This window comes from Xenopus tropicalis, chromosome 9, assembly GCF_000004195.4.
Source record: "Xenopus tropicalis strain Nigerian chromosome 9, UCB_Xtro_10.0, whole genome shotgun sequence".
Taxonomy (NCBI): domain Eukaryota; kingdom Metazoa; phylum Chordata; class Amphibia; order Anura; family Pipidae; genus Xenopus; species Xenopus tropicalis.
Window position 1 is genome coordinate 4,480,723 of NC_030685.2, and position 222,236 is coordinate 4,702,958.

A 222,236-nucleotide genomic window follows, 5' to 3' on the forward strand; every position below is an offset into this window, starting at 1 on the left:
TGGCGTACATGGGTTAATACACAAGAGCCATGAATTGTTTGTAAACCATATCCTTATTAATGGTGCTTAGTGATGTCATTTCTGTCACAATGTTGACTTAAACTTGTATAGAATAATAAAGTGCCCCCTGTTGTAAAATGTAAGGATATTAGAAGTCACCTCAGCGTTCCACGACGGACTTATGCCTTGTGCTTTTATAGGGTCACATTGACTCAGGGTCGGACTGGGCCGCCGGGACACCGGGAAAAATCCCGGTGGGCCCCGGCCCTAGTGGGCCCCAGCGGCCCAGTCCGACCTTTGCCGGCGCTCCCCGCTACTGACTGTTCCTCCCCGACACGTTCAATTTATACGCGCTCGGGGAGGACGTCAGGCGGGGGCCCTTCGGGGGGGTTAGGGGGGCCCTTCGGGGGGGTTAGGGGACGCGGCTGGGGCACCTGCAGGGCCCCTGGGGCGGGAGCCCCGGTGGGCCCTGCACCCCCCAGTCCGACCCTGCATTGACTAATAATATCCTTATATGTTACAATAGGGGGTACATTATTCACTATATTATAAACACCTTATATTAAAGTTGACCCATGTATTGAGGTGACAATATATCTAACCATTGTGGTCCCGGGTGTGTATGTGCGGGTGAATGATTAAAGACTTTTTAAAGGGAACTGAAGCCTGTCTGTGCTTGTGTGAGTGCAGGGCTGTGATTGGCTCTCCCCCTCCTACTGTGCTTCTGGCAGGGACCGTTAGGACACGCCCACCCCTCATGTGAAACACAGACAGGGACCTGAGAAGATCTATAGGGAACTCCAATAAAGGGGCCATTTTTTGGTCTAAGTTTTCATACATAAAATTAAAACTTACTGTAATTTATCCTTCTTCTTCTTCTTGCCCCTTAAAGGGTAGAATGAATAAGCCACGCCTTCCAACGCAATAATTCAGCCCATAAAGGTTCTCTACATCACCATCAAGAATCATTTTGTCTCCATCCTATTAGTAGATGGTTGAACCTTGCATAGCAAATTCCAGGCCCTTGGGGTCTCAATACCCTCACTCAGGCTATACATCAGGCGGCAGTTAGACAGAGGCCAACCCCAGGCAACCAGGTTCTGATGGAACTGCCTGCCCTATGAATCCTTTAGTGTCGGCCAATGACAGGGATGTTTGGTGTCCCGCGCTTAGCATCGGAACTAAGGACAAGCCACTTTGTAGGTATATATTGTGTTTCTATACTGCCATTGTGTAGAACAATAGACATTAGCAGCCATTCTATTCATAGGTGAAGGTTCTGCTTGGGTTGGAATATTAGGGTGCTCCGTCCCACGAGTGTAGGCCGCTGCCAACAGAGATGACTTATTCCAACGTGCTTTCTTACTTTGAATTTTAAGTGAGCATTTAATATGTGAGTTTATTCGATTAGAAAAACAAAATCAAATTCACAAACTCGATAAACTGATAAATAAGCCCAATCAATGTATTCTACAGCAGGGGTGTCCAACTCAATCAGATAAGGGGACCGAAATCTAAGTCGCAGGCTGAATTTTTTATTAATATACTTAGGGGCCCATTTACTAAACAATTTTGAGATCGATTCGTATTTTATCTAAATTATAGAACATTTCGGGATGTATGAGAAAAGTTTGTTACAAAAAAAGTTTCTTGTGGTTTTCAGTAAATTTTCAGAAAAATTTTGCACAAAGAATACGAACATTTCTGAATTCGTTAAAGCTTTGGTTACACTTTCATCAGGACTATCTTTCCACCAGGTTTGATCTGTCGAGTGCCATTGATTCCTATGGAAGGCATCAAAGCCAGAAAGGTTTTTCATGGCGTTAACGAACGTTCAGCACGAAAGTTTTGTGACTTTCGGAACGCAATTGTGATATTTTCATACGAACGATAATTTACGACATTTTAGAACTACAGAAATTATCGTGTTTCAAGGCCTGAAAAAAATGCATCTTAGTAAATGTGCCCCTTAGTCTTAATTACTATGTGAGGAGAATGAAGCCACTGACCTTGCTAAGTACTGCCCTGCAGGGTGCATGGTGCATATTACAATATTACGTCATTCCGCACCACGCACCCTGCAGGGCAAAACGAAAGTGGGCACTTGGAGCCCCTGGAGCGGCGCAGTCAGGCAATTGGTCATGGTGTTCTGTCAGTCACACTCACCACATGCCACATAAAACAGCCAGGTGGGCCAGATTCAGCCCGCGGCCTTGTGTTTGGCATATGTGTTCTACAGTGTCACTTTAGGTCTGAGCAAGAGACAAAACATTTCCCCATTTGGAAGAATTATACGGGTTCTCTCCTGTGTGAATTCTTATGTGCACGAGGGACTGGTGAAACTCCTCCCACATTCAGAACAGGAGAATGGTTTCTCCCCCGTGCGACTACTCTAAAATTGGAGCGATCCTTAAAACTTTTCCCGCACTTTTTTCTTTGTGATGCCTGTAGTGTCTTATTAAAGTACGACCGATCGGCAGAACATTTGCCACAATGGGAACATGTATATGGTTTCTCCCCTGTATGTATTCTGTAATGTACAGTAAGGTGGGAGGGATGTAAAAAACATTTCCCACAGGTGAAATGTTTACCATAGTGAGAATACGAAAATTGCTTTTTTATGAAAGATCGGCAAAACATTTGCCACAATGGGAACATGTGTATGGTTTCTCCCGTGTGAATTCTCTTACGCACATTAAGGCTTTTGTGTTCTGTTGTGTATAATAAGGTTTGACTGATGTTTAAATTGTTTCCCACATTCAGAACAAGCGAATGGTCTCTCCCCCATGTGACTACTGCAATGGCCGCTAGGGTCTGAGTGACATCTGAACTGTTTCCCACACTCGGAGCAAGTGAATGGTTTCTCTCCTCTGTGTATTCCTTGAAGTCTCTTAAGGTATGACAGGCGAGAGAAACACTTCCCACATTATGGACAAGAGAACGGTTTCTCCCGTGTGACTTCTCTGATGTACAATAAGTTCTGCCTGTCACACACAGGACAGGAAAATGGATACTCACCTGAGCGAGTTTTCTGGTTCCGTACAAGACCAGCCTCAGTGCTAAAGTGTCGATGGCACTCAGAACCGTAATGGTATTGCTAGCTGCAAGTGAGGAGGGGCCCATTTCTTTAGGGAAGTACCAGTTTCATCTTGGTGTTTAGTTCAACCCCTAGTTCACAGGGATCTTTATCCAAAGAGATCAATAGAGTATTTGGATTTGTCCAACTAACCTTACACATCACATATCCTTTACAGATATGGGAGATGTTTCCACAAGGGTGGCCAATACATAGTCCATTTACCAACCCATTGGCTAAGTTAGACCTCCTACTCAAGGTCATTGCCTTTTATGGACTTTGGCTAAAAGTTCTGGAAAGTGTGGATTCAACATACAAATATACCCTTTGTTTTGCTTTCAGTTTATTTTGACTTTACTACAGGCCCGACGGAGACTCCCCCTCAAGGATACCTGAATCTTCTTCCTTTCTGTTCATTAAAGGACAGGGAAAGGCTTGGTTTTTGTTACGCGCCCCCAGTGATTATAATAACCTTGGGTCAGTGCTGAAAAGTGTGCCAGCCCAGAGTACTATTCTCCTAAGCGCTGCCATCTTGCAGCTGGTCGGGTCTGGGCACAGCCGAGTGGAATTAAGCAGTAAAAGGCAAAGATCTGTTCTACTGCACATGTGCAAAGCCCAAGGAAGCAGCTACAATCCCAGGGACCGGAACCAAGATGGTCTGGGTGTGAGGTTAGTACCTGCAATCACTAGAAGGTGTAAGGTATAATTGGCACCCCCAGTGATTCAGTTTTTGCTTGTCCCTTAAAGCCACAGAGGTTGCTCGTTCCATCATTTCAAATGGGATAAATGACTAGCTTGTGCACTGATGTTCATATTTTTTTTTAATCAGTTTCAATTCAGTGCAAGGCCCCCGAACACACAGCGGTAAAACTGCAATACAAACATATTCCTAAATGGCCAAGAATACACGTACGAACCCAGTGCTGCCAATTTCACCTTTAATACTCAAGAACAAGTATTAGTACAAATACAGCGCCAACTTCACCTTTAATGGCCAAGTGCACAGAGTAAATACGGCACCAGCTAAATATTTCATAAGAGTACGTGCTAATGATTCGGCCCAAATCTATACATGGCATGCAGTTTCATTCACTGTTTGGCTTCTATTATACCCCTAGTTTCAGAAAAAGTCCACACAGTAAATGATCATTCTCAATGGTCACCCTGGTTGGCCTTCAGCTGGCCCCCGTCCCTACATTGGCACCCCTAGAGCTAATTACCCAGCTCCCTACAGTTTAAAAGTAGGTATGACCTCTGGCTTTATTGATAGTTCAAAACAGCGGGATCAGATAATACAGTAGATGATGGCGCTGATAAATAAGTGTTAGTAAAACTGTAACTATCCTACTGAAGCGCAAATCGTTCGGGGGTGGGGGGGGACTTCCGCCTAAAACAAAAGTGGAATAGAGGTTCCCGTCTATTCAAGGTTGGACATATGGTAAGCAAAAGGAAATGATCAGTTATCAGCACCAACGTCGTTGCTTTTCTCGCTCATCATTGCCAGCATACACTCATTTTCAAGATATTCTCTTTCTCTGGCGTGAAACTGAAAATGCGCGGTCAGCAGAGAGCGGCGCGTGAAGCACCTCCCGCATTCAGTGCAGGAAAACGGCCTCTCCCCCGTGTGAGTTCTACGATGAACTCTAAGGTTTGAGCGATCTTTAAAGCGCTTCCCGCAGTCCAAGCAAGGAAACGGTTTCTCCCCCGTGTGTGTTCTGTAATGTACCGTAAGGTGCGAGTGGTGGGTGAAGCATTTCCCACAGTCGGAGCAGGAGTACGGTTTCTCCCCTGTGTGAACTCGAAGATGGACGTGGAGGTGCGAGCGGGATGTGAAGTGTTTATCGCAGTGCGGACAAGCAAATGCTTTTTCGTCTTCGTGAAGTATGAGGTGTCTATTAAAGTAGGAGCGATGAGCAAAACTCTTGCCACAATGACTGCAAGTGAATGGTTTCTCCCCTGTGTGAATTCTCTTGTGCACGTTAAGGCTTTTGCGGTCTTTAAAATCGTTCCCGCACTCAGCACACATAAAGGGTCTCTCCCCCGTATGGAGTCTGTTATGTATAATCAGGTTTGACTGATGTTTGAACTGTTTCCCACATTCATTACAAGAGAATGGTCTCTCCCCCGTGTGACTCCGGCAGTGGACGCTAAGCTCCGAGAGATATCGAAACTGTTTCCCACACTGAGAACAATTGAATGGTTTCTCTCCGCTGTGTATTCCTTGGTGTCTGTTTAGGTACGACAGGCGAGAAAAACACTTCCCGCATTCTGGGCAGGAAAATGGTTTCTCCCCCGTGTGACTTCGGTGATGTATGACAAGTTCCGCTTCCCGCGTGAAAGATTTCTCACACAGGGGACAGGTGAACTGTTTGGTGGCTGCGTGAGTTTTCCGATGGCGGACAAGGCCGCCTTTGGTCATAAAATGTTGGTCACACTCGCAGCATTCGTACAGCCCTGTGAAGAGAGGTCTGTCTTGGTGCGAGGCAGCAGATGTACTGGTTCCCTGTCCCTCTCCTGACAATGTATTCATACTGGTAAATAAATGGTCATATGAAGCCAGGCTGCCTTTCATACCTAACCAGTTGTCATTTATAGGGATAGGTGTACCATCCCCCTGTTCTGTAAGAGAATTAATGCCGCAATCTGATTGGTTTCCCTTGTTCCATGAATGTGGTTCATCTTTGATAACAACTGATACATAATTCTCTCTCAAGCTGTCATTATGGCCGTCTTCCATGCTGGGAGTAGGTGAATCTGTTCGCTGCAGCTCTTCTGTAAGTGAATTAATGCTGTCATCGGATTGGTTTCCCCCTTCACATGAAGCCATTTCCTCTTTTATCCCATTGGTCGGTGAGGGCTGTTCTGCTGGAGACATTTCAGGGCTTGTGGGATTTCCATCTGCTCCTTCAGCCCCAATCTTGCTTGGCTCATTATTATAACATAATGTTCCTCCCAGATCAGCTGGAATCTCTCTCTTATCTTCATATTCACCGTCTGGCAGAGATACAAGCATGAGAAATCATTATCACATTTTATACATAGATGTAGGGATTCATTGTGTCAGGGAATGCAGGAATAGAAGGAGCAGCAGCGCAGGAACTGTCACCCCGACAGGCTCTGATACAGGATGAAAAGTCACATATAAATCCTTAATGTGGCGCTGAGTCCAATCTCACTGTGACTCAAAGGCACGAACGGCAATGGTGCCGGCAGAGAAGGGAGACTGGCCTGGATGTCTTTCAGCAGCTGGGAGTTGAGGAGGCACACACGTGGGTTTGTCTGTTCCTATTCTACCCACTTGATAACTGGGTAAACACTGAATACTCTGTCCTTATAATAAAGCAAATCTATACCCGCCCAGATGTAATGCACCTCCCCAGCTGTTATTAAAAAATATAAACATTTTTGTTACTCACAGAGTGGGTGGAGCTTCCGGGGATTCTTCTTGATGCCCTTCTTGTGAATGGACTTTTTTCCCTTTAGAATATTCCATTCCTGTGAGGGAAAATAGATGGAAACATCCTCACACCTTATGGCAACCTGGCACACACAATGTTACAGTCATCCCCCAGCCAGAGAAAGGGATTATCATACACTGTTACTAAACAATAAGGGGGGATTGGGGGGCCGCACCCACCTCTCCAGTCAGCAGCTGGATGATGTTGGAGATGAGTTCCAGGATCTTCTTGTCATTTTCCTTCTGTATGACGGAGCCAGGGGCATGCAGGGCCCCCAAACCCACAGTTGGGCTCTTCTTCTTAGGGATGACGTAGCCCTATGTATTGAGAGGGAGAGAGAATGATGAGTGTGTAACGCAGCAGAGAGACCCCCTTTGTACAGACAGACAGTCTCTTCTCACTGTGCCACTCACAGTGCCCCCCTCACCTCTCCAGTCAGCAGATAGATAATCTCCAGTGTGAGATTCAGGATTCTCTCGTTCCGCTCTTCATTTTTATCCTTCTTCCCCATCACTCGGTCACTTGCTTCTGCCGACATTCCCTTCCTCTGACATTCACAGTGACCCCTGTAATTAAAATGAATATAAAGCTTTAGAAAACTCTTATCTGGTTTTGCATTTGACATTTCAGTTAAAAAAATACTTTATTAATGACCCCTTTATTGGAACTTTGTTATGTGGTCTTTGCCCAGAAGCACAGTAAGATGCTGGTAGCCGGACGTCTGCCCCGAGATAGGAAAAGATGGAGTACAATATGTATCAAATCTGCCTAGCAGCTAATTGCATTACAGGAAGCCAAATAGCTGAGAGTCCCACAGCTCCCACCGACCCCCAGTCCCACAGCTCCCGCCGACCCCCAGTCCCACAGCTCCCGCCGACCCCCAGTCCCACAGCTCCCGCCGACCCCCAGTCCCACAGCTCCCACCGACCCCCCAGTCCCACCGACCCCCAGTCCCACAGCTCCCACCGACCCCCCAGTCCCACCGACCCCCAGTCCCGCAGCTCCCACCGACCCCCCAGTCCCGCAGCTCCCACCGACCCCCCAGTCCCACAGCTCCCACCGACCCCCCAGTCCCACAGCTCCCACCGACCCCCCAGTCCCACAGCTCCCACCGACCCCCCAGTCCCACAGCTCCCACCGACCCCCAGTCCCACAGCTCCCACCGACCCCCCAGTCCCACAGCTCCCACCGACCCCCAGTCCCGCAGCTCCCACCGACCCCCCAGTCCCGCAGCTCCCACCGACCCCCAGTCCCGCAGCTCCCACCGACCCCCAGTCCCGCAGCTCCCGCCGACCCCCCAGTCCCGCAGCTCCCGCCGACCCCCAGTCCCGCAGCTCCCGCCGACCCCCAGTCCCGCAGCTCCCGCCGACCCCCAGTCCCGCAGCTCCCACCGACCCCCCAGTCCCGCCGACCCCCAGTCCCGCAGCTCCCGCCGACCCCCAGTCCCGCAGCTCCCGCCGACCCCCAGTCCCACCGACCCCCAGTCCCACAGCTCCCACCGACCCCCCAGTCCCACCGACCCCCAGTCCCACAGCTCCCACCGACCCCCAGTCCCACAGCTCCCAGCAGGAGTAACCCCAGTGCCACACACACAGCCCATAGTACAGGAGAGTGAGGGGGGTAAATGGCGGTCGGTCGGTGCCACACAAGGTAGGAATAAGGGAGGCAGCAGGGGATTTAGCAGCACATATGGGCTCAGTATATTGTGGGGGGTCAGTACCTACCTGTGCGGAAGTTCCCAGAGTTCCCTGCTCCGGCTACAAACCAATGGTCCCGGGGGCTTGGGAGGTGGGAGTGAGAGCTGCTCAGTAAGGGATGGGAGACAATTCCCTACATATCTATGTACCGCACAGATATCTCCCAGCTCCCCTCACCCACACTGTATCAATCTACTGTATATCCCAGGGTTAATCAGATACCCGCCAGTCCCAGCGGCCCCATACTAACAAGACAGACTCATTTCTTTTGTCTCAGGTTGGAAAACTTACCCTCTCTCCCTAACTCCCCTGCTGCAACTATTAATCCAATCACGTCTTCTACAGCACACTGCCCCGCCCCCTTGGGTAGGGCTTCTACTGACACTGGCAGGTTTGGTTGGCGAGTATAGAAGCGCCTGCTCGCAATTTCTACCCCGCCCTCTCTACTCTTAGCCAATGAGTGAGTGTGTCCCGCCCCTCCTGCACAGCTATAGGCAGCTCAGTACAGCTCCCTGTAAGAAACAGAGCTGGGAAGCAGGAGCGGGTCAGTGAGGGACTGAGGCTGCACTGGCAGGGTCGGGTTTGGTTGGCAGGGCAGCCCGGCTTTCCCGCCTCTTACCTTTTAAACAGTCAGTGAATGTGTCTTGTCCCATCTTGTCAGTCACACAGCAGCTGGCAGACAGTACATAGAGGCTGCTGCTCTGTGGCCCCATGAGCTTTTCTTTTTGTGCTAAAGATATTGGTGTCTGGGCTGTTTTTTTATTTACTGAGGCAGAAATCTGAGGGGACAGAGAACTGGTATAAAGGGAACATATTCCCAATGGGTTAGAGTTGTGGGAGCTCAACTGGGGAACAGAACATGCATTGTGTTATATATATATAAAAATATTGGTGGGACTGGAGTGATATCCCCCCCCCCTCACCCCCAGCAGCCGATCAGCAGAACAATGGGAAGGGAGCAAGATAGCAGCTCCCAGTAGGTATCAGAATAGCACTCAATAGTAAGAAATCCAAGTCCGGCTTGGGACTCCTCCAGTTACATGGGAGTAGGAGAAACAATAGGTTAGCTGAAAGCAGTTCTAATGTGTAGCGCTGGCTGAAAGCTCAGACTCAGGCACACTTTACTGCTGCGCTGCAAGTTGGAGTGATATCCCCCCCCCCTCACTCCCAGCAGCCGATCAGCAGAACAATGGGAAGGGAGCAAGGTAGCAGCTCCCAGTAGGTATCAGAATAGCACTCAATAGTAAGAAATCCAAGTCCGGCTTGGGACTCCTCCAGTTACATGGGAGTAGGAGAAACAATAGGTTAGCTGAAAGCAGTTCTAATGTGTAGCGCTGGCTGAAAGCTCAGACTCAGGCACAAGGCACTGAGATGGCGCCTACACACCAATATTACAGCTACAAATACATTTGTTGGTTCAAGAATAAAATGTTAAATGGCAGAAGGAATTTTGCCGCGAATCCATACCTGCTAAAATATTTCTCTCATCACTAATGCTGAGAGGGGGAGAAGGGAAGAGTAACTTGGTTAACTCCTGTTCATTTATCAGTCTCTCATTCAAACCACTCCCTGGTTGCTAAGGTAATTTGGACCCTAGCAACCTAGCTGCTGACACTCCAAGCTGGAGAGCTGCGGAATAAAAAAATAAAATAATTAAAAAAAACTACAAATAATAAAAAATGAAAGACCAATTGCAAATTGTCTCAGAATATCACTTTCTACATCATACTAAAAGTTAACTCAATGGTGAACATCCCTTTTAAATCTGCCACCATAAGGCCACCATAATAGGTTTGGTTGTAAATTGCTGCTATTACCCATGAGCTTGTGGCACATAGAAGGGTCAGTAAATAAAGGAACACGCGCCTCCGGCCGAACGGAATCTGAACACTATTGGGGGTGTAACTAATCCATTATTTTTGGGATTCAGCCGAACCCCAAATCCTTTGTGACAGAGTCAGGCGAATATTGAACCGATTCCTATTTTGCATAAGCAAATCAAGTCACAGAAGGGTTAAAAAGAACCGCACGCAACTTCCTTATGTGATGAAACGTCACATGATTTTACGGATTCGTTTTGGCCAGGACCATGGATTCGGCCTGTATTACCGACCCCCCCCCTTACTATAATGGTACTGCTCCCTTAACAGATATTAAATGCCTATAGCTAGGTCTGTGTCCCCCCTCACCTTTAGAAACGTATTTATCAATGGGTGAAAGTTATTCACATTTGATAAATACACTTCTAAGAATCCCATAGGAAAGAATGGGAAGTGGGCGAGTCTTTCTGTGAGCTGTAATTTCGCACTATGATAAATCTGCCCCATAGTGTTGCTAAGATGGCGGCATCTAAAACTGGCAGTGTATCAGGTTTCAACATTTCAAGTGTCTATCACATAAGATAAAGAGATAACAGAAGAGGTAGAAGACTTTCATTATTGTGAAATAAGTTCCGTGATCCCACCCCGTCCGGTAACAGTTGGTCTCCCTGTTGAGGATTTTTATGAATTTTTAGAACATATAAAAAAAAAAGTCCTACGCTGTTTTACATAATGTAATCAAATTCTTTTTTGATTAAGTTGCCCCTGGTCTCCCTTAGTCAGTAAAAGCAGCTTTATGTGAGTTCATATTTGATAAACAACCAGGGCCGGGGGCCTCTGTGGCTTTCCCACAAATCTGGGCCTGTACACAACATTATCCATCATTACTACATTGCCGCCTTTATCCACAACATTAACAATAAGATTATTTTTGCTCATCATTTCCCTTCGTATTTTAGAAAGATTGTCACGATAGTAGTACTGTTTCAGGCTGATTTATTGGAAATTTCTCCAGAAACCCCACTAGCCCCGCCCATCTGTTCCACTTCCTGCTGCCTCCTTTCCCAGGCTGTGCAGGGGGGCCGGCGGCACTGTAGGATAGGAACCAATCAGCAGCTAGGCTGACCTGATAGGGAACTGAAGCCTGTCTGTGCTTGTGTGACTTCAGGGCTGTGACTGGCTCTCCCCCTCCTACTGTGCTTCTGGCAGGGACCGTTAGCACACGCCCACCCCTCATTTGAAACCCAGACAGGGACCTGAGAGGATCTATAGGGAGCTCCAATAAAGGGGCCATTTTTACAGATGGGGTTTTTTCATTTATCCTATACGTCTCCTTTAAAAAACAAGGAAACGCTAAGTCACTTGGGGGTGCCAAAATGTTAGGCACCCCTAAGTGACTTTAATCGCTTACCTTGTGCCCCTGTTAGGAGAAAACAGCACCAGCCCGGGGTACCTCTAGCGCTTCCTCCTTCCTGCTTCGTTTTCTAAGGACTAAATGACATACACATGCGCAGTAGAGTGAAAAGCCGACTTCTCTGTTAAAGTTCCACTATTCACTCTACTGCGCATGCACACGCGAACAGGAAGCGATGCAGGTACCCCAGGCTGGTGCTGTTCTCTCCGAACAGGGGCACAAGCCCGGAGTAAAAGGTAGGCAATTTAAGTGACTTGGGGGTGCCTAACATTTTGGCACCCAAAAGTGACTTTGCCTTTCCTTCTCCTTTAAACTCCTTCTCTCGTTTTTTTTTTTTAATATCGTTTTTAAATTTTGTTCTCTGGAATTTCATATTTTGGCTATACCATCTGTATCGGATTTCACTTCTCTACTCTTATATATAAACTTATATACCTATTTTGTTTATGGACTGTGTTTCACTGTAAACTGTCAAACGTCCGAGGCAACAGATTTTAAATATACTTTTACTTCGTAGTGTGTTGCATCCCAATGCATTATAGTATTACGAGTGTAAAACCTCCATTGTGAAGACTAAAAGAAAAATAAATGTTGAATTGTTCTTATACTCACAATTACCACATACCCTTCTAAAGCAATTATCATAAACAATATGCAGCCGAAAGCAGAATGTTAAAGATTAAGAATACTTTAATCATAAGTAATCATATGTTACTCATTCATCGATGTATATGTACAGTTATCAGACAATGGTTATCTCTTGTGCAACTGGGAATGTGCAGTGAGCTGGGAACGTCGTGCAAAACATTTCCCACATTCGGTGCAAGTGAATGGTTTCTCCCCTGTGTGAACTCGCCGATGTACAGTCAGGTCTGAGCAACGGATGAAACATTTCCCACACTCAGAACAAGCAAATGGTTTCACACCAGTGTGAATTTTTTTATGGATTCTAAGGCCCGCGCGATTGCTGAAACGTTTTCCGCACTCAGGACAAGAAAACGGCTTCTCCCCTGTGTGAATCGTTTGGTGTACGTTGAGACTTGAGCGATCTTTAAAACATTTCCCACATTCAGAGCAAGAAAAAGGTTTCTCCCCTGTGTGAGTTCTCTGATGTACAGTAAGGTTTGAGTGATGCTTGAAACATTTCCCACACTCAGAACAAGAGTACGGTCTCTCTCCGGTGTGAACTCTGCGATGTACATAGAGGTCTGAGGCACAAGTGAAATGCTTCTCACACTGAGAACATGAAAATGGTTTTTCTCCTTTGTGAAGGCTGTGGTGTCTATCAAGATCCGAGCGACGAACAAAGCTCTTCTCACATAGAGAACAAGGAAATGGTTTCTCCCCTGTGTGAATTCTCAAATGTACTTTGAGGTTTGAGAGATCTTTAAATTCTTTCCCACATTCGGAACAAGAATAAGGTCTCTCTCCGGTATGGACTCTCTGATGTACGGTAAGTTGTGAGTGAAATTTAAAGCGTTTCCCACATTCGGTACAAAAGAAAGGTCCCTCCACTGTGTGACTTCTTCGATGTACAATAAGGTCGGAGTGGGATATAAAATCTTTCCCACATTCAGTGCAAGAGAACGGTCTCTCCACTGTGTGACTTTTTTGATGTACAATAAAGTCGGAGTGAGATGTAAAATGTTTCCCACATTGAGAACATATAAATGATTTCTCTCCTCTGTGTATTTTGTAGTGGTTATTAATTTGAGAATGATATGAGAAAGTTTCCCCACACACAGCGCAAGAATAGGGTTTCTCCCCTGTGTGAGTTCTGTTATGCTCAGTAAGGTGCGAGCGACGAGCAAAACGTTTCCCACATACAGAACAAGAGAACGGTTTCTCCCCTGTGTGGCTTCTCTGATGTACAAGAAGATCTGAATGCCACGCAAAACATTTCTCACACACAGAACAGACAAATGGTTTTGTTCCTGTGTGAGTTTTCTGATGCTTGAGCAGACCGGCCTTAGTTCTAAAGTGTTTTTGGCACTCAGAACAGTTATACATCACAATGCTGGGAGTAGGTGTGTCTGTTCCCTGTATCTGTTCTGTAAGGGGATTAATGCTGCAATCTGATTGGTTTCCCCCTTCCCATGAAGTGGATTCTTCTTTAATACCATTTGATACGTCACTGTCTGCCAAGCTGGTATTTAGGCTGCAGCCCGTGAAAAGAGCAGATGTATTGGTTTCTTGTATTGTTTCTGAAACAGTAATAATCCTAAAATCAGAAACGTTTCCTTCTTCCCATGAAGCCGCCTCCTCTTTTATATCATCCGATATATAGTTATATGCCGAGCTGTTATTCAGGCTGCACCCCATGATAGCAGTAGGTGTGTCTGTTCCCTGTATCTGTTCTGTAAGGGGATTAATGCTGCAATCTGATTGGTTTTCCCCTTCACATGAAGCCGCCTCCTGTTTAGTACTGTTAGCTGGTAGGAGCTGTTCCACTGGAGAAATTTCAGGGTTTGTGAGATTTCCGTCGGCACAAAAATCTGCTCCTTCAGCCCCAATCTTGCTTGGCTCATTATTATAACATAATGTTCCTCCCAGATCAGCTGGAATCTCTCTCTTATCTTCATATTCACCGTCTGGCAGAGATACAAGCATGAGAAATCATTATCACATTTTATACATATATGTAGGGATTCATTGTGTCAGGGAATGCAGGAATAGAAGGAGCAGCAGCGCAGGAACTGTCACTTCAAAAGGTTCTGATAAAGTAACAGAATGTGGCAATAAAACCTTAATGTGGCACTTACACCAAGGTGTGAGCTGCAGTCAGAGAGATCAGCTGGTATCTGTGTGGGTCTGTCTGGTCCATTTCTATCTATGGGGGACATTTCTCCCAACCCCGGATAAACATCTAATGAGCTTTCCTTATGTTCAAACTGCTCCTTAGTATCCTGTCCCCATATCCTCAGTATCACTGTGCCGCCATCATATGTAACTCACTGCCCCTGCTTTACTGTCAGCAGCGCATTTGTCTTTCTATTGTTCCCTCACAGCCCTTGTACTGTTCCTGTTAATAAGTTCCATTACACACAGGGTTCTGATACTTGGTGCCCTGCCCCCATTACTCACCCAGTGGGCGGAGCTGCTGGGGCTCTTCCTTTGTCATTTCTTTAATTAGGTCTTTTTTTAAATTCTCCCACTTCTGCAAGGAAAAATAGATGGAAACATCCTCACACCTTATGGCAACCTGGCACACACAATGTTACAGTCATCCCCCAGCCAGAGAAAGGGATTATCATACACTGTTACTAAACAATAAGGGGGGATTGGGGGGCCGCACCCACCTCTCCAGTCAGCAGCTGGATGATGTTGGAGATGAGTTCCAGGATCTTCTTGTCATTTTCCTTCTGTATGACGGAGCCAGGGGCATGCAGGGCCCCCAAACCCACAGTTGGGCTCTTCTTCTTAGGGATGACGTAGCCCTATGTATTGAGAGGGAGAGAGAATGATGAGTGTGTAACGCAGCAGAGAGACCCCCTTTGTACAGACAGACAGTCTCTTCTCACTGTGCCACTCACAGTGCCCCCCTCACCTCTCCAGTCAGCAGATAGATAATCTCCAGTGTGAGATTCAGGATTCTCTCCTTCCGCTCCTCATTTTTATCCTTCTTCCCCATCACTGGGTCACTCACTTCTTTCGACATTCCCATTGGCTCCTTGTGGGAGGGACCTGCCTCAAAGTGGTAGTAAACAAATGGATTGCACACCCGTATCTACTTAACTGGGTCATTGGCATCTGCAGACATATCCATAGTTCCCTGGGGTGACAATGATACATTAGTATTATAAAAGCTCTGCTGTAAAACAACTAAACCATAACTATGTAAAATGTAAAGGTGGGCTTTTAATTAACTTGGCTTATACACCTGGCATAACCCATAACAGAAAGCCATCTAAAATACATGAAAAGTCATATATCAAAGAACAATAGTCAGGCTCACATTTTATCTATCAAGATATTGATGAACAAGCACCCAACTTCAATGTCTTTAAACTGGCTGCTGCATTACATTACAGGGGAGAGAAATGGTCAAAGACAATAACATGGTGTGTGGGAAGATCAAAAAATGGCTACATGCATATGATGAAACACTGAAAAGGAAAAAAAAATAGAAATGTTCAGTAACAAAAGGCAGAAAGGGAAAATATAGTTCAGATAAAAAATAAAAACACTGAAAAAAGCAAAACATTGTAGAAATGGAAGTTACAGGCAGTAATGATAGCTTGGAACCGACCCCCCAGTCCCACAGCTCCCACCGACCCCCAGTCCCACAGCTCCCACCGACCCCCAGTCCCACAGCTCCCACCGACCCCCAGTCCCACAGCTCCCACCGACCCCCAGTCCCACCGACCCCCAGTCCCACCGACCCCCAGTCCCACAGCCCCCGACCCCCAGTCCCACAGCTCCCGCCGACCCCCAGTCCCACAGCTCCCGCCGACCCCCCAGTCCCACAGCTCCCGCCGACCCCCAGTCCCACAGCTCCCGCCGACCCCCAGTCCCACAGCTCCCGCCGACCCCCAGTCCCACAGCTCCCGCCGACCCCCAGTCCCACAGCTCCCACCGACCCCCAGTCCCACCGACTCCCAGTCCCACAGCTCCCACCGACCCCCAGTCCCCCCGACCCCCAGTCCCACCGACTCCCAGTCCCACAGCTCCCCCCGACCCCCAGTCCCACAGCTCCCGCCGACCCCCAGTCCCACAGCTCCCACCGACCCCCAGTCCCACAGCTCCCACCGACCCCCAGTCCCCCCGACCCCCAGTCCCACCGACTCCCAGTCCCACAGCTCCCCCCGACCCCCAGTCCCACCGACTCCCAGTCCCACAGCTCCCCCTGACCCCCAGTCCCCCCGACCCCCAGTCCCACCAACTCCCAGTCCCACAGCTCCCACCGACCCCCAGTCCCACAGCTCCCACCGACCCCCAGTCCCACCGACCCCCAGTCCCCCAGTCCCACCGACCCCCAGTCCCACAGCTCCCACCGACCCCCAGTCCCACCGACCCCCAGTCCCACAGCTCCCACCGACCCCCAGTCCCACAGCTCCCAGCAGGAGTAACCCCAGTGCCACACACACAGCCCATAGTACAGGAGAGTGAGGGGGGTAAATGGCGGTCGGTCGGTGCCACACAAGGTAGGAATAAGGGAGGCAGCAGGGGATTTAGCAGCACATATGGGCTCAGTATATTGTGGGGGGTCAGTACCTACCTGTGCGGAAGTTCCCAGAGTTCCCTGCTCCGGCTACAAACCAATGGTCCCGGGGGCTTGGGAGGTGGGAGTGAGAGCTGCTCAGTAAGGGATGGGAGACAATTCCCTACATATCTATGTACCGCACAGATATCTCCCAGCTCCCCTCACCCACACTGTACCCGCCAATCCCAGCCCCATACTAAGCAGAGGCCACTGATTCCCAGTATGTGCAGTTACAGTGATTCCCCTCAGCCCCTGACCTCCCCGTCCCGCCTATTAAACCAGTCACATCCTTAGCCCCGCCCATGGTACTTATGCTTCGGGCTTCAGGGAAACGGTCAGGTTTAGCCGCCAGTAACACTGACAGTCTCTGTCCCGCCCCCTCCAGTTTAGGCCAATGAGTGAGCGGGTTCTGTGTTTCCCCGCCCAGCTACAGGCAACAGGCAAGTTTTTCCCCGGGAAACAGAGGTGAGTATCAGGAGCAGGTCCCTAAGTGACAGGAACCGGTGTTACTGGCTGTCTCTGTCCCGCCCCCTGCGCTCCTAGCCAATGAGTGAGTGTGTTCCCGCCCAGCTAAAGGCAGTAGCGCAGTTGTTCCCTGTGACACAGGGCTGGGAGGCAGTAGCGCTGAGTCTATGGGCAGAGGCTGTATTGATACTGTCAGGGGCTCCTAGTGACACTCTCTCCCGCCTCCTCCTTATTAACCATTTTTCCCTTTCCTGTCAGACAAATTCCTCTATATAAGGTAGAATATGGCTCATAGAAAACAATTGTTGTGTAAGATTATTCAGTATATATGCTCCCACGTTATCATGAAAAACTTATGAGTATTCTCTGCTGGTTCCCAGCCTGAACAGTAGAAATAGTTAATTCTGGGCTATAAAACCCGACCCCCATCTAGCTGCGTTAAGCCATACACAGGCCAATTCTAGCTGCCGATATCAGTCCCTTAGACCAATTCGGCAGCTTATCGGCCCGTGTAGGGGCACTAACGACAGGCCTGCCTGACCGGCATTTGGCCTGAAATTGCCCAGATATCGATCGGGCAAGTTAAAAAATTTAGTCGGATCAGAGACCCGCATCAGCCCGTAGGTGGGGATATCGGTAGAAGATCCGCTCGCTTGGTGGATCTTAACGTGTTTGGCCACCTTTAGTCTTTTTTTTTCTGTCCCATCCTGGGCACAGCGTGAAATTGTGTTCCTATTACTAACCTATTATTGTTTATTCTTTTGTAGGTTTCTTTCAGTATTTTCGTTTAAAGCTCAGGATTACCAAGCACAGTTCTTTGGAGTTCTCTCTGCTTGTAGCCGCAGTCCTTTAGAGCAGCGCTGCTGGGAAGGGGACCCTGTGCGGCCAGGGTATTATGCTGCTTATGACGTCATGGTACCGAGCACATACAGCCACCAAACATTTTAAAGGGCTGTCTGCACCGAAAAAAGAAAAAGAATATGGCTGCTGTGGCTTCAAGACGGTAATATAAAGGGGACAGTACACCTTATTGGTGAGCGTGAGTGCAATAAATAGGGCATTTACTAAGAAATACGGAGGAGAAAGGGCCATTCTCAGGGCAGACATGGGGCCAACTCACATGGATTTTCCTCAGTTTTCAGCCCTTCACCATGTCACCCACAGTAACAGCATCCACCTTACAGCCAACTCCTGCCATTAATTGACTTAAAGCAATTTGATAAATGAGATAAGATGGCTTAGCCGTGATTTCAGGTTGACAAGACACTCTGAAGTCCAGGCAGAAATCAACTAGCACACGCCAAGGAGAGTCAGTTATCCAGGGAGTAATCATGAATAAATATAATTTCCCCCCCAGGGAGGCTGAATTGACAGGGAGTGTTTGGCTGCTTCCATAGAATGAACATGTAGAGGGATGTGAAAGGGTTGAACTTGATTCTCGTGTATTTATTCAGCCTGACTTACTATGGAGCTGAGAGATCCGCTGGCAAATCCATAGGTGAGTGCACCTAAATCCGCCATCATTTTTAACTGTATATTCTCAATCAATTTCCGAACCAACCACTTTTCGCTTTCACTTTCATTGGCTCCTCGTCTCTGCTTGTTTGTATGCATGTATTGTTTCATATTATTACAGTGTTTAATTCATTGCTAATAATACTACTTCTTTATACGACTGCTTGACATGTCTGTTACATACTTTGAGCTGATTAGTTGGTTTAGGAGGAGGAAGAAGAAGAAGAAGAATGGGCTGGGGGGGGGGGGGGGGGCGGAGGTGCATATAGCTTGCTCTATACACGTTATTAGTAATGTCAGATTTCTGCCTTTTTAATATTTACAGAATTGTTTGGAGACCTTCAGGTCTGGAAACAAGAAAACTCATCAGCTACAAGAGATAAACAATGGGTCTCTGTGTATGCAGACGTAGGGATGGCTGAACAATTGTATAAAGATACGAGGGCAGGAATCTAATTACCAATGACAGATTCTGCTAGTACAGAGAGAGTGGTGTTGGTAGTTGCTCTGGAAGTTTACTGGCTCTTAGTTCTGCGTAAAGATCTGTCTAATTGATATGTGGGCCACTTGGTCAAATCAGGTCATTTAAGCCACCAAAGCGTGGCCTAATATGGGTATTGGATCCCGTATCTAGATGCCGACTCACCTAAAGTATTAAAAGGGAAATAAAAACCCTCACACAAATGAATGTAAAACTGCAAATATAATTCTCTATCAAAGAGCAAAACTTACAATAAAAATATGCATTAAAAGGTTATTAAAGATTAAGGCTATATTAATCAAAAGGAATCATAACTGATAGCATCAGAACTATATGTTACTCACTCATCACTGCGTAGTATTATCAGACAATTGTTCAGTACAGGTGTCTGGTTCCTTTCTTGTATGTATTTGGCAATGGGCAATAAGCTGGCAACGACGCGCAAAACTTCTCCCACATTCAGTACAACTGAATGGTTTCTCTCCTGTGTGAACTCTGAGATGTCTGTTAAGTTGTGATTGATAGGCAAAACCTTTCCCGCATTCAGCACAAGAGTGTAGTTTGTCCCCTGTGTGAGCCTTGCGATGTATGCTAAGGTGGGAGCGACGTGCAAAACTTCTACCACATTCAGTACAACTGAATGGTTTCTCTCCTGTGTGAACTCTGATATGTAAGGTAAGTTGTGATAGATAGGCAAAACCTTTCCCGCATTCAGTACAAGAGTGTAGTTTGTCTTCTGTGTGAGTCTTACGATGTATGCCAAGGTGGGAGCGACGTGCAAAACATTTCCCACATTCAGTACAAGTGAATGGTTTCTCTCCTGTGTGAACCCTGAGATGTTCGTTGAGGTGGGCACGACGGCTAAAACATTTTCCACACTCAGTACAAGTGTACGGTCTCTCTCCTGTGTGAACTCTGACGTGTATTTTAAGTTCTGAGAGGGAGGTGAAACATTTCTCACATTCCGAACATGAAAATAGTTTCTCAACTGAGTGAGTTTTCTGGTGAGCACTGAGAAGCAACAGGTCTGTGAAACATTTCCCACACTCAGAACAAGAATACGGTCTCTCTTCTGTGGGAAAGTCTGAGATATATGGGAAGTGCTTATTCTCTGTGTGAGTTCTCAAATGAACTTTGAGGCTTGAGAGGTCTATAAAGTCTTTCCCACATACGAAACAAGAAAAAGGTCTCTCTCCAGTATGGATTCTGTGATGTACATTGAGGTGCGATTGTTGCTTAAACCGTTTCCCGCAATCAGAACAGGAGAAAGGTCTGTCTTCTCTGTGGCTTGTTCGATGCGCAATAAGATCTGAGTGAGATGTAAAATGTTCCCCACATCGAGAGCAGGTGAATGATTTCTCTCCTGTGTGCTTTCTTTTGTGTGTAATAAATTGTGCGCGATACGAAAACTTTTTTCCACACATGAAACAGCAATAGGGTTTCTCCCCTGTGTGAGTTCTTTTATGTTCTGTGAGTTGTGTTGGACGAGCAAAACTTTTCCCACATTCAGAACAAGAGAACGGTTTTTCTCCCGTGTGAATTCTCTGATGTACAATAAGGTGTGAATGACACGTAAAATCATTCTTACACACAGAACAGACAAATTTTTTTGGTCCTACGTGACTTTTCTGATGCTTGAGAATGCCGCGCTTAGTAATATAATGTTTATGACACTCAGAACAGTTATACGTCTCTGTGTTAGGAGTAGGTGTATCTGTTCCCTGTATCTGTTCTGTAAGGGGATTAATGCTGCAATCTGATTGGTTTGCCCCTTCACATAAAGCCCCTTCCTCTTTAATCCCATTGGCCGGTGGGGGCTGTTCCACTGGAGAAATTTCAGCAGTTGTCAAATTTACATTGGCACAAAAATCTGCTCCTTCAGCCCCAATCTTGCTTGGCTCATTATTATAACATAATGTTCCTCCCAGATCAGCTGGAATCTCTCTCTTATCTTCATATTCACCGTCTGGCAGAGATACAAGCATGAGAAATCATTATCACATTTTATACATATATGTAGGGATTCATTGTGTCAGGGAATGCAGGAATAGAAGGAGCAGCAGCGCAGGAACTGTCACCCCGACAGGCTCTGATACAGGATGAAAAGTCACATATAAGTTCAGTTACACACGGGGTTCTTATGTTTTGTGCCCTGCACCCATTACTCACCCAGTGGGCGGAGCTGCCGAGGCTCCTCCTCCTCCTTTATCCCTTCCCTGTAAAGGGCCTTGTTTCCTTTTATATACTCCCACTCCTCCAAGGAAAAATAGATGGAAACATCCTCACACCTTATGGCAACCTGGCACACACAATGTTACAGTCATCCCCCAGCCAGAGAAAGGGATTATCATACACTGTTACTAAACAATAAGGGGGGATTGGGGGGCCGCACCCACCTCTCCAGTCAGCAGCTGGATGATGTTGGAGATGAGTTCCAGGATCTTCTTGTCATTTTCCTTCTGTATGACGGAGCCAGGGGCATGCAGGGCCCCCAAACCCACAGTTGGGCTCTTCTTCTTAGGGATGACGTAGCCCTATGTATTGAGAGGGAGAGAGAATGATGAGTGTGTAACGCAGCAGAGAGACCCCCTTTGTACAGACAGACAGTCTCTTCTCACTGTGCCACTCACAGTGCCCCCCTCACCTCTCCAGTCAGCAGATAGATAATCTCCAGTGTGAGATTCAGGATTCTCTCCTTCCGCTCCTCATTTTTATCCTTCTTCCCCATCACTGGGTCACTCGCTTCCTCCCACATTCCCATTGGCTCCTTGTGGGAGGGAATGGCCTGGAATTAATGGGTGCAGATATGGGTGATTTAGAAGCATAGTATAAACACTTATATTAGTTGCTATCAAAGACCTCAAGTCCCACCGACCCCCAGTCCCACAGCTCCCTCCGACCCCCAGTCCCACAGCTCCCACCAACCCCCAGTCCCACCGACCCCCAGTCCCACAGCTCCCACCGACCCACAGCTCCCATCGACCCCCCAGTCCCACAGCTCCCACCGCCCCCCAGTCCCACCGCCCCCTCAGTCCCACAGCTCCCACCGACCCCCAGTCCCACCGACCCCCAGTCCCACAGCTCCCACCGACCCCCAGTCCCACAGCTCCCCCTGACCCCCAGTCCCACCGACCCCCAGTCCCACAGCTCCCACCGACCCCCCAGTCCCACAGCTCCCACCGACCCCCAGTCCCACAGCTCCCACCGACCCCCAGTCCCACCGACCCCCAGTCCCACAGCTCCCATCGACCCCCAGTCCCACAGCTCCCACCGACCCCCAGCTCCCACCGACCCCCAGTCCCACAGCTCCCACCGACCCCCAGTCCCACCGACCCCCAGTCCCACAGCTCCCATCGACCCCCAGTCCCACAGCTCCCACCGACCCCCAGCTCCCACCGACCCCCAGTCCCACAGCTCCCACCGACCCCCAGTCCCACCAACCCCCAGTCCCACAGCTCCCACCGACCCCCAGTCCCACCGACCCCCAGTCCCACAGCTCCCATCGACCCCCAGTCCCACAGCTCCCACCGACCCCCAGCTCCCACCGACCCCCAGTCCCACCGACCCCCAGTCCCACAGCTCCCACCGACCCCCAGTCCCACCGACCCCCAGCTCCCACCGACCCCCAGTCCCACCGACCCCCAGTCCCACAGCTCCCGCCGACCCCCAGTCCCACCGACCCCCAGCTCCCACCGACCCCCAGTCCCACCGCCCCCCAGTCCCACAGCTCCCAGCAGGAGTAACCCCAGTGCCACACACACAGCCCATAGTACAGGAGAGTGAGGGGGGTAAATGGCGGTCGGTCGGTGCCACACAAGGTAGGAATAAGGGAGGCAGCAGGGGATTTAGCAGCACATATGGGCTCAGTATATTGTGGGGGGTCAGTACCTACCTGTGCGGAAGTTCCCAGAGTTCCCTGCTCCGGCTACAAACCAATGGTCCCGGGGGCTTGGGAGGTGGGAGTGAGAGCTGCTCAGTAAGGGATGGGAGACAATTCCCTACATATCTATGTACCGCACAGATATCTCCCAGCTCCCCTCACCCACACTGTACCCGCCAATCCCAGCCCCATACTAAGCAGAGGCCACTGATTCCCAGTATGTGCAGTTACAGTGATTCCCCTCAGCCCCTGACCACCCCGTCCCGCCTATTAAACCAGTCACATCCTTAGCCCCGCCCATGGTACTTATGCTTCGGGCTTCAGGGAAACGGTCAGGTTTAGCCGCCAGTAACACTGACAGTCTCTGTCCCGCCCCCTCCAGTTTAGGCCAATGAGTGAGCGGGTTCTGTGTTTCCCCGCCCAGCTACAGGCAACAGGCAAGTTTTTCCCCGGGAAACAGAGGTGAGTATCAGGAGCAGGTCCCTAAGTGACAGGAACCGGTGTTACTGGCTGTCTCTGTCCCGCCCCCTCCGCTCCTAGCCAATGAGTGAGTGTGTTCCCGCCCAGCTAAAGGCAGTAGCGCAGTTGTTCCCTGTGACACAGGGCTGGGAGGCAGTAGAGTCTGTGGGCAAATGCCGTGTCTCTCCCTTTCCTGTCAGGCAAATTCCTCTCAGGATATTCCTCTATGAGGTAGAATATGGCTCACAGAAAACAATTGCTGTCTTAGATTATTCAGTATATATCCAACATTGCCCACTATCAAAGGGACATATATTTCATTAATTTTACTAAACACTATCCCTGAATAAAATATTGTTTTGTCCCTAGAGACCCTATTCAATAAAATTTTCTGTAAGATGTTACTTATAATAGGTATAAACTTGTTGTCATGGCTTGTCACGGATGCCTACTAACGCCAAATAAGTTCTTACTGACAGTGCACCTTGTTGGTGAGCGTGAGTGCAATAAATAGGGCATTTACTTAGAAATACTGAGGGGAAAGGGCCACTCCCAGGGCAGACATGTTCTCCCTGATTTGCCCCTCACCCTGTCACCCACAGTAACAGCCCCCACCTTACAGCCAACCCTGCCATTAGAAAGCATGGAAACCAGACCCAAAATCTTTAGACACAAGTAATAGGGCTTGCCAAAAGCGGCCAAGGCACGGCCAAAGTATCCCCATGTAGGTGACAAAAAGGCAGCCACTACAGGCTTCCTATTTTACTGTAGATTAGTATGCTGAAGAGGATTTTTTATGGCTCAGTAAAATGATTGAAATTGACTAAAAGCAATTTTATAAATCGGATAAGATGGCTTTGTTGTGATTTCAGGTTGAATTCCAAGCAGAAATCAACTAGCACACCCCAAGGAGAGGCAGTGATGATTTACACAATTCTTTGGAGACCTTTAGGTCTGGAAACAAGAAAACTCTTCATCTACAAGAGGTAAACAATGGGTCTCTGTGTATGCAGACATAAAGACAGCCGAACAATGACAAAGATACTGTATATACTCGAGTATAAGCCTAGTCTTTCAGCACCCAAAATGTGCTTATACTCGAGTCGGGTGCCATGGGTCCCTCTAGACTAGCACCCTCTCCTTTGTGTGCAAATTAGACCCCCTAGTGCCCTGGCCTAGGCTCCCACTAGCAATACTTATTTCCCCTTACATCCCTCCGGGACCGGGTCTGCTGCCAGTTTTCCAATGTGCAATAAGCGTGGGGTAGTACTCATATTGTTTTTGTTGACCCTCTTCTCCGCTTACAGAGCTAGTTTACTGTTTTTCTTTGAAATAAATATTGAAAAACATAGACCCCACTTATGCCTCAATTAATGTAATTTTATTGGTATTTATTTTGATTATTAAAACTTAGCAGTAGCGGCTGCATTTCCACCCTAGGCTTATACTCGAGTCAATAAGTTTTTCCAGTTTTCTTAGGTAAAATTAGGTACCTCTGCTTATAATCGGATCGGCTTATACTAGAGTATATACGGTAATAGGAATCTAATTACCAATGGCATAGATTCTGCTAGTAAAGAGAGAGTGGTGTTGGTAGTTGCTCTGGAAGTTTACTGGCTCACAGTTCTGTGTAATGATCTGTCTGATTGATATGTGGGCCACTTGGTCAAATCAGTTCAGTCAAGTCACAAAAGTGTGGCCTAATATGGGTATTGGATCCTGTATCTAGATGCCGACTACCCTAAAATATTAAAAGGGAAATAAACAGCCTCACACAAATGAATGTAAAACTGCAAATATAATTTTCTACCAAAGAGCAAAACTCACAATAAAAAGTTTACTAAAGATAAAGGATATGTTAACCAAAAGGAATCATAACTGATAGCATCACAACTGTATGTTACTCACTCATCACTGTGTATTATTATCAGACAATTGTTCAGTACAGGTGTATGGTTCCTTTCTATGTAATTGGCAATGGGCAATAAGCTGGCAACGACGCGCAAAACCTCTCCCACATTCAGTACAAGTGAATGGTTTCTCTCCTGTGTGAACTCTGAGATGTATGGTAAGTTGTGATAGATAGGCAAAACCTTTCCCGCATTCAGCACAAGAGTGTAGTTTGTCTCCTCTGTGAGCCTTGCGATGTATGCTAAGGTGGGAGCGACGTGCAAAACTTCTACCACATTCAGTACAAGTGAATGGTTTCTCTCCTGTGTGAACTCTGAGATGTTCGTTGAGGTGGGCGCGACGGCTAAAACATTTCCCACACTCAGTACAAGTGTACGGTCTCTCTCCTGTGTGAACTCTGACGTGTATTTTAAGTTCTGAGGGGGAGGTGAAACTTTTCTCACATTCCGAACATGAAAATAGTTTCTCAACCGAGTGAGTTTTCTGGTGCGCGTTGAGAAGCAACAGGTCTGTAAAACATTTCCCACACTCAGAACAAGAATACGGTCTCTCTCCTGTGGGAAGGTCTGAGACACATGGGAAGTGCTTATTCTCTGTGTGAGTTCTCAAATGAACTTTGAGGCTTGAGAGGTCTATAAAGTCTTTCCCACATACGAAACAGGAAAAAGGTCTCTCTCCAGTATGGATTCTGTGATGTACTTTAAGGTGTGATTGCCGCTTAAACTGTTTCCCGCATTCAGAACAGGAGAAAGGTCTGTCTTCTCTGTGGCTTGTTCGATGCGCAATAACATCTGAGTGAGATGTAAAATGTTCCCCACATCGAGAGCAGGTGAATGATTTCTCTCCTGTGTGCTTTCTTTTGTGTTCATTAAATTGTGCACGATATGAAAACCTTTTCCCACACATGAAACAGCAATAGGGTTTCTCCCCTGTGTGAGTTCTTCTATGTTCTGTGAGTTGTGTTGGACGAGCAAAACTTTTCCCACATTCAGAACAAGAGAACGGTTTCTCTCCCGTGTGAATTCTCTGATGTACAATAAATTGTGAATGACACTTAAAATCATTCTTACACACAGGACAGACAAATCTTTTTGGTCCTACGTGACTTTTCTGATGCTTGAGAAGGCCGCGCTTAGTAATATAATGTTTATGGCATTTAGAACAGTTATACGTCTCTGTGTTGGGAGTAAGTATATCTGTTCCCTGTATCTGTTCTGGAAGGGGATTAATGCTGCAATCTGATTGGTTTCCCTCTTTATATGAAGCTGCCTCCTCCTCTTTAATCCCATTGGCTGGTGGGAGCTGTTTCATTGGAGATATTTCGAGATTTCTGTCGGCTCCGTCAGCCCCAATCTTGCTTGGCTCATTATTATAACGTAATGTTCCTCCCAGATCAGCTGGAATCTCTCTCTTATCTTCATAATCACCATCTGGCAAAGAAACAAGCTTGGATTTCTCTGCTGTGTGCTTTCTTTTGTGTTCATTAAATTGTGCGCGATATGAAAACCTTTTCCCACACATGAAACAGCAATAGGGTTTCTCCCCTGTGTGAGTTCTTCTATGTTCTGTGAGTTGTGTTGGGCGTGCAAAACTTTTCCCACATTCAGAACAAGAGAACGGTTTCTCTCCCGTGTGAATTCTCTGATGTACAATAAGGTGTGAATGACACTTACAATCTTTCTTACACACAGAACAGACAAATCTTTTTGGTCCTATGTGACTTTTCTGATGATTGAGAAGGCCATGCATAGTAATATAATGTTTATGGCATTTAGAACAGTTATACGTCTCTGTGTTGGGAGTAAGTATATCTGTTCCCTGTCTCTGTTCTGTAAGGGGATTAATGCTGCAATCTGATTGGTTTCCCTCTTCCCATGAAGCAGTCTCCTCTTTAATCCCATTGGCTGGTGGGGGCTGCTCCAGTGGAGAAATTTCAGGGTTTGTGAGATTTCCTTCGGCACAAAAATCTGCTCCTTCAGCCCCAATCTTGCTTGGCTCATTATTATAACATAATGTTCCTCCCAGATCAGCTGGAATCTCTCTCTTATCTTCATATTCACCGTCTGGCAGAGATACAAGCATGAGAATTCATTATCAGGCCACTCTCAAACGCGTATGACACCGGGACGGGGAAACAAGGGGTTACATTCAGTCAGCTTACACACAGGTTAGACTAACATCAGACACCCCCAAACACACCACTGCCCCAAATAACTTTTCGCTGCCACCATCTATCATTAACAGGCAATAGAAATAGATCCCTGCTCTCTGCAACAGGTACTATTCCTAATACACAAACTGTATCACTCACTCTCTCTCACTGCAGTCAGGGTTAGCTTCCACTAAATCAACAAGCACTCTAGCAGCCAAAGGGTTAATTTACAGTCAAACACACTCTCCTGCTAGCAGTCAACTAGTTAATTAGCAGTTACACAGACAACTTTCCCTCTACTCACAGACAAGAAGTTAGTACATTTAGGCCCAAGCGTTCATACAAGCTACGTGAGATCTTCTTAGAGAAAAAGGTAAAAACTTATTAAATTGTATATTTAATATTACAAAAGTAAACAGTGCATATACGAAGATACTACAAAAAGAAAAACATATATGCAAAACAGTAAATACAATAAAAAGAGAATAAAACACACAGAAACCCTATGTACGTTACCAAGTAATTCCTTTGTGTCCCCCTGAGGAAAGAGTTGGAAACCTGGGCACACACCCCGACAGAATTGGGACCCCAGGTATGAGCTGTCAGTAACTGGGTATAGGGCAGTCCCTGTTTGGTATCACTGGGAAGCATGGGGCCTCCTCATAACCAATACCTGATTTATGAGGACGTGAACCTTGAAGCAATGGAGATATGGATCCTTTCTTATATTCCATATTTTCTTATAGCTGCTCCCCCTGCAGTTCTAGGTCCACAGTTCCCTTTTTTGATCAATAGATCCATAGAAACCAATTACCCCAGCTGGTCTGGCTCCGAATTGTTCGATAACCCAGATAAGTGTGTCACCTTCCCACAGTCCCTTGTTGCATATTTAATTAAGGGTCTCTGTTTGAGCCTGAGACTTGATGTTGGTGTTTAACCCTTTACAATCTTCAGTTCTCTCATTCTCTCAGTAGTGTCCTTAAGTCTCCCCATATTTCTCCTGTTCAGATGACCAGAGGCCCCATAGGGAAAAAAAAAAAAACGCTGAGCTCTGTAAAGAAAATTCCCATAATGCCACACTTCTGCACCAAGGCCAAGACTGCTGTACATAAGCAGTTTGTAAAACTATGAGGAAGCTTCTTGCTGTATGGCTCAGATCACACATTCCTAAGGAGGGGAGTAAGTTCTTAGCATTATTATAAGAGGGGGGAGCAGGAGAGAGGAGAGAGCTGAGCTCTGGCACAGGAGATAAAAGAGACAATAAATCCTTTTTCTTTTGATAGAGGACTCAGTACAGCATTTCAGTGAGCACTTATGGCTGTATTTACATAGACCTTTCTGATAAAGCTTACTGAGTTTTTACCTTTCCTTCTCCTTTTATAATTACCGTTACACACAGGGTTCTGATTTTTGGTGTCCTGCACGCATTACTCACCCAGTGGGCGGAGCTGCTGGGGCTCCTCCTCCTCCTTTATCCCCTCCCTGTAAAGGGCCTTGTTTCCTTTTATATACTCCCACTCCTCCAAGGAAAAATAGATGGAAACATCCTCACACCTTATGGCAACCTGGCACACACAATGTTACAGTCATCCCCCAGCCAGAGAAAGGGATTATCATACACTGTTACTAAACAATAAGGGGGGATTGGGGGGCCGCACCCACCTCTCCAGTCAGCAGCTGGATGATGTTGGAGATGAGTTCCAGGATCTTCTTGTCATTTTCCTTCTGTATGACGGAGCCAGGGGCATGCAGGGCCCCCAAACCCACAGTTGGGCTCTTCTTCTTAGGGATGACGTAGCCCTATGTATTGAGAGGGAGAGAGAATGATGAGTGTGTAACGCAGCAGAGAGACCCCCTTTGTACAGACAGACAGTCTCTTCTCACTGTGCCACTCACAGTGCCCCCCTCACCTCTCCAGTCAGCAGATAGATAATCTCCAGTGTGAGATTCAGGATTCTCTCCTTCCGCTCCTCATTTTTATCCTTCTTCCCCATCACTGGGTCACTCGCTTCCTCCCACATTCCCATTGGCTCCTTGTGGGAGGGACTGGCCTGGAAGTGCCCCTGGAATTAATGAGTGTAGATACTTGTGATTTTTTTGTAAACTATAAACACTTACTTTGTTGTTATTAAAGAAGATTTTAGCATGGGACATTCTCTCTTTTAGCATGCACATTCCTCCTATATTTAGGAGTATAATGCAAGTAAAAAGCAATCCCCAAACTCCCTGCAGCACTGACCCCCAGTCCCACAGCTCCCGCCGACCCCCAGTCCCACAGCTCCCACCGACCCCCAGTCCCACCGACTCCCAGTCCCACAGCTCCCACCGACCCCCAGTCCCACAGCTCCCACCGACCCCCAGTCCCACCGACCCCCTGTCCCACAGCTCCCACCGACCCCCAGCTCCCACAGCTTCCACCGACCCCCAGCTCCCACCGACCCCCAGTCCCACAGCTCCCACCGACCCCCAGTCCCACAGCTCCCACCGACCCCCAGTCCCACAGCTCCCACCGACCCCCAGTCCCACAGCTCCCACCGACCCCCAGTCCCACAGCTCCCACCGACCCCCAGTCCCCACCGACCCCCAGTCCCACCGACCCCCAGCTCCCACCGACCCCCAGTCCCACAGCTCCCACCGACCCCCAGTCCCACCGACCCCCAGTCCCACAGCTCCCACCGACCCCCACAGCTCCCACCGACCCCCAGTCCCACAGCTCCCACCGACCCCAGTCCCACCGACCCCCAGTCCCACAGCTCCCACCGACCCCCACAGCTCCCACCGACCCCAGTCCCACAGCTCCCACCGACCCCCAGTCCCACAGCTCCCACCGACCCCCAGTCCCACAGCTCCCACCGACCCCCAGTCCCACAGCTCCCACCGACCCCCAGTCCCCACCGACCCCCAGTCCCACCGACCCCCAGCTCCCACCGACCCCAGCTCCCACCGACCCCCAGTCCCACAGCTCCCACCGACCCCCAGTCCCACCGACCCCCAGTCCCCACAGCTCCCACCGACCCCCACAGCTCCCACCGACCCCCAGTCCCACTGACCCCCAGTCCCACAGCTCCCAGCAGGAGTAACCCCAGTCCCACCGACCCCCAGTCCCACAGCTCCCACCGACCCCCAGTCCCACCGACCCCCAGTCCCACAGCTCCCACCGACCCCCAGTCCCACCGACCCCCAGTCCCACAGCTCCCACGACCCCCAGTCCCACCGACCCCCAGTCCCACAGCTCCCAGCAGGAGTAACCCCAGTGCCACACACACAGCCCATAGTACAGGAGAGTGAGGGGGGTAAATGGCGGTCGGTCGGTGCCACACAAGGTAGGAATAAGGGAGGCAGCAGGGGATTTAGCAGCACATATGGGCTCAGTATATTGTGGGGGGTCAGTACCTACCTGTGCGGAAGTTCCCAGAGTTCCCTGCTCCGGCTACAAACCAATGGTCCCGGGGGGGACTCTATGAGATCTCTGATATAAAATTAAAAAAACTAATTCAGATTTAGTTTTAACCAGATATCCATGTGGATCCGTTCCTTTTGTCTGCAGTTAGAAAAATGTCCCCATCTCCTAACATCCTGTCCCTCCCCTCTGACCAGTAAGCCAGTCATGTCCTCTTTAACATTCTGCACCGCCCCTTTTAGGAAGCGACAGAAGCGTCACTGCCATTGACTGAGGTTTGAATGGGAGGCCACGCTTTGTGCTGTTTGCATTCTTTGTCCCGCCCTTTATTGTGATAGCCAATGAGTGAGTGTGTCCCACCCCTTTATGGTGACAGCCAATGAGTGAGTGTGTCCCGCCCTTTATGGTGATAGCCAATGAGTGAGTGTGCCCCGCCCCTTTATGGTGACAGCCAATGAGTGAGTGTGTCCCGCCCCTTTATGGTGACAGCCAATGAGTGAGTGTGTCCCGCCCCTCAAGCACAGTTATGGGCAGCGCTGTCTGTCTCCCCGGGCAAACAGAGCTGGGAAGCAGGAGCGGGTCAGGGTTGGTTGGCAGGGCACCCTGGGTACTAATGACGCTGTTTGCCCCACCCACTCTCTTTTCTTTCTTTTTTATTCAATGAATTACAGTGTTTTGCCTTCTCCCACCACACGCATAGCAGTTCCCTTTAGCAACTCCTTATCTATAGATATATCTATATTGTGCATGGTGCCTCAGTGGGTAGCAATTCTGCCTTGCAGTGCTGGGGGCCTGAGTTTGATTCCTACAGAAAAACGCAAAAAAAACAAAATTCTGGTGAATTATGACTTTTTAAAGAGTCAGATTTTTTTTTTCTGTTTCTACAAAACCTTCTGTTAAAACTCATCATTTTTAAAAGTCATAATTATGAGATTAAGAGTCATAATTCAATAGAATTTAGTTTTTTTTTTGGTGGCCCTAGTGCTTTTCTGTAGATTCCTGCCTTGGCATCTGAAGGGAAATTGTGTGATTAGACTGTGAGCTGCTGGGATAGCGACTGTATATATATTGTGCTATATAAATGGCCCAGGGTCCCACACTGCTTATGAAGTTACTAAAACGTACGTAACTTCCACAAGGATTGCCTACAAATATACGTAACTTGCCTAGAAACATAAGTACCTTGTGTATAAAGCAAAAGCCAATGCAGAGAAGCTTTGCAGGCACAAACCCCGCTGAGCCCCAGTGAATTAATAAACTGAAGGGAAATCCCACCGCCCCCAATGAACTGACTGACTTATTAGTCATTAATAGTGATGGTTGAAATGTTTTGCCAGGCATGGATTTGCGGCAAATTTCTGCGTTTCGCCATTGGCGGATTGTTTCGCGAAACGGATATAGTTACATATAGTTACATAGTTACATAGGGTTGAAAAAAGACCATTGTCCATCAAGTTCAACCCATCCGAGTAAACCCAGCACACAACCTATACTAACCAATCTATACACTCACATACATAAACTATATATATACAACCATTAATACTAACTGTAGGTATTAGTATCACAATAGCCTTGGATATTCTGATTGATCAAGAACTCATCCAGGCTCCTCTTAAAGGCATTAACAGAGTCTGCCATTACCCCATCACTAGGAAGGGCATTCCCCAACCCCCTCACTGCCCTCACCGTGAGGAACCCCCTACGCTGTCTATGAAGATTTTCATTCATCCAGGTCATGGTATATCTAGTATAAATAAATTTGAAGCAACTGGACTTGTTTAGTAATCATTGAAGACGTTTCACTACTCATCCGAGCAGCTTCTTCAGTTCAACTGACTGGTATGGGAAGTCCTCAGCATATATACTCTTCCACTAATCCAATCACAATGGCACTATGTACGCTGCTTCAAATGGAAGCTCCGTTCCTCTAATCTAAAGGGGTGACCTCTGGTGCGCTGATTGTTTTTATGGGAAAAAAGAACATCCCCTAACTGCCTATAATCCCCTCTAATGAAAAAATTAGCCGCGTAAAAATTCGCCACGCGTCCAAAAATTGTTGCGGGCGACAAAAGAATAGCCGTGGGCGACAAAAGAATAGCTGGGCGACAAAACAATAGCCGCGGGCGACAAAACAATAGCCGGGCGTCAAAAAAATAGCTGCGGCGACAAATTTTTTTGACACGTGACATTTTTACCGTTTCGTGAATCTTTCACTGTTTCGCGAATCTTTTCAATGATTCGTGAATTTTTCGGCGAAACGGGACAGATTCGCTCATCACTAGTCATTAATTATTCATTGTAGCTCATTATATGAACTGCTTATTATAGAGTAACATCTGGTTTTTGGGCCCCAAAGCAATATCATTGGGCCCCGACGCTTATGCAATGCTTATGTAATTACATATAAACTCCACTGACCCCCCCACCCCAATTACTGACTTATTACCACATTAATTATTTTTACTATTTTTATGAATTACTACTGACTGGTTATTGGGCCCCACAGCAAGATCATTGGGCCCCTATGCTTATATAACATGCAAAAACGTATGCAACTTCCAAGCAATGACAGCGCAGAGAAGGGGCAGGTAGGTAGGTGTGCTTGTGTTCATAGGGGGCCCCATATAAATAATGTATGGGGCCCCAAATTTTCTGATTGGAATGCTAAACCTTCTGCAGTCCATATATAGATGGGTGTGGGCCTGATCCTCTGTGGCACGGGTCGATGCACATGGGAAAATGGTGGAACGTGCGCGGAGGTTCCTATATGCTAAGCCAATTGGGTGCAATAACCGTCGTGTAATATAATACATATAGTACATACCTGCTGCTGTGGCTCCAGGGAGGGATTTTAAAGGGTCCGGGAAGCTCCTCCTTTTTAAACACAATAATATGAAACAAAACCAAAGAAATACTGAGGGGAAAGGGCCACTCCCAGGGCAGGCATGTTCTTCAGTCCCTGATTTGCCCCTCGCCCTGTCACCCACAGTAACAGCCCCCACCTTACAGCCAACCCTGCCATTAGAAAGCATGGGGGAAAGCAATAAACCCCCAGAAGCAGCAGAGTGTGGGTTTGGTTTTTATGCTATTAGCAGTTTTACATCAATGTCATGAATTTGTATCAGGAGAGCCCCCTTCTGTTCTGGCCAGCTGCCAGGGAATGATGTTACTAATGCAAGAAGTGTCTGCTGTAGCTTCTCTGCTCACTTTTCTTTCTCCTTGTCTGGTTCTTAAACTAAACAAACCAGGGAAGCGCTGAATCCAGGATTCGGTTTGGGATTCTGCTTTTTTCAGCAGGATTCGGATTCGACCAAATCCATGCTCCTGAACAAAACTAATCAGAATCCTTACAATCACGTGACTTTTTGTCATATAAACACAGAATTTGCCGCACTCTTGAGGGCGGTTCTTTTTAGCCATTCCATATCCAAATTTGCATATGCAAATTAGTATTTGGATTCGGTTCGGTATTTGCCCAAATCTTTTACTAAGGGTTTGGCCAAATCCGAAAATAGTGGATTGGGTGCATCCCTAGAACAAACTGACAGGTGAAACCACGCAGGGGAGTGTCACAAGATACTTCCATCATCCGTAACTTTTGGCAGCCAGCTGACCAGACAGGGAAGTAAACATTGTAAATTCAAGATATGAGCAGTGTGAAATGTTAATAGGAAAACTAAAAGAAATATGTATGTAAGCTGGGCAGCAATCTGAGCAATTTTTCAATACTTTGGGGCGTGTAGTTCCCCTTTAACAGTCTTTACACTTATTCCCTACAAAAGTGCAAAACTTAATATACAAAAACATGCAGCCTAAACCATTAAATGTTTATTAAAGATTAAGCATACTTTAACCAAAAGAAATCATAATTTAATGGCATAATTGTGTGTTACTCATCATTGTAGGTACAGTCACGGTCGGGGCAACCGGAACGACCACCTTTGCCCAGCACCCTCCGCCATGTGACAGTCGTTGGAGGTACCAAGTGGTGGCGAGGGTAAGAGAATATGGACTAGGGGTAGGAAGAAGAGTTACCTGCCTGGCACCCCCCTCATCGTTGTGACCTAGGTGCCTCTTCTGCATTCCCCTAGTTCCAACCCTGAGTAGTTACCTGAGTACAGTTACTACTGTGCAGAGCGAGATGTAGAATGCTGGGAATGATGCATAAAACATTTCTCACATTCAGTATGAGTGAATGGTTTCTCCCCTGTGTGAACTCCGAGATGCAGGGCAAAGCCTGTGCAACAGTTGCAGCATTTTCCTCGAGCGTTCTTATAAATCTTTCCCACATTCAGAACAAGAATACGGCGCCTCTCCCGTATGGGCTTTCCTGTGCAGAGTAAGTTGTGAGCGATGTTCAAAGTGTTTCCCACACAAAGTACAAGAGTAAAGTCTCTCTACTCGGTGACTTCTGCGATGCGCAATAAGGTTGGAGCGAGATGTAAAATGTTCCCCACAATGAAAGCAGGGAAAGGATTTGACTCCCCCGTGTATCCTGTAGTGCCTGTGGATTTGTGAATGATAGGAAAACCTTTCCCCACATACAGCGCAACAATACAGTTTCTCCCCTGTGTGAGTTGTTAGATGCTCAGTAAGATGCGCGCGACGAGCGAAACATTTCCCGCATTCAGAACAAGAATAAGGTTTCACTCCAATGTGGGTTTTGTGATGCCGGACAAGACTGGTCTTATTATTAAAGTGTTTATGGCACTCGGAACAGTTATACGTCTCTGTGTTGGGAGTAGGTGTGTCTGTTCCCTGTATCTGTTCTGTAAGTGGATTAATGCCACAATCTGATTGGTTTTCCCCTTCCCATAAAACCGCCTCCTCTTTAATCCCATTGGCCGGTGGGGGCTGTTCCGCTGGAGAAATTTCAGGGTTTGTGAGATTTCCGTCGGCACAAAAATCTGCTCCTTCAGCCCCAATCTTGCTTGGCTCATTATTATAACATAATGTTCCTCCCAGATCAGCTGGAATCTCTCTCTTATCTTCATATTCACCGTCTGGCAGAGATACAAGCATGAGAAATCATTATCACATTTTATACATATATGTAGGGATTCATTGTGTCAGGGAATGCAGGAATAGAAGGAGCAGCAGCGCAGGAACTGTCACCCCGACAGGCTCTGATACAGGATGAAAAGTCACATATAAATCCTTAATGTGGTGCTGAGTCCAATCTCACTGCGGCCCAAAAGCACAAATGGCAATGGTGCCGGCAGAGAAGGGAGACTGAGCAGCCTAGTGGGCTGATAGCTCCCCGATGCCTACAGCGCTCAGGATCAGCCGGTATCTGAGTGGGTCTGGCTGGTCCATTTCTATCCACAGGGGACATTTCTCCCAACCCCGGATAAATTACTCACCCAGTGGGCGGAGTTGCTGGGGCTCCTCCTCCTTTATCCCTTCCCTGTAAAGGGCCTTGTTTCCTTTTATATACTCCCACTCCTCCAAGGAAAAATAGATGGAAACATCCTCACACCTTATGGCAACCTGGCACACACAATGTTACAGTCATCCCCCAGCCAGAGAAAGGGATTATCATACACTGTTACTAAACAATAAGGGGGGATTGGGGGGCCGCACCCACCTCTCCAGTCAGCAGCTGGATGATGTTGGAGATGAGTTCCAGGATCTTCTTGTCATTTTCCTTCTGTATGACGGAGCCAGGGGCATGCAGGGCCCCCAAACCCACAGTTGGGCTCTTCTTCTTAGGGATGACGTAGCCCTATGTATTGAGAGGGAGAGAGAATGATGAGTGTGTAACGCAGCAGAGAGACCCCCTTTGTACAGACAGACAGTCTCTTCTCACTGTGCCACTCACAGTGCCCCCCTCACCTCTCCAGTCAGCAGATAGATAATCTCCAGTGTGAGATTCAGGATTCTCTCCTTCCGCTCCTCATTTTTATCCTTCTTCCCCATCACTGGGTCACTCGCTTCCTCCCACATTCCCATTGGCTCCTTTTGGGAGGGACTGGTCTGGAAGTGCCCCTGGAACAATTATATTAGTTGCTATTTAAGATTACAGAATTGGACACCGACCCCCAGTCCCACAGCTCCCACCGACCCCCAGTCCCACAGCTCCCACCGACCCCCAGTCCCACAGCTCCCACCGACCCCCAGTCCCACTGCTCCCACCGACCCCCAGTCCCACAGCTCCCACCGACCCCCAGTCCCACCGACCCCCAGTCCCACAGCTCCCACCGACCCCCAGTCCCACCGACCCCCAGTCCCACAGCTCCCACCGACCCCCAGTCCCACCGACCCCCAGTCCCACAGCTCCCACCGACCCCCAGTCCCACCGACCCCCAGTCCCACAGCTCCCACCGACCCCCAGTCCCACCGACCCCCAGTCCCACAGCTCCCACCGACCCCCAGTCCCACCGACCCCCAGTCCCACAGCTCCCAGCAGGAGTAACCCCAGTGCCACACACACAGCCCATAGTACAGGAGAGTGAGGGGGGTAAATGGCGGTCGGTCGGTGCCACACAAGGTAGGAATAAGGGAGGCAGCAGGGGATTTAGCAGCACATATGGGCTCAGTATATTGTGGGGGGTCAGTACCTACCTGTGCGGAAGTTCCCAGAGTTCCCTGCTTGCTGCTATCTGTGAGTTCTCCTCATGTACAATGTGTACATCTAGTTTTCACTCCAAGTTTAGTTAGAGCTCTGTAAATTCTTTTGAATTCTTTCTGATTCCTTTTGTCTGCAGGTAGAAAAATTACTCTCAACCCCTAATTCCATGTCCCACACATCAGTCCAATCATATGCTCTGCAGCAAGTTACCCAGCCCCTGTCAGGAAGTGACAAGCTACACTGACACTATCAGGCTTGGTTTGCAGGACACACTGGCTGCTACTGGCTGGCTTTGTCCCACCCCCCTCAGTGTTGGCCAATGAGTGAGTGTCTTTTCCCAGCCAGATACAGGCAGCCTCTCTCTCTCACTGGGAAGCAGGATCGGGTTAGTAAGGGACAGGGGCTGGATCTTAGGGCAACTGATTTCAAAATATTTCCTAAATGGCAGCGACTTCTTTTTCCCCACATAAATAATAACAAGTCCAACCCACAACCATTGTTTCCTATATTCCCTTCTTTACCCCTCACCAATAAATTGCTTACACTTATACATACCCCCCAGGACATATTTAAGAGCAAAGTAGATTGTATACAGAAAATCATTTTTCTCTTCTGCCTCTTTCCAGCTTTCAAATGGGGGTCACTGACCCCGGTAGCCAGAAACTATTGCTCTGTGAGGCTCCAGTTTTATTAAAGGAGACATATCCTATAAAAATTAAGAATGTACCAGGGAATTATACTCCTCTAGATATAGAAGGATTGTGCTTAAAGTTGTGTTTCTGACTGATTTATTGAGAAATTCCACAAAAACCCCACTAGCCCCGCCCATCTGTGCCACTTCCTGCTGGCTGAATTATCTCCCCCTCCTACTGTGCTTCTGGCAGGGACCGTTAGGACACGCCCACCCCTCATGTGAAACCCAGACAGGGACCTGAGAGGATCTATAGGGAGCTCCAATAAAGGGGCCATTGTTACAGATAGGGTTAATGTTTAGCCCAAAGGGAAACCAGCACCGGATATTATTCATAATTGCCTACAGGGTTAGGGGTTTATTCCATATATCTCCTTTAATATTATTTCTTTTTATTACTTATCTTTCTATGCAGGCCCTCTACAATTCATATTAGCATCTCTTGTTTAAACCACGGCCTGATTGGTAGGGTACATAGCAACCAGCAACCAGATAGCTGCTAAAATACCAAATGAAGAGGTGCTGAACAAAAAGCTAAATAACTGAAAAACCATAAAAAATGAAGGCCAATTTGCAAGTTGTCTCAGAATATCAACGTCTGCATCATATTAAAAGTTAATTGAAAGGTGAACTACCCCTTTAATCTTATTATGTTTCCCACATTCACAAGTAAAGTCTCTACTTTTTTCGCTTCTTTGATGTACAGTATGATCCGAGTGAGATATAAATATATAGGCATTTTGGTGTCTTTCCCAACAAAATTATATGGTATAAAGTATGCGGAAATCTGGCCAGCTGATATTTAAAATATAATTAATGCTAGGGTCTTGGGCTGGTATTGGGCAGGTTCCCTCGGTGCAGCGGCCATAGATACCCATTCCCCTCCCCACTGCACAACAACGTACACATGGAAACACTCAGTCTCACACACACCCACATACACAAACAAACACTATAGGTAAAAGTGAGGCAACTGAACAAAAAGGGAAAGTTCAAATATTTATTCAACTAAAAAATGAACAGATATGCCATTTCCTTATGTGGAAAAAGTAAGCATCCCCTTGGCTCAAATATTAGCATTAGCATTGCCTCTTATGGCAGAAACTGCCCCAGTAGCTGTGCCTGTCTGTCTGTCTGTCTCTGACTGGGAGACATGTTTTGTGTAATCAGCTACACAATGCTCGAGGCTTTTTCAGTTCACCCTCAACTGGAATGTTTTATTCCAGAAATATTTATTTCTCAAAGTCCACTTTGAGCTTCAGGGGCTGATTTACTAAGACACGAATTCCAACCGAATTGGAAAAATTCCGATTGGAAAACGAACATTTTGCGACTTTTTCGTATTTTTTGCGATTTTTTCGGCGACTTTAAGACTTTTCGGAAATTATCGCGACTTTTACGTTACCAATACGATTTGCGCGAAAAAACTCGAGTTTTTCGTAGCCATTCCAAATGTTGTGCAAAATCTGGCGATTTTTTCGTAGCGTTAAAACTTGCACGAAAAGTCGCGCCTTTTTTCATAGCGTTAACTTAAAAGGCGCGACGTTTCGTGCAAGTTTTAACGCTACGAAAAAAATGCGACTTTTCGCGCAAGTTTTAACACTACGAAAAAAATCGCCAGATTTTGCGCAACTTTCGGAATGGCTACCAAAAACTCGCGTTTTTTCACGCAAATCATATTGGTAACGAAAAAGTCGTGACAATTTTCCGAAAAAAATCGCAAAATACCGATCATTATGAAAAAAACGCAATCGGACGCATTCGGCCCGTTCGTGGGTTAGTAAATGTGCCCCTTAGTCTCAATGGTCTCAAGTTCTCCTCAAACTCCCTCTGGTTCAATGAAGAGTTCATAGTGGATTCTATAATGGGGCGCTGTACACACCCTCATGCAGCAAAGCCTAACCATAACATTTTCACCTCCATGCTTTACAGTTGGTATAAGGTTCTTCTGACAAAGAAGCTCAGTCTATGCTAACACATTGTTGCATAAGTCTATGTCTGGTCAGGGTCGGACTTGGCCGCCGGGACATCGGGAAAAATCCCGGTGGGCCCCAGCGGCCCAGACCCGACCCTTGCCAGCACTCCCCCTCCCGACCGCTCCTCCCCTGACGCGTCAAAATTGCACACTCGGGGGAGGACGTCGGGTGGGGGGCCCTGCGAGGGGGGTTAGGGGGGCCCCTGGGGGGGGTAGGAGATACGCTCAGCTGGGGGCACCTGTAGGGCCCCTGGGACGGGAGCCCCGGTGAGCCCTTAACCCCCCAGTCCGACCCTGTGTCTAGTCCTAGGTGTTCATGGGCAAAACTATTTTTTCCATATTTTTCTAATGGTAAACTAATGCACTTTGACACCAGTGGTGGGTACAACTACCTGTAGGTCGTGTAATTAAATTCTAGCGCCCTTTGATACTTCTTTCAGCATCTTTCCTTCTGCTCTCGGGTTGATCTTGCTGGGACAGCCTGGCCTATTCAATTTGGCAGCTTTATGAAATCTTCACTTATAGATGAGTGGAATGATCGATGTCCAGTTGTTTCAGGATATTTTTTTACCCTTTCTCAGACTGATAAGCATCTATAAGCTTCTTTTAAAAGGCCCCAGTGAGCCTCTTCAGTCGTGGCACTGACTTGAGAAACCAACTTGATCAGACAGGTTCCTCACGCTGTTCTAATCATTTGCACTTGACTCTAATTTTAGGGATTAAAGCTGGGGATAAGTGTTGGGATTTACTAAAAGTTGTACTAAATAAAAATGGTCATATTTGTTGTATCACCTGTATCGATATTGTAGATATGGCGATCACATCTGTTGAGTAAAAAATTGCCACGGGTTTACATATTTTTACACATGACTGTATGGAGCTGAGAGATCCCCAGGCAAATCCATAGGTGAGTGCAGCAGGGAAGAGCCATAAGCAGCAACAGAAAGGAGCTACAGGGGAACACACACAGAGCTCTCCTCCCCATTCCCTTCCTACAGCATTAATATTTTGAAATGTTGATCTATGACTAAGCACAAGGCTGATAGACTGACATGCCTAGATAGTTAGGCAGAAGACCCTTACCTACCCGCTCCAACCTAAACCCTACTCGACCTGGCAAACCCTCTCTATTTATAGACCCACGCCTGACCAGTCCATCTCTGACATCACGAAAGGGATGGGCGGGGCAGGCACGCGATTATAAATTGAAGGAGCCAGAAGCTGACAGTCTAAGGTCACAGGTGGGGAGGGCGGAAGGAAGCATTCAACCCGAAGGCGCCTACAACCTGCCAATGGTGTCATCCCAACCCACCCAACCAGTGGGTTTAGGCTGGGTCACACATCAATATTAGGTAGTATAGTGGAAATAATAATAATTTGCACAACTTTTTTCGTACTTGTGTGACAAAATCGTATTTGTCGCGCCGAGTAGGAAAGTTTCAAATTCATTCAAGCTTCGATATCGTGACTTTCCTTGGGCCAGGTAGGAGCTGCAGAGTGCCATTGAGCCCTATGGGAGACTTTCCTTGGGCCGGGTTGGAGCTGCAGAGTGCCATTGAGCCCTATGGGAGACTTTCCTTGGGCCGGGTTGGAGCTGCAGAGTGCCATTGAGCCCTATGGGAGACTTTCCTTGGGCCGGGTTGGAGCTGCAGAGTGCCATTGAGCCCTATGGGAGACTTTCCTTGGGCCGGGTTGGAGCTGCAGAGTGCCATTGAGCCCTATGGGAGGCTTCCAAAATCATGCACTGAAGGTTCAGAGTCAGAAAGGTTTTCCCGCAGTTTACGATCGTAACATTTTGTGAGTATCGGATTGCCAATTGCAAACGATCGTTTCAATCCGGAAATTTCGGATAGTAAGTACGAGATCTTCGTATTCAAACGAACTGAATTTTCGTGACTTTCGCAATCATCAGAAAATATTGGATTTCATGATTCAGATTCGTACTTTGATGAATGTGGCCCTATGACTATGCCTTGGGGGAAAATTAGCAGACTTGCAGACACCTAACCCATGGGCATACCCCTGTGCACTGTCTAGTGGAAAAACTCAAATATGAAAATATAAAGAAAAATATATGTAAATTGTAAAGTACTCAAACAAGTGTTAAGTTCCCCTTGAACTATCCTCATACTCAGAATCACCACATACCCTACTAACGGGCAAAATTCACAATGAAAAATAAGCATTGCAAAAGTACAGAACATTAAGCATACATTAACCAAAAGGAATCATAGCTCAGTAGCATCATAGTTCTATGTTACCCACTCATCACTGTATAGGTACAGTTATTACCAGAAACGGTTTCATCTCACGTGTGTGAATGGGAATGTGCTGTGAGCTGGAAACGATGAGCAAAACATTTCCCACATTCAGGGCAAGTGAATGGTTTCTCCCCTGTGTGAAATCGGAGATGTACGTTAAGGTGCGAACGGCGGGTGAAACCTTTCCCACATTCAGTGCAAGTGTAGGGTTTCTCCCCTGTGTGAACTCTGAGATGTACGGTGAGGTGTGAACGATAGGTGAAACTTTTCTCACATTCAGTACAGGAAAATGGTTTCTCTCCCGTGTGAAATTTTTTATGGATTCTAAGGCCTGCTCGATTGCTGAAACATTTCCCACATTCAGAACAGGAAAATGGTTTCTCCCCTGTGTGAATTGTTTGATGCACATTTAGACTTGAGCGCTCAGTAAAACTCTTCCCACATTCGGAACAAGAAAATGGTTTCTCCCCTGTGTGAATTCTCTCATGTACTGTAAGGTGCGAGTTCTTTTTAAAACATTTCCCGCACTCGGAACAACGAAACGGTCTCTCGTCTATGTGACTCCTGTGATGCACATTAAGGTCTGAGATACATGCAAAATGTTTCCCACACTGAGAGCAAGGAAATGGTCTTTCTGTTCTGTGAACGCTTAGATGTCTATCAAGATCGGAACGACGAGCAAAACTTTTCTCACAGTGGGAACAGGGAAATGGTTTTTCCCCTGTGTGAGTTCTCAAATGTACACTGAGGGTCGACCGTTCTTTAAAATCTTTCCCACATTCGGAACAAGAATAAAGTGCCTCTCCGGTATGGATTCTCTTATGTACAGTAAGTTGTGAGTGATGTTTGAACTGTTTCCCACATTCAAAACAAGAGAATAGTCTCTCTACTCTGTGACTTCTTCGATGTACTACAAGGTCAGAGTGAGACGTAAAATGTTTCCCACATTGAGAACAAGTGCATGGTTTCTCTCCTGTGTGAATTCTGTAGTGTCTATTTAAGTCTGAAGGATATGAAAAACATCTCCCACATTCAGAACAAGAGAACGGTTTCTCACCTGTGTGACTCCTCTGATGTACAATAAGATCTGAATACCAAGCAAAACGTTTCTCACACACAGAACAGACAAATGGTTTTATCCCTGTGTGAGTTTTCTCATGCTTGAGAAGACCGGCCTTAGTTCTAAAGTGTTTTTGGCACTCAGAACAGTTATACATCTCCGTGTTGGGAGTAGGTGTATCTTTTCCTTGGATCTCATCTTTAAGTGGATTAATGCTGCAATCTGATTGGTCGTTACATAAAGCTGCTTCCTCTTTAATTGGATTTGATACATCACTGTCTAACATTCTAGGATTTAGACTGCATCCTATGATTGGGGCAGATGTAATGGTTTCCTGTATTGATTCAGACACAGTAATAATTCTAAAATCAGACAATTTTCCTTCTTCCCATGAAGATGGTTCCTCTTTAATCCCATTGGCTGGTGAGGGCTGTTCCGCTGAAGAATTTTCAGGGTTTGTGAGATTTCCGTCGGCACAAAAATCTGCTCCTTCAGCCCCAATCTTGCTTGGCTCCTTATTATAACATAATGTTCCTCCCAGATCAGCTGGAATCTCTCTCTTATCTTCATATTCACCGTCTGGCAGAGATACAAGCATGAGAAATCATTATCACATTTTATACATATATGTAGGGATTCATTGTGTCAGGGAATGCAGGAATAGAAGGAGCAGCAGCGCAGGAACCCCGACAGGCTCTGATACAGGATGAAAAGTCACAGGAGTCACACGGGATTCTGATATTTTGTACCCATTACATACCTAGTGGGAAGAGCTTCTGGGGCTCCTCCTCCTTTATCCCTTCTGTGATTATGGCACTGTCTTTATTCAAGTTCTCCTGCTCCTGCAACAACAAATGGAAACATCCTCACACCTTATGGCAACCTGGCACACACAATGTTACAGTCATCCCCCAGCCAGAGAAAGGGATTATCATACACTGTTACTAAACAATAAGGGGGGATTGGGGGGCCGCACCCACCTCTCCAGTCAGCAGCTGGATGATGTTGGAGATGAGTTCCAGGATCTTCTTGTCATTTTCCTTCTGTATGACGGAGCCAGGGGCATGCAGGGCCCCCAAACCCACAGTTGGGCTCTTCTTCTTAGGGATGACGTAGCCCTATGTATTGAGAGGGAGAGAGAATGATGAGTGTGTAACGCAGCAGAGAGACCCCCTTTGTACAGACAGACAGTCTCTTCTCACTGTGCCACTCACAGTGCCCCCCTCACCTCTCCAGTCAGCAGATAGATAATCTCCAGTGTGAGATTCAGGATTCTCTCCTTCCGCTCCTCATTTTTATCCTTCTTCCCCATCACTGGGTCATTCGCTTCCTCACACATTCCCATTGGCTACCCTAGCACTGCATGTTAATCTCTGTCCCAGTGTTGTCAGAAAAGGGGAGGTGTTATAACTTGGAGGATGCGAAGAAAAAGGAGCGGGCAACTTCAGTGTCTTCAAACAGGCTGCTGCATTACATTACAGGGAAGAGAAAGGGTCAGAGACTGACAACACTGAACCCCAGTCCCACCGCTCCCACCGACCCCCAGTCCCATAGACTCCCAGTCCCACAGCTCCCACCGACCCCCAGTCCCACAGCCCGCCGACCCCCAGTCCCACAGCTCCCGCCGACCCCCAGTCCCACAGCTCCCGCCGACCCCCAGTCCCACAGCTCCACCGACCCCAGTCCCACAGCTCCCACCGACCCCAGTCCACAGCTCCACCGACCCCCAGTCCCACAGCTCCCGCCGACCCCAGTCCCACAGCTCCCGCGACCCCCAGTCCTACCGACCCCAGTCCCACCGACCCCCAGTCCCACAGCTCCCACCGACCCCCAGTCCCACAGCTCCCACCGACCCCCAGTCCCACAGCTCCCCGACCCCAGTCACAGCTCCCACCGAACCCCAGTCCCACAGCTCCCACCGACCCCCAGTCCCACAGCTTCCACCGACCCCCAGTTCCACAGCTCCCACCGACCCCCAGTCCCACAGCTCCCACCGACCCCCAGTCCCACAGCTCCCACCGACCCCCAGTCCCACAGCTCCCACCGACCCCCAGTCCCACAGCTTCCACCAACCCCCAGTCCCACAGCTCCCACCGACCCCCAGTCCCACAGCTCCCACCGACCCCCAGTCCCACAGCTCCCAGCAGGAGTAACCCCAGTGCCACACACACAGCCCATAGTACAGGAGAGTGAGGGGGGTAAATGGCGGTCGGTCGGTGCCACACAAGGTAGGAATAAGGGAGGCAGCAGGGGATTTAGCAGCACATATGGGCTCAGTATATTGTGGGGGGTCAGTACCTACCTGTGCGGAAGTTCCCAGAGTTCCCTGCTCCGGCTACAAACCAATGGTCCCGGGGGCTTGGGAGGTGGGAGTGAGAGCTGCTCAGTAAGGGATGGGAGACAATTCCCTACATATCTATGTACCGCACAGATATCTCCCAGCTCCCCTCACCCACACTGTATCAATCTACTGTATATCCCAGGGTTAATCAGATAACAGCGGACTCATATTAAGTAAATGCGACTGATTTATTTTTCGTGCGGTTATAAAAATTACCCTCAGTCCCTAACGCCACGTCCCACCCCTCTGACTATTCAGCCAATCATGTTCTCTACATCTTTCTGCCTGTCAGGCGCAGCTTCTCCACAGACACTCAAACGTTGTTCGCAAGGGCACAGAAATGCTAGTAGCTGTTCGTCCCGCCCTGTTACCTTGTAGCCAATAAATGCGTGTGCCCCGCCCCCTTATCTTTTAACCAATAAATGAGTGTGTCCCGCCCAGTCTAACGCAGCTAGAGGCAGGGCAGGATTTTTACCTCAGTGAGGTAGAGCTGGGAAGCAGGGGCGGGTCAGTAAGGGATGGAGGCTGCTCAGGCACTGTCGGGTTTGGTTGGCAGGACACACTGGGCTTTCTCATCTCTTATCTTTTCCTGTCAGAGACACAGCAGCTGACTGACAAGTCCCACACAGCAGTATGTATGTACAACTTTATAAAGCGCCCCAAGCAGCGCTGTACAGTCTTACAATATACACAATTACACACAGGGAGGGCAAGTGTTATAATAAACACAATAAATAAGTATAAATACTCAGGGAGTAAGTGCCATGGGGTATGAGACACAGTAGGAAGGAGGTCCCTGCCCCGTAGAGCTTACAATCTAAGTGGCTGTAATGTACATTACAGGCTATAGAATACGGCACACAGGTAGTATTCCCCCAGGCAGGGAATATTAAGAATCCCAGGATGCTCTTCCTTTTTGATTCGTTTCCTGCCCAAGAAGGTATGTATGTATGTATGTATATGTTTATTTATAAAGTGCTACTTATGTACCCAGCGCTGTACAGTAGAATACATTAACCTTTTTAGTGCCACAGGACGTAGAATCTACGTCCTGGGTACTAAAGGACCTAAGTGCCACAGAACGTAGATTCTACGTCCTGGGGCACTTCCGGGTTTGGGAGCGGAGAAGCGGCTTTTCAAGCCGCTCCTTCGCTCCCCGCTCGTTCCCCAGCCTCCAGACAACAGTCAGAGGTGGGGAACGAGTGGCCCCTGGGGCGCGATCGCCCAGGGGCCACATAAGAAAAGGCAGGCACGTGAAATCCATTCCTGGATTTCACGATCGCCTTCTGCCTTTCTCTGCTCCCCCCCCTGCTGGCCCCCCTCCTTCCTGCTGCTGATACTCACTGCCGGATCGGCTGCGTGTGTGTCTCCCTGCTGATCCACGATCTCCTACACAGGTAAGTGGCAAAAACACACAAAAACAAACATACACACACATAATACACTAATAATACACTAATACACACTTATACTCACATTTACACACAAACACATACATTTTAGGGGAGTTGGGAGATTTCAAACATTCACAACACTTACACTTACACACACTTACTTGCATACATGCACACAAAACACATTTTACCTAATGTACACACACACTTACACACTTATGTAATTTTGTAATTTTTTTTTTTTTTCTAATCGCATCGTTTTTATTCCTGCCTGAAAAAAATGTTTTATTGCCATTGCGGATAGTGTATCGCTAACCGCACTGCGCAATATCTTTTGTGTATTATTTTGGTGTTTCTACTACATTTTCTGTGATTTTGGTGGATTTTGGGGTATTTTACTGCATGTTTAGCCATTTTATAGCATTTTCAGTTATGCATAGTTCTTGTTCGCTTGATTTTCAGAAATGTCACAAAAACCGTTCTGTTTAGCATAGCTTTGTAGTTTGTAGTAGAAAGTTTTATTTACCCATTTTTGTTTTGTCAGAATGTGTACTTTCGGAAAATATATGGTTTTCTAGGGTCTCCTTACTGTTAGGTGGGTCGTATGGCACATAATACACATACCGGGTGCAAAAACTGCATGAGCCGAAGCATCTTATGTGAAAATTCATATGCACTATTTCTACTTGGGTGCCCCTGTACCCCACATAGTTTGGTAAATCTATGCATATAGGGCATCAAACTGTTCAGTAGACCCCTGGCGTTCATATTTAGAATGTTTTATGTTGATACGGTACAAAATGTGGGGGTAAATAATGGGGTAAAATGCAAGCTTTGTGACAATTTTCAGGAAATGTCATAAAAACCGTTCTGTTTAGCATAGCTTTGTAGTTTGGTAGTTTGTAGTAGAAAGATGTATGTACCCATTTTTGTTTTGTCAGAATGTGTACTTTCGGAAAATATATGGTTTTCTAGGGTCTCCTTACTGTTAGGGGGTCGTATGGCACATAATACACATACCGGGTGCAAAAACTGCATGAGCCGAAGCATCTTATGTGAAAATTCATATGCACTATTTTTACTTGGGTGCCCCTGTACCCCACATAGTTTGGTAAATCTATGCATATAGGGCATCAAACTGTTCAGTAGACCCCTGGCATTCATATTTAGAATGTTTATGTTGATATGGTACAAAATGTGGGGGTACATAATGGGGTAAAATGCAAGCTTTGTGACAATTTTCAGAAATGTCATAAAAACCGTTCTGTTTAGCATAGCTTTGTAGTTTGGTAGTTTGCAGTAGAAAGATGTATTTACCCATTTTTGTTTTGTCAGAATGTGTACTTTCGGAAAATATATGGTTTTCTAGGGTCTCCTTACTGTTAGGTGGTCGTATGGCACATAATACACATACCGGGTGCAAAAACTGCATGAGCCGAAGCATCTTATGTGAAAATTCATATGCACTATTTTTACTTGGGTGCCCCTGTACCCCACATAGTTTGGTAAATCTATGCATATAGGGCATCAAACTGTTCAGTAGACCCCTGGCGTTTATATTTAGAATGTTTTATGTTGATACGGTACAAAATGTGGGGGTACATAATGGGGTAAAATGCAAGCTTTGTGACAATTTTCAGAAATGTCATAAAAACCGTTCTGTTTAGCATAGCTTTGTAGTTTGGTAGTTTGTAGTAGAAAGATGTATTTACCCATTTTTTGTTTTGTCAGAATGTGTACTTTCGGAAAATATATGGTTTTCTAGGGTCTCCTTACTGTTAGGTGGTCGTATGGCACATAATACACATACCGGGTGCAAAAACTGCATGAGCCGAAGCATCGTATGTGAAAATTCATATGCACTATTTCTACTTGGGTGCCCCTGTACCCCACATAGTTTGGTAAATCTATGCATATAGGGCATCAAACTGTTCAGTAGACCCCTGGCGTTTATATTTAGAATGTTTTATGTTGATACGGTACAAAATGTGGGGGTACATAATGGGGTAAAATGCAAGCTTTGTGACAATTTTCAGAAATGTCATAAAAAACCGTTCTGTTTAGCATAGCTTTGTAGTTTGGTAGTTTGTAGTAGAAAGATGTATGTACCCATTTTTGTTTTGTCAGAATGTGTACTTTCGGAAAATATATGGTTTTCTAGGGTTTCCTTACTGTTAGGGGGTCGTATGGCACATAATACACATACGGGGTGCAAAAACTGCATGAGCCGAAGCATCTTATGTGAAAATTCATATGCACTATTTTTACTTGGGTGCCCCTGTACCCCACATAGTTTGGTAAATCTATGCATATAGGGCATCAAACTGTTCAGTAGACCCCTGGCGTTCATATTTAGAATGTTATATGTTGATACGGTACAAAATGTGGGGGTACATAATGGGGTAAAATGCAAGCTTTGTGACAATTTTCAGAAATGTCAAAAAATCTTTCTGTTTAGCATAGCTTTGTAGTTTGGTAGTTTGCAGTAGAAAGATGTATTTACCCATTTTTGTTTTGTCAGATTGTGTACTTTCGGAAAATGTATAGTTTTCTAGGGTCTCCTTACTGTTAGGGGGTCTTATGCCGCATAATGCACATGCCGGTAGCTTATATTGCAGTGTATACACTTTGTATGCACTAACTTCTTTTGGGGTCTCTAAATGCCAGATACATCGGTGATCCTACGCACAATGGGCATCAAACTGTTCAGCGGACCCTTGGCTTTCATATTTAGGGTCTGTTCTTTTGGTACCTAATGTTATGTGGGAGATAAGGTGCTTGAAAGTGGAAGATTTGATGTGTTTTTCAGGTATTTCACCAAAACTAGCAATTTTGGGAAAGCACTGCGACTCTGTAGTTTGGAGTAGAAAGACATGGGTACCAATTTTGAATTCGCCCGAATGTGTACTTTCCAAAAATATATGGTTTTGGGGGGTCAATGTATTTTTTTGTGTTTTTACCCCACAGAAAATGCAGTAAACGTGTTGAATTTTCAGTAGCTAAAGAGACCTCTGGGGCAATCTCTATGCACTAACTTCCTTATGGGTCTCTAAATGCCAGATACAGTGCTGATCCTATGCACAATGGGCATCAAACTGTTTCAGCGGACCCTTGGCTTTCATATTTAGGGTGTGTTTTCTTGGTACCTAATGTTATGTGGGAGATAAGGTGCTTGAAAGTGGAAGATTTGATGTGTTTTTCAGGTATTTCACCAAAACTAGCAATTTTGGGAAAGCACTGCGACTCTGTAGTTTGGAGTAGAAAGGACATGGGTACCAATTTTGAATTCGCGCCGAATGTGTACTTTCCAAAAATATATGGTTTTGGGGGGTCAATGTATTTTTTTGTGTTTTTACCCCACAGAAAATGCAGTAAATGTGTTGAATTTTCAGTAGCTAAAGAGATCTCCTGGGTAATTTGTATGCACTAACTTCCTTATGGGGTCTCTAAATGCCACATACATTGGTGATCCTATGCACAATGGGCATGAAACTGTTCAGCGGACCCTTGGCTTTCATATTTAGGGTGTGTTCTTTTGGTACCTAATGTTATGTGGGAGATAAGGTGCTTGAAAGTCGAAGATTTGATGTGTTTTTCAGGTATTTCACCAAAACTTGCAATTTTGGGAAAGCACTGCGACTCTGTAGTTTAGAGTAGAAAGACATGGGTACCAATTTTGAATTCGCCCGAATGTGTACTTTCCAAAAATATATGGTTTTGGGGGGTCAAAGTATTTTTTTGTGTTTTTACCCCACAGAAAATGCAGTAAACGTGTTGAATTTTCAGTAGCTAAAGAGACCCCTGGGGCAATCTCTATGCACTGACGTCCTTATGGGGTCTCTAAATGCCAGATACAGTGCTGATCCTATGCACAATGGGCATGAAACTGTTCAGCGGACCCTTGGCTTTCATATTTCTGGTGTGTTTTCTTTGTACCTAATGTTATGTGGGAGATATGGTGCTTGAAAGTGGAAGATTTGATGTGATTTTCAGGTATTTCACCAAAACTAGCAATTTTGGGAAAGCACTGCGACTCTGTAGTTTGGAGTAGAAAGACATGGGTACCAATTTTGAATTCGCCCGAATGTGTACTTTCCAAAAATATATGGTTTTGGGGGGTCAATGTATTTTTTGGGTTTTTACCCCACAGAAAATGCAGTAAACGTGTTGAATTTTCAGTAGCTAAAGAGACCTCTGGGGCAATCTCTATGCACTGACGTCCTTATGGGGTCTCTAAATGCCAGATACAGTGCTGATCCTATGCACAATGGGCATCAAACTGTTCAGCGGACCCTTGGCTTTCATATTTCTGGTGTGTTTTCTTGGTACCTAATGTTATGTGGGAGATAAGGTGCTTGAAAGTGGAAGATTTGATGTGTTTTTCAGGTATTTCACCAAAACTAGCAATTTTGGGAAAGCACTGCGACTCTGTAGTTTGGAGTAGAAAGACATGGGTACCAATTTTGAATTCGCCCAAATGTGTACTTTCCAAGAATATATGGTTTTGGGGGGTCAATGTATTTTTTTGTGTTTTTACCCCACAGAAAATGCAGTAAATGTGTTGAATTTTCAGTAGCTAAAGAGATCTCCTGGGCAATTTGTATGCACTAACTTCCTTATGGGGTCTCTAAATGCCAGATACATTGGTGATCCTATGCACAATGGGCATCAAACTGTTCAGCAGACCCTTGGCTTTCATATTTAGGGTGTGTTCTTTTGGTACCTAATGTTATGTGGGAGATAAGGTGCTTGAAAGTGGAAGATTTGATGTGATTTTTAGGTATTTCATCAAAACTGGCAATTTTGGGAAAGAATTGCGACTCAGTAGTTTGGAGTAGAAAGACATGGGTACCAATTTTGAATTCGTCCGAATGTGTACTTTCCAAAAATATATGATTTTGGGGGGTCAATGTATTTTTTTGTGTTTTTACCCCACAGAAAATGCAGTAAATGTGTTGAATTTTCAGTAGCTAAAGAGATCTCCTGGGCAATTTGTATGTACTAACTTCCTTTTGGGGTCTCTAAATTCCAGATACATCGGTGATCCTATGCACAATGGGCATCAAACTGTTCAGTGGACCCCTGGCTTTCATATTTAGGGTGTGTTTTCTTCGTACCTAATGTTATGTGGGAGATAAGGTGCTTGAAAATGGAAGATTTGAGGTGATTTTTTAGAATTTTCATAATTTTTTATAGAAAATGCTAAATTCAGTAAAGCATTGCCGTTTGGTACTTAGGAGTTGGAAGACATAGTTACCCATTTCGGATTCGTCAGAATGTGTAGTTTTCAAAAATGTATGGTTTCCTGGGGTAAACCTAATATTCCAGGATTTTTGGCTTTGGAATGTAAAGTATGCCGTATTCTGCTGTAATGCTTTGAAAATTTAGTAATTTACTGCTGGGAGTTTTTGATCTATAGAAGTCAGAAATCTCAATAAAACTATACATATCAGGTATTGGCACGTTCGGGAGACATGAGGCTTTCCAAATCAGTAGAATTTTTGTCCATAAAATAAAATGTGTTTCTGGTATAAATCCTTATATCATGAAAAATAGCATTTTTTCTTTTTTTTTTTGTATTTCAAGCTCTAAATCTTGTTCCAGAAGTGGAAATACACAAAAACTCAGGTAGATTTGGAAAGCTCAGGTTCTCCTGAAAAAAACAATATATAGTTTGCCTACCTAAACTTAACCCTGCCCCCAGTAAAAGCCCCTACATTGAGAGAGCACAGAATGTTTACAAAACGTCTGGCACTGGGGGGAACTGAAATGACGAATTCGGCTGGCACTTAAAGGGTTAATACAAACAGGGGGTTAATAAGATAATAATAGATAAATACACAGTATAACAATAAATACAGGATACAGTTGCAATAAGTTAAAGGAGACATATCCTATAAAAATGATGAATGTACCAGGGAATTATACTCCTCTAGATATAGAAGGATTGTGCTTAAAGTAGTGTTTCTGACTGATTTATTGAGAAATTCCACCAAACCCCACTAGCCCCGCCCATATGTTCCACTTCCTGCTGGCTGAATTCTCTGGATGAGCTGGGGAGCCGGCGGCCCTCCGTACTCTGCACTGTAGGATAGGAACCAATCAGCAGTTATGCTGACCTGATAGGGAACTGAAGCCTGTCTGTGCTTGTGTGAGTGCAGGGCTGTGATTGGCTCTCCCCCTCCTACTGTGCTTCTGGCGGGGACCGTTAGGACACGCCCACCCCTCATTTGAAACCCAGACAGGGACCTCAGAGGATCTATAGGGAGCTCCAATAAAGGGGCCATTGTTACAGATAGGGTTAATGTTTAGCCCAAAGGGAAACCAGCACCGGATATTATTCATAATTGCCTACAGGGTTAGGGTTTTCCCATTTATCCAATATGTCTCCTTTAAGGGTCAAAGACACAAGAAGATGAAGGTCCCTGCCCCGTAGAGCTTACAATCTATAAGAAGGTGGGATGATGGGGTCGATTTTATGATATCATAGATAGTTATTGGCCAGAATATTGTTTGGGCTTCGCAAGGAGGTGGTGGAATTTCTACTGAAGTATGTAAAATGCACCCAAAATCTTCAGAGTATGGTCAACCCAGGAGCCCCCTGGGGGGGTAGTTGCGGCACAGCCAGTGCAACTCGAGAATCTTCGCAGCTGACTGGAAGTTACACTGTGTGCATTGCCGGAAGTGACATCACTTTGTATAGGCTACCTGTGATGATAGTGAGCGACTGGGGGATTCTTGTAATCATCAGGAGACCGCCGGGGGGATAGCGAGGCTATCAACATTTGTGTGTGAATTGCCAGCTCTGAGTGTGTGGCGCAACCAATAAAATTATCCACTGACCACCAATGTAACGCTTTAAAGGGGGCCCGGCCGTGATACAATTTTAAGCACGGGCCCCCTTTAAAGCCGGGTGAAGCAGCCGGAGGAAACAGCCGGACGCAGCAGGTGAGCGGGGGGGGGGGACGGGGGGGGGGGACGACGCTGGGGGGGCATTCGATCGTCTGGGCCCTGCAAGCAAGTACCCGGCGTATAAGATGACCCCCGACTTTGGCACAGATTTTTCGGATTTTTGCAGTTATGTCATGCACACCAGCATTGATGGGCTGGAACAGAAACGTGGACAGGCTAATAATTGAATTTGCTGAGTGAATGAGGTTGCTGGGTAGGAATCCGGGTCAAAACTGCCTGCCTGGTTTTCCAATTTGGCAAACCGAGCTGGACTCTCCAAAATTTTACAAGGCAATCGCCAATTGCAGAGTCTACGCCCCCTCCTGTGATGTCACAAGCCCACCCACTGATGTCATGTTCCTGCCCGGAGGTAAGTCCACCGAAAGGTGACAACCCTTTTGCTGGGTGCCTTGGAACTTTACTGGTTTACAGTTCTGCGTAATGATTTGTCTGATGGACCCAAGCCCCAGTAGGTTAGATCAGTGCAATCAAGCCACATAACTATGACTTATACAAATGCAGTCCTGCTCAGTAGCTTTGTTTATGTGTATATGTGACCATATTTTTTCCCCTTAGAGAGGCTTCAGATGGGGTTTTTGCCTTCCTCTGGATCAACTAGCAGTTAGGCAGGTTATATATAGGCATTATGGTTGAACGTGATGGACGTACGTCTTTTTTCAACCTAACTTACTATGTTACTATGTAAAATGATAATATGAAACCTAAAAATGTATGTAAATTGAAAAATGTGAACAGTTTTACATTGCTTTGAGCGCTTTGTTTCCCTTTTAATGATCCTCATATTTAAAACCACCACTCTATACTAAAGTGCAGAACTCATAATGAAAAACTCAGTAGCCAAAAGCATTAAGATTTTATTGAGGTGGAATCATCTTTTAACAAAAAGGAAATATAATTTTACGTTACGCACTCTGTATATGGACAGTTACTCAGAAACTGGTTTCTCCCCTGTGTGTAACTGGGAATGTGTAGTGAGCTCGGAATGATGTTCAGAACAAGGGAACAGTTTCTCTCCGGTGTGAATTTTGAGATGTCTGGTAAGACATGAGCGATGGGTAAAACATTTCCAACATTCTGGACAAGAAAAAGGTTTTGCTTCTGAGTGATATTTTTTATGGAATCTAAGGCCCGAAGGATATGTAAATGTTTTCCCACATTCCGAACAAGAAAACGGTTTCTCCCCAGTATGAAGTCTGAGATGGGCGTTAAGGCCTGAGCGACGGGTAAAACTTTTCCCACATTCAGGGCAGGAAAATGGCTTCTCTCCTTTGTGAACCATTTGGTGGATTTTGAGGTGTGTGAGATTACGAGAACATTTCCCACATTCAGTGCAGGTAAATGGTTTCTCCCCTGTGTGAGTTCTGAAATGTATGTTAAGGCTTGAGCGACGGGTGAAACATTTCCCACATTGAGTACACGTGAATGGTTTCTCTCCTGTGTGAATTCTGAGATGTCTGTTGAGCCTTGAGCGACAGGTGAAACATTTCCCACATTCAGAACAAGAAAATGTTTTTGCTCCCGTGTGATATTCTTTATGGGTTCTAAGGGCCGAGGGATATGTAAATGATTTCCCACATTCCGAAGAAGAAAATGGCTTTGCACCTGTGTGAAGTCTGAGATGTGCGTTAAGGCCTGAGCGACGGGTGAAACATTTCCCACATTCAGAGCAAGTAAATGGTTTCGCTGTCGTGTGACTTCTCTGATGTGCAATAAAGTCGGAATGGCTTTCCACAGAACAAAAAAATGGTTTTATCCCTGTGTGAGTTTTCTGATGCTTGAAAAGACCGGCCTTAGTTTTAAAGTGTTTATGGCACTCAGAACAGTTATACATCTCCATATTGGGAGTAGGTGTGCATGTTCCCTGTATCTGTTGTGTGAGGGGATTAATGCTGCAATCTGATTGGTTTCCCCCTTCCCACGAAGCTGCCTCTTTTTTAATCCCATTGGGCGGTGGGGGCTGTTCCGCTGGAGAAATTTCAGGGTTTGTGAGATTCCCGTCGGCACAAAAATCTGCTCCTTCAGCCCCAATCTTGCTTGGCTCATTATTATAACATAATGTTCCTCCCAGATCAGCTGGAATCTCTCTCTTATCTTCATATTCACCGTCTGGCAGAGATACAAGCGTGAGAAATCATTATCACATTTTATACATATATGTAGGGATTCATTGTGTCAGGGAATGCAGGAAGCACAGGAGGCTCTGGAGTAAAACTGTGTGTTTCCAAGCCAGAAATGTAAAAATGGGGGCCTACTTTGAGGCCACCGGGAGCAGCATCAAAGGCTGGACAAGCTATCGACCACCGGATAGGTAGCATCAAGCGTGCATTGAACCACTAGGGCCTCCTTTCCCCCTTCATACACAGCCAGAGACTTTACTAAGCCAAATGTATTCAGCGAGGAGCTGAGAGTTACTTGGATGCCGAGTGTGAGGACACAAAGCACGAACGATACTTTCTATATTCTGCATCTGATTAGATGCCACTAAGTGTATGAATCTCCATGGGAGCTAATTGATATATCCTAATGGCATACTCTGGGGGAAGGTGTTTAGTTAAGTATTTAGTTTGGCCCCTGGCTTAACTGTGCCGCCATCATATGTAACTCACTGCTCCTGCTTTACTGTCAGCAGCGCATTTGTCTTTCTATTGTTCCCTCACAGCCCTTGTACTGTTCCTGTTAATAAGTTCCGTTACACACGGGGTTCTGATATTTGGTGCCCTGCACCCATTACTCACCCAGTGGGCGGAGCTGCTGGGGCTCCTCCTCCTCCTTTATCCCTTCCCTGTAAAGGGCCTGGTTTCCTTTTATATACTCCCACTCCTCCAAGGAAAAATAGATGGAAACATCCTCACACCTTATGGCAACCTGGCACACACAATGTTACAGTCATCCCCCAGCCAGAGAAAGGGATTATCATACACTGTTACTAAACAATAAGGGGGGATTGGGGGGCCACACCCACCTCTCCAGTCAGCAGCTGGATGATGTTGGAGATGAGTTCCAGGATCTTCTTGTCATTTTCCTTCTGTATGACGGAGCCAGGGGCATGCAGGGCCCCCAAACCCACAGTTGGGCTCTTCTTCTTAGGGATGACGTAGCCCTATGTATTGAGAGGGAGAGAGAATGATGAGTGTGTAACGCAGCAGAGAGACCCCCTTTGTACAGACAGACAGTCTCTTCTCACTGTGCCACTCACAGTGCCCCCCTCACCTCTCCAGTCAGCAGATAGATAATCTCCAGTGTGAGATTCAGGATTCTCTCCTTCCGCTCCTCATTTTTATCCTTCTTCCCCATCACTGGGTCACTCGCTTCCTCCCACATTCCCATTGGCTCCTTGTGGGACGGACTGACCTGGAAAAGCCCCTGGAATTAATGGAACATATAGCTTGTAAAAAGCGTCAATATCTGGCAATAAAAAAAAATATACAGTGCCTGATTTTAATATCACCTAACAAGGACTTTACAAATGACCCCTTTATTGGAATTCCCCATAGATTCTCACTAGTCTATGTCTGTGTTACAAATAAGTTGTAGGCATAGTTCCCTGGTAGTTCCATGTCAGGTCTGCCTAGCTACTGATTGGCTGCCACCCTGCCATGCAATCTTTTAAGAGCAATTAGCTCTCCTGAGTAAACTAAGTAAATGGTCAACAGGAAGAGGAATTGATGTCTGGTTATTGTAAGGGTTTTAGGCAAATTCTTCTCGACTACTGCAATAAACAGTCCCACAGCTCCCACCGCCCCCCAGCTCCCGCCGACCCCCAGTCCCACAGCTCCCACCGCCCCCCAGTCCCACAGCTCCCAGCCCCACCGCTCCCACCGACCCCCCAGTCCCACAGCTCCCAGCCCCACCGACCCCCAGCTCTCACCGCCCCCCAGTCCCACAGCTCTCATCGCCCCCCAGTCCCACAGCTCCCACCGACCCCCAGTCCCACAGCTCCCAGCCCCACTGACCCCCAGTCCCACAGCTCCCACCGACCCCCAGTCACACAGCTCCCAGCAGCACCGACCCCCAGTCCCACAGCTCTCACCGACCCCCAGTCTCATCGCCTCTCAGTCCCACAGCTCTCACCGACCCCCAGTCTCATCGCCCCTCAGTCCCACAGCTCCCACCAACCCCCAGTCCCACAGCTCCCACCGACCCCCAGTCCCACAGCTCCCACCGACCCCCAGTCCCATAGCTCCCAGCAGCACCGACCCCCAGTCCCACAGCTCCCAGCAGGAGTAACCCCAGTGCCACACACACAGCCCATAGTACAGGAGAGTGAGGGGGGTAAATGGCGGTCGGTCGGTGCCACACAAGGTAGGAATAAGGGAGGCAGCAAGAGATTTAGCAGCACATATAGTTATACTTTAGTCAGTACCTACCTGTGCGGAAGTTCCCAGAGTTCCCTGCTCCGGCTACAAACCAATGGTCCCGGGGGCTTGGGAGGTGGAAGTGAGAGCTGCTCAGTAAGGGATGGGAGACAATTCACCCACACTGTATCAATCTACTTTATATCCCAGGGTTAATCAGATTTCCGCCAATGGTATCAGACTAACTAGCTGGGTTTGACTGATTCTTTTTGTATGTGGTTGTAAAAATTACCCTCAGCCCTTAACTCCATTTCCCGCCCTCAGATTATTAAACCAATCATACCTTTGCAGCAATCTGCCCCTCCCCTTAGGAAGGACGAAGGCTGCACTGGCTCTATTAGGTTAGGTTGGCAGGACACATTGGGTGCTATTCAATGTCTTTGCCCCACCCCCTACTACTGACTCTTTATTTCCTGCCCCTTTCACTCCAAGGCATTGAGTGAACATTTCCTGTCAGATACAAAGCAATTGACACAGTAGAATGTGCCTGCCCAACACCATAACCTGTTGTTTCCCTGAATAACAACGTAAAGAATGCAGAAGAGCAGCGCTCTCGGGGAGTTACTAGATCAAGTTTATTTTGCTCAGTGTTTCAGTCTCTGCAACATTTAAATGGAAAAAGTGTTGTGGAGCAACACAAGCATGGAATAAGTTCCTGGGGTGCCAATAAGAGCTATAATTGGCTACTTAATTGCCCCTATGGGGACGGTCAGCCTATTGAAGGCTCTGTTTGCCATTATACTGGGTTTTTATGCAACAAAAACTTGCCCCCAAGCCAGGAATTAAAAAATAAGCCCCTGCTTCAAGGCCCCTGGGAGCAACATCCAAGGGGTCGGGGAGCAACATGCCCCCCCCCCCCCGAGCCACTGGTTGGGGATCACTAGTAGTGGGTAGACTGTAACCCTAATGGGCTAATTTATCAATTTTCAAGTTTGTATATGGAACGCTTGCTTATTTATTAATGTGGTGAACTCGTTTGAATAAAAAAACTGGAATTTTCGAGTTTACAAACCCAAATAAAACTTGAATTGAAAATATGCCCTGACTGTGCCTAGGGCAACTCCCCCATAACTTCTGTCGCTTTGAGATGGTGAAGTTTCGACATTCAAGGTTTCAGGGTTTTGGTTCTTAATACCAGACATTCAGGTTTTGGAAACATAACTCTGAGGGGAATATTTAATAGTGTAAGCCAACATCGCCGGTGTTGTTGCCTGTAGCAACCAATCAGATCTTTGCTTTTGATTTCTAACTTGTAGGTTAAGGTGGTTTACACACTATAATAAATATGCCCCTGAATGTCAAGGCTGACCATTTTTATCTTTATAGTAAATGACTGTGACTGAACATTGCAACATTTTATTGATCAATATTGTTACACCCCTAGATTTGGTTTTATTGGACGATCCCACAATCACCTGGAGATATTTAACTTGAAGCGTTTGGCTGTCGTTTCTACTAAAATAATTATTTGGCCTTTTTTCCCTATGTAGGCAAACACCTTTTTGCTTTCTATAGGCGTATTTTATCCACCAGTATTCCAGAAAACCACCTTAAAGGAGACGTATAGCATTCAAGTTAGCTGGGGCAGCTGGGAGTTACATCAGGTACAAGGAAGCAAATAAAGCAGCAAAAAATCAGACAAGCTAAGTAGAGATGGAAACGGGTATTGCAGCACGGAGTAAAATTAATCTAAAAATTATATTTCAAAAATGTAAGTAGTAAATAAAATTAAGCAGCAAAGGGGTGGAACCCTAATTATCAGAGGGAGGTCAATTTTTTGATGAGAACAGAAAAAAACTGTTATTTTTTCATCTCTCTAAACAACTAAGGAGCCGGCTAATGAAGGCTTCCTTTTTACTAGGACTAATTCTAGTAATATAACTACTGATGCATGGGTCACTCAGGAGAAAATTCTAAAGAGATTTGAACATGTAAAGGTACCACAACAGGATGGGATTCATCCCAGGGTACTAAACAAGCTCAGCTCTGTGATTGCCAAACCAATTCACTTTCAGGATTCGTTGAGGTCTGTCATGGTGCCGAGAGACTGGCGGATTGCTAATGTGGTGCCGTTATTTAAAAAGGGATCCCGTTCTCAACCTGAAAACTATAGGCCTGTTAGTCTGACATCAGTAGTAGGAAAGCTTTTGGAAGGGGTAATAAGGGATAGGGTACTTGAATACATTGCAGTTCACAATACTATACATTTGTGCCACATGGGTTTATGGGTAACAGATCTTGCCAGACTAATTTAGTCACCTTCTATGAGGAGGTGAGTAGGAACCTCGATGCTGGAATGGCAGTGGATGGGATCTACTTGGACTTTGCTAAAGAGTTTGATACAGTACCTCACAGAAGGTTAATGCTTAAATTTAGAATTCTTGGCCTTGAACATAATATTTGTACACGGATAGAAAACTGTTTGAAGGATAGGTTACACAGAGTTGTGCTAAATGGAACATTTTCTAATTCAGTGATCCCCAACCAGTGACTCAGGGGCAACATGTCGCTCCCCAACCCCTTGGATGTTGCTCTCAGTGCCCCCAAACCAGGGAGTTATTTTTGAATTCCTGACTTGGGGGCAAGTTTTGGTTGAATAAAAACAAGTTTACTCCCAAATAGAGCCCCTGTAAGCTGATAGGGTGCATAGAGGCCCCTAATAGCCAATCACAGCTCTTATTTGGCTCCTCCATGAAACTTTATGGTGATTGTGTGGCTCTCCAAGTCTTTTTACATTTGACTATGGCTCACAGAAAGGTTGGGGAACCCTGCTCTGATTGGACCAGCATTGTTAGTACTGCAGAGGTCAGTCCTTGGTCTTTTGCTTTTTAACTGGAGGTGGGCATTGAAAGTATTGTTTTGTGTTCAATGACAAGTGCCAAGTTATGCCGTTTGGCAGAAATAATATAAATGCAAGTTGTACACTAAATGGGAGTGTGTTTGAGAGGATCCTTAATTAAGAAAGATCTGGGGATTTTTGTCTAATTCCAGGCAGTGTCATTCCATTTACTACAACAAATAAAGTGCTGTCTTGTATAAACAAGGGCATTAATATAAGGAATGAAAATGTAATTTTGCCTCTTTATAAGTTCCTGGTAAGGCCTCACCTCGAGTATGGGGGCAGTTCTGAGCTTTAGTCAATAATAAAAAGATTAATGAGCTGGAGAGAGTGCAACAACGTATAACTGGTAACTGGTGAGGTGAGACTGTCAGGGTTGGGGTTGTTTTCTCTGAAAAAAGGCGCTTGCGAGGGGACATGATTACTCTGTACAAGTTCTGTTTAGACTTGAGGAACAAAACTTTCAGCCCAAGTACAGTTCCTCACAGTGAGGGGGTTGGGGAATGCCCTGCCGGGGGATGTTGGGTAGGGGGTTCCTCACGGTGAGGGGGTTGGGGAATGCCCTGCCGGGGGATGTTGGGTAGGGGGTTCCTCACGGTGAGGGCAGTGAGGGGGTTGGGGAATGCCCTGCCGGGGGATGTTGGGTAGGGGGTTCCTCACGGTGAGGGCAGTGAGGGGGTTGGGGAATGCCCTGCCGGGGGATGTTGGGTAGGGGGTTCCTCACGGTGAGCGCAGTGAGGGGGTTGGGGAATGCCCTGCCGGGGGATGTTGGGTAGGGGGTTCCTCATGGTGAGGGCAGTGAGGCTGGGAAATGCCCTGCCGGGGGAAGTTGGGAGGGCAAATTCTGTTAATGCCTATAAGAGGGGCCTGGGTAATTTCCTGAACAAGCAGAATATCCAAGGCTATTGTGATACTAATATCTACAATTAGCATAGATATTGATATATACAGTTTATATATGTGAGTGTGTAGATAGGTCAGTAAGTATGTGTACATTTGGAGGGATTTAACTTGATGGACTGTGGTCTTTTTTCAACCTAAATTACCCATGTATGAACGAAGATATGCCTTAGTGTAAGATCCCTAATACAGATGATTCCCTTATCCAGGTTTCTGGAACATCCCTGATAATGAAAGCTGCATGGAATTCAAATAGTTCTCACATTAGAATTCTGAGCAATGTTACATTTGTTCAAAGTGTTTAGTTTCCCTTTAATGATCCTCATACTCAGAATCACCACATTCCCTTCTAGAGTGCAAAACTCACCAAAAAAATCACAAGCCAAAAAGCATTAACATTTTATGAAGGGGGGGATCATTCATTATCCAAATGGAATTATAATTTAGCATCATAATAGTACGTTACTCACTCTGTAAATGTACAGTTATTATCAGAAATTTGTTTCTCTCCTGTGTGTAAGCGGGAATGTGCAGTGAGCTGGTCCTGACGTGCAAAACATTTCCCACATTCAGCACAAGCAAATGGTTTCTCCCCTGTGTGTAAGCGGGAATGTGCCTTAAGCTTGCAACGACGACTAAAACATCTACCGCATTCAGTACATGTGAATGGTTTCTCTCCCGAATGAACTATTTTATGGTGATTAAGGCCTGTGCGAGTACAGAAACATTTCCCACATTCAGTACAAGTGTAGGGTTTCTCTCCTGTGTGGTGTCTACGATGTAAATTAAGCTGTGCGATACAGGTGAAAGACTTCCCACATTCAGTACAAGTGAATGGTCTCTCTCCTGTGTGACGTCTGAGATGTATATTAAGATGTGATATACGGGTAAAAATTTTCCCACATTCAGTACAAGTGAACGATTTCCCTCCTATGTGACCTCTGCGATGTTCGTAAAGCTGTGAGGAACTGGTGAAAGATTTCCCACATTCGGTACAGGTGAATGGTTTCTCCCCTGTGTGAATTCTGAAATGTATGGTTAAGTCTTGTCGACGGCTGAAACCTTTGCCACATTCAGAACAGGAAAATGGTTTCTCTCCTGTATGAATTATTTTATGGTGATTAAGGCCTGTACGATTACCAAAAGATTTCCCACATTCAGCACAAGTGTAGGGTTTCTCTCCCGTATGGCGTCTGATATGTGCATTAAGTTCTGAACAACGGGTGAAACGTTTCCCACATTCGGAACAAGAAAATGGTTTCTCTCCTGTGTGAGTCCTGAGATGTGAGGAAAGGTCTCCTTGATATGTAAAGCTTTTCCCACATTCAGAACAAGAATATGGTTTCTTCCCTGTGTGCAAGTGGGAATGTGCATTAAGCTGGTCACGACGAGAAAAACCTTTCCCACATTCAGCACAAGCAAATGGTTTCTCTCCTATGTGTAACAGGTAATGGGCAGTAAGCTGGTAATGACGAGTAAAGCTTTTACCGCATTCAGTACAAGTGAATGGTTTCTCCCCTGTGTGCGAGTAGGAATGTTCAGTAAGCTGGTAACGACGAGTAAAACGTTTACCGCATTCAGTACAAGCAAATGGTTTCTCCCCTGTGTGAACTCTGAAATGTTTATTAAGCTCTGAAACGTGAATGAAAGATTTGCCACATTCAGTGCATGTGAATAGTTTCTCTCCTGTGTGACATCTGAGATGTGTGTTGAGCTGTCCTCTACAGGTGAAAGATTTCCCACATTCCGTACAAGGGAATGGTTTCTCCCCTGTGTGAGTTCTGAGATGTATGTTAAACCGTGCCAGACGGGGGAAAGATTTCCCACATTCTGTACAAGTGAATAGTTTCTCTCCTGTGTGAACTCTGAAATGCGCGTTAAGGCTTGAGCGACGGGTGAAAGATTTCCCACATTCGGAGCAGGAATATGGTTTCTCCCCTGTGTGAACTCTGAGATGCGCATTAAGGCCTGAGTGACAGGTGAAAGATTTCCCACATTCAGAGCAGGAAAACTGTTTCTCTCCCGCGTGATATTTTTTATGGTTTCTAAGGCCTGAATGAGTTTTCTGATCCTTGAAAAGATGGGGCTTAGTACTATAGCACTCGGAAAAGGTATTCATCTCCATTTTGAGAGCAGGAGTATCTGTTCCCTGGATCTGTTCCGTAAGTGGATTAATGCTGCAATCTGATTGGTCTTCCCCTTCCCATGAAGCTACTTCTTCTTTAATCCCATTTGATACATCTCTGTCTAATAAGATGGTATTTAGACTGGATCCTATGATTGGAGCAGATGTATTAGTTTGCTGCATTGATTCCTGAACAGTAATAATTCTAAAATCAGAAAGGTTTCCTTCTTCCCATGAAGCCGCCTCCTCTTTAATCCCATTGGCCGGTGGGGGCTGTTCCACTCGAGACATTTCAGGGTTTGTGAGATTTCCGTCGGCACAAATATCTGCTCTTTCAGCCCCAATCTTGCTTGGCTCATTATTATAACATAATGTTCCTCCCAGATCAGCTGGAATCTCTCTCTTATCTTCATATTCACCGTCTGGCAGAGATACAAGCATGAGAAATCATTATCACACAAGCCTTCTGAAGATACCCTGCAAGCACAGGCCTGCTCAGTGCTGATTGGACAGTGTGACGTCACAGGACCGGGACTAACTGAACGTGGAAGTTAGATTTTTTTTACCTTAGTGTTCATGAAGAATGCAGTTTCTTTATCTGCTATGGACTCCATGGATTTTCCACCTCGGTTTCTTTGCTCCTTTGGGGGACCTACAACCAGTACTGCCCCGGAGCGGTTTCTGCCTCCCTATTACAATATAAGTAGCCTTGACACCATGGCAGAGAAAATGGCTTTCATAAAAACAACTGCTACTTTCCCATTAGCTGTTGCTAGGTAACAATCTTCCATAGAACGAGGAAGTGTTTGCAGGAATCTATATCCCAAAGAGACTTGTTCTAGGGACAGGATTGCCACCTAGCAACAGCACCCACCCTTGTCCCGACCTTAAATTGCAACATGTAATTCCTCCCAAAATCCCTAGCAGTCGTGATTATCTAGAAGTTTCTTCTTGGGTTTCTCTCTTGGCTTCAACCAAAATCCAAAGAAAGCATTAAATCATGAGTCTGAACCCAAGGACATCTAGAAATGACACTGTTTTCATCGTTCTGAAACTACCTCACAAGTCTTACTTCGGCCTGCTTTGGTTAAACTCATAGTGAATGTTTTGTTACCGGCAGATAGCAGACTCCTAGTAAAATAAAAAAAAAATCTAACTTCCACGTTCATATACGCCCCTTCCTGTGATGTCACACTGCTACACACTGTCCAATCAGCACACGGTAGACCTGTGTTTGGTTCCACCTCTTTATAGGCACTAGGACCTCACAAAGGGAATGCAGAAATGTGACTATAATGGAGAAAAATGTATTTTCTTTGGGAGGCTGCCGCCATCCCATGAGCTGTTGCTGGGGCGCAATCCTATACCTGGAAAAAAGGTTTGCAGGCGATAGATTCCCACAATTTGACTTTTTATTGTTCCCACACTGCCCTTGTACTGTTCCAATTAAGTTCAGTTACGGGGTTATGATATTTTGTGCCCTGCACCCATTACTTACCCAGTGGGCGGAGCTGCTGTGGCTCCTCCTCCTTTATCATTTTCCTGTAAAGGGCCTTGTTTCCTTTCATATACTCCCACTCCTCCAAGGAAAAATAGATGGAAACATCCTCACACCTTATGGCAACCTGGCACACACAATGTTACAGTCATCCCCCAGCCAGAGAAAGGGATTATCATACACTGTTACTAAACAATAAGGGGGGATTGGGGGGCCGCACCCACCTCTCCAGTCAGCAGCTGGATGATGTTGGAGATGAGTTCCAGGATCTTCTTGTCATTTTCCTTCTGTATGACGGAGCCAGGGGCATGCAGGGCCCCCAAACCCACAGTTGGGCTCTTCCTCTTAGGGATGACGTAGCCCTATGTATTGAGAGGGAGAGAGAATGATGAGTGTGTAACGCAGCAGAGAGACCCCCTTTGTACAGACAGACAGTCTCTTCTCACTGTGCCACTCACAGTGCCCCCCTCACCTCTCCAGTCAGCAGATAGATAATCTCCAGTGTGAGATTCAGGATTCTCTCCTTCCGCTCCTCATTTTTATCCTTCTTCCCCATCACTGGGTCCTCACCTCCTGCCACGTTCCCATTGACTCCTTGTGGGAGGGACTGGCCTGGGAATGGGAGGGAACAATACAGTAGCTCTTGTCTGTATAGAATCGCTCAAGCTAGTTCTGTGCTTCTAAGTTCCTAGCTAAGCTCTATATTGATTGATTGCCTGGTTTTCTGACTTTTGCATGAATTTTGACTTTGAATCTCTGCTGCCTGCCACCAACCTTTGCCTGACTTGACTCCGCCTGATCCCTCTCTGTACTGCGTTTCAGGAATACCTTGGCTGTGTGTAGGATCCCTGTCTGCTCCGCCGCAGAAAGTCCGGGGCCCCAAAAGGGCGTCGCTGAACACCGGGGTCGGCAGGGCTCTCCTGCTACACCTAAAAGGTACCTCCTGGCAGTTTCCGGGCTCCTAAGCATATAGTCCGTAACACAAAACTTGACTTAGTGGTTTTCCTAAACCATAGCCAGTCATAATTCCATCATAGAAGAACTTCTGTACCTAGTAGCCCTACCCAATACATCAGTCAGTTTGGGGATGTCTCGCAACCCCAGAACAGTAAGGAGGATGCTGTTCCCCAATACAGACACAATACCACATACACTGACTGGAGCCCCCGGCTGCCCAACAAGCAGTCCCACTGCACTTTACCCCACTCCAGTCACAGTTGAACCCATTCCAGGAATGCAGAATGAAATTAATGCCTCTCTACACACAATTTCTTCCTTAAGAGGAGACAGTACCCATAATTCACAGCTTCCGCATCATTTCTTTGGGGGAACTACACCCAGGGCTGCCCCGCGAGGTCTCTGCCTCATTTTTATAATGAAAGTAGCCTTGTGGGTTTCTTCCAGAACCTAAAACACCGTAGAATTGCAGCCTAGCAACAGCGCCCACCCTTGTCCCGCCCTTAAATTGTAACATGTAATTCCTCCCAGAATCCCACCAGTTTTTTTTTTCATTAAAAAGATTCTTTGTTAAAGCAAGAGTCCAAACCCAAGGAAAACTGGAAATGGCACTAATTTCATCATTATGAAACTGCCTAACGACTCTTCCTGCTTCAGTTAACCCTATAGTGAATGTTATGTTACAGATAGTTACACGTCATACTTTGTCATATTATTTCTACTGCAGACTCTTCTGTTACTTCCAGGGGTTCTGATGTTTTGTACCCTGTGCCCATTACTCACCCAGTGGGCAGAGCTGCTGGGGCTCCTCCTCCTCCTTTATCTCTTCCCTGTAAAGGGCCTTGTTTCCTTTTATATACTCCCACTCCTCCAAGGAAAAATAGATGGAAACATCCTCATACCTTATGGCAACCTGGCACACACAATGTTACAGTCATCCCCCAGCCAGAGAAAGGGATTATCATACACTGTTACTAAACAATAAGGGGGGATTGGGGGGCCGCACCCACCTCTCCAGTCAGCAGCTGGATGATGTTGGAGATGAGTTCCAGGATCTTCTTGTCATTTTCCTTCTGTATGACGGAGCCAGGGGCATGCAGGGCCCCCAAACCCACAGTTGGGCTCTTCTTCTTAGGGATGACGTAGCCCTATGTATTGAGAGGGAGAGAGAATGATGAGTGTGTAACGCAGCAGAGAGACCCCCTTTGTATAGACAGACAGTCTCTTCTCACTGTGCCACTCACAGTGCCCCCCTCACCTCTCCAGTCAGCAGATAGATAATCTCCAGTGTGAGATTCAGGATTCTCTCCTTCCGCTCCTCATTTTTATCCTTCTTCCCCATCACTGGGTCACTCGCTTCCTCCCACATTCCCATTGGCTCCTTGTGGGAGGGACTGGCCTGGAAGTGCCCCTGGAATTAACGGGACATATGACCCACAGCTCCCACCGACCCCCAGTCCCACAGCTCCCACCGACCCCCCAGTCCCACAGCTCCCACCGACCCCCAGTCCCACAGCTCCCACCGACCCCCAGTCCCACAGCTCCCACCGACCCCCAGTCCCACAGCTCCCACCGACCCCCAGTCCCACCGACCCCCAGTCCCACAGCTCCCACCGACCCCCAGTCCCACAGCTCCCACCGACCCACAGTCCCACAGCTCCCACCGACCCCCAGTCCCACCGACCCCCAGTCCCACAGCTCCCACCGACCCCCAGTCCCACCGACCCCCAGTCCCACAGCTCCCGACCCCCAGTCCCACAGCTCCCACCGACCCCCAGCTCCCACGACCCCCCAGTCCCACAGCTCCCATTGACCCCCAGTCCCACCGACCCCCAGTCCCACAGCTCCCACCGACCCCCAGCTCCCACGACCCCCCAGTCCCACAGCTCCCATTGACCCCCAGTCCCACCGACCCCCAGTCCCACAGCTCCCACCGACCCCCAGTCCCACAGCTCCCACCGACCCCCCAGTCCCACAGCTCCCGCCGACCCCCAGTCCCACCGCCCCCCAGTCCCACAGCTCCCACCGACCCCCAGTCCCACAACTCCCGCCGACCCACAGCTCCCACCGACCCCCAGTCCCACCGACCCCCAGTCCCACCGACCCCCAGTCCCACCGCCCCCCAGTCCCACAGCTCCCACCGACCCCCAGTCCCACAGCTCCCAGCAGGAGTAACCCCAGTGCCACACACACAGCCCATAGTACAGGAGAGTGAGGGGGGTAAATGGCGGTCGGTCGGTGCCACACAAGGTAGGAATAAGGGAGGCAGCAGGGGATTTAGCAGCACATATGGGCTCAGTATATTGTGGGGGGTCAGTACCTACCTGTGCGGAAGTTCCCAGAGTTCCCTGCTCCGGCTACAAACCAATGGTCCCGGGGGCTTGGGAGGTGGGAGTGAGAGCTGCTCAGTAAGGGATGGGAGACAATTCCCTACATATCTATGTACCGCACAGATATCTCCCAGCTCCCCTCACCCACACTGTATCAATCTACTGTATATCCCAGGGTTAATCAGATACCCGCCAGTCCCAGCGGCCCCATACTAACTAAACCCGACTGATTCCTTCATTCCTGTGTACGGATAGAGAAATATTATCCTCGATCCCTAGCCCAAGTTGCCCCGCCCCTTTGACTATTTATCCAATCACGTCGTTCCTCTTAGGGAGCATGTGAGGCTGCAGTGACGCTATCAGGTGGGAATGGGAGGGCACATACCGTGCAGTCCCCGTCCCGCCCTCTCTGCTCTTAGCCAATGAGTGAGTGTGTCCCGCCCCCCTACAGGCAGCGCTTTAGTTGTAGCAGCCGGAAACAGCAGGGAAGAAGGAGTGTGTCAGTAAGGGACAGGGAGAGGGATAAAGGGTTTCCAGGTTGGCGGTTTTTATGCCAAATTGGGCTACTAATTTAAAGCCCAGGCGGTTTCTAAAGTACAAACCCGCTAAGGTACAGTTTTGGGTTATTTTTTGGAGCAATGGCAGGTTTGTAGTTTGGAAACTTGTCAAAGTTTTTCCCCTAGTGTGCATGTCCCACTGCATGCTGGGTAATATAGTTTGTATCTAACAAATAGCCTACAGCTAGGATTACTATAAAACTACAATACCCAGCATGCAATTGGACAGTATAGACAGAGCCTCCATTTTGTATTCCTTTTTTGCTCTTTTAGGCTTAACCTGTCTGTTCTACCCCCTGCTCCCTGCTCGATAGGGTATGTGATTGTACTGTTACTTTCTACTGGGATGTGGGGCAGTTCTACCCCCTGCTCCCTGCTCTATAGGGTATGTGACTGTACTGTTACTTTCTACTGGGATGTGGGGCAGTTCTACCCCCTGCTCTATAGGGTATGTGATTGTACTGTTACTTTCTACTGGGATGTGGGGCAGTTCTACCCCCTGCTCTATAGGGTATGTGATTGTACTGTTACTTTCTACTGGGATGTGGGGCAGTTCTACCCCCTGCTCTATAGGGTATGTGATTGTACCGTTACTTTCTACTGGGATGTGGGGCAGTTCTACCCCCTGCTCTATAGGGTATGTGATTGTACTGTTACTTTCTACTGGGATGTGGGGCAGTTCTACCCCCTGCTCCCTGCTCTATAGGGTATGTGATTGTACTGTTACTTTCTACTGGGATGTGGGGCAGTTCTACCCCCTGCTCTATAGGGTATGTGATTGTACTGTTACTTTCTACTGGGATGTGGGGCAGTTCTACCCCCTGCTCCCTGCTCTATAGGGTATGTGATTGTACTGTTACTTTCTACTGGGATGTGGGGCAGTTCTACCCCCTGCTCTATAGGGTATGTGATTGTACTGTTACTTTCTACTGGGATGTGGGGCAGTTCTACCCCCTGCTCTATAGGGTATGTGATTGTACTGTTACTTTCTACTGGGATGTGGGGCAGTTCTACCCCCTGCTCCCTGCTCTATAGGGTATGTGATTGTACTGTTACTTTCTACTGGGATGTGGGGCAGTTCTACCCCCTGCTCCCTGCTCTATAGGGTATGTGATTGTACTGTTACTTTCTACTGGGATGTGGGGCAGTTCTACCCCCTGCTCTATAGGGTATGTGATTGTACCGTTACTTTCTACTGGGATGTGGGGCAGTTCTACCCCCTGCTCCCTGCTCTATAGGGTATGTGATTGTACCGTTACTTTCTACTGGGATGTGGGGCAGTTCTACCCCCTGCTCGATAGGGTATGTGATTGTACTGTTACTTTCTACTGGGATGTGGGGCAGTTCTACCCCCTGCTCTATAGGGTATGTGATTGTACTGTTACTTTCTACTGGGATGTGGGGCAGTTCTACCCCCTGCTCCCTGCTCTATAGGGTATGTGATTGTACTGTTACTTTCTACTGGGATGTGGGGCAGTTCTACCCCCTGCTCTATAGGGTATGTGATTGTACTGTTACTTTCTACTGGGATGTGGGGCAGTTCTACCCCCTGCTCCCTGCTCTATAGGGTATGTGATTGTACTGTTACTTTCTACTGGGATGTGGGGCAGTTCTACCCCCTGCTCTATAGGGAATGTGATTGTACTGTTACTTTCTACTGGGATGTGGGGCAGTTCTACCCCCTGCTCTATAGGGTATGTGATTGTACTGTTACTTTCTACTGGGATGTGGGGCAGTTCTACCCCCTGCTCTATAGGGTATGTGATTGTACTGTTACTTTCTACTGGGATGTGGGGCAGTTCTACCCCCTGCTCTATAGGGTATGTGATTGTACTGTTACTTTCTACTGGGATGTGGGGCAGTTCTACCCCCTGCTCCCTGCTCTATAGGGTATGTGATTGTACTGTTACTTTCTACTGGGATGTGGGGCAGTTCTACCCCCTGCTCTATAGGGAATGTGATTGTACTGTTACTTTCTACTGGGATGTGGGGCAGTTCTACCCCCTGCTCTATAGGGTATGTGATTGTACTGTTACTTTCTACTGGGATGTGGGGCAGTTCTACCCCCTGCTCTATAGGGTATGTGATTGTACTGTTACTTTCTACTGGGATGTGGGGCAGTTCTACCCCCTGCTCTATAGGGTATGTGATTGTACTGTTACTTTCTACTGGGATGTGGGGCAGTTCTGCAGTTGATCATTAAGCTATATCTCTCAGGATATCCTGGGGCTTCTGAGAGTTGTAGTACAACGCACCCATATGTGTATCATGTCTGGGGTTAATGCAACATTCGGAATCCATTTCTGTAGTGACTTCCCAGCTGGACTGGGCACAGAGGGAATTATCTGCCATCCCAGTAACTGGGCAGTGATTACACACTTCAAAAAGGCAGGTTTTCCCATATATTTTTTAGAGATTTTTCTCAATGCACATATTGGGCTAATTTTGGGCTACTTTCAAAGTGGCTTTTGGCTAGTTTTGGGCTGGTTTGGAAAACGAAATCCGGCAACGCTGGGAGAGAGGGTGAGTTCTAGAGCAGACACTGGGCAACTCACACGGATTCTTCAGCAGTCTCCCTGATTTGCCCCTCACCCTGACACCCACAGTAACAGCCCCCACCTTACAGCCAACCCTGCCATTAGAAAGCATGGGGGAAAGCAATAAACCCCCATAAGCAGCAGAGTGTGGGCAGGGGCAAGAGTAACCCCCATGCAGCTGACAAGAGGGCAGCACTGAGGGGCCTTTACTGAAGAGCAGGCAGGTTATGTGCCCCTTGTTGGGGAGCTGAAATGGGTCGGATCCAGGGAGTAATCAGGAATTAATATAATTTCCCCCCCCAGGGAGGCTGAATTGGCAGTGCAAGTGTTTGGCTGCTTCCATAGGATGAACATTAAGGAATAACCTGTGTGTTCATATCCATCATGTATTACACATGGTATATGGGTAATGTAGGCTCACTGGGAACCCAGTTGTATAGGAAGCTACAGACTCACACACAAGTTTACATATCAAATATTTTAAATGATGATTCCCTTATCCAGGTTTCTGGAACATCCCTGATGATGAAAGCTGCATGGAATTCAAATAGTTCTCAGAATTCTGAGCAATGTTACATTTGTTCAAGATGTTTAGTTTCCCTTCCTCAGAATCATCACTTTCCCTTCTAGAGTGTAAAACTCACCAAAAAAATCACAAGCCAAAAAGCATTAACATTTTATGGAGGGAGGAATCATTCATTATCCAAATGGAATTATAATTTAGCAGCATCATAATAGTACGTTACTCACTCTGTAAATGTACAGTTATCAGAAATTGGTTTCTCCCCTGTGTGTAAGCGGGAATGTGCACGGAGATGGTCCTGACGTGCAAAACATTTCCCACATTCAGCACAAACAAATGGTTTCTCCCCTGTGTGTAAGCGGGAATGTACCTTAAGCTTGCAACGACGACTAAAACATCTACCGCATTCAGTACATGTGAATGGTTTCTCTCCCGAATGAACTATTTTGTGTTGATTAAGGCCTGCGCGATTACAGAAACATTTCCCACATTCAGTGCAAATGTAGGGTTTCTCTCCTGTGTGGCGTCTAAGATGTAATTTAAGCTGTGCGATACAGGTGAAAGATTTCCCACATTCAGTACAAGTGAATGGTTTCTCTCCTGTGTGACGTCTGAGATGTATGTTAAGCTGTGAGATACGGGTAAAAATTTTCCCACATTCAGTGCAAGTAAACGATTTCCCTCCTATGTGACTTCTGCGATGTTCGTAAAGCTGTGAGGAACTGGTGAAACATTTCCCACATTCAGTACAAGTGAATGGTTTCTCTCCTGTGTGACGTCTGAGATGTATGTTAAGCTGTGAGATACGGGTAAAAATTTTCCCACATTCAGTACAAGTGAACGATTTCCCTTCTATGTGACCTTTGCGATGTTCGCCAAGCTGTGAGGAACTGGTGAAACATTTCCCACATTCGGTACAGGTGAATGGTTTCTCCTCTGTGTGAATTCTGAAATGTATGGTTAAGTCTTGTCGACGGCTGAAACCTTTGCCACATTCGGAACAGGAAAATGGTTTCTCTCCTGTATGAATTATTTCATGGTATTTAAGGCCTGTACGATTACCAAAAGATTTCCCACATTCAGCACAAGTGTAAGGTTTCTCTCCCGTATGACGTCTGATATGTGCATTACGTTCTGAACAACGAGTGAAACGTTTCCCACATTCAGAACAAGAATATGGTTTCTCTCCTGTGTGAGTCCTGAGATGTGAGGAAAGGTCTCCTTGATATGCAAAGCTTTTCCCACATTCGGAACAAAAATATGGTTTCTCGCCTGTGTGCAAGTGGGAATGTGCATTAAGCTGGTCACGACGAGAAAAAGTTTTCCCACATTCAGCACAAGCAAATGGTTTCTCTCCTATGTGTAACAGGTAATGGGCAGTAAGCTGGTAATTACGAGTAAAGCTTTTACCGCATTCAGTACAAGTGAATGGTTTCTTCCCTGTGTGCGAATAGGAATGTTCAGTAAGCTGGTAACGACGAGTAAAACGTTTACCGCATTCAGTACAAGCGAATGGTTTCTCCCCTGTGTGAACTTTGTTATGTCGGTGAAGCTCTGAGAAGTGAATGAAAGATTTGCCACATTCAGTACATGTGAATAGTTTTTCTCCTGTGTGAACTCTGAGATGTACGTTAAGCTCTGAGATGTGACTGAAAGATTTGCCACATTCAGTGCATGTGAATAGTTTCTCTCCTGTGTGACATCTGAGATGCGTGTTGAGCTGTCTTCTACAGGTGAAAGATTTTCCACATTCCGTACAAGGGAATGGTTTCTCCCCTGTGTGAGTTCTGAGATGTCTGTTATACCGTGCCAGACGGGGGAAAGATTTCCCACATTCTGTACAAGTGAATAGTTTCTCTCCTGTGTGAACTCTGAAATGCGCATTAAGGCTTGAGCGACGGGTGAAAGATTTCCCACATTCAGAGCAGGAAAATGGTTTCTCTCCCATGTGAACTCTGAGATGCGCATTAAGGCCTGAGCGACGGGTGAAAGATCTCCCACATTCAGAGCAGGAAAATGGTTCCTTGCCCGCATGATATTTTTTATGGTCTCTAAGGCCTGAATGAGATTTCTGATCCTTGAAAAGATGGGGCTCAGTACTATAGCACTCGGAAAAGTTATTCATCTCCATTTTGAGAGCAGGAGTATCTGTTCCCTGGATCTGCTCCGTAAATGGATTAATGCTGCAATCTGGTTGGTCTCCCCCTTCCCATGAAGCTGCTTCTGCTTTAATCTCATTTGACACATCACTGTCTAACAAGGCGGTATTTAGACTGGATCCTATGAACGGACCTGATGTACTAGTTTGCTGCATTGACTCCTGAGTAATAATTCTAAAATCAGAAAGGTTTCCTTCTTCCCATGAAGCCGCCTCCTCTTTAATCCCATTGGCCGGTGGGGGCTGTTCCGCTGGAGAAATTTCAGGGTTTGTGAGATTTCCGTTGGCACAAAAATCTGCCCCTTCAGCCCCAATCTTGCTTGGCTCATTATTATAACATAATGTTCCTCCCAGATCAGCTGGAATCTCTCTCTTATCTTCATATTCACCGTCTGGCAGAGATACAAGCATGAGAAATCATTATCACATTTTATACATATATGTAGGGATTCATTGTGTCAGGGAATGCAGGAATAGAAGGAGCAGCAGCGCAGGAACTGTCACCCCGACAGGCTCTGATACAGGATGAACAGTCACATATAAGTTCAGTTACACACGGGGTTCTAATGTTTTGTGCCCTGCACCCATTACTCACCCAGTGGGCGGAGCTGCCGAGGCTCCTCCTCCTCCTTTATCCCTTCCCTGTAAAGGGCCTTGTTTCCTTTTATATACTCCCACTCCTCCAAGGAGAAATAGATGGAAACATCCTCACACCTTATGGCAACCTGGCACACACAATGTTACAGTCATCCCCCAGCCAGAGAAAGGGATTATCATACACTGTTACTAAACAATAAGGGGGGATTGGGGGGCCGCACCCACCTCTCCAGTCAGCAGCTGGATGATGTTGGAGATGAGTTCCAGGATCTTCTTGTCATTTTCCTTCTGTATGACGGAGCCAGGGGCATGCAGGGCCCCCAAACCCACAGTTGGGCTCTTCTTCTTAGGGATGACGTAGCCCTATGTATTGAGAGGGAGAGAGAATGATGAGTGTGTAAAGCAGCAGAGAGACCCCCTTTGTACAGACAGACAGTCTCTTCTCACTGTGCCATTCACAGTGCCCCCCTCACCTCTCCAGTCAGCAGATAGATAATCTCCAGTGTGAGATTCAGGATTCTCTCCTTCCGCTCCTCATTTTTATCCTTCTTCCCCATCATTGGGTCCTCACCTCCTCCCACATTCCCATTGGCTCCTTGTGGGAGGGACTGGCCTGGAAATGGGAGGGAACAATACAGTAGCTCGTACAATTACCGTATATACTCGAGTAGAAGCCGATCCGAATATAGGCCGAGGTACCTAATTTTACCTAAGAAAACTGGAAAAACTTATTGACTCGAGTATAAGCCTGGGTGGGAAATACAGCCGCTACTGCTAAGTTTCAATAATCAAAATTATTTAATAAAAGGACACTCACAAGTGCTTACATGACTACCATATTAATAAACACAAGGTGTGAGCTGGAAAATGAGGCGCATCCAGCATAAGATAACCACATGCAAGGTTGTACAGGTTAATATCTCAATTTAATTGTTACATTTTTGCACACAGGTACCCGGTATAACCCACAGTATAACAATTTGAGTTAACTGAATAATTAAATAATCACAGTTTTTAATTAATTTGCTGCAAATCCATGCCTGCTAAAACATTTCACCCATCACTATAGAGGAGTTCTGTCTCCACTAAAGGGATCTTTGTCCTAGGTCAAATAGTGTATTTAAGCAGCCCTGGTATTAGTATTTACACAAGAGTAAGAGCTATAATGGCCTTCCTCTTTAGAGCACCAAGTGAAACAATGTCTTCATGTGGCCAAATCATCTTTTGTAGAATGCTGGCTTAGCATTACTGAATCATTACTACACTAATACTGTTAGGGTCATGGCACACTTCTTCTTTACTCCCCTGCTGCTTGTCACTTGCTACAGAACTCTGTATGACATTGTTGGAAACCTGTACAAGAGAATTTCCATTGTAGGCAATGATAGGCAGCATGGCAGGGTTCAGGCATTTTTCCATGGTGGAGAAACAGCCATGTGTGCCATGAGCCTTATCTTAATAAATCATTGGGGTACTTGAATACATAACTTGCTTGCACTGATCTCTTATCAAACATCAGCCACATCATCTCCTTCACATGTTAATCCTTGAGAAGCACTGGGCAAAATGTCCTTAAAGGGGACATATAGGATAAATGGGAAAACCCTAACCCTGTTAGTGATTTCTGACGGCAGCCCTGGCGGTAACATTGGCACAGCCCTGTCCTAAACCATAGCCAGTCATAATTCCATCATAGAAGAACTTCTGTACCTAGTAGCCCTACCCAATACATCAGTCAGTTTGGGGATGTCTCGCAACCCCAGAACAGTAAGGAGGATGCTGTTCCCCAATACAGACACAATACCACATACACTGACTGGAGCCCCCGGCTGCCCAACAAGCAGTCCCACTGCACTTTACCCCACTCCAGCCACAGTTGAACCCATTCCAGGAATGCAGAATGAAATTAATGCCTCTCTACACACAATTTCTTCCTTAAGAGGAGACAGTACCCATAATTCACAGCTTCCGCATCATTTCTTTTGGGGGACCTACACCCAGGGCTGCCCCGCGAGGTCTCTGCCTCATTTTTATAATGAAAGTAGCCTTGTGGGTTTCTTCCAGAACCTAAAACACCGTAGAATTGCAGCCTAGCAACAGCGCCCACCCTTGTCCCACCCTTAAATTGTAACATGTAATTCCTCCCAGAATCCCACCAGTTTTTTTTTTTCATGAAAAAGATTCTTTGTTAAAGCAAGAGTCCAAACCCAAGGAGAACTGGAAATGGCACTAATGTCATCATTATGAAACTGCCTAACGACTCTTCCTGCTTCAGTTAACCCTATAGTGAATGTTATGTTACAGATAGTTACACGTCATACTTTGTCATATTATTTCTACTGCAGACTCTTCTGTTACTTCCAGGGGTTCTGATGTTTTGTGCCCTGTGCCCATTACTCACCAAGTGGGCGGAGCTGCTGGGGCTCCTCCTCCTCCTTTATCCCTTCCCTGTAAAGGGCCTTGTTTCCTTTTATATACTCCCACTCCTCCAAGGAAAAATAGATGGAAACATCCTCACACCTTATGGCAACCTGGCACACACAATGTTACAGTCATCCCCCAGCCAGAGAAAGGGATTATCATACACTGTTACTAAACAATAAGGGGGGATTGGGGGGCCGCACCCACCTCTCCAGTCAGCAGCTGGATGATGTTGGAGATGAGTTCCAGGATCTTCTTGTCATTTTCCTTCTGTATGACGGAGCCAGGGGCATGCAGGGCCCCCAAACCCACAGTTGGGCTCTTCTTCTTAGGGATGACGTAGCCCTATGTATTGAGAGGGAGAGAGAATGATGAGTGTGTAACGCAGCAGAGAGACCCCCTTTGTACAGACAGACAGTCTCTTCTCACTGTGCCACTCACAGTGCCCCCTCACCTCTCCAGTCAGCAGATAGATAATCTCCAGTGTGAGATTCAGGATTCTCTCCTTCCGCTCCTCATTTTTATCCTTCTTCCCCATCACTGGGTCACTCACTTCCTCCCACATTCCCATTGGCTCCTTGTGGGAGGGACTGGCCTGGAAGTGCCCCTGGAATTAACGGGACATATGACCCACAGCTCCCGCCGACCCCCAGTCCCACAGCTCCCACCGACCCCCAGTCCCACCGACCCCCAGCTCCCGCCGACCCCCAGTCCCACCGACCCCGCAGACCCCCAGTCCCACCGACCCCCAGTCCCGCAGACCCCCAGTCCCACCGACCCCCAGTCCCACAGACCCCCCAGTCCCACCGACCCCCAGTCCCACAGCTCCCACCGACCCCCAGTCCCACCGACCCCCAGTCCCACAGCTCCCACCAACCCCCCAGTCCCACAGCTCCCGCCGACCCCCTGTCCCACAGCTCCCACCGACCCCCAGTCCCACAGCTCCCACCGACCCCCAGTCCCACAGCTCCCACCGACCCCCAGTCCCACAGCTCCCACCGAACCCCAGTCCCACCGCCCCCCAGTCCCACAGCTCCCACCGACCCCCAGTCCCACAGCTCCCACCGACCCCCAGTCCCACCGCTCCCGCCGACCCCCAGTCCCACCGACCCCCAGTCCCACAGCTCCCAGCAGGAGTAACCCCAGTGCCACACACACAGCCCATAGTACAGGAGAGTGAGGGGGGTAAATGGCGGTCGGTCGGTGCCACACAAGGTAGGAATAAGGGAGGCAGCAGGGGATTTAGCAGCACATATGGGCTCAGTATATTGTGGGGGGTCAGTACCTACCTGTGCAGAAGTTCCCAGAGTTCCCTGCTCCGGCTACAAACCAATGGTCCCGGGGGCTTGGGAGGTGGGAGTGAGAGCTGCTCAGTAAGGGATGGGAGACAATTCCCTACATATCTATGTACCGCACAGATATCTCCCAGCTCCCCTCACCCACACTGTATCAATCTACTGTATATCCCAGGGTTAATCAGATACCCGCCAGTCCCAGCGGCCCCATACTAACTAAACCCGACTGATTCCTTCCTGTGTACGGATAGAGAAATATTACCCTTGATCCCTAGCCCCAGTTGCCCCGCCCCTATCCAATCATGTCGCTCCTTCCACACAGAGTGTGAGGCTGCAGTGACGCTATCAGGTTGGAGTGGGAGGGGCACATACAGTGCTGCTTTGCTCTCTGTCCCGCCCTCTCTGCTCTTAGCCAATGAGTGAGTGTGCCCCGCCCGCTAAACAGCTACAGGCAGCGCTTTAGTTGTAGCAGCCGGAAACAGCAGGGAGGAAGGAGTGTGTCAGTAAGGGACAGGGAGAGGGATAAAGGGAACATATTCCAACTGGGCCAGAGATGTGGGCGGAGCTGAGTGAAACAGAACGAAAGAAATAGTGAGGGGAAAGGGCCACTCCCAGGGCAGGCATGTTCTCCCTGATTTGCCCCTCACCCTGTCACCCACAGTAACAGCCCCCACCTTACAGCCAACCCTGCCATTAGAAAGCATGGGGGAAAGCAATAAACCCCCAGAAGCAGCAGAGTGTGGGCAGGGGCAAGAGTAACCCCCATACAGCTGACAAGAGGGCAGCACTGAGGGGCCTTTACTGAAGAGCAGGCAGGTTATGTGCCCCTTGTTGGGGAGCTGAAATGGGTCGGATCCAGGGACTAATCAGGAATAAATATCATTTCCCCCCCAGGGAGGCTGAATTGACAACGGGAGTGTTTGGCTGCTTCCATAGGATGAACATTGAAAGAAATGACCCGTGTGTTCATATCCATTAGCAGCATATGTGGCACCGAAATCGCTAACGTTTCCTCTCAAGGCAATTTCGGCAATTCGCTGCACCGCGTATTCCATCCCACCGGCAATACATTCTCGCCAGCAGGATGGCATTTAGGGGAGATTTCTTGCGTGGGACTTATCTCCCCGCCTGTGCACCGGTATAGCTGGGGTGTTTGCTACAGAAACCCTACTATAGTTTATATAAATACCCCGCTGTGTAGCCCCGGGGGCAGCCATTCCTGCACTGGTACAGCTGGGGTGTTTGCTACAGAAACCCTACTATAGTTTATATAAATACCCCACTGTGTAGCCCCCGGGGGCAGCCATTCCTGCACTGGTACAGCTGGGGTGTTTGCTACAGAAACCCTACTATAGTTTATATAAATACCCCGCTGTGTAGCCCCGGGGGCAGCCATTCCTGCACTGGTACAGCTGGGGTGTTTGCTACAGAAACCCTACTATAGTTTATATAAATACCCCGCTGTGTAGCCCCGGGGGCAGCCGTTCCTGCACTGGTACAGCTGGGGTGTTTGCTACAGAAACCCTACTATAGTTTATATAAATACCCCGCTGTGTAGCCCCGGGGGCAGCCATTCCTGCATTCTTGGTAACCAAGATAACAATTGCTAAATTATACAACGTAGAAAACACTTGGAAACTCGAAAAAATAATCCCTATTGCGGTTCTATAGCGCTGTTTGCCTGATACAGAACAGCATCAATGTAACGTGTGTCAGCCAATCAGCACTCAGATCACTACATACAAGTGACAGTCACTGGGGCTGCCGGGTTTGTTACTAAGGGTAAGACGGTGTAAAAGCTTTTGAATTAAGAAAAAGAACCCAGGGAAGCGCAGAAATCCCTGTATATTGTACTCACAGCCCAACTAGAGATACTTCCCGGTGCAAGTGTTAGAGTTACCGGCTGTTTTCCCATAAACCTTGATTTATATTATACAGAGCCCCTATAGCCAATAACCAGTTACAGATCTTATAGGGAGTGGGTGGGTGGCTCTTAGAAGAGCCTTTGTGTTGCCGGGAGTAGGGCAGGAGATGGGGCAGCAGTTACTTGGCGCTGGTGTACTTGGTGACAGCCTTGGTGCCCTCGGACACGGCGTGCTTGGCCAGCTCCCCAGGCAGCAGCAGGCGGACCGCGGTCTGGATCTCCCGGGAGGTGATGGTGGAGCGCTTGTTGTAATGAGCCAGGCGGGAGGCTTCCCCTGCGATGCGCTCAAACACATCGTTGACAAAGGAGTTCATGATGCTCATGGCCTTGGAGGAGATGCCGGTATCGGGGTGCACCTGCTTCAGCACCTTGTACACGTAAATGGCGTAACTCTCCTTCCTTGTCTTCCTGCGCTTCTTCCCATCTTTCTTCTGGGTCTTGGTCACCGCTTTCTTGGAGCCTTTCTTCGCGGCTGGAGCGGACTTGGCTGGATCAGGCATGATCAACTATCCTTACGCTTTCCGATAAACGAGAAAACTGTTCCCTCCGCCTCCTGGGCTGCTGCTTTTATAGCCCTCCCATGCAAATAGGGGAGCCTGAAATTACAGATTCTAACTGGCCAGCTTTGTCACATGGTATGAAATCCGTCCTCCTTGAGACTCTGGCAGCAAATGGTTGGCGTTTGCTAAAGCGTCTTTGTAATTGGCTGCAGTAAATCCAGCTTGTAAAAAGAAATTACATGGCGAGTCGGCTTCTTAGTCATCTATTGGTGCTTTCTGAACCCGCTATGTGATTGGTTGAATTGAGACTCAGCCAGTGAGAGAAGAGAGGCGGGCCACTAACTGTCTATAAAGAGTTGGAAATAAGAGGCGTTCGGTATTGTTTCGTTTAGTTGAATACGAAAGCTGAGATGTCTGGAAGAGGCAAACAAGGCGGGAAGGTTCGGGCTAAGGCCAAGACCCGCTCATCCCGGGCAGGGCTGCAGTTCCCAGTTGGCCGAGTTCACAGGCTCTTGAGAAAGGGCAATTATGCTGAGCGGGTGGGAGCCGGAGCTCCGGTCTATCTGGCCGCAGTGCTCGAATACCTGACCGCTGAGATCCTGGAGTTGGCCGGGAACGCTGCCCGGGATAACAAGAAGACCCGTATCATCCCCAGGCACCTGCAGCTCGCTGTGCGCAATGATGAGGAGCTGAACAAACTGCTCGGAGGAGTCACTATCGCTCAGGGCGGGGTCCTGCCTAACATCCAGTCCGTGCTGCTGCCCAAGAAAACCGAGAGCTCCAAGGCGGCCAAGAGCAAGTGAGCTGCCCGGTCACAGCGCCCCCATCAGGAAACAACACAAAGGCTCTTTTCAGAGCCCCCACACCGGCTACAGAGGGCTGCACTGCATGGCACACACGATGTATAGAAAGTAAATTCTTTTTTAGGTAAACTTATGAAACACAGTGAGACCTCGTTACTTTCAGATTAGTTATATCGTTCCTTGAGGTTTAGGTTCATCTATCCAAGTGTATCCGCTCCGCCTTCTATTGTACAGATCTTATAAATTCCGTGTGTGGAATAAGATAAAGGGACGCGAATTTCTAATACCGAGGATTATGATTCTCCGTGTCCCTTTATTTAGCTCCCGGCACAGCCCGTCCCGGATCTATTAGAATGTCTGGCACGGAAGGGACTATAATTCTAGTTACTCAGAGAGGGGCCGCTCCCGGGCAGAGGGAGACACGTTATTAGCAGGTTGGGAGGCTCGGAGAGGGAAGCGGGGATCCCATAGCCGATCAGGGGCAGAACAAAGAGAGGCTGCTGTACAGGATGTAGATAAGGAGCCATTCCTTCCGCTATTGTGGCACCTAAAGGGGAATGTTCAACGGTTTAATCGTAGAAAGCATTTTGGCGGGATTTCTGTATTTATAACTGATTGGTCAGAGAACACTGGGTGGGTTTATACTGAACCAATTATTGTATTTGCTCGGTGGTTTAAGCGAAATACTGATATTTTCAGCCAAATAAAACGTTCCAAATTAATAGAATATAAACTGTCTGGAGCTTCCGGCATTCCCCTGAGAATTCGCATAACCTTACGGTGGGTGTGTGAGCGCAGAAAGGAGATATAGTTACATACACAGAACTAGAGATAATGGCTACAGATTGGAACAAGCAGTAACAGCTCTAAATAACTGAGTGAGTGGCGGCTCTGAAAAGAGCCTTTGGGTTTATATCGGTTTATGAGCAGATTCAGCCCCCGAAGCCGTAGAGAGTGCGGCCCTGGCGCTTGAGAGCGTACACCACATCCATGGCGGTAACGGTCTTCCTCTTGGCGTGCTCGGTGTAGGTGACGGCGTCCCGGATGACATTCTCCAGGAAAACCTTGAGGACCCCCCGAGTCTCCTCATAGATGAGGCCAGAGATGCGCTTGACTCCCCCTCTCCGTGCCAGGCGGCGGATGGCGGGCTTGGTGATGCCCTGGATGTTATCCCGCAGCACCTTCCTGTGCCGCTTGGCGCCTCCTTTCCCCAAGCCCTTCCCGCCTTTACCGCGTCCAGACATTCTCACTAAAGCTTCCACGAAAGAAATGTGATTACCAGCCTGTCCCACCGCCTTATATGCAGCTGGAGAGGACCTGAGAGAGAACTCAAGGCGTATGGGCGGAGTCAACTAGTGGCGTGTTAGTCGCGTCATTTCTGATTGGTTAACGGAAATAAATTATAATTCGAGACCACCCCCCTATACCTTCCATCTACACCGAGAACTGAATCTAATAGCAGGATACCGGGGTCACCGCAACATTCTATCGCCACATCCCGGGTATCGCTTGATAGTGACATCAGCCTTTCCTGGGGAACTGCCAACTCGCTGCAGTTCTGTATAAGGAGCTTGTATGAGCCGCTGGCAGAGAGAGGGTTACACGCCAGGAGCCCGAGATAGTTGTGCTATTCACTTAACATGCCACTAGGAGGCGCTGTTACCATACACTGCGGCTTATTGAGCCAATGCCGGACTCTCCTTATACTGCAGCGTTAGTGGATCAGGCTGAAGGAATCGAGTGCAGAATCGTTACCTTATTCGGGGCCGTGGGAGTTGCAATTTGGACACTGGAGAAAGGATACAATCAAGTGGATGAAAATTGTTTTATGCTTGATTTCACCATATATTATGCTCGGTAATAAACTGTATACTTTATATTGCATACAATGTCAATACAGTGTTGCTTTCTTTGACTTGCTCAAGGTTCTAAGCGCCATCTTGAAGGCGTTGTTCTTTTCCCTGTTCTGCTCTGTCACTCACCTACTTTCCATATAGAAATGTATCAGACAAGGCCAGAATGACCGGTGCTCTACACGCTGAGGGGGTTAATAGCTTAGTAGGATCGTGCCTTACCCCCACACTCCCATTGAGTAACCCTTGCATGGCCGGCCGTTAGTAGGAAGAGTAGAAAGGGAAGCGCCACGTAGAGATAAAAGTCTCAGCTCGTTTGATTGCGGATTTGGTGGCTCTGAAAAGAGCCTTTGTGCTGCTGGGAGAGAAGCTGCCGATGATCTAAGCCCTCTCGCCTCGGATCCTGCGGGCCAGCTGGATGTCCTTGGGCATGATGGTGACCCTCTTGGCGTGGATGGCGCACAGGTTGGTGTCCTCAAAGAGACCGACCAGATAAGCCTCGCTGGCCTCCTGCAGAGCCATGACGGCTGAGCTCTGGAAGCGCAGGTCGGTCTTGAAGTCCTGAGCGATCTCCCGGACCAGGCGCTGGAAAGGCAGCTTGCGGATGAGCAGCTCGGTGGATTTCTGGTAGCGGCGGATCTCACGGAGAGCAACTGTGCCGGGCCGGTAACGGTGAGGTTTCTTCACTCCACCGGTGGCCGGAGCGCTCTTCCTGGCTGCTTTGGTTGCCAGCTGCTTGCGGGGAGCTTTCCCTCCTGTAGACTTACGGGCGGTCTGCTTGGTACGGGCCATTATGAATCAGACTTCTTTGTACGAAGTACAGAATTGCTATGAACTGCAAAATGCACTGCGCTGGCTTTTATTTGCGCTACCTCAATGGGATTGGCTTACCATAAACACGCCCCTGCTTCCCCAGCTAATCCCACCGCCCACATTTATCCCGCCTAAAAAGTTCAATTTGATTGGCCAATTTAATCTCCTGTCCCGCGTTACAACTCAGACAAACAAAATACCCCTGAGTTCTAAACTGCAACCACCGCCCGCTGAGCCCGAACATCTCAGGTTCTGCCTGATTTCATTGCTGTTATTTCGGTACCGGGCAACTGCGCGCTGTAATCTGAGTTACAGAATCCGAATTGATCCCACTGAGCCGGGCACAATGGCGCCAGAAACTGATTAGGGACCATTTTTCACTTGTGTCGGGGGCAGAGAGTCTTCACAGACCGGACCGGGATTTATCAAATGAAACCATAAAACCCGATTCAACGCTCAGATCTGATTGTAAAAATTCACGTAGCGTTTGGGCGCCACCTAGTGGGGAGTTGGGGTTTCACAAGCATTTTATGGGCACATTTATTCCCGCAGAGAGGGGAGGTTACAGGGCTCGCACAGACCGGGCACTATCCCTGTACGTGTAGGAATTATATATTGTTTGGCTTCACGTTATAAAATCAAAACATTCCCAATGTATATGGAGGGAACACAGGTATCGGCTCTTTAGATGGAGGAGGTGGTGGCTCTGAAAAGAGCCTTTGGGTCAGTGCGCAGGGGCCCCGGGGCCGAATTACTTCTTGGGCGCCGCCTTCTTCGCTTTAGCCGCTTTGGGTTTGGCTGCCTTGGCCTTTGCGGGGCTCTTTGTAGCTTTAGGCTTTGGAGCCTTTTTAGCCGGGCTCTTGGCAGCTTTGGGCTTGGCGGCCTTTTTAGCCGGGCTCTTGGCCACCTTCTTGGGTTTGGCCGCTTTGGGCTTCTTGGGGCTTTTGGCGGCCTTTGCCGGTTTCTTCACCTTCTTGGGGCTCTTTGCTGCTGCCGAGACCTTCTTGGGCTTTTTAGGGGACTTTAGCGCCTTCTTTGCCGCCGCTGGTTTCTTGGCTTTGGGCGCCGCTGGCTTCTTCTTGGCCGCCTTCTCCTTACTCTCCAGCTGCTTCTTGTTCAGCTTGAAGGATCCGGAGGCTCCGCTCCCCTTGACTTGGGTGAGAGTCCCCTTAGTGACCAAGGCCTTGAGAGCCAGCTTGAGGCGGCTGTTGTTCTTCTCCACATCGTAGCCTCCGGCAGCCAGAGCCTTCTTGAGAGCGGCCAGGGACACCCCGCTGCGCTCCTTAGAGGCGGACACGGCTTTCACGATCAGTTCGGCCGCGCTGGGCCCGGCGGGTTTCTTGGCTTTAGCGCCTCCCTTCTTGGGCTGCTTCTTCTTGGCAGCGGCGGGTTCAGCCGGGGGAGGGGCGGGAGCGGTCTCAGACATTCTAAGCTCTAAACTCGCGTATAGTCACAAGTAAGAAACAACTATAAGTTTTGTTCGTGTAACTCCGCTATATATACATTTCCCCTTTGCACCGATTGGTCACTTCTCTAGCTAAACGTCCCTTTCTATTGGGTAAATGTTTATTTCCCCGCCCACTCACTCTCTCCCTCTCTCCCCTGTAGCCCGGTGTCCGTGTGTTTCCAGAGACGGAATATTGTGCTGTTTCTCTCGGCTCTGAGTATAAATGTGCCCCAGTCTGTATGGGATCAGCTGCCCCAGTAAGTGCCCGGGTCTGTGCCACTAATTCCCATTCTATTGGCTGCATATATTGCCCAGAGCAGCTCCTGGGAACTCAGTCCCGCTCCCCGGAAAGGCTCCGCTTCATTTCTCTCCTTCCCATTTGTGGGAATTGTTGGGGATGAATAGAAATCCTTCCCCTCCCGCTGTTCCCCCAGAGAAATAAGGGGGCCCCGGGTATAATATGGGCAGGTGAGTGAGAGAGGGGGAGGCTATAAAGGGAGTGTGGGGGGGTCGGAGTCCCAGGCAAGTAGCACAGTACAGGGAGCCATTGCTGGGGGAGTTTGGCTGCAGCACTCGGGGAGGGGTCGGTCCCACTGACCGGATTGGGTTGGGTTATTGGTTCCGTTCAAGAGACTGATCACTTGCTGATCCCCCAACATGGGCACAGGGAGAGGGAACATTAGATGCTGCACTGGATCCAGATCTGTATTATGTTCTGGGGTTCAGAGGGGCCTTAGTTCTCTCTAACTGGTCATTTTGTCTTTCATAAATCAGCTCTGCTTTGAATGTTGTCTCAAAACATCTTATAAATCTTTGACATTAACTCTTTCTTTTATCAAGGCCTGTAAGGAGGCCTACCAATGAATTAATAGAGTATCTCATTGGGAAATACATAACCAGGGTTAATGTCTGGGACTTTTGGTTTTATTTGGTTGAGAGATAGGGGTGATGTTAAAGAAGGATCTATACCCTGGCTATATAATGGATTCGTTATGGCAGTTTGGAAAGAAGGGTTGCCCATCAGTGCTTATGGGGAGTAGGGGGAATGCAGTTTATATTTAAGTTTTCCCCAGAGTAAAGGAGGTGTTTTTTTGCAGGGACCGAGTCAGAAGCCCCGGTGGTCCCTACACCCCCCAATGATCCCCGCCACAGCATTCTCACTCCTCCTTGCAGCCCCCCCATCACCACATACACCCACCCATCCAACCCCCTCCCCCAAGTTCACATAAATGAAATGTAGCCCTTTCTTGGCACACTCACTCCTGCCGGGGCTGTATACTTGTTTAAACAGGTAATGGGGTCCCCCTTTCAAATAGTGAAAGGTACTGGGAAGTGGGATTTAGCGCAGAGCCTCCAGGGGATTCCCACTAGGGAAATAATCACACACAGTTTGTAGCAAATATCAACTTTATATAACTGGGTGTAAAGGTAAAATAATTATAACAGGCAAACAGTAATAACCCTGCTTTGGGAAACCGGGATGGGTTTAGCCACTACTGGCTCAGTCTCTCTGGGGGCTCAGTCCCACACTCCCCTCCTGGAGGAAATACCCTTTCCCAGTTCAGTCCCTTCCCCAGAGTTCCCCCAGGTAGCGCTACCTGCCCCAAAGTACCTCTCCCTTTGGAATAGGCAGTTGCTCCCATGTAGCCCCGAGAAACACCTGCCCTCACCCAGGGGCCACACACGGAGACTCTATACCTTTATCCTCATATGGGTCACTCACGGGGGATCCGCAGGGAGTAAAGGCATCTAACAGCAGTGTAGCGGATCTCTCTTTACAGGCTGGCACTCAGCAGAGTTCCCTTCAGCCTTTACACACTCACTGCTTACTGGTTGGTCTCTCTCTGTCTCAACTCAAAACAACAGGGGCCCCTTTATGAACTGCTGGGCCCGCCCCTGACTTCAAGCTTAGGCACCTCCTCTCTCCCAACAGTGCACTGGGGCATCCAGCCAATCGGGTTCCTCCCCAGTCTGTAACCGGGCTGGATGATGTCACAGACTGAGAAACAGGGGAAGAGTTCTCTGATCCCCTACAGAATGTAACTGTGGCGCATCGGGGGAGGGAGACCGGAGATGGGTGATCTGTTAAATTTTTTAACACACGCTACTTACGTGTGTAATATTTTTTTTAGCTTAGTTTTGCTAAGTTCTGTACTGTTCCTTTATTAAGTAGAAAGTACTCTGGCAGCGCTTTTTCTATAGAACTAAAAGATTCATTTTCGTGAAGCAGAGTTTCGTTCAGTCTCCCGTGAGGTTCTCTTTGGGGGAGATTGTTCAGTTCTACAGAGAGTTGGATTGGTGAATGGTCTGAGCAAAATGGGGGAAAATCTGCTGCATAGGGGATTCTAAGGCATCATTAAGAGACTGAAAAATTATGGGAATTAATTTTATATTCCGCAGAGTAGTATCAACATTGTCTCCCAGTTGGGTGGTCAGTCCGCCAGATGTCCAATAATGGGGCATGATTAAAGGAGACATATCCTATAAAAATGATGAATGTACCAGGGAATTATACTCCTCTAGATATAGAAGGATTGTGCTTAAAGTTGTGTTTCTGACTGATTTATTGAGAAATTCCCCCAAACCCCACTAGCCCCGCCCATCTGTGCCACTTCCTGCTGGCTGAATTCTCTGGATGAGCTGGGGAGCCGGCGGCCCTCCGTACCCTGCACTGTAGGATAGGAACCAATCAGCAGCTAGGCTGACCTGATAGGGAACTAGAGCTGGGCGGTATGACCAAAAATTTATATCACGGTATTTTTCAAAATTATATCGGTATCACGGTATTTGACGGTATTTTTTTTTCCCCATGCATGATTAGGTGACCACCCCAAACACCCCCCCCGCCACCCCAAACACCCCCCCGCCACCCCCCCCCCGCCACCCTAAACACCCTCCCACCACCCTAAACACCCCCCCATCCGCACCCCCCCTGCCACCCCCCCATCCGCACGCACCCCCCCACCCCACCCCACCCCAAACACCCCCCCATCCCCTTCACATAAAATATAATTACTGGCCAGGCAGCCACAGGCACCCCTGACAGCTCACATTGGTATCCGACTCTGAATGATGCGTCCTAGCGATGGCGCTGACGTCACGCGCGCACCCGGAAGTATTTGGAAAAATTGCCAGGAAGCGCGCACACCGGTATGGGGGTATGTAAAAAATTTATATCGTTTTTTTAAAAAAAAACGGTGTTCGGTTTTTACCGGTATACCGCCCAGCACTATAGGGAACTGAAGCCTGTCTGTGCTTGTGTGAGTGCAGGGCTGTGATTGGCTCTCCCCCTCCTACTGTGCTTCTGGCAGGGACCGTTAGGACACGCCCACCCCTCATTTGAAACCCAGACAGGGACCTGAGAGGATCTATAGGGAGCTCCAATAAAGGGGCCATAGTTACAGATAGGGTTCCCTATCAGGTCAGCCTAGCTGCTGATTGGTTCCTATCCTACAGTGCAGGGTACGGAGGGCCGCCGGCTCCCCAGCTCATCCAGAGAATTCAGCCAGCAGGAAGTGGAACAGATGGGCGGGGCTAGTGGGGTTTTTGTGGAATTTCTCAATAAATCAGTCTGAAACACAACTTTAAGCACAATCCTTCTATATCTAGAGGAGTATAATTCCCTGGTACATTCATCATTTTTATAGGATATGTCTCCTTTAAACACTGCTGCCAGAATTCTCCTCCTCTCATCCAGGAGAGTTCAGCCCTTTCCCTGCTAAAGTCCTTATTGTGGCTTCCTATTACCGTATATACTCGAGTATAAGCCGATCCGAATATAAGCCGAGGTACCTAATTTTACCTAAGAAAACTGGAAAAACTTATTGACTCGAGTATAAGCCTAGGGTGGGAAATGCAGCCACTACTGCTAAGTTTCAATAATCAAATAACAGATAAATAAATAATAGATAACTTTAGGGAAAGAAAAATGCTACAGCAGCAGACAAAAGCAAGTTTGGGAAGGCTAAGGAAGCTTCCATACTAATCATCAAGTACTTGCCATCCTGCTGTGTGCTTTGCATGACTAGAGGATAACAGATTAGAAAGAAAGCAACCACTTTACCTTCGTTACATATCATATCTAGAGTTGTTCCCATTTCCCCAAGTATTGCAGCAACTTCATCTCGAACTTCCACGTTTGCCAGAAAAATGTTGCTTTAGCACATACCTCAGAGATGTTCAACCTAAACCTATTGGAAGGGTGCTGGCACACAGCTGTAGTTCAACAACAGGGTCACAGCTTGGTAAGCAAGCCCAGAATCACATAAATCAATAACATCATCAACTCATTACTCTGCAGGGGCCAGCAGAACCATACTAACAAGTGGGTTGCTTTACAGGACTGCAGCTGGGAAGGGAAAAGGGGTAGCACCACAGTTATTTGCCCCATTAAAAATACAGCAAACAGCATAGCTGCATAGCAAAACTGAAACAAAAACCCAGCTTCAACTATTATAATATCCCCCCACCCCCATTTCTATATGTAAGAATAAATAGGAAAATCATTTCTGCAGCCCCTGCAACAGGAAACCAAAGACCCGATCAGGAACGCCCAGCGATCGCAGCTACTTACCACAGGACTGTAGCAGGTGATCCCCCCCACATTAAAGTCAGCTGCTCTCCCTCGCATAGAACATTAGGGCATCAAGCATTAGGGCAAAAGGCGCAATTTTTGCGAAGAGCAACAGATCTTTCCGCAGGCAATGTCTGGCGCTGCCCGATGCCGCTATGTGAGCTGAGCACATACATAGAAGCAGAGCAGCAGGGAGCAGATGAATGGGCGGCTTGGGCACTACTCTATATGCAGCTGCTGCATTCACCGTTCAGGATAATGCGGGCAGCCCTCGGCCAAAGCGGCGCAGCGTCGCGCCGCGCATGATGCCGCACTGGCGTCTACATGCACGACGCGTGATGGCGTCTACACGCAGCGTAAGGTCGTCCATGGGTGGGTGCGCACAACGAGCGCATTGCATACAGTTTGGGTGCAATAGATGTTTACCGTATATACCCGAGTATAAGCCGAGGGTTACTTTTTCAGCACATTTTTAGTGCTGAAAAACTCGGCTTATACTCGAGTATATACGGTAATAATCCCCTGTTTGTATTAATGTATTCTACTGTACAGCGCTGGGTACATAAGTAGCACTTTATAAATATATATATATATATATACATACATACCCATTGATGTGTTTGTGGTACATTTAATCAATTATATTTATTGCAACCAATAGGAACGTTTGTTTTAAATGCATCAATCAGTTCAACTTACTCTAGTTCTGATTGGTTCCGCTTGCCAAGAATGTGATCGTCTGTTACCCTTTTAAATCGCCGGAGTTTCCGTGTCTGAATTCAGCCTATGATTAGTGGTGAGTGACTCTGTCCCCCAAAAAACTTGCGAAACCGCAGGAAAATTCACAAAATGGTGACAAAGCCATGAGACGCGTTTGTCGCGTGACTTTTTTATCGCACATTTCTTTTTACGCAACCGCACCCGTTTTGACATGACCACTACTTATTTCACAACAAATTTTTCTACAATGGATTTTCACGGAAGCTTCGCTAAACTATTCGCCAATCCAGAAATTCACTGCAACTCTATCCATCCAAAAATCCAGCGCTACACATTAGAACTGCTTTCAGCTAACCTATTGTTTTTCCTACTCCCATGTAACTGGAGGAGTCCCAAGCCGGACTTGGATTTCTTACTATTGAGTGCTATTCTGATACCTACTGGGAGCTGCTATCTTGCGCCCTTCCTATTGTTCTGCTGATCGGCTGCTGGGGGTTAGAGATGTAGCGAACTGTTCGCCGGAGAAATAATTTGCACGAAAATCGGGTGTTCGCAAGTTCGCAAACTTTTAGCGATGTTCGCAATTTTGGGTTCGCCTTAGCTGGAGCCAAATTTTGACCTCTCACCCCAGAGCCAGCAGATACATGGCAGCCAATCAGGCAGCTCTCCCTCCTGGACCACCCCCGGACCACTCCCTTCCATATATAAACCGAAGCCCAGCAGCCATTTTACATTCTGCCTGTGTGTGCTTGATGAGTTAGCATAGGGAGAGAGCTGTGCAGGGGTTTGAGGGACAGTTTAGGCAGCTTTGCTGACTAGTAATCTACTTTCTACTGCTCTGTATGTAGCTGCTGTGGGCAGCTGTCCTGCTGATCTCATCTGCTGTAACCCAATAGTCCTTGTAAGGACTGATTTTATTTTCTGATTACTGTTACTCTTCTTTTCATTGTGTACTGCAGCTCCGTCTGTGTGTGTTGGGGACTGGTGTGCTGCTCCTAGTAGTTCACCCCCAGCACCAACCAGAGATCACTTTTTTTTTTTTATTAAGTTTTTTCTTTTTTAATTTAACTTACTGTTCTTTAATGTGTCCAGTGCTGTTTGCTGTTATTCATAGTAGTGCACCAAACACGTTACACATAGTAGTGACATTGCAATAAAATCACCTGAGCGATGTTTTTCCACCAGCAATAATATATTCCGTATCCACTACTGCGGCATTTTGTCTTTGCGTGGGAACCGGCCGTAACCTTTACACGACTTGATTGGCATGTAGGCGCCGGACGTTTTAAAGCAGTTTATTACACAAGTTTAGGAATGTAGTGTGATTTCTGCCCTTTACAGCACAAAACGCAACGCTGTGTCAACGTATTTTTCAGAGAAGTTTTTGCCCTTGATCCCCCTCCTGCATGTCACTGTCCAGGTCGTGGCACCCTTTAAACAACTTTAAAATCAGTTTTCTGGCCAGAAATGGCTTTTCTAGTTTTTAAAGGAGACATATTGGATAAATGGGAAACCCCTAACCCTGTAGGCAATTATGAATAATATCCGGTGCTGGTTTCCCTTTGGGCTAAACATTAACTCTATCTGATGCTGGGGGGCTCTTAGCTGAGAGTAGGGCAGGATCCGGACAGAACAAGTAGTGGCATTTAGCGAGTTGGGGACCAAGCCAATAATTTCAGCATTATAGTTTAAATGGGTGGCGTTGCGCCATAGGGCCAGTCACTGGACTGTTGGGTTTGTTACCAAGGGTAAGACGATGTAACAACCTTCGAACTGGATAAAATCCAGGGAAAGCCCCGAAATATCCCTGTATTATACCCACAGCCCAACCTCTCCCTGTGCGTTAGAGCAGCTTCAGCCAAACTAAAAATAACTGCACCCAAGATAGATTCTTCCAGGTCCTAATATTAGAGTTACCGGCTTTTGTACAGCCATTTCCCCATACAACAGCATTCCCTGATCAACACTCATTCACATCATACAGAGCCCCTATAGCCAATAACCAGTTACAGACCTTATAGGGAGGGGGTGGGGGGCTCTTAGAAGAGCCTTTGTGTTGCCGGGAGTAGGGCAGGAGATGGGGCAGCAGTTACTTGGCGCTGGTGTACTTGGTGACAGCCTTGGTGCCCTCGGACACGGCGTGCTTGGCCAGCTCCCCAGGCAGCAGCAGGCGGACCGCGGTCTGGATCTCCCGGGAGGTGATGGTGGAGCGCTTGTTGTAATGAGCCAGGCGGGAGGCTTCCCCTGCGATGCGCTCAAACACATCGTTGACAAAGGAGTTCATGATGCTCATGGCCTTGGAGGAGATGCCGGTATCGGGGTGCACCTGCTTCAGCACCTTGTACACGTAAATGGCGTAACTCTCCTTCCTTGTCTTCCTGCGCTTCTTCCCATCTTTCTTCTGGGTCTTGGTCACCGCTTTCTTGGAGCCTTTCTTCGCGGCTGGAGCGGACTTGGCTGGATCAGGCATGATCAACTTTCCTTACGCTTTCCGATAAACGAAAAAACTGTTCCCTCCGCCTCCCGGGCTGCTGCTTTTATAGCCCTCCCATGCAAATAGGGGAGCCTGAAATTACAGATTCTAACTGGCCAGCTTTGTCACATGGTATGAAATCCGTCCTCCTTGAGATTCTGGCAGCAAATGATTGGCGTTTACTGAAGCGTCTTTGTAATTGGCTGCAGTAAATCCAACTTGTGAAAAGAATGCTATGGCGAGTCGGCTTCTTAGTCATCTATTGGTGCTTTTTGAACCCGCTATGTGATTGGTTGAATTGAGACTCAGCCAGTGAGAGAAGAGAGGCGGGCCACTAACTGTCTATAAAGTGTGGGAAATCAGTAGATTTTGGTAGTTTCGTTTATTTACGACGTAAGCTGAGATGTCCGGAAGAGGCAAACAAGGCGGGAAGGTTCGGGCTAAGGCCAAGACCCGCTCATCCCGGGCTGGGCTGCAGTTCCCAGTTGGCCGAGTTCACAGGCTCTTGAGAAAGGGCAATTATGCTGAGCGGGTGGGAGCCGGAGCTCCGGTCTATCTGGCCGCAGTGCTCGAATACCTGACCGCTGAGATCCTGGAGTTGGCCGGGAACGCTGCCCGGGATAACAAGAAGACCCGTATCATCCCCAGGCACCTGCAGCTCGCTGTGCGCAATGATGAGGAGCTGAACAAACTGCTCGGAGGAGTCACTATCGCTCAGGGCGGGGTCCTGCCCAACATCCAGTCCGTGCTGCTGCCCAAGAAAACCGAGAGCTCCAAGGCGGCCAAGAGCAAGTGAGCTGCCCGGTCACAGCGCCCCCATCAGGAAACAACACAAAGGCTCTTTTCAGAGCCCCCACACCGGCTAAAGAGGGCTGCATGGCACATACACGATGTATAGAAAGTAAATTCTTTTTTTAGGTAAACTTATGAAACACCGTGAGACCTCGTTACTTTCAGATTAGTTATATCGTTCCTTGAGGTTTAGGTTCATCTATCTAAGTGTATCAGCTCCGCCTTCTATTGTACAGATCTTATAAATTCCGTGTGTGGAATAAGATAAAGGGACGCGAATTTCTAATACCGAGGATTATGATTCTCCGTGTCCCTTTATTTAGCTCCCGGCACAGCCCGTCCCGGATCTATTAGAATGTCTGGCACGGAAGGGACTATAATTCTAGTTACTCAGAGAGGGGCCGCTCCCGGGCAGAGGGAGACACGTTATTAGCAGGTTGGGAGGCTCGGAGAGGGAAGCGGGGATCCCATAGCCGATCAGGGGCAGAACAAAGAGAGGCTGCTGTACAGGATGTAGATAAGGAGCCATTCCTTCCGCTATTGTGGCACCTAAAGGGGAATGTTCAACGGTTTAATCGTAGAAAGCATTTTGGCGGGATTTCTGTATTTATAACTGATTGGTCAGAGAACACTGGGTGGGTTTATACTGAACCAATTATTGTATTTGCTCGGTGGTTTAAGCGAAATACTGATATTTTCAGCCAAATAAAACGTTCCAAATTAATAGAATATAAACTGTCTGGAGCTTCCGGCATTCCCCTGAGAATTCGCATAACCTTACGGTGGGTGTGTGAGCGCAGAAAGGAGATATAGTTACATACACAGAACTAGAGATAATGGCTACAGATTGGAACAAGCAGTAACAGCTCTAAATAACTGAGTGAGTGGCGGCTCTGAAAAGAGCCTTTGGGTTTATATCGGTTTATGAGCAGATTCAGCCCCCGAAGCCGTAGAGAGTGCGGCCCTGGCGCTTGAGAGCGTACACCACATCCATGGCGGTAACGGTCTTCCTCTTGGCGTGCTCGGTGTAGGTGACGGCGTCCCGGATGACATTCTCCAGGAAAACCTTGAGGACCCCCCGAGTCTCCTCATAGATGAGGCCAGAGATGCGCTTGACTCCCCCTCTCCGTGCCAGGCGGCGGATGGCGGGCTTGGTGATGCCCTGGATGTTATCCCGCAGCACCTTCCTGTGCCGCTTGGCGCCTCCTTTCCCCAAACCCTTCCCGCCTTTGCCGCGTCCAGACATTCTCAGTGAAGCTTCTACGAAAGAAATGTGATTACCAGCCTGTCCCACCGCCTTATATGCAGCTGGAGAGGACCTGAGAGAGAACTCAAGGCGTATGGGCGGAGTCAACTAGTGGCGTGTTAGTCGCGTCATTTCTGATTGGTTAACGGAAATAAATTATAATTCGAGACCACCCCCCTATACCTTTCATCTACACCGAGAACTGAATCTAATAGCGGGATACCGGGGTTACCGCAACATTCTATCGCCACATCCCGGGTATCGCTTGATAGTGACATCAGCCTTTCCCGGGGAGCTGCCAACTCGCTGCAGTTCTGTATAAAGAGCTTGTATGAGCCGCTGGCAGAGAGAGGGTTACACGCCAGGAGCCCGAGTTAGTTGTGCTATTCACTTAACATGCCACTTGGAGGCGCCGTTACCATACACTGCGGCTTATTGAGCCAATGCTGGACTTTCCTTATACTGCAGCGCTCAGTGGATCAGGCTGAAGGAATCGAGTGCAGAGCGGAATCGTTACCTTATTCGGGGCCGTGGGAGTTTCAATTTGGACACTGGAGAAAGGATACAATCAAGTGGATGAAAATTGTTTTATGCTTGATTTTACCATACATTATGCTCGGCGATAAACTGTATACTTTATATTGTATACAATGTCAATACAGTGTCTCTTTCTTTGAATTGCTCAAGGTTCTAAGCGCCATCTTGAAGGCGTTGTTCTTTTCCCTGTTCTGCTCTGTCACTCACCTGCTTTCCATATAGAAATGTATCAGACAAGGCCAGAATGACCGGGGCTCTACACGCTGGGGGGCTAATAACTTAGTAGGATTGTGCCTTACCCCCACACTCCCATCGAGTAACCCTTGCATGGCCGGCTGTTAGTAGGAAGAGTAGAAAGGGAAGCGGATTTTTAAAAATAAAAGAAGCATTGGCAGCGCCACGTAGAGATAAAAGTCTCAGCTCGTTTGATTGGGGATTTGGTGGCTCTGAAAAGAGCCTTTGTGCTGCTGGGAGAGAAGCTGCCGATGATCTAAGCCCTCTCGCCTCGGATCCTGCGGGCCAGCTGGATGTCCTTGGGCATGATGGTGACCCTCTTGGCGTGGATGGCGCACAGGTTGGTGTCCTCAAAGAGACCGACCAGATAAGCCTCGCTGGCCTCCTGCAGAGCCATGACGGCTGAGCTCTGGAAGCGCAGGTCGGTCTTGAAGTCCTGAGCGATCTCCCGGACCAGGCGCTGGAAAGGCAGCTTGCGGATGAGCAGCTCGGTGGATTTCTGGTAGCGGCGGATCTCACGGAGAGCGACTGTGCCGGGCCGGTAACGGTGAGGTTTCTTCACTCCACCGGTGGCCGGAGCGCTCTTCCTGGCTGCTTTGGTTGCCAGCTGCTTGCGGGGAGCTTTCCCTCCTGTAGACTTACGGGCGGTCTGCTTGGTACGGGCCATTATGAATCAGACTTCTTTGTACAAAGTACAGAATTGTTATAAACAGCAAAATGCACTGCGCGGGCTTTTATTTGCGCTGCCTCAATGGGATTGGTTTACCATAAACACGCCCCTGCTTCCCCAGCTAATCCCACCGCCCACATTTATCCCGCCTAAAAAGTTCAATTTGATTGGCCAATTTAATCTCCTGTCCCGCGTTACAACTCAGACAAACAAAATACCCCTGAGTTCTAAACTGCAACCACCGCCCGCTGAGCCCGAACATCTCAGGTTCTGCCTGATTTCATTGCTATTATTTCGGTACCGGGCAACTGCGCGCTGTAATCTGAGTTACAGAATCCGAATTGATCCCACTGAGCCGGGCACAATGGCGCCAGAAACTGATTAGGGACCATTTTTCACTTGTGTCGGGGGCAGAGAGTCTTCACAGACCGGACTGGGATTTATCAAACGAAACCATAAAACCCGATTCAACGCTCAGATCTGATTGTAAGAATTCACGTAGCGTTTGGGCGCCACCTAGTGGGGAGTTGGGGTTTCACAAGCATTTTATGGGCACATTTATTCCCGCAGAGAGGGGAGGTTACAGGGCTCGCACAGACCGGGCACTATCCCTGTACGTGTAGGAATTATATATTGTTTGGCTTCACGTTATAAAATCAAAACATTCCAATGTATCTGGAGGGAACCCAGGTATCGGCTCTTTAGATGGAGGAGGTGGTGGCTCTGAAAAGAGCCTTTGGGTCAGTGCGCAGGGGCCCCGGGGCCGAATTACTTCTTGGGCGCCGCCTTCTTCGCTTTAGCCGCTTTAGGTTTGGCTGCCTTGGCCTTTGCGGGGCTCTTTGTAGCTTTAGGCTTTGGAGCCTTTTTAGCCGGGCTCTTGGCAGCTTTGGGCTTGGCGGCCTTTTTAGCCGGGCTCTTGGCCACCTTCTTGGGTTTGGCCGCTTTGGGCTTCTTGGGGCTTTTGGCGGCCTTTGCCGGTTTCTTCACCTTCTTGGGGCTCTTTGCTGCTGCCGAGACCTTCTTGGGCCTTTTAGGGGACTTGGGCGCCTTCTTTGCCGCCGCTGATTTCTTGGCTTTGGGCGCCGCTGGCTTCTTCTTGGCCGCCTTCTCCTTACTCTCCAGCTGCTTCTTGTTCAGCTTGAAGGATCCGGAGGCTCCGCTCCCCTTGACTTGGGTGAGAGTCCCCTTAGTGACCAAGGCCTTGAGAGCCAGCTTGAGGCGGCTGTTGTTCTTCTCCACATCGTAGCCTCCGGCAGCCAAAGCCTTCTTGAGAGCGGCCAGGGACACCCCGCTGCGCTCCTTAGAGGCGGACACGGCTGTCACGATCAGTTCGGCCGCGCTGGGCCCGGCGGGTTTCTTGGCTTTAGCGCCTCCCTTCTTGGGCTGCTTCTTCTTGGCAGCGGCGGGTTCAGCCGGGGGAGGGGCGGGAGCGGTCTCAGACATTCTAAGCTCTAAACTCGCGTACAGTCACAAGTAAGAAATAACTATAAGTTTTGTTCGAGCAACTCGGCCTTATATACATTTCCCCTTTGCACCGATTGGTCACTTCTCTAGCTAAACGTCCCTTTCTATTGGGTAAATGTTTATGTCCCCGCCCACTCCCTCTCTCCCTCTCTCCCCTGTAGCCCGGTGTCCGTGTGTTTCCAGAGACGGAATATTGTGCTGTTTCTCTCGGCTCTGAGTATAAATGTGCCCCAGTCTGTATGGGATCAGCTGCCCCAGTAAGTGCCCGGGTCTGTGCCACTAATTCCCATTCTATTGGCTGCATATATTGCCCAGAGCAGCTCCTGGGAACTCAGTCCCGCTCCCCGGAAAGGCTCCGCTTCATTTCTCTCCTTCCCATTTGTGGGAATTGTTGGGGATGAATAGAAATCCTTCCCCTCCCGCTGTTCCCCCAGAGAAATAAGGGGGCCCCGGGTATAATATGGGCAGGTGAGTGAGAGAGGGGGAGGCTATAAAGGGAGTTTGGGGGGGTCGGAGTCCCAGGCAAGTAGCACAGTACAGGGAGCCATTGCTGGGGGAGTTTGGCTGCAGCACTCAGGGAGGGGTCGGTCCCACTGTCTGGATTGGGTCGGCGAGTAGGCACGAAAAGCAGGACAGCTGGGAGGTAAATAACACCGACCCCCAGTCCCACAGCTCCCACCGCCCCCCAGTCCCACAGCTCCCACCGCCCCCCAGTCCCACAGCTCCCACCGCCCCCCAGCTCCCACCGCCTCCCAGCTCCCACCGACCCCCAGTCCCACAGCTCCCAGCAGGAGTAACCCCAGTGCCACAGCTCCCACCGACCCCCATGTGGGTTTCACATGAGGGGTGGGCGTGTCCTAATGGTCCCTGCCAGAAGCACAGTAGGAGGGGGAGAGCCAATCACAGCCCTGCACTCACACAAGCACAGACAGGCTTCAGTTCCCTATCAGGGCAGCCTAGCTGCTGATTGGTTCCTATCCTACAGTGCAGGGTACGGAGGGCCGTCGGCTCCCCAGCTCATCCAGAGAATTCAGCCAGCGATTGATATGTGAACGTTTGTTGGAATAAGACTAAAATCTGAATGTGTATGGGCAGCTTTAGGCAACAATTGAGAACATCTGGTCTTAAAAACCTGGAAACGTGCTTTAGGGCTGGATAAACAAATGAGACTTTCTACAGAGGTGAACCAGTCCCTGAAGTGGTGGTTGCGCTTCAAGAACCTCGACAAGGGCCAATCATTTGCTCAGAAACAAGAAGTGACGATGATCACAGATGCCTCACTACAGAGTTGGGAAGATAACATCTCTGTAGTCTTGTTTCCTAATCCCCGGGGAGGCAGGAGATCTCTTGAATGAGTCTGTGTCATAACATAATGAAGTGGGCCCCATGTTACCTCTTCACATCAGAAAAAAATACAATAGGTTCATCTATTAGGTTTATGGCCCACAAGGACATTAGTCACCTAAAGTTAATCTCAGCTTCCCCAGGTGACTAATCTCCTCCAAATGGCTTTTTCCACCGGCAATAAAGTTATTTGCTGGAGGAAATTTCGTGCAAATTCGGAAAAACAAAGTGACACATATGCCTTTCTACTGGTGATTCACTTTATTGGAGGTGGAAAGGCATTTGGGGGAGATTCGTCACCCGCGGTAGCAAAGATTTAACTGAAGGCAACTAATCTCTCCCTGTCGGACATGGAAAATGGTCCCTAAGCAAAAAGATCCTTCAGGATTTGGTTTACAAACAGGAGCAACAATATATACATTTATTGTATTTATTTATTATAAGTGCCATGTGGTATGAGACACAGCAGGAAGGAGGTCCCTGCCCCGTAGAGCTTACAATCTAAGTCTTATATCTTCTCAGTTCATTCTAAGGTAAATGCGATCATTCCCAATACGTAGAGGAGATCTTGGTACTAGCTCAGCACAAGTTTTGGACTATTTCTTTTCAGGAAGATCTTATTTTCAAGATGAAAAATGAATTTTCAGACATTTGAAAGCTGAAAGTTGCAGCATGGCTTCTGAGCAGGAGACCTTTTCGGACCATGGATTCTCTCCCAAATTGATTAAGACCCTTCTTAAGTCTAGGAAAACATCCACAAAAAGGTGATGGGCACTCAAGGGATCTACAACAGCCACACAAAAGTGTAAAGAAGAGAATCCTTTATTTATGACAGTATCTCTGTATCCTTACGCATTTTGTGCTCCAAAAAAATAAAAAGAGAAAGAAAGAAAAAGAAATGAAAAATCGAGGGTCTGAGGTCTGGGCCACTTTTTGTCTTTGGGGAATTCATACTTCTGGTAAAGTTTTACCTAATAGAATGTGGAATAAATATTCCTGATGGTCCAGAGCAAAGGGTTTTGTTATAAAACAAAGTCTCTCAAATACTTATTTTCTCCAAATATGGCTTTAATAAGAGTTTACAGACTATGAGGCCTAAGGTGGCCATACACAGGCCGATTCTAGCTGCCAATATTAGTCCCTTAGACCGATTCAGCAGCTTATTGGCTTGTGTATGGGCACTAACAACGGGCCTGACTGACTGACTGAAATCTGGCCTGAAATCAGCCAGATCTCGATCGGGCAGGTTTAAAAATGTAGTCGGCTCGGGGACTGCATCGGCTTGAAGCAGACCGGCCCAAGCAATATCTGGCTAAAGAAAAATCTGGCCAGGTTTAATTTTCCTATCAGAGTGCAAACTGCATTAATACATTAATGCGGTCTACTCCCGATGGCACTGGCTGTCATTAAGAGCCTGACTGTTCTGCTTCCCCTAGGGGAATGTTAACTCCTAACATGGTCTTATTTACAGCTATAACATATGCTAAAATAGTGTGGGAAATCCAGGCATTGGAAGTCCTTGAACCTTAAAGAACTTTATCCAAACTAAATCTGAACCTTAATTTGCACATACAAATCAGGGTAAAGGGGGGGGAGATCTGTGTTTGTAGAGCTCAGAAAAAAAATCTTAATCACGTGACCTACAGCCATGGGATATTGAGGGTATGGATTTGATTGGCCAGGCACCTGGATTTGTCTATATTTCGTTTGAATCCTGGATTCAGCAGGTCAATATTTTTTTATATCTAATTATGGGCCAGATTCAATTCAATGAGAAAAAGTTATCTCATGGTTTATTATGTGAAAACTTACAGACAAGATTCAATTCGAGAAGAGAAAAACCTTTTCTCCTAATTCAGGTCCAGTTTTTTCCCCACAGGCTTTTTCTTACTAAAGGCGGCCACCCCATACACGGTAAGATCCGCTCGCTTGGCAAGGTCGCCCGGATCTTCTCCCAATAGGTACCTGTTGGTTTGGGGAACGCATCGAGTCGATGTGGTCCCTGATCTGATAAAAAATGAAACTTGCCGATTTCAGGCCAGATGTCAGTCTGGAAAGGCCTGTCGTTACTTCCCATACATGGGCCGATAAGCTGGCGAATCAGTTTAAAGGACCAATATCGGCAGCTACAATCAGCCTGTGTATGGGGACCTTAAATCTGGGCCTGTGTCTTTGAAGTAATCAAACAACGAGAAGGGAAGATTGGGGAATAGGTTAAATGCTTTGTTTATTGGTGTAACTGCAACTCACAGGGCCCCACGGCCGTAACAGTTTCTCCCCTATTGTTACATAAAATGCCAGCAGTGTGGGCAGGGGGGTATCTCAGCTCTGCATTCACATTCACAAAGCATTTGGCAAACTGGGTTTATTGGTTGTCTCGGAAACTGACTAGCCCACAGTTCTATGTAATGGCAAAAGTGCTCCAAGTTTGATTGCTTCAAATGACCCTCAGTGTATATATATTATATATCTACACTGTCCTATCTATGCACTCAACAATATATACTAATACCTATACTAACTACTTGTAGATCTTGAGATCACAATAGCCCTAGATATTCTGCTTGTCCAAGAAATCATCCAAGCCCCTTTTATAGGCATTAATAAAATCGCCCGGCAGGGCATTCCCCAACCCCCTCACTGTGAGGAACCCCCTACCCAACATTCCCCCAACCTCCTCACTGTGAAACCTATTTGTGTTGCTTTAAAGGAGACATATCCTATAAAAATGATGAATGTACCAATGAATTATACTCCTCTAGATATAGAAGGATTGTGCTTAAAAAGTTGTGTTTCTGACTGATTTATTGAGAAATTCCCCCAAACCCCACTAGCCCCGCCCATCTGTTCCACTTCCTGCTGGCTGAATTCTCTGGATGAGCTGGGGAGCCGGCGGCCCTCCGTACCCTGCACTGTAGGATAGGAACCAATCAGCAGCTAGGCTGACCTGATAGGGAACTGAAGCCTGTCTGTGCTTGTGTGACTGCAGGGCTGTGATTGGCTCTCCCCCTCCTACTGTGCTTCTGGCAGGGACCGTTAGGACACGCCCACTCTTCATTTCAAACTCTGACAGAGAAGTGAGAGGATCTATAGGGAGCTCCAATAAAGGGGCCATTGTTACAGATAGGGTTAATGTTTAGCCCAAAGGGAAACCAGCACCGGATATTATTCATAATTGCCTACAAAATTAGCGTTGCCCCCCATTTATCCAATATGTCTCCTTTAAATGAAAGTTTAGTTACTCCAGTGTAAAGCTGGCCATACACGCACTGATAATATTGTAGGAAACCTCGTTTCATATGATATTCGGTGCATGTATGGCAAGTTGGCGATTGGAAGCTGCTCGCCGCAGGAAGCTGCTGATATTGGGCGACTCGCCGATCGGACTGGTTAAAAGATTTTGATCGGGCGCCATAGAAGGCGCCAGACCAAAATCTGCCTTCAGCGCTGAATCGACAGAAGGAGGTAGAAATCCTATTGTTTCTACCTCCTTATCTGCCGTTTCAGCCCTGAACGGTTTGTGGCCGATTGTACGATCTTTCGTGCGACGGATGGTCGCACGAAAGATCGCAAATCGCCACGTGTGTCGCCACCTTAAGGCTAATGTACCACAGGGAGATTAAAAAAGAAGAACAAAGAACCTTTAGGTTCATGCCCCGTGGAGAAATTAGTCTCCCATGATAAATCTCTGCTACTATGAGCGACTAGTCCCCTAGAAATGCCTTTCCACCTGCAATAAAGGGAATCGCCAGTGGAAAGGCCTATGTATTGCTTTGTTTTTCCAAAGTTGCCTGCAGGAGTAGACTATGCAACGTGTAGGCCTTCTACCGGCAATTCTCTATGCTGCTGATGGAAAGGCATTTTGGGATATTAGTGACCCATGGCAGCAGTGATTTATCCAGGGGCATTAACCTACAGGCTATTTGTTCTTTTCTGTTTTCTCGCTATCTGTCTCCCCTAATATACTTATAATAGATATTCATGTCACTTTACTTCACAACACCTTTTCCCCAGAGAAACCACATTAATGTTGACAGTCTTACTTTATAATTCAGTTTTTTCTAGTCCTTTTACCAGTTTAGTCGTACCTCTTTGCACATTTTTAGTTTTTATGATATTCGCATTAGTTTTACTTTATCATATACTCTATTGCTCATTATCATGTTTGTAAATTAAACAAGCCGAAAGGGAAAAAAACTGACCAGCGGAATGTGAGGAGGAGTTTCCTGCATCTTTTGGCAGCTGAATGGCTGACCAGAACATTCGGGGGAACTCCTGTGCTAAATTCATAATATATGCATTTAATACCCCTATCACTGTACCCAAAATCACCACATACCCTACATGTAGAGTAAACCATTATGAATATATTATACTTAGCCAAAAGGAATTATATATAATTATTTGGTAGCATCGTAATTGTCTTTTACTCACTCATCATTGAGTTATTATCAGAAACTGGTTTCCCCCCTGTGTGTAACTGGGAATGTGCAGTGAGCTGGGAACGATGCACAAAACTTTTCCCACATTCATTGCAAGTGAATGGTTTCTCCCCTGTGTGAAATCTGAGATGTACATTAAGGTGTGAACGACGGGTGAAAGATTTCCCACATTCAGAGCAAGTGAATGGTTTCTCCCCTGTGTGAACTCGGAGATGAACATTAAGGTCAGAGCGACGGATGAAACATTTCCCACATTCAGAGCAGGGAAACGGTTTCTCTCCTCTGTGAATTCTGTGATGTACGGTGAGACGGGAGCGATCTGTAAAACTTTTCCCACAACCAGAACAAGAAAATGGTTTCTCTCCCGTATGTATCCTTTGATGTACAATAAGGTTTGAATGATGTTTAAAACATTTCCCACACTCAGAGCAACAGTACGGTCTCTGGTCCATGTGAACCCTGTGATGCACATTAAGGTCCGAGACGCACGCAAAATGTTTCCCACACTGAGAGCAAGAATATGGTTTTTCTGCTTTGTGAAGGCTGAGATGTCTATCAAGATCCGAGCGACGAACAAATCCTTTCCCACACTGAGAACAAGTAAATGGTTTCTCCCCTGTGTGAATTCTCCAATGTACTTTAAGGTTTGCATGCTCTTTAAAATGTTTCCCGCATTCAGAGCAAGAATAAGGTCTCTCTCCGGTATGGACTCTATTATGTACGGTAAGTTGTGAGTGACGTTTAAACCGTTTGCCACATTCAGAACAAGCAAACGGCCCTTCCCCTGTGTGGCTTCTTCGATGTACAATAAGGTCAGAGTGAGTTGTAAAATGTTTCTCACATTCAATACAAGAGAATGATCCTTCCCCTGAGTGGCTTCTTCGATGTACAAGAAGGTCGGAGTCAGATGTACAACGTTTCCCACAATCAGTACAAGAGAACGGTCTCTCCTCTATGTGACTACTTTGATGTACAAGCTCAGAGTGAGGTGATTCAGATTTAGTGAATGGCTCCTCCCCTATGTGTATTCTGGAGTGGCTATTTAAATGTGAACGATATGAAAAACACCTGCCGCATACAGAGCAAGAATAGGGTTTCTCCCCTGTGTGAGTTCTGTTATGTTCATTAAGGTGCGAGCGACGGGCAAAACGTTTCCCACATACAGAACAAGGGAACGGTTTCTCCCCTGTGTGACTTCTCTGATGTACAATAAGGTCCGAATGCCACGCAAAACGTTTCTCACACACAGAACAGACAAATGGTTTTTCTCCTGTGTGGCTTTTCTCATGTTTGAGAAGACCGCCCTTGGTTCTAAAGTGTTTTAAGCACTTAGAACAGTTATACATCTCCATGTTGGGAGTAGGTGTGTCTGTTCCCTGTATCTGTTCTGTAAGGGGATTAATGCTGCAATCTAATTGGTTTCCCCCTTTACATGAAGTTGATTCCTCTTTAATACCATCTGATACGTATATGGCTGACAAGCTGGTATTTAGGCTGCACCCCATGATAGGAGCAGACATATTGGTTTTCTGCATAGATCCTGAAACAGTAATAATTCTAAAATCAGAAAGGTTTTCTTCTTCACATAAAGGCAGTTCCTCTTTAATAGAATTTGATACATAATCATCTGCTGAGCTGTTATTCATGATAGGAGTAGGTGTATCTGTTCCCTGTATCTGTTCTGTAAGGGGATTAATGCTGCAATCTGATTGGTTTCCCTCTACATATGAAGCCTCTTCCTCTTTAATCCCATTGGCTGGTGGGGCCTGTTCTGCTGGAGAAATTTCGGCATTTGTCATATTTCCGTCAGCACCAAAATCTGCTCCTTCAGCCCCAATCTTGCTTGGCTCATTATTATAACATAATGTTCCTCCCAGATCAGCTGGAATCTCTCTCTTATCTTCATATTCACCGTCTGGCAGAGATACAAGCATGAGAAATCATTATCACATTTTATACATATATGTAGGGATTCATTGTGTCAGGGAATGCAGGAATAGAAGGAGCAGCAGCGCAGGAACTGTCACCCCGACAGGCTCTGATACAGGATGAAAAGTCACATATAAGTTCCGTTACACACGGGGTTCTAATGTTTTGTGCCCTGCACCCATTACTCACCCAGTGGGCAGAGCTGCTGGGTCTCCTCCTCCTCCTTTATCCCTTTCCTGCGAATGTCCTTGTTTCCTTTTATATACTCCCACTCCTGCAAGGAAAAATATATGGAAACATCCTCACACCTTATGGAAGAATTATAAAACTGGCAAATCCCCCCCTTAAGCTGGTCATACATCAATATAATTGTATGAAACTATGTTTCGTCTGACTGTGCATGGGCTCTAAATTGCTGCCAGACAGGTTAGAGAATTTTGGTAGAAAAACAATAAAATCTGTGCATGTATTGTGTATCTGTTGATATACTTGGAGAACCTACAATGCATTTCTGGGACCGCTCATTGGTACAATTGTTGTCTGCAAATTATTTCATGTAGAGAACATCCTCCGATTTGCTTTATTCTACACTTTCAGGCTGAATGTTAGTTTTAGATCGTTGCATTTAAACGTACAAATCGATATCTGAACGTTTGTCGGAAAACGACATTTAGAGAATGGCTTTAGAGAAATCACCTTACAAAGCAGACTAGATATATATTTTGTTGGATAACATTGGACATTTTGAGACAAGTGAGATTTTCTACTTGATCTTATATCTACATGGATTCATAAAATTCAAAATCTCCCAATAGTCAACACATCTTATGATTACAAAGGCCACAATATACAAATATCCCTGCAATATGCTGTAAATGCAGAAGCCTGTACAATTGTCATCTTGAATGCTAACGACACTATGTATGTACCAATGTCAAAGCTTTGATTTCAATAAAAACTACCTGAATAAAAAAAAAAAAAGGCCACAATATAATGAAAAATTGTCCCTAGTGTGTGCGAATTTGTTAATGCTCTTAGATTGTAAGCTCATTGGGGCAGGGACTGGTGGGAATGATGCATCATCTCTGTACAGCGCAGTGGAAATAATTATATAAAAACACGTGAAAAATTCCAGTGTTGCTCTATTGCACTCCCACAGCGGTGAAGAGAATTTACTGTTCTACGTATCATTTTTTTTTTTTTTTTTTGCAGTAAAATAAAATGTTTATCCCGTAATACCCAGCAACATAAAACCAACAGCCCAGTAAGCTGTGACTGGCTTAAAATGATACTACAGTTGGAAGGGAAAGGAGATCACAAACAGCCAATAGACGTATCCTCCATAAATCAAACAGATATAAACAGACAGCAAGACAACGAAAACCTCCTATAAACTGAAGATGTTTGTAATGTGATGGACTATAGGAGCAAACATATCAAACCTCACAAATCGACATATAACTCTTTGGGAAAGGGAGTGGTGGGGGGGCAGTAAACAAATAGATGAATATATTATCTACAAGCAGTAAGAGATAGGGCTCGGGGCCTCCATCTCACCACCCAACTCATGAAACCAAGATGGTAGAAACAGAAAGAGACAGTTCCATCAAGTGACTCACATTAGGTTCACATTTCCCGCCTTAAACCTTTCTGCCCTGCTGCCCCTTACATTTGGAATGCCCACCCTGATTTCCCTACGGAGAGAATCCGCCCCCAGTCTTTTTAAAACTAAAGTTAAAGGAGACATATTGGATAAATGGGAAAAAACGCTAATTTTGTAGGCAATTATGAATAATATCCAGTGCTGGTTTCCCTTTGGGCTAAACATTAACCCTATCTGTAACAATGGCCCCTTTATTGGAGCTCCCTATAGATCCTCTCAGGTCCCTGTCTGGGTTTCAAATGAGGGGTGGGCGTGTCCTAACGGTCCCTGCCAGAAGCACAGTAAGAGGGGGAGAGCCAATCACAGCCCTGCACTCACACAAGCACAGACAGGCTTCAGTTCCTTATCAGGTCAGCCTAGCTGCTGATTGGTTCCTATCCTACAGTGCCGCCGCCCCCCTGCACAGCCTGGGAAAGGAGGCAGCAGGAAGTGGAACAGATGGGCGGGGCTAGTGGGGTTTTGGGGGAATTTCTCAAAAAATCAGTCCAAAACACAACTTTTTAAGACCAATCCTTCTATATCTAGAGGAGTATAATTCCCTGGTACATTCATCATTTTTATAGGATATGTCTCCTTTAAAGACTACCTTTTGGAGCACTCATCCAGCACCTGATCTGGGAACTGGCACTTATATTGTAGTGTCACCCACTATGACCTACAGCACTTATATTTGCCTATTTGTGTCTGTTAGTTACCCCTCCCATATAGATTGTAAGCTCTACGGGGCAGGGACCTCCTTCCTCTTGTGTCCTCGACTCTTAACTTATTGCAGCTGTATTTATCTGTATTTATTGTTATACTTTGTATTTATCTATTATTATCTTATTAACCCCCTGTTTGTATTAATGTATTCTACTGTACAGCGCTGGGTACATAAGTAGCACTTTATAAATAAAGATATACACACATACATTAGGTTTATATATAAAACAGGAAAAGCCCCTTCCCAACCATATTGGCACAGGCCTATTTCAATACACTACTAAAGGGGTTTAAATACCAAATATCTAGCCAAGCTCATGTCCGACTCCCAAAATGGGTTTGTGAAGGGGAAATCTGCAACAAAAAAATATAATAACCATCAATCAAACTCATCAGCAGCAAAACGACACACCTTTAGCTCTAGTCGACAAACTTATCTCTCTCCTTATTCCTTCTTTGAAACCTACGCTGTCTCTTCTGGATATTTTCTCCTGTTCTTATTGTATTCTCACCTCTTGGGTACTAATTTTAGAAATGAGTACAGTTTTCTCTGTTACCTCTATCCAATGATATTATGGGGGCACCAACTGCACCAATCTATCATAAAGGATATGGCAAACTCCTAACTCTAATTTCCATACACAAATTAACATAAGGTAAAAGAAAACATCTGTGCATGTAGCATTTTGTAGATTTGGCCAAAACCAACCCAAATCCAGAATTTATGCATTCCTCAACTATCCATATATTTCTCGACTGTAAATCCTTTTCTCTTAAATTAAAAGATAGAAAACGGATTGGCGCACCCACCTCTCCAGTCAGCAGCTGGATGATGTTGGAGATGAGTTCCAGGATCTTCTTGTCATTTTCCTTCTGTATGACGGAGCCAGGGGCATGCAGGGCCCCCAAACCCACAGTTGGGCTCTTCTTCTTAGGGATGACGTAGCCCTATGTATTGAGAGGGAGAGAGAATGATGAGTGTGTAACGCAGCAGAGAGACCCCCTTTGTACAGACAGACAGTCTCTTCTCACTGTGCCACTCACAGTGCCCCCCTCACCTCTCCAGTCAGCAGATAGATAATCTCCAGTGTGAGATTCAGGATTCTCTCCTTCCGCTCCTCATTTTTATCCTTCTTCCCCATCACTGGGTCACTCGCTTCCTCCCACATTCCCATTGGCTCCTTGTGGGAGGGAGGGGCCTGGAAGTGGAATTAAGCACTTACACATTTCTATAGGGGATTATTCCCAGCAATATCCCCCAAAACAATTACAGGGGCCCAGATCCATAGAATCCCACAGCTCCCGCCGACCCCCAGTCCCACAGCTCCCGCCGACCCCCAGTCCCACAGCTCCCGCCGACCCCCAGTCCCACAGCTCCCGCCGACCCCCAGTCCCACAGCTCCCGCCGACCCCCAGTCCCACAGCTCCCGCCGACCCCCAGTCCCCACAGCTCCCGCCGACCCCCCAGTCCCACAGCTCCCGCCGACCCCCCAGTCCCACAGCTCCCGCCGACCCCCAGTCCCACAGCTCCCGCCGACCCCCAGTCCCACAGCTCCCGCCGACCCCCAGTCCCACAGCTCCCACCGACCCCCAGTCCCACCGACCCCCAGCTCCCACCGACCCCCAGTCCCACCGACCCCCAGTCCCACAGCTCCCACCGACCCCCAGTCCCACCGACCCCAGTCCCACAGCTCCCACCGACCCCCAGTCCCACAGCTCCCACCGACCCCCAGTCCCACCGACCCCCAGTCCCACAGCTCCCACCGACCCCCAGTCCCACAGCTCCACCGACCCCCAGTCCCACCGACCCCCAGTCCCACAGCTCCCACCGACCCCCAGTCCCACAGCTCCCACCGACCCCCAGTCCCACAGCTCCCACCGACCCCCAGTCCCACCGACCCCCAGTCCCACAGCTCCCACCGACCCCCAGTCCCACCGACCCCCAGTCCCACCGACCCCCAGTCCCCCAGTCCCACCGCCCCCCAGTCCCACAGCTCCCACCGACCCCCAGTCCCACCGACCCCCAGTCCCACAGCTTCCACCAACCCCCAGTCCCACAGCTCCCACCGACCCCCAGTCCCACAGCTCCCACCGACCCCCAGTCCCACAGCTCCCAGCAGGAGTAACCCCAGTGCCACACACACAGCCCATAGTACAGGAGAGTGAGGGGGGTAAATGGCGGTCGGTCGGTGCCACACAAGGTAGGAATAAGGGAGGCAGCAGGGGATTTAGCAGCACATATGGGCTCAGTATATTGTGGGGGGTCAGTACCTACCTGTGCGGAAGTTCCCAGAGTTCCCTGCTCCGGCTACAAACCAATGGTCCCGGGGGCTTGGGAGGTGGGAGTGAGAGCTGCTCAGTAAGGGATGGGAGACAATTCCCTACATATCTATGTACCGCACAGATACTAGAGGCTAAAGATTTCTCGCTGCAGTTAGAAACATTTACCCTCAGTCCCTAACTCTCTGTCCCGCCTCTCTAACCCAGTTCTGCCCCTTACAGCTACTCCACCTATTAAATTTAAGGACAAAATCTGGTATGACAGGATTAGGTTTGATTGGCAGGACAAACAGGCACTTCCGGCAGCTCTGTCCCGCCCACTCCACTCAGCCAATGAGTGACCGGCAGTAAATTAGTACCCAGGGAAGCAGCAGGAGCGGGTCAGTCAGGCACTGGCGGGATGGGGCAGAGCATGCCGGGTAATATCGGTGCTTTTGTCCCGTATTTCTCTCTCTGTACTAGTGGGTGAGTTTGTGCCTCTAGTGTCAGATACACAGCAGTTGATAGACAAGCTACACACCTATAATTGTGCTCTTCAAGCTACAGACATCAACTGCCCCCATGTCATAAGGGAAATACTGAGAAAGCCGTGGTTTAACCCTATTTCTAACTTCCCTGTAAGTGCTAATATACAAATAAGTCCATGAGGTCAATTAAAGTCTCTTGCTTGTGTTTATTGCACACGGGTTTTACACTAAACTAGTACAGGGCAACTTTATATCAATGGGGAGAACTCTGAGGGGCAGGGAATTGGGAACATATTCCCAATTGGCCAGAGTTGTGGGCGGAGCTCAGTGAGGCAGACATGTGGCAACTCACTCAGATCCTTCATTAGTCTCCTTGATTTGCCCCTCACCCTGTCACCCACAGTAACAGCCCCCACCTTACAGCCAACCCTGCTATTAGAAAGGAGTAATCAGGAATAAATATCCTTCCCCCCCCCCAGGGAGGCTGAATTGACAGCGGGAGTGTTTGGCTGCTTCCATAGGATGAACATGTAGAGGGATGTGGAAGGGTTGAACTTGATTCCCGTGTATTTATTCAGCCTGACTTACTATGGAGGTGAGAGATCCACTGGCAAATCCATAGGTGAGTGCAGCAGGGAAGAGCCATAAGCAGCAACAGAGGAGCTACAGGGGAACGCACAGAGCTCCCCCAACCCCCCCCCCCCCCCCCATTCCCTTCCTACAGCCTCAATAATCTGCCTACTGATCCATTTCTAGAGCACAAGGCTGACAGATTAAGGCTGTGCCGCGGGGGCACTGGGGCAGACTTGCAGGGGGGACATGCACCTAACCCATGGGCCCCAGCTGTCACCTGTCTGCTCTCCTGCTGCTCTTCTCTACTGATCTAAGCTACTTTCAGAAATGTTTTAGATGTGATTATCACTGTTTCCACACACATAAATCATATCAACTTGCTCTGTTTTCTTTAATATCTTAAATGAAACAAAAAATATAGAATAGATTATAAAACAGTGTGGTGGGCAGGAACTAGCAAGTCCCAATGCCGCCACCACATTTGTAAATCATTAAATGGTAGGGACAAGTGTTTACAAACCCTTATAAATAGTCGTCATGTCTCAAAAAAACATCAATGCTGCCGCACACAGTGCACACTCCAACAACAGCGCTCTCGCCCAGCTGTCAGTAGACACCCTACATAGGCAACGTGAGTAGCGATTCTGGGGACATACCCAACCTACCAGATACTAATCGGTGCCAGTACGTTCACTGTAAAGGTATCCATACATGCTAAGATCCGCTCGTTTGGCAAGTTCACCAAGCGAGCGGATCTTCTCCCGATATCCCCACCTATGGGTGGGTGATATTGGGCCCTGGGGCCAAACAATCAAATTAGAACGACGGGTATAGGCGTCCGTTGGTTCCTGGGACTGCATCAACTAATTTCCAAACCTGCTACATCAAGATCTGGACGATTTCAGGCCAGATTTCGGTCGGGCAGGCCCGTCGGTAGTGCCCATACACGATAAGCTGCTGAATCTGCCTAAGGGACCCATATCGGCAGCTAGGATCGGCCCGTGCATGGCCACCTTAACCCTTCTTGCCCATCAGAAATGCACACAGCTCTCTACCCGCTCAGCTCTCCTTGAATCTTTAATGCGTTTCATTGTGAGTCAGCAGACACCGTGTCTCTTGCATCTCACCTGCATTTGGCAGTTCTGCGTGATGTACTGGGTAGTCACCCTAGAATAGAATATGGTCTGTTAACTTGGAATATGGTCTGTTAACTTCCATCACATATAAAAGCTTGAGATCACTGACCAGCTGTTACAGTTATATTACCGATGTAGGAAGTGTCTCCTGAAGCTTCTCTGTTTACTTCTATTGCTCATTGCCAGGTTCCTAGATGCTTCCTGCATCAGTAACTTCATTTTTTGGCATAAAGTTCAATATTTCTGAGAGCTCAGTGTTGTCTCCTTGCCGGCTCCCAGGAAACCCATTTTCTGATCAAAATCTGCCAGTGATCAAAAGTTCAAAGGAAGAAACACTCCATGGCCAATATGTAAGCAACAACAAAATATAGAGAAGATCCACGAAAGGTTAGTTTTATTCTTGGAGAAATTCTACACACTATTATACATTGTAGGGACCCATAGGGTTAAGTGCCCTATGGCTTCATATCCCTACTTTTGATATCTGTGCTGTTATAGGGCAGAGCCCTCTACACTCAGATTACAATTATTAGGCTTTCCCTAATAGGTTTAGCCCAGGTTGACCACTCCCCTTGGCAGACTATATAGTGTCTTGCACAAGGAAGTGTCTTCCTCTTTTGGCTGCATGCTGTGTCCTAGGCAGAGTCCCAACTGAGCCTGGACCGGACATAGACCCAGAAGCCAATTGTACCCTAGGGGACCTCATACCCTAGTGATAAGTCGGGGACAGGGCCCCGTGAATGAGAACTAGCCAGCACAGTCAGTCTTATGTAATAGCACCCTCTAGGAGTGGTGAGTTCAGATAGCTTATTTAGTAAGGGCAGTTAATAGCCCCAACCAGGAGTTGTAAAAGGGTTTAGCCTACCCCGGCTCTGTTGTCTTTCTTTAGGGACCGGTTTATTAGACGCCAGGTACCAGTGTTAGGAGCTCTCCCCTGGACCATAATCGGCCGGAACACTCCCTACTGAAAGGTCTTCATCTCAGGTATCAGCTAATCCTCTGTGCATCCTCTAAGTGGGATATTCTGTGCCTAAGTGTCACCTCTGCTGTATTCCATTGTGACCAAGTCCTATACTGCTGTGACTGTGAGTATATACCCTGCTGCACTATTCTATATGTGCCTTGTCCAATAAAGTATTATCCAGTTATTCTGCAAGAGCTCCTGGCGTCCTATCACTTATTATATTGCACAACACCAGTGTGGGTTGTAGTTCAACAACACCATCTAGCCCCTGACATAGCTCCCATATAGCGGAGGCCCATCCTGGGAAAGGGGGTTGCATGTAACACATGCTCTAATGTCCCACTAGCCTGGTATAATACCCCTATTAAGCCAAATAAGTGTTACAACATCTTCAGCTTTTTGGGCAGACAGGATAGTGGGGGACACTTCTGTTGTAAATTTGTGATTTTAGCAGTGCTAAAGGGAAAAATAAGGTAAATTGCAACAGTAATTTTACATTACTTTCTATGGGGTGTTCATTTCCCATGTGGGACCTTCCTCCCAACTCAGAATCTAATGAGCTTTCCTTATGCAAAATTAACTATCCTGATACTCAAAACCCCCACATACCCTAATAAAGTGCAAAATGTTAAATACAAAATATGCAGCCTTAAGCTTTAAAACTTTATTGAAGATCATGCATACTTTTATCATAAGGAATCTTAGTTTGGGAACGTAGTCATTGTGTTACAATTGTACCTTACAACAGTTATTATCAGAAACTGGTTTCTCTCGTTTGTGTGACCTGGAATGTACAGTAAGTTGAAAGTGACGAGCAAAACATTTTCCACATTCAGTGCAGGTGAATGGTTTCTCCCCTGTGTGAATTCTGAGATGTACAGTAAGGTCTGTGCGATGGGTGAAACATTTCCCACATTCAGAACAGGAAAACGGTTTCTCTCCTGTGTGAAATTTCTTGTGGATTCTAAGGCCAGCGTGGTTACTGAACCGTTTCCCACAATCGGAACAGGAGAATGGTTTCTCCCCCGTGTGAGTTCTAAGATGTACCGTAAGACGCGGGCGATCTATGAAACTTTTCTCGCATTCAGAACAGGAAAACGGTTTCTCTCCCGTGTGGGTTCGGAGATGCACAATAAGTTGTTGACGCTTTTGAAAACTTTTCCCACACTCAGTACAAGAAAATGGTTTCTCCCCTGTGTGAATTCTCTGATGCGCTATAAGGTCGGAGTGAAATGTAAAATGTTTCCCGCATGGAGAACAAATAAATGGTTTATCTCCTCTGTGTATCCTGTAGTGTTTAGTAAAGAGTGAACGAGATGAAAAACATTTCCCACATTCAGAGCAAGAATACGGTTTCTCCCCTGTGTGAGTCCTGTGATGCTCTGTTAGATGTGCGCGCCGAGCGAAACATTTCCCACATGCAAAACAGAGGAACGACTTCTCTCCTGTGTGTATTTTGAAGTGGACATTTAAGTGTGAACGATATGAAAACCGTTTCCCACATTCAGAGCAAGAATAGGGTTTCTCCCCTGTGTGAGTTCTGTGATGCTCTGTAAGATGAGCGCGACGAGCAAAGCATTTCCCACATACAGAACAAAGGAATGATTTCTCTCCTGTGTGTATTTTGTAGTGGCTATTTAAGTGTGAACGATGTGAGAAACGTTTCCCACATACAGAACAAGGGAACGGTTTCTCCCCTGTGTGACTTCTCTGATGTCCAATAAGATCTGAATGACACACAAAACGTTTCTCACACACAGAACAGACAAATGGTGTTTCTCCTGTGTGAGTTTTCTGATGCTTGAGAAAACCGGGCTTAGTTCTAAAGTGTTTATGGCACTCAGAACAGTTATATGTCTCTGTATTGGGAGTAGGTGTGTCTGTTCCCTGTATCTGTTCTGTAAGTGGATTAATGCTGCAATCAGATTGGTTTCCCCCTTCCCATGAAGTTGCTTTCCCTTTAATACCATTTAATATAAATGTATCTGCCGAGCTGTTATTCAGGCTACACCCCATGATAGGAGTAGGTGTGTCTGTTCCCTGTATCTGTTCTGTAAGGGGATTAATGCTGCAATCTGATTGGTTTCCCACTTCACATGAAGCCACTTTCTCTTTAATCCCATTGGCCGGTGGGGACTGTTCCACTGGAGAATTTTCAGGGTTTGTGAGATTTCCGTCGGCACAAAAATCTGCTCCTTCAGCCCCAATCTTGCTTGGCTCATTATTATAACATAATGTTCCTCCCAGATCAGCTGGAATCTCTCTCTTATCTTCATATTCACTGTCTGGCAGAGATACAAGCATGAGAAATCATTATCACATTTTATACATATATGTAGGGATTCATTGTGTCAGGGAATGCAGGAATAGAAGGAGCAGCAGCGCAGGAACTGTCACCCCGACAGGCTCTGATACAGGATGAAAAGTCACATATAAGTTCCGTTACACATGGGGTTCTAATGTTTTGTGCCCTGCACCCATTACTCACCCAGTGGGCGGAGCTGCTGGGGCTCCTCCTTTATCCCTTCCCTGTAAAGGGCCTTGTTTGCTTTTATATACTCCCACTCCTCCAAGGAAAAATAGATGGAAACATCCTCACACCTTATGGCAACCTGGCACACACAATGTTACAGTCATCCCCCAGCCAGAGAAAGGGATTATCATACACTGTTACTAAACAATAAGGGGGGATTGGGGGGCCGCACCCACCTCTCCAGTCAGCAGCTGGATGATGTTGGAGATGAGTTCCAGGATCTTCTTGTCATTTTCCTTCTGTATGACGGAGCCAGGGGCATGCAGGGCCCCCAAACCCACAGTTGGGCTCTTCTTCTTAGGGATGACGTAGCCCTATGTATTGAGAGGGAGAGAGAATGATGAGTGTGTAACGCAGCAGAGAGACCCCCTTTGTACAGACAGACAGTCTCTTCTCACTGTGCCACTCACAGTGCCCCCCTCACCTCTCCAGTCAGCAGATAGATAATCTCCAGTGTGAGATTCAGGATTCTCTCCTTCCGCTCCTCATTTTTATCCTTCTTCCCCATCACTGGGTCACTCGCTTCCTCCCACATTCCCATTGGCTCCTTGTGGGAGGGACTGACCTGGAATTAATGGGTGCAGATATGGGTGATTTAGAAGCATAGTATAAACACTTATATTAGTTACTATCAAAGACCTCAAGTCCCACCGACCCCCAGTCCCACAGCTCCCACCGCCCCCCAGTCCCACCGACCCCCAGTCCCACAGCTCCCACCGACCCCCAGTGCCACAGCTCCCACCGACCCCCAGTCCCACCGACCCCCAGTCCCACAGCTCCCACCGACCCCCAGTCCCCCAGTCCCACCGACCCCCAGTCCCACAGCTCCCACCGACCCCCAGTCCCACAGCTCCCACCGACCCCCAGTGCCACAGCTCCCACCGACCCCCAGTCCCACCGACCCCCAGTCCCACAGCTCCCACCGACCCCCAGTCCCCCAGCTCCCACCGCCCCCCAGTCCCACCGACCCCCAGTCCCACAGCTCCCACCGACCCCCCAGTCCCACAGCTCCCACCGACCCCCAGTCCCACAGCTCCCACCGACCCCCAGTCCCACAGCTCCCACCGACCCCCAGTCCCACAGCTCCCACCGACCCCCAGTCCCACCGACCCCCAGTCCCACAGCTCCCACCGACCCCCAGTCCCACCGACCCCCAGTCCCACAGCTCCCACCGACCCCCAGTCCCACAGCTCCCACCGACCCCCAGTCCCACAGCTCCCACCGACCCCCAGTCCCACAGCTCCCACCGACCCCCAGTCCCACAGCTCCCAGCAGGAGTAACCCCAGTGCCACACACACAGCCCATAGTACAGGAGAGTGAGGGGGGTAAATGGCGGTCGGTCGGTGCCACACAAGGTAGGAATAAGGGAGGCAGCAGGGGATTTAGCAGCACATATGGGCTCAGTATATTGTGGGGGGTCAGTACCTACCTGTGCGGAAGTTCCCAGAGTTCCCTGCTCCGGCTACAAACCAATGGTCCCGGGGGCTTGGGAGGTGGGAGTGAGAGCTGCTCAGTAAGGGATGGGAGACAATTCCCTACATATCTATGTACCGCACAGATATCTCCCAGCTCCCCTCACCCACACTGTATCAATCTACTGTATATCCCAGGGTTAATCAGATACCCGCCAGTCCGCCTTAAACTGATTCCTTTTGTCCGCCGGTAAGAAAATCTTTTCCTCAGCCCCTAACTCCCCGTCCCGCCCCTTTGACTGTGTATCCAATCACGTTACTCGGCTCTCATAGGGAGCGTGTAAGGCGACAGTGAAGCGATCAGGATTTACTTTCACGCCTCTTTCCGTCTCTGTCCCGCCCTCTCTGCTCTCAGCCAATGAGTGAGCGTGTCCCCGCCCCTCTTACACAGCTATAGGCAGCCGGCCCTTCTAGCACCGGTCAGTAAGGGACAGAGGCTGCACTGGGGGGTTAATTGGTCTCTTATTCACAGTTTAGAAATCTGGGGGGCAGTCATAGCCATTCGCATCAGCACTGACCGGCTGAAACAGAAACTTGGGCAGACTGATAACTTCATTTGCTGAGCCAATGGGATGGATTGGAGGCAGCAGTATAATGAGTGCACTTCAGCTGGAACTGGTGCAAGTCAGAGATATTGGGCACATTTAGCTATTTTGTTGGTTATTACAGTTATTGCTGTTACTACAATAGGTAAATCTGCACATTCTCACTGCACAGCCCCTCTGAGATAGACTGTTATATACTGTATTCCAGCTGCTATGTGTGATATTAAAGGAAAACTATCCCCACAGAATGAATACCTTGAGCCACCATTTTGTGCTGGTCTGTATGTTGTATGTAGATCACCTGACAGGAAGTAGTGTGGGAGCAAAAGACAAAACTTGGCCCATTCATTGGCTGATATGACCTAATAGTTTGTGTGCCCTATGATCCCAGGGGGCGGCCCTTAGTATTTAAAATGGCAGCTTTCAATTTAGGATTGTCCAGTGGGAAACATTCTAATAAAAAAAGTACATTTTTAATGTAAATTATTTATTTAGCTGAAATAATGAGCTGTTTTACACAATATTCTTTTATAGAGACCTACATTCTTGGGGGGTATAGTTTTCCGTTATTCAGATTTACTGTAATAATGCAGGAATAGTAGTTATCCCAGACTTATTATATCCCTTAAGCTCTGATATATGGCAATGCCATCTCCCACTGCAGGCAAATATTTTGTTATTTATTATTTAATTTTTCTCAGCAATAATAAGACAGTAACTTGTACTTCAGGATAACTCTACTGTTTTTATTAAGGGTGAAATCACCGTCTGCCTGTGGTTATTTGCTCGGAACATTACTGGCCCTCGGCTTCGCATAAGGATCTGTCTAATCAACATGAAGGCCAGTCGGTCGTATCAGTGCAATGACTGTACCTAAAGCTGGCCATACACACACCAAAAAAATCATATGAATCCTAGTGTGTGGGCTCAGAATCTTTTTACCATGGCAATCGGTTGTTTAATCGCTCGGACAGGTTAGAAAATTTTGGTTTGAAAAGGATAAAATCTGCACACGTATTGTGTATCTGCCGATACCCTTGGGAGACCTACAAAGGGAGTCACTGTCGTACGATTGGTGCCTATAACTATTTCATGTTCTAAACACCCTCCCATTGGTTATTCTTAAAGGAGACATATAGGATAAATGGGGTAAAACCCTAACCCTGTAGGCAATTATGAATAATATCCGGTGCTGGTTTCCCTTTGGGCTAAACATTAACCCTATCTGTAACAATGGCCCCTTTATTGGAGCTCCCTATAGATCCTCTCAGGTCCCTGTCTGGGTTTCACATGAGGGGTGGGCGTGTCCTAACGGTCCCTGCCAGAAGCACAGTAGGAGGGGGAGAGCCAATCACAGCCCTGCACTCACACAAGCACAGACAGGCTTCAGTTCCCTTTCAGGTCAGCCTAGCTGCTGATTGGTTCCTATCCTACAGTGCAGGGTACGGAGGGCCGCCGTCTCCCCAGCTCATCCAGAGAATTCAGCCAGCAGGAAGTGGCACAGATGGGCGGGGCTAGTTGGGTTTTGGTGGAATTACTCAATAAATCAGTCAGAAACACAACTTTTTTAAGCACATTCCTTCTATATCTAGAGGAGTATAATTCCCTGGTACATTCACAATTTTTATAGGATATGTCTCCTTAAAGGCTTTATCCTACCATTTCAGGCTGAATGTGAGTTTCAGATCGTTGCATTTATTCGTTCAACCGATGCCGGAAGAAGACTAAAATCTGAACGTGTACGGCCTTAATACATGTACTGGATCCATTATTCGGGCTTCCAGAACATTCCAGATGCTAATTAATCTCCTCTTTAGCGGCAGTACGGACACTCTCTCCAACAGCCGATTGGATCCCCTGCCTCATGGAGGACTAGGACCGCTATTCTGTGGGTGAATTAAAAGGGAACTCAATCGTACTGGCCTGGGGATTGTAGAAAAGGGAAAGTCAGACTGCATCAGACATTATCCTGTTGGATGAATCCACAGGATGCAGTTTTCCGACAGTCGCCCCAGCTAATGTTTTCTGTAGCCGACACTTATTTTTGGACTTGTGCAGCTCCCTCTGACTTGTAGGATGCGATCTCTCCATCCAACCCCTTATACAAAATATTCTGTGCAGTTTTACCTCTGAAGATTCAATATTTATTGAAGATTAAGAATACATTAACCAAAAGTAATCATAATTTGATAGCGTCATAGTCGTATGTTACTCACTGTGTATCAGTACAGTTACTGTCGGGCAATGGTTCCTCCCCTGTGTGTAACTGGGAATGTGCAGTGAGCTGGGAACGATGCTTAAAGCATTTCCCACATTCAGCACAAGTGAATAGTTTTTCTCCCGTATGAATACTTCTATGGAATCTAAGGCCTGTGCCATCACTAAAACATTTCCCACATTCAGTACAAGTGAATGGTTTCTCCCCTGTGTGAATCCTTTTATGGACCTTAAGGCCTGTTCCATCACGGAAACATTTCCCACATTCAATACAAGTGAATGGTTTCTCCCCCGTGTGAACTCTTTTATGCAATCTAAGGCCTGCACGATTTATAAAACATTTCCCACATTCAGAACAGAGATATGGTTTCTCCCCTGTGTGAGTTCTGTGATGGACAGTAAGATAAGAGCGATCTCTAAAACTTTTCCCGCATTCAGAGCAGGTAAATGGTTTCTCCCCTGTGTGAATTCTTTGGTGCGTAGTTAGATGTGAGGGATGTTTAAAACATTTCCCACACTCAGAACAAGAGTACGGTCTCTCTCCGGTGTGAACCCTGAGATGCACATTAAGGTCTGAGATAGAAATGAAATGTTTCCCACACTGAGAACAAGCAAATGGTTTTTCTCCTTTGTGATATCTCAGGTGTCTGTTAAGATCGGATCGATTAGTGAAACATTTCTCACACTGAGAGCAAGAAAATGGTTTTTCACCTTTATGAAATCTCAGGTGTCTATGAAAATCTGAGCTATGAGTGAAAGATTTCTCACACTGGGAACAAGTGAATGGTTTCTCCCCTGTGTGAAATCTTGCATGTGCAATGAGACTCGAGCGTTCTTTAAAGTCTTTCCCACATTCGGAACATGAATAAGGTCTCTCTCCAGTATGGCTTCTCCGATGTACAGTAAGTTGTGAGTGACGTTTAAAATGTTTCCCACATTTACAACAAGAGAATGGTCCATCCCCTGTGTGATTTTCTATACACTGGGAGCAAGTACATGATTTCTCTCTTCTGTGTATTCTGCAGTGTCTTTTAAAGTCTGAACTGCATGAAAAACATTTCCCGCAGTCTGAACAAGAAAATGGTTTCTCTCCTGTGTGGGTTCTGAAATGCATATTAAGTTGTGTGCGACGAGCATAACGTTTTCCACATTCAGAACAAGAGAATGGTTTCTCCCCTGTGTGACTTCTCTGATGTAAAATAAGGTCTGACTGCCACATAAAACATTTCTCACACACAGAACAGACAAATGGTTTTACCCCTGTGTGAGTTTTCTCATGCTTGAGAAGACCGCCCTTTGTACGAAAAAGTTTATGGCACTCAGAACAGTTATACGTCTCCTTGTTGGGAGTAAGTGTGTCTGTTCCCTGTATCTGCTCTGTATGTTTATTAATTGTGCCATCTGAATGGTTTCCCTCTATCCATGAACTTGGCTCCTCTCCGGTACTGTCTGTTATTGAAACAGCAAATGAACTGTCATTGCCGCTGCACCCCATGATAACAGGAGGAGTATGTATTCCCTGTATGTCTTCTGTAAGTGGATTAATGCTGCAATCTGATTGGTTTCCTCCTTCACATAAAGCCAATTCTTCTTTAATCCCATTGGCTGGTGGGGGCTGTTCCACTGGAGAAAATTCAGGGTTTGTGAGATTCCCATCATCGCAACAATCTGCTCCTTCAGCCCCAATCTTGCTTGGCTCATTATTATAACATAATGTTCCTCCCAGATCAGCTGGAATCTCTCTCTTATCTTCATATTCACCGTCTGGCAGAGATACAAGCATGAGAAATCATTATCACATTTTATACATATATGTAGGGATTCATTGTGTCAGGGAATGCAGGAATAGAAGGAGCAGCAGCGCAGGAACTGTCACCCCGACAGGCTCTGATACAGGATGAAAAGTCACATATAAGTTCCGTTACACACGGGGTTCTGATACTTGATGCCCTGCACCCATTACTCACCCAGTGGGCGGAGCTGCTGGGGCTCCTCCTCCTCCTCCTTTATCCCTTCCCTGTAAAGGGCCTTGTTTCCTTTTATATACTCCCACTCCTCCAAGGAAAAATAGATGGAAACATCCTCACACCTTATGGCAACCTGGCACACACAATGTTACAGTCATCCCCCAGCCAGAGAAAGGGATTATCATACACTGTTACTAAACAATAAGAGGGGATTGGGGGGCCGCACCCACCTCTCCAGTCAGCAGCTGGATGATGTTGGAGATGAGTTCCAGGATCTTCTTGTCATTTTCCTTCTGTATGACGGAGCCAGGGGCATGCAGGGCCCCCAAACCCACAGTTGGGCTCTTCTTCTTAGGGATGACGTAGCCCTATGTATTGAGAGGGAGAGAGAATGATGAGTGTGTAACGCAGCAGAGAGACCCCCTTTGTACAGACAGACAGTCTCTTCTCACTGTGCCACTCACAGTGCCCCCCTCACCTCTCCAGTCAGCAGATAGATAATCTCCAGTGTGAGATTCAGGATTCTCTCCTTCCGCTCCTCATTTTTATCCTTCTTCCCCATCACTGGGTCACTCGCTTCCTCCCACATTCCCATTGGCTCCTTGTGGGAGGGGCCTGGAATTAATGGGTGCAGATATCGGTGATTTAGAAGCATAGTATAAACACATATATTAGTTGCTATCATAGACCCCCAGTCCCACCGACCCCCAGTCCCACCGACTCCCCAGTCCCACAGCTCCCACCGACCCCCAGTCCCACAGCTCCCACCGACCCCCAGTCCCACAGCTCCCACCGACCCCCAGTCCCACAGCTCCCACCGACCCCCAGTCCCACCGCCCCCCAGTCCCACAGCTCCCAGCAGGAGTAACCCCAGTGCCACACACACAGCCCATAGTACAGGAGAGTGAGGGGGGTAAATGGCGGTCGGTCGGTGCCACACAAGGTAGGAATAAGGGAGGCAGCAGGGGATTTAGCAGCACATATGGGCTCAGTATATTGTGGGGGGTCAGTACCTACCTGTGCGGAAGTTCCCAGAGTTCCCTGCTCCGGCTACAAACCAATGGTCCCGGGGGCTTGGGAGGTGGGAGTGAGAGCTGCTCAGTAAGGGATGGGAGACAATTCCCTACATATCTATGTACCGCACAGATATCTCCCAGCTCCCCTCACCCACACTGTATCAATCTACTGTATATCCCAGGGTTAATCAGATACCCGCCAGTCCCAGCGGCCCCATACTAACTAAACCCGACTGACTCGTTTTGTCTGCGGTTAAAAATTATCCCTCGATCCCTAAAGCCTGCTCAGCCCTCCCACCCCAGTGACTATTTATCCAATCATATTGTTCGGCTCCTGTAGGCGTGGGAGTGGTTACAGTGACTGCAGGTTGGAATGGGAGGGCACATTCCATAATATTTACACTCTGTGTGTCCCGCCCCCTCTGCTCTTAGCCAATCAGTTAGTGTGCCCCGCCCCCTCATACACAGCTGCAGGCAGTTTAGCAGTTCCAGCCCCGGGAAACAGGTGCGGGTCAGTAAGGGACTGAGGCTGCACTGGGAGATGGATATTGGTGAATGGGTAGAAATCTGAGGGGCAGAAAACTGGTATAAAGGGAACATATTCCAACTGGGCCAGAGATGTGGGCGGAGCTGAGTGAAACAGAACCAAAGAAATAGTGAGGGGAAAGGGCCACTCCCAGGGCAGGCATGTTCTCCCTGATTTGCCCCTCACCCTGTCACCCACAGTAACAGCCCCCACCTTACAGCCAACCCTGCCATTAGAAAGCATGGGGGAAAGCAATAAACCCCCAGAAGCAGCAGAGTGTGGGCAGGGGCAAGAGTAACCCCCATGCAGCTGACAAGAGGGCAGCACTGAGGGGCCTTTACTGAAGAGCAGGCAGGTTATGTGCCCCTTGTTGGGGAGCTGAAATGGAACAAATAGTTTTGAACATATTAAGTTGTCTTTTAAAGAATCATCTGGTGTATATATATCAATCCAGTAAATATTGCCGTTTTAGCCGCCATTTTGTGATGAGCTGTGTGTCCCTCATAGATCACATGACAGGAAGTGATACAGCTCTAACTGTAACTAAAGTCTGTCCATTAAAGGAAAACTATACCCCCAAACAATATAGGTCTCTATAAAAATATATTGCATAGTTTCATATCTTAAGATTCATGTCTTTTGTTTGGGATCCAGTCCATTAAAGGAGACATATTGGATAAATGGGAAAACCCCTAACCCTGTAGGCAATTATGAATAATATCCGGTGCTGGTTTCCCTTTGGGCTAAACATTAACCCTATCTGTAACAATGGCCCCTTTATTGGAGCTCCCTATAGATCCTCTCAGGTCCCTGTCTGGGTTTCACATGAGGGGTGGCCGTGTCCTAACGGTCCCTGCCAGAAGCACAGTAGGAGGGGGAGAGCCAATCACAGCCCTGCACTCACACAAGCACAGACAGGCTTCAGTTCCCTATCAGGTCAGCCTAGCTGCTGATTGGTTCCTATCCTACAGTGCCGCCGGCCCCCCTGCACAGCCTGGGAAAGGAGGCAGCAGGAAGTGGCACAGATGGGCGGGGCTAGTGGGGTACAATTCATTGGCACAATATTGTTTTTCAAATAAATACTAAACCTTATCCATGCTTAGTTGAAATTTAAACCCACTGTGTAAAGATATATATAATTAGCTGAAAACCAAAATGATACTCAATAGTGACACCTCACCAATACTGTGAAATAAATTAATTAAAGTGAGCAGCTGCCTTCCTCTAAACTAATCCCCAATTAAATAAAGTTATTATAAAACAGAGTTGGCGCTCTAACAAAACAAATCATCAAGTGGTGTGAATTAGTTCAAACAATTACTATTTATTAATTAGTTACAATAAAAGCATATACACATAATTGAATCTTACAATAACAGTCTAGATAAAATACACCAGTACACAAGATAGTAATCTAGAATTCACTTGAGGAGCTAAAATAAATTATTGATAAAAGACCTAATAGTTCATGAAATAGTTAAGATAATGAAATATAAATAGTCAAGGATTAGATTTAAAAACAGCACAATATAATTGGTAAAAATACAAATAGGCAAATAGATTTGGAGAGATTGGGTGTAGGTAGTTGCACACTTGCCCAAAATTACAAGGTTATTGCGACATCAGCAACATCTACTTGCCACATACGGCGAATATTAAAAAACGAGTCCTTATAGAGAGCTCACTTCCCCAATAGCACCCGATAGGGGAAGGACTAGCGGATAGGAGTAAAGGTTCTATTGAGCGCACAGTTACCTGCGCGTGTATAGTAACAGATAGCGTAGAAAAATTCTATTTAATATGCGCACAAACACCACTCGGGAGTTGCCCTAAATAAGGTGAGTAGTTAATCCCCCACACTTATAAAGTATATATCAAATGATACCCTCTGTCCCGGCCGGGAACTTACTTATAGGTCGCAAGCATCAGAGAAGCCCGCTCCTACACGCGGCGCAACGCCGTTACGTTCCTGACGGTGACGTCACTGCTGCGAGTCAAATATGGAACTACGGGTCCTCCTTGGTTACACAATCCGACGCGTTTCGCGCACCTGCGCTTAATCATGGATTACTAAGACACGGGGATCACTACTCGCTTATATACCTCCCCACATTAAAAAGTAACACCTCCTTTCCAAACCACAGATATTAACCCTTAGGTACATAAAGGGTTGCATCGTGCATAAATCCTATATACCCAAAGGACTATCTTAAATGCTGGTGTATATCATCTATATTAATAGTACATCCATATCTACAGGCTAAGTACTCTAGCTCAAAATAGAAATAAAATCATAACCTTAAACTATCTAAAATCAATTACCACAATAGAATAAAAATAAAATACAAAATCCATTATAAATGTGAAATATACACTATAAATTACTGGGCATAGCTAATTAGACCCCCTAAACGAAAGGTACCTTATTGTACCTCATATATATCAGAATATTTCGATGTTAGACCGTATAGTTACCTAAATAAACACCTCATACATATAATACAAATATCTAAAAGTAATTAACATAACAGTCCCCAGGGGATACTGCCATCTAGCGGTTAACTAAGAAAAGACTTAACATTCCAATTTTCATTGAAACCTATTGGTTCAAAGGAATTCAGTGAGAACATCCAAAATGATTCTCTTTTATCTAAAGTAGTAAGTCTATCTCCCCCTCTATAATCCACTTCTACATGTTCAATCGCCCATGCCTTAAGGTGTCTAACGTCTGATGCATGTATATCCTTAAAGTGTCTATATAATGGTATTTCTAAAGACCCTAATCTGATTTTCCGGATGTGTTCATACAATCTGGTGCGAAATGATCGTATAGTGCGTCCCACATATTTTCTATTACAACTACATTCTACTATATAGACCACATATTGAGACCAACAGGAGATATGACCCTTGATTTGATATTTTTTCTCAGAGTTATAGTAATTAATACTTGAAACTTTCTAAGGCAATAGTTACATTGGGAACAGTTACCACATCTATGCCATCCCCTAGAGATCATATTATTTGGCCTATCTTTTTTTATATTTAAAGTACTAGGAAAATAATTAAGAATAGACTCTCCTTCTAGCGTAAAGTTTTTTCTATGTTGTTTTAATACAGTGGGTGCTAGAATATCTCTTAGGGTTTTATTTTTCTTATATATCACAGGTAGATGTTTTGGTAAATTGTTTTTTAAAAAAGGATCATGTGAGAGAATGGGCCAATATTTCTCAAGTATAGACAGTATTTCAGACAATTTATAATGATATTGAACCACCAAAGCCAACTCGCCATGCTCAATGGACGACTCATTGACAGTGGTTTGTATCACATCTACACTATCAATTTTATTAATAAAAAACTTTTTCCGTTTATTGTTCACTTCCTTCTCCTGGGATGTTGTTCTAGGTCTCATCTCCCTCCGCACCTTCTTATGGTTGGTTTTAGGGTACCTAACCTTATTACCTTTTGTCATTGGCTGATATCTACCATATACTACCGACTCATCTCCATTCTCCAAAAAACAATCCAGATCATTTTTTGTCTGTTGATCTACTGTTTTGACTGACGAAATAATTCCTATCTGGTCCGCTCTAAACACTTCACCTAATCTGGGGAGAAAAACCGAGAAATTGTCACCAGCTACCTTAACAAACTCCTTGACAAGATGTTCCCTATCATACATTTTCTCTAAAAATCTCTTGAAAAGGAAAACGCTTTGTTCCATAAAGTCATAATCATTAGTACAATTTCTCCGTATTCTAGTGAATTGACTTCTAGGGATATTTCTAAGCCAAGTATCTTTATGGTGGCTACTATTAAGTATATAGGTATTCCTATCCACTTCCTTAAAAAAAGTTTTAGTGCATAATTTGCCTTCTAAAACAAAAATCTCAAGATCTAAAAAATCAATACTTCCTTCACTGGACTTAAACGAAAATTTTAAGCCATCATCATTGTCATTCAAGGTCATAAAAAAATCATCTAAAGAAGCAATTTTTGTATCCCAAATAAGTAATAGATCATCTATATAGCGTCGATACATCTTTAGAGCTGGTGATCGGTTCGAACCCCAAATAAATCTATCTTCCCAATCTCCAAGATAGAGATTTGCATAACTAGGCGCAAAACGGGTTCACATTGCCGTACCCCTTATTTGAAGGAAGAACTCCTTACCAAACAAAGTAGTTATGTCGTAGTATAAACATTACATTACATTACATTAACATTTATTTATAAAGCGCCAACATATTCCGCAGCGCTGTACAATAAGTGGGTTACATACATTGGACATACAGAGTAACATATAAAGCAATCAATAACCGATACAAGAGGTGAAGAGGGCCCTGCCCAAAAGAGCTTACAATCTACAAGGAGAAAGGGTTGAGACACAAGGTGTGGGAATGGGCATGACCAGAGTTGTGAGAGGTGGGGCACAGCATTGATTCTCTCAAAAATTCTCTCTGTTTTCGCTCAGGGAAATTAAATTTCTCCAGAATTCGTATTACACCCTCCACACCTCTACCATGCTCAATAGACGTGTAGAGGGCCGAAATGTCTGCTGTCACTAAGACATACCCACTTTCCCATGTAATCCCTTTTAAGATCTCCATCACTGCTCCAGAGTCTTTAAGATAGGAAGGGATACACGGTACCACTGGCTGTAAAAAGAGATCAATAAATAAAGATAACTTAGATGTAAGCGAATCAATGCCCGCAATAATAGGACGGCCCTCGGGATTTTGTAATTTTTTATGGATTTTTGGTAAATGGTAGAAAACAGCCAATTTAGGATTTTTTATCCATAAAAAATCAAATTCCTTTTGTTGTATAATATTATTGCAAAAAGCTTTTCTTAAAATAACAAACATTTCCACCTGAAAATCCTTAGTGGGATCCTTCTCAAGTTTCCTATATGTTGAACTATCTCTCAAAAGTCTGTAAGCTTCACCCAGATAATTCTCAATATCTTGTATGACCACCCCTCCCCCTTTATCAGCAAGCCTAATAATAATTTCTGAATTATTTTGTAGCGATTTCATGGCTTCTCTCTCTAGAGTAGTTAAATTATCTTTCCACAGGAGATCTTTGGATTCAAGCAATTCTCTAGAAACCAATTTCTCAAAAAGGGAGATGTAGGGGCCTTTAGTTTCACAAGGATAAAACCTTGAGATCCCTCGTACATTAGTACTAACTTTAGGGCCTTCAATCGGCAAAGATTCACTAAGTAAACTGTGCATATCAATCAAACCACTTAGTTCTCCACTCAATAGTTCACACCGTACTCCCTCTTTCGGTACCGGCTCCCCTCTTTGGGATGTCTGCAGTTTCTTAGAGTTATTAATATTAAAGAATCTCTTGATAGAGAGCCTCCTGATAAATAGTCCGAAGTCTACAAAAAAATTAAATCTATCCACTGAGGATCTAGGCGAGAAGTTTAAACCCTTATTCAACAGGCTAATCTGACCCAAGGTAAAACAAACCCCGGATAGATTGTAAATCCCATATCTATATAGGTTTTCAGGGGTAGTGTTTTTCGCAAGTACTTTCAATTCCCGTAGTTTGGTCTTTTTTCCGGACCTCTTTCCTCTAGATTTGGGGACCAATTCTCTTCCCACCTTCTCATTCTCTTCGGTTGGGGTCCAAACTTCGGACGTACATCCCATGTATCTCTTGAATGTTCTCTTCTTGGTGTCTCTTTATGTACCTAAGGGTTAATATCTGTGGTTTGGTAAGGTGGTGTTACTTTTTAATGTGGGGAGGTATATAAGCGAGTAGTGATCCCCGTGTCTTAGTAATCCATGATTAAGCGCAGGTGCGCGAAACGCGTCGGATTGTGTAACCAAGGAGGACCCGTAGTTCCATATTTGACTCACAGCAGTGACGTCACCGTCAGGAACGTAACGGCGTTGCGCCGCGTGTAGGAGCGGGCTTCTCTGACGCTTGCGACCTATAAGTAAGTTCCCGGCTGGGACAGAGGGTATCATTTGATATATACTTTATAAGTGCGGGGGATTAACTACTCACCTTATTTAGGGCAACTCCCGAGTGGTGTTTGTGCGCATATTAAATAGAATTTTTCTACGCTATCTGTTACTATACACGCGCAGGTAACTGTGCGCTCAATAGAACCTTTACTCCTATCCGCTAGTCCTTCCCCTATTGGGTGCTATTGGGGAAGTGAGCTCTCTATAAGGACTCGTTTTTTAATATTCGCCGTATGTGGCAAGTAGATGTTGCTGATGTCGCAATAACCTTGTAATTTTTGGCAAGTGTGCAACTACCTACACCCAATCTCTCCAAATCTATTTGCCTATTTGTATTTTTACCAATTATATTGTGCTGTTTTTAAATCTAATCCTTGACTATTTATATTTCATTATCTTAACTATTTCATGAACTATTAGGTCTTCTATCAATAATTTATTTTAGCTCCTCAAGTGAATTCTAGATTACTATCTTGTGTACTGGTGTATTTTATCTAGACTGTTATTGTAAGATTCAATTATGTGTATATGCTTTTATTGTAACTAATTAATAAATAGTAATTGTTTGAACTAATTCACACCACTTGATGATTTGTTTTGTTAGAGCGCCAACTCTGTTTTATAATAACAATATTGTTTTTCGTACAATGCGTCCCCTTTAATAGAGACATAAATGGTAAGTGAAATCACCGTCTGCCTGTGGTTATTTGCTTGGAACGTTACTGGCCCATGGCTTCGCATAAGGATCTGTCTAATCAACATGAAGGTCAGTGGGTCGTATCAGTGCAATGACTGTACCTAAGTAAGGCCTAATACTGGTACTGGATCCGTAATTCAGGCTTCTAGACTGCAGATGCTGAGTTATCTTAAAGTAAAGGGGAACTAAGCACCCTGAAATAATGATTTTCTTTTTAGTTGTTATGATATGATCAGTTTTACATGAACAACAAGAATTTGCAGTTCTGGTCAGTTGCCAGAGGCTTCCATAAACCGATGGGGCTTTAGGGAGCACCTGGAAGGAAGGGGAGGGACTGATGGGCTGAGGCAGAGAGTTCCAGAGACAGGTAGAAGCCCGGGAGAGAGAAATCTTGCAGTCGGGAATGGGATGAAGTGATGAGAGGAGAGGGAAGGGCAGAAGCAGAATGTAGGCTGGGGGGGTATTTTGAGATCATTGCTGAAATATAGGGAGGGGCTTAATGATAGCCTTATATGTCAGTGTTAGCAAGTTGAATTTAATTTTAGAGGAGATTGGGAGCCAGTGAAAAGAGATGCATAGGGGAGCGACAAGATGTGGAACGGTGAGATAGATGGATAAGTCTGGCCGAACATTTAGAACAGACTGGAGTTATGATTGCAGGGGGTCGGGAATAGAGCTGTGAGTGAGATGTTGGACCCGGCGGTTGTAGACAAGACTTTCTAACAATTTAGATGCAAATGGGAGAAGGGAAACCAGACGATAGCTGGTGAGGGACCTGGGACCAAGGGAAGGTGTTTTCAAGATGGGAGTAATTAGTGGTTGTTTGTATGACAAAGGAAAAGTACCAGTAGAAAGTGAGAGGTTAAATAGGTGGGTAACCACCGCCTGTAATTACACGGTGGGGGCAATGACCATCCACACCCTCATACCCCCGCGTGATCCGAGGTGGGGGAGGGGAGAAGGTGCAGGGGCGAGGTGGCTGACCGGTTTGCTTGGCCCACCCCTGTCCGACAGTCGCCCGGGATAAGGTTTTCTGTAGCTGACACTTATTTTTTGAGTTGTGCAACTCCCTCTGACTTGTAGGATGCAATCTGTCCATCCAACCCCTTAGGGCTCTGGCACACGGGGAGATTAGTCGCCCGCGAACTACCATCCCACCGGCGAAAATGTAAGTCGCCGGTGGGATGGCACACGCTGCGCAGGCGATTTCGGCAAATTGCCGAAATTGCCTCGATGGTAGTTCGGGGAGATTATTCGCCCGTGACAAGGGAGATTTGTCACGGCGACTAATCTCCCCGTGTACCAGAGCCCTTATACAAAATATTCTGTGCAGTTTTACCTCTGAAGCTTAAATATTTATTGAAGATTAAGAATACATTAACCAAAAGGAATCATAGTTTGATAGCGTCATAGTCGTATGTTACTCACTGTGTATCAGTACAGTTACTGTCAGGCAATGGTTCCCCCCCTGTGTGTAACTGGGAATGTGCAGTGAGCTGATAACGATACATAAAACATTTCCCACATTCATTGCAAGCAAATGGTTTCTCCCCTGTGTGAATTCTTGTATGGAACTTAAGGCCTGCTCGATCACGAAAACATTTCCCACATTCAGTACAACTGAATGGTTTCTCCCCTGTGTGAATTTTTTTATGGTATCTAAGGCCTGCACCATCAGAGAAACATTTCCCACATTCATCGCAAGCAAATGGTTTCTTCCCTGTATGAATTCTTTTATGAGAATTAAGGCCAGCACGATCACTGAAACATTTCCCACATTCAGTGCAAGTGAATGGTTTCTCCCCAGTGTGAATTCTTTGGTGCGTAGTAAGATGCGAAGGATGTTTGAAACATTTCCCACACTCAGAACAAGAGTACGGTCTCTCTCCAGAGTGAGACCTGAGATGCACATTAAGGTCTGAGGTAGAACTGAAACATTTCCCACATTGAGAACAAGCAAATGGTTTTTCTCCTTTATGAGATTTCAGGTGTCTGTTAAGATCTGAGCAATAAGTGAAACATTTCCCACACTGAGAACAACAAAATGGTTTATCTCCTTTGTGAAGTGCCAGGTGTCTATTAAGATCCGAACGATAAGTAAAACGTTTCTCACACTGAGAACAAGTGAATGGTTTCTCCCCCGTGTGGATTCTTAGATGGGCACGGAGAGTCGAACGATCTTTAAAGTCTTTCCCACATTCGGGACATGAATAAGGTCTCTCTCCGGTATGGCTTCTCTGATGTACAGTAAGTTTTGAGCGACGTTTAAAACGCTTCCCACATTCAAAACAAGGGTATTGTCCCTCTCCCACGTGACTACTTTGATGCACAATAAGCTCTGAGTGAGACGAGAACTGTTTGTTACATTGGGAGCAAATACATAATTTCTCTAGTCTGTGAATTCGGCAGTGTCTGTTGAAATCTGAACTGTGTGAAAAACTTTTCCCACAGTCAGAACAGGAATAGGGTTTCTCTCCTGTGTGGGTTCTGTAATGCTCAATAAGATGTACATGCCGGGTAAACCTTTTCCCACATTCAGAACAAGAGAACGGTTTCTCCCCTGTGTGACTCCTCTGATGTAAAATAAGGTGTGACTGCCACTTAAAACGTTTCTCACACACAGAACAGACAAATGATTTTACCCCTGTGTGAGTTTTCTGGTGCTTGAGAAAACCGACCTTAGTTTTACAATGTTTATGGCACTCAGAACAGTTATACAACTCCGTGCTGGGAGTAGGTGTGTCTGTTCCCTGTATCTGTGGATTAATGCTGCAATCTGATTGGTTTTCCCCTTCACATGAAGCCGCCTCCTCTTTAATCCCATTGGCTGGTGGGGGCTGTTCCACTAAAGAAATGTCAGGGTTTGTGAGATTTTCATTAGCTCCTTCAGCCCCAATCTTGCTTGGCTCATTATTATAACATAATGTTCCTCCCAGATCAGCTGGAATCTCTCTCTTATCTTCATATTCACCGTCTGGCAGAGATACAAGCATGAGAAATCATTATCACATTTTATACATATATGTAGGGATTCATTGTGTCAGGGAATGCAGGAATAGAAGGAGCAGCAGCGCAGGAACTGTCACCCCGACAGGCTCTGATACAGGATGAAAAGTCACATATAAGTTCCGTTACACACGGGGTTCTAATGTTTTGTGCCCTGTGCCCATTACTCACCCAGTGGGCGGAGCTGCTGGGGCTCCTCCTCCTCCTCCTTTATCCCTTCCCTGTAAAGGCCCTTGTTTCCTTTTATATACTCCCACTCCTCCAAGGAAAAATAGATGGAAACATCCTCACACCTTATGGCAACCTGGCACACACAATGTTACAGTCATCCCCCAGCCAGAGAAAGGGATTATCATACACTGTTACTAAACAATAAGGGGGGATTGGGGGGCCGCACCCACCTCTCCAGTCAGCAGCTGGATGATGTTGGAGATGAGTTCCAGGATCTTCTTGTCATTTTCCTTCTGTATGACGGAGCCAGGGGCATGCAGGGCCCCCAAACCCACAGTTGGGCTCTTCTTCTTAGGGATGACGTAGCCCTATGTATTGAGAGGGAGAGAGAATGATGAGTGTGTAACGCAGCAGAGAGACCCCCTTTGTACAGACAGACAGTCTCTTCTCACTGTGCCACTCACAGTGCCCCCCTCACCTCTCCAGTCAGCAGATAGATAATCTCCAGTGTGAGATTCAGGATTCTCTCCTTCCGCTCCTCATTTTTATCCTTCTTCCCCATCACTGGGTCACTCGCTTCCTCCCACATTCCCATTGGCTCCTTGTGGGAGGGACTGGCCTGGAATTAATGGGTGCAGATATGGGTGATTTAGAAGCATAGTATAAACACTTAAATTAGTTTCTATCAAACAACACACATTATAGAATGGGACACCAGCACAGAACTGCTGTGTTTGCCAGGGTCCCGGCACAGAAAAGCCCCCCCAGCTGCTCTCTCCAAACATTCACTCTATAACTAACATCCCACTGTACAGATATATTGGGACACTGTGCTGACAAAGTGGATTATCCCTATTACCAGAGATATATTTTGGGGTAACTGTACTGAGACAGTAGGGCCGATTCACTAAAAGTCAAATGTTATCGCTTCTTATTTTTTGTTATAATTAAGAAGCAATGTTCTATGCGTTATTTAACTCGCAATGACCGATTTTACACGATATTTTAACGCATGCACAATAATTTCCGCCGCGTGCGAAACACATATTAGCGCACACCATATTAGCACACCATATTAGTGCACGCTATTGCGCACGTAACCATTACTTTCTGAAAATGACCATTTCCCTGAAAACTGGAGGATGCATCACTCTAGGGTCAACACATACTTGAAAAAATGCCGCTGCAAAGTCCATGTTGTGTTGGCAAAACCTCACGAACCACAATTTTATTTACGTACCGCCTGCCCCAAGTAGGTGTTAATATTCGCATAGATTAACGCGATATTTAGCGCATTTAACGCTTCATATGTGTTTGTGAATCATGCGTTACTACTATTTCTATGCGATAATTAACGCATGAGGAAAGACTTTTTGCTGGAATACGTCCCCCGGCATCATTACAAGCTTTCGCAATGTACAGGCTTTTATATTATACTGTATACTGTAATTCTCTGCATTAATGTATCCCTCAAATGGAGCTGCTGTCTGGTTAATATTCTGAGTGGATCGGAATGGTTCTAGTCAGATCCAGGGGAACCTTCAGGGCCAGGTTCATTTAAAAATAAAAACTGCCCCATTAAAGGAGAAATATTGGATAAATGGGAAAACCCCTAACCCTGTAGGCAATTATGAATAATATCCGGTGCTGGTTTCCCTTTGGGCTAAACATTAACCCTATCTGTAACAATGGCCCCTTTATTGGAGCTCCCTATAGATCCTCTCAGGTCCCTGTCTGGGTTTCACATGAGGGGTGGGCGTGTCCTAACGGTCCCTGCCAGAAGCACAGTAGGAGGGGGAGAGCCAATCACAGCCCTGCACTCACACAAGTACAGACAGGCTTCAGTTCCCTATCAGGTCAGCCTAGCTGCTGATTGGTTCCTATCCTACAGTGCAGTGTACGGAGGGCCGCCGGCTCCCCAGCTCATCCAGAGAATTCAGCCAGCAGGAAGTGGCACAGATGGGCGGGGCTAGTGGGTTTTTTGTGGAATTTCTCAATAAATCAGTCAGAAACACAACTTTAAGCACAATCCTTCTATATCTAGAGGAGTATAATTCCCTGGTACATTCTTAATTTTTATAGGATATGTCTCCTTTAACATCATGGTAGTATCCCTATAAGAGGCACCTATTATAAACATTTCATTTATCTACCGTAAGTGGAAACAATAGTATTTTTTTTTTTTAAGAACAGCCCCCACTGAGTGTTATGCCCCCCATAACAGGAGCCAATCATAATGCTGGGGCACACGTATGCACATAATGAGAGCGGTACCTTGGCTGAGTGTGGGCACGGTCAGTGAGGGGAAATATAAATTCTGTTATAGAGGCCCTTTGTGAGTCACATTCTTCTTGAAATTCCCAAAGATCAGCATTAGTCCTGTCTGTGTTACTGACAATTCGTTATCGTGACCTAATGGTCCTTGCCCAGAAGCACAGTAGGATGAAAGAACCCATGAACATAAACAAAAGTCCAAGACTAAAAGGGATTAAGGCTTCACACTATGAGGGAGACTGTCAAAGGTTGGGGTTGTTTTCTCTGGAGAAAAGGCGCTTACACCGACCCCCAGTCCCACAGCTCCCACCGACCCCCAGTCCCACAGCTCCCACCGACCCCCAGTCCCACAGCTCCCACCGACCCCCAGTCCCACCGACCCCCTGTCCCACAGCTCCCACCGACCCCCAGTCCCACAGCTCCCACCGACCCCCAGTCCCACCGACCCCCAGTCCCACAGCTCCCACCGACCCCCAGTCCCACAGCTCCCACCGACCCCCAGTCCCACAGCTCCCACCGACCCCCAGTCCCACAGCTCCCACCGACCCCCCAGTCCCACAGCTCCCACCGACCCCCAGTCCCACCGACCCCCAGTCCCACAGCTCCCGCCGACCCCCCAGTCCCACAGTTCCCGCCGACCCCCAGACCCACCGACCCCCAGTCCCACAGCTCCCGCCGACCCCCAGTCCCACTGACCCCCAGACCCACCGACCCCCAGTCCCACCGACCCCCAGTCCCACAGCTCCCACCGACCCCCAGTCCCACAGCTCCCACCGACCCCCAGTCCCACAGCTCCCACCGACCCCCAGTCCCACAGCTCCCACCAACCCCCAGTCCCACCGACCCCCAGTCCCACAGCTCCCACCGACCCCCAGTCCCACAGCTCCCGCCGACCCCCAGTCCCACAGCTCCCGCCGACCCCCAGTCCCACCGACCCCCAGTCCCACAGCTCCCAGCAGGAGTAACCCCAGTGCCACACACACAGCCCATAGTACAGGAGAGTGAGGGGGGTAAATGGCGGTCGGTCGGTGCCACACAAGGTAGGAATAAGGGAGGCAGCAGGGGATTTAGCAGCACATATGGGCTCAGTATATTGTGGGGGGTCAGTACCTACCTGTGCGGAAGTTCCCAGAGTTCCCTGCTCCGGCTACAAACCAATGGTCCCGGGGGCTTGGGAGGTGGGAGTGAGAGCTGCTCAGTAAGGGATGGGAGACAATTCCCTACATATCTATGTACCGCACAGATATCTCCCAGCTCCCCTCACCCACACTGTATCAATCTACTGTATATCCCAGGGTTAATCAGATACCCGCCAGTCCCAGCGGCCCCATACTAACTAAACCCGACTGACTCGTTTTGTCTGCGGTTAAAAATTATCCCTCGATCCCTAAAGCCTGCTCACCCCTCTCCACCCCAGTGACTATTTATCCAATCATATTGTTCGGCTCCTGTAGGCGTGGGAGTGGTTACAGTGACTGCAGATTGGAATGGGAGGGCACATTCCATAATATTTACACTCTGTGTGTCCCGCCCTCTCTGCTCTTAGCCAATCAGTTAGTGTGCCCCGCCCCCTCATACACAGCTGCAGGCAGTTTAGCAGTTCCAGCCCCGGGAAACAGGAGCGGGTCAGTAAGGGACTGAGGCTGCACTGGGAGATGGATATTGGTGAATGGGAAGAAATCTGAGGGGCAGAAAACTGGTATAAAGGGAACATATTCCAACTGGGCCAGAGATGTGGGCGGAGCTGAGTGAAACAGAACGAAAGAAATAGTGAGGGGAAAGGGCCACTCCCAGGGCAGGCATGTTCTCCCTGATTTGCCCCTCACCCTGTCACCCACAGTAACAGCCCCCACCTTACAGCCAACCCTGCCATTAGAAAGCATGGGGGAAAGCAATAAACCCCCAGAAGCAGCAGAGTGTGGGCAGGGGCAAGAGTAACCCCCATGCAGCTGACAAGAGGGCAGCACTGAGGGGCCTTTACTGAAGAGCAGGCAGGTTATGTGCCCCTTGTTGGGGAGCTGAAATGGGTCGGATCCAGGGAGTAATCAGGAATTAATATTTAACCGGTATATTTATATCAATAAATATTGCCCTTTTAGCCGCCATTTTGTGATGTGTGATTAGCTGACAGGAAGTGATGCAGCTCTAACTAACAGGAAGTAGTGTGGGAGGCAAAGGCGGAAGTCTGGCTAATTTGACCTAATCTATCTAGGGGCCTATAGGGTTAACAATCCCTATAGCTTTAACCCCTACACTTCCTTATTCCCACTGTTACTGGGCAGAAGCCGATGTATCTCTATTACTATCAGCATATTGTACTTTATTGGCCATAAGCCTTATGAGCACTTCCTGCCTCACAGTAATATAGTGTTTAGCAGGGGGTGGAACTTCCTCTGAGTGCGGGACCAACAGGGCCCCAGTAGCTGCGCTGCCCCAGAGGGACCAGTTCCTACAGTGAAGTTGGGGAGCAGGGACCCTAAGAACGAGGAATAGTAAGAGCAGGTTTGTTGTTTCATAGCACTTTCTAGGAATGCGCTGCCTTAGTGTAGGGGCCGCTGTAGTGAAAAGGGTTTTTTTTATTAAATCTTTAACCAGCACACTGGCTCCTGTTTTGGTAATCCGCTTCCAGTCCCTAACAGGTTATTTGCTTGGAACGTTACTGGCCCACGGCTGTGCATAATGATCTGTCTAATCAACATGAAGGCCAGTTGGTTGTATCAGTGCAATGACTGTGTTAGGGTTCTATCAGTTAGTGGGACCCCGGGCTGTCTTTTTGGTACACGTTATACGGATCCGGGAACTTGCTGAGAGACACAGACAAGTAGTGAATCTCCTAACAAATCCAGTTTATTGATGGTTTTGCCACAGATTATACACATGTAGATAAAGACATTCCATTATGCTTACGTAACATGGGGTGGGCGCATAGGCCTTGCAGTTATTAGCAGAAAACACGAATAATTAGAGTAGCTGCTGAAGCTTATTTTGGTTTGTTAGCCTTGAGCATTTGCTGAGATCAACAAGGACAAAATAACTTGTACAGACACAGGATGGTCAAGGTAATCATAACAACTAAAGTAGCCATACACAGACCTTCTTAGAATTGTGCATACATATGTTAACCCTTCAGACTGTACCTAAGTAAGGCCTAATACTGGTACTGCATCCGTTATTCAGGCTTCTAGACTGCAGATGCTGAGTTATTTTAAAAAAGTAAAGGGGAACTAAGCACCCTGAAAGAATGATTTTATTTTTAGTTATTATAATATGATCAGTTTTACATGAACAACATGAATTTGCAGTTCTGGTCAGTTGCCAGAGGCTTCCATAAACCAATGGGGCTTTAGGGAGTGCCTGGAAGGAAGGGGAGATACTGATGGGCCGAGGCAGAGAGTAGACAGGTAGAAGCCTGAGAGAGAGAAGTCTTGCAGTCAGGAATGGAATGAAGTAATGAGAGGAGAGGGAAGGGGAGAAGCAGCGCATAGGCTGGGTGAGTATTTTGAGATCATTGCTGAAATATAGGGAGGGGCCTAATTATTTATAACCTTATATGTCAGTGTTAGCAAGTTGAATTTGATTTTAAAGGAGATTGGGAAGAGAGATGAGAGAAGAGAGATGCATAGGGGAGCAACAGATGTGGAACGGTGAGACAGATGGATGAGTCTGGCTGCAGCATTTAGAACAGATTGGAGTTATAAAAGACAATGTTTTGGAATTCCTGTAAGGAGAAAGTTACAGTAGTTGGGGCAGGAAATGATAAGAGACTGGATGAATGTTTAGTTGTGCCTAAACAGAGGTAAGGGCCTATTGGGGCAGTGTTGCACAGGTGAGTAGGACTTGATTTGGTAAGTGATTGGCTGTGTGGTGTAAAAGAAAGGGGGGGGCAGCTAATTCCCCAGCAGTGCCTGTGTGCTTGAAAGGTGATGTTATTGAGTGAAACCTGAGGGACAGGGGAAGTTGTTGGAGGAAATATAACGATATACATTATATAATAATCTGTTTCAGAGATTCAGTTTCAGTGCTGAGACACTCAGGAGGGGATAGCAGATAGACAAGTACACGTGGTACTGAAGTAAAAATGACTGAATACGTTTCCCTAGAGAACTTCTATAAAGTGAGACCAGGGGCCTAAGGCAGAGCCTTGGGGAAACCTAAGAGAGATATGGAAAGAGGTGGAGGTAGAGTTAGAGAGGCAACTTTAAAGAAACGGTCAAAAAGTGAAGATTTACATAAAAATAGAACAGTGGCACAAATGTACAGAATATGTGGGAGGACTGGGTTGTCAACTGTGTCAAAGGCTGCGGAGAGATCTAGAAGGATTAGGATGAAATAGCGACCTTGAGTCTTTCCCAGGAGAAGATCATTGGTTACTGTTGAGTGTGTTGGGGGGTGGGGAGAAGCCAGATTGCAGGGGGTCCAGGGGGTCGGGAATGGAGCTGTGAGATGTTGGACCAGGCTGTTGTAGACAAGACTTTCTAACAGTTTAGATAAGAGAAGGGAAACCAGACGATAGCTGGTGAGGGAGCTGGGATCAAGGGAAGGTGTTTTCAAGACGGGAGTAATTAGTGGTTGTTTGTATGATGAAGGAAAAGTACCAGTAGAAAGTGAGAGGTTAAATAGGTGGGTAAGTGCAGGGCTGAGTGTATCAGAGACTGGGTAAGGGAGGTGAGAAGGTTTGGGGTCAAGGGAGCAGGTTGTGGGGTTTGAGCTGGCTAGAAGTTTGCTCCTTCCCCTAATGTCATAGGGGGGTAGAGTGTAAAGTGGATGTTAGTGAGCAGCAAGTGAATTTGAGATTGTCATCCAATGGTATGTTCCGTCTAATCAGGTCAGGTCTAATCAGGAAATGAGCAAAGTCTTGGGCACTTACAGTAACATGCGGAGGGAGCACAGTAGGGAGTTAAATGTGGCACATAATGCCTGTGGTTTAGAGGACACGGAGGAGAGTAAAGAAGAGAAGTTGTTTTGCTATTGATAGAGATTGTAGCAGGGGAGCAGGAACCTGAAGTGGTATCAGCAGTGTAAAACTATACAAAATGCAGTTGGGTGGGGAACTCTCTTCATGCAATTAGCTCCTACAGTCAATGTATTTTGAAAAAGGAATCTTATTGTGTTGGATAAACACGAGTTGCAGTTTTCTGACAGCAGGGCCAGAACTAGGGGTAGGCAGAAGAGGCATCTGCCTAGGGTGCAATGATTGGGGAGCACCAGGCAGGACCCTCTCCCACCTACCCCTAGTCTGTGCTCCCTTGTCATTTCCCCCGCCGCTTGTCATTACGTGGTGGGGGCAATGACCCTCCGGACCCCCATACCCCCCACGCAATCCAAAGCGAGGGGAGGGGAGAAGGTGCAGGGGTGAGGTGGCCGACCGGGTTGCCTAGGGTGCCTGGTTGGCTTGGCCCACCCCTGTCCGACAGTCACCCAGAATAATGTTTTCTGTAGCCGTCACTTATTTTTTGAGTTGTGCAGCTCCCTCTGACTTGTAGGATGTGATCTGTCCATCCAACCCCTTATACAGAATATTCCGTGTAGTTTTACCTCTAAATATTTATTGAAAATTAAGAATACACTGACCAAAAGGAATCATAATTTGATAGCGTCATAATCGTATGTAACTCACTGTGTATCAGTACAGTTACTGTCAGGCAATGGTTCCTCCCCTGTGTGTAACTGGGAATGTGCAGTGAGCTGATAACGATACATAAAATATTTCCCACATTCATTGCAAGCAAATGGTTTCTCCCCTGTGTGAATTCTTGTATGGATTTTAAGGCTTGTGCTATTACGGAAACATTTCCCACATTCAGTACAAGTGAATGGTTTCTCCCCTGTGTGACTTCTTGTATGGAATTTAAGGCCCGTGCGATCACGGTAACATTTCCCACATTCAGTACAAGTGAATGGTTTCTCCCCTGTGTGAATTCTTGTATGGAATTTAAGGCCCGAGCTATTACGGAAACATTTCCCACATTCAGTACAAGTGAATGGTTTCTCCCCTGTGTGAATTCTTGTATGGATTTTAAGGCTTGTGTGATCACGGAAACATTTCCCACATTCAGTACAAGTGAATGGTTTCTCCCCTGTGTGAATTCTTGTATGGAATTTAAGGCCTGTGCTATTACAGAAACATTTCCCACATTCAGTACAACTGAATGGTTTCACTTTCTCCCCTGTGTGAATTCTTGTATGGATTTTAAGGCTTGTGCAATCACGGAAACATTTCCCACATTCAATACAAGTGAATGGTTTCTCCCCTGTGTGAATTCTTGTATGGAATTTAAGGCCCGAGCTATTACGGAAACATTTCCCACATTCAGTACAAGTGAATGGTTTCTCCCCTGTGTGACTTCTTGTATGGAATTTAAGGTCTGTGCTATTACGGAAACATTTCCCACATTCAGTACAAGTGAATGGTTTCTCCCCTGTGTGAATTCTTGTATGGAATTTAAGGTCTGTGCTATTACGGAAACATTTCCCACATTCAGTACAAGTGAATGGTTTCTCCCCTGTGTGAATTCTTGTATGGAATTTAAGGCCCATGCTATTACGGAAACATTTCCCACATTCAGTACAAGTGAATGGTTTCTCCCCTGTGTGAATTCTTGTATGGGATTTAAGGCCCGTGCTATTACAGAAACATTTCCCACATTCAGTACAAGTGAATGGTTTCTCCCCTGTGTGAATTCTTGTATGGAATTTAAGGCCCTTGCTATTACGGAAACATTTCCCACATTCAGTACAAGTGAATGGTTTCTCCCCTGTGTGACATTTTTTATGGTATGTAAGGCTTGCTCCATTAGTGAAACATTTCCCACATTCAGGGCAGGAAAATGGTTTCTCCCCTGTGTGAGTTCTTTGATGCACAGTAAGGTTTGAGTAATATTTAAAACATTTCCCACACTCAGAACAAGAGTACGGTCTCTCTCCAGAGTGAGACCTGAGATGCACATTAAGGGCTGAGGTACAACTGAAACATTTCCCACACTGGGAACAAGAAAATGTTTTTTCTCCTTTATGAGATTTCAGGTGTCTGTTAAGATCTGAGCGATGAGTGAAACATTTCCCACACCGAGAACAAGAAAATGTTTTTTCTCGTTTGTGAAGTGCCAGGTGTCTTTTAAGAGCCGAGCGATGAGTAAAACATTTCTCACACTGAGAACAAGTGAATGGTTTCTCCCCTGTGTGGATTCTTAGATGGGCACGGAGATTCCAGCTATCTTTAAAGCCCTTCCCACATTCGGAACATGAATAAGGTCTCTCTCCGGTATGGCTTCTCTGATGTACAGTAAGTTTTGAGGGACAGTTAAAACGTTTCCCACAGTGAGAACAGGAATAGGGTTTCTCTCCTGTGTGGGTTCTGTGATGCTCAATAAGATGTACATGCTGGGTAAACCTTTTCCCACATTCAGAACAAGAGAACGGTTTCTCCCCTGTGTGACTTCTCTGATGTAAAATAAGTTTTGACTGATACTTAAAACATTTCTCACACACAGAACAGACAAATGATTTTACCCCTGTGTGAGTTTTCTGATGCTCGAGAAGACCGACCTTAGTACTAAAGTATTTATGGCACTCAGAACAGTTATACGTCTCTGTGTTGGGAGTGGGTGTGTCTGTTCCCTGTATCTGTTCTGTAAGGGGATTAATGCTGCAATCTGATTGGTTTCCCCTTTCCAACGAAGCTAAAGAAATGTCAGAGTTTATGAGATTTTCATTAGCACCTTCAGCCCCAATCTTGCTTGGCTCATTATTATAACATAATGTTCCTCCCAGATCAGCTGGAATCTCTCTCTTATCTTCATATTCACCGTCTGGCAGAGATACAAGCATGAGAAATCATTATCACATTTTATACATATATGTAGGGATTCATTGTGTCAGGGAATGCAGGAATAGAAGGAGCAGCAGCGCAGGAACTGTCACCCCGACAGGCTCTGATACAGGATGAAAAGTCACCTATAAGTTCCGTTACACACGGGGTTCTGATATTTGGTGCCCTGCACCCATTACTCACCCAGTGGGCGGAGCTGCCGGGGCTCCTCCTCCTCCTCTTGTATCTCTTCCCTGTAAAGGGCCTTGTTTCCTTTTATATACTCCCACTCCTCCAAGGAAAAATAGATGGAAACATCCTCACACCTTATGGCAACCTGGCACACACAATGTTACAGTCATCCCCCAGCCAGAGAAAGGGATTATCATACACTGTTACTAAACAATAAGGGGGGATTGGGGGGCCGCACCCACCTCTCCAGTCAGCAGCTGGATGATGTTGGAGATGAGTTCCAGGATCTTCTTGTCATTTTCCTTCTGTATGACGGAGCCAGGGGCATGCAGGGCCCCCAAACCCACAGTTGGGCTCTTCTTCTTAGGGATGACGTAGCCCTATGTATTGAGAGGGAGAGAGAATGATGAGTGTGTAACGCAGCAGAGAGACCCCCTTTGTACAGACAGACAGTCTCTTCTCACTGTGCCACTCACAGTGCCCCCCTCACCTCTCCAGTCAGCAGATAGATAATCTCCAGTGTGAGATTCAGGATTCTCTCCTTCCGCTCCTCATTTTTATCCTTCTTCCCCATCACTGGGTCACTCGCTTCCTCCCACATTCCCATTGGCTCCTTGTGGGAGGGACTGGCCTGGAATTAATGGGTGCAGATATGGGTGATTTAGAAGCACAGTATAAACACATATATTAGTTGCTATCAAAGAACACACATAATAGAATGGGACATCGGCACAGAACTGCTGGGTTTATAGAAAGACTTTATGGGTTGTTCTACTTGCCTGGGTCCCGGCACAGAAAAGACCCCCCAGTTGCTCTCTCCAGTTGTTAAGGCTGAATAAGCTTATACTGTGAAACTCCAAGGCCACATAAACTTGTACTGTGAGACTAAGCAAGACACTGTTATGAAATGTCTATTTTACTGTCCTTGCTCAAGGTCTGTTATGCTCAGATATGCGTAGCAACCAAGAGAACAGATATCACGCGGGATGATGGGTCATTGACGCCTTGGGGATGTTCCACATAGCGTGGGCCATATAAAGAAGCGACCAATTACGAGCTGCCTAGTGGAACATGATATGGGAACCTTGCATACAGTTTTGCACTAGAGCCCTCTCTCCAATATATAAGCTAAATAATATGCTGTCAGGGAAGCTTTTGTACTGAACCTGGTGTCAGTGTGATTCTTCCCGGTGTGCACACACACTTTACTGAACTAATTCGGACAGGATGGGAAAGGAATCAACCGGAGAACTCACGTCTGTGCAAACAAGTGGGAACTATATTAGAGATACATAGCGCTGGGGGCGTGGCCAGCACCGGGAGGGAATGGTCGCATAATCCGGAGCTCCGCACATCTCAGAGTCCACCGACCGACAAATAAGCAGATACCATGGGGAAATCGCAAACTAACCGAACCAATAAAGATGGTAGCAAGACACCGAAACAAACGGGACAAAGCAAAGACATCCCGTCCCTGTTTTATAAGAAAAATCGCGACCCACAGCAATCTAAAATGGCGGCGACTAGGCCCGAACCGCACGAGGCGGCGGAATCCCAAGCGCCAGATTCATCAGAGGTGGAAAGCGATACAGACAGCACGGTAGATATGCAAACTTACCTGAGAAGGCTACCCTCAAAAACGGATATAAAAGAAATGTTCCATTCCCTAACGAATGAGCTACGTAGCGAACTCCAAGGTATCAAACAAGAACTCGAGAGTATGGGGACACGAACGGACTCACTAGAAAGAAACCAAACAAAACTCGTGAGTAACCAAAGACAATACAATATAATAATAGACAAGCAAACAAGAGAAATAGAGGAGATGCACAGACAGGTTGAAGACTTACAGAATAGAAGCCGCAGAAATAACATAAGAGTAAGAGGGATACCCGAAACCATAGCAAAAGACGACATACTGCCGACAATACTGCAAATCTTCAATAACATACTGGAGAGAGACGCAAACACTCCAATTGCGATAGATAGAGCCCACAGAGTGTTTAAACCACGAAATGCACCACCCGAGGCTCCAAGAGACATCTTGTGCTGCATAAATAGTTTCCCTCTTAAAGAAGATATACTAGCCAAGGCCAGAACGATGAAGAAGATCACCTTTGAGGAAAACAACATCATCCTACTCCAGGATATTTCGCTATCCACATTGATTAAGAGGAAACAGCTCAAACCACTAACAGAACAACTGCGAGCAAAAGGAATCCAATTCCGTTGGGGCTTCCCGTTTAGCTTAACAGCAAACAAAGATGGAATGCAAACTACATTGAGATTCCCATCGGACATAAAAGATTTTATACAGAAGCTACAACTGGAGGATATACAAATACCAGGGTGGAACGACGAGGAAAATAATTACCGAGAACCAAATCTAGAAGTGGACAACCTATGGCAGGAAGTACCAATGGTCCAGCGCACACCTAAAACGCCGCGCAGCAGGATAATCAAAGACATGTCAGCAAAGAAAAGAACCCCCAACAAGAACTGGTCGGAGTTGTGAGTATAATGAAACACACACATAAAACACGAGTTGATTGATATATACCCACACATACTCGAGAATTAATACTATAAGGTCGGTGAGACGTGAAGGAAGAACCTTCCCGCAAAGCTCACTCCCCCACAAGAGGTTAACCGCGATTAGCCATAAGGCAAAAGCGGACTACACCCACTAACCATTTCCTGAGGATTCAGGACAGTTATGTTTCACCCCAGTTTATCACACCCTGGTTATGTTGCAACCCGTTCCTTACCTAAACCCAACCACTGGAAGCAGGATTTTTCAAGAAACAGATACAGGACTTGCACTAAAAAGAAACAATATGAAGGATAATATACAATTAACTCTATGGTCACAAAATGTGAATGGTATAAATAGCCCAAAAAAACGGGCACAAATACTCAGTAACTGTCAAAAGAATGGTGCCAAAATTGTATATTTACAAGAAACCCATATCATATCATCGCAATCAACAGTTCTAAAGAGTAAATGGTATGATAAAATCTTTTCTAGCACTAACCCAGATAAGAAGGTAAAAGGCACTGCAATTCTAATCCATAAGGATTTACCCTTCTCATTAGTAGATTATAAAGCAGAGGAAAATGGTCATTTTATTATGGTAAAAGCAAATATGTACAATGTTGTATTCACTTTATGCTCTATATATATACCCAACAGGGACCAAACTAAAGTCATTAAGAATTTTGTAAATACTCTGTCAGAATTTGCAGAAGGTATAACATTGGTGGGGGGAGATCTCAATGTGGCACTAAACCCAACGATAGACTGCTCAACGCAAAAATCAGCCATTACTTATAAATCATTAAAAAAAATCAAAAATTACTTGAACCAATTAAAACTGATAGATGTATGGAGAACATATAATCCTAAAGAAAAGGACTATACTTTCTTCTCCAACTCGCACAATAGCTACTATAGAATCGATTACATGTTTATTAACCAAAAATGGCTGCATATCATGAAACAAATTCAGATAGGCCCAATGTTTCAGTCAGACCATGCGCCATATGTAGCTAACATTGAGATCCCCAACTCCATGAAAGCATCATTTATATGGAAATTTAATGAAAGGTTATTACTACAGAAACAAACAAGGGAAGGAATCGCTGCCACTATAGCAGAAACAATACTTCTAAACAACCTACCAAATACAGACCCCTCCACACTATGGGAAACACTGAAAGCTGTAACAAGAGGGAATTTAATAGCACTTAGTTCAAAAATAAAAAAAGAACACATGGCCAAAATACAAACAGTGCTTCAAGAAATTCATCACCTTGAAAGTAAACATAAAGAAACATTAGCTAAATTGGTATACACGGAGTTAGAAACCAAAAGAATATACCTAAAACAATTACTAGATACCTTTACAGAACAAGCTTATCTAAAATGCAAGAGAGAATACTATGAGTTTGCAAATAAGCCATCCAAAATCTTATCTAGATTAATAAAAACACAGAAAAGCAAAACATTTATCACACAAATCAAAGACTCCAAGCAAAAACTCCACCACACCTACCCAGATATAGCAAACTGTTTTAAAGAATTCTACCAATCCCTATATAACTTAAACTCAGGAGCCCAGGACCCAAACAAAATAGTAAAAATAGAACATTATCTTAAAAAACTAAATCTACCGAGAGTCCCTAACCACATAAAGTTACAGTTAGAAGCCCCCTTCTTGTTGGAGGAACTAACGAAAGTAATCAGTGACTTGCCACCTAATAAGAGTCCCGGCCCAGATGGTTATAGTGCAGGTTTCTATAAAGAATTCCAACAACAATTAACCCCTATCCTACTAAAACATTTTAACTCAATATCCAGGGAAAAAAACTTTCACAAACAGGCCCAGGAAGCACAAATAACAGTTATACACAAACCTAATAAAGACCCAGCAGCGTGTGGAAGCTACAGACCCATCTCATTAATAAACCTAGATCAAAAATTATTTGCCAAAATGATAGCTAATAGATTACAAACTATTACCCCCATACTAATCCACCCTGAGCAAACAGGATTTGTTAAAAATAGAGAGGGAAAGGATAACACTACAAAAATAATCAACTTAACAACTTTAGCTATAAAGAAAAAGATACCACTACTATTGTTAACAACAGACGCCGAAAAAGCGTTCGATAGGGTTGATTGGACGTTTCTAAAATCCACACTGCAAAGCTTTGGGTTCGGACCAGCAATAATAGAGCGTATCATGGCATTGTATCATGCACCCTACGCAAGAATAAAAGTAAATGGCATCCTATCCCCAGCATTTGAAATCTCAAATGGGACTAGACAGGGATGTCCATTATCCCCAATATTATTCGTGTTAGTCATGGAAACACTGATAACCTCTATTAGACAAAATGTAGACATAACAGGCCTAAAAATGGGTACTCACGAACATAAAGCAGCGGCCTTCGCCGACGACTTATTATTACTAATCACTAACCCCATAATAACTCTTCCAAACACAATAAGAGAATTTAACAATTTTAGTGAAGTATCTAACTTCAAAATAAACTACTCAAAATCAGAAATTTTAAACATAAACATACCGCAAGAACAAGCAATAATATTACAAAAATCCTTCCCCTTTAAATGGGCGACTGAAACAATAAAATATCTGGGAATAAATCTACCATCACACCCAGACAAACTATATGAGTATAACTATGTACCTCTTATTAAAGAAATTGAAACAACACTTAACCAATGGCAAGGCAAATCAATATCATGGTTTGGCAGAGCTAATGTATTAAAGATGTCGATTATGCCCAAATTGCTGTACATTTTCCAAATGATTCCAATTAAAGTACCACGAAAATTCTTTGCTAAGATAAAGTCACTATTCATACACTTTGTCTGGGCAAAAAAACAGCCAAGAATCAAATATGACCAGCTAACAGCACAGAAAACAGATGGAGGCCTGGCCCTTCCATGCCCAGAAAAGTATTATATAGCAAACCACTTACATAGAATATGGGTATGGAAAAGAGAATCAATTTTTAAACTCTGGAAAGAAATAGAACAATGTGAAGCAAAATACAATCTATGTAACATAATGCACTTGAAATACTCAGAACTACCACAGCAGATAAAAGAACACCCCACAATTGGGGCAACACTATCAGTCTGGAACTATTTACAACAAGAACAAGAATTCTCACCATACCCATCACCAGAACTAGAATTAATGAATAATCCAAATTTCCCCCCAAGCTGCGAGAAAGGACAATTAGATAGATGGGCAATAACTCAGAACAATCCCACTAAGCTTTTTAATTTCATAGAGAATGGTAGAATAATCTCCTTACATTCAATACAGAAAAGATGGGGCCAACACCCTAGAAACCAATGGAACCATATACAGATCTCTAATTATCTGAAATCAATAGGACTGGAACGAATGACCAGACCACTCACTAGTTGGGAAACCCTATTACAACAACAAAAGATACTCCACCCCATCGCAACATTCTATAAAAAACTGGTAAAAGAAAGCCAAGAAGGGAAAACACTTTTTATGAAACAATGGGAACAAGAACTTAATACAACCATACATATAGATATATGGAAACAAATAACACTATCAGCGCACAAAGGCGCAAGATCTAATAGAATACAGGAAGCAAATTTTAAACTCCTAAGCAGATGGTATAGAACCCCCCAATACCTGCATAAAATTTTTAACAAAGTACCACAGACATGCTGGAGGTGTAATAACGCCGAAGGATCTTATAGTCATATATGGTATACATGTGAAAAAATCAAACCATTTTGGAAAGAAGTACATACTACAATAAATAACCTAAGACCGGGGGCATATATAAACTGTATAGAAACGATGTTACTCAGCCTGGATAGAACAAGGAAAAAAATAATTAAAGACAAACTGATAGTACATCTATTACAGGCGGCCAGAATAATGATACCCAAAAATTGGAGAAACACAGAAACTCCCCACAAAATTCAATGGATAAGGGAAATAGAAAATACAAAAACAATGGAAGAATTGACAGCTATAAAATATGGGAGAACGAAAAGCTATGAGAAAATATGGTTAGACTGGTCAAATCAATCAATACGATAGAAAAGAAATAAGAACAGGAAACAACCCTAGTATATAAGAATATACCCAATAATAGGCACCAAGAAAAGGTTAACAAATGACTAGAGAATAACATCTTACCAAACCCACCTGCTTCCCACCCCCTACCACCCAGGCAAGATCCCACAACAAGAGTTATATCCTGGTTTATGTTTATAAATTTGAAAAGTTTGAAAACTATGCATTTTAAGTGTGATGTATAACACAATAATGGGAAAACTGCCATGTTTATGTACCAAGTTACTCCTTTTATCTCTGTATTTCCCCCTTACCCTCCCCTCCCCTCTTCCTTTCTGTATCCCCTCCCGCAAAAACTAAAAATTGAAAAATAAAGACTTACAAAAAAAAAAAAAAAAAAAAGAGATACATAGCGCTACATGTTTCGGACCACGCGGGCCCTTCCTCTGGTGCAGTTTACAGAACAGCTGAGTGTATGGCCTTTTAAACCCATTAACCCATAACTCCCACTGGATCATGTGACTCTCAGTACCAGCTCCATTTAGTGGCCAGGTACTCAAATATTTTTTTTACTTTTCTTACTGGAAATTACCCAAAAGGTCTATCCGAAAAATACAGCACCATAATTAGCGCATAAGTACCGGTATACAGGTTAACACAATTACCTTAATCAGTGTAAACAATGTATAGCAAAAGGTTAAATCCTTCCATATGGATAGGAACCCAGTCCATTTAATAACAGTGTCCATATTAAGTCAAAATAAGTCCAGAATGGTAAATAATGATGAAATGAAAAAAGTATGTAATAAGTATATATATATATATATAAGTACAATACACATTTCACAAGAAACACTTTTTTTTTTTTGTAACTTAAATTTTTATTAAAGAAATACAAAAATAAAGAGAAATGTTGTATACATAAACATGGCATATGAATGATTACAATAGAAGAGGATGGCATCCATAGGTAGGCTGGTCTCATTGGAATCTCCCCAGGCCTAGGGGTGGAAGGTAGGATGATTTGGGGTCCTTTGTCCTGGAGGCTTTCTGTGTGGTCATTGTTGATGTTTGTCGTAGTGAGGTTTTGACTGTATAAATGGGGCTGCACTAATTGATGTTTCGTTGGGTTGAATGTGTCTCCGAGTTGGTTTGCGGTAGAATTTATCATTTTGGTTTTATTAGTTCCCACATAGCCCATGTCTCCAGAAATTGAGCGTTTTTATTCTGTATGTATGCAATTCTAGATTCAAAGTCTTTGTTGCTGTTTACTCTCTTTATTACTTCTGCTAAAGAAGGTGGAGTTGCCGATTTCCATTTGCTCGTGAGGGTTAGCTTAGCAGCTGTTAAGACTTGATTCATCAAGGCTTGAGAAGTTTTGTGTAGGCCCGGGAATGGTTTGCCCAATATGAATGTGAGAGAGTCTTTCTGTATAGTACGGCAAGTTAGTTGGGACAGCAGGTCTCTGATGTTGTCCCAGTATGGCTGTATTATGGGGCATGACCAAATTATATGTTCCAGTGATCCTATGTTTTGGCAGCCCCTCCAACAGAGCGGGGAATGATTAGTAAAGAAGGTGTTGAGTCTTTCTGGGGTATTATACCAGTGCATCATTAGTTTGTATATGTTTTCTTTTTGTCTGGTGCAGGTTACCATTTTTTTGGCGTTTTTCCAGATGTCGGTCCAATTTTCTTCCGTGATGGGTGATGTCCTGTTTTCATTCCATCGGAGCATATATTTGTGTAGAGGTGTTTGCTCCGGGGTTGGTGTAAGTAAGAGCTGATATATCCTGGAGATCAGTCCTTTTTGGGGTAGTCCTTGTTTGGCTATAAGCTCAAATCTTGTGTTTGCTTTGTTTCTTTGGTGCGAGATAAATGGTTGTAGAAAGTTTCTCAGTTGGAGGTATTCAAAAAATTTGAGATTAGCTTGAGGTGCTTTGTCTTGTATTTTGGGAAACGGTAAGATTGTCCCTGTAATCGGATCTGTCAGGTCTTTTACTCCATAGGCTTTTGTTTGTGACCATCGGTGATAGAAATGAGGGGAGGTTCCTGGTATGAAGGTTGGGTTTTTAAGGTATATTGTAGTTAATGGGTGTTTAGATGTCAAGGTGTTTTTTCGCTTAGCTTGATTCCAGATGGTCAAGGTGAGACGGGTAGAGCTTAGCATAGCCGTTGGAAGTCGGGTTTGTGGGTTATTGGACCATATAAATGAATTTAGATGGTATTTTTCTATGACCATATTTTCTAGGATGCCCCATGTCATGGGTGAGTTCCAATGAGACCATGCCAGTAATTGTCTAAGGTGTGCAGCTTCATAATATTTCAAGAAAGATGGGACTCCCAATCCTCCTCTTTGGGTTGGGGTCAGTAATACAGATCTTGGTATTCTATGTCTGCGGTTTCCCCAAATGTATGCATGTGTTAGAGATTGAATTGTTTTTAAGGTTTTGGTTGGGACTGCCACTGGTAGCGTTTCAAATAAATAAAGAAGCTTGGGTAATATACACATCTTAATGGATGCTATTTTCCCAAACCATGATATGGGGTAGTCAGACCATTTTTTCAGTAACTGTTCAATTTGTCGGATCAATGGTGGGTAGTTGTGGGAGTACAGGGAGTTGTATTTAGTAGTAATTTGTATGCCTAGATATGAGATGGAATCTGTTTTCCAATTGTATGAGAAGCTTGCCCTAAGTGCTTCTGTCGTGTTTGGTGTGAGATTTAGGGGTAGTGCTTCTGTTTTAGTCAGGTTGATTTTGTAGTTGGATAGAAGGCTATATTCCTTAAGGATTTTATGCAGGTTGGGTAGAGAAATTTGTGGATTTGTTAGGGTAAGCATGATATCATCTGCGTATAGGGAGACTTTGTATTGTGTGGATTTTATATCTATTCCTGTTATGTCTTGACTGTTTCGGATTAATGCTGCCATTGGCTCAATGCTTAAGGCGTAAAGGAGTGGGGACATGGGGCATCCTTGTCTCGTGCCATTATGGATTGATATGGGTCTATGGGATTGGCCTGGTAGTTTCAGGTATGTCGAGGGGGTGCTATATAAGTTTTGAAGAGCCTTTAGATATGGTCCTGTGAAGTTGAGGTGTTGCAGAAGCTTAAACATGAATGGCCAGCTAAGGCGATCAAATGCCTTTTCGGCATCTAAGCTTAAAATTACTGCTGGTGTATTTGCTCTATTGGCAATTTCTATGAGGTCTATCACTCTTCGTGTATTGTCGCCTGCTTGTCTGCCCTGAATGAAGCCGACTTGGTCTTTGTGAATTAAATTGGGGAGGATTGGTGTGAGCCGATTTGCTAAGATTTTTGTGAAAAGCTTCAAATCTGAGTTCAGTAGTGCTCTGGGTCTATAGTTGGTGCACAATGTGGGATCTTTCCCTTCTTTATGTAATAACGTAAGATAAGAAGTTAAATTTGAGTTGGGGATTGGGGTTCCTTGAAGGTAGGCATTGAAAAGTTCAGTTAGATGGGGGGATAGGACATGTAGGAAAGTTTTATAGTATTTATATGGTAGCCCATCAGGGCCCGGGGCTTTCCCCCCTGGCATATTTTTTAGTGCGTCTGCTATTTCTTCGGATGTAATCTCTGTGTTCAGCTTTTCTATGTCGTCTTCTGACAGTTTAGGTAGAGTAGCTTTAGCTAGGAAATCTGTTAAGGCTCGGTCTGTGTTGTTGGGGTTGTGTTCTAAGTTGTAGAGTTTAGTATAATATGCATGAAACTGTTCCCCTATTTGATCGGGATTATAAGTGAGTTCGCCTGTATGTGTTCTAATGGATGTGATTCTGGTTTGGTTTTGTTGGTCTCTTAGCTTTCTGGCTAGAAGTGTGTGTTGTTTGTCCCCTTTTTCGTAATATTTCTGTCTCGTCCATAGTATAGCTTTTTCTGCGTCTTTTTGCTTAAGGGAATTTAGGTCTGATCTAAGTTTCAGTATCTGGGTCAGAACCTGATCGGATTTATGGGAGAAGTATTTAGATTCTAGGATTTGTAGTTGTTTTTGTATGGAGAGTTGTAATCGGATGTATTCCTTTTTCTTTTTGGAGGTGAGGGATATTAAGTGGCCCCTAATGGTAGCCTTATGGGCTTCCCATAGAGTCGTTGGCGATTGAACCGTTCCTTTATTGAGCTGAAAGTATTCTTTGAGTGCTGTTTCTGTAGATAACAGGTAGTCTCCAGTGAGGTTCTCTCGGTGTGGGGGGGGGGGTAATGTCAAGTTGTAATGATATTGGGGCGTGGTCTGACCACGTAATTGGGTGTATTGTGGCCTGATGTGTCAATCTGAGACATGAGTATGAGATAAAAAAATAATCAAGTCTAGTATGTATTTTATGTATTTTATGATGGGTGAGGCGACAGGAGTCGAATATGTTTGTCTGGCGTGTGATTTTCCTAAATTCTTTTGATTGGTTACCTGATCTCGTGAGGGTTGAGATCTGTCGTTAAGTTGTGAGTATACCATGTTAAAGTCACCTCCTATTATTGTGTATACTCTGTTGTTGGTTAATGAGTGATCTAAAACTTTCCTAAGGAATCTGATTTGTCTTTTGTTAGGTGCATACACATTAAGCAAGACAACAGGCACATCTGCATATTTGCCATGTATCAATATATAATGACCATTCTGGTCTCGGGATACTTGGTCTACTGTCAAGGGACAGTTCTTATGTATTAATATTGCTACCCCTGCTTTTTTTTGTTGGGCTGAGGCGTAATATCCAGTGGGGTAGTCCCTTGAGCCGAGTTTTTGGGGTTTGTTTGCATTAAAATGGGTTTCTTGAAGGAAAGCTATGTCGGCTTTGAGGGATTTGATTTCTCTGAGTGCTAAATATCGTTTATGGATGCTATTCAGGCCTTTGACATTGATAGATACGAACTTAGCCATGATCTCTCCTAAAAAAGAAGCTTATTGTGGCTTGCTTTGAGTTGCCTACTACTAGCCCTGTCCTGACAGAACCAAGTCTCCCGACCAGATGTTGTGCTAAAGGGTTGCCAACGTACAGGCATGACCATTTTCTATGTTTATGGCCTTTAAAATATGTCACCTCTATTTGGTCATTGTAATTAGTTAATGCCATCTCCTGGGTTAAGTAAAGCAGAAGTAAGTTATATAAGTAGCTCAATATTTTTGCCATGTAATCATAACTGTTTTGCATAAGCATAATTGTAAAAAACAATTGAACAAGTAACTTCAAGAACATTAATATATATAAAAGAAATAAAAGTATACACTCTTTAAGTAATTGCCTGTGGCAAATATGATGGTCCATTTAGTGAGTGATTGGAGAGAAGAACCAAATCGTCTACACCCAGTCAGTTGGGGTGTAGTTTTGGGTTTGGTGTGGGGCAAAATAAGCTCCCAAATTTTTGTTGGGGGTTAGTGGAAAAGCAATGAGTGTCGGGTTGACGTATGGGACACGATGTGAGTCCATTCCGGATTCTCCCGTTTTTATGGGAGGTTGGAGGAGAGAATTTTTGGAAGATTCTGGATGCGTTTCCACATTAGGGCTTCCAATTTCAGTTGCGATATGTAGCCTGTGGTGAGGCAATATGTGAACAGATCGTTCTAAAGTTCAGCTAGAATGTACAACAACTCAGGGTTATTAATGAACCCAAAACAAACAAGTAAATAGACTCATTAATAATTGGTGGCGGTAAAGCGGACAAAAAATCACAAAAGGTCAAAGGCCAAGAAAAAGTTATACCTAGAAAGTTCTTAGGCCTGGGTGTATAAACCCCAGGCCCGCCACCGTTATATGCACTCTCAATAAAGGTAAGTAGAATTAATCTCACCAAGTTCGATGTATGGTCCGGGTGCTGCCAGCCCCGAACCCGTAACCTGGGGAGCAAATTTCAATCCAAAGCAAAAACGGCTTCATCAGCACTCGGAACGGCCATGGTATTTAAAAGAAACCTTTATTCATTCCATTTAAAAACACAGAGGCCTAACGCGTTTCGTGCACATGGGCACTTTTTAAATGGAATGAATAAAGGTTTCTTTTAAATACCATGGCCATTCCGAGTGCTGATGAAGCCGTTTTTGCTTTGGATTAAAGTTCAGCTAGCCCTAGGTGGGGAAGGGCTTAGTGTGAGATTGGGTCCCCGGTTTGTGGTAGGTACTTTATTCCATATGAGCTGTAGTTGAGGTTTAGTTGGTGCGTTTCGTTCTGGTGTGGAATTATTTTTCATTTGGATGCCCAGTGCCGCTAAGAATTTGCGGGAGTTGTTGGGATTTTGCAGAATGTATGTTTGGCCTTGTCTAGCCACAATCAATTTAAATGGGTAACCCCATCTGTATGGGATTTTGTGTTCCTGTAATAATAGTGTGACCGGCCGCAGTTCCCTGCGTTTTGCCAGTGTGACTGGTGAAATGTCATTGTAGATTTGTACTTTATGACCTTGGAATTCAATTAGCTTGGCTGCCAGTGTGGCAGTTAGTACCGCTTCTTTACTTTCATAGTAGTGGAATCTGACCACTATGTCTCGTGGGGGTTTTGAGATTGGAGGCCTTGGGCCTAGTGACCTGTGTGCTCTGTCTAGTCTCCAGAGCTCGGCCGCCATGCCGGGGCAGAGTGTGGAGCATAGTGCTTGTATATATTCTCTTAGTTCAGTTGCCCCAATTTCCTCTGGTACTCCCTGTATGCGTAGGTTTTGTCTCCTGGATCTATTTTCTAGATCCTCACAGGAGTCTTTAACTTGTATCAGTTCATCTCTGAGGATGGTGGTTTCCTCCTCTAGGTTTGCTATGCTTTGTGCTATGTCATCTGTATAGGTCTCTAGTTTATCAGTACGTTCCCCAAGGTCAGTTAGGTCTCTTTGTATCTCTCTCATAGCGTGTGAGACTGCTGCGGAGACCGTCTGTGTAATGGTAGTGGTAAGGTCTGTGCGGAGTTGCTGTAGCTGTCCGCGTAATATTTGTGCTGTGACTGGTTGGGTCTCTGCGTTTCCCATATCTGTATACATGGTCGACTGACCTGATTGTATCTGTGTCCCTGGGGGGCTGCTGCCAGCGGATGAGGAGGGAGAGAAGTCCAGCGTTGGAGGAACCTGCGTGTCATGTTCGCATCCGGCGCCATCTTGTGATGCGGCCTGTGATTCTTGCGGTGCGGTTCTCTGGAGGTAGGGGGATATTGTTACGTGCTGCTCTTGGCGTTTTTTCCGGCCCATTTCGTGCTCCTCTCTTTTCCAGCTGTGTGCCTGAGCTTATGTGGTCCGAAGACCGCTAGTGATAAGGCTTATTATCAGGCTTTTTAAGCACGGGAGAACGGAGCTCTCAGTAAGTGCGTGCGCTCAGTTTCATTGCCTGGCCACGCCCCCTCACAAGAAACACTTTAAACTCCAAGCTTCATTAATCCCCCTTGGTTCAATCGTATTTAAGGTCTCAATCCACTTGGCCTCCTCCCTGAGTAACTGAATTTTCCTTTTGCCCCCCCCCCCCCAAACATCGCTGGGACTTCAACTGCTGGTTGGAGTACCATCCAACGTAAGGCTGCGATCAGACCATAAACTTGAGATGTTTCAGCTAAAAGATATGTATAATTCATCAGTATGGTCACCCCCCCTAATCCACTAACCAATCCCCTTAAGCACCACATGTTTACCCTAAACAATATGGTGGCTCTAGCCAACCCCTCATTCGAGGACACCATTGCAGCTGAAACAGGGTTTGGAGGTAATTTGTGGTTAGAAAGGATGAGATATAGTGCCAACCTGAACAACAAGACTAACTGTTTTGTCTGTGCTGGAGCCAGGCCTCATCTGGGCACTGTACCCCTTAGCCTACCATCAGGGATTGAGGCCTGCTTCCTCAGCCTCTAATAGATCCAACAACCATTCTTTATGTGAAGATTGGAAAAGGGCCTACCCCATTGTAAGCACCACTCCAAAATCTGGGGAAGGAGTTACTATATACCCAGGGAACTACACTTGCCATGCTACCTACAACGGCACTGGCCGGTTTGTGGGCAACTTCTCAAATGGCTATTGTAATGCTTATAGGGATGGACGTGCTGTTTGTCCAACATACAGCTTACCACATGGACATCACATATTCAGAGTTACAATTGCCTTATAGGAATCCTAGACCATTTGTATGGGTGTGTGATACAATTAATGATTGAATTACAACTCCCGCAGTTAGCGGGCTTAGCCAGGAACCTGGTCGCATTGGAAGGTTTGTTAATCTCCGCTGTGACCCAGGTGGTTCCAAATGGTCCTCTTTCCTCTTTTGTATGAAAACAAATTCTGGACAAATGTATTTATTAATTGATTAGACGCATCCAAATATTCTTCTAATGCACAAAAATTGCCCCTTAGGGATTCCTAATGATACAGGGGGTATGGAAACTGCCGTGTCTCAAAAGATTATTCCTCTCAAGGGGTTTACAATACAACTCAATGGTAAATTGACCTTCAAGGTTATTAACCTTAACATCCAGGGAATGTATGTTGGTGGGGCTGTTCTGGGCCGCCATCAGGGGGGCACAGGGGGGACAGTTGTCCCGGGCCCGAACAATGGTCACTTTAAAGGGGGCCCGGCAGTGATACCGTTTTTTTTAGCTCGGGCCCCCTTTAAAGAACTCCGGGCCCTGTCATTGGTGGCCAGAGGGAATTTGATTGGTTGCGCCCCTTATAAAATGTTCAGATGCAGCAGGCAGCCCGCACATATCGAGAGGTCGCAGATGGAGGAAGTCGCTGGTAGGTGACCTGGAGAGTGCCGGAGGAAGCCACAGGGGAGCCGGAGGAAGTCGCTGGGGTGGGGAGCTGGAGGAAGTCGCTGGGGGGGGAGCTGGAGGAAGTCGCTGGGGTGGGGAGCTGGAGGAAGTCGCTGGGGGGGGAGCTGGAGGAAGTCGCTGGGGGGGGAGCTGGAGGAAGTCGCTGGGGGGGGGGAGCTGGAGGAAGTTGCTGGAGGGGGAGCTGGAGGAAGTCGCTGGGGGGGAGCTGGAGGAAGTCGCTGGGGGGGAGCTGGTGGAAGTCACTGGGGTGGGGGGGGAGCCGGAGGAAGTCGCTGGGGAGGGAGCTGGTGGAAGTCACTGTGGGTGGAGCTGGAGGATACTGGGGTGAGCTGCAGGAGGACACGGGGGGGGGGGCGCTGTGCAGATGCAGCGGGGGGGAGCTGGAGGATTCTGGTGGGAGCTGGGAGGAAGCCAGAGGATGCTTGGGGGGGTGGGAGCTGGAGGATGCTGGGAAGGACTCTGGGGGGAGCTGGAGGATGCTGTGTGGGGGGATTTAGAGGACCGTGGAGGGGGGGGTAACTGGAGGATGCTGGGGGGCCCTGGCTACCAATGTTTTAAGGGGGCCCTGGCTACCAATGTCTGCGTGTCCTTTGTACTGATGGGAGGGGCCATTGGGGGGGAGGGCGTGGGAGGAGGGGGGCCCAGAAAATTTTGTTGTGAGGGTCCCCATGATATCTGATGGCGGCCCTGGGGCTGTAATCAGCTGTGAACTTAACAGTCTGATGTTGGGAATTCAAATACGCAAGAAAGGCCTCCAATTCATTTTCAGATGAATCCCACAATGAGAAGATATCATCAACAAAGCGAAAATACTACTTTGTCCTTAAAAAGAGGGTTCTGCAGTATCATTTTCTGCTCTAAAGCATGCATGGAAATATTTCCCAGCTAGGGGCTGAATTACTGCCCATCGCCGTGCCTTGTGTTTTTATAAAAAAAAATCCCCATTAAATTTAAAATAGTTTTTCTTAAGTACCAGGGATACACGATCGAGTAGAAAATAATATTGCGTTCAGAGGTGTATAACGACTGTACTTCCATGCTGCATAGGAAACAAACTTTCTAACCCCCCCCCCCCACATTCGAGAGTCTGGTAAAAAAAAATCTGTTGTGTCTTTCAAGCATTGGGGCAATTTATTAACAATAACTTGCAAAAAAGTGTCAGCATATTGGGCCAGTGGTTGCAAAACTGACCCCGTCCCTGGCACTACTGAGCGACCCGGGGGGTTTGTAGGCAATGAATAGAGTAATGGAGTCCTTGGGCGGCAGTTAGCAGGAAATCTTTAGTGCTTTCTGTAATAATTCCTGTTCCAAGGGCATAAAGAACAGAATTTCCCATGTGGGATCATGGTCAATGCGCTCATAGTGTCCTGGGACTGTTAGTTGTCTAAATGCCTCCTGTATAGAATCACTCTTATAAAGGACAACAATACCCCCCCCCCCCCCCCTTATCGGCTTTTTTGATGACAATATTTTCATTAGCCCTCAGAGACTTCAAGGCCTCCCTTTCTGCTTTGGAAAAATTGTTATTAATCCCTTTCTTATGGGACCCAAACTTCTCCCATAACCCAGATACTTCATGTAGTCTTTTTAAAACTAAACTTAAAGACTCCCTATTGGAGCACTCACCCAGCACCTGATCTTGGAACTGGCACTTATATTGTAGTGTCACCCACTGTCAGGCCCGGATTTGTAGAAAGGCCACAAAGGCCCGGGCCTAGGGCGGCAGAAGTTTAGGGGCGGCATGCCGCTCTGCCGCAAGAAAATTTTTAAATTTGGCTCCCATACAGAGCAGTTGGGACCTCTCCCCACTGCTCCGTATGGGAGTTTAAAGAAGCGTTCGCGCATGCGCACTGGGGGAGCGGGCGCGCATGCGCAGAGGGGGACAGCCACAGGGGCGGCCTCGAGCCGCCTCACGGAGAAATCCGGCCCTGCCCACTGTGTCCTACAGCCCTTATATTTGCCTATTTGTGTCTGTTAGTTACCCTCCCATATAGATTGTAAGCTCTACGGGGCAGGGACCTCCTTCCTCTTGTGTTTTGACTCTTATTCCAACTGTACCTTGTATTTATTTGTATTTATTGTTATACTTTGTATTTATCTATTATATTAATAATCCCCTGTTTGTATTAATGTATTCTACTGTACAGCGCTGCGTACATAAGTAGCACTTTATAAATAAAGATAAACATATATACATACATACATGTAATACTGTGATGTAATATCCGGTATGTAGTCACTTTTGTTTTTAAGTTTGTCACTATTGTGACTAACCCTACCAGAAACATCCTGCTTTTTATTAATAAAACACATTTTCAATTTCAGTCGTCTAATAAACTTATAGAAATCAACTTTCCAACCCTGATTTCCAACCTTGGCTGCACCCCCATTTCATTATTAAATGGTCAGACTCAGGACTCCAAGCTGCGACTTACTAAACCCTTTCACTAAAGAGGTGAAAACATATGAAGAGCTTAAGGAAAAGACCAATCAGAGCACCTTCAAAATGTATGAATATCTTCAGTGGAGGCACTTTGCCAAACCATACAGTGATAATGCTAAACTGACCACTTTAACCCCATTTGAGTCAATCGCTAAGAGAGGTGTCTATCAAAAAGGGTTAATCTCTAGAATATACCAAATTCTCTCCGAACCCAAGACAAGCACAGCCATTAGACACCCCTATCCCTATATGAGCCAAGTGGACTCCCCCCCAACCCCTCTCGGGGGAAGACTGGTCACTTACATGGGGAAACGCTAAAAAAATGACAACTTGTTCTAGACAGAAAGAACATATTTATAAAATTCTTATGTTCGGGTACCATACTCCAGCTAAACTCCATACTTTGTTCCCTAACCAGCCCCCATTATGCTGGAGAAACTGCGGAGAGACCGGTACTCTCCCACAGATCTGTTGGTCCTGCCCGTTGATACCTCCACTATGGTTAGAAATGTCAGAGCTACTACAAGACCCTATATTACCTGATATCACCCGCTCCCAAAGACTAACAAACCAAACCAAACATTAATCAATCATATCCTAACAGCGACTCGAATCTCCATAGCAGCAAAGTGGAAAACTCCCTTCCCTCCCACATTGGCTGAAACCAAACAGAGAGTGGAGTCAGATAAAGTATTAGAGGCTGGAATTGCTACGGTAACCAACAGAACCCCCAACTTCTTTAAATTCTGGACCCCTTGGGAATTATTTGTCAGCGAACCCTGAAACTCCACTAAAACCTCCTTAATCCGTATTCCAGAATGCTCGGGACCAAGGGTATTCCGGATAAGGGGTCTTTCCGTAATTTGGATCTCCACACCTTAAGTCTACTAAAAAATCAATAAAACATTAATTAAACCCAATAGGATTGTTTTGCCTCCAATAAGGGGTAATTATATCTTAGTTGGGATCAAGTACAGGTACTGTTTTATTATTACAGAGAAAAGGGAATCATTTAACCATGAAATAAACCCAATAGGGCTGTTCTGCCCCAATAAGGGGTATTTATATCTTAGTTGGGATCAAGTACAGGTACTGTTTTATTATTACAGAGAAAAGGGAATAATTTAACCATTAAATAAACCCAATAGGGCTGTTCTGCCCCAATAAGGGGTAATTATATCTTAGTTGGGATCAAGTACAGGTACTGTTTTATTATTACAGAGAAAAGGGAATCATTTAACCATGAAATAAACCCAATAGGGCTGTTCTGCCCCAATAAGGGGTAATTATATCTTAGTTGGGATCAAGTACAGGTACTGTTTTATTATTACAGAGAAAAGGGAATCATTTAACCATGAAATAAACCCAATAGGGCTGTTCTGCCCCAATAAGGGGTAATTATATGTTAGTTGGGATCAAGTACAGGTACTGTTTTATTATTACAGAGAAAAGGGAATCATTTAACCATTAAATAAACCCAATAGGGCTGTTCTGCCCCAATAAGGGGTAATTATATGTTAGTTGGGATCAAGTACAGGTACTGTTTTATTATTACAGAGAAAAGGGAATCATTTAACCATTAAATAAACCCAATAGGGCTGTTCTGCCCCAATAAGGGGTAATTATATCTTAGTTGAGAGTACAGGTACTGTTTTATTTATACAGAGTAAAAGGAAATTAGTTTTAAAATTTAAAATTATTTGATTAAAATGGAGTCTATGGGAGATGGGCTTTCTGTAATCGGAGCTTTCTGGATAATGGGTTTCCGGATAAGGGATCCCATACCTGTACTGCTATTTGACTCTGATACAACATATGCATATACTTATTCTTTTTAACTTCATGTGCTGTAAAATCAACACTGTTCAACTTAATAAAATACAAGTTACAAAAAAAAAAAATAGAAATCAACTTTCCAGCTGGAGAACCCTGGATTATATTTAGGTATAAAGCCCAAACCTTTGTTCTAAGCTCTCAGTCTCTGACAGTCTGTAATCTGAAAGGTTAATCACTAGATCGTTTACCTCAAAACTTGTATTGAGTAACGCAGTCTCTCCTACGGCTGGTAATACTGGGGTCTCTCTGGCTTCCCCTGCGAGCGTCTCTGCTGAATTCCACAGGATCTTCTCTTTACACCCCCCGTGTCTTTTCCTCGCGTTCCACTCCTGACCCACGTGTGGCCCCTCTGTCTCCTCTTCTCTAAATAATACCTGCCGGGATTCTGCTCCTTGTTACTCTCCCAGTCAGATCCACTGCTTGCAGCTCTGTGTCAGTCAGCGCGGGGTGGTGGGCGGGGTCTTCTCCTCTGCACTGTAGAGCAGGGGGGTCAAACTCAGTCACATAAGGGGGCCGAAATCTTAAACACAGGCTAAGTCGCGGGCCAAATTTTTTATTATTATACTTAGTAAGATACTAAGGGGTATATTTATCACAATGTGTAAAAAGTGGAGTAAAGGCCCCCATACACGGGCTGATAGTAGCTGCTGATATGGATCCCTTAGACTGATTCAGCAGCTTATCGGCCCGTGTATGGGGACTACCAACGGGCCTGTCCGACCGATATCTGGCCTGAAATCGGGCAGATCTCGATCGGGCAGGTTAGAAAATCTAGTCGGCTCGTTGATGCGGTCCCCGGACCGACTTTTTTTATACCTGCCATTATAATTCGATTGTTTGGCCCCAGGGCCAAACAATTGAATTACCCTAAATTCCCCCGATATCGCTCACCTGTAGGTGGGGATGTAGGGAGTAGATCCGCTCGCTTGGCGACATCGCCAAACGAGCGGATCTTATGGTGTATGGGGACCTTAAGACATTACCGGTGATGTTGCTCATAGCAGCCAATAGATGCTTTGCTACTGTTAAAATCTGATTACTGATTGGTTGCCCCGGGCAACATCACCGGTAATGCTTCACTCCACTTTTTACACAGCATGATAAATATACCCCTTAGTCTTAGTTACTATGTGAGGAAAATGGAAATGGATCAGGCTGGATGGTCAGACTCACTCACCAAGGGCCACATAAAACAGCCAGGTGGGCTGGATTTGGCCCCCGGCCTTGTGTTTGACATATATGCTGTAGAGGATTCTCCTTCATGATTACGGTGTCTCAGCGAGACTGCTGCCTTGAGGATTTATTCTGCCATGAATAAACGGTACCAGTTGTATAATCTCGGGTATCTCGATCAAATTTCTTTATTTTTCTTTCTCAATTTCTTTATGGAATTATCAACTTCTTGCAAAGTTTTTTTCATATTCACTTGTACTTATAGTACTGTTTTGAACACTCTCTTTAAAGGAGACATATCCTATAACAATTAAGAATGTATCAGGGAATTATACTCCTCTAGATATAGAAGGATTGTGCTTAAAGTTGTTACAGACAACTTTGATACAGAAATTCTATCAAAACCCCACTAGCCCCGCCCATCTATGCCACTTCCTGCTGGCTGAATTCTCTGGATGAGCTGGGGAGCCGGCGGCCCTCCGTACCCTGCACTGTAGGATAGGAACCAATCAGCAGCTAGGCTGACCTGATAGGGAACTGAAGCCTGTCTGTGCTTGTGTGAGTGCAGGGCTGTGATTGGCTCTCCCCCTCCTACTGTGCTTCTGGCAGGGACCGTTAGGACACGCCCACCCCTCATGTGAAACCCAGACAGGGACCTGAGAGGATCTATAGGGAGCTCCAATAAAGGGGCCATTGTTACAGATAGGGTTAATGTTTAGCCCAAAGGGAAACCAGCACCGTATATTATTCATAATTGCCTACAGGGTTAGGGGGTTTTCCTTTACCCAATATGTCTCCTTTAAATTCAGTTATCTCTTTGCGTGTTTTAATGATTTCAGGCTGTAAATATTCCACACTAAGGACCATGGCATCCAAACTAGTGTAGAGATCTCCAAGATTGGGCCCCTTAGGATGGGTTCCCTTAGAATAGGTCCCAGAGGGTGGCACTGTGGTATTGGGACACCTAAGCTGGTCTGGGATGTTATCAGTTAAAAAAGGGAGTTCCCCTGTAGTTCTTCATACAAGGAGGATCCTCAACTGCTCGGTAAGCAGATACCCCAAGGGAAGGGGCAAGGTACCGGGAGTGCTGGGAGTCCCTGACCAGGGAATACAGTACAGTACCAAGTTTCCCAGGGAGGGGAGTTATAGTTCTTCCTATACCTACCCTGGGTGGAGACACGCCATTCAGTAACATAGTACCTGTCCCCCCTAGTAAGTGGGGGCTCGGGGCTCCTGTAGCGCCAACAGCATCGGCAGCACTGGCACAAAAGTGGGCTACACTAGCTTTGTTCCAGATGCCCTCCCATTTTGTTAGTCTTTGTTATTAATACAGCCTAGTGGTTATAGTCCCACTCTCAGTCCACGGGAGGTTCTTTTTGTTTTAATATACAGTAGAATCCCGAATTTACGTCCCCAGATTTAACGGTTTCCCGCCATTTACACCATTTTGTTGTGGTCCCACCAATTTGTATGCATTCCTATGGGCTCTCTTCCTGGATTTTACATTGTATTTCCCGCATTTTACATTGTTTTTAACATGCCTCGCCCTAGCAAATCGCTTCATTTTAATCTGAAAAAGGTGCTTACTTCAGGAAGCAAAGTTTCCCCCATGTCTTGCGATCGCAGGCGCCATCTTGGGAAGGTCAGCGCCACCACTATTGCCTCATAATACACACTGCGCATGCGCACCTATCCGGGAGCTTACAAAATATTGCGAGATTTGCACAAGCACGGGGGGAAACAGAAACACCAATCCTTCATTAAAAGTACAAGTTACAAGCTGCGGATTTTCTTTAAAATGGTACAGATTTTTGTTTTAGGAACAATACAGTGCTGAGTTATGGATGCACATTTGAAGTCAATCTTATGTGGTGTCTCTGTGTCAATGTCATGTAGCAATGGGGCGTCAGTTGCAAATAAAAAATGGTTCCTGTAGTTATTTCCTTTAAATAGCTTACATTTATGTGTCTTTAACACATTTCCCTGATTTTACATTTTCCCTGATTTTACATTTTTTTTCCATGGTCCCCTGAAAAACGTAAAATGGTGGTTCTACTGTATTCCACTAAGGTGGAACTGTGTAGAACTAAACTAAGTTCCTGTTTAGACACATCATGTTATGGGGCAGTAGTATCAGCAGTTGTAAGTATACGGTCCATTTCTGCTTCTGTATAAGCAAAGATATTTATACGTTCCTGAGTATTGGCGCAGGGCTGTTCTTCAGACATCTCCTGTAGCAGTAGTATGGTCTGGTAAAGGGGATTTAGTAATATATCCACAGGGACTACTGCAATCAAGTATTATATAATAGCTCTCTACACAGTGGTATGGGGTCGCCACCTCCAAAATAATGGTTTAAAATGTGAAAGGAATCCACCGGAGAGCTCACGTCTGTGCAAACAAGTGGGAACTTTATTAGAGATACGTAGCACTAGTGTATGGCCTTTTAAAGGAGACATATCCTATGAAAATGTTGAATGTACCAGGGAATTATACTCCTCTAGATATAGAAGGATTGGGCTTAAAAAGTTGTATTTCAGACTGATTTATTGAGAAATTCCACAAAAACCCCACTAGCCCCGCCCATCTGTTCCACTTCCTGCTGGCTGAATTCTCTGGATGAGCTGGGGAGCCGCCGGCCCTCCGTACCCTGCACTGTAGGATAGGAACCAATCAGCAGCTAGGCTGACCTGATAGGGAACTGAAGCCTGTCTGTGCTTGTGTTAGTGCAGGGCTGTGATTGGCTCTCCCCCTCCTACTGTGCTTCTGGCAGGGACCGTTAGGACACGCCCACCCCTCATGTGAAACCCAGACAGGGACCTGAGAGGATCTATAGGGAGCTCCAATAAAGGGGCCATTGTTACAGATAGGGTTAATGTTTAGCCCAAAGGGAAACCAGCACCGGATATTATTCATAATTGCCTACAAAATTAGCGTTGCTCCCCATTTATCCAATATGTCTCCTTTAAACCCATAACTCCCACCGGATCATGTGACTCTCAGTACCAGCTCCATCTAGTGGCCAGGTACTCAAATATGTTTTTACTTTTCTTGCTGGAAATTACCCAAAAGGTCTATCCAAAAATACAGCACCGTAGTTAACGCATAAGTATACAGGTTAACACAATTACCTTAATCAGTGTAAACAATGTATAGCAAAAGGTTAAATCCTTCCAATACGGATAGGAACCCAGTTCATTTAGTAACAGTGTCCATATGAAGTCAAAATAACTCCAGAATGGTAAATAAGTCTGGAATGAAAAAAGTATGTAATTAGTACAATACACGTTTCACAAGAAGCACTTTAAACTCCAAGCTTCGTTAATCCCCCTTGGTTCAATCGTATTTAAGGTCTCAATCCACTTGGCCTCCTCCCTGAGTAACTGAATTTTCCTATTGCCCCCCCCAGTCAACGCTGGGACATGTTGGAGTACCATCCAACGTCATAGTTCCATTCCAGCTGAGCGGTGTGCATGCTGGAGTGGGGGAACATCACAGGCGGATTGCGTATCTTAATGTCGGTGGGATGTGGATGCCAATACGTCGCTGTCCTTGGAGGGATCCTCGGTTACCAGTAAAGTGCTTGGGGATCGTGTCATAATCGTGTGTGTGTACTCCTGTTTGTTATAACAGAAGGGGGGTGGTGATTAGACTAGCTAAGGTCAGAGAAGGGGAGTATCCCCGCAGCAACCTTGATCCAGGGACTAATCAGGAATTAATATTTCACCCCAGGGAGGCTGAATTGTCTTTTTTAACCAACAAATAGTTTACTTCATATTAATTGGCCTATTAAAGAATTGTATCAAACAGTTATATTTATATCAATAAATATTGCCCTTTTAGCCGCCATTTTGTGATGGTCAGTGTGATCAGCTGAAAGGAAGTGATGCAGCTCTAACTGTAACTGGAAGTAGTGTGGGAGGCAAAGGCAGAACTCTGCGCATTCATTGGCTGATGTGACCTAATCTGTCTAGGGGCCTATAGGGTTAACAATCCCTATAGCTTTAACCCCTACACTTCCTTATTTCCACTGTTACTGGGCAGAAGCCCATGTATCTCTTTTACTATCAGCATATTGTACTTTATTGGCCATAAGCCTTATGAGCACTTCCTGCCACACTGTAATATAGTGTTTAGCAGGGGGTGGAACTTCCTCTGAGTCCGGGACCAACAGGACCCCAGCAGCTGCGCTGCCCCAGAGGGACCAGTTCCTACAGTGAAGTTGGGGAGCAGGGACCCTAAGAACGAGGAATAGTAAGAGCAGGTTTGTTCTTTCATAGCACTTTCTAGGAACGCGCTGCCTTAGTGTAGGGGCCGCTGTAGTGACAAGGGGATCAGGCATAGTCTTCTCCCTGATTCATGTCTTCTGTTTGGGAAGTTCTGGTCAGTTGCCAGAGGCTTCCATAAACTGATGGGGCTTTAGGGAGTGCCTGGAAGGAAGGGGAGGGACTGATGGGCCGAGGCAGAGAGTTCCAGAGACAGGTAGAAGCCCGGGAGAGAGAAATCTTGCAGTCAGGAATGGGATGAAGTGATGAGAGGAGAGGGAAGGGCAGAAGCAGTAGGTTGGGGGGGTATTTTGAGATCATTGCTGAAATATAGGGAGGAGCCTAATTAGCCTTATATGTCAGTGTTAGCAAGTTGAATTTGATTTTAGAGGAGATTGGGAGCCAGTGAAGAGAGATGCATAGGGGAGTGACAGATGTGGAAAGGTGAGATAGATGGATAAGTCTGGCCGAGCATTTAGAACAGATTGGAGTTATGATTGCAGGGGGTCAGGAATGGAGCTGCGAGTGAGATATTGGACCAGGCAGTTGTAGACAAGACTTTCTAACAATTTAGATGCAAATGGGAGAAGGGAAACCAGACGATAGTTGGTGAGGGAGCTGGGATCAAGGGAAGGTGTTTTCAAGATGCAAGTAATTAGTGGTTGTTATGCGGTGGGGGCAATTACCCTCCACATGCAATCCGTAGCAACGGGGGGGGGGGGAGAAGGTGCAGGGGCAAGGGTTGCCTAGGGCGCTTGGTTGGCCAGTCCCTGTCCGACAGTCGCCCAGGATAAGGTTTTCTGTAGCCGACACTTATTTTTTTGAGTTGTGCAGCTCCCTCTGACTTGTAGGATGCAATCTCTCCATCCAACCCCTTATACAGAATATTCTGTGCAGTTTTACCTCTGAAGATTAAATATTTATTGAAGATTAAGAATACACTGACCAAAAGGAATCATAGTTTGATAGCGTCATAATCGTATGTTACTCACTGTGTATCAGTACATTTACTGTCAGGCAATGGTTCCTCCCCTGTGTGTAACTGGGAATGTGCAGTGAGCTGATAACGATACATAAAACATTTCCCACATTCATTGCAAGCAAATGGTTTCTCCCCTGTGTGAATTCTTGTATGGGATTTAAGGCTTGTGCGATCACTGAAACATTTCCCACATTCACTACAACTGAATGGTTTCTCCCCTGTGTGAATTCTTGTATGGGATTTAAGGCCCTCGCGATCACGAAAACAATTCCCACATTCAGTACAACTGAATGGTTTCTCCCCTGTGTGAATTTTTTTATGGTATCTTAGGCGTGCGCCCTCAGAAAAACATTTCCCACATTCAGTGCAAGTAAATGATTTCTTCCCTGTGTGAATTTTTTTATGGGAATTAAGGCCAGCACGACCACTGAAACATTTCCCACATTCAGTACAAGTGAATGGTTTCTCCCCTGTGTGAATTCTTTGGTGAGTAGTAAGGTATGTGGGATCTTTAAAACATTTCCCACACTCAGAACAAGAGTACGGTCTCTCTCCTGTGTGAATCCTGAGATGCACAGTAAGGTCTGAGGTAGAAGTGAAATATTTCCCACACTGAGAACAAGAAAATGGTTTTTCTCCTTTATGAGATTTCAGGTGTCTGTTAAGATCTGAGCAATGAGTGAAACATTTCTCACACTGAGAACAAGTGAATGGTTTCTCCCCTGTGTGGATTCTTAGATGGGCACGGAGAGTCGAGCGATCTTTAAAGTCTTTCCCACATTTGGGACATGAATAAGGTCTCTCTCCGGTATGGCTTCTCCGATGTACAGTAAGTTGTGAGCGACGTTTAAATCGTTTCCCACATTCAAAACAAGAATATGGTCCCTCTCCCATGTGACTACTTTGATGCACAATAAGCTCTGAGTGAGACGTGAACTGTTTTTTACATTGGGAGCAAATACATAATTTCTCTAGTCTGTGAATTCTGCAGTGTCTGTTAAAGTCTGAACCATGTGAAAAACGTTTCCCACAGTCAGAACAGGAATAGGGTTTCTCTCCTGTGTGGGTTCTGTAATGCTCAATAAGATGTACATGCCGGGTAAACCTTTTGCCACATTCAGAACAAGAGAACGGTTTCTCCCCTGTGTGACTCCTCTGATGTACAATAAGTTCTGACTGCCACTTAAAATGTTTCTCACACACAGAACAGACAAATGATTTTACCCCTGTGCGAGTTTTCTGGTGCTTGAGAAAACCGACCTTAGTTTTACATTGTTTCTGGCATTTAGAACAGTTATACAACTCCGTGCTGGGAGTAGGTGTGTCTGTTCCCTGTATCTGTTCTGTAAGGGGATTAATGCTGCAATCTGATTGGTTTTCCCCTTCACATGAAGCCGCCTCCTCTTTAATCCCACTGGTCGGTGGGGGCTGTTCCACTAAAGAAATGTCAGGGTTTGTGAGATTTTCATTAGCACCTTCAGCCCCAATCTTGCTTGGCTCATTATTATAACATAATGTTCCTCCCAGATCAGCTGGAATCTCTCTCTTATCTTCATATTCACCGTCTGGCAGAGATACAAGCATGAGAAATCATTATCACATTTTATACATATATGTAGGGATTCATTGTGTCAGGGAATGCAGGAATAGAAGGAGCAGCAGCGCAGGAACTGTCACCCCGACAGGCTCTGATACAGGATGAACAGTCACATATAAGTTCAGTTACACGGGGTTCTAATGTTTTGTGCCCTGCACCCATTACTCACCCAGTGGGCGGAGCTGCTGGGGCTCCTCCTCCTTTATCTCTTCCCTGTAAAGGGCCTTGTTTCCTTTTATATACTCCCACTCCTCCAAGGAAAAATAGATGGAAACATCCTCACACCTTATGGCAACCTGGCACACACAATGTTACAGTCATCCCCCAGCCAGAGAAAGGGATTATCATACACTGTTACTAAACAATAAGGGGGGATTGGGGGGCCGCACCCACCTCTCCAGTCAGCAGCTGGATGATGTTGGAGATGAGTTCCAGGATCTTCTTGTCATTTTCCTTCTGTATGACGGAGCCAGGGGCATGCAGGGCCCCCAAACCCACGGTTGGGCTCTTCTTCTTAGGGATGACGTAGCCCTATGTATTGAGAGGGAGAGAGAATGATGAGTGTGTAACGCAGCAGAGAGACCCCCTTTGTACAGACAGACAGTCTCTTCTCACTGTGCCACTCACAGTGCCCCCCTCACCTCTCCAGTCAGCAGATAGATAATCTCCAGTGTGAGATTCAGGATTCTCTCCTTCCGCTCCTCATTTTTATCCTTCTTCCCCATCACTGGGTCACTCGCTTCCTCCCACATTCCCATTGGCTCCTTGTGGAACAATTATATTAGTTGCTAATAAAGATTACAGAATTGATACACTGATCACCAGACCCCCAGTCCCACAGCTCCCCACCGACCCCCCAGTCCCACAGCTCCCACCGACCCCCAGTCCCACAGCTCCCACCGACCCCCAGTCCCACCGACCCCCAGTCCCACAGCTCCCACCGACCCCCAGTCCCACAGCTCCCACCGACCCCCCAGTCCCACAGCTCCCGCCGACCCCCAGTCCCACAGCTCCCGCCGACCCCCAGTCCCACAGCTCCCGCCGACCCCCAGTCCCACAGCTCCCACCGCCCCCCAGTCCCACAGCTCCCGCCGACCCCCCCAGTCCCACAGCTCCCACCGACCCCCAGTCCCACAGCTCCCACCGCCCCCCAGTCCCACAGCTCCCGCCGACCCCCCAGTCCCACAGCTCCCACCGACCCCAAGTCCCACCGACCCCCAGTCCCACCGACCCCCAGTCCCACCGACCCCCAGTCCCACAGCTCCCAGCAGGAGTAACCCCAGTGCCACACACACAGCCCATAGTACAGGAGAGTGAGGGGGGTAAATGGCGGTCGGTCGGTGCCACACAAGGTAGGAATAAGGGAGGCAGCAGGGGATTTAGCAGCACATATGGGCTCAGTATATTGTGGGGGGTCAGTACCTACCTGTGCGGAAGTTCCCAGAGTTCCCTGCTCCGGCTACAAACCAATGGTCCCGGGGGCTTGGGAGGTGGGAGTGAGAGCTGCTCAGTAAGGGATGGGAGACAATTCCCTACATATCTATGTACCGCACAGATATCTCCCAGCTCCCCTCACCCACACTGTATCAATCTACTGTATATCCCAGGGTTAATCAGATACCCGCCAGTCCCAGCGGCCCCATACTAACTAAACCCGACTGACTCGTTTTGTCTGCGGTTAAAAATTATCCCTCGATCCCTAAAGCCTGCTCAGCCCTCTCCACCCCAGTGACTATTTATCCAATCATATTGTTCGGCTCCTGTAGGCGTGGGAGTGGTTACAGTGACTGCAGGTTGGAATGGGAGGGCACATTCCATAATATTTACACTCTGTGTGTCCCGCCCTCTCTGCTCTTAGCCAATGAGTTAGTGTGCCCCGCCCCCTCATACACAGCTGCAGGCAGTTTAGCAGTTCCAGCCCCGGGAAACAGGAGCGGGTCAGTAAGGGACTGAGGCTGCACTGGGAGATGGATATTGGTGAATGGGCAGAAATCTGGTATAAAGGGAACATATTCCAACTGGGCCAGAGATGTGGGCGGAGCTGAGTGAAACAGAACGAAAGAAATAGTGAGGGGAAAGGGCCACTCCCAGGGCAGGCATGTTCTCCCTGATTTGCCCCTCACCCTGTCACCCACAGTAACAGCCCCCACCTTACAGCCAACCCTGCCATTAGAAAGCATGGGGGAAAGCAATAAACCCCCAGAAGCAGCAGAGTGTGGGCAGGGGCAAGAGTAACCCCCATGCAGCTGACAAGAGGGCAGCACTGAGGGGCCTTTACTGAAGAGCAGGCAGGTTATGTGCCCCTTGTTGGGGAGCTGAAATGGGTCGGCTCCAGGGACTAATCAGGAATTAATATTTCACCCCAGGGAGGCTGAATTGTCTTTTTTAACCAACAAATAGTTTACTTCATATTAATTGGCCTATTAAAGAATCGTATCAAACAGTTATATCAATAAATATTGCCCTTTTAGCCGCCATTTTGTGATGGTCTGTGTGATCAGCTGACAGGAAGTGATGCAGCTCTAACTGTAACAGGAAGTAGTGTGGGAGGCAAAGGCAGAACTCTGCGCATTCATTGGCTGATGTGACCTAATCTGTCTAGGGGCCTATAGGGTTAACAATCCCTATAGCTTTAACCCCTACACTTCCTTATTTCCACTGTTACTGGGCAGAAGCCCATGTATCTCTTTTACTATTAGCATATTGTACTTTATTGGCCATAAGCCTTATGAGCACTTCCTGCCACACAGTAATATAGTGTTTAGCACGGGGTGGAACTTCCTCTGAGTGCGGGACCAACAGGGCCCCAGTAGCTGCGCTGCCCCAGAGGGACCAGTTCCTACAGTGAAGTTGGGGAGCAGGGACCCTAAGAACGAGGAATAGTAAGAGCAGGTTTGTTCTTTCATAGCACTTTCTAGGAACGCGCTGCCTTAGTGTAGGGGCCGCTGTAGTGACAAGGGGATCAGGCATAGTCTTCTCCCTGATTCATGTCTTCTGTTTGGGAAGTTCTGGTCAGTTGCCAGAGGCTTCCATAAACTGATGGGGCTTTAGGGAGCACCTGGAAGGAAGGGGAGAGACTGATGGGCCGAGGCAGAGAGTTCCAGAGACAGGTAGAAGCCCGGGAGAGAGAAATCTTGCAGTCAGGAATGGGATGAAGTGATGAGAGGAGAGGGAAGGGCAGAAGCAGTAGGTTGGGGGGGTATTTTGAGATCATTTCTGAAATATAGGAAGGGGCTTAATTAACGATAGCCTTATATGTCAGTGTTAGTAAGTTGAATTTGATTTTAGAGGAGATTGGGAGCCAGTGAAGAGAGATGCATAGGGGAGCGACAGATGTGGAACGGTGAGACAGATGGATGAGTCTGGCTGCAGCATTTAGAACAGATTGGAGTTATAAAAGACAATGTTATGGAATTCCTGTAAGGAGAAAGTTACAATAGTTGGGGCAGGAAATGATAAGAGACTGGATGAATGTTTAGTTGTGCCTAAACAGAGGTAAGGGCCTATTGGGGCAGTGTTGCACAGGTGAGTATGACTTGATTTGGCAAGTGATTGGCTGTGTGGTGTAAAAGAAAGGGGGGGCAGCGAAGCTCAGCAGTGCCTGTGTGGTTGAAAGGTGATGTTATTGAGTGAAACCTGAGGGACAGGGGTAGTTGTTGGAGGAAATATAATGAATTCTGTTTCCGTTTCAGATGGTGCTGTGACACCCAGGAGGGGAGAGCAGACAGTCTGTAACTTGGGAAAGGACAGGAGGAGAGAGGTGAGGAGGAGACAGGTAGAGTTGGCTCTCATTGGCATACAGGTGGTACTGAAATCCAAATAAATAAATACGTTTCCCTAGAGAGGTTGTTTAGAGTGAGACCAGGGGCCTAAAGCAGAGCCTCGGAAAGAGGCGGAGGTAGAGTTAAGGCGGACACACATGTGGCGATCTGTCGATGTTTCCGAAACATCGTCAGATCCGCCACACGTCAGGGCTGAAACAGCAGATAAGGAGGTAGAAACAATAGGATTTCTACCTCCTTGTGCCGATTAAGCCCTGATGGCAGATTTTGGTCAGGCGCCCGATCAAAAATCTTTTAACCGGTCCGATCGGTGAGTCGACCGATATCAGCTTCCTACAATATCGGTCGACTCGCCGACATGCCATACACGCACCGAATATCGTACGAAAACGAGGTTTCGTACGATAGTATCGGTGCGTGTATGGCCAGCTTAAGAGAAGGCAACTTTAAAGAAATGGTCAGAAAGATAAGATTTAAATCAAAAGAGCAGTGGCACGAATGCCAACCGAGTACAGAATGTGTGAGAGGACTGGGTGGTCAACTTTGTTAAAGGCTGTGGAGAGATCTAGAAGAATAAGGATGAAATAGAGACCTTGAGTCTTTCCCAGGAGAAGATCATTGGTTTCTGTTGGGGGGAAGTCAGATTGCAGGGGGTCGGGAATGGAGCTGTGGCTGAGATGTTGGACCAGGCGGTTGTAGACAAGACTTTCTAACAGTTTAGATACAAACGGGAGAAGGTAAACCAGACGATAGCTGGTGAGGGAGCTGGGATCAAGGGAAGGTGTTTTCAAGACGGGAGTAATTAGTGGTTGTTTGTATGATGAAGGAAAAGTACCAGTAGAAAGTGAGAGGTTAAATAGGTGGGTAAGTGCAGGGCTGAGTGTATCAGAGACTGGGTAAGGGAGGTGAGAAGGTTTGGGGTCAAGGGAGCAGGTTGTGGTGTTTGAGCTGGCTAGAAGTTTGCTCCTTCCCCTAATGTCGTAGGGGGGAAGAGTGTAAAGTGGATGTTAGTGAGCAGCAAGTGAATTTGAGATTGTCATCCAATGGTATGTTCCGTCTAATCAGGTCAGGTCTAATCAGGAAATGAGCAAAGTCTTGGGCACTTACAGTAACATGCGGAGGGGGCACAGTAGGGAGTTAAATGTGGCACATAATGCCTGTGGTTTAGAGGAGGAGAGTAAAGAAGAGAAGTTGTTTCGCTATTGATGGAGATTGTAGCAGGGGAGCAGGAACTAGGGATGTAGCGAACATCGCCAAATATGTTCGCGGACCCGTTCGTGGACTTTCGGCAAAACTCGCGAATATTCGCAAACTTTGCGAACCCCATAGACTTCAATGGGAAGGCGAACTTTAAAACCTAGAAAAGCCATTTCTGGACAGAAAACTGATTTTAAAGTTGTTTAAAGGGTGCCACGACCTGGACAGTGGCATGCAGGAGGGGGATCAAGCAAAAATTTCTCTGAAAAATACTTTGTAAAAAAACCGCCAAAAAAAACCGCCAAAAAATAACGCCAAAAAAAACCGCGGCGAACCCAAAATGGCGAACATCGCCAAAAGTTCGCGAATTTCCTCGTTCGCGCGAATTAGTTCGCCGGCGAACAGTTCGCTACATCTCTAGCAGGAACCTGAAGTGGTATCAGCAGTGTAAAACTATACAAAATGCAGTTGGATGGGGAACTCTCTTCACGCAGTGGCTAATGTTTTCTGTAACTGAGTTGTGCAGCTCCCTCTGACTTGTAGGATGCGATCTGTCCATCCAACCCCTTATACAGAATATTCAGTGTAGTTTTACCTCTGAGGATTATTAAACATTTATTGAAGATTAAGAATACATTAACCAAAAGGAATCATAATTTGTTAGCGTCATAATCATATGTTACTCACTGTGTATCAGTACAGTTACTGTCAGGCAATGGTTCCTCCCCTGTGTGTAACTGGGAATGTGCAGTGAGCTGATAACGATACAAAAAACATTTCCCACATTCATTGCAAGCAAATGGTTTCTCCCCTGTGTGAATTCTTGTATGGAATTTAAGGGCTGCATGATCACGGTAACATTTCCCACATTCAGTACAACTGAATGGTTTCTCCCCTGTGTGAATTTTTTTGTGGTATGTAAGGCTTGCAGCCTTAGAGAAACATTTCCCACATTCAGTGCAAGTGAATGGTTTCTTCCCTGCATGACTTTTTTTATGGGAATAAAGGCCTGCGTGATCACGGTAACATTTCCCACATTCACTACAACTGAATGGTTTCTCCCCTGTGTGAATTCGTTGGTGTGCAACAAGGTATGAGGGATGTTTAAAACCTTTCCCACACTCAGTACAAGAGTAAGGACTCTCTCCTGAGTGAACCCTGAGATGTGCATTGAGCTGTGAAGAAGAAGTGAAATTTTTCAGACATTGAGAGCAAGAAAATGGTCTTTCTCTATGAGATTTCAGGTGTCTGTTAAGATCCGAGCGATGAGTGAAACATTTCCCACACTGAGAACAAGAAAATGGTTTTTCTCCCTTATGAGATTTCAGGTGTCTGTTAAGATCTGAGCGATGAGTAAAACATTTCCCACACTGAGAACAAGAAAATGGTTTTTCTCCTTTGTGAAGTGCCAGGTGTCTATTAAGATCTGAGCGATGAGTAAAACATTTCTCACACTGAGAACAAGTGAATGGTTTCTCCCCTGTGTGACTTCTTAGATGGGCATTGAGAGTTGTGCGTTCTTTAAAGCCCTTCCCACATTCGGAACATGAATAAGGCCTCTCTCCGGTATGGATTCTCTCATGTATTGTAAGTTTTGAGGGACAGTTAAAACGTTTCCCACATTCAGAACAAGAATATGGTCCCTCTCCGACGTGACTACTTTGATGCACAATAAGCTCTGAGTGAGATGTGAACTGTTTGTTACATTTGGAGCAAATACATGATTTCTCTAGTCTGTGAATTCGGCAGTGTCTGTTGAAGTCTGAACTACGTGAGAAACCTTTCCCACAGTCAGAACAGGAATAGGGTTTCTCTCCTGTGTGGGTTCTGTAATGCTCAATAAGAGGTACACGATGGCGAAACCTTTTTCCACATTCAGAACAGGAGAACAGTTTCTCTCCTGTGTGACTTCTCTTATGTACAATATAGTCTGTTTCCCACAGAAAACGTTTCTCACACACAGAACAGACAAATGGTTTTACCCCTGTGTGAGTTTTCTGGTGCATGATAAAATTGGCCTTAGTTTTACAGGGTTTATGTAACTCAGAACAGTTATACGTCTCCGTGTTGGGAGTAGGTGTATCTGTTCCCTGTATCTGCTCTGTAAGGGGATTAATGCAGCAATCTGATTGGTTCTCCCCTTTGCATGAATATTCCTCTTTAATAACAACCGATGTATAATCATCTGCAGAGCTGTTACTCGGGCTGCACCCCATGATAGGAGTAGGTGTGTCTGTTTCGTGTATCTGTTCTGTAGGTGGATTAATGCAGCAATCTGATTGGTTCTCTCCTTCGCATGAATATTCCTGTTTAATAACAACCGATTTATAATCATCTGCAGAGCTGTTACTCGGGCTGCACCCCATGATAGGAGTAGGTGTGTCTGTTCCCTGTATCTGTTCTGTAAGGGGATTAATGCTGCAATCTGATTGGTTTTCCCCTTCACATGAAGCCGCCTCCTCTTTAATCCCATTGGCTGGTGAAGGCTGTTCTGCTGGAGACATTTCAGGGCTTGTGGGATTGCCATCTGCTCCTTCAGCCCCAATCTTGCTTGGCTCATTATTATAACATAATGTTCCTCCCAGATCAGCTGGAATCTCTCTCTTATCTTCATATTCACCGTCTGGCAGAGATACAAGCATGAGAAATCATTATCACATTTTATACATATATGTAGGGATTCATTGTGTCAGGGAATGCAGGAATAGAAGGAGCAGCAGCGCAGGAACTGTCACCCCGACAGGCTCTGATACAGGATGTGATACATAATGTGGCGCTGAGTCCAATCTCACTGTGACTCAAACCATGAATAAGAGCAGGAATGATACTGGCACAGGAGTCAGACTGACCAACCGAATGGATTGGATTGCCAACGACACTCAGATCAACTGCCCATCAGACTGGGTCTGTCTGGTCCATTTCTGCCACTTACCCGGTGGGCGGAATTGCTGGGGCTCTTTCTCCTTTATTGCTTCTCTGAGAAGGGCCTCGTTTCCTTTTATATACTCCCACTCCTCCAAGGAAAAATAGATGGAAACATCCTCACACCTTATGGCAACCTGGCACACACAATGTTACAGTCATCCCCCAGCCAGAGAAAGGGATTATCATACACTGTTACTAAACAATAAGGGGGGATTGGGGGGCCGCACCCACCTCTCCAGTCAGCAGCTGGATGATGTTGGAGATGAGTTCCAGGATCTTCTTGTCATTTTCCTTCTGTATGACGGAGCCAGGGGCATGCAGGGCCCCCAAACCCACAGTTGGGCTCTTCTTCTTAGGGATGACGTAGCCCTATGTATTGAGAGGGAGAGAGAATGATGAGTGTGTAACGCAGCAGAGAGACCCCCTTTGTACAGACAGACAGTCTCTTCTCACTGTGCCACTCACAGTGCCCCCCTCACCTCTCCAGTCAGCAGATAGATAATCTCCAGTGTGAGATTCAGGATTCTCTCCTTCCGCTCCTCATTTTTATCCTTCTTCCCCATCACTGGGTCACTCGCTTCCTCCCACATTCCCATTGGCTCCTTGTGGGAAGGACTGGCCTGGAAGTGCCCCTGGAACAATTATATTAGTTGCTATTTAGGATTACAGAATTGGACACCGACCCCCAGTCCCACAGCTTCCACCGACCCCCAGCTCCCACCAACCCCCCAGTCCCACCGACCCCCAGTCCCACAGCTCCCACCGACCCCCAGTCCCACAGCTCCCACCGACCCCCCAGTCCCACAGCTCCCACCGACCCCCCAGTCCCACCGACCCCCAGTCCCACAGCTCCCACCAACCCCCCAGTCCCACCGACCCCCAGTCCCACAGCTCCCACCGACCCCCAGTCCCACCGACCCCCAGTCCCACAGCTCCCACCGACCCCCAGCTCCCACCAACCCCCCAGTCCCACCGACCCCCAGTCCCACAGCTCCCACCAACCCCCCAGTCCCACCGACCCCCAGTCCCACCGACCCCAGTCCCACAGCTCCCACCGACCCCCAGTCCCACCGACCCCCAGTCCCACAGCTCCCACTGACCCCCAGCTCCCACCAACCCCCCAGTCCCACCGACCCCCAGTCCCACAGCTCCCACCGACCCCCCAGTCCCACAGCTCCCACCGACCCCCAGTCCCACAGCTCCCACCGACCCCCAGTCCCACCGACCCCCAGTCCCACCGACCCCCAGTCCCACCGACCCCCAGTCCCACAGCTCCCACCGACCCCCAGTCCCACAGCTCCCACCGACCCCCAGTCCCACAGCTCCCACCGACCCCCAGTCCCACAGCTCCCACCGACCCCCAGTCCCACAGCTCCCAGCAGGAGTAACCCCAGTGCCACACACACAGCCCATAGTACAGGAGAGTGAGGGGGGTAAATGGCGGTCGGTCGGTGCCACACAAGGTAGGAATAAGGGAGGCAGCAGGGGATTTAGCAGCACATATGGGCTCAGTATATTGTGGGGGGTCAGTACCTACCTGTGCGGAAGTTCCCAGAGTTCCCTGCTCCGGCTACAAACCAATGGTCCCGGGGGCTTGGGAGGTGGGAGTGAGAGCTGCTCAGTAAGGGATGGGAGACAATTCCCTACATATCTATGTACCGCACAGATATCTCCCAGCTCCCCTCACCCACACTGTATCAATCTACTGTATATCCCAGGGTTAATCAGATACCCGCCAGTCCCAGCGGCCCCATACTAACTAAACCCGACTAATCTCTTTAATGTGCGGGTAGATAAAGTTATCCTCAGTCCCAAACTCACCGTCCCGCCCCTGTGACTATTTATCCAATCATGTCGTTCGTTCTTCATACGGAGAGTGTGAGGCGGCAGTGACCCTATCAGATTGGGATGGGAGGGCACATTCCGTGCAGTCTTTTGTCTCTGTCCCGCCCACTTTTCTCTTAGCCAATGAGTGAGTGTGTCCCGCCCCCTCATACACAGCTATTGGCAGACCGGCACAGTTAGACACAGGAAACAGAGCTGGGAAGCAGGGGCGGGTCAGTAAGGGACAGAGAATGCACATCCCTGGGCGATAGATATTGGTGGATTTGTTATTCCCTGGGACTGAGAACTGGTATAAAGGGAACATATTCCAACTGGGCCAGAGATGTGGGCGGAGCTGAGTGAAACAGAACGAAAGAAATAGTGAGGGGAAAGGGCCACTCCCAGGGCAGGCATGTTCTCCCTGATTTGCCCCTCACCCTGTCACCCACAGTAACAGCCCCCACCTTACAGCCAACCCTGCCATTAGAAAGCATGGGGGAAAGCAATAAACCCCCAGAAGCAGCAGAGTGTGGGCAGGGGCAAGAGTAACCCCCATGCAGCTGACAAGAGGGCAGCACTGAGGGGCCTTTACTGAAGAGCAGGCAGGTTATGTGCCCCTTGTTGGGGAGCTGAAATGGAACAAATAGTTTACTTCATATTAATTGGCCCACTAAAGAATCATATCAAACTGGTATAGTTATAGGAATAAATATTGCCCTTTTAGCTGCCATTTTGTGATGGTCTGCGTGATCAGCTGACAGGAAGTGATGCAGCAATAACTGTAACAGGAAGTAGTGTGGGAGGCAAAGGAAGAACTCTGTGCATTCATTGGTTGATGTGATCTAATCTGTCTTGGGGCCTATAGGGTTAACAATCCCTATAGCTTTAACCCCTACACTTCCTTATTCCCACTGTTACTGGGCAGAAGCCCATGTATCTCTTTTACTATCAGCATATTGTACTTTATTGGCCATAAGCCTTATGAGCACTTCCTGCCACACAGTAATATAGTGTTTAGCAGGGGGTGGAACTTCCTCTGAGTGCGGGACCAACAGGGCCCCAGCAGCTGCGCTGCCCCAGAGGGACCAGTTCCTACAGTGAAGTTGGGGAGCAGGGACCCTAAGAACGAGGAATAGTAAGAGCAGGTTTGTTCTTTTATTAGTGACAGCCTAATATGTCAGTGTTAGTAATTATGTTGCTTTGAAAAATCCCACAAACTGGTCTTTGACTTCCGCTGATTCTTCACCTTTATATACTTAGCACCCCCCATTTTCTAAACGCTACTTCTACAGTTTTAGGGGTACAACACCCAAACTTTCCACACTTCTTCGCCCTATAGCAGAGCAGGCTGCTTGTGCTTTTCTAAGCAATTGTGGTGCCGTTCTGAACACCCCAATTTTCCCATTGACTTTGACAGGGAAGATATTCAAACTGCTGCCACACTTACAGCTGTGAAGCTTCACCTCCCAAAACTTGAATGACATAATAATGGAGTCACCCCGAATGAAACAGCGACACTTGTTCGATGACCAAAAGTGGGAGGAGCCAACAACGCCACACTCACCAAACTTGAATCACATAGTCATGGGGTCAGCCTGAATTAAAATGATATATGTTGGATGCCCAAAAAAGGGCGGAGCAAAGCCAATCAGACTTTACCCTTTGACTTTCAATGGGGAAATCCAACCTGCTGCCTTTCTCACAGTATTAACGCCAGGGTCCCCAAACTTTGCAGAGTTAGTCACTGAGTGAAAATAATTCAAGGTTTGAAAAAAGTGGGTGGAGCCACAAACAGGCAACCAGATTTATTTAATTGATTTTAATGGGGAAATCTAAAGTGCTGCCATTTGCACACAGTTTAACGCCAGTGTCCCCAAACTTTTCAGTTGGCCACTGTGGGACTAAGGTTAAAGGTTAGAAAAAGTGGGCAGACACACCAATAGCCAATCAATTTCACCTATTGACTTTTATTGGTTTAAATTTAAACTACTGCCATTCTTAAACTATTAATCCCAGGGTCCCTAAACTTTAATAATATTATTCTTGGAATACCCCCTTTCCATTAGTCTATGATATAGATCAGTGGACTTAGATATAAATTCTGAATCTTCAGAACAGACGCGTCTGATGCGTAAAAATTGGCTGTATGGGATATTACAGATAGAACATTCTGGAAAAAGGTTTAACTTTTTGTCCTGTAAAAAACTTCGACCTATTTGACACTATTACAGATGTTAATCGTTTTGTACGAAAACTTTTGTTGAAAAAACATTTTTACAATGATAATACTACTTTAAATGAAGAGGTAGATAAGGAGAACCATGTAGCCACTCCTGCTCTCCTACAGTCTCACATATCAAATTTTAAAGATATCAATACGCTCCTTCAACTTGAACAGTTGGGCAGAGAGACCGACCCCGATTCGGGTAGAGTTGGAACCGGTCTCCCTGAATCATTGTATAAATTTAAATCTAAATCTACCTTTTATCCTACATATCTTAGAGATAATATTATCAACATGTTTCAGAAGAATATAGAAACTGAATTAAGCTATTTACATGACACAGTTAGAGATTCTCCCACTAGTAGCAACCTTACTAAAAAAGAAAAAAGAGCACTTGAGACATTGAAAAATGACCATGACATAGTTATTCGACAAGCAGATAAGGGAGGTCAGATTGTTATACTAAATAAATCAGATTATGTTTCTGAGGCTTACAGACAACTTGCAGACAAAGACACATATTTATCTTTGGACAAAAATCCTACATATGCATATAAAATGGAGCTTGATACATTGCTACAAGAAGCTTTGAACTTTAATATTATAGATGAAAAACTCATTGCTTTCATCAAAAATGACACACCAAAATCGGCCATTTTCCACCATTTACCCAAAATACACAAAAAGAGAGACCTCCATTAGGTCGACCGATCATAGCAGGTATAGGCTCCCTAGGTGAAAACCTTTGTGAATTTATAGATCACTTTTTACAGCCTTTAGTTCTAAGACTTCCTAGTTACCTTAAAGACAGTGGTCACTTACTATACACACTGAATAAATTTCAGTGGAATTCTACAGATTTGAAATGGGCCTCAATAGATGTCACTTCTTTATATTCATGTATTCCACATACTCTTGGCCTACAAGCCATTGAATATCACCTTTACCAATACAGCACCTATGAATCAAACTTTATCACTTTTTTATTACAGTCTATACACTTTCTTCTTACACATAACTATTTCTATTTTGACAATAAGTATTATTTACAGTGCAGAGGCACGGCCATGGGTGCCAAATTCGCACCTTCCTACGCGAATCTATTTCTAGGTTGGTGGGAGGATGTACACATTTATCATGACACAAATGTATTTTCTGCTTACATTCAATACTATGGACGCTACATTGATGATATTATAATGATTTGGTCTGGCACAGAAGAACAATTCAGTCATTTCATTCAACACATTAACACTAATAGTTATAATTTACAGTTCACTTCTGAAATGCATCACACCAGCATCAACTTTCTAGATGTCACGTTAAGCACTTTTAATCAGTCTATCACTAGCACAATCTTTCGAAAAGATTGTTCAGCTAACACGTTATTAGAAGCTACTTCTTGTCACCCGAGGCACTCTATCTGTAATATCCCATACAGCCAATTTTTACGCATCAGACGCGTCTGTTCTGAAGATTCAGAATTTATATCTAAGTCCACTGATCTATATCATAGACTAATGGAAAGGGGGTATTCCAAGAATAATATTATTAAAGCTTTCGAGCGGGCTGCATCTGTAGACAGATCTAATCTTTTTGACAGATATCATGTGCACAATCAACAAGTATCAAAACATAAGAAATATGCTAAAAAGAAGGACAACGATTTTCTGACATGTATCTTGACTTATAGCCCCCAACAAAAAATTATAGAAAAAATCATTAATGATAATTTAACCATTTTAAAATTAGATCCTATTTTGAGACAAATACTTCATAAAGGACATAAATATATTACTCGAAAAACCGAAACTTTGAGCAATTTACTGTCACCAAGTTTAATACACACTAGACAGCCGACAACTACATGGTTGTCTACTAAAGGGTGCTATAAGTGTGGATCCAGTCAATGTATCACTTGTAACTATATACAAAAAACGGATTCGTTTATCTCTTCTATGACTATGAAAAAATATCAGATAAAACACTTTATCAATTGCAATACTAAAAATGTCATATATCTCCTTACTTGCACTAAGTGCATGAAACAATATGTAGGTCAGACATGTAGAAAGTTAAAAGAAAGAATAAGGGAACATGTACTGAACATTACTAATGTCAACAGTCACACCACTGTTGCAAAACATTTCTCTGAATGCTCCAATAGATCCTTGTCTTTTTTACAGGTTATAGGGATAGATCGAGCTATCCCTAGCCCTAGAGGGGGCGATATCTCTTTGGTTCTAATTAGAAAAGAAACTAAGTGGATTTTTTTCCTAAAAACTCGACAACCACATGGACTTAACTATGACTATGATGTTACCTGTTATGTATAAGTACTTAAATCTAGCCTTTTTATGGTTACACACCAATTCAATGTATATAATGCTTAAATATATCCCTATGTAAATGTATGACTTTTTATCTACTTTCCCTAGCCACATGACCCTTGGGTCTGATTGGTTAATTGCAAAGTCTATTTCATTGGTCAAATTTGTCTTTAAATATTCTGTATTGTGTTCAATGTATTCAGCCTATGACTAAGTACCCTAAGGTATGAAACGCGTAAGGCTATCTGCTTTTACATATGGATAGAATAAAATTTATATTTTTTAATTAATTACCTTCTACTGGCTGCAATTTTCTACTATTTTGCACCTTTTCTCAACAAACAATCCGGAGTGCCTGCCTATTTTTATAATTGGTTTCCTGTGATGACTCCCCGCGCTGAATGGTCTGGGGCATGAGCACCTGGACCCACCGTCACTGTGGGTAAGAGTTATATCCACCAAAAAGTGTGATCACGTTTCATTATGTTTAAGTGTATCTAAGTATTCAGCTAGATCACACCCATAGTGTTATCTACTTACTTGTATACCTGTATTTAGTGAATATTCACTCAATTTTACTATATCATTTAATTACAGGGTATATTATACTTGATTTTTTCTTTACTTAAATGTAAGCTGTGTTTGTAAGCTTGATTTGGTATTTAGTTACAAACCATCTCCTAAAAACCCTGGTGCCACACGTGTAAAGATGGCGCTATAGCGTGCGTTTCATTAAACCACGCTCATTGAGAGTGATAAGACTTAGTTCCAAGCCTCACTCTCGTTCCTACATCCTGTATAAATACAAGCGTCGGCAAACGTCTGACGTCAGACGCCATCACGGCTTATCAGACGGATCCCAGAAGCGCCAGACTCGGGGCTGGGCACCCGAGTCTCTGATACTACACGGTGAGCTGCCGCTTTCTTCGCATTACTTCTCCTGCACACCACAAGCTTTCTCTCTGGAGTATTTATTTATGCTATATCGACGGACTCGGGGCATTGCACCCGGGTCATAATATACCAGCGGTGAGCTATTTCAGCTATTTTAGCTACTAAATATTTATGTGCCTGTACCTTTTTGGCTCCTGGGTTTTCCTTCCATAAGCGCTAGATTCGGGGCTTGGCACCCGAATCTTCTTATTTCCAGGGTGAGCGTTCACAATTATCAGTGATATCAGTGTATCATTACATCATGTATTACACTTACTTTGGATCAAGGATATTTTGTTTATGTGGCATACGTTCCTAAGTGCTAGACTCAGGGTTTTATACACCTGAGTCTTACTAAAAAAACGGTGAGCCTGTCCTTCACTATCCACCTCCTGCCTACATTTTGTTATAAAATACGCTAGACTCAGGGCTTATGCACCTGGGTCGTTGTGACCACACGGTGAGCTGTGTTCACTAAGCATCGTCCTAATTGTACTTTTTTGCATGGGAGAGTGGAGGGGGAGCTTTCACTGGTTGCACTTTTTTGATCCATTGCACACTATATATATATTCTTTTATATTTATATAACTATACGAGCATACCAAGTACCCCAGCTTTCATTTTTGATATATACTATTGCTACGTTAGCAGCCAGTTAGACTTTTAACAATATTTTACTATTGAATATCCAGGCTAGATTTTTGATATATTCTTTGATATATTTTGACACTGTCCATAGGTTCAGCTTTACCTTCTTTTCTGCATACTCTGTTCTGATCATCTAAACTTTAGGGGGATTTTTTCCTTTGTCTATCTGTCTATTAAAATCATGGATAACACGAGTAGAAAACTAAAATTTGATAAGATTTTTTCACAACAACCAAATGACACTTCTCCAACTCTGCGTGAATATTTTAATACATTAGAAACATTATCCATGAAAGAGTTGCGGTCCTGGTGGGAAATAGCTACTTTTGAAAAATATATATCTTTACACATGATCCCCAGAGGCCTTAGAATTAAAAAGTTTCCTACTTCACTAGCATCAAACTCTGATTTTATGGAACAATGGAATACCATACTTTCTGAATGCTCCCTCAGATTGATGAATCTGTTAGTTGACAATAAACGTCATGTATATGAACATTTAAAAACTGAGATTACTCACTATAAAGATGAACATGCTGCCCTTATTGAGCATGCTGACTATCTTAAATGTCTTGACATCATGACTAATAAAATCGATAAACTTGAGAAAGACATAATTGATAATAAAACACGCAAATTTCAGAGAGACAAAAAAGATTATGATACAAACATTATTTATAATTGGTCCCAAACAAACACTAGGAAAAATAGGTTTTTTCCCAAGCAGTATAAACATACAGATGTTGCTCACAAATCTATCCTAAAAAAATCTAGAGATAGAAAAGTTAGCTTTTCTAGTACAGAATTTGATAATTATGACAGCAATGGCGAGTCGGATTCTGGTGGCTGCTCCTCCTCTCCTTTTTCTTTGCAGAGAAACAAAGACACACGTTCCAATGACTTCAGTTCAGATGAGACTACCCGAAACAAGACGACTTATTCGACAAAAAACGAACAGGGTCTCTGGTCCAAGTGGAAGAGAAAAACGAATCATCACTCAAGCGAGTCAGGAGAGGAAGAGGAATTCAACAGTCGACCAAGATACCGCCTACGGGACAGAAGGATAAAAAGATTTTGAACCTATCAACAAGAACTTTCACTTCCGATGAATTGAACATTCTGGAAAAAGGTTTAACTTTTTGTCCTGTAAAAAACTTCGACCTATTTGACACTATTACAGATGTTAATCGTTTTGTACGAAAACTTTTGTTGAAAAAACATTTTTACAATGATAATACTACTTTAAATGAAGAGGTAGATAAGGAGAACCATGTAGCCACTCCTGCTCTCCTACAGTCTCACATATCAAATTTTAAAGATATGAATACGCTCCTTCAACTTGAACAGTTGGGCAGAGAGACCGACCCCGATTCGGGTAGAGTTGGAACCGGTCTCCCTGAATCATTGTATAAATTTAAATCTAAATCTACCTTTTATCCTACATATCTTAGAGATAATATTATCAACATGTTTCAGAAGAATATAGAAACTGAATTAAGCTATTTACATGACACAGTTAGAGATTCTCCCACTAGTAGCAACCTTACTAAAAAAGAAAAAAGAGCACTTGAGACATTGAAAAATGACCATGACATAGTTATTCGACAAGCAGATAAGGGAGGTCAGATTGTTATACTAAATAAATCAGATTATGTTTCTGAGGCTTACAGACAACTTGCAGACAAAGACACATATTTATCTTTGGACAAAAATCCTACATATGCATATAAAATGGAGCTTGATACATTGCTACAAGAAGCTTTGAACTTTAATATTATAGATGAAAAACTCATTGCTTTCATCAAAAATGACACACCAAAATCGGCCATTTTCCACCATTTACCCAAAATACACAAAAAAGAGAGACCTCCATTAGGTCGACCGATCATAGCAGGTATAGGCTCCCTAGGTGAAAACCTTTGTGAATTTATAGATCACTTTTTACAGCCTTTAGTTCTAAGACTTCCTAGTTACCTTAAAGACAGTGGTCACTTACTATACACACTGAATAAATTTCAGTGGAATTCTACAGATTTGAAATGGGCCTCAATAGATGTCACTTCTTTATATTCATGTATTCCACATACTCTTGGCCTACAAGCCATTGAATATCACCTTTACCAATACAGCACCTATGAATCAAACTTTATCACTTTTTTATTACAGTCTATACACTTTCTTCTTACACATAACTATTTCTATTTTGACAATAAGTATTATTTACAGTGCAGAGGCACGGCCATGGGTGCCAAATTCGCACCTTCCTACGCGAATCTATTTCTAGGTTGGTGGGAGGATGTACACATTTATCATGACACAAATGTATTTTCTGCTTACATTCAATACTATGGACGCTACATTGATGATATTATAATGATTTGGTCTGGCACAGAAGAACAATTCAGTCATTTCATTCAACACATTAACACTAATAGTTATAATTTACAGTTCACTTCTGAAATGCATCACACCAGCATCAACTTTCTAGATGTCACGTTAAGCACTTTTAATCAGTCTATCACTAGCACAATCTTTCGAAAAGATTGTTCAGCTAACACGTTATTAGAAGCTACTTCTTGTCACCCGAGGCACTCTATCTGTAATATCCCATACAGCCAATTTTTACGCATCAGACGCGTCTGTTCTGAAGATTCAGAATTTATATCTAAGTCCACTGATCTATATCATAGACTAATGGAAAGGGGGTATTCCAAGAATAATATTATTAAAGCTTTCGAGCGGGCTGCATCTGTAGACAGATCTAATCTTTTTGACAGATATCATGTGCACAATCAACAAGTATCAAAACATAAGAAATATGCTAAAAAGAAGGACAACGATTTTCTGACATGTATCTTGACTTATAGCCCCCAACAAAAAATTATAGAAAAAATCATTAATGATAATTTAACCATTTTAAAATTAGATCCTATTTTGAGACAAATACTTCATAAAGGACATAAATATATTACTCGAAAAACCGAAACTTTGAGCAATTTACTGTCACCAAGTTTAATACACACTAGACAGCCGACAACTACATGGTTGTCTACTAAAGGGTGCTATAAGTGTGGATCCAGTCAATGTATCACTTGTAACTATATACAAAAAACGGATTCGTTTATCTCTTCTATGACTATGAAAAAATATCAGATAAAACACTTTATCAATTGCAATACTAAAAATGTCATATATCTCCTTACTTGCACTAAGTGCATGAAACAATATGTAGGTCAGACATGTAGAAAGTTAAAAGAAAGAATAAGGGAACATGTACTGAACATTACTAATGTCAACAGTCACACCACTGTTGCAAAACATTTCTCTGAATGCTCCAATAGATCCTTGTCTTTTTTACAGGTTATAGGGATAGATCGAGCTATCCCTAGCCCTAGAGGGGGCGATATCTCTTTGGTTCTAATTAGAAAAGAAACTAAGTGGATTTTTTTCCTAAAAACTCGACAACCACATGGACTTAACTATGACTATGATGTTACCTGTTATGTATAAGTACTTTAATCTAGCCTTTTTATGGTTACACACCAATTCAATGTATATAATGCTTAAATATATCCCTATGTAAATGTATGACTTTTTATCTACTTTCCCTAGCCACATGACCCTTGGGTCTGATTGGTTAATTGCAAAGTCTATTTCATTGGTCAAATTTGTCTTTAAATATTCTGTATTGTGTTCAATGTATTCAGCCTATGACTAAGTACCCTAAGGTATGAAACGCGTAAGGCTATCTGCTTTTACATATGGATAGAATAAAATTTATATTTTTTAATTAATTACCTTCTACTGGCTGCAATTTTCTACTATTTTGCACCTTTTCTCAACAAACAATCCGGAGTGCCTGCCTATTTTTATAATTGGTTTCCTGTGATGACTCCCCGCGCTGAATGGTCTGGGGCATGAGCACCTGGACCCACCGTCACTGTGGGTAAGAGTTATATCCACCAAAAAGTGTGATCACGTTTCATTATGTTTAAGTGTCCCTAAACTTTGCAGAGTTAGTCACTGGGTAACTGCAGTTCCAGGTTAGAAAAAGTGGGCGGAGCTACCATGCGCCAATCAGATGTCATTTGTTGACTTTCAGTGGGGAAATTTAAATTGCTGCCACTCAGACACTATTAAAACCAGGGTCCCCAAACTTTGCAGTTAGTCACTGGGTAACTGAAGTTCTAGGTTACAAAAACTGGGAGGAGCCAACAACAGCCAATTAGATTTCCATTCAGTGACCATCACATTTTTCAAACCAACATGAAGTTTGTTCTCAAACTTCCCTTTCTAGTTAGAATTTGATTTTAGAGGATATTGGGAGCCAGTGACTGGATATGCACAGGGGAGCTGCTGATTCAGAATGGTGAGATTGAATCTGACAGCAGCATTTTAACCAGATTAGAGTTGTGAATGGTAATGTTGGAATTCCTGAGAGGAGAATGGGGCAGGAAATGATAAGAGACTAAAGGTGGCCATACACGAGGCGATTTCGCTCGTTGTGCGATGAACGATTATATCGACAAACGATCGTATGGCGATCGAGTTCCCATACGATATGCCATCCATGGGCAACGATAATTCGGGAAAGATTTCGTCGCATCATTATCGTAAAATACGTACGATCGTACATCTACGTACGATCGAATGTCGTTGACTTCCACTGCTGGCAATTGTGACATGCGCAGAGAACAATCGTTGAAAGACAAATGTCTGACACTCACACCAACTGGCAGATTTTATCGTTAAACGACCAAAATTTTTAAACCTGGCCGATCGATTTTGGGGACGATAATGTCGGCTCGTTTAGTGGGCCGACGATCGTTCGTACACCACCAACTATACGATAACTTAACGATAGCATCGGATCGTTCGGGAATCGGTCGTTTGTAAGTAAAAAATCGGTCCGTGTATGGCCACCTTTAGTTGTGTCTAAACAGAGGTAAGGGCCTATTGGGGCAGTGTTGCCCAGGTGAGTATGACTTGATTTGGCAAGTGATTGGCTGTGTGGTGTAACAGATAGGTGGGAGTCCAAGATAATTCCCCAGCAGTGCCTGTGTGGTGGCTTGAAAGGTGATGTTATTGACTGTGAGACAGAGGGACAGGGGAAATTGTTGGAGGAAATATAATGAATTCTGTTTCCGTTTCAGATGGTGCTGTGACACCCAGGAGGGGAGAGCAGACAGTCTGTAACTTGGGAAAGGACAGGAGGAGAGAGGTGCGGAGGAGACAGGTAGAGTTGGCTCTCATTGGCATACAGGTGGTACTGAAATCCAAATGAATGAATACGTTTCCCTAGAGAGGTTGTATAGAGTGAGACCAGGGGCCTAAAGCAGAGCCTCGGGAGCTAGAATTAGAAAAGGCAACTTTTAAGAAACAAGAAGGTAAGATTTAAACCAAAAAAAGAGAAGTTTGAGTACAGAATGTGTGGGAGGCAGTCCTCCCACACATTCTGTACTCAAACTGCTCCTTGTTTTGGATTAAATCTTATCTTCTTGTTTCTTAAAAGTTGCCTTTTCTAATTCTAATTCAACTGTGTCACAGTAGGGAGTTAAATGTGGCACATAATGGCTGTGGTTTAGAGGACACGGAGGAGAGTAAAGAAGAGAAGTTGTTTTGCTATTGATAGAGATTTTATCAGGGGAGCAGGAACCTGAAGTGGTATCAGCAGTGTAAAACTATACAAAATGAAGTCGGGTGGGGAACTCTCTTCACGCAGTGGCTAATGTTTTCTGTTGAATTGTGCGACTCCCTCTAACTTGTAGGATGCGATCTGTCCATCCAACCCTTTCTACAAAATATTCTGTGTAGTTTTACCTCTGAAGATTAAATATTTATTGAAGATTAAGAATACATTAACCAAAAGGAATCTGATAACATCATAATCGTATGTAACTCACTGTGTATCAGTACAGTTACTGTCAGGCAATGGTTCCCCCCCTGTGTGTAACTGGGAATGTGCAGTGAGCTGATAACGATACATAAAATATTTCCCACATTCATTGCAAGCAAATGGTTTCTCCCCTGTGTGAATTCTTGTATGGAATTTAAGGCTTGTGCTATTACGGAAACATTTCCCACATTCACTACAACTGAATGGTTTCTCCCCTGTGTGAATTCTTGTATGGAATTTAAGCCTTGAACCCTCAGAGAAACACTTCCCACATTCAGTGCAAGTGAATGGTTTCTTCCCTGTATGAATTTTTTTATGAGAATTAAGGTAAGCCCGATCAATGAAACCTTTCCCACATTCAGTGCAAGTGAACGGTTTCTCCCCTGTGTGGATTCTTTTGTGTACAGTAAGGTATGAGGAATACTTAAAACATTTCCCACACTCAGAACAAGAGTACGGTCTCTCTACTGAGTGAACCCTGAGATGTATCTTAAGCTGTGAGGTAGACACAAAATGTTTCCCACATTCAGAACAAGGGTATTGTCCCCTTCCCACGTGACTACTTTGATGCACAATAAGCTCTGAGTGAGACGTGAACTGTTTGTTACATTGGGAGCAAATACATAATTTCTCTAGTCTGTGAATTCGGCAGTGTCTGTAAAAGTCTGAACTATGTGAAAAATGTTTTCCACAGTCAGAACAGGAATAGGGTTTCTCTCCTGTGTGGGTTCTGTGATGCTCAATAAGATGTACATGCCGGGTAAACCTTTTCCCACATTCAGAACAAGAGAACGGTTTCTCCCCTGTGTGACTTCTCTTATGTAAATTAAGTTTTGACTGATATTTAAATGGTTTCTCACACACAGAACAGACAAATGGTTTTACCCCTGTGTGAGTTTTCTGGTGCTTGAGAAAACCTGCCTTAGTTTTACAACGTTTATGGCACTCAGAACAGTTATACGTCTCTGTGTTGGGAGTAGGTGTGTCTGTTCCCTGTATCTGTGAATTAATGCTGCAATCTGATTGGTTTTCCCCTTCCGATGAAGATTCTTCCTCTTTAATAACAACCGATCTATAATCCTCTGCCGAATTGTTATTCAGGCTGCACCCCATGATAGGAGTAGGTGTGTCTGTTCCCTGTATCTGTTCTGTAAGGGGATTAATGCTGCAATCTGAAGCCGCCTCCTCTTTAATCCCATTGGCCGGTGGGGGCTGTTCCGCTGGAGAAATTTCAGGGTTTCTCAATTCTCCATCGACACAAAAATCTGCTCCTTCAGCCCCAATCTTGCTTGGCTCATTATTATAACATAATGTTCCTCCCAGATCAGCTGGAATCTCTCTCTTATCTTCATATTCACCGTCTGGCAGAGATACAAGCATGAGAAATCATTATCACATTTTATACATATATGTAGGGATTCATTGTGTCAGGGAATGCAGGAATAGAAGGAGCAGCAGCGCAGGAACTGTCACCCCGACAGGCTCTGATACAGGATGAACAGTCACATATAAATCCTTAATGTGGCGCTGAGTCCAATCTCACTGTGACTCAAACCATAATTAAGAGCAGGAATGATACTGGCACAGGAGTCAGACTGACCAACCAAATGGATTTGATTGCTCTCCAATGCCAAAGACACTTAGGAGATCAACTGGATCTGTCTGGTCCATTTCTGCCACTTACCCGGTGGGCAGACTTGCTGGGGCTCCTCCTCCTCCTTCATAATTTTTCTGAGAAGGGCCTGGTTTCCTTTTATATACTCCCACTCCTCCAAGGAAAAATAGATGGAAACATCCTCACACCTTATGGCAACCTGGCACACACAATGTTACAGTCATCCCCCAGCCAGAGAAAGGGATTATCATACACTGTTACTAAACAATAAGGGGGGATTGGGGGGCCGCACCCACCTCTCCAGTCAGCAGCTGGATGATGTTGGAGATGAGTTCCAGGATCTTCTTGTCATTTTCCTTCTGTATGACGGAGCCAGGGGCATGCAGGGCCCCCAAACCCACAGTTGGGCTCTTCTTCTTAGGGAAGATGTAGCTCTATGTATTGAGAGGGAGAGAGAATGATGAGTGTGATGAGTATGTACCGTATATACTCGAGTATAAGCCGATCCGAATATAAGCCGAGGTACCTAATTTTACCTAAGAAAACTGGAAAAACTTATTGACTCGAGTATAAGCCTAGGGTGGGAAATGCAGCCACTTCTGCTAAGTTTCAATAATCAAATAATTAATAAAGGAAGCAAATTGTCCAATCAAAGCTTATCCTATCACCTACATCTAGAGGATATCCTGGGCAGTTGGCACCCATCAACAGAATCCCAACTTACTAGTTAACATACATAACAAAAATACTGTCTCTGTGTTTGATACCATTGCACTAACGTGGTCCTTAGCTGACGCGTCTCCATAAGCCCAGTAGATGATCCAATTGTAATGAAGTCAGCCCAATTTGGCCCTAAATGTGGATGAACAAAGTGGTACCAGATCTGCGCATTCAGTAACTATATGTGGCCAACCCCTTAAAATGCAAATATAAGAGCTGGCTCTGATATGTGATCTATGCACTCATATGAAAACTCCAGTGGCACTATAAGGCTAATAATGAACTTCCCTGTAGGAGTGGAAGATCTAATAATATGCTACCGGAGTGCTGTTATCACAGTGTATGGACTGGGTCTACATATCCCTGTAGTAAGCATCTTAATTTTCTGAACTGAGCTTAGAGTTCTAGACAAGGATCATTTTATTTCCTTGGTTCCCTCTCCATCCCATTTACATTTTTCCTTGGCCTACAGCTGAGCAAACTAAATGGAGAACTGCTACTGGTTACTCGCCTTTAACAGCAAAGCGGTTGCTACTTTCAATGCATATAATCATAATTGTCCGTGCAGATCTCTTTTCCGGTAGGAGAGCGGTGGGTGAATACAGGCTGCGCCGCTGGCATTCATAATCACAATTGTCCGTGCAGAGAGAGCTGGAGAGTTTTCAGATGAGTGCAAAGATCACAGAAAGCAGGAGAGTGCCGAAACCCCGCCCCCTGCGAGTACTTGGGCGGACGCGTATGCGTATCCGCTCTCCTACCGGAAAAGAGATCTGCACAGGCAATTATGATTATGAATGCCAGCGGCGAAGCCTGTATTCACCCACCGCTCTCCTACCGGAAAAGAGATCTGCACGGACAATTATGATTATGAATGCCAGCGGCGCAGCCTGTATTCACCCACCGCTCTCCTACCGGAAAAGAAGTTCCTAATGTCATCTGCACGGACAATTATGGTTATGTGCATTGACAGTAGCAATCGCTTTGATGTTAAAGGCGAGTAACCAGTGGGTGGGGGGGCGGCGTGCTCGCCGAATGCCATTACAGCCTGTATTCACCCACCGCTCTCCTACCGGAAAGCTGCCAGGGAGCGAGGAGCGCTTAGTCCCTTTATCCCCCTCCATCAGTGTATTTCCCAACAATGTATGACTATTAAATCATGCTGAATGCAATATTCACTCGAGTATAAGCCGAGCATTCGTTTTTAAGCACTTTTTTCGTGCTGAAAAACTCGGCTTATACTCGAGTATATACGGTATGTATGTTTTTATTTATAAAGCGCTACTTATGTACGCAGCGCTGTACTGTAAAATACATTTATACAAAACGGGGTTATTAAGATAATAAATAAATACAAAGTACAACAATAAATAAAAATATATACAAAGTACAGTTGCAATAAGAGTCAGAAACACAAGATGGTGGAGGTCCCTGCCCCGTAGAGCTTACAATCTATATGGGAGGGTAACTGACACAAATGGGCAAATGTAAGTGCTGTAGGACACAGTGGGTGACACTACAATATAAGTGCCAGTTTCCAGATCAGGTGCTGGGCGAGTGCTCCAAAAGGGAGTCTTTAAGTTTAGATTTAAAAAGACTGAGGGAGGATTCTCTTCGGAGGAAATCAGGGAGGGCATTCCAAATGTGAGGGGCAGCAGGGCAGAAAGGTTTAAGGCGGGAAACAGCAGTAGTAGTGGGAGGTGCAACCAAACGGTTGCTCTGTGAGGAACGAAGGAGTCGGCCAGGAACATACAGAGACACAAGGGAAGAGATGTAGGGAGGGGCAGAGGAATGGAGGGCTTTGAAGGAGAAGGAGTTTGTAAAATATTCTTTGTTTAATAGGAGCCACAATAAGGACTTTAGCAGGGGAAGGGCCTGAACTCTCCTGGATGAGAGGAGGAGTATTCTGGCAGCAGTGTTTAATATAGACTGTAGGGGGGAGAGATGGGAGTTAGGGAGGCCGGTTAGTAGCAGGTTACAGTAGCCCAGTCGGGATAGGATGAGAGCATGCATGAGCAGCCTAGCTGTTGCAGTAGAAAGAAAGGGACGAGTGTGTAATGCAGCAGAGAGACCCCCTTTGTACAGACAGACAGTCTCTTCTCACTGTGGCACTCACAGTGCCCCCCTCACCTCTCCAGTCAGCAGATAGATAATCTCCAGTGTGAGATTCAGGATTCTCTCCTTCCGCTCCTCATTTTTATCCTTCTTCCCCATCACTGGGTCACTCGCTTCCTCCCACATTCCCATTGGCTCCTTGTGGGAGGGAGGGGCCTGGAAGTGCCCCTGGAACAATAACACCAACTGCTATTAAAGATTAGAGAATTGGACACCGACCCCCAGTCCCACAGCTCCCACCACCCCCCCCAGTCCCACCGACCCCCAGCTCCCACGACCCCCCAGTCCCACAGCTCCCACCGACCCCCAGTCCCACAGCTCCCACCGACCCCCAGTCCCACCAACCCCCAGTCCCACAGCTCCCACCGACCCCCAGTCCCACAGCTCCCACTGACCCCCAGTCCCCACCGACCCCCAGTCCCACCGACCCCCAGTCCCACAGCTCCCACCGACCCCCCAGTCCCACAGCTCCCACCGACCCCCCAGTCCCACAGCTCCCACCGACCCCCAGTCCCACCGACCCCCAGTCCCACAGATCCCCAGCTCCCACCGACCCCCAGTCCCACCGACCCACAGCTCCCACCGACCCACAGCTCCCGCCGACTCCCAGTCCCACAGCTCCCGCCGACCCCCAGTCCCACAGCTCCCGCCGACCCCCAGTCCCACAGCTCCCGCCGACCCCCAGTCCCACAGCTCCCGCCGACCCCCAGTCCCACAGCTCCCGCCGACCCCCCAGTCCCACAGCTCCCGCCGACCCCCAGTCCCACAGCTCCCGCCGACCCCCAGTCCCACAGCTCCCGCCGACCCCCAGTCCCACAGCTCCCGCCGACCCCCAGTCCCACAGCTCCCGCCGACCCCCCAGTCCCACAGCTCCCGTCGACCCCCAGTCCCACAGCTCCCGTCGACCCCCAGTCCCACCGACCCCCAGTCCCACAGCTCCCGCCGACCCCCAGTCCCACAGCTCCCGCCGACCCCCAGTGCAACAGCTCCCGCCGACCCCCAGTCCCACAGCTCCCGCCGACCCCCCCAGTCCCACCGACCCCCAGTCCCACAGATCCCCAGCTCCCACCGACCCCCAGCTCCCACCGACCCACAGCTCCCACCGACCCCCAGTCCCACAGACCCCCAGTCCCACAGACCCCACCGACCCACAGCTCCCACCGACCCACAGCTCCCACCGACCCCCAGTCCCACAGCTCCCACCGACTCCCAGTCCCACAGCTCCCACCGACCCCCAGTCCCACAGCTCCCGTCGACCCCCAGTCCCACCGACCCCCAGTCCCACAGCTCCCGCCGACCCCCCAGTCCCACAGCTCCCGCCGACCCCCAGTGCAACAGCTCCCGCCGACCCCCAGTCCCACAGCTCCCGCCGACCCCCCCAGTCCCACCGACCCCCAGTCCCACAGATCCCCAGCTCCCACCGACCCCCAGCTCCCACCGACCCCCAGTCCCACAGACCCCCAGTCCCACAGACCCCCAGTCCCACAGACCCCACCGACCCACAGCTCCCACCGACCCCCAGTCCCACAGCTCCCACCGACCCCAGTCCCACAGCTCCCACCGACCCCCAGTCCCACCGACCCCCGGTCCCACAGCTCCCGCCGACCCCCAGTCCCACAGCTCCCGCCGACCCCCAGTCCCACAGCTCCCGCCGACCCCCAGTCCCACAGCTCCCGCCGACCCCCAGTCCCACAGCTCCCGCCGACCCCCAGTCCCACAGCTCCCGCCGACCCCCCAGTCCCACAGCTCCCGCCGACCCCCAGTCCCACAGCTCCCGCCGACCCCCAGTCCCACAGCTCCCGCCGACCCCCAGTCCCACAGCTCCCGCCGACCCCCCAGTCCCACAGCTCCCGCCGACCCCCCAGTGCAACAGCTCCCGCCGACCCCCAGTCCCACCGACCCCCAGTCCCACAGCTCCCGCCGACCCCCAGTGCAACAGCTCCCGCCGACCCCAGTCCCACAGCTCCCGCCGACCCCCAGTCCCACAGCTCCCGCCGACCCCCCAGTCCCACAGCTCCCGCCGACCCCCAGTCCCACAGCTCCCGCCGACCCCCAGTCCCACAGCTCCCGCCGACCCCCAGTCCCACAGCTCCCGCCGACCCCCAGTCCCACAGCTCCCACCGACCCCCAGTCCCACAGCTCCCACCGACCCCCAGCTCCCACCGACCCCCAGTCCCACAGCTCCCACCGACCCCAGTCCCACCGACCCCAGTCCCACCGACCCCAGTCCCACCGACCCCCAGTCCCACCGACCCCCCAGTCCCACCGACCCCCCAGTCCCACCGACCCCCCAGTCCCACCGACCCCCCAGTCCCACCGACCCCCAGTCCCACCGACCCCCAGTCCCACCGACCCCCAGTCCCACAGCTCCCACCGACCCCCAGTCCCACAGCTCCCACCGACCCCCAGTCCCACAGCTCCCACCGACCCCCAGCTCCCACCGACCCCCAGTCCCACAGCTCCCACCGACCCCCAGTCCCACAGCTCCCACCGACCCCCAGTCCCACAGCTCCCAGCGACCCCCAGTCCCACCGACCCCCAGTCCCACAGCTCCCAGCAGGAGTAACCCCAGTGCCACACACACAGCCCATAGTACAGGAGAGTGAGGGGGGTAAATGGCGGTCGGTCGGTGCCACACAAGGTAGGAATAAGGGAGGCAGCAGGGGATTTAGCAGCACATATGGGCTCAGTATATTGTGGGGGGTCAGTACCTACCTGTGCGGAAGTTCCCAGAGTTCCCTGCTCCGGCTACAAACCAATGGTCCCGGGGGCTTGGGAGGTGGGAGTGAGAGCTGCTCAGTAAGGGATGGGAGACAATTCCCTACATATCTATGTACCGCACAGATATCTCCCAGCTCCCCTCACCCACACTGTATCAATCTACTGTATATCCCAGGGTTAATCAGATACCCGCCAGTCCCAGCGGCCCCATACTAACTAAACCCGACTAATCCCTTTAGTGTGCGGGTAGATAAAGTTATCCTCAGTCCCAAACTCACCGTCCCGCCCCTGTGACTATTTATCCAATCATGTCGTTCGTTCTTCATACGGAGAGTGTGAGGCGGCAGTGACCCTATCAGATTGGAATGGGAGGGCACATTCTGTGCGGTCTTTCGTCTCTGTCCCGCCCACTTTTCTCTTAGCCAATGAGTGAGTGTGTCCCGCCCCCTCATACACAGCTATTGGCAGACCGGCACAGTTAGACACAGGAAACAGAGCTGGGAAGCAGGGGCGGGTCAGTAAGGGACAGAGAATGCACATCCCTGGGCGATAGATATTGGTGGATTTGTTATTCCCTGGGACTGAGAACTGGTATAAAGGGAACATATTCCAACTGGGCCAGAGATGTGGGCGGAGCTGAGTGAAACAGAACAAAAGAAATACTGAGGGGAAAGGGCCACTCCCAGGGCAATAGGAAAAATATTTACACCAGCACACCCTTACCTCCTCCAGAGAATTATTACTTGGTGCACAGCCTAGAGAGTCGGCACTCTCCACACAGTCCGGTCAAAATATTTCAGCCAGCACAGCAAGTAAGGCGCAAGCAGGGCTTAGCCCTTGCGTGTTTATTCAAAATGCAAAAAGGTGCAAAAAGCCCTGCTTGCACCTTACTTGCTGTGCTGGCTGAAATATTTTGACCACTCCCAGGGCAGACATGTTCTTCAGGCTCCCTGATTTGCCCCTCACCCTGTCACCCACCAACAGCCCCCACCTTACAGCCAACCCTGCCATTAGAAAGCATGGGGGAAAGCAATAAACCCCCAGAAGCAGCAGAGTGTGGGCAGGGGCAAGAGTAACCCCCATGCAGCTGACAAGAGGGCAGCACTGAGGGGCCTTTACTGAAGAGCAGGCAGGTTATGTGCCCCTTGTTGGGGAGCTGAAATGGGTCGGATCCAGGGAGTAATCAGGATTAAATATCATTTCACCCCTATGGAGGCTGAATTGTCTGAAGGTGAATATCTCTTTTAGCCAACAAATAGTTTATATTATATTAATTGGCCTGTTAAAGAATGGTATCAAACTAGTATATGTATATCAATAAATATTGCCCTTTTAGCCGCCATTTTGTGATGGTCTGTGTGATTAAGCTGACAGGAAGTGACGCGGCTCTAACTGTAACAGGAAGTAGTGTGGGAGGCAAAAGTAGAACTCTGTGCATTCATTGGTTGATGTGATCTAATCTATCTAGGGGCCTATAGGGTTAACAATCCCTATAGCTTTAACCCCTACACTTCCTTATTCCCACTGTTACTGGGCAGAAGCCCATATATCTCTATTACTATTAGCATATTGTACTTTATTGGCCATAAGCCTTATGAGCACTTCCTGCCACACTGTAATATAGTGTTTAGCAGGGGGTGGAACTTCCTCTGAGTGCGGGACCAACAGGGCCCCAGTAGATGCGCTGCCCCAGAGGGACCAGTTCCTACAGTGAAGTTGGGGAGCAGGGACCCTAAGAACGAGGAATAGTAAGAGCAGGTTTGTTCTTTCATAGCACTTTCTAGGAATGCGCTGCCTTAGTGTAGGGGCCGCTGTAGTGACAAGGGGATCAGGCATAGTCTTCTCCCTGATTCATGTCTTCTGTTTGGGATCCGGTCCATTAAAGGAGACATATTGGATAAATGGAAAACCCTAACCCTGTAGGCAATTATGAATAATATCCGGTGCTGGTTTCCCTTTGGGCTAAACATTAACCCTATCTGTAACAATGGCCCCTTTATTGGAGCTCCCTATAGATCCTCTCAGGTCCCTGTCTGTGTTTCACATGAGGGGTGGGCGTGTCCTAACAGTCCCTGCCAGAAGCACAGTAGGAGGGGGAGAGCCAATCACAGCCCTGCACTCACACAAGCACAGACAGGCTTCAGTTCCCTATCAGGTCAGCCTAGCTGCTGATTGGTTCCTATCCTACAGTGCCGCCGCCCCCCTGCACAGCCTGGGAAAGGAGGCAGGAGGAAGTGGAACAGATGGGCGGGGCTAGTGGGGTATTTGGAGAAATCAGCCTAGAACACAAGTTTTTTAAGCACAATCCTTCTATATCTAGAGGAGTATAATTTCCTGGTACATTCTTAATTTTTATATGATATGTCTCCTTTAAGTATTAATTACAGGGTTGTTAAACTTTGCAAAGTTAGTTACCGGGTATTTGTGTTTCAACATAAGAAAAAGTGGGTGGAGTGACCAACAGCCAATCACATTTCACCTATTTACTTTCAATGATGAAATGTAAAATGCTGTCAGTGCCACAATATTACTCCTGAGTCCCCAAACTTTGCACAGTTGGTCACTGGGGGACTGCAGTTCAAAAATAGGAAAAGTGGGTTGGGTCACTAACAGCCAATTAGATTTCATCCATTGAATTTCATTGGTTTAAATATAAAATGCTGCCATTCTCACACTATTTATGCCGGGGTGCCCACTGTTTGTCACTGGGTGACTTCGACTCAAGGTTAGAAAAAGTGGGCAAGCCCACCAACCAAAATTCACCTATTGACTTTTATTGGTTTAAATTTAAATTGCTGCCATTCTTGAACTATTAATCCCAGGGTCACTGTAGTTCCAAGTTATACAAAGTGGGCGGGGTCACCTACCGCCAATCACATGTCACTCATTGACTTTCAGTGGGGAAATTTAAATTGCTGCTGTTCGGACACTATTAAAGCCAGGGTTCCCAAAGTTTGCACAGTGGTTTTTACTATATAACTGTGGTCCAAGATTGGAACTAACAATAGCCAATCAGATTTCATTCAGTGACTTTTCAAACCAACATGAAGTTTGTTTTCTTTCTCTCTCAGCTTTGTCTCTCTCTCCTACTGAGACTCCTGTCAATTTTTTATAGTGCCACAGTAACTTATATAGGAATCCAATCAGTGGGATGTCTTCTGTGAAATGACAGGTGTCTATTGGCCATACATTTATGATTTGTGTTTGAATTATTGGCGGGGGGTTGGTTTCATAGTGATTGGCTATACTCTGCATTTAGATGATGCAAACAGGTTGATTGGTAAAAATTGTTTATATTTCATTTGATTAGATTATATTTGCAGAGTGTAGTTCACCCAATCAAGTTTAGAAAGTTTTTTTTTTATTTTATTGTCAGGGTGTAACGTTCAATAAAGTTGCTCAAGTTTTGAAGAAGCATATCAGCCCATACATTTGTCATTAATATTGGCCATAATATTAGCCATAAAACAAATTTCTAGGATGAATAGTCGCTAACTTTAACGCCATAAAAGTAGACTATTTAATAGCAAGAATAGTCGCAGCTCGTTAAAATTAACGCCAACGTATATTGGAACTTTTGCGTAATTAACGCGAATGATTGCAGTGATTCACACGCAAATTGCTACTTAGTAAACGTTGACGCGGCGAATATTCTGGCGACAGAATATTCACCTCGATAACCTGGGGAAACTCTTAGACAATTTTAACGCACTTTAGTAAACGGACCCCTTTATTTGGCAAGTGATTGGCTGTGTGGTGTAAAATAAAGGTGGGCAGCTAAGCTAATGCCCCAGCAGTGCCTGAGTGGTTGATTGAAAGGTGATGTTATGGAGTAAACCTGAGGGACAGGGGAAGTTGTTGGAGGAAATATAATGAATTCTGTTTCCGTTTCAGATGGTGCTGTGACACCCCGGAGGGGAGAGCAGTCTGTAACTTGGGAAAGGACAGGAGGAGAGAGGTGCGGAGGAGACAGGTAGAGTTGGCTCTCATTGGCATACAGGTGGTACTGAAATCCAAATGAATGAATACGTTTCCCTAGAGAGGTTGTATAGAGTGAAACCAGGGGCCTAAAGCAGAGCCTCGGGAGCTAGAATTAGAAAAGGCAACTTTTAAGAAACAGGAAGATAAGATTTAAACCAAAGAGCAGTTTGAGTACAGAATGTGTGGGAGGACTGGGCGGTCAACTGTGTCACAGTACGGAGTTAAATGTGGCACATACTGGCTGCAGTTTAGAGGACACGGAGGAGAGTAAAGAAGAGAAGTTGTTTCGCTATTGATAGAGATTGTAGCAGGAACCTGAAGTGGTATCAGCAGTGTAAAACTATACAAAATGCAGTTGGGTGGGGAACTCTCTTCACGCAGTGGCTAATGTTTTCTGTAGCTGACATTTTTTTTTATACAAAATATTCCGTGTAGTTTTACCTCTGAAGATTAAATATTTATTGAAGATTAAGAATACATTAACCAAAAGGAATCTGATAACATCATAATCGTATGTTACTCACTGTGTATCAGTACAGTTACTGTCAGGCAATGGTTCCTCCCCTGTGTGTAACTGGGAATGTGCAGTGAGCTGATAACGATACATAAAACATTTCCCACATTCATCGCAAGCAAATGGTTTCTCCCCTATGTGAATTCTTGTATGGAATTTAAGGCCCGCGCGATCACGGAAACATTTCCCACATTCACTACAACTGAATGGTTTCTCCCCTGTGTGAATTCTTGTATGGAATGTAAGACTTATGCGATCACGGAAACATTTCCCGCATTCAGTACAACTGAATGGTTTCTCTCCTGTGTGAATTTTTTTATGGTATCTAAGGGCTGCGCCATCAGAGAAACATTTCCCACATTCAGTGCAAGTGAACGGTTTCTCCCCTGTGTGAATTCTTTTGTGTACAGTAAGGTATGAGGAATACTTAAAACATTTCCCACACTCAGAACAAGAGTACGGTCTCTCTACTGAGTGAACCCTAAGATGTACATTAAGCAGTGAGGTAGACATGAAATGTTTCCCACATTCAGAACAAGAATATGGTCCCTTTCCCACGTGACTACTTTGATGCACAATAAGCTCTGAGTGAGACGTGAACTGTTTTTTACATTGGGAGCAAATACATAATTTTTCTAGTCTGTGAATTCTGCAGTGTCTGTAAAAGTCTGAACTGTGTGAAAAACGTTTCCCACAGTCAGTACAGGAATAGGGTTTCTCTCCTGTGTGGGTTCTGTGATGCTCAATAAGATGTACATGCCGGGTAAACCTTTTCCCACATTCAGAACAAGAGAACGGTTTCTCCCCTGTGTGACTTCTCTCATGTAGAATAAGTTTTGACTGATGCTTAAAAGGTTTCTCACACACAGAACAGACAAATGGTTTTACCCCTGTGTGAGTTTTCTGGTGCTTGAGAAAACCGACCTTAGTTTTACAACGTTTATTGCACTCTGAACAGTTATATGTCTCTGTGTTGGGAGTAGGTGTGTCTGTTACCTGTATCTGTTCTGTATGTGGATTAATGCTGCAATCTGATTGGTTTTCCCCTTCACATGAAGATTCTTCCTCTTTAATAACAACCGTGCACCCCATGATAGGAGTAGGTGTGTCTGTTCCCTGTATCTGTTCTGTAAGGGGATTAATGCTGCAGTTTGATTGGTCTCCCCCTTCCCATGAAGCCGCTTCTTCTTTAATTCCATTTGACATATCACTGTCTAATAAGATGGTATTTAGACTGGATCCTAAGCTCGGAGTAAATGTATTAGTTTGCTGCATTGATTCGTGAACAGTAATAATTCTAAAATCAGAAAGGTTTCCTTCTTCCCATGAAGCCGCCTCCTCTTTAATCCCATTGGCCGGTGGGGGCTGTTCCGCTGGAGACATTTCAGGGTTTGTGAGATTTCCGTTGGCACAAAAATCTGCTCCTTCAGCCCCAATCTTGCTTGGCTCATTATTATAACATAATGTTCCTCCCAGATCAGCTGGAATCTCTCTCTTATCTTCATATTCACCGTCTGGCAGAGATACAAGCATGAGAAATCATTATCACATTTTATACATATATGTAGGGATTCATTGTGTCAGGGAATGCAGGAATAGAAGGAGCAGCAGCGCAGGAACTGTCACCCCGACAGGCTCTGATACGGGATGAAAAGTCACATATAAATCCTTAATGTGGCGCTGAGTCCAATCTCACTGTGACTCAAACCATAATTAAGAGCAGGAATGATACTGGCACAGGAGTCAGACTGACCAACCAAATGTATTTGATTGCTCTCCAATGCCAACGACACTTAGGAGATCAACTGGATCTGTCTGGTCCATTTCTGCCACTTACCCGGTGGGCAGACTTGCTGGGGCTCCTCCTCCTCCTTCATAATTTTTCTGAGAAGGGCCTGGTTTCCTTTTATATACTCCCACTCCTCCAAGGAAAAATAGATGGAAACATCCTCACACCTTATGGCAACCTGGCACACACAATGTTACAGTCATCCCCCAGCCAGAGAAAGGGATTATCATACACTGTTACTAAACAATAAGGGGGGATTGGGGGGCCGCACCCACCTCTCCAGTCAGCAGCTGGATGATGTTGGAGATGAGTTCCAGGATCTTCTTGTCATTTTCCTTCTGTATGACGGAGCCAGGGGCATGCAGGGCCCCCAAACCCACAGTTGGGCTCTTCTTCTTAGGGATGACGTAGCCCTATGTATTGAGAGGGAGAGAGAATGATGAGTGTGTAACGCAGCAGAGAGACCCCCTTTGTACAGACAGACAGTCTCTTCTCACTGTGCCACTCACAGTGCCCCCCTCACCTCTCCAGTCAGCAGATAGATAATCTCCAGTGTGAGATTCAGGATTCTCTCCTTCCGCTCCTCATTTTTATCCTTCTTCCCCATCACTGGGTCACTCGCTTCCTCCCACATTCCCATTGGCTCCTTGTGGGAGGGAGGGGCCTGGAAGTGGAATTAAGCACTTACACATTTCTATAGGGGATTATTCCCAGCAACATCCAAAAGAATTACGGGGGCCCTGATCCATAGAATCCCATGAAATCTTCCTGCAGGGGCATGTCCCCTTATTTCAATGCTCAAGTGAGAATGTAAAAGTGAGGATGGTCCTTCACCGACCCCCAGTCCCACAGCTCCCACCGACCCCCAGTCCCACCGACCCCCAGTCCCACAGCTCCCACCGACCCCCAGTCCCACCGACCCCCAGTCCCACAGCTCCCACCGACCCCCAGTCCCACAGCTCCCACCGACCCCCAGTCCCACAGCTCCCACCGACCCCCAGTCCCACCGACCCCCAGTCCCACAGCTCCCACCGACCCCCAGTCCCACAGCTCCCACCGACCCCCAGTCCCACCGACCCCCAGTCCCACAGCTCCCACCGACCCCCAGTCCCACAGCTCCCACCGACCCCCAGTCCCACAGCTCCCAGCAGGAGTAACCCCAGTGCCACACACACAGCCCATAGTACAGGAGAGTGAGGGGGGTAAATGGCGGTCGGTCGGTGCCACACAAGGTAGGAATAAGGGAGGCAGCAGGGGATTTAGCAGCACATATGGGCTCAGTATATTGTGGGGGGTCAGTACCTACCTGTGCGGAAGTTCCCAGAGTTCCCTGCTCCGGCTACAAACCAATGGTCCCGGGGGCTTGGGAGGTGGGAGTGAGAGCTGCTCAGTAAGGGATGGGAGACAATTCCCTACATATCTATGTACCGCACAGATATCTCCCAGCTCCCCTCACCCACACTGTATCAATCTACTGTATATCCCAGGGTTAATCAGATACCCGCCAGTCCCAGCGGCCCCATACTAACTAAACCCGACTAATCCCTTTAATGTGCGGGTAGATAAAGTTATCCTCAGTCCCAAACTCACCGTCCCGCCCCTGTGACTATTTATCCAATCATGTCGTTCGTTCTTCATACGGAGAGTGTGAGGCGGCAGTGACCCTATCAGATTGGGATGGGAGGGCACATTCCGTGCAGTCTTTTGTCTCTGTCCCGCCCACTTTTCTCTTAGCCAATGAGTGAGTGTGTCCCGCCCCCTCATACACAGCTATTGGCAGACCGGCACAGTTAGACACAGGAAACAGAGCTGGGAAGCAGGGGCGGGTCAGTAAGGGACAGAGAATGCACATCCCTGGGCGATAGATATTGGTGGATTTGTTATTCCCTGGGACTGAGAACTGGTATAAAGGGAACATATTCCAACTGGGCCAGAGATGTGGGCGGAGCTGAGTGAAACAGAACGAAAGAAATAGTGAGGGGAAAGGGCCACTCCCAGGGCAGGCATGTTCTCCCTGATTTGCCCCTCACCCTGTCACCCACAGTAACAGCCCCCACCTTACAGCCAACCCTGCCATTAGAAAGCATGGGGGAAAGCAATAAACCCCCAGAAGCAGCAGAGTGTGGGCAGGGGCAAGAGTAACCCCCATGCAGCTGACAAGAGGGCAGCACTGAGGGGCCTTTACTGAAGAGCAGGCAGGTTATGTGCCCCTTGTTGGGGAGCTGAAATGGGTCGGCTCCAGGGACTAATCAGGAATTAATATTTCACCCCAGGGAGGCTGAATTGTCTTTTTTAACCAACAAATAGTTTACTTCATATTAATTGGCCTATTAAAGAATCGTATCAAACAGTTATATCAATAAATATTGCCCTTTTAGCCGCCATTTTGTGATGTGTGATTAGCTGACAGGAAGTGATGCAGCTCTAACTAACAGGAAGTAGTGTGGGAGGCAAAGGCGGAAGTCTGGCTAATTTGACCTAATCTATCTAGGGGCCTATAGGGTTAACAATCCCTATAGCTTTAACCCCTACACTTCCTTATTCCCACTGTTACTGGGCAGAAGCCCATGTATCTCTTTTACTATCAGCATATTGTACTTTATTGGCCATAAGCCTTATGAGCACTTCCTGCCACACAGTAATATAGTGTTTAGCAGGGGGTGGAACTTCCTCTGAGTGCGGGACCAACAGGAATATTAAGAGCAGGTTTGTTGTTTCATTAGTGACAGCCTAATATGTCAGTGTTAGTAATTATGTTGTTTGAAAATTCCCACAAACTGGTCTTTGACTTCCACTGATTCTTCCCCTTATTCTTAGCACCCCCTGTTTTCTAAACATTACTCCTCCTACAGGAACAACACCTAAACTCCCCAAACTTCTTCGCCCTATAGTGGCGCAGGCTGCTTGTTCTTTTCTAAGCAATCCCCCCCCCCCCGTCATTTTGTGGCACCGCTCCGAACACCTCTTTTTCCCATTGACTTTGACGGAAGATTTTGAAACTGCTGCCAATCTTACAGCTTTGAAGCTACACAACATGATATATATATATATATATATATATATATATATATATATATTCCTCAGGAGGAGGAGCACAGTTAGTGCTCGAAACGTTGGGTGCTCGTGCCGGAGGTATAGATACTCAGGGTAGGATTGACAGCACACTGAAACGTTGGACTGAATAAAGCCTCACATTTATTCATCTACACCTTTGTGATTTTTCATATGAAAACCCTGCGTGTGCTGTCAATCCTACCCTGAGTATAATATATATACACATACATACATACATACACACACACAAGATATAACTATTGTCCAAGGTTAAAAAAGCTGGATGGAGCCAAAAACAGTCAATCAGATTTCATTCAGTGACTTCATATTTTTCAAACCAACATTAAGTTTGTTCTCAAACTTCCCTTTCTAGTTTGAATTTGATTTTAGAGGAGATTGGGAGCCAGTGAGTGGATATGCACGGGGGAGCTGCTGATTTAGAATGGTGAGATTGATGAATGAGTCTGGCAGCAGCATTTTAACCAGTTTGTGGACTAGTTGTGAAAGGTAATAAGAAAGGGAAATAAGAGACTGGATGAGTGGTTTAGTTGTGTCTAAACAGAGGTAAGGGCCTATTGGGGCAGTGTTGCACAGTTGAGTATGACTTAAGTTGGCAAGTGATTGGCTGTGTGGTGTAACAGACAGGTGGGAGTCCAAGATAATTCCTAGGCAGTGTGCACGAGTGGTTGCTTGAAAGATGGTGCTGTGACACCCAGGAGGAAAGACCAGATAGACAGTCTGTAACTTGGGAAAGGACGGGAGGAGAGAGGTGCGGAGGAGACAGGTAGAGTTTGCTCTCATTGGCATACAGGTGGTACTGAAATCCAAATGAATGAATACGTTTCACTAGAGAGGTTGTATAGAGTGAGACCAGGGGCCTAAGGCAAAGCCCTGGGGAACAGAGATAGGCAAAGAGGTAGAGGTAGAGTTAGAGAAAGCAACTTTAAGAAATGGTCAGAAAGATAAGATTTAAACTAATATAGAGCAGTGTCATGAATAACAACTGAGTACAGAATGTGTGGGAGGACTGGGTGGTCAACTGTGTCAAAGGCTGCAGAGCATTAGTATGAAATAATCACCTTTAGACTTAGCCAGGAAAAAATCATTGGTTACTTTGGTGGGAGCAGTTCCTGTTGATTGTGTTGGTGGGGGGGGAATCCAGATTGCAGGGTGTCGGGAAAGAGCTGTGAGTGAGATGGTGGACCAGGCAGTTGTAGACAAGATTTTCTAACAGTTTGAATGCAAACGGGGGAAGGGAAACCAGACAATAGCTGGTGAGGGAGCTGGGATTAAGGGAAGGTGTTTTCAAGATGGGAAAAATTAGTGGTTGTTTGTGTGACGAGGGAAAATTCAGACTGCATCAGATCTTATTGTGTTGGATAAACACATGGGTTGCAGTTTTCCGACAGTCACCCAGAATAATGTTTTCTGTAGCCGACACTTATTTTTTGAGTTGTGCAACTCCCTCTGACGTGCAGGATGCAATCTGTCCATCCAACCCCTTATACAGAATATTCCGTGTAGTTTTACCTTTGCAGATTAAATATTTATTGAAGATTAAGAATACATTAACCAAAAGGAATCATAATTTGATAGTGTCATAATCGTATGTTACTCACTGTGTATCAGTACAGTTAATGTCAGGCAATGGTTTCTTCCCTGCGTGTAACAGATAATGTGCACCGAGCTGATAACGATACAAAAAACATTCCCCACATTCATTGCAAACAAATGGTTTCTCCCCTGTGTGAATTCGTTGGTGTGCAACAAGGTATGAGGGATGTTTAAAACCTTTCCCACACTCAGTACAAGAGTAAGGACTCTCTCCTGAGTGAACCCTGAGATGTGCAGTAAGCTGTGAAGAAGAACTGAAATTTTTCAGACATTGAGAGCAAGAAAATGGTCTTTCTCTATGAGATTTCAGGTGTCTGTTAAGATCCGAGCGATGAGTGAAACATTTCCCACACTGAGAACAAGAAAATGGTTTTTCTTCATTATGAGATTTCAGGTGTCTGTTAAGATCTGAGCGATGAGTGAAACATTTTTCACATTGAGAACAAGTGAATGGTTTTTCTCCTTTGTGAAAGGCCAGGTGTTTGTTAAGATCTGAGCGACGAGCATAACATTTCTCACACTGAGAACAAGTGAATGGTTTCTCCCCTGTGTGACTTCTTAGATGGGCTCGGAGAGTCATACGATCTTTAAAGCCCTTCCCACATTCAGAACATGAATAAGGCCTCTCTCCGGTATGGCTTCTCTGATGTATTGTAAGTTTTGAGGGACAGTTAAAACGTTTCTCACATTCAGAACAAGAATATGGTCCCTTTCCCACGTGACTACTTTGATGCACAATAAGCTCTGAGTGAGACGAGAACTGTTTGTTACATTGGGAGCAAATACATAATTTCTCTAGTCTGTGAATTCTGCAGTGTCTGTTGAAGTCTGAACTGCGTGAAAAACTTTTCCCACAGTCAGAACAGGAATAGGGTTTCTCTCCTGTGTGGGTTCTGTGATGCTCAATAAGATGTAGACGTTGGCGAAACCTTTTTCCACATTCAGAACAGGAGAACAGTTTCTCTCCTGTGTGACTTCTCTTATGTACAATATAGTCTGTTTCCCACAAAAAACGTTTCTCACACACAGAACAGACAAATGGTTTTACCCCTGTGTGAGTTTTCTGGTGCTTGAGAAAATCGGCCTTAGTTTTACAATGTTTATGTAACTCAGAACACTTACACGTCTTTGTGTTGGGAGTAGGTGTGTCTGTTCCCTGTATCTGTTCTGTAAGTGGATTAATGCTGCAATCTGATTGGTTTTCCCCTTCCCATGAAGCCGCTTCCTCTTTAATCCCATTTGATACATGGTTTTCCCCTTCGCATGAAGATTCTTCCTCTTTAATAACAACCAATGTATCATCCTCTGCCGAGCTGTTATTCAGACTGCACCCCATGATAGCAGTAGGTGTGTCTGTTCCCTGTATCTGTTCTGTAAGTGGATTAATGCTGCAATCTGATTGGTTTTCCCCTTCCCATGAAGCCGCTTCCTCTTTAATCCCATTTGATACATGGTTTTCCCCTTCGCATGAAGATTCTTCCTCTTTAATAGCAACTGATGTATAATCCTCTGCCGAGCTGTTATTCAGGCTGCACCCCATGATAAGAGTAAGTGTATCTGTGAAACCACATGAAGCCGCCTCCTCTTTAATCTCATTGGCCGGTGGGGGCTGTTCCGCTGGAGAAATTTCAGCATTTGTCAGATTTTTGTCGGCACAAATATCTGCTCCTTCAGCCCCAATCTTGCTTGGCTCATTAATATAACAAAATGTTCCTCCCAGATCAGCTGGAATCTCTCTCTTATCTTCATATTCACCGTCTGGCAGAGATACAAGCATGAGAAATCATTATCACATTTTATACATATATGTAGGGATTCATTGTGTCAGGGAATGCAGGAATAGAAGGAGCAGCAGCGCAGGAACTGTCACCCCGACAGGCTCTGATACAGGATGAAAAGTCACATATAAATCCTTAATGTGGCGCTGAGTCCAATCTCACTGTGACTCAAACCATAATTAAGAGCAGGAATGATACTGGCACAGGAGTCAGACTGACCAACCGAAAGGATTGGATTGACAATGACACTCAGGAGATCAACTGGGTCTGTCTGATCCATTTCTACTACTCACCAAGTGGGCGGAGCTGTTGGGGCTCCTCCTCCTCCTTTATCCCTTCCCTGTAAAGGGCCTTGTTTTCCTTTATATACTCCCACTCCTCCAAGGAAAAATAGACGGAAACCTCCTCACACCTTATGGCAACCTGGCACACACAATGTTACAGTCATCCCCCAGCCAGAGAAAGGGATTATCATACACTGTTACTAAACAATAAGGGGGGATTGGGGGGCCGCACCCACCTCTCCAGTCAGCAGCTGGATGATGTTGGAGATGAGTTCCAGGATCTTCTTGTCATTTTCCTTCTGTATGACGGAGCCAGGGGCATGCAGGGCCCCCAAACCCACAGTTGGGCTCTTCTTCTTAGGGATGACGTAGCCCTATGTATTGAGAGGGAGAGAGAATGATGAGTGTGTAACGCAGCAGAGAGACCCCCTTTGTACAGACAGACAGTCTCTTCTCACTGTGCCACTCACAGTGCCCCCCTCACCTCTCCAGTCAGCAGATAGATAATCTCCAGTGTGAGATTCAGGATTCTCTCCTTCCGCTCCTCATTTTTATCCTTCTTCCCCATCACTGGGTCACTCGCTTCCTCCCACATTCCCATTGGCTCCTTGTGGGAGGGAGGGGCCTGGAAGTGGAATTAAGCACTTACACATTTCTATAGGGGATTATTCCCAGCAATATCCCCAAAAAGAATTACGGGGGCCCTGATGCATAGAATCCCATGCAATCTTCCTGCAGGGGCATGTCCCCTTATTTCAATGCTCAAGTGAGACTGTAAAGTGAGGATGGTCCTTCACCGACCCCCAGTCCCACAGCTCCCACCGACCCCCAGTCCCACAGCTCCCACCGACCCCCAGTCCCGCAGCTCCCAGTCCCACAGCTCCCACCGACCCCCCAGTCCCACAGCTCCCACCGACCCCCAGTCCCACAGCTCCCACCGACCCCCAGTCCCGCAGCTCCCAGTCCCACAGCTCCCACCGACCCCCAGTCCCACAGCTCCCAACAACCCCCAGTCCCACCGACCCCCAGTCCCACAGCTCCCGCCGACCCCCAGTCCCACAGCTCCCGCCGACCCCCAGTCCCACAGCTCCCGCCGACCCCCAGTCCCACAGCTCCCGCCGACCCCCAGTCCCACCGACCCCCAGTCCCACAGCTCCCGCCGACCCCCAGTCCCACCGACCCCCAGTCCCACAGCTCCCCCAATTCCACCGACCCCCCAGTCCCACAGCTCCCACCGACCCCCAGTCCCACAGCTCCCACTGACCCCCCCACAGCTCCCACCGACCCCCAGTCCCACAGCTCCCACCGACCCCCAGTCCCACAGCTCCCACCGACCCCCCAGTCCCACAGCTCCCACCGACCCCCAGTCCCACAGCTCCCACCGACCCCCAGTCCCACAGCTCCCCCCGACCCCCAGCTCCCACCGACCCCCAGTCCCACAGCTCCCACCGACCCCCAGTCCCACAGCTCCCACCGACCCCCAGTCCCACCGCCCCCCAGTCCCACAGCTCCCAGCAGGAGTAACCCCAGTGCCACACACACAGCCCATAGTACAGGAGAGTGAGGGGGGTAAATGGCGGTCGGTCGGTGCCACACAAGGTAGGAATAAGGGAGGCAGCAGGGGATTTAGCAGCACATATGGGCTCAGTATATTGTGGGGGGTCAGTACCTACCTGTGCGGAAGTTCCCAGAGTTCCCTGCTCCGGCTACAAACCAATGGTCCCGGGGGCTTGGGAGGTGGGAGTGAGAGCTGCTCAGTAAGGGATGGGAGACAATTCCCTACATATCTATGTACCGCACAGATATCTCCCAGCTCCCCTCACCCACACTGTATCAATCTACTGTATATCCCAGGGTTAATCAGATACCCGCCAGTCCCAGCGGCCCCATACTAACTAAACCCGACTAATCTCTTTAGTGTGCGGGTAGATAAAGTTATCCTCAGTCCCAAACTCACCGTCCCGCCCCTGTGACTATTTATCCAATCATGTCGTTTGTTCTTCATACGGAGAGTGTGAGGCGGCAGTGACCCTATCAGATTGGAATGGGAGGGCACATTCCGTGCGGTCTTTCGTCTCTGTCCCGCCCACTTTTCTCTTAGCCAATGAGTGAGTGTGTCCCGCCCCCTCATACACAGCTATTGGCAGACCGGCACAGTTAGACACAGGAAACAGAGCTGGGAAGCAGGGGCGGGTCAGTAAGGGACAGAGAATGCACATCCCTGGGCGATAGATATTGGTGGATTTGTTATTCCCTGGGACTGAGAACTGGTATAAAGGGAACATATTCCAACTGGGCCAGAGATGTGGGCGGAGCTGAGTGAAACAGAACGAAAGAAATAGTGAGGGGAAAGGGCCACTCCCAGGGCAGGCATGTTCTCCCTGATTTGCCCCTCACCCTGTCACCCACAGTAACAGCCCCCACCTTACAGCCAACCCTGCCATTAGAAAGCATGGGGGAAAGCAATAAACCCCCAGAAGCAGCAGAGTGTGGGCAGGGGCAAGAGTAACCCCCATGCAGCTGACAAGAGGGCAGCACTGAGGGGCCTTTACTGAAGAGCAGGCAGGTTATGTGCCCCTTGTTGGGGAGCTGAAATGGGTCGGATCCAGGGAGTAATCAGGAATTAATATCATTTACCCCCCCCCAGGGAGGCTGAATTGTCTGAAGGTGAATATCTCTTTTAGCCAACAAATAGTTCACTTTATTTTAATTGACCTATTAAAGGAACAGTAACACCAAAAAATGAAAGAGCTTTAAAGTAATAAAAATATAATGCACTGTTGCCCTGCACTGGTAAAACTGGTGTGTTTGTTACAGTAACACTACTATAATTTATATAATAAGCTGCTGTGTAGCCCCTGGGGCAGCCATTCCTGCACTGGTAAAACTGGTGTGTTTGCTACAGTAACACTACTATAATTTATACAATAAGCTGCTGTGTAGCCCCGGGGGCAGCCATTCAAGCTGGAAAAAAGGAGAAAAGGCACAGGTTACATAGCAGATAACAGACAAGTTCTGTAGAATACAATAGTGTTTTATCTGTTATCTGCTATGTGCCTGTGCCTTTTCTCCTTTGAATGGCTGCCCCCGGGGCTACATAGCAGCTTATTTATATAAATTATAGTAGACTTTCTGAAGTAAACACACAACTTTTACCAGTGCAGGGCAGCAGCACATTATCTTTTAGTTACCTTTATACACTTTCATTTTTTGGTGTTACTGTTCCTTTAAAGAATCGTATCAAAGTAGTATATTTATATTAATACAGTAAATATTGCCCTTTTAGCCGCCATTTTGTGATGGTCTGTGTTATCAGCTGACAGGAAGTGACGCAACTGTAACGAAGTAGTGTGGGAGGCAAAGGCAGAACTCTGCATTCATTGGCTGATGTGACCTAATCTGTCTAGGGGCCTATAGGGTTAACAATCCCTATAGCTTTAACCCCTACACTTCCTTATTTCCACTGTTACTGGGCAGAAGCCCATGTATCTCTTTTACTATTAGCGTATTGTACTTTCCTGTTCCTTCCACATGGCAGTGGGCACCAATGGGTTAATCCCCCCTGCCGTGAGGAAAGTACAGGAAATGACACAATATAAAAGACTTCCCCTTCCCCCAGCGCCCCATCTCTTTTCTTCCTGTCGTGCAAACCCCCGTTACCAGCAGAGTAGCTCTCCTCTGTTTGATGCTCCTGCAGCCGAGATCCTCATCTTTTGAGTGCGCAGAGAGAAGCCGGCGGGCTTATGGCCATCCGTTGCCCACAGTGCAGTAAGTCGCAATGCCGATCCATTAGGTGAGGCGCATGCGCGCTAAGACGCTGAGCACCCCGGTCTGGAAAGCTGAAGCTGATTTGCGCTTCTGCGCATGCGCGAACTTCCGGGTAAGATTTAAAGGGACGGTTGGCGCCAAATTTGAAATTTAAACGGCGTTTTTTCCCCTGTTTGGCTTATGGTGTCTTTCCAGATCAGAAACTTTGCCAATTGTGCTTATTTGACCAAAATTGATCCCGGGTGTAAGTAATTAACCCATTGGTTTTATTTTACGCATGGAGCTTCAGGTTGTTTAAATTTTAACCTGTGTGTGTAATATATTTTACAGGCTGTCTGTAATGAGTCTCAGACGATCACACTCTGGCTCCAGGGGGTAAGCTTTATAACTTGTGAGAGCAGATTATATCCAAAGCTTCTGCTGGTAAATCAGCTTTTTTACCTCAAGATAAGAGAGAAAGAAAACCATTCAGGAATCCCAAACAGTCCTTTCGTGATTCCAAACAGTACAAGCCAGGGAAACCTTTTCAAAGGCAACCATGGAGATCCAGATTCCAGAATTACGACAAGAAAGATCAGAAAACAGATAAAAAATCAGCATGATGGTGCGAGAGCCCCTCTGTCTCGAGTAGGAGGAAGATTAAATATGTTTGGGGCAGTGTGGGCTCAACATTCAAAAGATGCCTGGGTCATCAAAACCATCACAGAAGGATATGCTTTGGAATTAAAGAGTTATGCCAAGAGAAGCTTCATGACATCAGAAAAAAGCAGGTCTTCAGAGGCCATCAAGAAGCTTCGCTCCATTCTCTCAGACCTTTTAAAAAAAGGAGTAATTTCAGAAGTGCCCAAACAGGAGAGGTTTGGAGGAATATATTCTCATCTGTTTCTAAGGAAAAAACCAAACGGTCAGTTTCGGGTTATTCTGAACTTAAGAGTACTCAACCAAGTCCTGTTAATTCGTTCATTCAAAATGGATTCGATCAGGGTTATATCACAACACATCTGCCGTGGAGATTGGATGGCAAAGATAGATCTCGCAGATGCGTATCTCCATGTTCCCATATGGAAACCTCACAGGAAGTTTCTCAGGTTTTTCATCCTGGGAAAACATTTTCAATATCAAGCCATGCCCTTCGGTCTGTCTACAGCTCCCAGAGCTTTCACCAAGGTGTTAGCCCTGCTTTTAGCTCATCTCAGGCTTCGGGGGATCCAGATTTTCGGATATTTAGAAATCAATGTTGAAACCCACTCAAGAAATCACTTTTTTGGGAACCATCATCAACACAAAGAAATTTCACCTCAGTCTGCCCACAGAGAAAATTCCAGATATTCAAACACAGGTGTTATCCATCATTCATCACCCTGTCACCACAGCGAAAGTTTGCCAACAAGTTATAGGGAAACTCAATTCCACTATAGATTCGATCAGATGGGCAAGAATACACTTGAGACAGCTACAAGTAGATTTCCTCAATCAATGGGACAAAGATTATCGGAGGGATTCCCAGATAATTTCATTATCAGATCACACCATCAACACATTGAACTGGTGGATGGAGACCCAGAATCTTCTAGTCCCAGTGTCCTTAACTCCTCCTTCGTGGGAGATCATTACCACAGATGCCAGTCTCAAGGGCTGGGGAGCTCACTACAAGGGACTCACTTGCCAAGGAATTTGGAAAACACAAGATGTGAAGAAATCTTCCAATTGGAGGGAGCTAAATGCAGTGCTTCAGAGTCTACTTTACTTTCGTCCCCTTATCTTAGGGAAGGAAGTGCTTATCAGGTCAGACAACCAAACTACGGTAAATTACTTAAACAAACAGGGAGGCACCAAATCTGTAAGTTTGTTGAACACGACCACAATTATTCTGAATTGGGCAGAAAAGAATCTCAAACTTCTAGCGGCCTGTTACATACCGGGGACCCAGAACCAATTAGCAGATCGGCTCAGCAGAAAATTCTCAACAAGAGAATGGGAACTCAATCAAAAGGTTTTCAAAACGATTTCCAACAAATGGGGTCCATTTTCCATAGACCTCATGGCGAATTTTCACAACAAGAAGATTCCAGTTGTCTGTTCCTGGAGACAGGACAAAAGAACCATCTTTTGGGACGCTTTTTCTTTCCAGTGGAACTTCAGTCTAGCCTACGTATTTCCTCCCACTGCAATGATCTCCAAAACAATCAAGAAGATCAGGGAAGACAAAGCAAATGTAGTTCTGGTGGTTCCATGGTGGCCCAGGAGACCTTGGTTTCCTCTCTTAATTCAGATGGCTGTAGACAAACCATTTCATCTTCCAATTCGCAAGGATCTTCTATCACAAGGGTCCCTCTTCCATCCAAATCCAATGAGTTGGGCATTAACAGCATGGAAGTTGAAAGGAACCGGCTGAGTCAGCAAGGAATCCCGAGCAAAGCTTTCTCTACTATTTTGGCTTCCAAAAAGCCTTCGACTCATCTTAAATACTCTAAAGTCTGGGACGTTTATTCCAGTTGGTGTTCTTCCAGAAATGTTAACCCTTTTGGTAATTCGGTGGGCCCTTTGATCGAATTCCTTCAAGAAGGAGCTGATCGCAACCTTAGCAACTCTACGCTTAAAGGACAAGTCACAGCTATCTCTTCTTTTTCAGATTTTTCTTGGGCGGAAAATCCGTTGGTTAAAAAATTTTTCATAGGTCTTAGCAAACTTCGACCCGTGTGCAAACAAAAGATTCCTCCTTGGGACCTTTCTTTAGTACTAAATGCTCTGATGGAAGATCCCTTTGAACCTTTGGATAAAGCTTCTCTCAAAATGGTTTGCCTAAAAACCTCTTTTCTGCTTGCTATTACCACAGCCAGAAGGGTAGGAGAAATCCACGCATTATCCATCAAACCATCCAAAATCACCTTTTTTCAAGACAGAGTTGTTCTTAGAACAGAGGATAATTTTGTCCCTAAAGTCTCTTCAAAGTTTCATCAGTCTCAAGAGATCATCCTTCCATCTTTTCATACCTGTCCGGAGAATGAGCATGAGAAGAAACTCCACACTCTAGATGTGGTTAGATGTCTAAGAATTTATTTAGAGAAAACTTCTTCAATCCGCAAATCGGATGCTTTGCTGGTTACTTTTGCAGGGAAAAATCCAGGAACCAAAGCTTCAAAAGGTTCCATTGCTAGATGGATTAAAGAATGTATTCAAATTGCGTACTCATTACAGGCAGCCCCGATTTCAGGTCTGAAAGCACATTCTACGAGAGGGATGGCGGCGTCCTGGGCATACAGGGCTCAGGTGTCTTCAGAGGAAATTTGCAGAGCTGCAACTTGGTCTTCTCCTTGTACTTTTTCTAAGCATTATAAATTTGACACTTTTACTTCTAACTTAGCTGTGTTTGGAAGGGCTATTCTATCGGAGGCTACTGCTAATAAATAATTGTTTACCCTCCCTATGTTGTAAGCTTGTTATGTCCCATTGGTGCCCACTGCCATGTGGAAGGAACAGGAAAACGGAAAATCATATCATACTTACCGAGATTTTCGTTTCCTGGACTGGAACATGGCAGTGGGCACGGGACTTCCCACCCTAAGTTTTGCACTCAGTCAGTAGAGATGGGGCGCTGGGGGAAGGGGAAGTCTTTTATATTGTGTCATTTCCTGTACCT

The 222,236-nt window shown here is 46.3% G+C and overlaps 23 protein-coding genes across 25 annotated transcripts; 2 read left to right on the top strand and 21 right to left on the bottom strand.

The window, feature by feature from the left end:
- Window positions 1-3,884: 3,884 nt before the first annotated feature.
- On the bottom strand, window positions 3,885-14,800 carry znf182 (zinc finger protein 182). The gene is made up of 6 exons (XM_031893327.1): window positions 14,765-14,800; window positions 14,550-14,622; window positions 12,222-14,056; window positions 6,714-6,845; window positions 6,493-6,571; window positions 3,885-6,070 (listed from the first exon to the last, which is right to left on the bottom strand). Exons 2-6 carry the CDS (start codon window positions 14,584-14,586, stop codon window positions 4,533-4,535), a joined length of 3,621 nt encoding a protein of 1,206 aa, XP_031749187.1. The 5' UTR covers window positions 14,587-14,622; window positions 14,765-14,800; the 3' UTR covers window positions 3,885-4,532.
- A 4,532-nt stretch (window positions 14,801-19,332) lies between these two features.
- LOC116407563 (oocyte zinc finger protein XlCOF7.1-like) lies at window positions 19,333-21,818 on the bottom strand (the record flags this gene model as incomplete). Its single annotated transcript, XM_031893051.1, has 4 exons — window positions 19,333-21,095; window positions 21,299-21,428; window positions 21,526-21,663; window positions 21,774-21,818. Coding segments are annotated over 4 exons (1,932 nt in total), but the record flags the coding sequence as incomplete, so codon positions are not given.
- A 3,428-nt stretch (window positions 21,819-25,246) lies between these two features.
- LOC116407553 (oocyte zinc finger protein XlCOF22-like) lies at window positions 25,247-44,207 on the bottom strand. Its single transcript, XM_031893003.1, has 2 exons — window positions 44,057-44,207; window positions 25,247-27,427 (listed from the first exon to the last, which is right to left on the bottom strand). Exons 1-2 carry the CDS (start codon window positions 44,088-44,090, stop codon window positions 25,380-25,382), a joined length of 2,082 nt encoding a protein of 693 aa, XP_031748863.1. The 5' UTR covers window positions 44,091-44,207; the 3' UTR covers window positions 25,247-25,379.
- LOC108648870 (gastrula zinc finger protein XlCGF53.1-like) lies at window positions 34,750-37,522 on the bottom strand. Its single transcript, XM_018097428.2, has 6 exons — window positions 37,499-37,522; window positions 36,770-36,922; window positions 36,522-36,659; window positions 36,298-36,424; window positions 35,428-35,937; window positions 34,750-35,378 (listed from the first exon to the last, which is right to left on the bottom strand). Exons 2-6 carry the CDS (start codon window positions 36,884-36,886, stop codon window positions 35,332-35,334), a joined length of 939 nt encoding a protein of 312 aa, XP_017952917.2. The 5' UTR covers window positions 36,887-36,922; window positions 37,499-37,522; the 3' UTR covers window positions 34,750-35,331.
- LOC101733601 (gastrula zinc finger protein XlCGF28.1-like) lies at window positions 41,930-44,050 on the bottom strand. Its single transcript, XM_031893050.1, has one exon. It carries the CDS (start codon window positions 43,776-43,778, stop codon window positions 42,480-42,482), a length of 1,299 nt encoding a protein of 432 aa, XP_031748910.1. The 5' UTR covers window positions 43,779-44,050; the 3' UTR covers window positions 41,930-42,479.
- A 10,830-nt stretch (window positions 44,208-55,037) lies between the features above and the next one.
- LOC101733652 (oocyte zinc finger protein XlCOF7.1) lies at window positions 55,038-75,558 on the bottom strand. Its single transcript, XM_004913831.4, has 7 exons — window positions 75,356-75,558; window positions 62,764-64,825; window positions 62,440-62,530; window positions 57,410-57,454; window positions 57,162-57,299; window positions 56,935-57,064; window positions 55,038-56,305 (listed from the first exon to the last, which is right to left on the bottom strand). The coding sequence occupies exons 1-7, from the start codon at window positions 75,387-75,389 to the stop codon at window positions 55,125-55,127; spliced, it is 3,681 nt and encodes a 1,226-aa protein (XP_004913888.3). The 5' UTR covers window positions 75,390-75,558; the 3' UTR covers window positions 55,038-55,124.
- Window positions 72,651-75,254, bottom strand: LOC101732026 (oocyte zinc finger protein XlCOF6-like). The gene has a single exon (XM_004920889.4). The coding sequence runs from the start codon at window positions 75,132-75,134 to the stop codon at window positions 73,044-73,046; it is 2,091 nt and encodes a 696-aa protein (XP_004920946.2). The 5' UTR covers window positions 75,135-75,254; the 3' UTR covers window positions 72,651-73,043.
- Window positions 75,559-81,319: 5,761 nt separating the features above from the next.
- On the bottom strand, window positions 81,320-81,769 carry LOC108648863 (histone H2B 1.1-like). Its single transcript, XM_018097422.2, has one exon. The coding sequence runs from the start codon at window positions 81,713-81,715 to the stop codon at window positions 81,335-81,337; it is 381 nt and encodes a 126-aa protein (XP_017952911.1). The 5' UTR covers window positions 81,716-81,769; the 3' UTR covers window positions 81,320-81,334.
- A 337-nt stretch (window positions 81,770-82,106) lies between these two features.
- On the top strand, window positions 82,107-82,578 carry LOC101733880 (histone H2A type 1). Its single transcript, XM_004913835.4, has one exon. The coding sequence runs from the start codon at window positions 82,126-82,128 to the stop codon at window positions 82,516-82,518; it is 393 nt and encodes a 130-aa protein (XP_004913892.1). The 5' UTR covers window positions 82,107-82,125; the 3' UTR covers window positions 82,519-82,578.
- Window positions 82,579-83,401: 823 nt separating this feature from the next.
- LOC100485665 lies at window positions 83,402-96,468 on the bottom strand. Its single transcript, XM_031893328.1, is given in 6 exon segments — window positions 83,402-83,870; window positions 84,274-84,307; window positions 84,664-85,174; window positions 88,514-88,538; window positions 92,774-92,790; window positions 96,150-96,468. Coding segments are annotated over 6 exon segments (1,293 nt in total). The 5' UTR covers window positions 96,436-96,468; the 3' UTR covers window positions 83,402-83,450.
- On the bottom strand, window positions 85,883-86,653 carry LOC116407575 (histone H1B-like). The gene has a single exon (XM_031893084.1). The coding sequence runs from the start codon at window positions 86,608-86,610 to the stop codon at window positions 85,936-85,938; it is 675 nt and encodes a 224-aa protein (XP_031748944.1). The 5' UTR covers window positions 86,611-86,653; the 3' UTR covers window positions 85,883-85,935.
- Window positions 93,999-94,430, bottom strand: LOC108648864 (histone H2B 1.1-like). The gene has a single exon (XM_018097423.2). It carries the CDS (start codon window positions 94,392-94,394, stop codon window positions 94,014-94,016), a length of 381 nt encoding a protein of 126 aa, XP_017952912.1. The 5' UTR covers window positions 94,395-94,430; the 3' UTR covers window positions 93,999-94,013.
- Window positions 94,797-95,272, top strand: h2ac21 (H2A clustered histone 21; the record flags this gene model as incomplete). The annotated part of the gene is given in 1 exon segment (NM_001030325.3): window positions 94,797-95,272. A coding segment is annotated over 1 exon segment (393 nt). The 5' UTR covers window positions 94,797-94,800.
- Window positions 96,469-97,408: 940 nt separating the features above from the next.
- On the bottom strand, window positions 97,409-97,902 carry LOC105947137 (histone H3). Its single transcript, XM_031893091.1, has one exon. The coding sequence runs from the start codon at window positions 97,871-97,873 to the stop codon at window positions 97,463-97,465; it is 411 nt and encodes a 136-aa protein (XP_031748951.1). The 5' UTR covers window positions 97,874-97,902; the 3' UTR covers window positions 97,409-97,462.
- A 689-nt stretch (window positions 97,903-98,591) lies between these two features.
- Window positions 98,592-99,371, bottom strand: LOC100496974 (histone H1B). Its single transcript, XM_004913839.4, has one exon. It carries the CDS (start codon window positions 99,317-99,319, stop codon window positions 98,645-98,647), a length of 675 nt encoding a protein of 224 aa, XP_004913896.1. The 5' UTR covers window positions 99,320-99,371; the 3' UTR covers window positions 98,592-98,644.
- Window positions 99,372-107,236: 7,865 nt separating this feature from the next.
- LOC116407630 (gastrula zinc finger protein XlCGF66.1-like) lies at window positions 107,237-111,813 on the bottom strand. Its single transcript, XM_031893329.1, has 4 exons — window positions 111,696-111,813; window positions 110,479-110,601; window positions 110,231-110,368; window positions 107,237-107,329 (listed from the first exon to the last, which is right to left on the bottom strand). The coding sequence occupies exons 2-4, from the start codon at window positions 110,593-110,595 to the stop codon at window positions 107,237-107,239; spliced, it is 348 nt and encodes a 115-aa protein (XP_031749189.1). The 5' UTR covers window positions 110,596-110,601; window positions 111,696-111,813.
- Window positions 111,814-115,482: 3,669 nt separating this feature from the next.
- LOC108648780 lies at window positions 115,483-134,837 on the bottom strand. The gene is made up of 14 exons (XM_031893330.1): window positions 134,820-134,837; window positions 133,229-134,608; window positions 130,994-131,067; window positions 130,403-130,541; window positions 124,054-124,098; window positions 123,806-123,943; window positions 123,576-123,708; window positions 121,608-123,372; window positions 120,157-120,217; window positions 117,798-117,938; window positions 117,550-117,687; window positions 117,329-117,452; window positions 116,613-117,125; window positions 115,483-116,477 (listed from the first exon to the last, which is right to left on the bottom strand). The coding sequence occupies exons 1-14, from the start codon at window positions 134,835-134,837 to the stop codon at window positions 115,567-115,569; spliced, it is 5,580 nt and encodes a 1,859-aa protein (XP_031749190.1). The 3' UTR covers window positions 115,483-115,566.
- Window positions 134,838-142,242: 7,405 nt separating this feature from the next.
- LOC108648851 (oocyte zinc finger protein XlCOF6-like) lies at window positions 142,243-145,295 on the bottom strand. Its single transcript, XM_018097392.2, has one exon. It carries the CDS (start codon window positions 145,077-145,079, stop codon window positions 142,866-142,868), a length of 2,214 nt encoding a protein of 737 aa, XP_017952881.2. The 5' UTR covers window positions 145,080-145,295; the 3' UTR covers window positions 142,243-142,865.
- Window positions 145,296-170,573: 25,278 nt separating this feature from the next.
- LOC116407631 (oocyte zinc finger protein XlCOF7.1-like) lies at window positions 170,574-173,048 on the bottom strand. The gene is made up of 2 exons (XM_031893331.1): window positions 173,045-173,048; window positions 170,574-172,812 (listed from the first exon to the last, which is right to left on the bottom strand). Exons 1-2 carry the CDS (start codon window positions 173,046-173,048, stop codon window positions 171,296-171,298), a joined length of 1,521 nt encoding a protein of 506 aa, XP_031749191.1. The 3' UTR covers window positions 170,574-171,295.
- Window positions 173,049-178,454: 5,406 nt separating this feature from the next.
- LOC108648781 (oocyte zinc finger protein XlCOF7.1-like) lies at window positions 178,455-181,277 on the bottom strand. Its single transcript, XM_031893014.1, has 3 exons — window positions 181,270-181,277; window positions 180,798-180,924; window positions 178,455-180,488 (listed from the first exon to the last, which is right to left on the bottom strand). Exon 3 carries the CDS (start codon window positions 180,367-180,369, stop codon window positions 178,549-178,551), a length of 1,821 nt encoding a protein of 606 aa, XP_031748874.1. The 5' UTR covers window positions 180,370-180,488; window positions 180,798-180,924; window positions 181,270-181,277; the 3' UTR covers window positions 178,455-178,548.
- A 13,284-nt stretch (window positions 181,278-194,561) lies between these two features.
- znf853 (zinc finger protein 853) lies at window positions 194,562-202,185 on the bottom strand. Its single transcript, XM_031893009.1, has 5 exons — window positions 202,093-202,185; window positions 199,109-199,249; window positions 196,558-196,695; window positions 196,331-196,460; window positions 194,562-196,007 (listed from the first exon to the last, which is right to left on the bottom strand). Exons 1-5 carry the CDS (start codon window positions 202,138-202,140, stop codon window positions 194,650-194,652), a joined length of 1,815 nt encoding a protein of 604 aa, XP_031748869.1. The 5' UTR covers window positions 202,141-202,185; the 3' UTR covers window positions 194,562-194,649.
- Window positions 202,186-205,891: 3,706 nt separating this feature from the next.
- On the bottom strand, window positions 205,892-208,628 carry LOC116407560 (zinc finger protein OZF-like). Its single transcript, XM_031893035.1, has 3 exons — window positions 208,622-208,628; window positions 208,147-208,276; window positions 205,892-207,823 (listed from the first exon to the last, which is right to left on the bottom strand). The coding sequence occupies exons 2-3, from the start codon at window positions 208,184-208,186 to the stop codon at window positions 206,316-206,318; spliced, it is 1,548 nt and encodes a 515-aa protein (XP_031748895.1). The 5' UTR covers window positions 208,187-208,276; window positions 208,622-208,628; the 3' UTR covers window positions 205,892-206,315.
- A 2,913-nt stretch (window positions 208,629-211,541) lies between these two features.
- znf432 (zinc finger protein 432) lies at window positions 211,542-217,538 on the bottom strand. 3 transcript variants are annotated; one of them, XM_031893006.1, is made up of 6 exons: window positions 216,502-216,894; window positions 215,313-215,435; window positions 215,065-215,202; window positions 214,838-214,967; window positions 214,333-214,524; window positions 211,542-214,197 (listed from the first exon to the last, which is right to left on the bottom strand). In XM_031893006.1, the coding sequence occupies exons 2-6, from the start codon at window positions 215,427-215,429 to the stop codon at window positions 212,768-212,770; spliced, it is 2,007 nt and encodes a 668-aa protein (XP_031748866.1). In that variant the 5' UTR covers window positions 215,430-215,435; window positions 216,502-216,894; the 3' UTR covers window positions 211,542-212,767. The 3 variants fall into 3 exon arrangements, 2 of the variants coding, with proteins under 2 accessions (XP_031748866.1, XP_031748867.1); XM_031893007.1 differs by lacking the exons at window positions 215,065-215,202; window positions 215,313-215,435; window positions 216,502-216,894 and having other exon boundaries at window positions 211,542-214,176; window positions 214,228-214,838; XR_004220410.1 differs by lacking the exons at window positions 211,542-214,197; window positions 214,333-214,524; window positions 214,838-214,967; window positions 215,313-215,435 and having other exon boundaries at window positions 215,162-215,202; window positions 216,502-217,538.
- Window positions 217,539-222,236: the final 4,698 nt, after the last annotated feature.

Coding starts and splice junctions, on each gene's coding strand:
- LOC116407560 (XM_031893035.1), bottom strand. CDS start 208,186: ATGAAGGAGGAGGAGGAGCCCCAGCAAGTCTGCCCACCGG. Junction 207,824..208,146: donor CCAGCAAGTCTGCCCACCGG/GTAAGTGGCAGA, acceptor TATCTCTGCCAG/ACGGTGAATATGAAGATAAG.
- LOC108648781 (XM_031893014.1), bottom strand. CDS start 180,369: ATGTCTCCAGCAGAACAGCCTTCACCAGCCAATGGGATTAAAGAGGAG.
- LOC108648780 (XM_031893330.1), bottom strand. Junction 130,542..130,993: donor CTGACGGTGACGTCACTGCT/GTGAGTCAAATA, acceptor CTTCTCGCCTAG/ATCCTCAGTGGATAGATTTA. Junction 116,478..116,612: donor AACTCACACAGGAGAAACAC/CATTTGTCTGTT, acceptor GTTCACACTTAA/ATAGCCACTACAAAATACAC.
- LOC101733880 (XM_004913835.4), top strand. CDS start 82,126: ATGTCTGGAAGAGGCAAACAAGGCGGGAAGGTTCGGGCTAAGGCCAAG.
- LOC108648864 (XM_018097423.2), bottom strand. CDS start 94,394: ATGCCTGATCCAGCCAAGTCCGCTCCAGCCGCGAAGAAAGGCTCCAAG.
- znf182 (XM_031893327.1), bottom strand. CDS start 14,586: ATGACAAAGGAAGAGCCCCAGCAGCTCCGCCCACTGG. Junction 14,057..14,549: donor CCAGCAGCTCCGCCCACTGG/GTGAGTAATGGG, acceptor TATCTCTGCCAG/ACGGTGAATATGAAGATAAG. Junction 6,846..12,221: donor ATTCCCAGTTGCACAAGAGA/TAACCATTGTCT, acceptor ACATAGGGCTAC/GTCATCCCTAAGAAGAAGAG.
- LOC108648863 (XM_018097422.2), bottom strand. CDS start 81,715: ATGCCTGATCCAGCCAAGTCCGCTCCAGCCGCGAAGAAAGGCTCCAAG.
- LOC101733601 (XM_031893050.1), bottom strand. CDS start 43,778: ATGTTAGACAGTGATGTATCAAATCCAATTAAAGAGGAAGCAGCTTTA.
- LOC101733652 (XM_004913831.4), bottom strand. CDS start 75,389: ATGCTTGTATCTCTGCCAGACGGTGAATATGAAG. Junction 57,455..62,439: donor ATATCTTCGTTCATACATGG/GTAATTTAGGTT, acceptor CGGAAGGAGAGA/ATCCTGAATCTCACACTGGA. Junction 57,300..57,409: donor TCTATCTGCTGACTGGAGAG/GTGAGGGGGGCA, acceptor CTCAATACATAG/GGCTACGTCATCCCTAAGAA.
- LOC116407553 (XM_031893003.1), bottom strand. CDS start 44,090: ATGCTTGTATCTCTGCCAGACGGTGAATATGAAG. Junction 27,428..44,056: donor GCCAGACGGTGAATATGAAG/ATAAGAGAGAGA, acceptor GTGAATATGAAG/ATAAGAGAGAGATTCCAGCT.
- znf853 (XM_031893009.1), bottom strand. CDS start 202,140: ATGAAGAACGAACGACATGATTGGATAAATAGTCACAGGGGCGGGACG. Junction 196,696..199,108: donor TCTATCTGCTGACTGGAGAG/GTGAGGGGGGCA, acceptor CTCAATACATAG/AGCTACATCTTCCCTAAGAA. Junction 196,008..196,330: donor CCAGCAAGTCTGCCCACCGG/GTAAGTGGCAGA, acceptor TATCTCTGCCAG/ACGGTGAATATGAAGATAAG.
- LOC100496974 (XM_004913839.4), bottom strand. CDS start 99,319: ATGTCTGAGACCGCTCCCGCCCCTCCCCCGGCTGAACCCGCCGCTGCC.
- znf432 (XM_031893006.1), bottom strand. CDS start 215,429: ATGGGAATGTGGGAGGAAGCGAGTGACCCAGTGATGGGGAAGAAGGAT. Junction 215,203..215,312: donor TCTATCTGCTGACTGGAGAG/GTGAGGGGGGCA, acceptor CTCAATACATAG/GGCTACGTCATCCCTAAGAA. Junction 214,198..214,332: donor AGAGGAGGCGGCTTCATGTG/GTTTCACAGATA, acceptor ATGGGATTAAAG/AGGAAGCGGCTTCATGGGAA.
- LOC101732026 (XM_004920889.4), bottom strand. CDS start 75,134: ATGCAGCAAACTAGTACATCAGGTCCGTTCATAGGATCCAGTCTAAAT.
- LOC105947137 (XM_031893091.1), bottom strand. CDS start 97,873: ATGGCCCGTACCAAGCAGACCGCCCGTAAGTCTACAGGAGGGAAAGCT.
- LOC108648851 (XM_018097392.2), bottom strand. CDS start 145,079: ATGCTTGTATCTCTGCCAGACGGTGAATATGAAGATAAGAGAGAGATT.
- LOC116407630 (XM_031893329.1), bottom strand. CDS start 110,595: ATGGGAATGTGGGAGGAAGCGAGTGACCCAGTGATGGGGAAGAAGGAT. Junction 110,369..110,478: donor TCTATCTGCTGACTGGAGAG/GTGAGGGGGGCA, acceptor CTCAATACATAG/GGCTACGTCATCCCTAAGAA. Junction 107,330..110,230: donor TCCAGCTGCTGACTGGAGAG/GTGGGTGCGCCA, acceptor TTTTCCTTGCAG/GAGTGGGAGTATATAAAAGG.
- LOC116407575 (XM_031893084.1), bottom strand. CDS start 86,610: ATGTCTGAGACCGCTCCCGCCCCTCCCCCGGCTGAACCCGCCGCTGCC.
- LOC108648870 (XM_018097428.2), bottom strand. CDS start 36,886: ATGGGAATGTGGGAGGAAGCGAGTGACCCAGTGATGGGGAAGAAGGAT. Junction 35,938..36,297: donor CCAGCAACTCCGCCCACTGG/GTGAGTAATTTA, acceptor TATCTCTGCCAG/ACGGTGAATATGAAGATAAG. Junction 35,379..35,427: donor AATCCACAGGCACTACAGGA/TACACGGGGGAG, acceptor TGGGGAACATTT/TACATCTCGCTCCAACCTTA.